Raw genomic sequence first — 225,047 nt, forward strand, 5'->3', positions numbered from 1 at the left:
GGCGACTTTATTTAATAGTAATTTTGATTAGAAATTTGTTTGCAAAATAAATTTTTATTTATATTTGTCACACAAAAGTATATGAAAAAAATTCTAAAATAATCTACACATTGATAGTCATTACTTTTTATTAAATCTTTTTTCCCATTTTATTTATTTTGCCGAAGTATACTTAATTTGGGGCTTCCCTGATAGCTCAGTTGGTAAAGAATCCACCTGCAATGCAGGAGACCCTGGTGCAATTCCTGGGTCGAGAAGATCCACTGGAGAAGGGATACGCTACCCATTCCAGTATTCTGGGGCTTCCCTTGTGGTTCAGCTGGTAAAGAATCCGGCTGCAATGTGGGAAACCTGGGTTCAATTCCTGGGTTGGGAAGATCCCTGGAGAAGGGAAAGGCTACCCACTCCAGTATTCTGGTCTGGAGAATTCCATGGACTGTATAGCTCATGGGGTCACAAAGTCAGACATGACTGAGCAACTTTCACATACTTTTTTTTTTTACAGTGTTTCAGGTATATAGCAAAGTGATTCAGTTGTATATTTCTTTTTCAGATTCTTTTGCATTACAGACTACAAGACATTGAATATAGTTCCCTGTGTTTTATAGTAGTCCTTGTTATCTATTTTATATATAGGAGTATGTATCTGTTACTTTGTATTTATTTATCCCCCTTCCTTTCCCTGTTGGTAACTATAAATCTGTATTCTGTGTAAGTCTGTTTCTGTTTTTTAAAGAAGTTCACTCGTTTCATTTTTAGGATTCCACATATAAGTGATGTATTTTTTCCTTCTTTGACATAGTATGATGATCTCTAGGTCCATCCATGTTGCTGCCAATGGCATTATTTCAATTTTTTATGACTAATATTCATATATATGAATATAATCCATAAAATCATATATATATATATATATATATACTTTATCCATTCATTTGTTGATGGACATTTATGTCACTTCCATGTCTTCACTATTGTAAATAGTGCTGCAGTGACCACTAGGGTGCTTGGCTTTAAGTAGTTTTTGTCCTCTCTGGATATATGCCTAGGCGTGAAATTTCTGGATCGGGTGGTAAATCTTTTTTTTTTTTAAGAACTTCCATACTGTTCTCCATAGTGGCTGCACCAGTTTACATTCCCACCTATTGTAGGAGGGCTCCCATTTGTCCATACCCTCTCCATTTATTTGTGGATTATTGATGCATTTATTATTTATGCATTTATGTAATTATTGAGCATTCATTATCTGTAGATTTTTGATGATAGCCATTCTGAACTGTATGAGATGATACCTTATTGTAGTTTTGAGTTTCTCTAATTTAGGGATGTTGAGCACCTTTTCATGTGCCTGTTAGCCATCTTTATGTCTTGGCAGGTATTTCTGCTGATGGGGAGGTTTGGTCAATACAATGCAGGTACATAGTGCATAGGGGAACGGAGAGAAAGCCAAAGAACAGAGAACATTGTTGAAGTTTTTGTTTTGCCATAAAATACAAATTTTATTTCACATCTCTTTTATAGGGGCACTAATCCCATTTGTGAGGGCTTCACCCTCTTGCAGTCACCTTCCAGATACAAACACGTTGGGGGTTAGGTGTCAACATACGACTTTCAGTGGAACGTTCACTTCCAATCCACATTAGTGTAAAATGATGTTTCCTACAGATTTTGTTAGATATGGACACCTTTTCTTATATTAAGGAAGTTCCTTTCTATCCCCAAGTTTCTAAGACTCCTTTAAACTTCTTGAAGAGATACTGAACTTTATCAAAATTTGTATTCCATCCTTTGATTTTTCCTATATTAATATGGTTGTTTAAATGTTAAACCAACCTAGCCTTCCTAAAATAGATCCAACTTGGTCTTGATGAAGTTTTTCTTTTTTATATTATCAGTTTGGGTTTGTTTGGGATTTTTCACATGTTTATGAATGAGATTGGGTATATATAGGATCTGCAGTGATGTTTCTGTCTTGACATGTCTTTTTTGCTCTCTAGATGAGATCTGATAGGGGCTTATCAATCTTTCAGATTTTCAAAGACCCAACTTCTGGCATTGTTGACCCTATTATGTTTGTTTTCTATTTTCTATGATAGGTTTTGTTTTAAAATTTCTGCTCATTTATTTGCTATTGGAAAGGAGTCCTGGTTTTTCCGAGATTCTTAGCTCACCAATTTTTCAGCCTTTTCTCATGTAGCATTTGAGACTATAACATAAGCACAACTTCAGCAGCATGGTTTTTATATACAGTTCCATTCACCTTCTTGACACTTTAATGATGTTTTAACAGAAGATAAGCCATTAATGATGTGTATACTATTGCTTGGTACAATCTCATACTAGAAGGAAACTTCTGTTGAATTCCAGAATTGTTTAAAGCCCAGAGTGCAGTGGTTCTTAATCTAAGATCCCCCACGTGACAGTAATTTTTACCCTAGACGTATCAGTAGATTGACAAGCACAATTCAGCACTTGAAAAATCCCAGGAGATGTGGCTCAAAGGTAGAAAATAAAGATTCAAATCACTCTCATTTTACAGATTAACAACATAAGGCCAAGAAAGAGGAAAAAACCTGCTAACATTCACTCAGTAAGTTTAATGACAACACTCAACACACCTTTGGGTAACTGACATGTCCTTTATTCTATATTGTCCTATTAGAGTTTTATTTACACCAATACTGTGATATGCTTAAGATATAGATCAGTAAATAAAAATATTAAAGATACCAGTACAGAAAATGCATTCAACAAATTAAAGCAAAAACCAAAGCTCTGGAACAAGACAAGCCTTAACCAAAAATGTTTGGATATACCCAGGGAACTCCTCTTATGAGCCACATCCCAGGCCTCTGGTCTTACACTTTATAGAAAACCCTCTACAATTTTAAATGCTTATTAACATAAGCATACATGTACTACCTTTATAATAAACAGTTGTTCAAATGTTAATAAGGTGCTATCTATGGTCCTAAAATAGGCCACTTCCATCTAGTAAGTATGGATCGTCATAATAACTACATAAATGTATCATGGTAAACAGAATACCTATATACATGAGCCATACTTGAGGCTCCAGCAGTCATGGGTATGAGGTGATCACAGGACATCCATTTCTAAAGCCTCAACAATGCGCGCGGCAGAAGGACGGTCTTTAGGATCTTCATTAGTGCATACGGAGAAGAGCTCAATTACTTTCTGGTATGTTGCATCCAGTTCCTCCATATTAATAGGTGGCCTAGTTCCCAGAGCTGCATAGTATGCATCATCATCAAAGTCACTTTCATCAAAAGTTTTATCTGCTCATGAAGGAGTTAAGAAACAATTAAAATCACTTTAAATCATGGAAAAGGTTAACAACTGCTCAAGCTCACTGTCCTGAAATAATTCATCATCCAATATGCTTTTCATTTTACACAGTCTCTTAAACTGTCCTGCCATGGTGTAGATTAATTATTGTCAGGGATTTAAAGGTTAGCAACCCCAATCCCCTTACTAGGGTAGCTTTCTAATCATTTTCTCAGGCAAGAGGAGTTTTTAAGGTAACTTCTTGCTCCTCTGGATTTTCTCAATTTATCTCCCTGTTCTCAATATACATCTCATTTGTATGAGGTTAAACCAGTTTCTGACCCTGCAACCCCAAGAACTGTAGCCCACCAGGCTCCTATGTTCATGGAATTCTCCAGGTAAGAATATTGGAATGGGTAGCCATTCCCTTCTCCAGAGGATCTTCCCTGGAGGGGAAGAACCCAGGTCTCCCACACTGCAGGTGGATTCTTTACCTGGGATCAAACCCAGGTCTCCCACATTGCAGGCAGATTCTTTACTATCTGAGCTACCATGGAAGCCCCAATTTATAAATTATTCCTTAGTTCAAACTGAGAGGTTGGGATTTATGTTAAAAACACGTAGCTATACCTTCATCATCATCATCATCTGGAAGATTAATGTGTGGAATAGATAAAGTCATCATTTCCCACAGAGTAAGACCAAAAGCAAATATGTCTGCCTTGTCAGTAATAATACCATCCTCCTCCAGAGCTTCCTTAGGTTTCCAAGGCTCAGTGCCAATGTAACAGGCCTCAGGGTCAGTCACTGAAAACAAGATACAGGCAAACTGATCAAAAGGGCGAGCACCAGAAACCACTAAGAAAGGCAAACAACCCAAAGAAAAATGGGCGAGTTATTTAACAGGTAGTTTAATTAATATAGCCAGTAAACATGAAAATATATTCAATCTTGTAAAAAGAGGTTTTCTCTATCAGATTGTTACATATTCAAAAAGCTAGTCAGTAGGCAAGGGTGTAAAGAAACAATTCTCTTAGAAAGGGGCACAAACGTAGATTGTGGATGTCTGGAGCACAGACTTGAGCCAGACTGCCTCACCCGGGTTCAAAGACCTGTGCAAGCTCTGTGACCCTGAGTACATCACCTACTCTGTCCGTTTCTTCCTTTTCCAAACTGTGCTGTCTCAGCTGAGAGACGACCACTTCCCTGCCTCTAGGATTGCTAGATCAGCAAAGAGGGAACAGGTGGAATTACACAGAGGCTTTTAAGCTTCTCTGCCCAGGAATGACACAGGTCCACTCATGTTTCCATTTAAATGTCAGAGGCAACTTCTCAATTGTCATGAGACGGCCAGCTTTCTAGCTGAAACTGGGATTAGACTGAATCACTAGATCAATCTGGGAAGAATTAACATCTTAACAGTACTGTCAGTCCATAATCATGATCTCTCACTTACTTAACGTCTTAATGCTCTCAGTTAAGTTTTATGGTGTTCAATAAAAAGGTCGGACTTTTGGTTTGACTTACTCAATTATTTTATGCTTTTTGGTGTAGCGCCCCCCTCCTCATTTATCCCTGGGGGATACATTTCTGGATCCCCAGTGGATGCCTGAAACTAAGGACAGTACCAAACCATATATATATATAGTATTTTTTCCCTATACATGCACATCTTTAATAAAGTTTAATTTATAAATTAGGCACTACAAGAGTAACAACAAAAATAACATAATAAGATAGAACAATTACAATATACTGTCATAAAGTTATGAGAATGTATTCACCATCAAAATTATCTTACTGTGCAAATGAGTGCCTTCTTCATAACCATGCACTTACAACACACAGTGGCCATAACTTTTAAGGTTTGAGGTGTAATAGCAAAACTAGTATAAATATTTTTCCTACTTCAAAATTTCACAGATACAAGTTGCAGCAGATCTCAGCAAACTCAGCATCCAATTTTTTTTCTTTCCTTATTGAGTTGAGAGCTTTCACCTTTTCACTTAAAGGAAGCACTTTATGGCTTTTCTTTGGCACATCTGAATTGCCAGCACCACTATATACTTTGGCAACATTATTAAGTAAAATAAGCGTTACCTGAACTTAAGCACTGCCATACCAGCAACAGCCATCTGATAACAAGGTGGCTGCTGGGTACCTTCCATCTAGATTAGGAATCCTTCAAGGGGAAGGACTGTGTCCTTTTCTCCTCTATATAGTGCCTAGCACAGTGCCCGACTATACATACTATTAAAAATATTTGGTAAATAATCAACCCAGAAATTACCATCATTAACATATGTACTTTTCATCAGGAAAAGACTGAAGGCAAAAGGACAAGGGGGCAGCAGGGGATGAGATGGATAAATAGCACCACCGACTCAGTGGACATGAATTTGAGCAAACTCCAGGAGACAGTGAAGGACAGAGGAGCCTGGTGTGCTGCGGTCCATGGGGTAGCAGAGTCAGACACGACTTACCGACTGAACAACAATGGCAATGCATCCTTGTAGCTTACTTATTTCATACATAGTAGTGTGTGTCTCTTAATTCCCTATCCTTTTCTTGGTACTTCCCTCTCCCCACTAGTAATCACCAGTTTGTTCTCCACATCTGTTTCTTCTTCGTGATACTCATTTGTTTATTTTCTAGATTTCCCAAGTGTGTGCTCAGTTGCTCAGTCCTGTCGACTCTGTGACCCCATGGACTGTAGCCCGCCAGTCTACAGGCAAGAATACTGGAATGGGTTGCCATTTCCTTCTTCAGGGGATCTTCCAAACCCAGGGATTGAACTCGTGTCTCCTGCATTGGCAGGCGGATTCTTTACCACTGAGTCACTGGGGAACACTCCACATTTAAGTGACAGGCAAATTTTTAATTTAGCTTTACAGTAAATGCCATCATAGTTACCTTCAAGGAAGCACAAACACAGGGTTCATGGCCATACAGGACTGATGCTGCCTGGCAGTGAAAATCTAAGGTGTTAGTTAGCATGTTTACTAGGATTTTTGCTGTTTTTAGTATGCTTTGTTTTCAAGGGTGCATGGGTTTTGATTCTTCTGTTACAACTCTTCTGTAAGCCTAGTCCTAGCTTCTGACTTTTGCAGAAATTAATATAACAGATTAATGTAAAAAATACCCATACTGCCCAATTTTTTTTTTGGAATGTGTTCTTGGGAATGGAATTACAGGACTGAAGGGCATAAACATTTTTAAGGGTTGTTTTTCAGAGAAAAAACATATATCTAAACTGCCCTCTGAAAAGGCTACACACGGTGGTAATTACTATTGCTATTCCCCACCATCTACGTACACAGAAGGACTACCTTCTAGACACATAGGAGGACCACACTTTCCGGCCTGTCATGTTCTTGGGTGAAGCCATTTGACTAGTTCCGGGCAGTGACTTGTCAAAGAAGTGACTTACGTCATTTCTGAACTGGGGCATTTAATTGTCAGGGCAAGACTTTCTAGGGTGGCACTGTACAACAGAACTTTGGTGATGATAAAAATGTCCTTTATCTGTATTGTCCAGTATGGTAGTCACTAGCCACATATAGCTACTGAGCACTTGAAATGTGGCTAAAGTGGCTGAGAAAATGAATTTAAAGAATTTTTAATATAGTAATTAGTTTAAATAGCCATATAGCTAGTGGCTACTGTAGTAGACAGGCTTCCTGGTACCTCAGTAATAAAGACTGCCTGCAATGCAGGAGATGTGGGTTCAATTCCTGGTTCAGGAAGATCCCTTGGAGAAGGAAATGGTAACCCACTCCAGTATTCTCACCTGGGAAGTCCCATGGACAGAGGAGCCTGGTTAGGCTACAGTCCACAGGGTCACAAAGAGTCGGACACGGCTGAGTGACTAAACACAACCAAAAAAACTGCAGTGGACAGTGCAGTTCTAGAGTTTTTTACCTTCCACAGTGATGGACACAGTGACAGCTGTATTCCATACAACAGATATCCTAGCGTGTTATAGGTCCTGATGTGAGAATGACATGGAACACAGGCCTAGTGGATATGCAGCTTGAAAAATAAGCCTTGCTTATTTTAAGGTACTGAGTTTTTGAGGGTTTATGTTACCATAATAAAACTGATCTTAACCTTAATGATAACATTACGACTTCTATGTAGTGCATGAGAGTATGTTAACCTAAACTCTTGTTCATACTAGAATGGGGAAATTTTTCAATGACTTTTCTAGTAGTCATGACTTCTTTTAAAAAGTGGTTTCTGCCTCTCATGTCCTTCTTAAGCCCAACATTAAGGAAATATTCACCAACAATTTTTTCTGTTACTTTTTAAAAAATCTTCAATCTACAGAGATTAGAGTGTGAGAACAGAAAACAACTTTCTCTAAAATAAACAGATACCATCATTTACTAATTTAACTACCTCTTTTCCCACTAATACAAAAACGTCACCTTTATCATATAACAAATCTCATATATTTGGGAACTATCTTTTGACTCTTATGTTGAAATTTTCTGTCTAGTTTGGCATTAGTGTCACTTACTACAGTTTCATAATACTTAACATCTCATCAAGAAAATTCCTACTCAACACTTTTTCACAGAATTTTCCTGGCTGTGTTTGAACATGTATCCTCAAGGATAATCTCTATATTCTCTTTGATATGTTCTATAATAACATAGATTATATTGCGATATTGCAAAATTTGTAGATTTTTAAGTCATTTCTGCTTTTTTCTTCTGGGGTTTCATTTTTTTTTTTTTTTTCTAATTTCAGCTGAAAACTCAGTTTCATAAAGGTTAAATAATGACAGTGTTTTCCTTTGAGTACTTTTGGACCATATCAAATAGGTTTTGATTTGCTCTTACATTCTCATTATTCTCTAAATAGTGTGTAACTGGAATTTCACTACTTCTCAGCTAAGGACTATTTACAAATATTTTAAATTCCTGAAAAAACTGAGTTTTTATTTCCAACTGTACATGAATTTCTATATTTATAGATCTGAGGATAATGAATGTTAACCTTTAGTCTATTCTTACTTTTGTAACTTGAGGTTTTCTTTTGTAACCTAACCAGTATATGGTCAATTTTAATAAATATTCTAACGCATAGAAAATGAACTTATTATTTACTTAGATCTTCTACATCTTAGTTTGTCTATTAGATCTATTAATGATTGAGACAATTAGGCTAAAATCTTATTTTTATTCTTTTTGACAATTTCTCCCTTTATTTGCTAAAGTTACAACCTCGTACCAGTTATTTGGCCTAAGGGTTCATGCCAGTTCTACCTTTATTGACTACAGACATCATTATGAAGTCAATTTATTTATCTTGGTGTTTTCCTTCAATTCAACTTGTAGACTTTAACTGGAAATTAAGATGTACGTAAGTTATAAACAGTATTAGCCTCCCCTATACCTTATATTTTGGAGACAGGAACAGCAACCCACTCCAGTATTCTTGCCTGGAGAATCCCATGGACAGAGGAGACTGTTAGGCTATGGTCCATGGGGTCACAAAGAGTCGGGCACGACCGAGCGACTAACACACACACACACACCCCTTCTATTTATATAAAGAGGCAAATTTAAATGTTATTTATTAAATAATATGTCAAAAGCAGTGGTTTTCTTTGAGGCTTCTGGATTTTGGCTCTGTTCCTCATCAAGAACATATCTTAAATTCCCTGCAGTTTCTCCAACAAATGGTGCTAGGAAAGTTGTACAGCCCTATGAAGTTACAACATACCCCCTCACCATCCACAAAACTCAAAATGCCTTAAAGGCTTAACATAAGACACCATAAAACTCTTTAGAAGAGATCATAGGCAAAATGTTCTCTGACATAAATCATACCAATGTTTTCTTAGGTCAGTCTCCCAAGGTGATAGAAATAAAAACAAAAATAAACAAATGGGACCTAATCAAACTTACAAGCTTTTGCACAGCAAAAATCATAAGCAAAATGAAAAGACAACCCACAGAATGGAAGAAAATATTTGCAAACAATGCAATTCACAAGGAATTAATGTCCAAAACACACACACAGCTCATATGACTCAACAACAAAAACAAACCCATAAAAAAATGAGCAGAAGATCTAAACAGACCGACATTCCTCCAAATAAAAAATACACATGGCCAACAGGCATGTGGAAAGATGATCGACATCACTATTAAGAGAAATGAAAATCAAAGCTACAACGAGGTACCACCTTCACACGAATCAGAGTGGCCATTATTAAAAAGCCTACAAATAACAAATGCTAGAGAGGACGTGAAAAAAAGGAACCCTCTACACTGTTGGTGGGAATGTAAGTTGGTACAATCACTGTGGAAAACAATATGGGGGTTTCTCAGGAAAACTAAAAATATGACCCAGTAATCCCACTCCTGGGCATGTATCCAGACCAAAACAGAATTCAAAGAGACACATCACCACTAGGTTCACAGCAGCACCGTCCACAATAGCCATGATGTGGAAACAACCGAAATGGCCACTGACAGATGAATGGATAAGAAGACATGGTACATATATGCAATGGAATACTACTCAGTCATAAAACAGAATGAAATAACGCCATCTGTAGCAACATGGATGCAACTAGAGATTATCATACTAAGTGAGGTAAGAGAAAAAGACAAATACCATATGATATCACTTATATGTGGAATCTAAAATATGAGACAAATGTACCTGCCTATGAAACAGAATCATTGGTACAGAAGACACACCAGTGCTTGCCAAGGGGGAGGGGGCTGGGGAAGGGATGGAGGGGGACACAGGGGTTAGCAAATGTAAGCTTTTATATATAGAGTGGATAAACAACAAGGTCCTACTGTACAGCAGAAAGCTGTATTCAATATCCTATGGTAAGCCATAATGGAAAAGAATATTTTAGAAAAAGAATGTATTAAAAAGAAAGAAAGAAAGAAAGAAAGAACATACCTTAAATTCCCTGAGAATGGTTAGTATTCACAATAAAGAGAAGAATGAGGTGGGGTGGGCTAAGAGGCAAAACGCAGAAGACTGGCCTTAGTAAGTAATCCTTTTCTACTCCCATTCCAGTTTTTTCTAGCAGTTTCCCAAATCTTGTCATTATGCTGATGCTAAATGAATTTCTTTATAAAACATAAAAATTTTATTTTCTATTCCCAGATCTTTTACCACTTAAAATCCCAATCCAGGTTAGAAACACTTCTCCATGTTTCTTCAATTAAAATATATACTAATGAGAAACCAATAATTTATATTGTGTATGTGGCAAGGGAAGGGGCTGGAGGCTGAGTAGAACAGAGACAGAAGAGATATTTTTTATTACACACTTTTTATTAATAGTTTTTGATTTTTGAAGAATGTGAAGTTATTATTTTTAAATATGTAATTAATAGAAACTTTAAAACTGTACAGAAACCAGTTTAAAATAGAATTCTGCTTACCAGTCATATTTTCATCCAATGGAAGAGAGACTCCTACATCACAGATTTTAATTGTTTCAAAATCACCTTTAATAACAACATTTGAAGACTTTATATCTCCATGGAGCAGTTTCTTATCTTGGTGCAGATACTAAAATAGTGAAAAATTTAAAACATCTGAGCAAAAATACAAACTAATAAAAAAGTGTATAACTTTCAAACAAAAATAACAACCTGAACTCCCTGCCTAACATACAGACTTCTATCTGTCTATCATTTCAAACTATTTGATGCTAGAGAAGGGACCATCCCATGCCATCTCTTAGTCTACCATACTCACCAGAAATCTGAAAGATTCTTTGGAAATTGATGTCTATTTACAGATAAACCAACTTTTAATTTTCAAGCCAACCTCACATACTTATACATCAAAGACTGATACTGCAGATTTCAAAATGTACTACAATTTTACAAAATGTACGATTATTTTGGAAATAATTTTGTAACCTTCACAATGACAGTTTCTGCAAACAAATTATTGAGATAATGCTACACATACTTCACAAGAGGAAGCAGTAATGTAATCTAAGGCTATACTTTAACCCTTTCTTAGAAATGACAAGTGATAATATTCATCCATAATCAAAAACATCGTACAAAACAGTTTTTTTCATTCATCAGCATTTAGGCATCTACACTCCATGACTTGGGCCTGCAAAAGATGCAGAAACAATTCTTGGTATTGAACTTGGAACACTTACTATGCTTACTTAAATGCTGTTAACCATAAATTGAATATGCTCAAATATATTTATAATGTAATTTATTAAATCTATTATACACACACATTTAAAATAATTATTAAATGATTAAGATTATTAGCTTATCCGACCTATTTAAAATAGGTTTTTCTATAGCATATTAAAATATATATTTAAAAATACATATATATATTTAGAAATACTGCCTTTTTCCATTTTCACATTTCATGAATCAACTTTATTTGAACTCAACATGCAACTCTTGACATCACTACATTACATAATCTGTTTTTTGAGTCATCCAACAATTTTCTGGAGCCATGATTACTTAAGTTATTCAGGATACAGAATTTTTATTTCTAACAGCATGTCTAACTCAAAGATACAATAATTTATTTGTATAACCCTGTAAGGGTTTTTTCATTTGACCTATAGATGTATATAAACAATGTCTAATAACATCCCACAAAGCAGTCTTTGAAAGGCTTGTTTACAGCAACAGAGGGTTAGAATATACCCCCAGGAATAATGACTAAATAACAGTCCAATTAACTAAATCTAACATGCAATCTCTATAAGCAAAACTTCCTGACATGGGTGATTTCAGGCCATGTGAAAGTGTGAAGGCCTCTAACAATACTTTGCTGATCAAAACAGTATACTCTTCAGTATGAAAGATTCTATAAAGATTTAAGGCAACTCCCTCTCTTGGAAAAAAAAAATTTTCACCTTGTAACTAGGTATATTAGTATCTGTCCATCATAGATGAATAGATAAAGAAAATGTGGTATACACACACATACACAATGGAGTATTACTCAGCCATTAAAAAGAATGAAACAATGTCATTTCTAGCAACATGGATGGACTTAGTCATACTAAGTCAGAAAGACAAATACTATATCACTTATATGTGGAATATAAAACACACAAATGAACTTATTTACAAAGCAGAAACAGACTCACAAATATAGATAACAGAGCTGTGGTTGACAAGGGGGAGGCTGGGTGAGAGAGGGAAAGATTGGGAGTTTGGGATTAGCAAATGCAAACTACCATATATAGGATGGACATACAACAATGTCCTGCTGTAAAGAACAGGAAATTAAATTTAATATCCTGTGATAAACTACAATGGAAAAGAATATGAAAAAGGAGATATAACTGAGTCACTTTGCTGTACAGCAAAAATTAAACACGACATTGTAGATAATTTCATATTTTTAGGTTCCACAAAACTCATTCAAAACATAATAGCATAGTTACCTTTAACCCTTTTGCCATGTTCAAAGCAACTTTTAAAATTATGGCTGCTGGAAAAGGATTTCGGCTATCTTTATTTCGTTCTTCTATTAAGTCATTCAGAGACTTTTCACCTCCATATTCCATAGCAAGACACAGACTGCCATCGCTAGCTTTAGTGAAAGCACGGTAACCTTAAAGAAAACATGTCATTTTCTTATTGGAGTAAGGAAAAACGAAAGTATTAATTCTTTTACAGTAATGTGACTGAAAACAGATCTGGATCAACACTGTCAAGTACAAAATGAAACAGCTAGTGCTTACAAAACTTGTTTAGTAGATCTAATTTTAAATGCCTTCAGTGTTTGCCAACAGTATCACAAACTGAAATATTTTTTAATACTCTATGCCTTCCTCAGAGAAGGCAATGGCACCCCACTCCAGTACTCTTGCCTGGAAAATCCCATGGATGGAGGAGCCTCGTAGGCTGCAGTCCATGGGGTCGAGAAGAGTAGGACACGACTGAGCGACTTCCCTTTCACTTTTCACTTTCATGCATGGAGAAGGAAATGGCAACCCACTCCAGTGTTTTTGCCTGGAGAATCCCAGGGACGGGGGAGCCTGGTGGGCTGCCGTCTATGGGGCCGCACAGAGACGGACATGACTAAAGCGACTTAGCAGCAGCAGCAGCAAGTCTTCCTAAATATAATGGTTTCACCAGCCTTACTTGTATTAAAAATGAAAAAAGGAAATTACATAAATGAAGATTTTACATTCCTGAATTCTCCATGGTACCAATACCATAATGACTATATCTATTCCATGAAGTTTTAAATATATACTTCAGTTCAGTCGCTCAGTCATGTCCAAGTCTTTGTGACCCCATGGACTGCAGCACTCCAGGCCTCCTTGTCCATCACCAACTCCTAGAGTTTACTCAAACTCATGTCCATTGAGTCAGTGATGCCATCCAACCATCTCATTCTCTGTTGTCCCCTTCTCCTCCTGCCTTCAATCTTTCCCAGCATCAGGGTCTTTTCAAATGAGTCAGTTCTTCATTTCAGGTGGCCAAAGTATTAGAGTTTCAACTTCAGTATCAGTCCTTCCAATGAATATTTAGGACTGATTTTCTTTAGAATGGACTGGTTGGGTCTCCCTGCAGTCCAAGGGATTCTCAAGTCTTCTCCCAACACCGCAGTTCAAAAGCATCAATTCTTTGGCACACAGCTTTCGTTATGGTCCAACTCTCATATACATGACTACTGGAAAAACCATAGCTTTGACTAGATGGACCTTTGTTGGCAAAGTAACGTCTCTGCTTTTTAATATGCTGTCTAGGTTGCAAGCGTCTTTTAATTTCATGGCTGCAGTCACATCTGCAGTGATTTTGGAGACAAAAAAAATAAAGTCTGTCACTGTTTCCCTATCTATTTGCCATGAAGTAATGGAACTGGATGCCATGATCTTAGTTTTCTGAATGTTGAGTTTTAAGCCAACTTTTTCACTCTCCTCTTTCACTTTCATCAAGAGGCTCTAATTTAGTTCCTCTTCACTTTCTGCCATAAGGGTGGTGTCATCTGCATATCTGAGGTTATTGATATTTCTCCCAGCAATCCTGATTCCAGCTTGTGCTTCATCCAGCCCAGCATTTCTCATGATGTACTCTGCATATTCAAATTGCCAACATCCGCTGGATCATTGAAAAGGCAATAGAGTTCCAGAAAAACATCTACTTCTGCTTCATTGACTATGCCAAAGCCTTTGACTGTGTGGATCACAATAAACTGTGGAAAATTCTGAAGGAGATGGGAATACCAGACCACCTGACCCACCTCTTGAGAAACCTATATGCAGGTCAGGAAGCAACAGTTAGAACTGGACATGGACCAACAGACTGGTTCCCAATAGGAAAAGGAGTACATCAAGCCTGTATATTGTCACCCTGCTTATTTAACTTATATGCAGAGTACATCATGAGAAATGCTGGGCTGGAAGAAGCACAAGCTGGAATCAAGATTGCCGGGAGAAATATCAATAACCTCAGATATGCAGATGACACCACCCTTATGGCAGAAAGTGAAGAGGAACTGAAAAGCCTCTTGATGAAAGTGAAAGAGGAGAGTGAAAAAGTTGGCTTAAAGCTCAACATTCAGAAAACTAAGATCATGGCATCTGGTCCCATCACTTCATGGGAAATAGATGAGGAAACAGTGGAAGCAGTGTCTGACTTTATTTTTTTTGGCTCCAATATCACTGCAGATGGTGATTGCAGCCATGAAATTAAAAGACGCTTGCAACCTAGATAGCATATTAAAAAGCAGAGACATTACTTTGCCAACAAAGGTCTGTCTAGTCAAGGCTATGGTTTTTCCAGTAGTCATGTATGGATGTGAGAGTTGGACTGTGAAGAAAGCTGAGTGCCGAAAATTTGATGCTTTTGAACTGTGGTGTTGGAGAAGACTCTTGAGAGTCCCTTGGACTGTAAGGAGGTCCAACCAGTCCATCCTAAAGGAGATCAGTCCTGGGTGTTCACTGGAAGGACTGATGCTGAAGCTGAAACTCCCAATACTTTGGCCACCTCATGAGAAGAGTTGACTCATTGGAAAAGACCCTGATGCTGGGAGGGATTGGGGGCAGGAAGAGAAGGGGATGACAGAGGATGAGATGGTTGAATGGCATCACTAACTCGATGGACATGAGTTTGAGTAAACTCTGGGAGTTTGTGATGGACAGGGAGGCCTGGTGTGCTGTGATTCATGGGGTCGCAAACAGTCAGACATGACTGAGCGACTGAACTGACTGACTGACTCTGCATAAAAATTAAATAAGCAGGGTGACAATATACAGCGTTGACATACTCCTTTCCCAATCTGGAACCAGTCTATTGTTCCATGTCCAGTTCTAACTGTTGTTTCCTGACCTGCATACAGGTTTCTCAGGAGGCAGGTCAGGTGGTCTGGTATTCCCATCTCCAAGAATTTTCCAGTTTGTTGTGATCCATACAGTCAAAGGTTCTGGTGTAGTCAATAAAGAAGAAATAGATGTTTTTCTGGAACTCTCTTCCTTTTTCAATGATCCAACGGATGTTGGCAATTTGATCTCTGGTTCCTTCTCCTTTTCTAAATCCAGCTTGAACTTCTGGAAGGTCATGGTTCACGTACTGTTGAAGCCTGGAGAATTTTGAGCATCACTTTGCTAGCATGTGAGATGAGTGCAATTGTGTGGTAGTTTGAGCATTCTTTGGCATTGCCTTTCTTTGGGATTGGAATGAAAACTGACCTTTTCCAGTCCTGTGGCCACTGCTGAGTTTTCCAAATTTGTTGCATCTAAAAATATACTTTTTTTTTTCTGGCCAAGCCACACAGCTTATAGGATCTTAGGTCCCTGACCAGGAATCAAACCGACACCCCCCAGCAGTTGAAACACAGAGTACTAATCACTAGATTACCAGGTAAGTCCCACTAATTTTTATTTCAGAATGTTTACATTAATTTGATTCTTGCCAAACTTCATCACGCCCTTCATTTTTTATTAGTGTAAGCAGTTAAAATATGTAAACCATTTCTGGATAAACAAGATACTATACCAGATAAATGGTATTAAGTAAATGTGAACTTACCTATAATGTTTGGGTGGTTGAGGCTTTTCAAAATCTTAGCTTCATCAGTTAGTCTCTTTTGATACATACTCTGATAATCATCATTACATCTAGGATTAATCTTTTTCACAGCCCAAGGAGAATGAGACAAACCTCTTGGAGATCTTAAAAAATAAGTAACCAAAAATGTACAGAAAGATTAATACATAATACAGTTCAAATGACTAATAAGAACTTTCACATTTTGAAAAAGACTTGAGAGTATTTTAGGTTTTTTTTTAATTTTAAAATTTTTAGACTATCAACATTTCTGTTATACATCCTTTTTAACTGTGTCATACAACTGATAAACCTACTGATTACAAGAGAAGTCTGATATTGGAAGGGAAGGGTTAAAAAGAGAAAACTAGAAGGAAAAAGATGAAATGTTATAGATTTTAAACTTCAAAATTTCTACAGTATTTTCTAATTTTTTCATTCAATCATGTCAAACTACCAACTACTTAAAAAGCATTTAACTATATGTACCAGATATAAATTATAGAATGTTAAAGTAATAAACATTAATGTCTAAGAAACAATTTAAAGAAGACATGTACAAAATACATTTGGCTCCTGTGTAATCATGCAAATAACAGACTGTTTTTTACCAACAAATATTGTGGCTCTAACGGACACACCAATTCATCTGATATACTTCTCACCATATACATGTGTTTAGGGAGAAAATAATAAACATATGAATAGGGAAAAAAATGTAAACTATTTTCTAGGAAGATGCAGCTGTTTAAGAACACGTAAGGTATAACTGTTTTGAGGTCTAAATAAACAAACAGGTAAAATGAAGTCAGGGAAAGGTTTGTTCACCCCATAAGGTAGGCATTTATGAGTATGGCCAATTACAAAGGACACAGTTTAGGCAACATTTGGGCACAAAAGTCAAAAAGCCTCAAAAGTTAAAGATTGAAAGTTCAACCATAAGAATATAAAACGAGATGGAACCAAGAATCCATTTAGCTCTGTACTACCTCATGAGCACAGCTCTGTGACTGCAGGACCTTTTTTTTAACATCAGAAAACATGTATTCAAAGGATCATTAGATTTCTCAATTCATATACATCTATCATGTGTAAGTGTACTTAAACTATTCTTAAACCTCCAGTTTTAGTTAACAATAGCATTTGGGAATAACCTCTTCCATGTTCTTTTAATATAAAGATTTATTTTTCAAGTTTCAAGGGGTACCCCATAGCTCTTGATTATTTATAATTCAGTAAGCAAATCCATCTTCAGCTTTTCCGTATATCTTAACCTATCTATATCCTATCCTAACCCTGTAGGTTACAGAATGAAAAGGATATTATTTATGTAATCTGAATAAAATGTTGCCAAGTTAAAAGATAGTTCACGGAAAATACTAATACAACAGGCAAATTTCTGTTGAGACTGCACAAGGAAAAAAACAAAAGGAGACACAAACAATACTGCCAACCAAAACGGGGACATATTCAGCAGAGATTTAAAAAATATTCAAGTGAATACTAAAACGTTTAAGCCAATAAAAAGGTAAAATGGACAAATTCTTTAAAAAAGTTAAGAAAACTGATGAAAGAAGAAACATAATCCAGAGTTTAAAAATCTTCCCACAAGAAATACAAAACATAGACAATTTTAGAGTTGAGTTTACTAAACTATAAAGAAACGCTCCATTTCATACAAACCATTCCAGGGAATAGAATGAAAAGGGACTATGAATCTAGCATAACTTTAATTAAAAAAACAAAAATCAAACAGGGACAACAGAAAAAGAAAAATCACAAGCCAATTTCACTTAGAGATGTAAAAATTCTAAACAATAGCAAAATGATTCTATCAGTTTATTTAAAAATAATAATACATCACAGCTATGTTGGGTTTAATCCAGCAGTGCAAATTTAACAGTAAATAATATATACTCTGAATTAAAATGAACATACACATACAAATTTGATCCCTCTCAGGTACCACTGAAATAAAAACTTCAGTTTGAAGACTAAAGACTTGACTTTGAAAGAGAAAAAGCAGAAGGTATTTAGCCTGAGGTAGACTGACACAGTTGAGAACCTGCGGTCTATGTAGGAACAGAGTAATTCATGACCAAATGTGCCTGAAGTGCTCAGTGAGTTTTCACACATGAACATACCTGTGTTATCAACATCCAGTTCAAGATATACATGTCTAGCATCCCCACAAGATATGGGATGCCATCTTAAAAAGGAAAACTGTTTAAGATAATAATAATTAAAAACAAGATAATAATTTAAAACAAAATAATTAAAAACAAGATAGACAAAAATGAAAAGCGAAATAGAAGTATCAGAAAATGAAGTTGGGAAAATTTCCGAGAAAATATTAATAAAACAAAAAGAGAAAACAGAAAAACAGACCAAAAATAAAATAAAGGTAGATCAAAGATTTGAGAGAGTCAATTCCTAGGCAGGTTGATAAGAAGTCTAAGGGTCACCAGGAGAGAGGGGTCTGGAACTCTCAAGGAGGAAGAAACGACAAACTTTTTTTTCCCCTCTACATTCCTTAGGATTATATAACAATAATGTATCCTGCTTGAGGACAGTCTCTGGAAAAAACCTTCTGGCTAATTCTGTTAAATCATGGGAGTAGGTCTGGTGAGGTCTTTACAACCTCTAGACATTCCTTTGATTCACTGTAATAACTAATTGGAGAGCATATAATTCCAGTGCTAAGGCTAGCAAGTGGGTACTCTTTCTACCCGCTTCAGATGTCTATGTCAGAAGCTTTCTCTATCTCCTTTATGCTTTAATAAAACTTTATCACACAAAAGCTCTGCGCGATCCAGCCTTGTCTCTGGCCCCAGATTGAATTCTTCTCCTCCGGTGGCCAAGAACCCCGGTGTCTTTGTGTGATTCAGAAACAACCTTTCAGATTGGGCCAGTAAATCCCACATCCAAATAATAGGAGTTCCAAGACAGAGAACAGAAAAATAGGGGTGAAAATGATCAACAAAGTAATTTTTTAAAATAACCTCTCAAAAATTCAATAGCAATTTTCAGGTTCCAAGAGGTCCATACCCATGCATGTCACTGTGAAATTAGAACAGTGGAGACAAACAGAAGACCATATAAGGTTCCGAGAGAGCAGGAGGAAGAGATAACATAGAGCAGAAACAGCAAGACTCAGCAGTCAGAGAGGCTTCAGAATTCTCAACAGCAGCAACTGAACCATGTTCTCAAATCCTAGGGGAAACATACTTCTGAATGAGAATTCTGACCTAGACAAACAAAAAAGGCCACTCAAGTACAAGTATAAAGTGAAAACATTTTTAGAAAAGTAAATTCTCAAAAATGTATCTTCTGTGCATCTTTTCATGGGGCACTAGCAAATGTCTTCAGCCAGATGATATGTAAACCAAGAAATACTAAGAGGTGAAATAAGAAAAACAGAGGATCCAATTCACCAGAGATGCCAAGGAAATCTCTAGGCTACTATAAAGGAAAATCCCAAGCTAACAGAGCCACATGGAGGACTGGGAGGGTCAGGCGGGAACTGCTACTGCCAATGAAGTTTTCTAATTAAGTCACATACAGTGTAACTTTGTTAACAACACACTCCACATTCTAAAAAAAACTTTTTTAAGGAAAAAAATGAGACTAGCCACAAAACTGTGATAAGTTTTTCTTTCAAAATAACTTAAAACAACAGTTTTAGATATTAAGAAATGGAAGTTCACAAAACTAACAGCAGACAAACACACAAAAGGGGGTGTTTAAGCTGCAAAGATGCTTCAAGAAGACCCACTTATATAAAACCACTATACTAGTCTCAATTCACCAACTTTTTATTCAAGTAAGTATTTCTATTTGGAAACAACATAAACCTAGAGAAGCTAATGATATGCTGCCCTGGACTAATCAGGCTAATTCCTAGGGAGCACTAAACAGTACATAACTGTTTGGCACTTCATAAACATGAAACTAGGTACAGAGTAATGAATAAAAGAAACAACTCTGTAAAAATGTGTTTGTTGTCATATGTAATATTATTGGCTACTAGCATCTATTCTAGTATTCCATTTTTCTTTTAATAATACAATTTTCCTACTTTAGAATCAGGTATTTGCCCTTCTCACTTAACAATGATGACATAAATAAAATAAAAATATTTACTTCTTTAGAAGAGAATATCCTGAGAAGGCAACTCTCCAGATAGAAGGGATTAACAGTCACTGGTATCTCCCAACACTGGTATCCTCTTTGAAGTTTTCTTATTGATAATTCTGTGTTATTATCACACAGGAATCCCTTTCCTCTGTCACTTCCCCCTCCTACACAAGCCAAGGAAAATTTACAAATTACCTCTCTTTTAATAATCCATTAAGAGGAAGCTAGGAGAAAGATGTACCAGGTAGAGCTCTGGCAAAAATACGAATATACCCCAGATCTAAATATTTGAATTTTCACATTCCTTTTGTCTCTAAGTACAGTAGAACTATGGTTCCGTGTAAAAATGTTAACGTGAAATCTTATACTCACCTTTGCATAAGGTAGACATTTACCCCAGTACCAAAGCCAAGCTTCTGCATAAATGGAGAGGCAGGAATATGTACACATGGAGTTAAACATAATGCTAAATGTCAGAAGGAGAAATAAAAGATAAAATTAGTATTTGAAAAGACCTCCACAGATGCACCCTAATGTTCTCAACAAATCATTGTTAAGAGAATTAACTGGCAAAGTCTTGCAAAGCAATTTGACACTATGTGTCCTAACTTTCAATGGATACCCTTTGACCAAGTCTACTTTTGGAGCTCTATTCTACAGTAACACTTAAACAGGGGTCAGCAAAACAGCCTGTTTTTATATGACCCATAAGCTAAGAATTGATTTTTACATTTTAAAAGGGTTGTTAAAAAATAGATAAAGAAGGTCTCTTGGTTGAATCCTTAGACTTCATGACTCTCTTCCAACATGGCCCAAGACAACTATCCAGACAACACCACGGCAACAAAGTATAAACAGAAGCTATACCAAATTCACAGATCAATTGAAAACCCTCATCAGCACTTTTAACCAAAAACCTTATCCAGATTATGCTACCAAATGAAGACTTGCCTTTAATAACACTGAAAAGCCTAGAATCCAGATTTGGTTTCAGAATCAAAGGCCTAGAACTGATTTCAGAAAAGATAAGAACCTGAGGATGACTTTGAATCAAGCCAACACCAAGATCACCCTGAAGAGCAGATTCAAAGTAGAAAAGACAGACAGAGTCAAACCAGCCACGCTCCTCTCAATTACACACCCTCATCAAGGCATTTATGCACAACTCTTATCATGGAATGGATTCCAGAGAGCAACTTTCTAAAGAAGCCAGGGTTACAGAGTCAAGAATTCAAATCTGGTTTCAAAACAGAAGAGCTAGATTCCATGTCCAGAAAAGAACCCGAGGAGGCCTTAGAACAAAGACAATTAGGGACAAGATCCTGGAGATGAGAGAATCCAAGGTACCACACAGAATGGAAGCAGTCTCACCAGGGACTGTCTTATTCCTCTGGAGCCAGAACAGGGGACACAGAGACAGATTAAGTGTACTTGATAACATTAACCTGGATTCTAAACCTCTAACTCTTCCTGGAACATACCCTTCTAAACACACCTTCAGCTTCTCCAGGAGATGAGCCTTCTGGAGACAGTAAACAGGACTTCAGGAGACAGAGACACATACAAAGCACCACAAAGAAAATAAATTTATTAATATTTTTCAGCAATCAAAGTAATGCTAATTTAGGCAAAAAGCAAGGAAAGAAGGAAGGGAGGGAGGCAGGCAAGGAAGAAAGAAGAAAGGAAGAACACTATGCCAAAAGGGTTCCTATATGACCCACAAAGCCTAAACCATTTACTGTCTGCCATTTACAAAAAGTGTGCTAATGCCTGCACTACAGCATGCAGCCAAAAACACCATATACACACGTGAATGCATGCATGCATGTGAATAGTGGGATCTGCTTTTGTGACTACAAAAAAAAAAAAAAAAAAAGAAAAGCCTAACAGTAATCAACATTCAAGTCATAATTATAGCATATCTATATTACAAAGTAGTATAAGGTTATTAAAAGAGATGAGATAGAGTAGTCCTACTTTTGCTCATGAACAATTAACTGCTCTTGGATTGCCCTTTGCCATGAACAACTAGAAAATCTGACAAAGTATAATGGTTTTCACATACTTGACAATAGGCAGGGCAGGACTATAAACGCTGAAAGGAGAGAAACTAATGAGATGAGTCCTATCACTGCCCTAACCTACTGCTTAGAGACACTTTCCAGGCTGAAGCACAAAGAAAGGAAGCCCAAAGGTCTTGTCAAATTGAAGTGACAGATTACCCTCTGTCTGCTGAATTGCCTTGGAAAATACCCTTCCCATATATAGAGGGGGAAAGATAAAGTAGTTCCTTTGAGGTTCAAATTAAGTTGCTTCTTCACCAGGGAGAACCTACAATTCTGCTAGAATGTCAATAAAATTAGATCACAGATGACCAAACTCTGACCTATAAAAGAAGTCTTATTTCTTAAGATCAACATTATAAAGATAACTTATACTAAAATTGTTCCTGTGTGATAGATAACAATGAAAGGATTAAACTATAATACTATGAAGACATTTCTGCTATCAGTAACAATGAAGAAAGGTTTTATATCTTACCAGATTTCCTTTTTTCAGATAATCTGCTTGGTGTCTTGAAATTATTGGTTTCTTCCATTGTAATAATCACTTAAGGTCCTATGATAAAAATAAATAGAAAGGTACACTGCAGTTATAAAAAATACATCTTTCATTCATGAAGTAAAAATTCCTATAATACTGTCACTCATTTACAAAAAATTTGAGAACTGAAAAAGACCATGACAAATGTTTAGTCCAATTGTATTTACAATGAGAAAACTGAAACCCAGAGAGGGAGAAAGATAAAGTAAAAGTAAAATTACTACCCAAGGTCATGCTATTAATGATTGTAGGTCTTTATTTAAAAAATAATGTATGCACTTGGTTAAAAAAAAGAAAAAATGACTAGCACCCTCCCACACTTCCCAGGAGTAATTATTAACAGATTTTTTATATGCTTTTAAGAGCTTGGCTTTGTAGGCAGTATTATTCATAACAGTCAAAAAAAGGAAACAAATAGCTATCAGATAATGAATGGATAAAGAAAATATGGCATACACTACACACAATAAAATATTATTTAACAGTATATAGTCTACATAGGGAATATTATTTAGTCATAAAAAGGAATGAAGTACTCATATATACTACAACATGAAAGAATCTTGCAAACCTTATGCCAAGTGAAAGAAAGCAGACACAAGAGGCCACGTATATGATTGTTTTTCCACACAATATCCAGAAGAGGCAAATCCAGGCACAAAATAAATGAGGAGCTGCCGTGGGCTGAAGGGAATAGAGAAGGTGGAGTGAGAGCTCTGGTGTATGCCTTCTTTTTTGGGGTGATGAAAATGTTCTAAACTTAGGTAGTGGTTTAATATATTCAACTCCATTCCAAAAACCACTTAATTGTACACTTTCAAAAGAGTGAATTTCATGATATGTTAATTACATCTCAGTAAACTATGAGTTTAAAATTATCTATGAAAATACAATGTACATACACAAACAAGTTAATCCAGGCTTTTTTTTTTTCTTCCGTAACATATTTCTTAAAAATTCTTTTTTATTAAAAAAAAATTTTCTTTTGAAATAAGGTTTGGTTTTGTATTAGATTTACTGTAAAGCAAACTGTTCCTACCTGTCTATAAGCTCGTTTGGACTGTCTATAAAAAACTAGGGAGGAAGACAGAACATTGTGATTAAATGCTGCATTGAGCCATTTAATATCCCTTAATAAAGAGCACCTGGGCTTCCCATGTGGCATTAGTGGTAAAGAATCTGCCTGCCAATACAGGAGGTTCGATCCCCAGGTCGGGAGAATCCCCTGGAGGAGAAAACAGCAACCAACTCCAGTATTCTTGCCTGAAGAATCCCACGGACAGAGGAGCCTGGCGGGCTCCTAAGGCGCTTCCGTAAAAAGTACAGAGTGTCAAGCTCTGATTTGAGAAAAGAGCGATTTCTTTCTTCGAATCCCCACCCTACCCCGTAAGTCTGATGCGTACTCGGGTCTCCAAGATGCTTCTTAAGATAATTCCCAGTTTAACGCCATATTCCCAACGTCTTCCACCTTCCTTTCAGGCCCCAAGTTGTCAAAAAAGCAAAGAGGCCGCGGCTCGAAGACGCGGGACCCCCGGCCATGCCCACTCGCGGCAGGACCCCTAAAAGCTCTCTCCTTACCAGAACCACGAGGTGGGACGACGAGACGTCCAGGGAAAGGCTGTCTTGAAAACTGGTCCCGAGCGGCCCCCAACACTCCGCGGCAGCCAGGGGTGAGGGGGTGGAGTCCGACCAGCCAACACACGGACTCGGCTACCGTTGTTCCAAATGGAACCCGCCGGGCTTTCAAAATCGCGCACGCACCGCCCCTACGTCGATCGCGAACTACGGGGCGGCGGAAAGGACACACCAAGCCGGATTCGCCGTTCCTGTTCTTTTTCAGTCCTTTCATTCTGTTCATCGATCCCACCTTACTACCCAATAGGAATACTTTGAAGCCAAATAAAAGGTAGAGAAGCGCAGCAAAGGACGATCTGACTTTTACAGCCACTGTCGGCCTTTCAGAGGGACAACTTCAGTTAAAAAGAAAATATATGCCTGTATTTAGACTGAAATCCTTTCCCAATTAGCGAACGCTGTGCCCAGAATATGTGATGGTTCTTTTGTCATTTTTATTACAAATGTGGCCTTGAAACACTATAACTAAAAATGCACTTGTCTTGAGTAGCAACATAGATACTCGGAAATTTTGCTACCTCTTGTAATCACTACGTTCAGTTCAAGTGAAAGTGCAAGTCGCTCAGTCGTGTCCGACTCTTTACGACCCCATGGACTATACAGTCCATGGAATTCTCCAGGCCAGAATACTGGAGTGGGTAGCCTTTCCCGTATCCAGGGGATCTTCCCAACCCAGGGACTGAACCCAGGTCTCCCGCATTGCAGGCGGATTCTTTATCTGCTGAGCCACAAAAGGATATGTTCATTTATTCAATAAATATTTAGAGAGCATCTTCCCCCTTCTCTGGGGTATCTTCCCCATCCAGGAATCAAACCCAAGTCTCCTGCATTGCAGGCAGATTCTTTACTGTCTGAGCCACCAGGAAAGCCCAGAGAGCACCTACTATATGCTGGATGTGCATCGAATGCCCACTGCAGAAGATATACTATAGCAGTCACTAAAAGGGACACAAAGATGATTAAGTCACAGAGCCCCCTCCTGCTCAGGAGGAGCTTAGGCAGAGGGGGATGAGGGAAGGGTAGGGAAGTGTCCAAAGAAAGAAACACACACACAACACAATACAAAGCAGACTATAATGTAGGTAACTATAGTAGTAAGGCCCATTTCTTGCAAATGAGGAAACTCAAATGGCACAGAGAGGTTAAGTAATTTGCCTAAAGTCACAGAGCCAATAAACGGTAGAGTCAGGATTTGAATTCATGCATAATTTAGAGTTCCTCTTTAATAAATGTGTTCAAAACCTCTTCCATCTTATACACACACACACACGCGCACACACACACGTCTCCACCTTCAGGGCCCTCCCATTTTTGGCCACCCTCCCCTAAGCAGAATCGGTCTCTTTCTGTGTGTGTGTTCAGTTGCTCAGCCATATCCCACTCTTTGCCACTCCATGGACTGTACCCCACCAGGCTCCTCTGTCCATGGGATGTTCCAGACAAGAATACTGCAGTGCGTTGCCATTTCCTCCTTCAAGGGATCTTCCCAACCCAGGGATTGAACTGCATCTCCTGCATTTGCAAGTGGATTCTTTATCATTTAAGCCACCTGGGAAGTACCTTCCCTCTATTTTCAATCTGCTATTTTTTGCGGAGGCATAGTATACACCTCATCATCTTTTAAAAAAAAATACCTATAATTTGCTATGCTTTTTGTTAAGTTCTACAATTTTACAAGCTCTCTGTTTTCTATTTTTATGGCTAATAAAGCCAGAGCCTGACAGCGTCTTAATTAAGCACTGCCTGTGCAAAGAAACCCTGGGGAGATGAGGATGTTGACACAGGTGTCAGATGAAGCAGAAAATAGTCACAGGAATGAAGGCCCTTGGGTAAAGACTTATAACCATCCTGTTCCCCATCTTATAACTATAAAAGCACCTCCAGAGATTATCGGAAGAAACATCTGAACTTCACAAGCTTAATGTTATTGCCTGTGAAATGTAATCATTAATCTCAAAATCTTGCACCCCAGTCAGTTGTCATAGGAAACAGTTTCCAACCTGAATGGGTAATTTCTCCCAGAGTATAAGTGGCCTGGATTCCCTGGCTTAGGCAAAAGAGACCCAAACTCTGTATTTGATTCTTGGTTGGTTATGCCCAAAGGAACATTTGCATCCTCATCTTTCTATGGAATAAACTTCAACTTCTGCTCCTTTCATCACCTCCCCTTTTTGAGCCTGGTTTGGGGAGGGGGGAGGATATTAATTTTTTCCCCTCTTTTCTACTGCTATTGCATTTCAATTTTCTTTGAGGCCGTATGGATACTGCTGATTGGCTAGAAGAATGATGAGAACGTTTAGGGAAGAGGAAGGAAAAAAAAAAAAGAAAATTTCAAAATGTGTTCTTCTTCTATCTGTGTATCCAGCCAGTCAACATGTCCCTAGGGAGCTGTATGGCATCCTGAAGCCATTGGGTCCACAGCTGAGGCCATTTGGGTCCCCACCCCACGCCCCATCTTGGTGCTGCTCCTCTGCATCCCAGTTTTAGTGAGTAGCTCCTCCATCTATCCCCAGGACCTCAGCCAGGAGCTTCTCTTCTCCTTTATCCATCCCCGTTCTGACAACCTTCCTTATGGATCTCTTAAATCCCTGTCCTCCTCCCCATTCCACCTTGGGCTATAAACTCTCACTTCTCTCTGTTGGTGACTCCTAATTTACCCCCTTCTTCCTGTCACTCCTGTCTTCCAGGTGATTTTCACACTGCATGCATGCTAAGTCAATTTAGTCGTGACCAACTCTTTTCGACCGCATGGACTGTAGCCCACCAAGTTCCTCTGTCCATGGGATTCTCCAGGCAAGCATACAGGAGTGGGTTGCCATTTTCTCCTCCAGGGGATCTTCCCTGACCCAGAGATCAAACCTGCATCTCCAGCATCTGTTGCATTGGCAGGCGTATGCTTTAACACGGTGCCACCTAGGAATCCCTGATTTCCACTTTGCTGCCTCATTAATCTTCCTAAATGTAAATCTGGTCATGGCACTCCCCTGTTTGCAATCCTCATTAAGTCCAGGGTGAAAAACAACCCCCCTTAGCATCTGACTGAGTGTCTCTAGCTTGGGTTCCTCTAGCTCTGAATCTGGTCTCCTCTTACACTGAGTTAAGGTAGTTCCTGGAACACACGTGTTTTCTCATGTCTCCACCACGTGCACATGAATTCCTCTCTGCCAGGAAAACCCTCCCCGCTTTCCGACTGACTCAGCATCTACTTATCCTTCAGCTCTCAGCTTAAGTGCTGCCTGCCCCAGGACACACTCTCTAAGGGCCCCAGTCTATGTAATTTCTCCTCTACGATCCCAGAATGCCTTCCAATTCTCTCTAGCCCAACACGTACCCCAGTACATTGGAATTTTCTCTCTACTTCTGTCTTCCTCCACTAGAACGTCAGCTACCTGCACAGATGAGTGCTCAGAAATGGTCAGTGAATACCCGAGTGAATGACAAGATGGATAAACACTGTTGCAAAGAGAATTTATCTTTCCCTCAGTGACACCGAATGCCAATTTGTCTAGGAATCTGGTCCGAGCTGGCAACTTAAATGTCTTAGCAATGGCCCCTGAATCAATGTTTGCTGGCTGTTATGGACTGAATGTTTGTGTCCCCCTAAAAATCCCATATGTTGGAGCCTGTACAGTGGACACAGTGAGAGAGCTCTGGTGGTAAACTGGAAATTGTCAATGAGATGTACTGGGTGTGATTTGGAACGCAGAAGTGAGATGGAATCCCTTTCATGTCCTCTCACCTACATCATGTGGCAAGCAGAGTCGTGGAGTTTGAGGTTTCAGTAGCTGTGTTCTGGTACCTGGTCACTCACTCTGTGGCCGTTGAAAGATTTCTGCAGTAACAGTGGTGGTCTCTTGACCCCTGGATCAGAGTTACAGTGGATATTCTTGAACATGACATTCCTAGTTTCCTGCCTGGCAATGGGAACATATATAGAAAGCTCATAAAGGGAAGATGAATAACACGAACAGTGACACAGTCCACCAGAGTATCCAAGAAATCTTCACAACAAACAGCCAGGAAAATATGGACTTAAATGTAAAATACTAAACATAAAACTTACAAAAAAAAAATAAAATGTAAAGCATATGATTCTTTGGGGGCTCAGTAGTAAAGAATCCCCCTGCAATGTGGGAGATGAGGGTTTGATTCCTGGATTGGGAAGATACCCTGGAGGAGGAAATGGCAACCCGCTCCAGTATTCTTGCCTGAGAAATCCCATGGACAGAGGAGCCCCGCGGGCTACAGTCCATGGGATTGCAAAGAGTCAGACACAGAGACTAAACAACAACAAAAATAAAACTTCTAGGGAAAAAAGTATAAAACAAAACTATAAAACATTTAGAAATACACTGGTGATACTTAAAGAAAAATTTCAGAACAAAGGGTTAGGTAAAGAGTTTATAGACTCAACATTAAAGGCATGCTCTGTAAAAAGAAAACTTGGGACTTCCCTGATGTTGCAGTAGCTAAGACTCTGTGCTCCCAATGCAAGGGGCCAGGGTTCGATCCCTGGTTAGAGAATTAGATTCATGTACCACAACAAAGAGCTTGCATGCTGTAACTAAAGATCCCATTGTGCTTCAGCTAAGAAACAGCACAGTCAAATATGTAAATAAATAGCTTTTTAAAAAAGAAAAAATCTATAAATTGAACCTCATTACAAAATTTTAGTTCTTCAAAAGATCCTGTGAAGATGTAGCAACAAGCTACAGAACTGAAGAAAATATTTGTGAACCACATGTCCACAAAGGATTTAATTCTAGACTATTACATAAAGAACTCCTAAAATTCAGCAGTTGAGAAATCAATCCAGACTGAAAATGGGCAAAAGACATTGTAATAGGCTGAATGTTGTTATTGTTCAGTTGCTAAATCATGTCTGAATCTTTGCGACCCCATGGACTGCAGCACACCAGATTTCCTGTCCTTCACCATCTCCCAGAGTTTGCTCAAACTCATGTCCATTGAGTCAGTGATGCCATCCAACCACCTCATCCTCTGTTGTCCCCTTCTCCTCCTGCCTTCAATCTTTCCCAGCATCAGGGTCTTTTCCAATGTGTCAGCTCTTTGCATCACGTGGCCAAAGTATTGGAGTTTCAGCTTCAAGCATCAGTCCTTCCAGTGAATACTCAGGGTTGATTTCCTTTAGGATTGACTGGTTGGACCTGGCTGTCCAAGGGACTGGCCCCCAAAGACATGGGTTCTAATCTCTGGAATCTGTAAACATTAGCTCTTTTGGAAATAGAGTATTTGCAGATTGGATTAAGTTAAAGGATGTTGAAATGAGGATATCATCCTGGATTATCCAGTGGGATCTAAATGCAGCCACATGTATCTTTAGAAGAGGAAGGAGAGGAGCCTGACGCAAACACACAGGGGAGACGCAGTGTGAAGAGGGAGCAGAGAGAGATTTGAGGATACTGACCTTAAAGAGGTGGCCATATGGCCACCAACCAAGGAATGCTGACACTCACCAGAAGCTGGAAGAGGCAAAGGATGGGTTATCCCCTAGTCACCTCACTCATACTCATCATTCCACAGGGATCTGAACACCTGCTGAACCCTGCTGCCTCGTAGACGATGTTTCTGACCATGACCCTTCCTACTTAACGTCACGGAGAAACCACCTTTGGTCTAATTTTTTATCATCTGCCTCATGGATGCACCTGTGGAAGTAGGAAAAGCTAAACTACTGAGCAAGCATGAAATCTTCTTATAGTTTAATTACTTTTGGCTTCATACTCTGGTCTCTCCCCGCTCCCTCAAAGGACAGCAAAAGGGTGTGTCAGTTCAGATGGATGGTGATCACAAGCTGGAAACATTTAAGGACAGAAAAGAGAAAACAGGGACTTCCCTGGTGGATCAGTGATTAAGAATCTGCCTTCCAATGCAGGGGACGTGGGTTTGATCCCTTGTCCGGGAACCTATATCCCACAAGCTGTGGGACAACTAAGCCTTCGCATAGCAACTACAGAGCCCACAGGTCATGACTAGCAGGAAGCACATGTTGCACCTAAGAATAAAATACTTATTTTTGCAGCCAAAAATAAATAAATAATTTTTTTTTTAAAATAGAGAGACAGAAAATAGGAACAGGAATCTGGGTGAACTCTAGGAGGTAATATTTTTGTCTGGAGCAGCTTCCTAACACTGGGGATCTGGGGTCGGGAGTGCAGCTGCAAGCTTGGAGCAGAGTAGAAGCTGGGAAACCCTCCACACAACTGCCTGTTAGGAAGACTGAACTCCACCAGTCTTTACTCATCCTCAGTGGCTAAAGATTTCCACTTGCAGCTCTGACTTTTCCTACCACCCAACAAGAGATGAAATTTTGCTTGTTCTGGGAATATGGGGCCTGAAAAACAAGAAGTGCTTTGGAAAAATGTGCTGGGATCTGAGTGGTCTGTAATTGATGAGTTCCTTCCTCCATTGTGGTCCAGCACACTGGGAAGATGGAACAGGGAATTCGAACCTTCCCTCAGGGAAGACGCCTACTTAATGCCTAACAAAGATGAGTATTCCATCCTCAGTGATTGTGTAAGACTTCTGAGCTGGTTCTGACATCTGGCCACAATTTCGGCACCCTGCCGTTGTTGTTTTTGCTCTCCGATGTTCTTTGCTTTCACATTCAGCCAGAAAACATTTTGATTCTCAGCCTCTTAGGGTGAATCAATACAGTGAGAAACAGGAAAGAGGTTTTGGTGGTTTACACTTCAACTACCCAATACCTATGTGGAATGCACAGAGAATTTAGATGAAATGCAAATCCTTCTGCTTACGGCATGCTGTTGGAAATTATCCTGCCACTAAGGCAACAGTATATACTAAATACACTGAGTGAAGAGAATAAACCAGATGTTCTTAAGACATAAGAAAATCATAGGTTCAGGCCCTTTCCTCTGGGGATCTAGTTAAATGGAGAAGCTGGTCAGGCTGTACACACGTACCATATATTAAATCCCATGAAACAGAGCCATAAAAACAAGCCCAGAGCTTGTTACCACCAGGCTGCCCTTAACCAGAAATCACTCTTCCAGCAACATGATACACCTTTTTTTTTTTTTTTAATGGTTGCTCGTCGGATGAAGAGCTAGATGTATATCAGAAGGAAAAGTCCCCCAAGATCTCAATACCTATAGGCCTTCATGTACCTATTAATATTTTCAGCACAAATCCTGAACCAGAGAACAGTCCTAAGCTAGGTATGTAGCTTATTAAAATGACTGCTGGATGGAGGGAGAGAGGGAAGGAGCTTTTGTTTATTCACTTGTTTATTTATTTAGATTGTAAGCCTGAACTTAAGTGATCTTTGATGAGGTTTCCTCTGCGAGTGGTAAGAGGGGTTTCACTTTAAGAACTGTTCATGAAAATCCAGAAGTGGATCAGTTCATTCATTATTCATTGAACAAGTGATCCTGGGCCAGGTTAAAAAAAATTGAGAAAATTCACATATATATTCATATGTGGGCTTTCTAGGTGGCTCAGTTGTAAAGAATCCGCCTGCAAAGCAGGAGACCCGGGTTTAATCCCTGGTTGGGAAGATCCCCTGGAGAAGGAAATGGCAACCCACTCCAGTATTCTTGCCTGGGAAATCCCATGGACAGAGAAGCTTGGCGGGCTACAGTCCCTGGGGTCCCATATAGTTGGACATGACTAAGCAGCTAACACTTCAATCTGTAGAAATTGTGAGGCCTTTAGAGGCATATCACCAAAACAAAAGGAAGTTAGTCCCTCAAGAAGACTATCGGAACCTGGTCAAAGGAGAAAAAAGTCAAAAGGACTTGCCAGGATATTGCTCCTCTGAGGTGGGGGACAGGCAGGGAGCTGGGAGGCAAGAAGAAAGGAGAGGCATCCACTATGCTGAATGGACAGCACCTTGAGTTCATCTTGTGGTTTAGACCTAAACGTCCAATAGAATAGAGTTATAAATTTCAGGCCAGATCAAGACTGAAGACATGTTTTTAGTTTTGTTTTTATTTGTTTGCATCTTCTGCAAGTTCCTTTTTCAAAAAAGACTACTTTGGAAAATATATTTATTTTTTAATGGGTATTGAATCAAAATCCACATACAAGGAACTTCCCTGGTGGTCTAGTGGTTAGGATTCTGTGCTTCAATTGCAGGGGGCAAGGGTTTGATCCCTGTTCAGGGAACTCAGATCCTACATGCCATGGAGTGTGGCCAAAAAAAAAAAAAAAAGAAAAAAAAATTCACCTACAGTGAAATGCATAGGTTTTATATACACAGTTGATAAATTTCACTTATTTTACACACAATACACAAATGAGTACATCTAGGTAATAAACACTGCAGTCAAAATAATACACTATTTCTGTTACCCCCAAAGTTCCTGTTTTTACCCTTCCTGATAATCTCCACCACTCATAGGTAACAGTTGTTCTGATTTTCATTGTCTAATTAGTTTTATTCATCCTTGAAGTTCATATAAAAAAAGTCTTACAATATGTACTTTTTCTTTTACTGAATTAATATGTCACAATTTGTTCCTCTTTTCTTCTGCTGATGGATATTAGAGCTGTTTCTAATTTGGGGCTATTGTGAATACAACTGCTATAAATATTCTTGCACAAGTCTTTTTGTGGCTATATGTTTTCATTAGTCTTGGATAAATATTTAAACTGGAATTTCTAGGTCATGGGGCATGTGTATATTTAACTCTATAAGGACCTGCCAAACCATTTTTCCAAAATTGCATCATTTTACACTCCCACTCACAATGTATGCTTTTATTTCTAGTGTAAAGTGGTATTTTATTGTGCTTTTAATTTCTATTTCTCTGAGGACTAATAATGTTGAACATCATTTCACATGCCTGGTGATCATATTACTTCTTTTTCTGAGTGTCTGTTGAAATGGTTAGCCCATTTTTCATTTGGGTTGGTTGTCTTTATATTATTGAGTTGTACAAATGTTTCACTTGTTGTATGTAATGTAAATATTTTCTCCCAGTCTTTGACTTCGCTTTTTATTTTCTTGACATCTTTCAATAAACAGATTTTTAAATCTTTTATGAAGTCAAAGTAAATAATTTTTCATGGTTAGTGCTTTTGATGTCCTTTCTTTTTTAAAAAATAATTTCATTAATTTTGACTGCACTGGGTCTTCATTGCTGCATGCAGGCTTTCTCTGTTTGCAGTGCACAGGCTTCTCATTGCTGAGGCTCCTCTTGTTACGGAGCACGGGCTTCAGTAGTGTGGCACGTGGGCTCTGGAGCTCAGGCTCAGTAGTGGAGGCACGTGGGCTTAGTGGCCCTGAGGCACATGGGATCTTCCGGGAGCAGGGAGCAAACCTGTGCGTCCTGTATTGCCGGGCGGATTCTCAGCCACTGGACCACCAGGCGAGTCCCCAGTTTTCTTCTAGAAGTTTTATAGTTTTAGGTTTTTTGTTTTTTCTTCACTTCTACAGTTTTATTTTCCCATTGTCAGTTCTTTTGAATATTTTCCTTGGCCTATACTAGATATCTTAGAATTTACTCCAGATCAGGGTACTAAATAAATTATCAAGGCCACTCTAAACCTATAACTTAAAATTAATCTCCTGATATTTTCCCAATACTAAGCACTTAGGTATGTTATCTAACGCAAATCAAACAAGATCGAATGCTAGTATAGATTCTCTGGTAGTAAAATTCCATAACTTAGTGATATCTCAATTTTGGATGGTTAAAAACTCTTACAGTGTATAGATTGTTATAATATACAGGTACAGAGTTCTTAGAAAGCTAGTCCTAGAATGTTAATTTGTGAAATAAAAATCCTTAGCTTTAGTGCATTAAAAATAGAAATATCATTACAAATTCTTTCAAAGCTGTTTTAAAATTTATTTTAAAATAATTGCTTTTAAAATAATTAAATATTTAAAATATTTAAATATATTTAAAATATTTAAAATAATTAAAATAATTGGAGAATAATTGCTTTACAGAGTCGTGTTGGTTTCTGCTCCACAGCAACATGAATCAGCTGTAAATATACATCTATCCCCCCTCTCTCTTGAGCTTGCCTCTCACCATACCCGCCCTCCCCACCAAATGCAACCCTCTAGGTCACCGAAGCGCAATTTTAGCTTTTAATTTGGGTTTATGGTCATCTCACCTTTGGGGTATTGCAGGAGATAGGGGTCAAAATTCATCCCCCATCCCACCCGACCCTCCCCCCCAAACATCTCCAGTTCCTCCTGTACTGTTCACTGAAAAGATTTTCCCCTTGGTAATTTTGTTGAAAATAAATTGACAGTATATATGTGGTTATATTTTTGAACTTCCTAATATGTTCTTTTGATCTATTTGCTTGTCCTTATGACAAAATCATATTGGCTTGATTAGCATATTATAGCGAGTCTCTGAATCAAGCAGTAGAAGTCTTCCAACTGTATTTTTTGTTTTCAATATTGTTTTGACTATATTAGGTGCTTTGATTTTCCACATAAATTTCAGAATTATTTCACCAGTATAAACAAAAAAAGTGTTGGTATTTTGATTCTATTGTGTTGAATCCATAGAGCAATTTGACTTCTTAGTAATACTGAGTCTTTATTTTCATAAACAAAGTATACCTCTCCATTATTTTAGGTCTTCCCAGCAATGTCTTATGGTTTTGCATGTCTTTTGTTAAACATATTCCTGGTGGCTCAGTGGTAAAAAATCCGCCTGTCAATGCAGGAAACTCAGGTCTGATCCCTGGGTGGGAAGATCCCCTGGGAAAGGAAATGGCAACCCACTCCAGTATTCTTGCCTGGAAAATCCCATGAACAGAGGAGCCTGGTGGGCAACAATCCATGGGGTTGCATAACAGTCAGATACAACTTAGCATCTAAACAACAACAAACAACAGTCTTTTCAAGTCGGCTCCTGATTCCTGTTTACATGACCTTAAGTTTTTCCCAGTTTCACTTTCAAATAATAAGACAAAATGTTTTAGACTCATTTTGTACATTTCTTGCCACCGACTTGGTATCAGCCATTTCTTCAAAAAGACCCTACATTTTTCTTTTTAAAGTAGGATATTTCAATACCACAATCTGGGTGCTAGGGATGAATGTTGCTTTTGGTTCGGTCACTGTGTCTAGGTTTAACTGTTCCTTAAACAGGCTTGTAACCAATTTTCCAATGTTAGCCACACTTCACACTCTCCTCCCTCTCAAAAGTTATAATTGCCACTAGGTCCTAAACTTTCAGGAAATTCCATAGCCTTCTCCCCCCAGCTTTCCTGGTAGCCCAGCTGGTAAAGAATCCACCTGCAATGCAGGAGACCCCAGTTCGATTCCTGAGTCAGGAAGATCCACTGGAGAAGGGATAGGCTACCCACTCCAGTATTCTTGGGCTTCCCTGGTGGCTTTGCTGGGAGAGAATCTGCCTGCAATGTGGGAGACTTGAGTTCAATCCCTGGATTGGGAAGATCCCCTGGAGAATAAAACAGCTACCACTCTAGTATTCTGACCTGGAGAATTCCCTGGACTGTATAGTCCATGGGGTCGCAAAGAGTCAGACACAACTGAGCAACTTTCGCAATAGCCTTCTCCAATCATGGTTAACATCCAGTCTTTTCATGTCTGTTCATTCATTGCTGGTCCATCAGCTTCCCAGTTTGTTATTGCATTTGTCTCCCCTCCTATTTACCCATTCTTGTGGGCTTATGCCCGCAGTAGACAAAATTGCTTTATTCTTGATTCATGGGGGCATTAGGAGGAAGTGAAAGAAAGTACATGTGCCCACTTTCTCATTTTTTACTTCTGAAAGTCTCCCTTGATCTTTGTATCCCTGGTTCACATCTAACCATTATTACTCCTATTTGTGGAAGAACAGTGTCCTCTCTTGGGCTTGCTTTGTGACAAGATGGGTCAGTCCAGGACATGTTGGATGAGTTTTTCCTAGACACTTTTCATTTCTCTTCTTTCCCCGACTTTGCCCCATATATTCCCTGACAATCACCGCATCACCTCAGTTTTAGATCCTGAACCTGCGTTTCAACACACATCTGTGATCTGGATTTTCTGATTCTCACGTTAGAACCCCTTCTTGCTTATGAACCTTGTTATGGACTAGTCACCAAAGCTTAATCTAGAACCCAGATTCCTGGATGAGGTAACTGGTCAACAGTAATCTGCAACAGAAACACTTAAGCTGAGCAAGCCCTGAATGTGCTGACTTTTAAGGCACTTTTAAGGTCTGCGCAGACAGAAAGAAAGCTTTAGGAAAGGACTATTCTGATCTATAAAGCATGGGATGTCATCAAGCCAGAGTTCCTTGGGTCTGAAGGAAGATGAGCTCTGTTCCCCAACCGTAAAGTCCAGGGAGGAGACTTTTTTCAAAACATTTCATATTCTGAGGAAGAGACAAAAAGACACATTATTTGGTTTGGAAGTTATTTTGCTTTGCCCAAGCTTTTCCTCATCTTCCAAATAATTTGTGGGATGAATGGATTACCTGATATCTCTTGTGAAAAGGAAAAAAGGAGAGAGAAATAATTCTCATGATTCTCTGGGGAAGCAATATGGACTTCAAAATGGAAAAGGAGGCACCAGTGACATATTCTGTTCACCTCCAGCACACACTGCGTGGGGGATGCATCGACCACAAAATCCATGATGCCAGTAATGAATGCCAACTGCTTATTTTCAAATGTGACATAATTTCCAGAGAATTTGATTCTGATCATTGCTATGACTGCCCGTGGTCATTCTGTTACTGGAAATCTACAATGCCATTTCTTTGCTAAGTGTCTTTGGCAAAGCCTTAGTTAGTGTTTAATCACAGTAAGAAGGTTCCAAAGACTTTATTAGCCGTATAAAGAATTACAGAGATATTAGCCTAAGTTGGATGGAGCCCAGAGCAGCTGTACTGTGCTTCAAGGGCAGGAGAATGTCTCAGAGATATATTACGCTAACAGAAAATCACCCTGGGATTTAACCCTTACAATAATGAATGTTAAGTGTTCCTTGTTTTACAAAATAGCTCTATTTCTGAAAATTGTGTAAATCTGACATCTCATACCCCTTCTTATGTCCCCATTCAATAATTACAATATCCAGAACACTTAATCTCCAATTATGGCTGATGTCAATGTACATACTGTTATCTTTTTTTATGTATTTATGTCTAATTGAAGGATAATTACTTAACAGTATTATGTTGGCTTCTGCGGAACCTCAACATGAGTCCGCCATAGGTATACCAATGTCCCCTCCCTTTTGAACCTCCCTCCCACCTCCCTCCCCGTCGACCCCTCTAGATTGTTACAGAGCCCAGGTTTGAGTTCCCTGAGTCACAGAGCAAATTCCCACTGGCTGTCTATTTTACATATGTTAATACATACTGTGGTCTTTTAATTATTCTCCTTTTCCAAGTTTCTTTGACAAGTACTTGAATAGAAAGGATGTAAATATCTAATAGCTATGTATTTAGAAGACTGTTTATTAAGTGTTTCGGTAAAATGACTATTCACTCAGTTTATTTTGATTTTTCCATATGGATAGGAATCAAGTCTAGGTCCAAATGTAGGACTGGTGTAGCACATTCTTGCAAAAATAAGGGAGCCCATTAAATTTGCCATTTTTCTTCATTCAGCTTACATATTTGGATGGTTCCAAAATGCCAAATTTCTAATCAGTCTGTAACAATGTCTCCACAGGACCACCATTAAAAGACTAAAAATGGAGAATAAATGACATTTTAGAAGGCTAAATGCATTCTATTTGAAAGATTTTCCTTCATAATCTTGATTATGACATTCTTTTTATTGATGCTCAAATGCCCTCTCAGATCTGAAATGTTAATGATTTGTGTAAATGGTTTTTCAAAGATGTCCTTATGTGGCAAATATTAAAAAGAGCCTCCCAATATTTTTGGGAAATTAACTGATCCGTGAAACTCAGAGGCATAGGATCTGGTGGTTTACTCAAACTTCTAGAATGTCTTTGCATGTAAGGGCATCAGGAACTGGAGTGTTTTGGCTATGCATAATTTGTGGAAGGAGATAAATATGATTTTCCTTTTGAGAGTAAAAATAAAAATATTCTGGGGCTTCTCTGGTGGCTTAGTAGTAAAGAATTTGCTTGCCAATTCGGGAGACACAGGTTTGATCCCTGGCCTGGGAAGATCCCATATGCCTTGGAGCAACTAAGCCTGTGCCCCACAACTATTGAGCCTGTGCTCTGGGGTCAGGGAACTGCAACTTGAGGCCACGTGCCACAACTACTGAAGCCCTTGTACGCTAGAGCTCATGTCCACAACAAGAGAAACCACTGCAATGAGAAGCCTGAACATTGCAACAGAGAGGAGCCCCTGCTCGCCGTAACTAGAGAGAAGCCTGCACGGCAGCAAAGACCCAGTGCAACCAAATATAACAAATAATTAAATGATTAAAAATAAAAATATCCCACTGTTGAAAGGGGTGCAGTCAATATATTTGCCATTAATAATGAAATATTATCCCTTTCAAATTCACCTAATTTTCCATTCATTGCAGTGCTTGATTAGCCTACATCAGTGTTTCTCAAAGTCAATTTCGTAGAGCACGAGTTCCCTGTGTAAGTTTTCCATGCTGCCTGTAAATGACCACAGTCTTAGGCAGCTCTAAATTACAAACATTTAGGTTTCCTCTTCCAGGATGACAGTGAAAAACGCTCTGCTGTCTCCAGCAAAACAAGCATAACTAGTGAAAATTATCTTTTAAATCCTAACATTTAAAGTCTCTGGAAATTGTCCTTAGGGTATACAGAAAAGAAAGAAATACTTATTTAAGAAAACATAGTGAAGTTTGGTAAGAACAGTGAGGGTCTGTAGCATTTGAACCATGACTCATCCATTTCCTCCCCACTTGCAGATCAGTGCGACAGCAACTCTATTCCAGGAAGGTGAAGTCAAGGACACAGTGCTCCTTCTTCTCCCAACTCTTACTTAAGGGATATGGTATCTTCCTGGGAGAGGTAGCCCACCAGAAATTTTCATCAGCCCCAGTGACACATTGGTAAAGAGGCTGAGAAACTGGAAACCTCATACATGGCTGGTAGAAATCCTGCCTTGGAAAACAGTTTGGCACATCCTCAAAAGTTTAATCATAAGAGTTACCGTATGGCCCAGCAGTTCCACTCCCACACATAAACCCAAGAAAAATGAAAACTTATGCCCACCCAAAAGCTCTCATGCAAATATTCATAACAGAGTTATTTCTAAGAACCAAAAACGTAGAAACAACAGACAATCATCAGTTGATGAATAGGTATCACATGTAGTCTTCCAGGTGGCTCAGTGGTTAAGAATCCAGCTGCCAATGTAGAAGACACAAGAGACTCAGGTTCGATCCCTGGGCTGGGAAGATCCCCCTGGAGGAGGAAACGGCAACCCACTCCAGTATTCTGGCCTGGAAAATCCCATGGACAGAGGAGCCTGGCGGGCTACAGTCCATGGTGTCACAAAGAATCCAAACATGACTGAGCATACATAGCTAAGTGGTCTATCCACACAGTGGCATATTATTCAGCAATTTAAAAGAAATGAAACACACATGCCACAACATGGATAAACCTTGAAAACATTATGCTAAGTGAAAGAAGCCAGTCACAAGAGACCACGTGTTACATGATTCCTTTTTTACAAAATGTCTAGAATAGACAAATTTATAGAGAAAGTAAGTTAGCGGTAGCCTAGGTCTGGTGAAATAGAAGAAAGATGGGTGACTGCTAAAATGTATGGGCTCTCTTTTGGGACCAATGAACATATTACAAAATTGATTGTGGTGACGGCTTAACAATGTTGTAAAGAGAATAAGAACCATTGAATTGTACACTTTAAATGGGCAAATTGTATTACATGTGAATAAAAGTGTGAAAAACCTATATACGCCATGTTTAGCTCACATTTGCCATGGATCAGGAATCTAGGCATGACTCAAACTGAATCTGTGTGTTCCTCCCACCTCCATCCACTCCCTCCATATTGAAAGAATCGCTCCCTCTCTGATGTTTTTCTGTTGGTGCTTTCAGAAACCTCTTTTGCACCTTCAACCTCAAGCCAGTCAACTCCTATCAGTTCTTCTTTCTTAATATATCTAGAATTTGGTCCTCACCGCCCTTTTCTACTTGTAAAAAAAAATATTTATTTTGTTGCTCTGGGTCTTTTTGTAGCATGGGGGATCTTTAATTGCAATATGTGGGATCTAGTTCCCTAACCAGGGATCCAACCCAGACCCCCTGCATTGGGAATGCAGTCTTAGCCGCTGGACACCAGGGATGACCCTCACGGTCCACGTCTAAAACTACTTGCTTTCTCCATAACCCTGTTCTCTCTCCTGGATCACTACAATTGCCTCTTACCTTAGATTCTCTTTGCCAGACACATTTATTGCCTTTTCATACCACTAAGTTAATTATGCATTATGGATTCAACATACGAATCTGGGAAGGAGGCACAAAAATTCAGATGCTAGCACCAGCGATGCGACTTCAGGCAATGTACCTAAACTGGTTGTGCCTCTATGGCTTCACCTACATAATTATAATAATAACAGCTGTAACTACCTCACAGAGAAAGACGAAAGGTCAAACGACAAATCAGATAACATGTAAAGCTGCCTTCAATTAGCTTATACTGTGCAAATGTAAGGCTTTATTTTTATTGATGATGATCATCCATCATGATGAGTCATCACTGGCCACAAATAACTGGCTGGCTTAAGGAAGCATGGTTATTCAGGCAAATTATCCTTCTTTTTAATTGGAGTATAATTGCTTTTCAATAGTTTCTGATGTACAACAAAGTGAATCAGCTATAGGGATACATATACCCCCTCCTTCTCGAACCTTCCTCCCACCGCCGCATCCCGCCCCTTCTGGTCATCGCAGATTACAAAGTTGGGCTCCCTGTGCTACACAGCAGCATCCCCCGAGCTAACCATTTCACGCATGATAGTGTGTGTATGTCAGTGCGACTCTCTCAATTCATCTCTAAGCTCCCCTCTTATCCTCATCACAGGGAAACTACAAGGGTTTTAGGAATTCTGTCCCAGGAACCAGTGCCACGACCAAAGGAACACATTCACTCGAACACAGAAATCATTGGTCAGCTTAGAACTCTTTCAGTGTCCCTCAAGGGGTAGGTGTCGGGAGGGAGACAGGAAGTGGAGTCAGCTGTCATCTCGTAGCATTTGGCTTTAAAGAGAAGATGGGACATAGGACAATAGGACATAGGACATATATGTCCTAGACATAGGACAATAACTAGAAGTATGACCAAGAAAATTATGTTCTTAACCCTTGCCAGAATTTTAAAGTTCTAACTTAAGACCTGACTCCTTTCATTCAACATTTTACTCAACGTTTATGAGGTCCTACCAGGCGATGAGGAAACACAGCTGAACATGATCACAGTCCTAGATGACAAACAACTAGCCGCATCCAGTTGACCTGCATCTGTGGGTCTTTGAATTTCTGGAGTCTTCAGTTCAACCAACCATGGATGAAAAATATTCCCCCCAAATCCAGAACATTCAAAAGGCAAAACTTGAATTTGCCCAAACCAGCAACTACTGTTGACTGTTGAACAACAGAGGTTTGAACTGTGCAGATCCACTTATACACTGATTTTTTTCAATATATACTACAGTACTACACAATCCAAGGTCAGTTAAACTTGCAGAAGTGGAACTTCAAATATGGAGGGCCCACTGTCAAGTTCACTTCTAATTTTTTAGTTCAAGGAGGGTTGGCATCCGTAACCCCCAAGATGGTCAAGGGTCAACTGTCTTTACACAGCATTTACATTGGATTAGGTGTTATAGGTAACCTAGAGATGATTTAGAATATCTGGGAGAATGGGTGTAGGTTACATGCAAATACTACGCCATTTAATATAAGCTACTTGAGCATTCTTGGATTTTGGTCTCCATGGGAGATCCTAGAACTAATTCCCTATGGATACAGAGGGATGACTGTATACAGTCCCTGAGCAGGAGAGACAGTTCTGTGTGTGACATGAAGGTGTAAGAGAACCCTTACTAGCATTCTTCTTCATAGAATTTGTAAAACCTTTATAGGCTTGGGGGCTTCCTCTGTGGCTCAGCAGTTAAGGATCCGACTGCAATGCAGGAGGTGTAAGAGATGTGGGTTCAATCCCTGGGTCAGGAAGGCGCCCTGGAGGAAGGCATGGCAACTCACTGAAGTATTCTTGCCTGGAGAATCCCATGGACAGAGGAGCCTGGCAGGCTAGGGTTGTGAAGCCATAGGGTTGCGAAGAGTCGGACACGACTGAAGCGACTTAGCAAGCAAGCAAGCATACAGGTTTTGAGGTCGAAAAAAATCAGAGCTGGAAGGGAACTTAGAGATCATCTAACACAGTCCTTTCATCTTACAAATGTAGGAATTTGGGTCCCAAAGAGGCTACATAGCTTGCCCAAGGACATACACAAAGTAAGTGGCAGATTCAGAAATAAATCCCCTATCTTCTGCTTCCCAATTCAGGGAATTTTCCACTACTGCATGCCAGATCATACACACAAGTGTCCACTTCTTGTATTTCTAATTTCATATAGCTGAACTATTACTTTAAATGGTAATGTTAATGAATTCCATGAGTCAGCGCTTATTTTCATATTCTGCCAATTAATCGTGGTTTGGGGGTAATTCACTCCAAGGCCTTGGATTGTAAAATGCAGCGTCAGCTGTTTTTTTTTTTTTTCAAGGTAATTCATTCCAAAACTTGGACCAAGGATACCTAATGTCGTTCAGAGTTAGCTGGATTTGTCTCTAAATGTCCTTGAATTAAAAATCTACAGTCCTGTTTGTTTTACCCACAGCACAGCTACAGGGAGCAACTGTGACATTGGGTGGGGGTAGGAGGGGGGTTCCAGAGGCTCAGGCTTGAGGTAACCCTGCGTAACCTGGTGGGTGATGTGCCGAAGCGACTGTTTTGGGAGGTGCTCTTTCTTTGTAACTGCAGCTAGAGATGACAGTGGGAAGAACTTCTGTGATTTCTGACCCTGGACTCCCCTTCTGTAATCTGGACTGGTCTCTTACCATCTGTAAAATATCACTTTCATTTGGAAACCAGGAACATCTTCCACTTCATCTAGAACTAGTTACTTTCCCAGCCAGGAGCACAAGGAAGTCAAAGAGAAACAGGAAAAAAAAAATCATTCAATTATACAAAACAGCCATTTTTATGCCCAAGGCAGTTGGTAATTGGATTAATCTTCAGGGGCCTCTGCCATCCAACCTGATCTCTTGAGCTTGTCAGAAGAGGCAAAGACTAGACCTGTGCAAGTAATGTCATCACTAAGCATAAGAGCTGGAAAACCTTTCTGAGCTCACATAGTTTATTATTATAGACATGGAAGGGAGACTGAGAGCAATGAAACATCCTACCTTACTTATTTTTGTGGGGGTGCCTGCCTTCTCTCATTGTTCTCATGCCTCCTCACCTGTCAAATAAGGAGGTTGAACAAGATGACTTTTGATACCCTTCCCAACTCTGACATTCAATGCTGCCTGACAAGTGGAGTGGCCAGGCAGCCTCGGGCATTACCCAGGAATCTGACCTTTTGAATCTCAGGTCCAAACCAGACCTACTAAATGAGAATCTGAGTTTGAACCCAACCCCCAGGTGATCCCTATGCACATTAGAGTCGGTTTTAGAACAATCTGGTTGATTTGCCTCTAGAGGGTGTATTCTTCCCGGAAGGCTTTCAAATGTGTCATTCTCTTGTTGGCCTGCAGGTGTCAGCAGAGAGCTAACGGTGGTCTTTCTGGAGAGGCGGGACCTAAAGAAAGTTTTTATTCCCATTTCTCCTGTCCCGCCCTTCAAGTTCCTGAGCACTCTGGCCTGTTAAGCAAAGCTGGAGGAGTGGGCTGCAAAATGTATTTTGAAGCTGTTCACATCACAGACACTTCATTGTCTGCCCTTCCAGAAAAGAACTGGACCTAGAGGCCCTTCTGTCTCATGAGCAGACTCCCACAGAGTGATTTTTTTAAAAACCCAAATTCTGTGTTTCCTTGACAATTCAGGTAAATCTGTGGCAGATACTCTGACAGTATGACACTATAATGAACTATATTTTGGTCCCAGAATTTATTTATTAAGGTATTTGTATTGTCTTGTCTCGATCAATTCTTAAAATTTTAAATTATAATGACCATCTTTCCAGTAAACCAAAGGTCAGAGTCTTCCATGTTATTATATAAATATTAGTCCCTTGGACTGCAAGGAGATCAAACCAGTCAATCCTAAAGGAAATGAACCCTGAATATTCACTGGAATGACTGAGGCTGAAGATGAAGCTCCAAACCTTTGAACCTAAGGCGAAGAGCCAACTCATCGGAAAAGACCTGATGCTGGGGAAGACTGTAAGCAAAAGGAGAAGGAGGTGACAGAGGATGAGATGGTTGGATGGCATCTCAGTGAACATGAATTTGAGCAAACTCTGGGAGACAGTGGAGGACAGGGAAGCCTGCAGCACGACAGTCCATGGGGCTGCAGAGTCAGACACAACTCAGCGACTGAACAAAAACAATTTGCATAACCCATTAGACTTTTTATACACTTTTAATTTAACATGTTCTTGAAAAATATTTGTAACATAAGGTGTGTAGGCTACTCTGAGTTACAGGTGATGGTCCTGAAGCTGGAAGTTCATCTGTTAATTTGTGAAAATAAGACTTGGATCCAGGTGGCATGAGTGGTAAAGAATCTGTCTGTACTGCAGGAGACCTGGGCTCGATTCCTGGGTTGGGAAGATCCCCTGGAGAAGGAAATGGAAACCCACTCCAGTGTTCTAGCCTGACAAATCAGATGGACAGAGGAGCCTGACCGGCTATAGTTCACGGGGTCGCAAAGAGCCAGACACAACTTAGGGAGTCAAAATACATGACAAAATATCTTCAGACTTGAGACCTCAGCAGCACAAATCTGTGCTCCTTGAGAAAAAAGACAGCCCATGAGGTGAGCCTGCACTGGCCCAGGCTCTCTGCTGAAACTTGATGAGGTGAGGTGACAGAGACTGGAGGTTGGGAAGGCCGAGGTGGCTGGAATTTGCTGGGCACAGCACCTGAGACTAGGGAGCCACGTAAAGAAAGTTCCAGAAAAGTGCACAGGGTTCCCTTGTGTTGTCTGCTGACTCTGTGTGAACCCCGGGAGGCTGGGTAGAACAACTTCTGAGGAAAGCACTGATACCAGAGCTCACAGTGAGCTGGGAATTGTTCCAGTTCCTTCCAGCCAGGGTGGGAGGTCCCCACGTAGGGCAGGGGTCCCCAGTCCCCAGGGCTACAGACGGATACTGGTGGGTGGCTGTCAGGAGCTGGGCTGCACAGCTGGAGGTGAGCGGTGGGTGAGCGAGGGAAGCGTCATCTGTTTTTACAGCGGCTCCCCATTGCTCGCGTTACCACCTGAGGTCCACCTCCTATCAGATCAGCAGAGGCGTCAGATTCTCACAGGTGCTCAAACTGTACTGTGAACTGTGCAAGGGAGGGATATGGGTTGCAAGTTCCTTGTGAGAATCTAATGCTTGACAATCTGAGGTGGAGCTGAGGTGGTGCTGTTAGCAACGGGGAGTGGCTGCCACTGCCTCACCCCCAGATGGGACCATCCAGTTGCAGGGAAAAAAGCTCAGGGCTCCCACTGATTCTGCATGATGGTGAGTTGTATATATTTCATTATATATCAAGGTAATAACAATACAAATAAAGTGCACAATAAAGGTCAGCATTGGAGAAGGAAAGGGCACCCCACTCCAGCGTTCTTGCCTGGAGAATCCCAGGGACAGCGGAGCCTGGCAGGCTGCCGTCTATGGGGTCACACAGAGTTGGACACGACTAAAGCAACTTAGCAGCAGCAGCAAAGGTAATGCACTTGAATCATTCTGAAACCACCTCCCCCACACCCAGTCCGAGGAAAAACTGTCTTCCATGAAACTGATCCCTGGTGCTGATAAGATTGGAGACCACTACCCTAGGGGACCAAGAGTCCTCCTGGAAAGCACCTTAGCCTGTTCTAACTGGGAGGTGAGCTGGTGAAGAGGATTCAGTGACAAAGCTCCCCTCAATCAGCACCCACCTCAGCTCCCAGAACGGAAAGGTGGAGGAGAAGAGAAAAGGAGGGATGGGAGAGGTGTTCCGTGGAGGGTTGAAAGGAGAGCTGTTCCAAGAAGAGAAAGACAGGTGCTTCACACAGTTGACATCTCATAGAAATGTCAGAACAACTGTCAGCAAACAATGAGGCTGAAGAAACCACAGGTGACTATGGTGGAGAATGCTGTAACTTCTCTTTGTGACTCAAACCCACAACAGCTGTTGGCTTGACCACAACACACACAGGCACCAGAGGTTCTCGGGTATTTGAGACCAGGGAAACTTGGGGCCTTGTAGACATTAGAGGGGAGAAGTCCCTTTCTCCACACTGCCTGAATATAGAGTGGGAGCCACAGTGCTTTGGGGGTGGGCATCACCCGGCTTTTTAGAGGAGGAAACCACGATGCCTCTGGTGTGTTTCCAGAAAGTCTACTTTTTGACCTCTTTTGGCAAATTATTAGGGCCCACAGCCAGCTTGGGGCCATGAGGTTTTCCCGGAGGTGCAGCTATGAGCACGTGACTGGGAATACCCAGTGACCCGGTGATCCCCACACACTGCCCGGGTCCTGGGCTTGGGAGCTCCTGCCTCTCACTGGGTGATGAGGCCCGGTGGGTTCACAGACCTTGGGTGGTCTTCTTATGTGTGAATAGAACTCTGGATGAAAGCACATCCCCAAGTAAGAATTTAGTTGTGTTTGACTCTCTGTGACCCCATGGACTGTAGCCCACCTGGCTCCTCTGTCCATGGGATTCTCCAGGCAAGAATACTGGAGTGGGTTGCTATTTCCTACTCCAGGGGATCTTCCTGTCCCAGGGATTGAACCTGGATCTCCTACATTGCAGGCAGGTTTGTCACTGTCTGTGCTAACAGCTCTGGAAAAGTGAGTAAATTGACAGGTGGTTTTTCCTTTAGTGAATACAAAAGTAATTCTCTTATAAGCTGGGTCTTGATTATCATTCTTTTGCTTGAGACCCTTTCCTTAGGTTACCTAATAGGGCTTAAGACTTCATATGCCATCAAGTTCTTGGTCTAGACTATGTTTATCATCCTCTGGAAGCATTAAAGCAGCTTCGCATAAGCTGCCCATTCTACCCATTCCTGCTGAAAAATGATCAGATCTATCCAATTTTCGTCCACCCCCTTCCCATGCTCACTGGGTTTTCAGGAGAAAGAATGTGAGGGAAACTTGTTAGCAACATGTTTTCAGCTTTATTGAAATTCTTACAAAAGGTCTGATGTATTTTAGGCCTGGCCTAATTTCCTCTAGTCCCTGAAATACAGGATCATGGCTATTTCCACGTCCTTTTAAGTAGGAATGTAAACTAGTAGACTTTGCTTTTAAAGTTCAAACACACATCACTATGGTTTTTCACTGATGTAAAGCAAAACTTATGTTTTCCCAAATGAAAAGACCAAGTAAGAAAGTTACATGCGTCTTCGTTGGTGGGATAACTGGATTCTTTGTCAGAACACACTTGCGGATTTCACTCAATGTGACATTCTTCCACATTGAGTATTTTCTTTTTTTTTTTAATGCAAACTTTGCGATGTACTGAGCTATGTAGTAAAGAGTGCCATGTTCATATATGCATACATATATTGGCTCTGGGAAAAGATGCATGAGTACATGCATGTTATGTAAACATAGCAGATAATAAGCATATTATAAGCAAAGAACAACCAATAGCATGTATTGGTTTCGTTGTCAGCCAGGAGCTTTGCTGGCCTTATCCCCAGAGGGTCCCAGTTATCGCTTTCCCCAGGCAGGCGATGCTCACCAGGTAGGAAAGGTGATTGTGTATCTGAGGCGTGTCTGAGTCGGTGGGCCTATGCTCACTTGCTTACATGAAGCTCCCCAGGCCTAAAACACAGAAATGCCCAGCATGACCTCCTCCTCGTGTCAAAAGCAGACTCTGATCTCCCCATCATTAGCAAAGGGGTGCAGACTGAGGGCTTCCAGAGGCCCGCAGTCTCTTCTTCCCCTAGATGTAGTAGGGAATCCTCATTTCCTTCCAGTCTTATAGGCTCCATCAGGACATGTGTTCTCTTGACCACAGGATGACACCCAAAGTGCCCTGGAAGGTTCTGTACCATCACCTCCAGACAGCTCTGAGACACAGACAATGTGGCTTTAGCCCTCATTGCCAGATGACTGAGGGTTGGCCTTGGTTTAACCCAGATAGCTCCTGTGTCACCCCCCAAACCCATCCTCCTGTGTGGATGGCTGCTTGGAAGCCAGTCACATCCAACCTTGAACTTACACCCTATGGGATTTGGAGTATTTAATCCTTCAGTCACACCTGTGCTGCACCCCAGCTTCTTGCTTGAGTCTAAGCAAAGACACATGAGAGTTCAGGTCAAAACAATGGTCTCACTCTCCATCTGGCTGATAGGCTAGGTGAATGGGTCACTTGAGTGGTACCTGGAGGTCAAGTGGTACCCAAGCCAGCATGACTTGTAGGAGTGCTGCAAAGTGATATGTGAATTGAGCGCCCAAGATACTACGTAGCACACACGGCAGTCACTCAATAAATGTTCCTTTCACTTGCCTTCTCGGCATCCAGACTGGTTCCTGCAGGAGGCTGGCATCTCCCTCTCACTCCTAGAGCCGCCCCTCCTCTATGTCACTTTCCTGAACTAACAAACGCTGTGCAGAGGCAGAGTAAAGAGGGGAAGGTGAATCACTCAGTATCGTCTCTTGCTGGTCAAAACTCTTGGCCTGAGGTTTGGGAATGATCTGCAGAGTAAACGACCTGGGATGCCTCCTGCCCATCTTCATTGCTGCATTGGTTACCAGGATCCATCTGTAACTCACAGACCACAGAGAACATGGACAGGTAGCCCTGATGGCATGGTGTTTAGAAGACTCTGGAAAAAGGCAATCCAGTCAACCAGGGCTCCACACAGGAACCGTGGTGGAAGGGAGAGACAGGCAGTGGATCCCAGAGTTGTGCTTTGGAATAGATGTCCAAGAGGAGGAGGGCGACAGGTCACCGTGGTCCTGGGATGGGAAATTACAGGGGTCTGGGGGTGCTGGGCTGGGCGTGGAGGGCAGAGGCACGGTCAGGGGAGCCCGGAGCATTGCCCCCACCCCAGGGATGCAGGAAGGAGGCTGGGCAGCTGGACCCGGACCTCGGGCTGTGCCCACTGTTAGTGTCTCTTGCACGTCACACCAGCATCCTCAGCGTGCCCGCAGTTTGTCACCCCCCACTTGGAGAAGCTGCAGCGGAAGATGCTTTCCTCGGTACCCTTGCAGGCGACATCGTCCATCCAAATTCTCCCTGTGCCTGTGGAGACAAGTGGACACGGTGTCTTAGCAGAGATGCAGGGGCACAGGACAGATGGGCGCTGTCTGTCCCGAATCCTGTCTCAATTCTCCAATCGAGTGGACCCCCTGCCTTCACCACGCCACCGAGACCAACACATCTTCTCTAGGCACAGTTTCTTGAAAGCAGAATCAAAATAATTGACAGTGAGGATGGTTTCCCTGGTGGCTCAGTGGTAAAGAACCCACCTGCCAATGCAGGAGATGTAAGAGTCGTGGGTTAAATCCCTGGGTGGGGAAGATTCCCTGGAGCAGGAAATAGTGACCCACCCCAGTAGTCTTGCCTGAAGAATCCCATGGATAGAGTCGTCTGGTGGGCTACAGTCCATGGGGTCACAAAGAGTCAGACACGAATTAGCAACTAAACAATAACCAGGATGGTATTTACTGAGCAGCTCTGATGTGTCAGGCCTCTTAGACATATGATCTTCGTCCATTCCCACCACAGTGCTGTGAGATGGGCATGAATAACCCTTTTTCTAGATGAGAAAACTGAGGTTCAGAAAGCAACCAGTGCAAGGTTGCTCAGCTTGTAAGTGGAAGAATCTGAACTCAAGCCCAAGTCTTGCTGCCTCTCAGGCCCACACTTTATACAAGATGCTTAATAGCTTTTGAGATTTTGACCATGCCACATAACCTGTGGGCTTTAAGTTCCCTGACCGGGGATCAAACCTGTGCCCCCTGCAGTGGAAGCACAGTCTTAGCCACTAGACCACCAGCAAAGTCCCTGCTATTGAGATGTACCTTGCAGCCTTTGCTGCTGAATATTCAGACAAGACATAATCAGAGGGACAATGTCAAATAGATCTAACTTGGACAGATCCAGCGCCCCAGAACCAAATATCTCAGTGTCAACATCACCTCCAGTCTTCTGAAATTTAAAGCTGATGGTCTCACACAATGAGCTCCAAACAGTGGTCCTTGGAATGACGGCAGATCTCAGAAATTAACATTATCACCAGACATATGTTATGACAGGCGGAAGCATCTGTAACCATAAGCAACTAGCTCAGTTCCCAAAATACAAGGTCCCTAAGACAATCCAGCTGAGTTTTGCCCATCTGTTCACCCTGCCCTATTCACTCGGCTCTTAGAGGAGGACCAACCTGATGGTCTGAGGGTGCCCATGCAGGGAGCCTTTAGTTGGTTTTCCCAGGATTGTACCAAGTCTTCCAAGAGACATACACTTGGCATTGAGGACTTCAATGAATGTTAAGGGAATAGGGCAGCTGCGTGAGGCTTCAAGGGAATGGAGAGGGCTTGTCTGGGGTCAGAGGGGTCAGTGGAGAGGGGAGAAGTCACCTGGAGCCCCCACTGACTGATGAACTGGCAGGGCCATCAACCATGTTCTGGTGGGTTCTTGGGGCTGATGGTCAAGCCAGGTCTTTAAGTGTGGGAGCTCACTCGGGAGCCCTCTGGAGTGCTGCCTGAGCTTCAGGGCTCCCATCGCCCATGGAGTCAGTAGTGTAGAGCTTCGCTACTCAAAGTGCGATCCTAGATCAGCAGCATCAGAGTTTGTTAAAAACACACAACCTCACGCCCTGCCCAGGACCTACTGAACCAGAATCTACATTTGAACCAAGTGGTCCTGCATTGAAGTTTCAGAAGCACTGGTACAGCAGAAATAGGGCTTTACAACAAGTAGGACAAATCTCAAGTCTCAGCCCATCCAGGAGGACCATTTCAGTTGTAAAAGCGGGAGGGGATTCCCAGGATGTGAGACTTTCGGTGCTGAAACTAAGTAAACTGAGAACCTACTGGGTAAACTTACTTGTTATGTTCAAGACCTGGTACCAGAAATCATGGGGCTGAAGGTCAGAAACTGCGTTCCAACATTACCATGTCAATCTGGGCAAGTTAAACAAGGTAATTGTTGTTGTTTAGTCACTGTGTAGTATCCATCTCTTTGCAACCTCATGGACTGTAACCCACCAGGCTCCTCTGTTCATAGGATTGCCCAGGCAAGAATACTAGGTTGCCATTTCCTTCTCCAGGGGATCTTCCTGACCGAGGGATTGAACCCCAGTCTCTTGCCTTGGCAGGCAGATTCTTCACTGCCGAACCACAAAAGCAGCCCAAATGAAGTAATAGTTCCTGTATTTTAAAGGGCTTTGAAATGCACCAAAACCCTACATGAAAGGCAGCTCAGGGATCCTAGCACCTGATCCTACACCCTGCCTCCTTGTCCAGTCTCTCAGCAGCCAGACAACCTCTCCTTTTAGAGGAATTGTCGAGTATTGTTGTTGTTTAGTTGTTAAATCATGTCCGACTCTTTGAGAATTAAGATCCTCAAACCTGTCACTCACCCTTGCACGGGAAATCCCTTCACAAAGAACATCCAGGGAACACCTAAACCATTTTGCTGCCCAGTAAGAAGCTCCAATATTTTGGCCACCGATACAGAGAGCCAACTCATTGGAAAAGACTCTGATGCAGGGAAAGATTGGGGGCCAGAGGAGAAGGGGGCAGCTGAGGATGAGGTTGTTAGATAGCATCACTGACTCCATGGACATGAGTTTGAGCAAGCTCTGGAAGATAGTGAAGGACAGGGAAGCGTGGCGTGCTGCAGTCCACGGGGTGACAAAGAGTCAGGCATGACTGAGCGACTGGACAACAACAAATTGATGCAAGGACTTAGTGGCCTGGACATATTTTTGTTATGCTGAGATATTCAGCATGAATATCCCCTAGCAGTAAACTAGGGGAAAGAGCTGGGAGGAGAGATCTCCTGCTGTCTTTTTAAATGTTATTTGTTCATCACAACCTCTTCCCCAGCCGGATACAGTGTGCCTCTTACACAATAAGCCCTTTGAGGCTGAGCAAAAATTCTCAGATTAAATGTCTCCTGGAAAACACATCAGTTTACAAATTACCCAGGAAAAGGTTGCAGACCCAAGAGCTCCGTGGGATTAGTCACACCCAAAACAAATAAAGCAGCAAATGAAGGAGACTGAAAATACAAAACAGGCCCAAGGTTACCAGTCCTAATGCATACACAGGATCACGAAACTCCAAACTCTAGTTGGGCTTTGGCTAGGGAGTTCTAGCTAGTATTCAGTCATGGAAGAGCCAATAAAATGAGGACAGGGTGTTAAATCAGCAATACTCACATCTGCAGTTATTGGGATATCACTAAAGGGGCCAATGAACTCGCAGATCATCTCTGCTCCCTGCCGTGTCAGAGAGGCTAGACCTCTCATGAATCCAGACACCAATCACTGTGTCAGCTGACATCCATGAGAGCTGACACTTGACACTAATTGTGTGGCCTGAGCACCAGGTCAGTATCACCTGGGAGTTCATCAGCAATGCAGGGTCTTAGACCCACCAGAACCTGAACCTGGGTTTGACTCCTGTGTCAGGAAGGTCCCCTGGAGGAGGGCCCAATAACCCACTTCAGTATTCTCGCCTGGAGAATCCCATGGACAGAAGAGCCTGGTGGGCTACAGTCCATAGGGTTGCAGAGAGTCGGACACGACTGAAGCAACTAACAGACTGTATCCTAACAGGGTCTCCACCAGTCAACATGCCTCCAAGTCTGAGAGCCCTGCTCTAGTTAGGTCTGCTCCTCCATGCTGGTTCTCTCTGTGAGCTCCATAACAAGCCCCATTGGGAAGCAGGAAGAGGGTTCTCTATTCCCCCACTTTAGAATCAGAAAACTGGAGCTACATGGTGAGGTTTTATCTTATGGAGGCAAAACTGGGACCAGAGGCCAGGTCTTCCGACACTTGGAGCCTAAGGGGCTGTTGGAATCTGAGGGGATGGTTGGGATGAGTAAGCAGAGATATTATTTTATTCTCGTCATTCATTCCTTCAATAAATATTTAGGCATCTACTCCATGCTCAGCACTGTTCTGGGTGTTTGGGCTACATTAGTGAACAGAAAATGATTTTTAAAAAACCCACTGCTGGTAAGAATATATATTGGTGGAGAATAGTATGGAGGTTTCTCAAAAAACTAAAAATAGAATTACCAGATGATTCAGCAATCCCACTTCCAGGTACATAGCCACCAGAAACAAAAACTAATTCAAGAAAATACATGCACCCCAATGTCCATAGCAGCATTATGATTATACAGTTGCCAAGACAGGAGAGCAACCAAAGAGTTCCTCAACAGAGGAGTGGATAAAGAAGATGTGGTATATATTATATATACAATGGGATACTACTCAGCCACAGAAAAGAACACAACTTTGCTATCTGCAGCAACATGAATGAACCTGGAGGGGCATCACTCTAAGCAAAATAAGTCAGAAAAGTCAAATACTTTATGATATCATTTGTAGGAGGAATGTAAGATAACACAACAAACTAATGACTCTACCAAAAAACGCATATGTACAGAAAACAAATTAGTGGGTACCAGTGAAGGGGAAGGGGCAACACATGGATGGGGAACGGGGAGGCACAAACAACTGGATGTAAGACAGGCTACAAAGATGTACTGTACAACATGGGGACTATAGCCAATAATTTGTTATTACTGTAAAGGGAAAGTGACCTTTAAAAATGGTACAAAAACAAAACAAGAAAAAGCAAAAATCTCTGCTTCATGGAGCTAACATTGGAGCTACTGCATGTTTACTTAGAGTGATATTAATAGAAGGAATGAGTTACCCTGAGTCCTGAGGGCTGCCATCAGAGCACCACAGGAAGGCAGGACCGCTATCAGACAGATGTTTAAGAGAAAGGAAAACTGAGGCCCCAGAAAGGCTAGCAGACCTGTTCCACAGCTATGACGGGAGGAGGAGATAGTGACCTCTGATGCCCAGCCAGTCTAGTCTCTGATCCTGACAGAAGCACATACACAGGGCACTTCATGGATCACCAAGTTAAGAGGTGGCACACCAAATTCGGCCCACTTCTTGCTTTTGTAAATAAAGTTTTATTGGAACACAGCACCCCCCATCTAATTACACAAGTCTACCTTGTAGACTGCAGCTACTTTCGTCTGTAGTTACTTTTGTGCGACAACTGCAGAGTTGAATAGTTGTGAGACAGACCATCTAGCCCAGAAAGCCTAAAATATTTACTTCTGGCTATCCCTTTAACATTTGCTGACCCTTGCACTAAGCCACCTCCCAGTATTTAAATTTGATCTTAAGAAAAAAAAAAAGCAAAAATGCTAATAATAATCAGAATGGACACTCTCAATCCATCCATCCACCTACACCTACAAATCCATCTGCATTTGTACCCACCCTCACCTTTGTCTGTCTACATGTTTCACAGATTTTCTCAGTGGGTCCAGGACCAGTTCCCTGGGTGCTGCCCTGGTCTCACCCCCTCCATCTCTTTCTGGACCCTGTTCCAGCCATCACCTCCATCTTCTCCAACTGCACTCCCTCCCTCTCCAACAGCTCTTGGACCAATTTAAAATTTTTAAAAAAATCATCTTCAAGTCTTTCTCATTTGGGTCTTCCTTGTTTTTTTCCCAGGGACACTGATCATTTAATTATTGAGGCCTGGCCAGGAAAACTTTTATGGTGCCAAACCACCAAGAGCATGCCAGGCTCAGCAGTTTCTTGTATGGCTCGGGGAGGATGCAGATTATGCAGGCATACCAGTTTCTTCCTTCTTTCCTCGCACCCTCCTCCCATTCCTCTTTCCTCCCTCCCATTTTCAGTTCAGTTCAGTTGCTCAGTTGTATCTGACTCTTTGCGACCCCATGGACTGCAGCACGTCAGGCCACCCTGTCCATCACCAACTCCCAGAGTTTGCTCAAACTGATGTCCATCGAATCAGTGATGCCATCCAACCATCTTATCCTCTCTTGTCAACCCTTCTCTTCCTGCCTTCAATCTTTCCCAGCATCTGGGTCTTTCTAATGAGTCAGTTCTTCACATCAGGTGGTCAAAGTTTTGGAGTCACTTTATCCAGTACCTATCACGTCCCAATGAGCCAGCTCATTGGAAAAGACTCTGACTGGGAAAGATTGAAGGCAGGAGAAGAAGGGGATGACAGAGGATGAGATGGCTGGATGGCATCACCGGCTCAGTGGACATGTGTTTGAGCAAACTCCAGGAGACAGGGAAGGACAGGGAAGCCTGGCGTGCTGTCCTTGGGGTTGCAGAGTCAGACGCGACTTAGCGGTTGAACAACAGCAAATAAACTAAAGAGGAATGAGCTAGGTGGAGAGGAGGGAAAGGCATTGCAAACCTGAGGAAGAGCCGGTGATAGGACATGGAGATCGAAAACGGCTGTATGAGCTCAGAGCCCACATATGGATGCATGCGGCTGAACGGTGCTCCGCTGAGGAGTGAGGCACTTTAGGACAGACCTTGCTGCTCTCAGCTAAGGAAGCCGGACTTGATCCTGAGAGCAGTAAAGACCCGCCGAGCGTTGGGCAGTGACAAGCAGGAGGCCGTTTTAGAAAGAGCCCCGGGAGCCAGGAAGAGGAAGGCCTAGGGGAGCAGGCGGTGAGCAGTGCAGGAAGAAGCTCCTGGAGGGTGCCCCGCCTCCTCCCAACAAGCAGCAAATGACTGTGCACCCCCGGGGCCTGCGCTGTGCTAACTGCTTGCCATACACAATCTCATTTTTCATTTGCCATCCTCCTGCAAAAGTGGAAGGGCTGAAGCCTGGGGAGGTTAGGGACTTTGCTCCAGGTCAGCAACCAGTTAAGTGGCAGACGTGGAATGCTAGCTAGGCTCTGTCCTAGAGGCTGAGCTCTGAGCCACTGCTCTACCCAGCCTGAGCTCCTAAGGCAAGAACAGTGAGAACTAAGAGGAGGGGATGGAGTCAAGGGCCCAAGAGGTCGCACTGGTAGAATCTGCAGGACCCAGGGACTCAGCAGAGAAGGAACGGGGGAGTGGGTGAGGGGAAGGGGAGGGACAGGTCTGCAGTCCTGCCTGGAAGGATAGAAAGCACATCCATAAGAGAAACAGAGATGATGGATGGCAGGGCTGGAGCTGGGGGCCTGGGAGACTCCATGAGGCTGAGGGTGAGCCGACTGGGGTCGGGAGTCTGGGTACCTGCTTGAAGGGAATCTGTGGTCAGAGGGGCGTCTGGACCTGAGGCGCAGCCTGCCCTCTGCCAGGAGAGGTGGGCATCCCCCACCCTGCCCCATAGTTGGCAGGGCAGGCGAGCCCTTCCCATGCCGTTTAGAATCTGTGAACATGTCCACCTCCCCCTAAAGTGAACATGCTGAGGTCAGAGACTATGCTGAGCCTAGTGCCTGCCCAGAGAAGGAGCTGGAAGCCGCTCTGGGGAGAAGGAAGTGCAGCCGGGACAGGAGGCGCCCACCTCCCCCTGTGGACCTGTGAGTAACACCGGGCTGGCCCGCCTGCCCAGGTCTCAAAGACCACGTGACCGAAGCTACCGGACAGCGATGGGGAGGTCAGGCCACGGTTCACTTTCTGGGCTTCCCTGGTGGCTCAGACAGGGGAGAGTCTGCCTGCAATGCGGGAGACCCAGGTTCGAACCCTGGGTCGGGAAGATCCCCTGGAGAAGGAAATGGCAACCCACTCCAGTACTCTTGCCTGGAAAATCACATGGACAGAGGAGTCTGGCAGGCTACAGTCCATGGGGTTGCAAAGAGTCAGGCACAACTGAGCCACTTCATATTCATATTTAATGGTGCAAATCTGATGCAAATGTAGAATCGAGTCTGGCTTCCCACTGCCTGATTTAAAGACTCCAGTGGCATTAATATACAATATTTTTATATATGTGGAATCTAGAAAAATTGTATAGATGATCCTATTGAAAGCAGAAATAAAGATACAGATGTAATGAACAAACGTATGAATACCAAGGAGGAAAGAGGAGTGGGTGGGAGGAATTGGGAGATTATGATTGACATATATAAGGGCTTCCCATGTGGCACTAGTGGTAAAGAACCTGCCTGCCAATGCAGGAGATGTAAGACACGTGGGTTCAATCCCTGGATCGGGAAGATGCCCTGGAGGAGGGCATGGCAATCTGCTGTAGTGTTCTTGCCTGAAGAATCCCATGAACAGAGATTGTCCTGGACTGGCGGGCTACAGTCCATAGGTCTCAGAAAGTTGGACAAGACTGAAGTGACTTAGCATGAGTGACGTATATACACTATTGATACTATACATAAAATAGGTAACTAATGAGAACCTACTCTATAGCACAGGGAACTCTACTCAATGCTCTGTCCTGACCTAAATGGGAAAGAAATCCAGAAAAGAGGGGATGTATGCATATGTATATGTATACCTGATTCATGTGTATACCTGATTCATTCTGCTGAATGGTAGAAATTGACACAACATTGTAAAGCCACTACACTCTGGCAAAAATTAATTTAAAAAAGGCTTGAGTGGCAATTGTAGGGGTTTCCCCTCAGGCCATATGATACAAACATCAAGGAAGGATCTCCTGCATTGCAGACAGATTCCTTACAGTCTGAGCAATTAGGGAAACCCAATATGTTCCAGTGTCTCCTAGTTTATATTTTATTGGAACTTGAATTTGTATCCGACTTTTGTGTGAAAACTGTATAAATGTTAATTATGTTGAATTGGTTTCACAGTGCTTTTCAGAGCTATTCTATCCTTCTACTTCTCTGTATATTCGTTCTATTCATTTTTGAGAGTTTGATATTGAAACTCCAATTAAAAGTCTTAATTTATCTACTTTAAAAAATAAAGTAGAACTATATGTAACCTGGTTCTGTATTTAAAAAAAATTTTTTTTTAAATCAAGGGAGGATGAAAGAGTTTTAGGTTAACCCTGCTTATGACAATCAAATGACCTAGTGTGGCTTTTCTAAAAGATTGTATCACTTTTCCCCCTAAAATATTTTGCTTCCATATATTAGGGAGATGTCCTCATCAGAGCCGAAAATGGAAAAGTAAGGACTGATTCCCCATTTCTGTTTGTCCTGCAGACAAAGATGGCAGCTTTCCTTGCAGAAAACAGGCTGAGACCCACTGCACAGCTTCAGGTGGGAGGGAAGCACTCGTCCCTGGTGGGCTGTCCTCTGTGGAGCTGGACCCTTTGAACTCCCTGCTCACTGGGCCTTTCAGTCCAGAGGCTAAGACACTGGGGTCAATCGGCTGCTCCCCACCAGCTGTCACAACAGATTTCACAAGAGTGCTTCAGTGAGCGCAATTGTCTTCATGGGCTCAGACTGGGCAGCTTGTAAACAAGAGATGTTTATTTCTCACAGTTCCAGGGGATGCAAGTCCGAGATCAGAGTGCCTGTGTGCTCAGATGCTGGGGTTCTAGGGAGAGCCCCCTTCCGACTGGGAGGCTCCTGTGTGTCCCCACGGAAGCGGGCAGAGCACCCTTAGGTTCTTTTACTAAGGTCCCATTATGAGAGCTCAACTTGTGACCTGGACACCCCCTCACAGGCTCCACCTCCTAACACCATCATACTGCAGGATCAGGATTTCGACATATGAATATGTTATTGTTCAGTCGCTTAGTCGTGTCTGACTCTTTGCAGCACCATGGACTGTAGCCCACCAGGGTCCTCTGTCCACAGGATTCTCCAGGCAAGAATACTGGAGTGGGCTGCCATTTCATTCTCCAGGGAATCTTTCGACCCAGGGATGGAACCCGTGTCTCCTGCATTGCTGGCGGATTCTTTGCCACTGAGCCACCAGAGAAGCCCATATGGATTTGGCCGGGGAGGGATGGGGTAGGAGGGACACAAACATTCAGTCCACAACAGGGGAGGCCAGCAGGAGACAAAAACAGAAAGGAAGTCCAATTCGAGGGAAGGAAGGAATGTTCTAATGTTCAGAACTGTCTGAAGATGGATGGCTGGAGGCTGCGAGCCCCCCGAGGTGGGAAGGACCCAGGTGGAGGCCGGGTGACACTCGGCAGGACTGCCATCGAGGGGACCCCGGATGGGAGGGCAGGCCTAGGACTCCAGGCCCCTCGCCCCTCGTTCTCCACTGGTGGGTGCCCTACCTTGTCCGAACTGAGCGGTGCGGTGCACGTCCTCAGCGCCGGGGAAACCCAGCATGCGGCACACCACGTCCCCGTCCTTCTTGTCCCAGCCATCGTCACACACAGTGCCCCAGCGCCGCTCATGGTACACCTCCACGCGGCCCTGGTGCGGACCCGAGCCGTTCACCAGCCGCACCATCACTGCCTCCACGCCACCTGCCGGGAGCAACGCAGGGTCACGGTCACTCCCCTGAGCCTGGACACAGCCGTGCCCGCCCCCCCGGAGCCCTCCCCGGCTCCTCACCCCTACTTGGATAGGGAGGGGGGCTGGGGCTCCAGTGAAGGCCAAGCAGGCAGCCAGCAGAAACCGTGGTGTCACCCCTGCCTGTTATTATCACCTCTGCCCTTCTCTCCACCTTTTTTAATACTTCTGTTTTTCCAGAGTAGTTTTAGGTTCATAGCAAAATTGAAAAGCAGGAACAGTGCTGGCTTTGGCAGTGCATGTGCTAAAATTGGAATGATACAGGGAAGATTAGCAAGGATGACATGTGAATTCATGAAGCATTCCATAATTTTTTTTTTTTTTTTTTTACAGCTGCAACAGAAATCTGATACAAATTTCAGCATGGAGTGCATAAATTCCTGCTAATTACTGATCATTCTTTAATCACTTTATTGAAGATCTAGGTCAAATCCACATTTAGTAATTATAGCACTAAATAAAAGTGTGAGAACTGGCTTTTCCCTTCACAGTTGGTGACGCTAGATATCCTATGAAATGAAAAAAGGAAAAACTGAAAAAAAAAAAAAAAAAAAAAGAAGGCATAGACTCCCTCCCCCACTCCCAACAGGGATAGCTTCTCCCCACCATCAACACCTGCCTCCAGAATGGTGCATTTGTTACTACACTTGATCTTAGCCAAAAGGCCGGGAAGTGATTGCATTTGTTATAATCTATGAACACACAGAGACATGTCGTAACCACCCCGAGTCAAGAGTTTACACCAGGGTTCACTCTCGGTATTGTCCGTTCTATGGTCTGGACAAATGTATAATGATATGTATTCACCAACATAGTATCCTAAAGAATGGTTTCACTACCCAAAAAATCCTCTGTGCTCCATCCCTTCATCCCAACCCCCACCCCTTAGCCCCTGGCAAACACTGATCTTTTTCCTGTCTCCATAGCTTTGCCTTTCCCATAATGCCATATAGTTGGGATCATACAGTATGTAGCCTTTTCAGACTGGCTTCTTTCATGTAGTAATATGCATTTAAGGCTTCTCTTTCCATGGCTGGATAGCTCGTTTCTTTCTAGCACCGAATAATGTTCCATTGTCTGGATGTACTACGGTTTAACTATCCATTCACCCAATGAAGGCATCTTGGAAGGAATTATGAATAAAGCTGCTACAGACATTCGTGTGCAGGTTTCTGAAAAGACATAAGTTTTCAATTCATTTGGGTAAATACCAATAAGCAGGATTGCTGGGGTCTTCCTGGTGGCTCAGCTGGTAAAGAATCCGCCTGCCAATGCAAGAGATGAAAGAGATGATGGGTTCGATCCCTGGGTCAGGAAGATGCTCTGGAGAAGGGAATGGCAATCCACTCCAGTATTCTTGCCTGGAAAGTCCCACGGACAGAGGAGCCTGGCGAGCTATAGCTCATACAGGTCACCAAGAGTCAGACACAGCTGAGCCACTGAGCACCTCGTGCATCAGTCATCCCTGACTATTCTTCGCACGTGAGTTTATAACCTCCAGCCAGGTTATCAGAAGAGGCTGAGGATGAGCATGAGAGCAGAGACTCCTCTAGATGGAAAACAATGAGCGCAGCAGGACTCAGAGGCCAGGTCTGAGACGGAGACGCCACCCGGGAGCCTTCGTGACAAGCCAACCTGGAGCCGGCAGCCGCAAACACAGCCTGGCCCGGGTTGGGCGTCTGGCCCTGGTGTGTTGGCTGAGGCTGAAAAGGCAGTCTTGATTTCTCCCAGACCTGCCTCGCCTCTGTCAGCACCCCGTCACGGTGGCCGTGGGCCACGCCAGGCCAGGAGGCTGCCAACGGCAGTCTCCGTGTGGGGTCATCAGTAGAGGGTGAGTGGCAGGAGGGGGCTGTGCGTCCCAGAGCCGGCGAGGCCGGGTTCAAGGTCCAAATAACAGGAAGAAGTCGGGGGCAGTGCAGGCAGCCCAGCTGACATTCGGAGATGGCCCCGTATCCTCCGCTCTGGCCAGCCTCGCTCACTCTATTCACTTCCTCCTCTTGCCAAGTAAGCAACTGACCATCTGTTAGGAGCCTGGTCCTGTTGTAGGAGCGATGGACAGATCCATGAACAAAGTCTCTGCCCTCATGGACTATGTTGTAGTGGAGGAGACTAATCAATAGAGCTGGGAAACAAATTCAAATATAACTATGGCCACGTAGGGATGGTGCAGAGACAAGAACTGAAACACAGGAAGGGAACGGAGCATGGGCGGAGGCGCCATCTTGGTCGAGGGGACGCCATCTTGGTCGAGGAGACGCCATCTTGGTCGAGGAGATGCCATCTTGGTCGAGGAGACGCCATCTTGGTTGAGGAGACAAGGAACGGAATGGACTATGGAGGGTGCCATTGTGGATGGGGACACAAGGAAAGGAATGGAGGGTGGGGGGCACCGTCTTAGACGCGGGGAGTCGGGGAAGGGAATGGAAGATAGGGGGAGCACCATCTTGGTAGAGGAGACAAGGAAGGGAATGGACCATGGAGGGTGCCACTGTGGTTGGGGACACAAGGAAAGGAATGGAGGGTGGGGGGCACCATCTTAGACGGGGAGACGGGGAAGGGAATGGTGGGTCAGGTGGCACCATCTTGGATGGGAAGACCAGGAAGAGAAGGGAGCATGGGGGCATCATCTTGGACGGGGAGGCAGAGAAGGGAATGGGTAGCGGGTGCCATCACAGGCAAGAAGACAACGAAGGGAATGGAGCTTGAGGGGGCGTCCTTTCAGATGGGGAGACGAGGAAGACCTTGAGTGGAGACCTGGAAGAGCTGAGGGAGAACTAGAACCCCTCCATCTTAGGAAAAAACCCGCTCTGTACCCTGGCCTAACATTTTCACGTCCTTTAAATCTCAAGTTTGAATGTCACATCTCCCAAAGAAAGCCTCCTGTGGTCACCCATTCCCATCCAAGACCCCTTCTGTGGACATATCTTATCACTTCATGTAACAGTTGCCTGTTACTCTTTTAGGACACTGGGGGAATTCTGAGGACAGGTCATACAGCCTGATACAGTGCCTGGTACTTCGACATGCCCAGGCCGGGCTCAGTGAAAGCATGCACAAATGAATGCACTCAGATAGCATATACCCCAGAGGGCAGGTCCTGTCTATGGACACAGCCAGTGACTTTGGTGGGAGTCTGAATGGAGAGTCAGCATCAGGACTACCAATGTTTCCAACACCCTCCTTATTACATCTCAGTCTCTTCTACTCACTCCCCTCACTGACATCTTTCGGTAGGACGACCCGGTGTTCTGGACCCAGAACTCAAGCTGTTGGTTCGATGACCATACATTCTACATGAGAAAATAAGGATGTGGTCTGACATGTGATTATAGTGAGTGCTGAAGGAAATCTGGAAAGTGTCACTTGGATGCTGAAATGTTAGAATTCCTAGGAGGCTTCAATGTATATGGAAGTGGCAAAAGAATATTTGGAAACAGGACAACTTCAAAACATTGGAAGCATATGGTAACCATAATTATGGGACTCAGAGCATCAAGTTCAAGGCTGTGTCTGCCCATGCTCCCCACACGCCAAGCAAGGTCACAGCCCCCGTCAGTCCTGGGGTTATGCGTGTCCCCCAGCCCACGTACACCCAGACACCAGAGTTGATTGATCAAACACTTAAGCCTGTCCCTTGTCACTTGTTCCCAGGTCCCCCAGATCCAGGACTTCTCCGTGCAATGGAGGCTGAACACAGTCCCTTGCCCACGGGGTCAGCAGACACTGCAGGTCCCAAAAGAATCAAAGAAGCAAATTTTGATCTAGCGCCATCTTATGGAACATAGCACTAAGCTATGTTTTTTGTTTTGTTTTTTTTTTTTTTTTGATGTGGGCCATTTTTAAAGTCTTTATTGAATTTGTTACAATATTGCTTCCATTTTCTGTTCTGGTTTTTTTGGACTCTGAGATACGTGGGAGCTTAGCTCCCCAACCGGGAATCAAACCCACAGCCCCTGCATTGGAAGGTGAAATCTTAAGAACAGGACCACCAGGGAGGTCTCTAAGCTATAATTTTTTTAATCCTTTCTTCCCCCTAACAAGAGCGCATCCCTGTGGCTACCTCCCTGAGGAAAACCATAAGCTGAGATTTGATCTGATTATGATGCTAACTGCCCCAATGAGGAACTCAGACAATCTAAAGGGGCAGTCCCATGAACAACATCCCTGGCCTGCTTTGCCCTAAGAGCTACAGGGGCGGCTGGAGGCAGGCCGTTCCCAGGCTGAGCCACCATGCCACCTTCTGGAACCCACTTGGGGAACCACCCAATGATGCCAACACGGACTTCCTCTGCAGCCTGAGACGAATGTCATGACTTGCTAAGAGGTTTGGGTTTCTGTGGGCAGAGGGTGTAAACTCTGCCTTTTCCCAGCAGTTTCTGCCCTAGAGCAATGCTTTCCCACTAGCAAACCACCACTGCTGGGGAACGCGCTCACCCCACAGCTGTCGGCCCCACAGAGAGAGAAGCAGTGTCCAGGAGGCTGCATCAGCCTGGTTAGTGCCCAACGCCCCCCACCCCACATGCCCCGTTATACTTCCTGTAAGTCCAGGGAGCTAATTCTTTAGATATCCACCCAGAGTGGCCCCCATGGAGGGTGCCTGGCTATTTGGGGTCAAGGAGATGCCTCTCTTTGCACAGGAGAGTAGAGGGAGGTGGAGGGCAGTGGTTCGGATTGTTCAAAACCCAGGCACTGGGACTTCCCTGGCGGTCCAGGGGTTAAGACTTGGCCTTTCAAGGTGGGGGGTTCGGGTTTGATCCCTGGTCGGGGAGCGAAGACCCCACATGGCTCAGGGCCAAAAAACCAAAACACAAAACAGAAGCAGTATTGTAACAAGTCTACTAAAGACATTAAAAATGGTCCACATAAAAAGAAAATCTTAAAAAAATAAAACCCAGACACTCCTAAGCCAGTAGACAGAGGGGATGGCTCAAGCGGGGGCAAAGGTCCTCACACTTTCACAACTTCATGTTACCTCCCTTAACAGCTGCCCTTGACCAACAGGTCTCCACTTCCTTCTTCACTTTCCACCTCAGTGAAGCCCCAGGAAGTCCTTCCTAAGCAAACTGTTGACACACAACCTTGAAGAACCCACCACGCCCAAGCAGTTCCCCTGTGGATATCTGAGTTTGATTCACAAAGGGAACCCCCCGAGTGAAGAGGATATGACACTCGTTCTCTTGTCCACTCTACCCTGCAGACTGGAATCTACCTGGACATGTGCCCACAGTTTGCAGCTGGAGAGAAGGGACCACCACTCAGTTCCCCACCCTGCTGTCTGCAGGAAGAGTTCCACCCACACTCCACCTCTGCTCCAGGAGACCCGAGCTCAAGAGAAATACCAAGCGCTGCTCCTCACTGAACACCTGGAGGATGAATGGGGAGTTGCTGACTTGACAGCTTGTCCCAAGCCCTTGGCCACTAAGTTCTGGGCAGAGTTTTTTCCTGGTACCTCTCATAGCAGGGACACTCACTGTTCAGGGAAGGAAACTCCACTGTTTCCCCTAGAGCTCCAGATTTGGGGTCACAGGCTCTCCTCTGCTTCTTTTTTCTGGTTGTGCTGAGTCTTTGTTGCTTTTCATAGGCTTTCTCTAAGTGTGGTGAGTGGGGGCTATTCTTCATCAGGGTGCCCAGGTTTCTCATTGCAGCAGCTTCTCTTGCAGAGCACGGGCTCTGGGTGCACAGGCTTCAGTACTTGTGGCACATGGGCTTAGTTGCTCCTCAGGATGTGGAATCTTCCCGGACCAGGGCTCGAACCTGTGTCCCCTGCATTGGCAGGTAGATTCCTATCCACTATATCACCAGAAAAGTCCCGAATCTCCCTTCTTATACAAGGCAGCAGACAGAGAAGAGTCCCTTCCATCACAACCTCAAACAGCAGCATCACTTTTTGTCTGGCTGGGTAACCACAGGAGAGGAAGCTGATGTAGGAAACCCAGGGCAGGAGACTGGCTCTTTCTGGCTGGGTAGACTCCTTGCTCTCTCACAGATCAAAGGGTTCCATCATTTCACCAGCAAGCTTTCCAGCGCTTCAATAGTTCTAACCCTGCTGGGAGCTTTCTGCCTAGCTGCAGGGCCAGACCATAGAACCCACCTCCTCATTCTCTGACCTGCTCTGCTGACCCTGCCCACTACCCAGGCCACTCCTGGGATCGACAGTGAGGCCCTCACCCACTCTTCTACAGCAAGACCTCCGGTATGCTCTTAGCTCCTCAGTTAAACAGGGTGGCCCCTCAGGCGCAGATGAGGTCAGATAGTGTAGAAGAACAAAACCTGATATATGGATGAAGAAGCCTTTGCATTTTCTGGCGATACCTCTAGCAACAACTTCTTCACACTCAGTTGTGGGCTACAGATATCACCACTGTTTGACACATGCAGCTACTTCTAGGTAATTGCCACAGTGTCTTCAGACTTTTCTAACCATTGCAAGGAGATCAAATCGGTCAATCCTAAAGGAAATCAACTCTAAATATTCATTGGAAGGACTGGTGCTGAAGCTGAAGCTCCAATACTTTGGCCACCTGATGCAAAGAACCCAACTCACTGGAAAAGAACCTGATGCTGGGAAAGACTGAGGTCAGGAGGAGAAGTGGGTGGCAGAGGATGAGATGGTTGAACGGCATCACTGACTCAATGACATGAATTTGAGCAAACTCCAGGAGACAGTGAAGGACAGGGGAGCCTGGCACGCTGCAGTCCATGGGGTCGAGAAGAGTCAGACATGATTTAGCAACTGACCACCATCAACAAACCACCACAAATAATGCAGAAACCTAGAAGGGGTAACAGAGAGCTGAGCAGAAGCATAAAGAAGCAAGGATGGTGGAATGAATAAGCCATGTTGGACATGAGACGCTAGAATGAAGACATGAATCCTATTCTTGAAGCCACCAGAACTGTCTTGGATTCTAAGGACTTTCCTGTTCCAGGCTCTGAAAGCCTTAGAATTACAAACCCTAGTCTTCTGAAGTCTTCCTGGGTGTCCTTACCATATACCCGCATTACTTGAAGTGACCCAGTGAGTCTCTGGTCCTTGTTACCAACAATGCCCAAAGACAGCACCTGTGATCCCATGCACCCATCTAAGGGCTGGTTAGCTACTTGCCTCTTGGGTGTTGAGTGGGGTGGGGAACTCAGATGGAGGGAAACATGGTGATCCCTCTGGGGAGGCAGCCGGGGAGAGTGGTATGAGGCTGATTCTGGACTTAGAAACAGGGTTTAAATACTGGCTCCACTAAAGACCCGATGGGACCGCTCTATACTTACCTCTTGTTACAATGGGGAAAATGGTGATGGTTGGGAGCAAAAGTGCTTGTCGAGGACTTGGCTCATCATGGACACCCATCACTGTGAGCCCCACCCCACACCAGCCTGCACTTTGCCCAGCGACCTGTGGTCAGCTCTGAGGCATCTTCATGACTTGTGGAGATGGCTTGGGTACCAGTAGCCCCATCAGGGATGTATTCCTTTTTTTTTTTTTTTTTTAAAAAAAAAAAAAAGGCCATACAGTGAAGCATGGAAAATCTTAGTCCTAACTAGAAATCAAACCTGTGCCCCCTGCACTGAGAGCAGGGAGTCTTAACCACTGTACTGCCAGGGAAGTCCCCAAGATATACCCTTGAGAGTCTTGTTGCAAAGTAAGCCTGCTGCTTGGGGAGCGGGGGAAATGGTGGATTGGGGGGGAGGCAGGCTCAGCCCTCCAATTGGATTAACCTCCTCCTAACTTCCTCTGCTCTCCCCCAGGGTTCAGTTCCTGGCTTCTAAGGCTGGGAGGGGAGGGGGACAGGGGTGTCTGCAGAAGACTGGCTCCTGCTGTCAGCAAGTTTCTGCTCACTAATGCAAGCTGGATGTGATTCGTTAGGCAAGACTGCTCCAGAACGGTCTAGGAATGTGGAGCCAGGGCTGAGGCCGCTCAGGGGCTCCCAGCACAAATCTAGTATGTAGGGATTCTGTTTTCAAAACAAATCCTTGCTCTCTTTCCCTTGTAGATATACAGATAGGAAAAGCAAGGTTCTAGACAAAGCAGGCTGGGTCTACCCCAGGTGCCCTGGCCTTGGCATTGAATGTCAATGTTGGCCTTGAACCCGGCCCCCTCCCTCACTTCATATACAGCATTCCTCTCCACTCTGTATCAGGCCTGACAGCTGCTCATTCTGCCTCTGGGAATGGAAGGGAACTTGATAGTATCTCTGGGGAACCCATTCCAGGATTTTAAAGCCCGCATCTGGTTTCACTCACAGGGCGCTGGCATCTCTGGATGACTCCAGGGTTTTTTTCATCCAGTTATTCCCTACCTTACTTTACTCTATTTACTTTGGGTTTCAGGGTTATAATTGAGGGGGCAAGATGCCGAATATCTTTCTCGAGTGTCTGGTGGGAGCACAGCCGAGTGGCTGCACTATTCGACCTCTCAGTGGGCCTGGGAGGACAGTTTAACAACCAGTAGCTACCATCTTGGAACTGGTTTTGAGAGCTAGGGTACCCTTTAGAATTACCTACTGCCTATGTCTGCACCTGGCTTAGAACCACCCCGGACTCAGCGACAACAAAGGCGGATTCTGCCCGGGAGAGATTTCAAGTCAAGGATGGATGACGAAGGGAACTCATGGACACCGAGTGCCCGCACGTGGCATGTCGCCCCGGGGCAGAGCGCTTTACTCACGGCTTTGCTCATTTACTCTTCTCAGCAGCTCCACGAGTTAGTCATCATGACCTTCACTGAACAGAGAAGAAATGGGCCCAGAGAGTCAAATAACTTGCCTAGGGTCACACAGCTGCTCTGAAGTGGGGCCGGGGAGGAGAGCAAAGGCCCTTCATTTTCACACCACAGAGCCGGCTGAACACTGAAGACAAGTATTTCCCTCTCCATATGAAAAGTGCCTTTCATCTGTCTCCCAGAAGTCCTCTGGAGCTGCAGGAATGCGGGTCTTTAGGAGTAAAAGAAAAAGCCTGGGACTTCAAGCAGCAGTTCTTGGCCATGGGCTGTCTCTAAGAATCACCTGAGTGCTTCAAAATCAACCTGTATTTAAAATGGGTAACCAACAAGGACTTGCTGTCTAGCACAGGGAACGCTGCTGAATGTCATGCGGCAGCCTGGATGGAAGGGGAGTTTGGGGGAAAATGGATACATGTATATGGTCGGCCAAGTCCCTTCGCTTGTACACCTGAAACTATGACAACATTGTTTGTTAATCGGTTTCACCCCCATATAAAATAAAACATTTTTTAAAAAAGATTAACCAGTGGGAAAGTGGGGAAGGGAAATTTCTGAACAGATGGCAGGTGTTGTAAACGTCCAGCCAGGGCTAAAAGCACTGCTGTAGGGGACAGGTCTAGGATCAAGCCTGGGCTATGCAATTTCACAGTAGCTGGGTCTTCCAGTGGTCCCTAACCTTTTTCAGGCTCTGCTGCAGGGCATCACTTCTAAGCTGTAGTCTGGCCTGTGGGTATGCCTTATAAAATGCTATTTCCTGATGGTGCAGGCGTGCGTGCTAAGTCACTTCAGTCATGTCTGACTCTTTGCGACCCCATGGATTATAGCCCACCAGGCTCCTCTGTCCATGGGGATTCTCTAGGCAAGAATACTGGAGAGGTTTGCCATGCCCTTGCACCAGGGACCCGTTTGGTGGATGACAATTTTGCCACAGACTGCGAGGAGCTAAGGGACGGTTTCAGGATGATTTAAGCACATTACATTTATTGTGTGCTTTATTTCCATTATTATTATATCAGCTCCACCTCAGGTCATCAGGCATTAGATCCTGGAGGTTGGGGACCCCTGCTGTAAGGCACATCAATGTCACCTCCTCCAGGAGGTCAGGACCCATGGCCCCCACACATGAGAAAGAGCTTAGCACCATTCCCTCAGCCAGCCCCATGTCCCCACAATAGAAAGCTCTGGAGAAGACAGACATTCAACAGCCTTGTGGTTCCCACTCACAGCCCCACGTACAGGCAGAAACCTGGCACACTGCCATCAACAAATGGTACTAAGTGAGTGAGTGAGTGGACGAATGAATGGGTGAGGGGCTTCCGGAACAGAACCGATCCCTAAGTACCCCCAGACCCTGCAGGGATATGCATCAGAAGGGCCCAAAAGTCCAGGGAACTTTGCTTCTCAAGAGACAAGAGGAGGGGAAACCCGGCCTAATCCTGAAGTCTCACAGCTCCTTTAGGTGTGTTTATCTTGCCTTTCAGACCCTGCCAAAGCAAAACAAGTCGAAAGACAGGAGGTTGTGGGGAACAGAAATAAACACATGGGGCTGGGAAAATAGGCTCTGATGCTCTGCAGCTGCAGAGCGGAGCCCCAGGGATAATCTAGACCGGCTGCCCTTTAAGGAGGCTGAACTTTTCTTCTCCTGTGAAGAAAGAACTCCCCGTGCCCCCCAGCCGGCCTGCAGCATGAGGGCTCTGTGCTGCCCAGACAGGGCACTGCCCTTTCCCCCGACATCCACGGCAAATGTGGTCCGTATGTGAAGGACAGGAGCCATTCCACAAGCCCAAGGGATTTCCAGCCAGGCTCTGCTGGAGGGCATTGCTTTTAAACTGTGGTCTGGCCTGTGGGTGCACTTTATAAAATGCTATTTCCTCATGGTGTGGGCGTGCGTGCTAAGTTGCTTCAGTCGTGTCCAACTCTGAGACCCTATAGACTGTAGCTGGCCAGGCTCCTCTGTCCATGGGGATTCTCCAGGCAAGAATACTGGAGTGAGTTGCCAGGCCCATGCCATGCCCAGGAAGGTCAGGGGATCTTCCTGACCCACGCATTGAACCCTAACTGACTCTAAATATGGTGCTTTACGCCTCTTCAAAGCATTTTTGTTAGGTCTTATTTGATCTTTGCAGTCCTCCTCTGGGATGGTGGGTATGATACCCATTATACAGATGAGGAAACTGAGACTCAGAAGGAAAGTGACTTCCTCAAGTTCACGTGATAAAGTGGCCACACCTGGTCTCCAGTCCAGCAGCCCCACAGGTCACTGTACTTTGTCTTTCACTGGGGGTGGGGGGTGGGCAGTCTTACTTACTGGGCAGAAAGAATAGCAGAAGTATCTCCCAATTATCACTGTCTTTTTTATACTGGATTATTTTTTCTTAACTGTTGACTCACCCATTGGCCCCCTCAACTCTACTGCATATTCTTTAGAATCCAGGAGCTTGTCTTGGCTGATTGTTTCTCTAATGCCCTATGGGGCTTCAGCAGTGAAAGAATCCACCTATAATGCAGGAGATGCAGGTTCAATCCCTGGGTCGAGAAGATCCCCCGAAGAAGGAAATAGCAACCCACTCCAGTATTCTTGTCTGGAAAATCCCATGGACAGGGGAGCCTGGCAGTCCATGGGGTCGCAAAGACTCAGATTCGACTGCATGCCTGGACAATAACAACAACAATGCTCTAGTCATGGCTGCCTGGCTCCCAGCAGGTGTTCAATAAAAACGTATCTGATCAAATAATAAATGAAGCGCTTTCCTTGCCCAGTCTTGAAGCAGGGGTTCACTCCCATCACTGCGGGAGGATGTTACTAACAGAAATTATGCTGGGAGCTGGATTTGTAGGAATTTACTGGGCGGCTTGGGTAGAGAGCTGAGTCCTTTGCTTTGCATTTGTTCCTGGGCTTTTCAAAGAGCAGTGAGGGGTCAGATAGGGTCAACAGGCCTTTAGAAGTAGCAAGAAAAGCTGTAGAGCCAGGACAGAGGCCATGATCCCAAGACTCTACTCTGTTACATACACAACTGTGAGGAGGTGCTGATGTTCACATGGCATTCCTCTAAAGCCTTCACGGACCATTGCCTTACCTCCAGGGTTCATGACCAATGCTATTGGCCTTTCCAGCCTGGATGGGAGAGGAGTCCGAGGGAGAATGCGAGTATGCTAAGTCATTTCAGTCAAGTCCAACTCTTTGCGACCCCATGGACTGTAGCCCACCAGGCTCCTCCCTCCATGGGATTCTCCAGGCAAGAATACTGGAGTGGGTTGCCATTCCCTTTTCCAAGGGATCTTCCTGACTCAGGGATTGAACCCGGGTCTCCTGCGGCTCCTGCACTGCAGGCAGATTCTTTACCTCTGAGCCACCAGGGAAGCCCTTGGGGGAGAACAGATACATGGATATGTATGGTTGAATCCTTTTGCTATTCATCAGAAACCATCGCAACATTGTCTGTTAATTGACTATACCCAAATACAAAATAAACAGTTTAATTTAAAAAAAAAAAGAAAAAGACCATTGGCCTTTCCTAAAAAGGCTCTCTCACACCCTCTGGCTTCCTTCATCCTGTCCCCACCCTTCCCTATTTCCTCTCTCCATTCTGCTCTCTTTCAAGTTCAAGGTCTGAGACGCTTGGCTGGAATGCTTCCCCATCTGTGTATTCTAAATCCTTGTTGTTTGTTTTTAGTTTTCTTTTATTTTTGGGTGTGCAGCAAGTGGGATCTCAGTTTCCCAATCAGGGATCAAACCCACATTCCCCCTGCATCGGAAGTGCAGGGTCTTAACCACTAGGCCACCTAGGAAGTCCCAAAATATCTTCATTCTCTCTCACTCTCTTTTTCCTTTCTTTGTTTTTTTGTTTTTTTGCTGCACCATGCAGAATCTTAGTTCTCTGACCAGGGAGCAAACTCATGCCCCCTGCATTGTGAGCATGGAGTCTTAACCACTTGACCACCAGGGAAGTCCCTCTAAATTCTTGAATCCTGCCTGCGCACTGGGTCCACCACTTACTAGCTCTGCCTTGGGCAAGTAATTTAACCTCTCAGAACAGTTTCCCCATCTGTTAAATGAGACAGTGACATATACCTTAAAGAGTTCTTCTAACATGTGAGGAGCTTGGGGTGGGAGGTGGTGGTGACGATGAGTTCTCAGTAAATAGTACCGAGCTCCATATAAGCCCCCAGGATCCTGGTGGGAACAGAGGCACCGGGGCAAGGCACTCGCCCAGCCTCTAAGTCAGTGAATCAACCAGCCATCCTTCCTGACCACAGCACCCACAGGACCTCCTGGGATGTGTCCACAGGCTCTGCCTACCTCTTTGTTCCCTCAGAATTCCACAACAGCACTCTTTGGAAGAGTGGCTGAAATTCAGCACCAGGGGAAATAAGCCCATCTGAACAATTGGTTCCAAGTACATCCCCGAGGCAGTTTTCCATGGTCAAAGGACAGGAGGGGAAGTGCAGCGGTGAAATGAACGCAGTGGCAGCTAACTCTGATCCAGTTACATCAAAAAGACACGGAGGTGGGACCTCCCTGGCTTACGCTAGTGCCTGCAGCATCTTTACCACCCAACCTAAGACGACTGAGTACAGGGTCACGGGGATTACGAACAATTCCTGAGTTGGTTGAGTTGCTTTCTCAATAAACATGTTAACCATTCCTGGTTTTAATGTATGTCTGAACTTAAAGCTTTCTTCATACAAAACCCACATCAAAGACTTAAAACTTCAATTCTTCAGTGGTTCCAAGGCGCTGTTTCTGTAGAAAATGCCTCGCTCACCTTCGGTCTGAGGTTGGTATTACTAAAAGTTTTCTTCAGGGTGGATCCCAGAAACCACCAGCTGTTTGCCAAGGAGAGGGGGATGCTGTGGTCCTCCAGGCCCCCCAGGAGGATGGATGTCAGCTGAATATGGTTCATGCAAGAAACAGGGATGGTGTGTGCTCAGGGGCCATGTTGTCTCCAACTGATGTGCGACCCCACGGACTGTAGCCAACAGGCTGCTCTGTCCGTGCGTTTCTCCAGGCAAGAACACTGGAGGGAGTTGTCATTTCCTTCTCCAGGGGATCTTCCTGACCCAGGTATCAAACCCACGTCTCCTACATCTCCTCCACTGGCAAATGGATGGGCCTGTTAGTGACCTCCCCGTATCCTCTGAGTCTCTCTGAGATCTCGGATTCTCCAAGGGGGCTGCGTTGCCCCAGGGTCCAAGCTTCAGCTCTTTCCTCTCTGTTTTCTCGGCTGGGAACATCAGAGGCTCTCAGGCAGCCCCCCTGTTCCCACTACACTCCCCCACTTCACCCCCTGACTTCTTAAAGGAGCCCAGCTTCATGCTTTTTCCTAGGCTTCTTGGATCTATTCAAAGCCATCAAACCAAGGGCGGCTCGGATTCATCGGAACTGAGCAGCTTTCTGCATTGAGCAATCTGAAGCTCTCCTGGAAGGGGTCGCTGGAAGCTTTCAGGAAAAGTCACTGGATTTGTTTTCGGAAAGCTTAATACAGGCTCTTGGCAAAGCGGAAGGCCGACAGGGCCAGATCGTGTGCAGAGCAGTGGAGAAAAGAGGAAATTGCGGTTGGAGAGGTTCAGAGGGTGACCTCAAGGCCACATGGCTGGGTCAGAAGGGCACTCGGATCTCAGGATTGCTGCTCTGCAGCTCGCCTGTCCCCTCTCCTTCTCAGGAAATCGGGGATTCTGAAAAATAGGATTTTCTCTAAGGGAAGTAGCTCAGCTAGAGCTGAGCGGAGGCAGCAGGGAAGCCTGGGCCCAAAGTGGACCTTTCCGTCGGGGCAGAGCCGGCCCGCCAGATGCCAGCTCCGGCTGAGGTGCCGAGGGCCACCGGGGATGGCTGGGGCTCCAGTGGCCTGGCCCGGGTCCTGCCTCCAGTCCGGGCCTCCCCCTGGCTGTTCACCTCCCACCGCTGCCACATCACATGCTGCTTACGCTCATCCTGGCTGCTCAGAGACCAGGCTGACCTCCTGTCCACGGATCCCCAGATGCCTTCCTGGCCTCGGTTTTTGACTCCGGCTTCCAAACCTTGGCTGCTGCACCAAACGTTTTGGGTTTATCAGACAGTGCTCTGTTGTCTCACGTGAGGTTCTCTACCTGGAATTCCTTCACCTCCTCCAGACACCAGATGGACACCAACTTGGTCTTAAAGACTTGGATCAAAGACACGTCATCCAGTGACCCCCTTTGTACATCCGTCTCCTACAGCCCCTCTGAGGGATGCTGCACATCCTTCTCAACTGCCGGCCTCTGAGCTCCTCAAGGTGAGGACAGGCCTTCCTCGTGGGGCCCTCAGCCAGGGCCTGATCTCCAGCAAAGGCCCAATGAATGCTCGCTAAGTAAGTGCATAACCGACATTCTCTTCCCTAAGTGTTTCTTTCCTTCCACACATCTACCTTTTCCCTGTGACAGAAGTGAGACGAACCCCTCACCCTCTCGACTCCCTTCCAAGCTGGCTCTGTGCTGTGCTGGCTGGGTTACTGACCCACAGCTTTCAGGCCTTGCCTGTCCCTGCTCAGTTCTTATCAGGTTCTCAGCGCTCCTCATCTTCCACGTCCCTGTGCTCACTTCTCTCTCAAGTGTTTCCTACTCTGCTCCAGCCAGCACCTGAAGCAGTATTTCCTGTTCAGGTGCTCAGTCGTGTCCAACTCTTTGTGACCCCATGGACTGCAGGACCCCACCCTTCCCTGTCCTTCACCATCTCCCAGAATTTGCTCAAACTCATGTCCGTTGACTCGATGATGCTATCCAACCATTTAATCCTGTCTCCCCCTTCTCCTCCTACCCTCAATCTTTCCCAGCATCAGGATCTTTTCCAGTGAGTCGGCTCTTTGCATCAGGTGGCCAAAGTATTGGAGCTTCAGCTTCAGCATCAGTCCTTCCAATGAATATTCAGGGTTGGTTTCTTTTAGGATTGACTGGTTTGATCTCCTTGGTGTTCAAGGGACTCTCAAGACTTGCTGTTCAAGGGACTGTTCAAGAGTCTTTTCCAGCACCCCAGTTTGAAAGCATCAGTTCTTCGGCAGTCAGCCTTCTTTATGATCCAACTCTCACATCCAAACATGACTACTGGAAAAACCATTGCTTTGCTGCAAGACAATTTTTCTGAGTGAGTTTTGTATCTCCATGTATTTTCATTCACCAAAAATAAAGGGAAGGGAAGAAACATTTTAAAAACACTTTTACATCTCCACCATCCTGTGGCGTTTGCATCTGTCAGGGACACTATGTGAGGATAAAGAGAAGGGGTGAACAAAGCCAGAAACTGAACACAATCAGTCAGGAAGAACAGGAAAAGCCTGTGAGGGGGCAAGTGTTGCTGTCAGAGGCAGAGCCCCCATCCCAGGCATGAAAACTTTAGTCTGGCCGATCCCAGAGGGCCCCAAGCAGGTGAGACAGTCAAGGCTTGGTGAAATAAAGAACAAACTCTGAGACGGGGAAAAGTCTCTTAAAAGTAACTGAGAATCTAAAAAAATACAACTAGGGATTTCCCTGGCGGTCCAGTGGTTAAGTCTTCACCTTCCAATACAGTGGGTGCAGGTTTGATCCCTGGTTGGAAGCTAAGACCCACATGCCTTGGGGCCAAAAAACCAAAACATAAAACAGAAGCAATATTGTAACAAATTCAGTAAAGACTTTAAAAATGATCCACGTCAAGAACTTTTTTAAAAACTAAAAAAATAAGTGAAAAATACAACTAGTGAGTATAACAAAAGAGAAGCAGTCTCAATGACATAGAGAACAGACATGAGGTGGCCAGCGGGGAGAGGGAGGAGGGGAGGGGCGAGACAAGGGCAGGGGATAAAGAGGTACAGACTATCAGGCATAACATAGGGATGTTTTGTACAGCTTGGGAATAGAGCCAATATTTTGTGATAACTGTAAATGGAGTATAATGTTTAAACATTGTGAATCACTATATTGGACATCTACAACAGATGACATTTTATATCAACTAAACTTCAATTATAAAAATAAATTTTAAGCAATGAGCACTGCTAAGGAAGAAATTAGCAATTTCATATTAAACGCACTAAGGAGAGTGGCCCATGAGGATCCCCATGCTGACCCCTATGTCAAAGGCCAGAGAGAATGAATCAGAGAATAAGAGAGGATCCAAGATGGCAGCACAAGGACCGCTAGTGAACTCCAGACCCGTCTTGGGTCTTGGCTCTGCGCCTGACGAATGCTGCTGGGTCTGGGTGGGCTCCTGATCCCCTTCCTCAGCTTTCTTATCTCTCTAACAGGCACATGACTTATGCCTCCTGGATAGGACTGGAGAATTAAGTGAAATGTGGGGCACAGACACGTTACTTCTCTGATTACCAGGTGCTAGATGGTAAGCAGCCCTGAGTGAGTGCCCACTTTAACTTGGAAGTATGGTTTACTTTCAAATCATGCTATTGCTGAGGTAGTCAAGTTGTGCCAGGAATAAGATGTGCATGCGGTTGGACTAACAGATGCAGGTGTACATAAAAAGTCTGGCAGCTCTGTCCCTCAGGTCTGAAAGAATGCTAGCTTCTGGCGCTACTCTATCCCAGACAGGTTCCCTGGCATGTCCAGAGACAGGGGTGTATGGAAGGCAATTCAAAGACTCCAGTGGATGGTCTTTGCATCTTATATTCTGAAAGAGGGGTTTCCAGGTGGTGATAGTGGTAAAGAATCTACCTGCAAGGCGGGAGACATAAGAGACTTGGGTCAGAAAGATCCCCTGGAGGAAGGCATGGCAACGCACTCCAGCATTCTTGCCTGGAGGATCCCAAGGACGGAGGAGCCTGGCGGGCTATAGTCCATAGCGTCTTGAAGAGTCAGATCCAAGTGAATTGACTGAGCACGCGCGCACACACACACACACACACACACATTCTAAAAGAGAGATAGAAGGAATTCTCTGGCGGTCCAGTGGTTAAGACTCTGGGTTTCCATGGCAGGAGGCATGGGTTCAAACCCTGGACGAGAACTAAGATTCCACATACCGTGAGGCATAGCCAGAAAACAAAACAAAACAAAACATTGAGAATCTGTTAAAGCAAAGACAGAGACGTCTCAGCAGCAATGGAAAAGAATTGTCTAGAAACCACCATCCTAATCATTTATTTTGAGCTTATATACTGCATGCTAGGGTGTCCACTGGCTCCCCACCCTGCCAAACGCACAGAAACCTATTTCCCTACATACTGAAAACACACGCAAGGTGTTAAAACATTTTTCAATTTTTCTGAGATGCTACTGATAGCTATCACGAAGCTCTGGCTTGGAAATTACCCTTGGCCCCTCCTGCATACTTTTTCCCATGTGAATCCTAATTGAGGAAACATTTTTAAATGATCTGAATTTACATCCTGCTTGAAATTCACGCTGTGGGGCTTAAACAACACAGATCCTTTACTTACTCCCTCGCTGCAAAAATACTATTTATTTTTCTTGCAAATGGACCATCGATGAGGGTAAAACAAATGTCTTTCTGTCTTGACATGTGTAAACCTAACTTTTTTTTCTTGGCCAAACTCTCAAAAGCCAAACATAGTACCAGCCTTGCCTCAAACAAACAAACAACAACAACAATAACAAAAGACCTTTACCTCTCATCAAGCAGAAATCAGAAGCTCTGTATTCTATCTAGCCTCACTTTGGCCATGACCTAGCTGGGAGACTATGGGAATTCTGTCCAGCTGTCTGGAGTGGAAGAGGAGATGGTTTGAAATACCATCCAACCCCTATAACTCTAAAATCCTAAGACTCTAAAACCCTATGACTCCAGGCCAAAACATGGATAAATAATTACAAGATCTTGTTCTGAAAAATAGTTTAACACTGACTTAAAACATGGCCCCTGAGAAGTCTTTGCTATAATGCCTTCTTCAAAGGAAAACCTCCAATATCCGATTCTGACCTGAGGAGGGGGTCTATGTTTTTTCTCATCAATCCTTTTAACGTAGTAACACCCCCACCTGCTGGAGTTTTAGGTTTTTGCTGTTAAAGGTGGGAGGTGGTGGTGGAGGTTTAGTCGCTAAGTCATCTTGGATTCTTGCGACCTCATGGACTGAGGCCCGCCAGGCTTCTTCACCCATGGGATTTCCCAGGCAAGAATACTGGAGCCATTTCCTACTCCAGGGGATCTTCCCTTCCCAGGGATTGAACCTGGGGATCCTGCATTGCAGGCAGATTCTTTCCCACTGTGCCACCAGGGTAGGAGGTGTTTGGTAAAGGTTCCAGGCCTCAGGGGCAAGCTGGGTTCCTGGAGGAGGCTTCCTCCTCTACCACATCCTTTTTTGAAGGAAGGTGGAGCTCTGGGCTGAGAACTTTTCCTTTCACCCCTGCAAACTCATGGCGGGGCTGCCCTGGGCTGGAGGAATGACAAAGAACCCCGGCAGAAGTAGGCACTCAGCCTGGGTCAGAATTTCCTCACTTTTCTGTAAGATGATCTCCTGGCCCCTCCTCAGAACCTCAGTCCCAGGGATCCAGTGAATGCCTCTGGGACCAGAGTTTCGTGGAAACATAAGCAGGAGTCTGACTACAGTGTGGGTTTGGCATGAGCAGAGGCAGGCTGGTGGGTGGAGGCCGTGGGAAGGCCCAGGTCTCAGCCCTGAAGAGCTTCAATCGCCCTCCTTCAGCCTCAGGCCCGGTCACCCCTATCTCCAGGTGGGGGCTCCTCGAAGTTGTTTAAGGAGCCCACTCCTCCTCTTCAAGACCAGGGGCCTGGGAATTCCCTGGCGGTCCAGTGGTTAGGGCTCCACACTTTCACTGCCAAGGGCGTGAGTTCAATCCTTGTGTCAGGGACCTGAGATTCCACAAGCTTTGAGGTGCACCAAAAAAAGATGCAGGGGTGGGGACGCTTCCCTGCTGGCTCAGTGATAAAGAATCCGCATGCCAATGCAGGAGATTTGGGTTCCATGCCTGATCCAGGAAGATGCCATGTGCTAAGCTGAGCTTGTGCACCTCAACTATTGAGCCTGTGCTCCGCAGCCTGGGAGCCCCAACGACAGAAGCCCATGCACCCCAGGGCCTGTGCTCTGCAACAAGAGAAGCAAAGACAATGAGAAGCCCGAGCACCACAACTAGAGAGCAGCCCTCACTTGCAGCAACTAGAGAAAGTCCATGTGCAGCAATGAAGACCCAGTACAGCCAAAAAAAAAAAAAAGACCAGAGGCCTTCCTCTAATTCCAGAATCAGAGAAGGCCGAGGCCTGGGTGTTCTGTCCAGCCTCTGCTCCTTGCCCTGAGAGTTTCTACTTCCCACTCCAGGCCTCTGAGAACTGGAAATGGACAAGGCCGTTCAGCCTGGTGGGTCTGCAATGCTTATGTCTGTCTTTCATGCCTTGCATGCTGCATACGGTCCCCCATCGATGGGGTTGAACCTGCAAAGCCATCCACTTTCCTGCTCCATCACCGATGGAGACATTCTGTCCCAAATGTCGGGGGCAGTTATCCAAGCTCTGGGCTCCAGGGAGGGTACAGCTCCTTCAGGGTGAAAAGAAACCCCAGCAGTGCCTGAGAAGGGGCCGGCCAGCCTCTGAGTGCAGAATAGAGGCGCCAGGGCCAAGTGGATTCGATGCCCTTCCCCCAGGCTCCCTGCCCAAGCCTGGGGGAGCCCCCCACCTCTGCACCTCGGCTCTCTCCCACAGCCATCCCCCCATGCACTGTGCCCCCAGCTTCGGAGCCCAACCCCACTGCAAAGCCCACCCAGCCAGGCCCACCGAGGCAAGGTAAACAGAGATGAAAACATCCCCATGGGCTGCATGGTGACTGACAGCCCACAGTTCTTCCAGGCTTGCCCAGCGCAGCCCACCCCCTGCTCTTGAGTCAGCTGGAGAAGCTGCCAAAGAATCTGACAAGCATCCCTGGGTACACACTGGGTGGGCGGTATCTCTGCTATCCCTCTCAGAGGTTGTCCTTCCACTGTCCTTCCTTTCCCACCAGCCCATCAGGACTTCTCTGTTTCACAGGGAAATGTCAGAGTCCTTCTCAGCTGCCTTGGCACTGTTCTACCAGAAGTCAGCAGTCAACAAAGGGCTGCAGAAGGCAGTATTCAAGAGACAAAGTAGTTTGCCCAGCTCTCAAAGAAATATGACTCAGATATATCACTGACATCCTAGATCAGATCTAGACTCCCTTTCTTTGCCTTCAATTTTTTTTTTTTTTGGCTCCTGCATGGTCCAACTGGAGAAGGCAATGGCACCCCACTCCAGTACTCTTGCCTGGAAAATCCCATGGATGGAGGAGCCTGGTAGGCTGCAGTCCATGGGGTTGCTAAGAGTTGGACACGACTGAGCAACTTCACTTTCACTTTTCACTCTCATGCATTGGAGAAGGAAATGGCAACCCACTCCAGTGTTCTTGCTTGGAGAATCCCAGGGACGGGGGAGCCTGGTGGGCTGCCGTCTATGGGATCGCACAGAGTTGGACACGACTGAAGCGACTTAGCAGCAGCAGCAGTGTGGCCCAACACATCTCTCCTAGCTGATACATTCCCAGTCAAGCCCTTGGCTGTCCTTGAAAGGGACTCTAGATAATGCTAGAAAGCATATAGATTGCTTGTGGATTACAGCATCCAAGGTAAGGTGTGGAAAAGGACACAGCAGCCCACTCCAGTATTCTTGCCTGGAGAATCCAATGGACAGAGGAGCCTGGCAGGCTATGGTCCATGGGGTTGCAAAGATTTGGACATGACTCAAGCAACTTGGCAGGGCACAGCCAGGGAAGATGAGTGTATGGAGTCCCTGTAGATATGGGCATACCTGTCCTCAGGTACACCCATCGCTTTAGAGAGACAAAAAACTATCATGTACCTTTCTCCTATTGGATCCTTAATCACTGTCCTAGGAAGGGAAAGGGCAGAGGAAGTAGGAGGCAAGATAAAGATTCAGGGACTTTGGAGAAGGTACTATTCAAGAGCAAGATCTCTTGGCCCTGCATAGCTTGGATGGAAGTGTCACTTTAAGGACCCACTGAAACCAAGGATCAGCCTTCAGGAAACCCTCACGCTGGGTCCACAGTGTGCATCTACAGTGGAGTCTGTCCATTTCCCCAGGCCCTGGATTCCTGGAGAGCCCACACGAAAGCCCATATGCCTTAGAAGAGGGTAAACAGCTTGAGCCTTTACCCAGATGGTGTATTTCAGAGCCCCCAGAATACTATGTACTACTGATACCATTTTTTTAACTTGGCTAGAAAACTCTATTCATTGAAACTTGGCTTGGAGGCTCGCTGTTCTCTGGCAATCTCTCCAAGGTTCTACATGGAGCCCTTCATAGTGGAAATAAGCCCTGGAAAAGAGTGTTATAACTAGATAAACTGACTTCCCTCGTAAACACTGTAGGAAGGACCCTGGTTGGAGAGAAATCCATTTCTGAACTCAGTGGTCTGCAAATGAGATCTCCAGCATCACTGCTCAGCTAGTGGCAGAGGGAAAAAACAAACAGGTTTCTGCTTGGCCTCAATACCTTTCCCATATAACTACCCAGGTAGGTCAAGCTCTTTAATGCAGTCAGGAACTGAATTTTAGCAAGCATCTCTGATGATTTGAGAAAGTCTGTCTGAATTGGTGTATTACATAGGACACTAATAGTTAATACCAAGTCCTAATCATGTGTCCTAACCACCAATTACATGGATTGACTCATTTAATTCTCACAATGACTCTATGATGTAAGAACGCTTTTTAATCCCATTCTATAGATGAGAAAACTGAGGCAAACATTACATTGTGAGGCAACCAGAAAGAAGCCTGGACAGTCTGCCTCCAGATCCTTCCACACAACCACTGGAAACACAGCCTGTGCCCCTGGGGTATAATTCTCTCTTGCTGGACAAACTGAGCCCTAGAGCAGGTAGGTAGCTTCTTTGACACTGGACTTGGGGCAATGGCTCCATCTTCCAGACCCCAAAACTTGTGGGGCTGCTTGGGGCAACAGCCACACCCGTGCCAACCCAGAATCCAGTGACTCCAACAGAATTTCCTTACTGGCATCCACTGATCTGTCTCCTTTCTCTCCTTTTTCCCCTTTTGGGCCTCGATCACCTAGAACAGAGGAGGAAAACCCACATTAGAAATGGAAATAAATCCACATGGTGAACAAAGTCTTATCTGCAGGAGACATTAACCCTAAACCAGAGAAACGCTGAGGCAGGAGCCCGCAGACCTGAAGGGCATGTGTGGCAGGAAGGGAAAGAGCTCGAGTCATTTATGCTGTCTGTCCAGTTCTCCCTGGAAGCAGGGTGGGTGGGCACCAAGCCGAGAAGTTTCCTTCCCTCTTAATTAAAACACAGAGGCTCATCACAGCACAGACTTAAAGGAGTGCATTGTATCCCACAGGGAGAAGACAAAGAAAAGATATTCCTATTAAATAGCCAAAATTTTAGAAGCTCAAATCCAAGGTTGCTCTAATAAGCAAGCAGGGAGAAAAAGAAGCAGGGAGGGTCTTCAGTTACAAGGAGAAACATAGGTTCTACATCAGGCAGATTTTCTGGTGGGCGAGGCTATACAACACTAGGGAGAGTTTCCAGGGAATTGTGGCATTTCCTTCCCAGGATATGGTTAAAAGAACAGAGCTCTTTTCTCAGCTAACATGGCACTCTACAAAGAAGTTCAAAGGTCCTGACACCACTCAAGAGGACATTAAAAAGACCAGGGGATTCCATCCAAGTGCCTCCAGAAAGACAACTGTAAATCAAAAGCTTATGGCAAATTCTCTCATGAAAAAAAAGAAGCCAACAAGTTCCAGGGAAAGATGCCTTGAGTGATCCAAGTTCTGAAAAAAAAAAAAGAAAAAGGCAACCATATATGTAAATATGAATGTGCTTTTGGAAAAAAGTCTGGCAGGATGTGCTCCAAAGTGTTTACAGTAGTTACTCTGAAGAGTAAGCACATAAGAGACCATGAAGGAGGGCACTCACTGTTTACTTTAGACTTTATTATACATTTCTGTATTGTTAAATTGTTTTTAGTAAGCATGCGCTGCTTTTGTAATGTGTTTTAAAATCAATTTTTTTAAATGTGGATCATAAGAGGAAGGAAAACCTCAGTCTGTTTAATCACCAGTCAGAAAGCAGAATAAAAATTCCCAGTGATCCAAGATTAACAGGTCATCCTTGATGTGGGCTGAGAATAAGCGAGAAGGCAAAGGCCAGGGAAAGAGTGTCAGATTTCTTCTTCTGCAATGGCGCTAGAAGGTCTGGACACTTGAACATGAAAAGATGGGAAGGACTATAAAGTGCACTCCCCTGAAAATGAACAAGGTGACTATTAACATGAAGGAAAACAAGTCAGAAGAAACACTACTGACAGTGGAAATCTGAGGACTGGTTAAAGTTTTAACTGTTTGGGGGATCAGAAGAATATGGCAAACTATAAGGAATCTGGCAGTACTGGGGGGAGGGGCTGTCCTGGGTTTGCAGCGTCTGTTCTCCTGGCCCAGTTTCCTCTGGTTACGTCACTGAACTGCAACCACGGGAACACTCCCCTGAACTTCCATAGAGCGGTAGAGTTTACCGTGTTTTCACTCATATACATTCCATGTAATCCTCATGAGAGCCCAGTGAAATATGGAATCATGAGGATTTCTAGTTTGAGGATGGAGAAACTGATGCTTAATGGGAATTCCCTGGTGGTTTGGCGGTTAGGACTCCTTGTTTCCACTGCAGGGGGCATGGGTTCGATCCCTTGTCCAGGAAGTAAGATCTCGCATGTCACATGGCATGGCCAAAAAGGAAAGAAAGAAGCAGATGCTTAACGAGGTTCTGTGACTTGCTCAAGGACACTCAGCAGGTCAGTGGCAGAACCAGAATTTGAGACTGGTCCACACTCCAGTGCCCACGTTGGTGTGGAGGGGCGGGTGGCGAGCAAGCATGCTCTGAGATGCAGTGTTACCTTTGAAGCCACGCATGCCCATTGGTCCACTGGCTCCCAGCTTCCCTTCGTCGCCCTTGGGGCCAGGCAGTCCTGGGGTCCCTCTCTCCCCTGGTAGACCTACGGAGATAAGAAAGTTGTGGGGCCTCAGACTCAGAACTGGAAGGGCCCTCAGTGACCATTGTCTGGCTCAACCATCCATCTTCCCATTGCCTCTGCTTCTTGATTTTTTTTTCAATTAAAGATGCTGCAAAAACAGAGCCCAAAAGGCCAGCACCTGACAGCTCCCTGTCAGCACCTTTAACCCAGTGAGTCTGGACCCCTCTCCAAGAAAGGTCCAAGTCTACTGTGAGCAATGTCAGAGGTGCCAATCTCATTTGGGCGAGATCTCTTTAGCTCTACCTATGCTGGAGATTTAGATTTGCAAAAAAATTTTGAGTCTTTTGAATGTGCCAGGCACTATCCTGAATGCTTTCATTAAGTATCTTATTTAATCCTCCCCATAGTCTGAGGTGTCATTCCACCTGTATTACCAATGAGAAAACTGAGACCCAGAGAGGTGAGGCAACCTGCCCAAGGTCACACAGCAGACACTGTTGGAGACAGGATCTTAGCCCTGATGGGCTGGCTTCATCTCATGCTGGATGAAAAGGGCTTATTGGTACTTAGGGTAGGAAGAAGATGAAATCACTTCTCATTCTATGGAAAAAAAAAAAAATATATATATATAAAGGTCCCTTCCCTGCAGCAAACACAGGGAAGTGTAGAGAAGGGGATGGTAGGCTGACAAGGAGGGAGGAAGTCCTAAAGCTCAATAACTGGGGCAAAACAGGCTGCTGATCCATTAGGCCCCAGGGCTCCTGGCCACAAGGCCCATGACACCAGCCGAAGGTCACCATGGAGACCGGAAGTCAACAATTGCTTTCACCCAGTGAGGCCTCCGCCCCTGGAGGCCTGACCTAAACCCAAAGTTATCTCTGCAAAGCAGGGCACTCTGATTAACACATTAATTGTTCTTTCCTGCTTTGAGTGTTAGTTCGTTTTCTTTGGCCTTTTCCCAAGACATGAAGAAATCTGTCTTTCACTTATGATTCCTCTACAGCAAACACCAAATGACCAGGGTCCCAAGAGGGTGGAAGGACCTCAGAAAAGGGCTTGATTCCTTTTTTTATTCCTTCCCTAACATAACAGTCCTGCAGGCCAACAGCCTTGATGTCATGGAATTGTGAATCTCATGCAGGATATGCCCAGGGCTACCCCATCCCTTCACTGACTGAGGGAGAAAAAGAGGTTCCACTGCTCTGGAAGCCCTTGCTACTGCTAAGTCACTTCAGTCGTATCCAACTCTGTGCGACCCCATCCCTGGGATTCTCCAGGCAAGAACACCGGAATGGGTTGCCATTTCCTTCTCCGATGCATAAAAGTGAAAAGTGAAAGTGAAGTCGCTCAGTCATGTCCGACTCTTTGCAACCCCATGGATTGCAGCCTACCAGGCTCCTCCATCCATGGGATTTTCCAGGCAAGAGTACTGGAGTGGGGTGCCATTGCCTTCTCCACTGGAAGCCCTTGGGCATCCTTAACTTCTGAGTTTAGGGAGCTGCGCTGAGAGGCAGAGGCCAGGAGTGAAGGCCAGGCTGTGAGCTCCGCCTCCACCAGCCTCTGCCTCCTCTCCTGTTTGCAGCCTCCTTAGAGATTTAGAAAGGAGAGGGTTTGGAGGTGTAATTTCTGACATAAATAAGCAGATACCTTTCTCCTGATAAGCCTCCCCTTTTCTTACATCACTTAAAACAGGGGTCCCCAACCTCTGGGATCTAACGCCTGATGATCTGAGGTGGAGCTGAAGTAATAATAATAGAAATAAAGTGCACAGTAAATTTAAAGCATTTGACTCATCCCGAAACTATCTCCCCCCCTCACCGTCCATGGAAAAATTGAATTCCATGAAATTGGTCCCTGATGCTGAGAAGGATGGGGACTGCTGACTTAGAATCCTCTAAGAGCGTGCATGCTCGGTCATTTCAGTTACGTTCGACTCTTTTCGACCTGTGGACTATAGCCTTCCAGGCTCCTCTTGTCCATAGGATTCTCCAGGCAAGAACCCTGGAGTGGGTTGCTATGCCCTCCTCCAGGGAATGTTCCCGATCGAGGAATTGAAGCCACGTCTCCTTTGTCTCCTGCATCCCAGGCAGACTCTTTACCCACTGAGCCACCTGGGAAGCCCCAAGAAGACTCTACACTCTTCTAGAAAAATGCTGCTCACAGCATTGACAGGCTGGGATGCAAAGCTTGATAAGGCAATGGAACAGGAACTCCTGAGACAAGGCATCTAAGGAGCACACACTCTTTCCGGAAGGTCCCAAATTACCCTCCCTGTCAGCTATTGGACCTTCCGGTCTGTCACTAGGGCATGTAGCAAAGGGCAGGAGAGGACAGGTATCTACTGACTGGGGTGGTTTCCACAGGAGGCAGGGGGTCAAGTGCTGAGGACTCAGGAAATGCCGAGGGGGTGCGGCATACTTGAAGGGTTGCTCTAGATCAGAGGACACCCTCGATTCCTTCTGATGATCCTGGTCTCAGGGGCCCTGATTCCTGGGGTGGGGAGTGGCTTCAGGGAGCTGTAAGACTCCTGTGCACTCTTTTCCTTCAGATTCTGGTACTTTCTATGGAAAAGGATTTGCTCCATCCTAGTGTTACACAACTTAAAAAAAATGTTTTAAGCTTTCCAAATCAGAAAGAGCTTATATATTTTTTTTAACTGACTTATCAACAACAGGGCTTCCCTGGTGGATCAGATGGTAAAGAATCTGCTGGCAAGGTGGGAGACCTGGGTTCAATCCCTGGGTGGGGAAGAGCTCTTGGGGCAGGGCATGGCAACCCACTTCAGTATTCTTACCTGGGAAATTCCATGGACAGAGGAGCTTGACAGCTACAGTCCACAGGGTCACAAAGAGTCGGACATGACTGAGACACTAAAACACACAGTGTTACACCAACAACCTCTTAGGCTTTTAACAGGATAGGGTATCTGAAGCTGAGTCGACTGGGACTGTCCTGAGAGCCCCATCACCGACACCAATGATAAAACAGAAAGTCAGGGATGGATGGGGGAGCTCCTTCCCTTCCTGCTATGTCCAGGTCCCTCCCGGGGCCCCCATTACCTCGAAGTCCAGGTAGGCCAGGGATTCCAGGCTCGCCTTCTTTCCCTGCATCCCCTGGATCACCTTTGGGGCCTGGTGGTCCTGAAAGGGTGACAAACAGCACTAAGGTTAGAGGACGGCTTTCTGGAGCAGGTCGCCTACAGAGGAAACAAAAACTCCCTCTGAGGGACTTCTGTGGTGGGTCAGCTGTTAAGAACCTGTCTTGCAATGCAGCCACATGGGTTTGATTCCTGGTCAGGGAACTAAGGTTCCCCATGACGCAGAGCAGCGAAGCCCTCAGGCCACAACTACTGGGCCCACAGGCCACAGTGAAAGATTCCGTGTGCTGCAACTAAGACACGATGCAGCCAAATAAACAAATATTAAAAAGAAAAAAACCCTCACTCCTACAGAAAGGAAGAGTCAAAAATGTGCTTTGGAGGCACATGGGGCTCCTCTTAGTCCACCTTTGTGTGTGTGTGCTGTAAGGGGGTGGGGGCAGAAATCAGAGAAACCTTCCTGGAAGAAGTAACATCCACAGTGAAATTCCAAGGAGGAACAGAAGTGGCTAAGTACAGCGAGGAGTGGGAGTGTGTTATGGACTGAATGACTGTGGCTCCCTCATCCCAACATCAAAAGCATGTGTTGAAGTCCTACCCTCCTATGTGATGGTATTTGGAGTTGGGGCCTTTTGAGAGGTGATTAAGGTTAGATGAGGTCATGAGGGTGGGCCCCCCATAATGGGATTAGTGCCCTTATAAGAAGAGACCTCTGAGAGCAGTTTCTCTCCCTCCCTTCCTCATACTGGCACTGGCAAGCATGCTTTCTCTGCTATAGGAGGATCTGGCAAGAAAGCAGCCATTGCCAGGCTTGCACCATTGCCAGCATTGCATTGGTGCAAGCCATTGTTCAGGCTTGCACCTGAACCCAATCCTGGTCTCAGACTTCCAGCCTCCAGAACTGTGAGAAACAAATCTCTGCCTTTTAAGCTGCCCACCCAATCTGTGGTATTGTTGTTTAGTTGCTATGCTCTGACTCTTTGTGATTCCATGGACTACAGCCCACCAGGCTTCTCTGTCCATGGGATTTCCCAGGCAAGAATACTGGGCAAGTTGCCGTTTCCTTCTCCAGGGGATCTTCCCAACTCGGGGATCAAACCCAAGTCTCCTGCATTGGCAGGTGGATTCTTTATCACTGAACCACCAGGGAAGCCCGTGGTACTGTTATAACAGCCTTAACCTAAGACACAGTGAAAGGGGAAAGTTCCAGGCAGAGAGAACAATCCCCATAAGAGCTTAAAGATCTGTGGGAGTTGGTAGAATTGGAAGCTGGGAGGGACACATGATGGGGTAAGAAGGGTGAGAAAGTAGAGGGTCTCTGAGGCCTGGTGCAAGTGTTGAACTTGACCCTGAGGGCACCAGAAGCCACAGGAGGGACCACACAAGTGTGGCCAGATCTGCACACAAGGAACAGCGCTCAGGCTGCGGTGTTGGAAAAGGGATGGGAAAAGGGGGAAATAGAGGCGGGGAGGCCAAGGAGGAGGTTGCACCCAGCTGAGAGGTCAGGGAGCCCTGAATTAGGGAAGTAGCCATGAGCAGGGATGTCAGTGGCTGCTGAGAAGCAGAAGAGACAGACCTTGGCTAAATGTAGGTGAAAGCAGAGGAGGCAGCCAGGGTCACCTGGCTTGAGCACCTGGATGGAAGAAGGGGTTTCTAAATGCTCCTTAGCGGGGCCTCCTTCCACGGTGAGGCTCCAGCATGGCAGGGATTCTAGCCTGTGTGATCCGAGTCAGTCCACACATGCTGGGTGTCAAGACCACACAGCCAGCTAGTGAGCAAGGGAGCCGTGGATCAGCTCAGGGCTGTCTGGCCTCATCCACCCTGCCTCGCTCATCATGCTAGATGTCACACCATTCCCAGGAGAGACCTGACCCTTCATGCCCTGCAGGCTGCTATTCCCAGGCTGGTGAGCCAGGGGGCCCTCCCCATCAATCTTCTATCACTACCTGCCCCACCAATGCTGCTCATTGCCACTCTCGTGGCCAAGCCTTCTCTGATCCATCATTCCTGCCACGTGTGGGCACAGCCTGTTTGAACACATGCCCTTGGTACTATTTGATGCTTATCCCACACTGCCTTGTCCTGTAGTCACAAGTGTTCTCTTTTTCCTAACAAAATGGCCAGCTCCCTGAGATAGGACCACACCCTTGGCATCCCTTTACTGGCTGTGAAGACCCAGATTCTAAATTCTCCATTCTGGCTGCTCAGTGAGACAAAAAAGAGGACCAAGGAAAATGCCCCAACTGTACTGCGCTGGGTCAAACTGTCCCTGCCAATTTCATGTCCACCTGGGACCTCAGAATACGACTTTCTTTGAAAACAGAGTCTTGGCTGCTGTAATTAGTTAAGATGAGGTCAGATTGGAGTAGGGCGGATCCTAACCCAATTTCTGGGTCCTGACAGACAGACACACGGGCAGAAGGCCAGGTGACCATGGAGGCCGCGGTTGGAATGATGCGTCTACAGGCCAAGGAACACCACAGATAGCCAGCAACATCAGAAGTCAGAAAGAGGCCAAGAAAGATCCTCCCCCAGAGCTTTTAGAGGGAGGATGGTCCTGTGCACACCTGGATCTCAGACCTCCAGCCTGCAGAACAGTGAGAGAATCGATTTCTGTTGTTTCAAGTCACCCAGGGGCTTCCCTGGTGGCTCAGTGGCATAGAACCCTCCTGCCAATGCAGGAGACTTGGGTTTGATCCCTGGATCAAGATCCGCTGGAGGAGGAAATGGCAACCCACTCCAGTATTCTTGCCTGGGAAATCCCACGGACAGAGGAGCTTGGTGGGCTACAGTCCATGGGGTCACAGAGTTGGAAACCACTGAGTAACTAAACAACAATATGCCACCCAGCGTGCGGTGCTCTGCCATGCAGCCCTAGGAAACCAAAACATGTATACTCGCCCCCTAGCAGTCACGCTTGCACAATAAATACTTGCTGAATGAATGAGTATATGAGATCAGAGGGTGTTAAGACACACAAAACAGCCAGGCGGCCAAGATCAAGATGTACTGATACATTCCCAAAGCTGGCACTGTCCTTAGACCCTAACCAAAGTTGACAGTGGTTTAAGAATTCAATGGCATGAGAACAGGGGGGGAAAGGAATCAAGAACTGAAAAGTGCACAAATCATTAAACAAGGATTTCTGAGTTACATGGATCATGTGAGGAGGACCGCGGTTTGTAACCATCTTCCTCTTTTCACCAGGGCTTCTCTGGTGGCTCAGCTGGTAAAGAATCCACCTGCAATGCAGGAGACCTGGGTTTGATCCCTGGGTTGGGAAGATACTCTGGAGAAGGGAATGGCTACTACTACTACCTACTCCAGTATTCTGGCCTGGAGAAACCCATGGATAGTCCATGGGGTCGCAAAGAGTCAGCAACTCTTTGCTGAAAGTGAGCAACTTTCACGCCTCTTTTCTAGTAAGAAAAACAAAGTAAGACTGGCCATGTGGACCTCAGCTTTCAGAGAACAGGACTGAGACACCACACCTGTTGGGCACACGCCTAAGATTATATAGCAGAGAAATACAGGGGAAAGAAGCGAGTGAGCTTTACAATGCCCACGCCAGCAATCCCCTGGCCAGGTCAAGGTTGCAGCAAAGGTTGCTGACAGCAGTTCCTGAATCTCTGCCCATCACGGGTTGTCAGTGGGCTGTTACCCTCCTCTGCCCCCAGACCACTCCACCCCTTCTCACTCTTCCCTGTTCCTTCCTGTCTTCCCCATGGGAAACTCTGCACCCTGGGATCAAGCAGGTCAACGATGCTATGGACCATCCTCCATTTCTTCTATTCCCTCTAAGGTGGGTGTGACCCAACACATGGACCTTCCCAGCAGTAGTTCTGGCAAAAACAGGATGCTACCCAGTGGACTAGCTCTGACGGAGAGGCATCAAGGGGGCAGAGATCACTTGGAAGGTGGAGTTTGAGGATGGAGATCTTGGGTTCAAATTCTGGGTCTGTAAAATCTAAGTAGAAATCCTCCTTGGGTGTTTGTAGTGAGGAGTAAGGGAACTCAATGACATGGTGGATATATACGGGCTTGAGAACCTGTGAGTGGCAAGACCGTCCCTGACCATCTGTACCCCACTCTTCAAAATGTGTCATCAGAACTATGCTGAGATTACTGAGGATGGCTGTTAGAATAGCCGCATCTGAAACCCCCCTGCCAGTTCAATAAGACCTTTACTAGAGATTAACTGGGAAGCAGCCAGGGTGGCCAGTAAAGGCAGGTGCTGATTTCCAGGGCTTAGTCGTGTCCTTGGGTGGTACTAGCCTGGCTGACTCAGAGGAGCCTGGAATGTGGCCAGTCTGGGTCTCAAGAGGCCTGGCTGTCTGGAGCTCTGAGGACCAAGCACTTCTTCAAATCAGCGCTGACTGCTGGTGATGCATTCTTGGGATCTATTTGTTTCTGTTCAGTCACTAAGTCATGTCTGACTCTCTGCGACCCCATGGACTGTAGCACACCACGCCTCCCTGTCCCTCACCAGCTCCCAGAGTGTGCCCAAGTTCATGTCTATTGAGTCGGTGATGCCATCCAAACGTCTCATCCTGTTACCTCCTTCTCCTCCTGCCCTCAATCTTTCCCAGCATCAAGGTCTCCTCCAATGAGTCAGCTCTTCGCATCAGGTGACCAAAGTAGTGGAGCTTCAGTTTCAGCATCAGTCCTTCCAATGAACACCCGGGACTGATCTCCTTTAGGATGGACTGGTTTGATCTTCCTGCTGTCCAAAGGACTCTCAAGAGTCTTCTCCAGCACCACAGTTCAAAAGCATCAATTCTTCGATGCTCAGCCTTCTTTACAATCCAAGCCTCACATCTGTACATGACTACTGAAAGCCTAATTTGGTATCTTACTACTCAGACAGATCATCAAAATGACTACTTGATGTCCTTTTCTCAGGGAACCAGGCTGACAATCTGGAGCTTGCTTGGACTCCTCCCTTTCCCCTGCTCCGCACCCTTCCCGGCTCTCATCCAGGTGATTCCCAAGGCAGGTCTCTCTCTCCTTCCTCACTGCCTCCCTTATCGGGGTCCTCCCAGCCTCCTTTCCTGGCTCCAGCTTCTCTCTCTGACCCACTGTTGCTGTCTGATTGATCCCATCAGAATCAGGTGAACTCAGAGCCCTCGGAAGCCCCTCACAGTACAACAAGCAGCCCTCTCTGTTGGAGACTCCTGCAAATCATCCCCAACCTGACCCCTTCTTCTGCAAACTCACAGTCTGATGCTTCTCGATACAAACTCCTCTCTCTTCTAAGAGCCCGTCGCTCTCTGAAGCTCACCTTCACACTCACCCCTCTGATCTCAGAGGGCACCTGGGCCGAACCCCCACATCTCAGAGCTGGGAGGAGCCTCGAGCATCACTGTGCACAGATTCCCCAGGAAAGCATCAGAGTCTGGACAGGCCACCCTACACCCACGCGCCTGTCACCATCCCTCCTCTCAGACTGTGGTCCCCAAGGAGGACAGGCCTACCTGTGGGGCTAGAGCCCCACTCTCCAAGGCCCTGGGCCTCACACAGCATCCAGCACATGGGAGAGATTCAAGGCATGACTTCTAGGGAGTCGTGAAAGCTATTATATGGTGTCAGCCATCCCAGTGGTCCCTGCATGAGCATTGTTTTTAATTTTATTGTAGTATAGTTGATTTACAATGCTGTGCTAGTTTCTTCTATATAGCAAAGTGATTCAATTTTATATATATATATATATATATATATATATATAATATTTTTATATTTACAACATGCCAACAAAGCCTGTCTAGTCAAAGCTATGGTTTTTCCAGTAGTCATGTATGGATGTGAGAGTTGGACTGTAAAGAAGGCTGAGCGTTGATGGGATCAATCAGACAGCAACTGTGGGTCAGAGAGAGAAGTTGGAGCCAGGAAGGGAGTCTGGGAGGACCCGGATGAAGGAAGCAGTGAGGAAGGAGGGAGAGACCTGCCTCGGGAATCACCTGGATGAGAGCCGTGAAGGGGGCGGAGCAGAGGAAAGGGAGGAGTCCAAGCAAGCTCCAGATTGTCAGCCTGGTTTCCTGAGAAAATGACATCAAGTCAGGTCCTGAGTAGTCAGATCCCGAGTTAGGTTTTTAGTAGTCATGTACGGGTGTGAGACTTGGACTGTAAAGATGGCTGAGCATTGAAGAATTGATGCTTTTGAACTGTGGTGCTGGAGAAGACTGTTGAGAGTCCCTTGGACAACATGGAGATCAAACCAGTCCATCCTAAAGGAGCTCAGTCCTGAATATTCACTGGAAGGACGGATGCTGAAGTTGAAACTCCAACCTGATGAGAAGAACTGACTCATTGGAAAAGACCCTGATGCTGGGAAAGATTGAAGGCAGGAGGAGAAGGGGACGACAGATGAGATGGTTGGATGGCATCACTGACTCAACGGACATGAGTTTAAGCAAACTCTGGAAGATAGTGAAGGACAGGGAAGCCTGGCATGCTGCAGTTCATGGGGTCACAAACAGTCGAACACAACTTAGTGATTGAACTGAACTGATATATTTCATATTTTCCATTACGGTTTACCACAGGATACTGAATATAGCTCCCTGTGCTATATAGTAGGACCATGTTGCTTATCCATTCTATATATAATACTTTGCATCCACTAATCCCAAACTCCCAATCCATCCCTTCCTGCCTCCCCTCCCCCAAGGTTCTCTGTATCTCCGAGTCTGTTTCATAGACATGTTGATCCATATCATACTTCAGATTCCACATGTAAGTGGCATCATATGATATTTGTCTTTCTCTGTCTGATTTACTTCACTTAGTATGATTATCTCTAGGCCCATTCATGATCCTGCAAATGCATTATTTCATTCTTTTTAAGTAATATTCAGATGAGTTTTAAGATTCTCACCATCTACATCGGCACCGTCTCAGCTGTTCCATCACTGGAGCAGGTCGGAATAGAGGTAAGCTGGGACAGGAGGAGCAGAGGCCATCCTCCTTAGCCACAGGAACAGACCAGAGCCCCTCACTGTGCTTCTGGCCTGGCGTCAACATTCTTCTCCCGGCTCCTGCCACAGAGGGCAGGGGAGGTGGGAGCAGAGCAGTCCCATGCCTAGGTCCCTGCCTGTCCACCAGTCGAGCCCACCCCCCGGTGCAGTTCTGCACTCACCCGAAAGCCCTGAGCCGCTCTGGCTGGAAGCATCTCCAGCTCAGAACAAAGGATCTGGGGACTGGGGAGAAGGCTTTCCCTGGTGGCACAGATGATAAAGAATCCGCCTGCAATATGGGAGACCTGGGTTCGATCCCTGGGTTGGGAACATCCCTTGAAGGAGAGCATGGCTACCCACTCCAGTATTCTTGCCTGGAGAATCCCCATGGACAGAGGAGCCTGGCGGGCTACAGTCCATGGGGTTGCGAAGAGTCGGACACAACTGCGTGACTGAGCACACACGCAGATTGGGCAGAAACACCAGGATTCTTCTGGGATCAGCCAACGGGAAGGGAAAGGCAATTCATTCTCCCTTCCTGGATCCTGAAATGAGAGATGGGGTAGGGGACCCGTGGGTGCTGGAATCTACACAATGACCTGCCAAGAACAAATGTTCATTGATAGCTGATGCGGTGGGCCTGAAGCCAGCGAATCAGCGACCCTAATGTAAACACTGCAGCAGAACTATGCTAATCCCAGGGCGGCTGCTGGAGGTGGGGTCCCGCAACTAACAGCTCTGCTTCCACTTCCCTGATGTCACTGGGGCTCCGGATTCTCATCGCTGACATTTACACTGACATTTACACTGTCGTGAGCTCTCGAGCCTCACTTCGTGTGTCCTCTCTGGGGCCCCAAGTGTATGCACCGGGCTGTGGCCAGCCTGCAAAGTCAGCTTTCCCCAGAGCCTCAGGCAAACGGTCAGTGGGCAAGGCTGGGTGCAACTAATGACTTCCACAGCATGCACTCCCCTCCTGTCCAAGCAGAGCCTCACCTCACCTCTGCTCTGAACTGTTCCAGTGAAACAGAGAAGATGAGACAGTGACAGTGTAAATGCAGAGAAGCTTAAAGCTCATTCAAGGGACTTCTCTGGTGGTCCAGTGGTAAGAGTCCGCCTGCCAACGCAGGGGACATGGACTCAGTCCCTGGTCTGGGAACAAAGATCCCACATGCCACAGGGCCACCAAGCCCATGTGTCACAATGACTGAAGCCCCTGCACCCTAGGTGCTCCAAACAAGACAAGCCACATGAGAAACCCACCCACTGCAACTAGAGAAAGGCTGCACACAGCAGCGAAGAGCCTGCAGAAGACCCAGGGTGGCCAAAAACAAATAAATACTAAAAAAAAAGAAAAGCTCACTCAAATATTATCTGCTCCATTCCCCTCCCAGCAGAGTTGGATGTGGAAGGTGAAACAACAGAGCCCCCTGCCACTCACTGTGGAGGAAGGGGGAGACAGTCCCCACATATGAACATTTGTTGAATGGGACTCTCTACTAAATGGCCTATTTTTTCCTCAAAAAAGCAGCCTACGGATATGTATGCTTTGCCAACTTGCTTTCATGAACTGAGAGATGAATCTTCTAGCCCAGCAGGGCCACTGGCTGGGGATTTGATGTCGGCAGGTCATTTCTTTGCTCTGAGCTTCCAGGGCCTTAACTACAAAACGAACGTGGGATGGGCTAGTTGATTTCAGAGCCCATTTGTCACTCTAACCTTCTGGGAGTCTATGATCATCCACGTTGCGGACAGAGCCTGCTGAGGCTGGAACACGTAGCTGCAGAGTCTTGCCATCAGGCCGCTACTCACACACTACCCCTCCGGGGTGCCTCCCCTCTCTGCTTAGCTTTCCTCCTCCTGGAACGCCTCCTCTGCCTGATCATCTAGGTTCTCTGCTTCTTTCAGCGCCGCAGAGAGATTTCAACAGACCTGATCAGTGCTGAGAACGCAAAGCAGGAAACAGAAAGCACCACTGTGAACGTACACAAAAGACAAGCCAGAGGCAAAACCCATAGAAAACTGTATAACAAAGTGAGAGAATGCAACCGTTTGGGGTCACGCTCAAGAATAACATAAACAAGGTCATATATATATATAAATATACACAGTGGAGCATTTGTGGATTCTGAGCCAAGAAAAGGCAGAATGGGAGGGTGTGCGGTGTGTGCATGCTTAAAGACTGAGTGGAACTGAACAAAACTAGTAAAGAAAAGCCACTCAGACCACAATATACAAATTCAGCAAAGCTTCTCTGCTAAAAATCCCTTATCCAAAAGCCAGGGTAGAGTTTTGTCTTGTTGAAGTTATGTGGTAATTATATTCCGCTATGCCAAACAGAACTCTTTTTAATCACATCATTTGGGTCCCCAGCAACCATGAGAGATGGAGGAAGGGCAGGGAGACACAGCACACTGGTGGTCCTGGGAGGGCCAGGGGCCTCATCTCTGAAAAGCCAGCAGCCCATCAAGAATGCAAAGCTTGGGACGTCTCCAGTGACTTAGTGGTAAAGAACCCTCCTACCAATTCAGGGGGTTTGATCCCTGGTCCAGGAAGAGTCCACACGCCACGGGGCAACTAAGCCCTCATACGGCAACTACTGAGCCTGTGCTCTAGAGTCCATGCTTCGCAACAAGAGAAGTCACCACAATGAGAAGTCCATGCACCTCAACTAGACAAAGCCCGGGTGCAGCAACAAAGACCCAGCACAGCCAAAAGTAAATAAATAAATACCAATTTTAAAAAATGCAAAGCTTGAAGACTGGAAGGCAGTCCTGGGCAGAACTGAGATGAAACTTCGGTACAAGGGAAGCAAGTGTGGAACTTCGTTTCAGAACCAAAGAAAGACCGCTTGGAGGATTCCACCGGAAGAACCGTGGCAAATGGGTGATCTGGAGCTGTTTTAGCTTGAACCAAAAGGACAGTGGACTCAGAAACTGAGAATGTGAAATGCTCGGTAAGGCCAAGGAGGCTGCACCAGCAAGAAGCATGGGGATATCATCTGTGGACCAGAAGAGGAAGGAAGGGGGAGTGCCTGGTGGGAAAGTGCTCCCCTGAAAGTGTTAGTCACTCAGTAGGGTCTGACTCTTTGGGACCCCATGGACTGTAGCCCGCCAGGCTCCTCTGTCCTTGGGATTCTCCAGGCAAGAATACTAGAGTGGATTGCCATTCCCTTCTTCAGGGGATCTTCCCGACTCAGGGATAGAACCTGGGTCTCCTGCAGTGCAGGTGGACTCTTTACCAGCTGAGCCACAGGAAAGCCCAAACAGGAGAGACTACCTCCCACATAGAGGGACAGACCTGAGGGACCACTCTCTCTTCTGTCTTCATGGCTCCTGGCCAATCTCTTTCCACCCTGGAAAGTACCACAGTTGGTGACCAAAACATGCTTTTTGAGCCAGAAAGACCCACTATGAACCTTTGTCACTTGCCAATTGTAATAAACACTGGGAAATTCATTAGTTTCTCAACTATAACCTGGGTTCGGGGACTTCCCTGGCAGTCTAGTGGTGAGGACTCTGCGCTTGCACTGCAGGGGGCTCAGGCTCAATCCCTGTTTGGGGAACTAAGATCTCACATGCCACATGGCATGGCCAAAAAAAAAAAAAAATGGATTCAATAACACCTTTTTTGCAGGATGTGAGGATTAGCAGTCATTAATGTCCATTTAGAGAACTAATGTTGACAAAATGTCTTTTCAACTGTAGGTTCACCGTAGGTTATGATTCAGTGTCGCTGCTGTTACTAAGCACGGACCAGATTGGGGTGGTGCTTCCCAGGTGGTGCTAGTGGTAAAGAACCCGCCTGCCAATGCAGGAGGCATAACCCAACATGGGTTCAATCCCTGGGTAGGGAAGATCCCTGGAGGAGGACATGGTAACCCACTCCAGTATTCTTGCCTGGAGAATCCCACGGACATACGAGCCTGGCAGGCTACATACAGTCCATGGGGTGGCAAAGAGTTGGACAGAACTGAAACAACTTAGCATGCAGACTGGGGAAGTCAAGGAAACAAACAGCTGAGACCCCAGGTGTGTGGATTTGGAAGAAGACACACGGCCTCCTGTTCTCCTTTGATTTCTGAAACGTGAAACCAAAGTCACCCAAGAAAAGAAAACCAGTCCTCTGACCACATGGGCTCAAGATGGAACAGTTGTTCCACAAACATTCCTCAAGTTTCAGTCACGTGGGTTACACGGTTACATGCTGGGGGGCACAGGGGTGGACAGATGAGGGTGGACTGAAGTACCAGATGGAGCCCTGACGTTGGGCGGAAAACCCTGGGCTGGCCATTGAATTACACACTTAAGTGGGTGAATCTGAGGACATGTAAATTGTGTGTTAGTCACTCAGTTGTGTCTGACTCCTTGTGACCCCATGGACTACAACCTGCCAGGCTCCTTTGTCCATGGGATTCTCCAGGCAAGAATACTGAAGTGGGTTGCCATTTCCTTCTTCAAGGGATCTTCCCAACCTAGGGATCAAACCCAGGTCTCCTGCATTGCAGGCAGATTCTCTACAGTCTGAGTGAGCCACTAAGAAAGCCATGTAAATTATACCTTACTAAAACTGTTGATAACAAAAGCCCTGGGTTGGATCATTTCTAATTGTGTGGGCCTGGAGTAAGCCAAGTATTTCCTCCTGGAGCCTCAGCTGCTTCTCTGCAGAAATCCTATTGGATCTCCAGTGAATCCTGCCTTCAACTGAGCTCACAGCTGGTGATGGGGACCCACTTTAAAACAAAATGATGTTTTATTATTATAAACCAGACTTGGAAAGTATTATGCAAGTAGAAGTCTCCATCATGACTACTTTCTGCTCTGATAAATACAGAATCTCAGAGGAGGGAGTCTTCAGTGGACTAGAGTCGCCAGGGGGCTCCTGGAGGAGGTGGGTCTGAGTGGGATGGGAAGGAGCAGTGGGGTCTGGATGAGGAGAAGAAGGGGGCTTTGCAGTGGGAGGAAAGGCTGGAGGAAAGCCAAGGGAGTGGGCAAGGAGGGGTGTGTCTCCAGGGCAGGGACAAGACATGTCCCACTGGACTGGATGCTTCACACAGGGCAGAGGGTGCAAGCTGGCTGTCTATGGACAATGTAGGAACCACAGATACATTGTATTTGGCCCACAGAGTTAAACAATTAAAAATTCTAGAACAGTCCACATTTCTGGTTTCTCTGGAAAAAAAATAGGAAGACCTTGTCTATGCTGAGGCCAAAATGGGCCAGACCTGTCACAGTCCTTACTATTCCCCCAACACCGAAGTCACTTTACGCATTGACATTGCTCCACTAGCCCCTGCAGACTGTACCCTGGTACAGGGGACCAGGTGGAGAAGGCGGGGAAGACAGACTAGGGACAGGGATACAACAGAAAGCACATCATCTCTGCAATCAGAAAAGCTGGGGTTCAAATCCTGGCCCATCACCTCCCAGACTGCCACTATGAGCAGCTTCCTAAATCTCATGGTTGTTTTTAAAAGACATTCTATGAGTTACACTTGGCCTAGTACCCAACAGAGCTGGTGTTCAAAGTGGTATTATCACTGTCCACTGTCAGCCTAAGGGCTTTTGGTGAACCTGGCAGACTCCGGGGCAGTCATGGTGGGTTCTGAGCAGCGGGTCGTGCAGGAAAAGGACATTTCACAAACTGTGCCTCTGACAATGATGTGCAGGGTGGACAGCAGTGGGAAGGAATGGGGGAGAGGAGAGTAGGGGCACAGTCACTCAGGTTTGCAAGAGAGGGAGGTTGGCTGTAAAGATGCTGATGTTTGTGAACCTGGAGCAAGAGGCCGAATGGAGGCCTGCACATTTTTGCCATCATATTTAAGAGTGAAAAATGAAGCTAACACATTGTTAAAGAAAATAAAATATGTTCTTCTACCTGGATGAACTATGGCTTTTTAACAGCCTGGAAGGGCAGGTTCAAATTTGGAATTCTCCCAATTTTTGTAGCTCCACCTGTGTATGGTCAGGTCACCCAAGATGGCTGTTCTCTTGCTGTCTGTCCATCCCCCACCTGACCAGTGCCTGCTTCACCCACACCTACTCACATCATTGACCTTCCTACATACTCGCCTTGGGCCCTAGCTAGTGACAGCTTATCAAAGGGGAGGTGAGAGGCCGTGCCCCTATGCTGGTTTCCCTGGTAACCAATGAGCCCACCCCACATCAAATCCCTCTATAACTGGCAATCTCCCCTTTCACCAGGAGCAAAGACAACTGCCAGGACCTGTCAGCTGTCTGCCACACACAGTGGGGAGTCGCTCCAGAACCTTGCTTCAGACTTCTCAGCTCCCCTTTCCATTAAACCATCCATGTTCCTGTTGCTGACTCCACGCTCTTTCTTTGGTCTTAAAGATGGGCAAGTGCAGGCCTTGTAGATGTCTGGCATGCAACCGAACACAATGGAAGCACCAGGACACTGGGGGAGCACCTCCCTATCCCCAGTTTGAGCCCTGCTTTCCTCCCCAACCCCAAACTCTTGGAGGCTCCAGCTGGCACATCCAAGGCTCTGCCCACCCAGGGCCTCGGGAGCCATCCTTGGCCATTCTCATGGCTGGGGGTGTGAATACCGAGTGTGTGCTGTCTGGGGGGAGGAGAGGGGTGGCAAGGAGGACCTTTATCCTGTGCAGGCCTGGAAACGCGCATAATCCATTTGGATGGAACACTCCAGGGTCTTTGAGGGTGAGACTTAATAAAGGAGGTGTGGGCTTGGGGAGGGAGCCGGACTCCCAGGCCTGGAGGAGGCTCGGGCATCATGCGGAAGAAACGCTGAGCGGGAGGGGCCCTCGCAGTCCCCCAGAGCCCGGTGGGTGGCGGAAAGGGGAGTACCTTTGGCCAGAGAGATGTTGCGCAGCGCGATGGAGTGCTCCCAGTCCTTGAGGCGTAGGTCCTCGGTGATACCGTTGAGCACGGCCAGCTCCTGCTTGAGCTGCAGCTCCAAGCCCCGGTGCGCCAGGCGCAGGCGGCGCGCGTCCTCGCTGGCGTTGCTCACCAGCACGCGCAGGTCCCGCAGCCGCGTGCCCTGCAGGGCCACGTCGTAGGACAGGCTGAGGTTGAGGCCGCGCAGCGCGCCGCCTACGTCCGCCAGCTCGTCGCTCAGGGCGCCCACCCGGCGCGCCAGCCCGTCCAGCAGGCCGGCGTGGCGCCGCAGCAGCAGCTGGCTGCGGTTGCCGTCCACCTGCAGCTGGTAGAGCTCCAGCTGCGCCGCGTCGCTCTGCTGGGCCGAGCGCTCCCGCAGCAGGACCACCGCCTGCTCGCTCTGCGCCGCCTGGGCCTGCAGCCCCCACAGCGCCCCCTCCAGGCGCTGCACCGCGCCCGCCAGCGCCAGCAGCGAGTCCGACTGGTTCTGCAGCGCGTCGTGCGCCTTCCACACCTGCTCGCTCAGCTCTCCCTGCAGCGGGGCCTGCAGCAGCCGCAGCTGCAAGTCCCGGAAGCTCTCGTTCAGCCGGTTCACGTTCCGAGTCAGCGCCTTCAGATCGTCCGGGGAGCTCCGGGGCCTGGACACTGCGGAGATGGAGGAGAAGGAAGAGGGGGAGAGATGAGACGGCTGCGGAGGTTCTCCCCCAACCCCCGACCCCGGGGCTCGGAAGGCAGGAGACGCTCAGTAAGAGGAAGGGAAAGCGGAGGTGGCCAAGTTTGAGGGCCTTAACACATCCCCTAAACGGTGTTCAGCAAGTGGTCCCCAAACACGTCTGCCCGTGAGAATCACCTGGCCAGGGATCCCACCTGGAGAAGTTGTGGTTGGATGGGTCTGAGAGGTGACCCAGGCTTTGGAATTTTAAAAAGAGCCCAGGGTAATTCTAAGATGCGGTTGAGTTGGGAACCCCTGGACTCATCTATGGGTTTCCCAGGTGGCGCTAGTGGTAAAGAACCCGCCTGCCAATGCGGGAGACATAAGAGATGCAGGTTCCATCACTGAGTTGGGAAGATATCCTGGAGAAGGGCCTGGCAACCCACTCCAGTATTCTAGCCTGGAGAATTCCGTGGACAGAGGAGCCTGGCAGGCTACAGTCCATGGGATCACAAAGAGTCGGACAGGACTGAATCGACTTAGCATGCACGCAGGCACAGACTTATCTATGGATGAGGTTGATCCGTAGGAACCGGTCTCTCCTTTTTTTTGTATTTTGGAAAGGATCAGACATCAGCAGTTCCACGAGGCTTACCCTCCAATATTGTGTGTCATCCTCTCCACTTTAGAAGGGAAGTAAGTACCCTTATCCCCTGGAGAAGGAAATGGCAATTCGTTCCAGTATTCTTGCCTGGGAAATCCCATGGACAGAGGAGCCTGGCAGGCTATACAGTCCATGGGGTTGCAAAGAGTCGGACACGGTTGAACAACTAAACAGCAGCAAAGGACCCTTATTTAAGACCCTTTAGGGCTAAAGCTCTTACCGTTGCCCCAGGCAATGGCAAGTAAGACATGGAGACAGGATTCCAATCCAGAGGGCTTGCGTGCCCTGGAACCCAGATGCTGCCCTCTAAGTCTGCTCTGGAACTGTCTGAAGGGACCATGCCGGCAGCAGACTCAGCCAGGCTCCAGGCAGCGCTGGTAATTCCCACTCCTCAATTCGGGGTCCCATTCCCTCTAGGCCAGGGGAGATGCTTTTTACATCCATACCTTCTCTTATCAGATGGCACTAGTGGTAAAGAACCCATCTGCCAGTGCAGGAGACATAAGAGACTCAGGTTTGATCCCTGGGTTTTCCCCTGGAGGAGGGCATGGCAACCCACTCAGTATTCTTTCCTGGAGAATCCCACGGACAGAGAAGCCCGGCAGCCTACTGTCCATGGGGTCGTAAAGAGTCAGACACAACTGAGTGAATTAGCACGTGTGCATTTCCCTTCTCAGGCAAACGACCAGCTCAATGGTCTCCCACCCTTTTCCCTTGGAGAGGTTTCCTTGTCTTGATTATAAGCAGCCAGTTCACATGAAGGGAAGGCGTGTGCCTCTGAATCCTTATCATCTAGCATCCGGTGTCTCCTGCATGCTCAGGGAGCACTTAGGGACACAGCAAACCCTGGTACATCCTGGGATGTCCAGGAATGCTGGTCTGTTTGCTGTGCACTGCCCACAGCTTTGTCTCCCTCTCTGATCTACACACCAGAAAAATGGAAACGAGTCGGGGGGGGGGGGGAGCAGAGCAGGAGGTGGAGACGAAGGAGGCACAAGGGGAATTCTGCCTCGGAAGTCTTGGGATGGAGAGAGCCAGGGAATCTAGTACACAGCTTGTTCAAGTGATGAGAGGATCCATATACTCCAGCTCTTTCCTGAACCTCAAGCTGGAACGGAAGAAGGTGGTTTTGTGGGTGCTGGAGCTGATGCTTCTGCCAATGCATGGCATTTATGGTGGCCGCCCTGGAGGATGTCAGTCATCTCAGATTACATTCAGAGGCTACAGCATTAGAGGGGCATTTGAGCCCCACTTCAAATTCTCCCTTGAGACTTCCCTGGCAGTCCAGTGCTACCACTGCAGGGAGCAGGGTTCGATCCCTGGTCTGGAAACTAAGATCCTGCATCCCACATGGCACACCCAGAAACAAGAAAAAATGAAAATAGTCAACAAAATTAAAGTGTTCACCCAGCACTTTAATCTCCAAGAAAATCATATGCCCAACCTCTGCTCATACCCATTCTCTCCACTTTCAGTTCGTTCTAAGTGCTGGAATGTTTTGTATTCTGTTCAGACTTGAAATTTGCCTCCCTGTAATCTCTAACCACTGATTTTGCCCTCTGAGGTCACAGAAAGCTAGTGAATTTTACTTTTCCCACAAGTCAGCTCTTCAGAATCTCAAAGACAGTGATCACATCCTGGCTATGTAACACTGTTTCTGGTTAAAGTCAGCAGTTCCTTCATCAGCTGTCTCTTGACTGGCTTCTGAGCCTCCATACCTCCTGGCTAACCTCTTCTGCACATAACAGGGTGTCAACATCCCCTTACAGGGTGGGGCTTGATCTAAATTTGTTTTTTTCCATGGTGTATAAAGACTGGGAAAAGTTTGGAAGAGGGGTCTTCAACTTCATTCTGGGCAGAAGACTCTCTACTATGGCCCAAACTGAGTTTTTCAGACTTGCATCATTGACTTTGAGTCTAGGCAGTCTTCGGTGAAAAGTTTCCCCATTTTACAGATAAAGAGACTGAAGCCATGAGCATATTCATGATCTGCCTAACGGCATGCTTCCTGACTCCTGGTCCAGTGTTTCCCTTCACTGCCCCCTACTACTCTGGAAAGTTAGTGAAAGAGTCGTCAAGGGATTTCCCTGGAAAGGTCCAGTGGTTAAGAATCCACCTTGCAATTCAAGGGACATGAGTTCGACCCCTGATCAGGAAACTGAGATCCCACATGCTGAGGAGCAACTAAGCCCGAGCCACAATTAGAAAGCCCATGCGCCACAACGAAAGATTCTGCCTGCTGCAAATAACACCTTACGCAGCCAAATAAAGAAATATTTTCTAAAAAGAGTTGTCAATAGAAGTAAAGGTTCTGGAGAAGTGAATCCATGATGCAATCACAACCCAAGTAACCACAGGAATTGTCTGCCTGTCATCACAGGCCGGGACCTGATTGTGTTTGTCCGATATTTGACCAGATTGATTGACAGGTATTTGAGACAGGGCAGTTGGAAACCAGAAAGCCTGATATTTTAGTGTCAGCCTGTGCTCTTGATGCTCTGAGATTCAAAGAAACACCGCAGCTCATCAGAAGTAGTAAAACACTAGGTTTGTTAATTCTGGTTTTAACATTGGGATTGCGAGTAACTAAGAGGAACAGTGCAACTACTTGATTTTAATGCTCATTAGCTCAGGCCTGTCAGAGGCAACACTGAAGGAGGCAGTTTCCCTTAAAGCCACTCTCTGCCAGCTCCCACCAGCCCCGCCCTCCCTCTGCGGGTGGTCCCTGTGCCCTGGGAGGACCCCCGCCTTGCCCATCAGCCCCCAGCTTTCAGATCTGAGACCCCTTCTCTCTCAGAAAACTGGACTGGAACTTGTTCGTACAGTGAAGGTTGACAATCAGCCACCCCTTCCGAGAGAGTCCATCTGAGTCTTTGATTATTTTTCATTGCACAACCAATTTTAACATAAATTGAAATAAAGAAAAAATTCTTCCACCATCTCACAACCTCCAACAAAGAACACTGGTTTCCTTTCCATTTTCTTCTAGTTCCATCCAAATGCATACCCAGTCTTTACAATTCAATTTCTGTGCTTTCAAATTTGTGAATGATTATTTCACACTTTCCCCATCTGTCCTTTATAATTATCCTTGTGATGACTGCCTAAGAGCCCATCAGGGAGATGCCTGGTAATTTACCCACTCTCAATCATGGAAAACAAATGCAGAAAGGTCCCTCCTTCTCTTGAATTTTTTCCTACCAATAAATTCCTAGAAGTTGGATTAGTAGAGCCAAAGTTATAGACATTTTTATAACTCTTAAAAATTCCAATGATATCACAAAAAGAAAAAAAAATTCTAGCCAAATCACTTCCCAGAAGTTATACCTATTTGTAATTACATTATAGGCTTTCCAGGTGGCGCTAGTGGTAAAGACTGCTAAGTCACTTCAGTCGTGTCCGACTCTGTGCGACCCCATCCCTGGGATTCTCCAGGCAAGAACACCGGAGTCGGTTGCCATTTCCTTCTCCAATGCATAAAAGTGAAAAGTGAAAGTGAAGTCGCTCAGTCATGTCTGACTCTTCTCGACCCCATGGACTGCACCCTACCAGGCTCCCCCGTCCATGGGATTTTCCAGGCAAGAGTACTGGAGTGGGGTGCCATTGCCCTCTCTGCATGGTAAAGAACTCAGCTGCTAATACAGGAGACATAAGAGACTCAGGTTCAATCCCTGGGTTGGGAAGATTGCCTGGAGGAGAAAATGACAACCCACTCCAGTATTCTTGCCTGGAAAATCCTATGGACAGAGGAGCCTGGTAGGCTACAGCCCTTGGGGTCACAAAGAGTCAGACATGACTGAGGCGACTTAGCACACACGCATACATGTACGTTATAGATTTTTTAATGTGCCAGTTTCAATAAAACCTCAATGCACTGAGTATTACAATTTTCATATGGTTAATGTCACAGATACAAAATGGTAGCTTGTTATTTTATGTTAGTATATTTGCATTTTAGAAGTGACTTTCTCAAGGCAATGCATTACCTATCTTTACAATTTGATTTCTGGGCTTTTTTTTTTTTTTAATTTAATGACTCAGCTCAAATGAATGATATGGGTATTTTAGGTACTTAGTCTAATCAGAACAAAATTATTTGAAGGAGTAAATACTCTTTGGGCATCCAGTCATGCTGTAGAAGCCCAGAGCAGCCTCCCTCTTTTGGGATCACTTACCCACCCCAGAAATGAATTATCTCCTTCCAATAGTCACAGTGTGTTCTCAGCTCACACTACCCCACCCCCTCCTACCCCCATTTAATCCCTTCCAGATGTTTGCTGTCCTCAACAGGGAACAATTCTTCCTGAGTGTGACTCTGTTAATTCATGTTTATGCAAACAGTTCATTTATCTCTCTGCCTGCTGTATTTACTTTTAATTGCTCTAACTATTCTTTAGCTTTCATACTTTCACAAAGGGGACAATAAATCATAGAGTAACAATAATTACTGGCATCTCCCGAGTCCTTACTCTCTGCCAGACATGTTCTAAGTATTTCCCATATTAATGCATTTAATTTCACAATAAGCCTATAAGTGTTGTTATGATTGTCATATTCCAAACGAGGAAACTGAGGCACACAGAGGTTGAGTAACTCACAAGGTCACACAGTTGGTAGACAGAGGAGACTGACTTTAGACTCAGGTCATTTGGGTCCAGATCTCCCTTTGTGATACCATCTGTCCTGAATATTCATTGGAAGAACTGATGTTGAAGCTGAAATTCCAATACTTTGGCCACCTGATGTGAAGAACTGATTCATCTGAAAAGACCCTGATGCTGGGAAAGATGGAAGGCAGGAGGAGAAGGGGATGACCGAGGATGAAATGGTTGGATGGCATCACCGACTCAATGGACATGAGTGTGAGTAAACTCTAGGAGTTGATGATGGACAGGGAGGCCTGGCGTGCTGCAGTCCCTGGGGTTGCAAAGAGTCAGACACGGCTGAGCAACTGAACTAAACTGAAAGGGTGGAAGGCACAGAATAAACTTTTAATTTATTTTATTATTTATTTATTTATATATATCTTTGGCCACATCATGTGGCATGCAGGATCTTATTTTTTCCCAGCTGTGGATCTACCCTACACCCCCTGCAGTGCAAATATGGAGTCTTCACCATGGGGGAAGTCCCTAGAATACATTTTAAGAGAGATGCACAAATAAGGAATAAGCTTTGAAGGTAGTGAGTTCCCCATCATAAACCCAGGTAGGAGCAAGCTGCTTGGCAGGAATCATGGATTCTAATTCAGATTCTGATTCAGTATTAATTGCTGAATCCTAATGAATGTGTTCATGTACACTTTGTAATAATGCTTGACTAATGGATGAATATCTGTCTCAGGCCACACCCTGAGCCAGGTGAGTTACACAATCACATCTCCACCCAGACCCCAGTTGTGAACTGGCTCCCTGTTTCATAGTCATCTTTTATGCTCATTAAAAAATGATCATATGCTGGTGAAATCAAGGTGCTCCAGACTGACCAGAGAGGCTGCGTTCCCCAAACACATCAGACACACCCACCGTGCCAGGAAAGCAGGGGAGGTACCTGTGAGCTGGAGGAAGAAAAGCTAAGTGTTCTATTTGAGGTTTGGCGACCTAAGCCTTGAGCGCTTGTGTTAATAATCCTTTATCTTTGTATAAAGTTTCACACTCATTATCTCCCTTAATTTTAAATATAATTCATCTTGGGAGGTAGGCAGTGCTGCAAGTATTCTTAATATCCTCAAAGGGTAAAAAAGAAAGAGGCTCAAAGAAGGCAAGAGATGCCAGAAGCATAAATAAGGATGGATTGGGGTCATCTGTCCCGTTATCCAGTCTTCTGTCCTCCATATCTGCTGCAGGGGTGGTCAGCCCCATACTGAACTCCAAAGTCTACTTGGGGGAGCAGGGTAGGAGATGACATTTATTAAGCACCTACCACATGCTGAAGCTGAAGCTCCAATACTTTGGCCACCTGATGCAAAGAGCTGACTCCTTGGAAAAGACCCTGATGCTGGGAAAGACTGAGGGCAAGAGAAGGGGGCAACAGAGGAAGAGATGGTTGGATGGCATCACCAACTCAAGAGACTTGAGTTTGAGCAAATTCTGGAAGATAGTGAAGGACAGTGCTGCAGACTGTGGGGTCACAAAGAGTCGAATACGACTTAGTGATTGAACAAAAATATGCCAAACTCAGCTTTAGTCTCTTGTTAGGAGTGACTTTGTTTCATCTTCCCAGCACACTTGTGAAGTAGGAATTCTGCCCCTGTTCAGATGAAGGAGCTTGAGAAGGTAGGAAAGAGTGAAAGGAGGCTCAAGATGCTTGGTTTATGAAGGCCCTGCTGGCCCCATCCTTACACAAGAATAACAGCAGAAGGTATCTCTCCCCCTTTTTTCCAGGCCAACTGAGCAGAAGTCCTGCATCAGCCTTAGAAGTGAGAGGGAATTGTTAGTGGTTTGCGTGGCGGGGGGTGGGGGGCATGGAGAACTGGCATCCTAGTCTGATGGAGAAGCCGGTGGAGGAGGGGAACAGATTCTAGAATGCAGTCAGGAGCCATATAACTGAGTGGTACCCCCAAGCCTACAGGCAGATGGTATTACCATTTCACAGATGAAAAATTGAAACTCAAGCAATGAAGTGAGTAACTCAAGACCATCTGTGAGTAGGAGGTGGACCTGCCCGGCTGTTTCACTGTCCCATGCAGCCATCCTGCCTTGTCCTCATTTAGGCTCACGATGCTGATGGGAGGAAGGTGGGTATCAGAATTCACAGAGCGTCACATTAAGGGGCATCCCAGGTTTCTCAATGGTAAAAGAATCCGCCTGCCAATGCAGGAGATGAAGGAGATGAGGGTTCGATCCCTGTGTCGGGAAAATCCCCTGGAGAAGGAAATGGCAACCCACTCCAGTATTCTTGCCTGGAATCCCATGGACAGAGGAGCCTGGTGGGCTACAGTCCCTGGGGTTACAAAGAGTCGGACGGACACGACTGAGCATGCATGCAGACACATTGAGGGCAGAGTTGGGAAAGGATGGGGCTGAAATGAAACTGCAAGTCAGGCACCTCAATTTAAGCACTAAGAAAAAGACAGGAAAGGGGGCTTTCTTTCGGGAGGTCTGCAACACTGGGCTGGGTTTCCTGAGATCTGGATACATGTGACTTTAATAGAAAATTCATTTAAAAGTGGAGCATAATGCTCATTCCAAATTGCATAGTAGAGAGGTTATCGGTAGATCTTTAGCACTTAAAGTGATGCCTGTTTTCACTAGGGCTCCCCTGTTTCCAAGAGGCAGGAGGAAACCAGGGCGGCCTTGTGGTGTGTGACAAGGCCCCACATGCAAAAGGGCCCCATGCTGGGGGCTTACTGCCCTGCTCTCGCTCTCCGGAAATTTTGGATAATTTTATTTTTGAATGTGTGTTCTGTAAATGAAGGGCAGAGGCAGGGGAAATGAAGCAGATGGGGGAGGTGAGGTATTAGAGGACATGCATAAGGACCCAAAGACAAAAGCAGCAGATTGGTAAATTTGAAAGTATTAGTGTTCTGTACATCTGTGTCTCTTTTTCTGTTTTGCATATAGGGTTATCATTACCATCTTTCTAAATTCCATATATATGTGTTACTATGCTGTAATGTTCTTTATCTTTCTGGCTTACTTCACTCTGTATAATGGGCTCCAGTTTCATCCATCTCATTAGAACTGATTCAAACGAATTCTTTTTAACGGCTGAGTAATATTCCATGGTGTATATGTACCACAGCTTCCTTATCCATTCATCTGCTGATGGGCATCTAGGTTTCTTCCATGTCCTGGCTATTATAAACAGTGCTGAGATGAACATTGGGGTGCACATGTCTCTTTCAGATCTGGTTTCCTTGGTGTGTATGCCCAGAAGTGGTATTGCTGGGTCATATGGCAGTTCTATTTCCAGTTTTTTAAGAAATCTCCACACTGTCAATGTATGACAAAACCCACTGAAATGTTGTGAGGTAATTAGCCTCCAACTAATAAAGATAAATGAAAAAAAAAAAGAAAGTGTTAGTGTTAGTTGCCCAGTCATGTCTGACTCTTTGTGAGCCCATGGACTGCAGCCCACCAGGCTCCTCTGTCCATGGGATTCTCCAGGGAAGAATATGGGACTGGGTAGCCTGGAAGCCCCTTCTCCAGGGGACCTTCCTGACCCAAGGATCAAACCTAAGTCTCCTGCATTGCAGGCAGATTCTTTACCATCTGAGCCACACTGGTAAATTTGGGGTGAGCTTATTCACTTTTTTTTAAAGTACTGGATTGGCTGAAATTTTGATTTGGATTTTTCAGTAAGCTGTTTTAGAAAAACCTGAAAAGATTTCTGGCCTACCCAATATCACATGTCCCTGCTCTGAGCTCACTCAGCAGGATGTCCTGGATCAGCATCTCCAGGCTGGAGACTAGCTTCTTTGTCTGCAGCCCACCATCCCCTGCACTCACACAGAAGAAAGCGGGAGCTCGCAGCCACAGCTCAGAGCAGCAGGAGGCCCTTTGAGAAGGGAGCCAGCAGAAGCTCTGTCTTTACCCAGGTGGCCTGAGCTTTCTGATGCTTTGTTCACCTGAAGACTCATCATTCAGTGGCTCCAGGGCCACATGCTTTACCCACATGCGTGTGCTGTCCTGAATGCCTGTGTGCCGTGGCCTTGGTCCATTCTGGGACTGGAGGGCCCCCTAAGTAAGTAAGCCCAGTGGCCAATTCTAGGTCCTTCAGGCAGGATCCAAGAAACAGGCACAAAGGATGCAGACTGCACCTCTGAAACGGTGCAACCCAGATGCCCAGTCTTTATACATGGACCTGTCTCTGGCCCATGGAGGAGCACAGACTCTGAACTGGGGGATGCACGGAGCGGAGGCTGACTGCCTGCTAGTGGACAGCCATGGATATCCACATTAGGATGGCCTGGCACAACCTCAGAGGAAGAAAAACCCCGCCAATATGTTGGTTACTTTCCCCAGAGGTGTGCTGGGTGCTCCTGGCACAAGCGTTCCCTTTGGTGGTCCAAGCCAACGGAGTCTCTGATAATTCAGTCTTGATGACCGTGGAAATGGGATTCAAGACAAATGATGAAAAAGGCTCTTCTTGAGGAGGCTGTCCCCAGGACCCTCACTTCAGAGGCCAGAGTGTCTGAAATCATTACGAGCAATGTCAGGAAATCAGCATTTTGATGGGGTGCATGCATATGTCCTCAGTCACTCAGTTGTGTCTGACTCTTAGCAACCCCATGGACTGTAGCCCGCCAGGCTCCTCTGTCCATGGGATTCTCCAGGCAAGACTACTGGAGTGGGGAGTTATTCCCTTCTTCAGGGGGATCTTTCCCACCCAGAGACTGAGCCCTCATCTCCTGTGTCTCCTACACTGGCATGCGGGTTCTTTACCACTAGCGCCACCCGGGAAGCCCCATCCTGAGAGAAGCAGATCTAAAGACCATGCTACACATGGCTATGCTTTTTTTTATTATTATTGTTTCCTTTCTTCCTTTTATGGATCTTTGAAAAAACTTTTTGTCTTATATTGGAGTAGAGCCAATTAACAGAGAAGGCAATGGCACCCCACTCCAGTACTCTCGCCTGGAAAATCCCATGGACAGAGGAGCCTGTTGGACTGCAGTCCACGGGGTCGCTAAGAGTCAGACACGACTGAGCGACTTCACTTTCACTTTTCACTTTCATGCATTGGAGGAGGAAATGGCAACCCACTCCAGTGTTCTTGCCTGGAGAATCCCAGGGACGGGGGAGCCTGGTGGGCTGCCGTCTATGGGGTCGCACAGAGTCAGACTTGACTGAAGTGACTTAGCAGCAGCAGCAGCAGAGCCAATTAACAATGTTGTGACAGTTTTAGGTGTCCAGCAAAGGGACTCAGCCATACATGTACACGTATCCATCCTCCCCCAAGCTCCCCTCCCATCCAGGCTGCCACTTAACATTGAGCAGAGCTCTCTGTGCTGGGCAGTAGGTCCCTGTTGGTTCTATTTTAAATATAGCAGTGTGTACCGGTCCATCCCAAAGTCCCTAACTATCCTTTTATCTGTCCTTATCTTTTCCTTCTTTTTAAAATGTATTTTTTAAAAAACAAATAAGTGGTATATTACTTTGCTGGGGCTACCATAGCAAAATAGCATGGACTGCATGGCTTACACAACAGAAATTAAAAACCAGTTGTCTTGTAGTTCTGGAGGCTGGAAGTCCAAGATCAAGGTGTCAGCAGGTCTGATTTCTCCTGGAGGCCTTTGTCCTTGGCTTGTAGCTGACTTCGTTCGTCCTGTGTCTTTCGTGGCCTTCCCTCTGTGCATGTCTGTGTCCTAATCTCCTTTCCTTATAAAGACACTAATCATCCTGATTTAGAGCTCAACCTGGTGACCTCATCTGACTCTAACCACCTCTTTAAAAGGCCTGTCTCCAGATACAGACATAGTCTGGGGTATCGGGGGTTAGGACTGCAACACTTGAATGTTGAGGGGATGCAATTTAACCCATATAAGTGAGGCCCTTTACTAGAGATTAACTGGGAAGAAGTTGGGGTGGACAGTAAAAGCGGGTGTTGATTTCCAAGCCTCTGTCATACCCTTTATTGCAGTTATTCCTAGAAAGTGGCCCTCAAAGACTTACTAATGGAACATAGCTATAAAGAAATAAAAACCTGAGCTTCCCAAGTGGTCCAGTGGATAAGAATCCACCTGCCCATGCAGAGGACACAGGTTCGATCCCTGGTCCAGGAAGACCCCATATACTGAGGAGTAACAAAGCTCATGGGCCACAACTAACAAGTCCAAACTCTAGAACCCGGAAGCCGCAACTACTGAGCCTGTGGTCTGCACCAAGAGAAGCCGCCACAATGTGAAAGCCGTGAACTGCAAGTAGAGAGTAGCCCCTGCTCGCTGCGACTAGATAAAGCCTGCACTGCAATGAAGACCCAGCACGGCCAAAAATAAATCATGTTTTCAATTTTTAAATTTTTTTAATTAAAAAAATAAAAGCCTCTTCTTACAAATTTAGACCCTGTTCTCAAACCACACGTGGAAAGCAGAGTCCATTGAGAAAAAAGTGACCTGCCCCATGGTTCACGCTCAGTGATTTCCCCAGGCACTTTTCTTTGGCATTTAAGCTGGAATCTCCTCATAGACATACAATATAATAAACACCCTAACCTATTTTGAAACAATCCATCAAGAAAGGGGAGGGAGTGTAAACATAGCTCTTTTAGAGCCCAGAGTTGATCTTACCTCCAGTAGTTTTCATTCTACTTGAAAAGGAAAGGAAAACAACAACAACAAAGAAAGCAACAACTCCTGAAAGCCAACCTGCCGTATTTCACTTAATGCACGGGCCCTTCTCTACACATGTTACAATCCCCCATCGCAGAGCAGAAACTCACTCTCTGGGATCTCGTGTCATCATTGGGCTATCACACGGCCCACTTCCACTTTTTAAGAAATGCAAATAAATGCTTGAATATTATTAAGATGTGAGACAGTTTTATTGGGTCATATAATTCATAAAAAAAAGAAACTTTCCTATTTAGCACTTAGTGATTTCTGGATACCATACTAGGCACTTCACCCTCTGTGGAATATCTGACATCCACCCCAGTCTCTCAGTTTTTAGAGCAGTCCTCAGAGACAGATGTTGTGGGGAACCTCAGGGGTTCGGATCTACAGACAAGATGCTTACATCAGTGTGAAAATTAAATGTATGTAATGGAACGGGTATTTTTGTGCTTCACAACCTCAAATGCCCCATCCCTTCTCCTTGCCTCCCCAAGGCTGGGCCCATGGTTGGACACTGGGGAGATGAATTGTATGATATTTAAAGAGACAGCCCAGTGCAGGCCTTCAGAACTGGGCTCTGTGCTCAAAGGTGCGGACAATCTCTTTCTCAATCTGGCATCATGGTTTCAACTTCCAAGACTGCTTTTTCCATGCCTCCCTACAATGGGACCTCTTTCCCTGCCCTTCCTACCCACAAGGGTGCATTTCCAGTCTCAGCTGGAATCAGACATGGAAGGCTTGAAAGGTACCTTGGCAACCATGTGGATGCCCCTTCCTATTTCACAGGTACGAAAACCGAGCCCTAGACAGAAGGACCCTCTTGCCCCAGGTCACACAGCTAGACAGAGGTGAAGATGGGATGATTAATGCCATGTTTCATCCACTTAACAGAAGAAAAGAGAAAACTAATAGTAATGGCTGTTCACTCAGTTCTAGACAGTGGACTGGGTGTTATCATGTATTTTAACTTTTGAGATCCTTTGAGACTGCGGTTCAAATACCTAGTTTCTCAGATGAGATGTGTCCTGTATTGTATGTTTGTGTGTATGTACAGGCATGCCTTGTTTTATCACACCTTGCTTTACTGCACTTCGCAGATACTGTGATTTGTACAAATTCAAGGTTCGTGGCAATCCTTCATCGAGCAAGTGTCATTTTCCCAACATCTGCTCATTTTGTGTCTCTGTATCGCTTTTTGGTGATTCTTGCCATATTTCAGTTCTCCTCCCTCCTTTCCCTGCCCTGCCAGCAAAAAGATTATGACTCTCTGAAGGTTTAGATGATGGTTAGCATTTATTTTATTTTATTATTTTGGCCACACCATGCAGCTTGTGGGATCTAAGTTCCCTGATCAGGGATTGAACTCATGCCCCTTGCAGTGGAAGTGCAAAGAATCCTAACCACAGGACCACCAGGGAAGTCCCAGCATTTTTTAGCAATGAAGTATTTTTAAATTAAGGTATGTACATTGTTTTTTTAAGACACAATGCCATTGCACACTTAATACACTACAGGATAGTGTAAACATAACTTTTATACACGCAGGAAACCAAACAATTCATGTGACGCACTTTATTGCAATATTCACTTTATTGTGGTGGTCTGGATCCAGACCCACATGATCTCTGAGGTATGCCTGTATATATAATTATTTTCTGTATATTATGATATTCTGACATTTTAAGACACTTTTCTGTCTGGGAAGCAACTGCTCCTCCTGAAGCTGGCCAGTTCTCAGAGATGCAGAGGGCCCTGCTGGGAGCATCTGTTTCTATCCAATCTGGAGCCACACCTCTTTTCTCTGCCCCCAAGAAACAATATTTCTCTGCCTCAATCTTCCCAAGCCTGGGTAACAAGGCAACTAGAGAACACCTCTATAGCCCACGGTCCGCCAAAATTATTCAAACTTGCTAGGACTGCCTTATCTTCCTCACAGAAATCCCAATAAAGGCTGGGGCCCGACTGTTTCCCTCACTACCTTCTGCCTTCTGACCTCCCTTCCTCACAAGGTTCTGTGTGGCCTGCGTGCCTCCTGTCTCTGGTATCTGTGAGTATAAGAAACTCAGCCTGAACCTCTGTCTCCTCTTGTGGCCACATCCACCTGGCCATTTCAGAAAAGAATATATGACATGTTCATATGTCCAGTTCTACAGATGAAACTTAGAGAGATTGAGTGGCTTGTTCAAGAAAATACTACTAGTGAATGGCAGATTTAATCCATTCATCCATTTATCCATCCACCCACCCACCAATCCATCCACACATCCATCTATCCATCTACCCATCCATCTATCCATCCATCCATCCATCCATCCATCCATCCACCCATCCACCCATCCATGTGAATTATTACTGGTAATAATGCAAAAGATCATGTGACTTTCTGTTGTATCCCATACACGGACCATCCCCCGGCTCCAGTGGGGCGTTCCTTATGCTCCCCTCCATCTCTCCAGCCTGCCTTCTGAGCAACAGTCACATGAGGCCATGGTCTGAAATCAGTGAAGGCAGCAAGGATGTTTCTGTGTTTCTATCTTTTTGGACAATCTGTTCCATCAGTGCTTGTTTTCAAACAGCTCAGTATCAGTCCCCAGGGTTTCCACACGGCTTTTGGTTGGAGTGATGTAAACTCTTCCCATTGGCAGGTTTCCTCAGATCCATCTTTCTTTGCTTCTTGAGCCTGTCAGAGTATTTTAAGGAGGTTGGAAATTATTCTCACAAAAAAGCACATGAGGAATCTGGGCCAGACTTGCCAGGAATCTCAGCACTTATTGGGTTTCCTTTTTCAGAACATGACGTTTGCAGCCAACGTGTCAGATCTCTCACATCTTTGTTCTTTAAAATTCGGACTCCTGGTACAGTTAGACCATGGACGCCTTGAGCTAAAAGTGACCTTAAGAATCACGTACTTCTCAATTTCAGAAGAGGAAACAAAGGCTGATAAAGGTGATATGAAAATGTCCCAGGTCATCTAATAGTTGGTGGCAGAATCAAGGCTTGGGCTCATATATCATAAGACCCAGTTCCTATCTCTTTCTATCAATATGGTATCACACTGGTGTCCAGGAAACCAGAGCAAGTTATCAACCCACCCAACCATCCATCCACCTGTCAACTATAAGCTGGTGGTTGCCAAAGGCATTTGCCATCTGCCCCTGCAGAGATTGAACCCTGTGCGCTGCAGCTGCCAACCTTCAACATGCCCTGGAGGGGATTCAGGGTAGAGAGTGAAGCACTCTGCGCTCCAGGGAAGCCGGTGCACAGGTCTTTAGACAGATATTTTTAGGAATTGGTTTCATGATCCCAATCCTTGCATCATCTCATATCTAGAAAAGCACTAAAGCCCTCATGGTGATATCAGCTCCTCGTGACTAGCAGAAAACCCTTTCAAAAGTAAGGATTTGATTTTATTAAACTCTCCCTTCATCAAAATCTAATATATTGACCTTCCCCCACTGCTTCTTTGGAACAGTCTCTCAAAGCTATCTGAGGTGCTGTTTCCCAGGCTGCAGTCCTCAATTTGCCCCCAAATAAAACAACTCATAGCTCTCACATGTTGTGCATCTTTTTTTTGGTCCAAACATCCATCCATCCACCCACCCACCCCCATCCATCCATCCATCCATCCATCCACCCATCCATGTGAATCACCACTAATAATAATGGAAAAGCATTTCACCCAAAGAGACAGATTTTTTCCAATTAAAAACATTTACTCCATGAGTATGAATTATTTTGAAATATTAATTGGTCCCCAGAGTATACTGTATGATTAGATTGGATATCTTTAGTATTGCAAAAATATTTAGTATTGTGAAAGAGTCATGTGAAAATTGTGCCAGTGACAGTCACCAATCACGATGTGGGATTATGTGGGTTCAGAGTCTTTTCTACAAAAGGGAACAATTTTAATGATGACTTTTAACATATTGTAATTTTAAAAAGAACACTGCATGCACCTCATGTGTACAGTTCTTCAAAAATTGACAGCTTAGTATGAAGTACAGATTATATAAAGGAAGTAGATTTGAGAATTTCATAGACTTTGGAAATTGGATGGGTCCTCACACGTAGATTAGAAAGGAAGAAATATCAAACTTAAGAGTGCAAAGGCCTGGGTTTGAATCCTGTCCATGATTTCACTTGCTGCTCTTAGACAAGAGAAGTCATTGTTCTGAGTTTCCCCCTTTTCCTCTAAAAATAGAATTAACAACATCTATCTCAGGAGGTGGTTGTGAGATTGAAGATAAGGGTAAACTCTACTTGAGCACTTATTACGGGCCAGGCACGGTGTTATGTGTTTTATGTAGATGTTATCTCATTTGAGGAAATCAAACATGTGGAAAGAAAACCCCAGATCTATGGAGAAGTCCTATTCAAATTCACACTATTGGTATTCAGGTAACCCTCAACTCTAGGTGCCTTCTCTTCCTTCACTGGTTATCAAATTAGTTGACATTAATAGTCATAATGGTACTTTGAAGAGTTATATAGAGCTTGGCATTTACAAAACATTGTTATGTGCCTTACCTAATTTTATACTTTTCACCAGCATTGAATCCTCATTTACATTAAATGAAGAACTGAGAGCAGTGAAATGTTTTCTCCACCATCAGCCAGTGACACCCAGTCCCATACACCTTTTATCCCTCATCTTCCTCCTGTTTGTGACTCACTGGCACTCTGAACCCATGGTTCTTCACCCACTGGGACCCTTTGGGATGAAGAGGGTGATGACCCTTCCCTACTGCTTCCCCTGGGAACTGGTAATCACTGGATGCTTTCCAAAGAAATCGAAACACTCACTCCCCTCTCTCCTACCATCAGCACCACCAAGCTTGTCAGCTTCCCATCAAGAGGGGACCTGCCACTGTCAGTAGGCAGATTGATCCTGGTAACTCGACTGCCTCCGGCTATGCCTGATTGACGGCTGCACTGGGAGTCAGAACCACTTTCAAATGCCTCGGGCCTCTAGGAAGTTCTCCTACTTCGTACTCATCAGTGACAAACCCCAGGCAGCTGCACCACCCTCCTTCTCTTGCTTTAACCTCTTGGACCTCAGAGAAGAATTGTGCTGACTTGGCCCATCCTTGTGCTGTTGGAATATACCTGGCATCGATCTGCTTGCGTGGGTTGGTAGGCTGGAAGAAATCCCCTTAGCTGCTATTCAAAGCTGTCTTCATGTTCTTTGACACCCAAGCCTGCTTTATCCCTCGTCCTTAGAAGTAACTCTGTACCCACTTTATCAAGGATAGGAGAGCCATGAGCTCTGCATTCGCTGCACCTCGCAGACCTGCATCCACGCTGTTTTCTCCAAGATCAGAGTGAGAAGCTTCCCACCACCCCCGACCTCTGCCCTCTGGTGCCACGCCCCTCAGCTCTGCCCGGGAAGGTGAGTGGTGAGGATGCACGGTGCCTGGGGTGTTAATGGGTTCTCTTCTCTCCTCAATGTCAAAGATTCCCCACAAGGTCATCATTTTAATATCTGAAGACAGATTCCCTTTCCCTTTGTTTAAAAAAATTTTTTTTTTGATGTGGACAATTTTTAGTCTTTATTGAATTTGTTACAATATAGCTTCTGTTGGTTTTTTTGGCCACACGCCATATGGGATCTTAGTTCCCTGACCAGGGATCGAACCCATACCCCCTGCATTGGAAGGTGAAGTCTTAACCAGTGGACCACCAGGGAAGTCCCTCCTTTTATTATTTTTTTAAATTAGTATAATAGTTTTACAGATTCCCTTTCCTTAAGGTTTCAAATCCCCTCACCACCAAAACCATTCTCCTTTGAATGTGTCTCAGCTTATCTGCATCCTGCAGTAAATGTTTAACAACCAGATCTCCGAGGGAAAAGCAAAATTCCCACTTAGTAGTGCTTGCCAGCTTCTGAGGTGTATTAATAAATACTTTCGCTATGGCCAACATCGAGCTATTGACATCACAATTCATAACTGAGGAAAGATGCACATAACTGAAGTCAGCCTCAGATGCAGACTCCAGGGTCTGTGTCCACTCTAGTGTCACTGAGGTGGGCCAGGAAAAAACATCTTTTCATGACCAGATTTGTGATAACTGATTCAGGCAAGAATTTTCAGTGGATGATGAAATGACTAAGTGAGACACTGTTGTATATCTACAGTATATCCAGACAGTATCAAAGAGTCTCCACCACTTTGAATTAGAAAAGAAATAAAAGGGACCTTTACAGTAAATGAAGCCCTCAACCAAGAGATCAAAGTTAACATCATAAATAAAGGAACAAAATGATGCAATACTCCTCCAGTGGGATTCACTGAGCAAGGTTTATGAAATGGTCCTGCCACGAATGTTTAACTGACATCTAATCACAGAGAAAGAAACAAACTCAAACAGAGATATTATGCCAAGCAACAGACCAGTGTTCTTCAAAAATATCCTTGTCATGAAAAACAATCAATGGCTAGGAGTTATTTAGATAACAGAAAGACTAAAGGAGCATGGTAATTGAATGAGCAGTCCTGGCTTTGAAACTGTGTACAAGCCCCTGAGTCCGTGTCTTCTGAAGTAAAATGCTGATTCGAGAGTTAATGCTTGGGAAAAGGGAAGATGTTTAAACAAAGAATAGCTGTCGGGGTGAGGAACTAGTAATAATCTAGACTGTAAATCTGCCACATAGCAGAGTCACCAAACACCCATCTCCCTGAAAGATATAAAGGTCTGACCCACATTCCTGAGCTGTTTTTACAGGAAGCAGACCGCCCCCTCCAGATGAAAACTGCTGACCACAGGAACATGGACCCTAGACCGGTTGAAACCAGAGGGTGGATGATGCCTGAAACTTCACCTTGATGCCAACCAGTCCGAGAAGTGTCCACAAGCTGATCACACTCTGCTGCTTGAGCACTATAAAACTTCTCACTATCCGATCCTGGGTGGGTCATACCGTCTTGAGGGCATTAGCACACTATGGCACCCTTTGCCTGGCAAAGCAAGAAAAGCTACTCTTTTCTATGTCACCTAAAACTGTGTCTCTGAGTTTCTATTCAGCACCTGGTGAAAAGATGCTGAGTTTCAGCAAAAGCTTGGATCCTGTAGTAGGTTTAAAAAATTGCTATAAAGGATGTTGTTGTTCAGTTGCTAAGTGGTGTCTGACTCTTTGAGACCCCATAGATTGCAGCACACCAGGCTTCCCTGTCCTTCACTATCTCCCAGAGTTTGCTCAAACTCATGTCCATTAATTCAGTGATGCCATCCAACCATCTCATTCTCTGTTGCCCCCTTATCCTCCTGCTCTCAATCTTTTCCAGCACCAGGGTCTTTTCCAATGAGTTGGCTCTTCTCATCAAGTGAGCAAAGTATTGGAGCTTCAGCTACTGGAGCAATTGAAGAAAGTTAATTATGGACTATATATTTATGATTGTACCGTTCCTATACTAAATTTCTAAATGTAAAAAACTCTAAGTGGTGATATAAGAAAACTTCCTTGTTCTTGGAAATCCATACTGAAGTATTTAGGGGTGAAGTTTACAACTTACTTTCAAATGGTCCCACAATAAAAAAAAAAAATAGTAATAACAATGAGAGAGGATGGGAGAGAGAATGAAAAGCAGCAAAATGTTAACAATTGATGGACCAAGATGAAGGGTACATAGACACTCATAATACAATGTAGGTTTAAAATTATTTTCAAAATAAAAAACTGAAAAGAGAAAAAAAAATGCAAACACTGAGGAGTTGTCTAGATGGGACGATCACCTCCCTTATTCTACACATTGCACCTCTATTAATATGGCTTTGATTGCAATAGCTTTTGATGAACAGCTGTATCACACAGTTACTCATTCTGCCAACCTCAAACCCTGAATCTTGCTTTAAAATTACTGTCAAGTACACCTTTCCTATGCTAGAGCACAGGACCCCACGCTTATGCATGTAAGATTATCAGGTCCAGGCTATTTCTCTGGGATTCAGATTCCTTTTGGATTTGGAGCCTGCATTTCTTTGAATGGAATACAGATCTCTGAACTGCAAAAAATAAACATGTTATCTGTTGCATGTTAAACTACATGCAACAAAATTTTTATTGAACACACAAAATGTGCAAAGCAGTGGACTGAGTACAAAAAAAAAAAACCCAGCAATGACTAAATAAGTGTGATTGCTGACTTCAGGCTTCTGGAAGGTAAGAGCTAAGTCTTAAACTTCCTTAGTCCCCCACGAGCACGTAGTAGATACTTATTTAGGCTCACATAGGTATGCTGGAAAAAGCCTTAAAGAGGCAGTTTCTTAAGAGATGATACAGTTAATAATCAAATGTATAAAAAACTTTATGAGATGATTCATTATCAAAGAAATGCAAAATAAAATGAAAACTCTCTAAAAATAATGGGACAGGGCTACATCATGCTGGCAAGAATCGGGTGAAATCTTATGTGTTTATACGCTGCTGATGACAGTGTCAAATACTTTTGGAAAACAACTTGGCAAAATGTATCAAGAGCCACAAAAATGTTCACATCTTTTGTCCAATAATCTCACACTTGGGAATTTACCCTGAGGAAAAGTCCAAAAGAAGGGAAATGGGGTAGCACAAAGAAATTCATTGCCTTCTTATTTGCAGGAGTGAAAAACTGGGAAAAGTTGTGACTGATGCATTTAGGAATAATTACCCAGCTGTATATCCACTAGGTGGACTTTGATGATGACCTAAAAATGACAGTTCTGAGGTCTATCATGCAACAATGTGGGAAATGCACCTGGTTTAAAATTAAGCATCTACATACACATATCTCAGGATCAAAACTGGGATGCTTAAAAATAATTGATTTTTTTATTAGTTGGAGGCTAATTACTTTACAACATTGCAGTGGTTTTTGTCATACATTGAAATGAATTAGCCATGGATTTACATGTATTCCCCATCCCGGTCCCCCCTCCCACCTCCCTCTCCACCCGTTCCCTCTGGGTCTTCCCAGTGCACCAGGCCCGAGCACTTGTCTCATGCATCCCACCTGGGCTGGTGATCTGTTTCACCCTAGATAATATACATGTTTCAATGCTGTTCTCTTGAAACATCCCACCCTCGCCTTCTCCCACAGAGTCCACAAGTCTGTTCTATACATCTGAGTCTCTTTTTCTGTTTTGCATATAGGGTTATCATTACCATCTTTCTATTTTTTTTTTAATTTTTTTAAATTTTTTTTTCCATTTATTTTTATTAGTTGGAGGCTAATTACTTTACATCATTGCAGTGGTTTTTGTCATACATTGAAATGAATTAGCCATGGATTTACATGTATTCCCCATCCCGGTCCCCCTTCCCACCTCCCTCTCCACCCGATCCCTCTGGGTCTTTCCAGTGCACCAGGCCCGAGCACTTGTCTCATGCACCCAACCTGGCCTGGTGATCTGTTTCACCCTAGATAATATACATGTTTCGATGCTGTTCTCTTGAAACATCCCACCCTCGCCTTCTCCCAGAGTCCACAAGTCTGTTCTATACATCTGAGTCTCTTTTTCTGTTTTGCATATAGGGTTATCATTACCATCTTTCTAAATTCCATATATATGTGTTAGTATACTGTAATGGTCTTTATCTTTCTGGCTTACTTCGCTCTGTATAATGGGCTCCAGTTTCATCCACTAATTGATTTTTTTTTTGTGTGGTAGAATTATGAGTAATTTTTATCCTATTTCCTGATGGTATTGTTACGTTTGCGCAAAATAAAAGTTTTTTAAATAATCATCTATTGATGAGCACACACACACAGGAGGACACTGAGGTATACCAAACACGGATTCTGAATCAGACAACTGAAAATGCTCAGCCAGAGGAAACCCGGAAGAAATGCCCCATCAAAGTGATTCAAACTACCACAAGGATACCACTCTCTCTGAGTCTGCCCATGCATCTAACCACATGCATTGTACTATTTTCCCCTCCTAATAAATACTTCATGTGTTTCCCTAAAAGAAAAAGAGAGATAAAATAAAATAATCATCTACTGAATAGAAGAGGGAAGGATTGTGCTATAGGCTAAATCATGTCCCGGCCCCCCAAATTCATGTGTTGAAGTCCTAACTCCCGGTACCTTAGAATGTTAACTGTATTTGGAGGTAAGGTTTGTAAAGAGGTAAGCTCAAATGAGGCCGTGAGGGTGGAACGTGGATCCAATTTGACTTGTGTCCACATAAGAAGAAAGATACCAGGGGCATAAGACCTGGTCAAAAGGCAGCAAGAGGGGTTTCCCCGGTGGCTCAGTGGTTAAAAAAAAAAATCTGCCTGCTGATGCAGGAGATGCAGGTTTGATTCCTGGTCCAGGAAGATCACACACAGCAAGGAACAATTAAGCTCAATAATTACGCTCAACAGCTACTGAGCCTGTGCTCCAGGGCCTGGAGCCACAGCTACTGAAGCCCACACACCTGAGAGCCTGTGCCCTGCAACAAGAGAAGCCGCCACAATGAGGAGCACTCCACAGCAACTAAAGAGTAAAGCCCCCACCCCGCTCACGGCAACTAGAGGAAAGTCCATGCAGAAGCGAAGGCAGTCAAGATTAATGCACTCATTTAAAACATTTAATTTAAAATTGTCAAAAGGCAGCAAGAGGGGAGCGGTCTACAAGCCAAGGAGAGAGGACTCAAGAAACCAACCCTGCCCCATCACCTTAACCCTGGACTTCCAGTCTCCAGAGCCATGAGACAATAAGTTTTTGTCATTTAACCTACCCGATCTGCGGTATTTTGTTATGGCAGCCTGAACTGACTGTTGCAGGCAACCCAGCCAGGGAGGGTTCAGGTTGCTATGGCCAAGGATCTGGCAATCAGAACACTGGGTGTGGCAGGCTGGCGGTTATCCACACTCCAAGTGTGCCCAGGACCACAGAGAATCTCCTGAGGTCCTTTTAACCACCTTCAACCCGGTAAGTGAAATGTCCACAGGCAGTGGCTCTAAGACTCGCTGCAAATCAGAAGCACACAAGTCACTCTGAGACGATAGCCTGGAGATATTCTGATTGAGGATGGGATGAACCCTGGCTTCCCTGGAGGCTCAGATGGTAAAGAATCCACCTACATCGCAGGAGACCTGGGTTCAAGATCCCTTGGAGGAGGGCATGGCAACCCATTCCAGTATTCTTGCCTGGAGAATCCCATGGACAGAAGAGCTACAGTCCATGGGGTCACAAAGAATCAGACATGACTGAGCAACTTAAACACACAGAGCCCTGGCAGTCTGCATTTCTAATAACAACACAGTCCCACTTCTATTTCAGTGACTGAGAGATGTGGGAGAATGAAAGTTTATTATCTCTGTGGCTTTTGGCTTTCTTCTTGAATTTCCTTCAACCTCTGCCATCTCTCCCAGCAAACAGAGGTCTCAGGTGGTCAGACTGTCTTGTGGAAATTTCAAGTACAAAAATCCAAAGGGTAAGCCATTTCTACTTTGGGGGATACCCCCAACAAAATTGAAAACAGAGACTTGAATGGTTATTTGCATACCCATACTCTTTACTTGCAGCAGCCAAAAGTTGGAAGCAACTCAAGAATCCACTGATAGATGAATGGATAAACAGAAAGCAAGGTATATACAGACACACACAGTTGCTAAGTCGTCTCTGACCCTAGGCAACACTATGGACTGCAACACACCAGGCTTTCCTGCCCTCCCCTATCTCCTGGAGATTGCTCAAACTCACATCCATTGAATCAGTGATGCCATCCAATCAGCTCATCCTCTGTTGCTCGCTTCTATTCCCTTCAATCTTTCCCAGCATCAGGATATATACACACACACAACGGAATATCACTCAGCCTTAAAAAAGGAAGGCAGTCCTATGTCATGCTATAAAATGGATGAAAAGTGAGGATATTAACTATGTTAAGTGAAATCAGCCAGTCACAACAGGACAAATACTGTAGATCTCATTTATGAGGTCCCTAGAATAGCCAAATTTGTCGAGACAGAAAGCAGAACGGTGGGAGCCAAGGGCAGGGGTTAGGGGAAATGGGTAGTTGATGTTTCAAGGGTACAGAGTTTCAGTTTGAGAAGAAATCTGGAGATGGATGGTAGAGATGGTTGTACAATAATGTGGATGTACTTAATGCCACTGAACTGTACACTTTAAAATGGTTGAGATGTTAGGTTTTACTTTAGGTCTATTTTACCACAATTTTAAAAAAATTCTTGAGGGGAACTAAAGAGAGGAGCTGGGGTGGGGTGGGGGCAGGAAGAGGGAAGAAGCCTCCGCTGGGTCTGGGGACCAGTCCCCTGGGGTGAGGGTGGGACTGAGGGGCGTGCCCCGCTGGGTCCACACACGCGCCCCAGGCAAATATTACTCAGGCTCTGGTCAGTCCCACCCAAGGCCAGATGATAAATGGGCCGACTGGGAGCCACTGATGCCGCCCCAGCTCAGCTTTTACAACTGAAGTTTCAGGGCCTGGCCTGGGGCCCGTGGGCTGGAACCTTCTCCCCTTCCCCCACCTTCTCTGCCGTCAAATGTGGAAGAGGAGGGGCCTGCAGCCAGCCCCACTCTGGGGGCGGTCAGGACCCCTTGGGCAGCTTTTCTGCTCTTTGGGAGACAGAGTGCAGCCGAGGCCCCACGTGTTTGGGGTTTGTGTGCCTTCAAACTGCCTTTTCCCCTGGGGTTTGGTGGGTAACCTTCCCAAGTCCCTCTCCAAGGAAGAAAAACAAACAGCTGAGAGCAGGCGGCTACAGCTGTGAGACATTTTCCAAGATTGAGAAGGGGGGAAAAAAAAACAACTATTCCAGTCCAAACGCCTAGTTAAATCAAAAGCAGTGGGCTGCAGAAAGGAATGGGAATGTCTCCATCACCCCCTATGTTATCAAGAAAATTTTAAAATTCATCCTCGAGAGTTCATGGTTTTTACCTTCCTTTATGATATGTTACAACCCGTTCTGTGGATCTGTTTGTATAATATGTGCTAGAAAAGCAGATGTTATTTAAAAAAAAAAAAAAAAACCCTGCATGGCCAGGCTATGGGAACAGTCTCAAAGGGATGGAACTGTGGATTGACTTGGAAATAGCCTTCTTCATGAAAAACCATCCTCCTTGCCCTAAACAACCAGATGCCTCAGTTTCTCTATCTACTTCTTACCCCGAGGCCGTGACCTGTGGGGATGGAAGGATGAATTCAGGGAGACCTGAGATGTGGGCCTGTTTTGACCTCAAGTAGACAGAACTCTGCTTCCAAGCTGAGCTTCCTCCCCTCACTGGGGGCCAGGTGGAAACCATGCGGAGGTCGCACAGGCATGTAGAATGAGCTCTTGGTTGGAAAACCCAAGGCTGACCCCAGCTCTGACTCCTACCACAGGTTCCAATTAAACTTAATGAAGGTACTTGCCCAGTGGTCCGGTGGTTAAGACCCTGCCTTCCAATGCAGGGGACGTGGGTTTGATCCTGGTCGGGGAACTAAGGCCCCACACGCCGTGAGTCACAGTAAAAAATAAATACATAAATAAATAATAAACTTAATGGAAACTTAGTCACCTGTGGGAACCAGCAATCTCATGAGCCTCAGTCTTCTCATCTGTAAATGGGGACAATATTCACCTCACCAAGTGAAACAGTGGATGCAAAATAGAACATGATGGTGATGGAGTGGGGGCTGCGGTGGTGGGAGTGGCAGCTGCCGTGTGGGAAGGTGGGGGCTTCGGGCACCACACATTGGGTAGCTGGGCATCAGGCTGTAGTTGCCACGTGAAAGCTCAGAGAGCAAAGAAGGCAAAAAGAGGACAGAGTAGCAGCAATAAATCATCCACTCCCAGCTGACCCCCTTCCGCCTTGACCACAGCCCATTAAAGAGCTCATCATGGGAGAAACGAATTATTATGATCACAGAGACTGGAGCCAGCGGGGAGCCACCCTGCCTGAAGCCTGGCAGTGCTTTGGGTCTGCACCCTCCACAGCAGGCGGCCTGGTGAAGACGGTTAGTGGGCACAGGCATGGCTCCTGCAGAGGGATGGGGGGCGGTGGCGGGGTGGACACTGCCCCAGCTGAGGGGAGCAGAGCTGCCATTGAGAGGACAAGAGCTGGGCCAGCAGGCTGGTCCTGGGCAGGTGTGAGGGCATCAGCAGGGCCCCCAGCAGGGAGTACGTGTGGCTCTCCGAGTTCCCTTCCTCCCTGCGAGGCCCGAGCTGAGAGCATCACCGCCCCCCACTCCTCCCCCATCCCGCTCCCACTGTCTCTGAGCAGAGTCCCTGCGGCCGGCGGAGGTGCAGAGCCCCCAAGAAGTGGCTGGGCTTAGCACATGGCCACTGCCAAGTGGAGGCAGCCTTGGGGCCTGGGGCGGTGACACCAGCACATTCGTAGCCATTAACTCACCCACGCCTGGGCTTTGACAAGAGCCAGAGTTCGGAGGTGCCAAGAACATGCACGCCTTCCCAGAACCTGGTCCAGGCCCCTGCCTAGTGAGGGGACCCTCACCCTTCCACCCCGGAGCAGTCCTGTTCCACAGCCCATTCCTGGGGACACCCCAACATCCAGATTCCACCCTCCCATCCCCTCAACACCTGCAAACAGCTCCGGCTTTGCCACCCTCTGGCCAGCAATGTGATTTGCCCTCAGCAAATGCTCCAAAAGCCCTGGAAGAGATCTGGGCCTTCAGGGCAGGAAATTTCTTAGTGCCAGGTCCCTGGTGCAGAAAACACGGGGGGCAAGTCAAGGGCTCCAGGCGGTCACGTTCTCTTGGTCCCCAGGATTCCTCACCTTGAGGGAAGGGATGTGGTCAGCGGAGGAATGGAGGGGGCTCTCTAAGGTATGGGGGCAGGGCAGGGGCTCCAGGCCAGGAGGCTGGGTCTCAAAGTGGCGATAACTTCATCCATCTCAGCAATGCCCCAAACACTGATGCTGACTCTTTCTCTGGAATCTAAGAGGTACCCTGGATATACACACTCAATCAACCCCGCTTAGATCTCTTACAAAATACCTATTTGAGCACTCAGTTCGAAGAGGAAAAAAATAGGTTGGTACGGCCTAAACAGCTTATGATGTGGGTCATGCCAAGAATTACCATAATGTATGGTGTGCTGGGACTCCTTCCCAAGAGAAATGGTGGGCGCTTCAATACACTGCCTCAATCCAAGGGTCACCACATCACTCGGAGGATGGCATTAGGATCACCACTCACTGAGAAGCAAACTGCAGCTCAAAGAGGTTAAGTAATTTGCCAGAAATCACAGAATGAAAAAGAGCAGATTGGGACTAGAGTCCAAGTCTGTGTAACTTCAAAATCTAGTGTGCTTGATTCAAAGGTATTCACATGTGGCCCTCACAGGTCATGGTTTAGTGGTTAGTGACAGAAACCAGCAGTCTTAATACAAGAGCGAGGGGGAAGATGGGCTAAATGGATGCAAAAGGGGTATAGTAATGGGATCAGGGGAACTTTTGCGAGCTGGTAAAATGTTGAAGGTCTAGTCCAGAAATGATCAACCTGGAGACCCCGATATAACCTTTAAAGAGCCTCAAGAGTAGAAATGGGTTTTCTAGATAGCTAACAGCTGATAATCACTGATGAACCAAAGGATCAGGTTTCCAGGCTCCCAGGGGCAAGGCCTCCCGCCCCTGGCCACACAGGGTCTGCACCCTCAGACACAGCTAGTGGGAGTGCTAAGACCGAGAACCAAGGGCTGGACCATGGTGTGGAGACCTGTCCTCCTAGTGGGGCTGCTGACCTGCCCAGGAGAGACCGAAGACGGAGCCCAACCTAGAACGTGACTGCCTCCCACCAGTGCTGCCCCCCCATCCCTGGGGACACTGCACTAGTGTATGTGAGCTGAGACCAAGGAAGCCAGGTCCTTCCTCTTTCCCACAGGAGGCTGTGTGTTGTCTATGTGTTTAATTTTCTGTATATTTCAATGTTCTGACATTTCTTCCTGGCTGGGAAGAGACTGCCCCTCCCTGGGCTAGCCAGTCCTTAGAGGTGCTGGGTGTGACAGCCCAGCCCGGTGCAAGCTAACCCGCCCAGAGCCACAGCTCCTCTCTCTGGCCTGTGCAGACAATTTTCCTCTGTCCTAATCAGCCCAGGTGGCTCAGCAGTAAAGAACCTGCCTGCCAAATGCACGAGACGCAGGTTTGATCCCTGGTTCACGGAGATCCCCTGGAGAAGGAAATGGCAACCCGCTCCAGTATTCTTGCCTGGGAAATCTCATGGACAGAGGAGACTGGTGGCCTACAGTCCATGGGGTCGCAAAAGAGTCAGATACAACTTAGCAACTAAACAACAATAAGAGGGTGTGTTGGTGAATCCAGGGCTGTCAGAACTACGCTGGGAGCTGGGTGTTGTGTTCCCCGGGTTACAGGATTCCCGTGGCTTTTTTAAAGGGTGGTTTTATTAAATCACCAACATTAGAGGAAATTGAGAAAGAAGAATGTGTACCAATAAGCCTCGCTCTACCACAGTTGTTTTCATTCTTCCAAGTTCCCTTCCACCCTTTCTCCTTTCATACACACATCTACTTGCCAATCGCACTGGAGCCTACACACGCAACTGGGCAGTCTTTTCTCCCTTGACACGATTTCATAAACATTTCTCCGTGTTGCTTCATAGTTATCATTCGGAATGGCTGTGTACTATTCCTTTGTGTTGATTTACGGTCCTTTAGCGAAACAATCCTTAAGGTTGGACGTTCAAGCTTTCTCTAGTTTTGAGTGATGCTGAATAACATACTAGGACTTCTGGACACCTGCCGTTTTCCTTTGAAATCATTGCACTGAGTCAAGCAGTAGATTTCGGAGCCAAAGGGTACTCACTGCTTTTATAGATCCTGAAAGGGCATTGATTTCCCCGAGGCAATCTGCTTGTTTATTCAGGCTCCAGGGCTGCTAATGGCCAGGAGACAGGTGTTAATTGGTAAAAAAAAAAACAGAGACGCCTTTCCCCCACTCCTCCCAGAAAGACGTGTTTTTTCCAAAACTCTGGCAGATAACATGCTGAAATGTTAGTCTGTTAGTCCGAGGACAACGGGCCAGACCCCGTCGTCATTGACGACGGCAAGAAAGAGAAACAAAGCACTTTGTAGAAGGAATCCTTCCCAGGGTGACTCAGCATGGCCAGGACTCTGAAGGATTCCCGACTTCTCCGCCCTTGGAACTGGCACCATCGCCTCCTAGAAGCCACTTCGGACACCTTCGCTGCCCTCCTCCATGTTCATGCAGGTGCTAAGTTGGGGTGGAGATTCCAAAGACCCCACGTAGACAGGGGATCTTGAAAAAGGAGAGTTGCCTCCAGGTAGCCCCGGGAGGACAGCTGAGCCCTGAGTGATGCTCTCATCAGAGAGGAGTGTGGTGAGGGACCACTGGGAGAGGCCACCCACGTGCCCGAAGCTGGAGCGGAGCCCAACCTGCCTCTCTTAAGGCACTTTCCGAGGAGGGGAGGCTGTGGAATGAGACTACCCCAGCAAGGTGAGCCAAGAACGCACAAAGGGGCCAGACCCCACCCTCTGCCCTAGTTACAGGCTTCCCAGGTGGTTCAGTGGGCAAGAACCTGCCTGTCAGTGCAGGAGATAGGGGTTTGATCCCTGGGTTGGGAAGATCGCTTGGAGGAAGAAATGGCAACCCACTCCAGGATTCTTGCCTAGGGAAATCCCATGGACAGAGGAGCCTGGCGGGTTACAGTCCATGGAGTCTCAGAAAGTCATACACGACTGAGTGGCTGAGCGCACACACTGGCCCAATTCCTTGCATCCTCTGGTTTGCTCTCGAAAAGATCTCACAAAGGAGCAGAGATGCCTGCCAGCCATCAGACCATGCTGGGCTGCTCAGCTGGAAGGACAGCTGGGGCCAAAAAACTCAGTCTCCCAGCTCTGAGGGACTTTTTAGAGACGATAGCAGGGAGCCCCTAAACCAAGATCAATCATGCAAGACACTTTATGTGTTATTTCACTGAATCCTCATAACACTGGTTTTTCTTTAGTCGCTCAGTCTCCTCCGACTCTTTGCAACCCCATGGACTGCAGTGCACCAGGCTTCCTTATCCTTCAACATCTCCTGGAGCTTGCTCAGACTCATTGAGTCAGTGATGCCCTCCAACCATCTCATCCTCTGTCGTCCCCTTCTCCTCCTGCCTTCAGTCTTTCCCAGCATCAGGGTCTTTTCCAATGAGTCAGTTCTTCACATCGGGTGGCCAAAGTATTGGAGTTTTATCTTCAGCATCAGTCCTTCCAATGAATATTCAGGACCGATTTCCTTTGGGATTGACTGGTTTGATCTCCTTGCAGTCCAAGAGACTCTGAAGAGTCTTCTCCAACACCACAGTTCAAAAGCATCAATTCTGCGTTCAGCCTTCTTTTAGGTCCACATTTCACATCCATATACACCCATACATGACTACTGGAAAAAACCACAGCTTTGACTATACGGATCTTTGTTGGCAAAGTAATGTCTCTGCTTTTTAATAGGCTCTTTAGGTTGGTCATAGCTTTTCTTCTAAGGAGCAACTGTCTTTTAATTCCATGCCTGCAGTCAAGTGATCATTATTATCCCCAATTTAATGTTTTCTAAAATGAGGTTTAAATAATTTTCCGAGATCACAACTCATAAGTGATCAACTGATATTTGAACTCAGGTTTGCCTGTTTCCAAAACTTTTGTTCTTTGCTCTATGCTGTGTTTCACAGTTTATCTGTGCACATCTGCTCTTCCAGTTGGTACAATCTTTATGGCCGGGGCCTCTCCTCATTCCTCTTGACATCTTGCTGTGTCTAACACAGTGCTCAGACATGCTGTTGGCACTGAACAAGCGTTTGTTGTTTTGGATTTGATGCCAGAGGGCTCCAAGCCTCTGGGCAGGGGCAGATGAGGCATAATGCCTAAAATTCCCAGAGTTTATAACTTCTCTCCAAAAGTGCAGAGAAGAAGAGCTACTGGCTCAGGTTCAATCCCAGATCGCTCTCATAGTCATCAGTTAGTGATGAGATCTTTGTGATAACTCAGGGCATGTGCAGCAGAAGATAGAACCAGAAAGCAGAAGAAAGGTAGGTTTCACAGGTGCAAATGCTGAGCCATGGGGAGGGGGTTAAAAGCTACAGAAGGAAGCAATAGCCTTACTCAAGCAAGCTTATTTGCTTACATAAGAAAGCTCTTTTCTTAGCAAGACCTGGATGCTGTGTTACAGTGCCTCTAAAGTTTCCTCCAATCCTGGCTTGTGGGAGAGAAATCAAAACAATCGACAAGTTTCTCTCAATACTTTCTGTATTGTTATTGTTGTTCAGTCGCCCAGTCGTGTCTGACTCTTTGGGACCCCATGGACTGCAGCACGCCAGGCCTCTCTGTCCTTCACCATTTCCTGAAGTTTGCCCAAGTTCATGTCCATTGCAGCAGTGATGTCATCCAGTCATCTCATCCTCTGATGCCCTCTTCTCCTTCTGTCTTCAATCTTTCCCAGCATCAAGGACTTTTTCACTGAGTCAGCTGTTCTCATCAGATGACCAAAATACTGGAGTTTCAGTCCTTCCAATGAATATTCAGGGATGATTTCCTTTAGGACTGACTGGTTTGATCTCCTTGCTTTCCAAGGGACTCTCAGGAGTCTTCTCCAGAACCATGTGAAATGAGGGCTGGAGTGTGGTACAGTTGATAGGAGATTTTTGTTTTGTTTTGTTTTGGTTGGTTAGTTGGTTTTTGGCCACACCCTGTGGCTTGTGGGATCTTCCTGGAGAATCCCATGGATGGAGGAGCCTGGTAGTCTACAGTCCACGGGGTCACAAGGAGTCGGACACGACTGAGCAACTTCACTTTCACTTTTCAATTGTTTGAAGGATTAGATGACATTGCATATGTGAAAATTCTTTGAAAACCATGAAGCACAACCCAGAAGCGAAAGATGAAAGGTTTGCTAGTGGTCAGGACAAGCCCAGGGAGGGGTCGGCAAACTTTTGTAAAGGGCCAGGGAGTAAGCATTTTAGCTCTGCAGACAATCTAGTCTCTGCTGTTGCTGGGCTCAGTCGTGCCTGACTCTTGTAACCCCATCGACTGTAGCCCACTGGGGTCCTCTGTCCATGGGATTTCCCAGACAAAAGACCGGAATGGTTGTCATTTCCTTCTCCAGGGGATCTTTCCAACCCACGTATTGAACCTGTGTCTCCTGCTGAGCGATCGGGGAAATTCCTGGTCTCTGAAATAACCATTCAACTCTGCCCTGGTAGCATAAAAGCATGTGTAGACAAGACATAAATTAATGGGTGTAACTGTGTGCCAATAAAACTTTATTGACAAAAACAGGCAGTGGCTGGATTTGGCACTTCATCTAGAGGAAGCATTCTAGGGGATGTAGCTGAGACGGGTCCTCTGCCCTGTCCCATCTAATTATTGTAACAATTTGACTAAAGACAGAGAGAGCATATTGTCAAATTTGTAGGTGACCTTCCCGGGGGACCACTTTTCTCATCTCAGGGATGGTTAGCCTCCATCAGAGTCTGAGAGACATAAAGTTCCCCCATCCAGTGGAATCTTGTGTGGAGCTGTAGGATGTCAAATCTCTTCCTCCTTTTTATCCTTCTGCCCTGGAGCTAAGGTGAGGCTGGAGTACTTCTGGGGGAGCCCTGATGGCGTGAGAAGGTGGGAAGCTCAAGGTGGGATGCAGGAGAATGGTGGTCTCGCAGGAGGGGAAGGTTGAGGTTCAAGGCTGAAAGTTGGTGGGGGTCTGTGAGTTGTTCCCTGCCTCACCTCACGGGACAGCAGCTCGTGCGCCTGGGCTGACATGCCTTGGGTCCTGTCTTGCTGGGAGCCATCCACGTGGCGGCAGGCTGTGGGGAGGGGAGCGGCTTGGGATGCTGGCCCAGAAATGACTGATGACACAGTGCTGAAAGGCAAGGCTCAGTGACAGACGTCTGACTCCGGATTCAAACTCACCCAACAGGCTCCGATAGTTGGCAGAGAGCAGCGTGATGACACTGAGCTGGGATCACGAACAAGATCTGCATTTAAGTAAAGGCAACAACAAAGCCACCCAAAGCCAGTTGTACTGATGTGGGATGGAGGAGCCCTCACGAGGCAGTGCTTCTTTTTAGAGAAATCTGGGCTTGGGGTGGGTGGGCAGAGGACCTGATTATTCATGGCTGCCCAGCGCTCCATCATTTGGAGGTGGTGGTGTGTGTTACAGTGAGTCACTGCCAGGAAGGTTCATGCAAAGTTAGGCTACATCAGCATACACGGAGGGTCCAGATCAAAGGTGATCTGGGAATTCCCTGGCAGTCCAGGGGTTAGGATTCTGAGCTTCCACCACAAGGGGCACAGGTTCAATCCCTGGTCAAGGAACTAAGATCCCACATGCCATGTGGTATGGCCAAAACAAAAGCAATGTTGGTCACAGCCCAGCACACCCCATCCTGGCCAGACCACACCAGCAGCCCCATGTCTAATTCTGTTTACCACTAAAACCTGTGGTATTCCCAGGTGGCATTAGTGGTAAAGAATCCACCTACCAGTGCAGGAAACACAAGAAACACGAGTTCAATCCCTGGAGAAGGAAATAACAACCCCCTCCAGTATTCTTGCCTGGGAAATCCCATGGACAGAGGAGCCTGGTGGGTTACAGTCCATGGGGTCTCAAAGAGTCAGACACAACTGAACAACTGAGCATGCACACATGTTGGGAGGATGGCCATTATATTGAGGTGTTCATAGGCCACACATTAAATGAGCACCTACTATATGTGCAGGGTATTACATTAGGCACTGGGAATGCAAAGACAAACAAGACACAGTGCCTTATCATGAAAGAGCTTTCTTTTGGACTAGAAGGGGATGCTCAAGATGATGTTCAGTCACTTCAGTCATGTCTGACTCTTCGCGACCCCATGGATGGTAGCCCACCAGGCTCCTCTGTCCATGGGATTCTCCAAGCAAAAATACTGGAGTGAGTTGCTATTCCCTTCTCCAGGGGATCTTCCCACGCCAGGGATCAAATCCATGTATCTTATGTCTCCTGCATTGGCAGGTGGGTTATTTACCACTACCACTACCTGGGAAGTCCTAGAAGGGGAGCAGCAGGCACATAAACTGTAACTTACAATGTGGCAAAACCAGAGAATCTCTCAGAGATCTGCAAACCAGATTTCACGAATGACTGTTGAAGGAATGAGGCTTGCAGAGCCCGGTGTTTTCAACTCACTGAAGAATAATCATGAGGATGAGGGAAAAGCCTCATTGTGAATTGTTCCTGCCAGAGAAATGAGAAACAGCGAGTGTGGGACAGTCGAGGGTGACTAGGATTGTGGCTCCTGTCCGTAAGAGCAGGCGCTGCGGTGGCTCTGTCCGTGGCTGCTTTTCTGTAAGAGCACACTGCCTCCTCCGTCTGGAAGTCAGGAGGGAGGTTCCTGCCCTGGGAGGGGGGGTGTTCAAGGCATCCCCCCGAGATCCCTTCCAAGGCTCATCTCTCAAGTGGCACCGCAGAGCTGGCTCACCCGCGCTGCTGGAGACACTGTTCTGTTCCTTGGCATCCTGACCCCATCGTTGCCTTTGCAAGTCCAGGGTCCCTCATGGTCTCCAGGCTTCCTACCCCAGTGAGTTTATTGAAACCGTGTGGGCTCTGAGCACATCGCCTCCCACGGCTCGGGGCACACCTAGTTCCCTCTGTTTGTACACAAAGCCACTGGGTGCACAGGCAAAATGAAGAGGTTTCTAATCCTCTGACAGCAACATCCCTCTGCTTGTTCCGATAATGATGATAATGATAGTAAAGCCAAAATCATATCTAATATTTATTGATCACTTTCCATATACCGAGCACTAAGAGTTTTCATGCATGAATTAATTTCATCTTCACAACAGTCCTAGCCGGGAGGTACCATTGTTATCCTATTTGATAAAAGAGGAAATTGAGGATTTGAGAGTTTAAATGATTTGCCTTAAGATTGTAGATACATTCAGAGGCACAGCCTGGACTTGAACTCAGAAATTTTCTCTCAAAATCCATATACTGAAGTGCTCAGTCACGTCCCACTCTTTGCGACCCCATGGGCTGTAACCTGCCAGGTTCCTCTGTCCATGGGATTTCCCAGGTAAGAATACTGGAGTGGGCTGCCATATCCTCTTCCAGGGTATCTTACTGACCTAGGGATCAAACCCACATCTCCTGCATCTCTTGCCTTGCAGGTGGATTCTTTACTTTGAGGCATCAGGGAAGTCCTTATATTGAAGAGAATATAACTCTTGTCATAGAATATTTGAAAGACATATAAAACAACAGAACTCTCATTTAGCCCACTGTTTTTCAGATTTAGGTTTGTACCCCATTTGTGGACCATAAAAAAAACATATGGGTTGTGATCATTTTTTGCTAAATAAACAGAATAGAAAGTCATTAGTATTCACCACACATTTAAGATTATTTCAGTTATGAATATATGTGTGAACTACTTGTCATGTGAAGTGTATTTGTTAATGCAGGTAATGGTCAAAGTTTGAGAAACATTGATCTAGTCCAACCTGCTCATTTTATAAATGAGTGTACAAAGGTTCAGATGGCAAAGTGATTTTTTCCCACGATTATAGGGTGTTAGTGGAGGAAATGGGGCTAAACCCAAGTTTTTCTGACTCTCAGTTTATATTATCAAGCTTAACTGACTCCAAAGAAAACCAAGAAAGGCAAGAGTAGTAATACTGCTAGTAGTGGTAACACCGTGTATTGTTGTGTGTTAGTCGCTCAGTCATTCCTGACTCTTTGCAACCTCATAGACAACCCACCAGGCTCCTCGGTCCATGGGATTCTCCAGGAAAGAACACTGGAGTGGGTTACCATTCCCTTCTCCAGGGGATCTTCCTGACCCGGGGATCGAATCTGCATCTCCTGTGTCTCCTGCATTGCGGGCAGATTCTTTACCATCTGAGCCACCAAGGGTAGTATTACTATAATAACAATAATAATAGCTACTATTTTATTGTGTTTTCTTTATCGGAGTGTAGTTGCTTTGCAATGTTGCGTCAGTTTCTTGGATCAGCTATATGTACAGATACATCCCCTTTTTTGGATTTCCTTCCCATTGAGGTCACCACAAAGCACTGAGTAGAGTTCCCTGAGCTGTGCAGTAGGTTCTCACTGCTTATTGATTTTATGCACAGTTATCAATAGTGTATATGTATGAGTCCCAGTCTCCCAGTTCATCCCACCCCTTTCCCCCTACTTTTATCATTTTTGGTGTGTGCCAGGCACTTTTCTAAATGCTTTAGATATACATTAGCTTATTTAACTCTCATAACCACCCATTCCAATCCCAAAAAAGGCAATGCCAAAGAATTTCAAACTACCACACAACTGCACTCATCTCACACGCTAGCAAAGTAATGCTCAAAATTCTCCAAGCCAGGCTTCATTAGTACATGAAATGTGAACTTCCAGATGCTCAAGCCAGATTTAGAAAAGGCAGAAGAACCAGAGATTAAATTGCCACATCGGTTGGAAAAAGCAAGAGAGTTCCAGAAAAACATCTACTTCAGCTTTATTGACTACACCAAACCCTTTGACTGTGTGATCACAACAAACTGTGGAAAATTCTTCAAGAGATGGGCATAGCAGACCACTTGACCTGCCTCCTGGGAAAACTGTATGCATGTCAAGAAGCAACAGAACTGAACATGGAACAACAGACTGGTTCCAAATTGAGAAAGGAGTATATCAAGGCTGTATATTGTCACCCTGCTTATTTAACTTCTATGCAGAGTACATCATGAGAAACGCGGGGCTGGATGAAGCACAAGCTGGAATCAAGATTACCAGGAGAAATATCAATAACCTCAGATACACAGATGACACCACCCTTATGGCAGAAAGCAGGGAAGAACTACAGAGCCTCTTGATGACAGTGAAAAAGGAGAATGAAAAAGTTGACTTAAAAATGAACATTCAAAAAACTAAGATCACGGTCCCATCACTTCATGGCAAACAGATGGGGAAACAACGGAAACAGTGACAGACTTTAATTTTTGGGCTCCAAAGTCACTGCAGATGGTGACTGCAGCCATGAAATTAAAAGACGCTTGCTCCTTGGAAGAAAAGCTATGACCAACCTAAACAGCATATTAAAAAGCAGAGACATTACTTTGCCAACAAAGGTCCATCTAGTCAAACCATGGTTTTTCCAGTAGTCATGTATGGATGTGAGAGTTGGACTATAAAGAAAGCTGAGCACTGAAGAATTGATGCTTTTGAACTGTGGTGTTGGAGAAGACTCTTAAGAATCCTTTGGACTGCAAGGAGATACAACCAGTCCATCCTAAAGGATATCAATCCTAAATATTCACTGGAAGGACTGATACTGAGGCTGAAACTCTAATACTTTGAAGAACTGAGTCATTGGAAAAGACCCTGATGCTGGGAAAGATTGAAGGCAGGAGGAGAAGGGGACGACAGAGGGTGAGTTCGTTGGGTGGCATCACTGACTGGACGGACATGAGTTTGAGTAAGCTCTGGGAGTTGGTGATAGACAGGGAAGTCTAGCATCCTGTACTCCATGGGGTCGCAAAGAGTCGGACACAACTGAGCGACTGAACTGAACAACCCAATGAGGCAGGTATAATTATTTCTCTCATTTTCAGATGAAGAAACTCAGGTAGAGAAAGTTCAGGTCCTTGGGCAACATAGCTGGTAACAGAGAACGGGAGATTCAAACCCAGACACGCTGGCTTCAGAGTCCATGCCATTAGCCAGAATAAAGTACTGCATGACCCTGTCTATCCTAATATTCTTCCTGAAGGCTGTAATGCCAATACAGTAGATACCATGAAGTGTGTATCTGAATATAACATACCTATATACCTACTTCTTCCATGAGCCAGGGTCTTAGACAGTAACCCCAGATTTACCATGGCCTTTAGATTTTTGGCTAAAATGGAAAAACCATCTTTTTTTGCACAAATAAGATCCCCTCCAAGTTACCTTGTGTCTGTCATTCATTCATTCACATATTTAAGACAACATGCACTTGCAGCATTGAATATAGTAGGTAAGATCATTACTTTTTTCTTTTGGCAGCACTTCACCGCATGTGGGATCTTAGTTCCCCAATCAGGGATCAGACCTGCACCCTCTGGATTGGAAATATAGAGTATTAACCACTGGACCACCAGGGAAGTCTATCTTTAAAAGACAAAACTGGGCATAACACCCTACCTTGTTCCAAAAAAGGATTAAAGCAGTTCATGAGGATACATAAAATACTCTTAAATAACAGGAGATGAGAACAATATAAAGGAAGAACAGGTTAGAGACGCTAAATGAAAGCAAAAATGAGACTAGCAGAAAAAACACTTTCCGGGAAGTCAATACACTTGCTGTGGGTGGACCAAAAAGGTCTCCAGGTTCCCATTTTAATTGCCTACAAATTCACACATCCTACAAGGGGATGATAGCAGCTCTCAGTTTGCATTAACTACTTCCCTGAAAGTGATTTTAATTACTTTAAGATCCTCAGCCTGCTTCAGATGAAAACAAACTCATTCCTCAGGATAAGTACTTCTCCTTCTGAGACTAAGACAGAAAACTCTCTCTACAGGTCCTCTTCATGGTCATTACATGACAGAACAACACAGTCCTCAAGGCCAGCCTCCCAGTAAGCTCAGGATGGCACTGCACATGCTATTTCTGCCAGTGTCCCAGGGAAGGTTGAGGGCATCGCACTTAAAATTCCAAGACACATGATGGTATCATTCATCTGTGGTATTAAGGGATATGGGCTCTGAGCACACTGTTCTCTGATTGCGAAGTCAGGGACAGACTTGCTTGAAACAAAGTGATCTAAAAAGAGGTGCAACCCAATGTTCATTGCAGCACTGTTTACAAAAGCCAAGTCATGGAAGCTGCCTAAATTTCCATTGACAGAGGAATCTATAAAGAAGACGTGGCACATAAATACAATGGAATATCACTCAGCCATTAAAAAAGAATGAAATAGGGCTTCCCTGGTGGCTCAGTGGTAAAGAATCCACCTGCCAGTGCAGGGGATATGGGTTAGATCCCTGGTCCAGGAGATCCCACGTGCCACAAAGCACTAAGGTCGTGCATCACAACTATTAACCCTGTGCTCTAGAGCCCGTGAGCCACAACAACTGAAGCCCTCAGGCCCTAGAGCCCCTCCTGCTCTGCAACAAGAGAAGCCACTGCATTGAGAAGCGTGGGCACCACAATTAAAGAGTAGTCACTACTCTCCATCACTAGAGAAAAATCTGTGCAGCAATGAAGACCCGGCACAGTCAAATAAATAACTAAAACATTTTTAAAAAAAAGAATGAAATAATGCCATTTACAGCAACATGGATGAACCTAGAGACGGTCATACTGACGGAAGTAAGTCAGATAAAGAAGGAGAAATATCATGTCCTCCATATGCGCAGTCTAAAAAGAAATGATACAAATGAACTTATTTACAAAACGGAAACACACAGACTTTGAGAAGGAACTTAGGCTTGCAGTGGGTTGGGTGGAAAGGCTGTAAGGAAGGGATAGTTAGGGAGCTTAGGACGTACATGTACACACTGCTGTATTTAAAATGGATAACCAGCAAGGCCCTATACTGTATAGCAAAGGGAACTCTGCTCAATGTCATGTGGCAGCATGGATGGGAGGGGAATTCCAGGGAGAAAGGACACATGTTTATGTACAGCTGAGTCCCTTTGCTGACCACCTGAAGCTATCACAGCATTGTTAGTTGGCTATTAGTGTTTAGTCACTAGGGACTATAGCCTGCTAGGCTCCTCTGTCCATGGATTTCCCAAGCAAGAATACTTGAGTGACTTGCCGTTGCCTTCTGCAGGGGATCTTCCCAACCCAGGGATCAAACCCACGTCTCCTGCATTGACAGGCAGATTCTTTATACTGGGCCACCAAGGAAGCCCTGTTAATTGGCTATACTCCAATATAAAAAGTTAAAAAGAAATGGAGAGCTCATTTAAAACAACATTTGGATTAGCTGGTGTTCAGCTCTCTCAAGCTGACGCTGTCCCAACCCTCCAGCTCTCCAGAACCAAGCTCTCCTTTGCAGAATTTGGCATGAGCATGAGCTACCACATCATACTATTCTAATGCATGTGTGTGTTATGTTTTTAAATCCTCCCAGAGCAAAAATTACATCTTTTATTCCCCAGCTATAGACAAGTGTTTGTGTTCCTCCCAAATTCATATGTTGAAATCCTAACCCCCAAGTGAAGGTATTACCATCAAGGAGGTGGGGCCTTGGGGAGATAATTGAGTCACGAGGGTGGGGTCCTCTGGATGGGATTAGTGCCTTTATAAAAGAGGCCCCGGAGAAATTCCTTGCTCTTTCCTCCACATGAGGGTACAGCAAGAAGACAGCCATTAACCAGAAGTGAGCTCTCATTAGACAGAATGCCAGCACCCTGAACTCAGACTACCCAGCCTCCAGGACTGTGAGAAATTAATGTTTGTTTGTTTGTTTAATTTTGCTCCTTACTTTGGGTTTAATTTGTTCTTTTTTTCTTCTTTTTTGAATAACAGAACCACATTTATTTAAGAATGTGTTCCAATATCAAGTGGCAAAGTTCAACAATGCAAAGCCGAAATTACTTTTGCACCATCCTAATAGTTTCACACATCATAATGCATATGGTTCAGAGCTACTTTCTCAATCCTTCTCACCGTCTCCTTCCCTGCCTATCCCCCCTGCCCCGCCATAATGCTTATTTTTTAGACCATCTGGTCTGTGGGAGTATGTCAGGGCAGCCTGAACAGACTAAGACACCAGGGCTGACTCTCTTGTCCTGCACTCACTAAGCACTCGTGTGCAAGTGAAGCACTTCCTGAGGCTGTTGATGGCAATAACTGACTTCTGCTGTTAAGAAAGGATTAAATTAAGGCATGAGAGGAGCCCATATTTCACCAGGAGCTCTTGCTGGTACAGTTCTGCAGTCTGCATTGTTGTAACGCTCCCTCTTTCCACCAAACTAGATCCCCAGATGTTCCGCTTTCTGCTGTATCATTGCCATGATGGGAATTCAGATTTCTCAGTGAAGCCATGACGGACAAGGGTAAGAAGACATAGGTCCTGATGACCACCCTTTATCATCACAGCGCGGTCTCACCACAGTCATGGATAAGGGTGAACCTCCTCTAACTCTTGAACTCCATCACAGGGGACATCTTCCCTAAAGTGCTAAACGGAGGACTTTCTGACCACATGACCATCTAATCTCAATTCTCTTGTTCATGAACTTAAAGCCTGGTAGTCTGTACTGTCTAAAACATGAACCCAGAACAGAATGGAAACAATAGGGAACCACCAGTCCAGGTAATAAAATGAGTTGAAGACATAGAAAGACTTCGAGGAATTTGGGAAGAATGGACTGATGTTGGTTCCTTGGGAAATGATGGAATCCCGTGGGCATAGAACCCAGTGATGGTGTGGGAGTATCAGAGGAAAGCTCCCAAGAGGATGCTGGCAGGGAGGGGGATGGATAGTTAGGTAGATTGGGTAGAAAGCTCAATTGAAAACAAAATTTGGGTAATGGCTGGATTAACCTTCTGAGAGGGGATGCTGAGATGTTGCATAAACACAGGTACAGTATTTGCCTTTTATTTTTAATACTTGGATAAACCAAGAACTTGAGAGAAGCCCATGAGAAGTTTTATAAGATTACTGTTTTATAGGGACTTCCCTAGCAGTCCAGTGGTTAGTTAAGACTTTGCTTTCCAATCCAGGGGGTGCGGGTTCGATCCCTGGTTGGGCTACTAAGATCCCACATGCCTCATGGCCAAAAAATCAAAACATGAAACAGAACAATATTGTAACAAATTCAGTGAAGACTTTGAAAATGGTCCACATTGGAAAAACCTTTAAAAAAAAGAGTAATAATTTATGTAACGAGATTTTAATTTTTTAATATTGAAGTAAGAACAAGCATTTGTTCTACAATCAGATATTATCCATCAGGTGTTCCGAGATGGCACTTACTGCAGTGGACGATTTTAGCATCCAGTTGTCAGATGTATAAGCTTTGTGTAATGAGGAGGTTTTGAAGCCTAAGACTGGTTCAAACAGAACTCCTCTTGTCTTAGTTAGCTTAGGGCTGCCATAACAAAATACCATAGGCTATCCCAGTGATTTAAACAACAGACATTCATTTGTCACAGTTGTGGAGCCTGGGAAGTCCAAGATCAAAGTGTAGGCAGGATTTCCTTGGTGGCCCAGTGGCTAAGAATTTGACTGCCAATGCAGGGGACACTAGTTTTACATGGTCTGGAAAGATTCCACATTCTACGGAGCGGCTAAGCTCGCACGCCACAACTACTGAGCCCATGCTCTAGAGCCCACAAACTGCAACTGCTGAGCCTGCGTGTCCTTAAAGTCCATGCTCTACAATGCAAGGAGAAGCCCACACACCGCAACTAGAGAAAGACCTCATGCAGCAACAAAGACCCAGGGCAACCAAAGAAAACCACAGGCAGATTTGGTTGTTGGTGAGAGCTCTGTTACTGGCTTCAGAGGGCCCTGTCTCCTTGTCCCCACTTGGCAGAGATCTCTGTCTTTCTCTTTCTGTATCTCTCTCCTCTTGTCCTATATGGTCACCAATCCCATCATGAGAGCCCCATCCTCATGACCTAATTAGCTCCCTAGAGCCCCACCGTCCAAATACCATCACACTAGGGGTTAGAGCTTCATATATACATTTTGGAAGGGACACGATTCAGTCCACAGCCCATTCTGTGCCAGGTGACTTCTGCAGGGCACTGGAGAACACATTCTGTCCCCAAAGAGGGAGCAGCCCCAGCAGGACATCTACCAGAAGGCCAGGTTAGCTCTGGTTTACTCTGAACCATAAATCTCCCCATCACCTTGGGATTTAAAAGGAGCATCCCTGGAGGTCTCCAATCAGGGCAATTGGAAGAAACTTCCTACCTAAGCTCAGGCAGAGCCCCTTTGAAGAACTGCAGGCTTATCCATCACATTCCTAAGTCCCCTCTCCAAGGGAGAGGCAGCTGGGGACGGTAGTCCTTTATTGGCTGTTGTTGATTAGTTGTTGTGTCCAACTCTTTTGAGACCCCCTGGGATGTCCATGGAATTTCCCAGGCAAGAGGTTGCCATTTCCTTCTCCAGGGGATCTTCCCCATCCAGGCATTGAACTTGAGTCTTCTGCTTGGCAGGCAAATTCTTTACCACTGAGCACCTGGGAAACCCATGCAGAGGCCCACATGATTTTCCAGAGAAGAACCTGGGAAGGTGACAGTGGCCAGGCTACAGAGCCAAGAGATAAAGTCCAACACTCTGCTTCATCAGATCAGTTCCAGTACACCCTCTAAATCTTCATCCCCCACAGGCAATCTGGTACTCATGAACTTCAGGTTCAAAGGTAATTACGATGATCAAAATCCTCCCCAGGTTTCCACATGGAATAACTAAGGAAGCAAGGCAACCTTTCCATGAGATTAGGAAATCATGTGCCACCTCCCTTTCCAGAATGGTCATCCCATTCAACTTCCAAGCCAGGAGAAAAAAAAAAAGAAAGAAACTCTCGAGCTGGGTAGCCCGTCAGGTTAGAAACCCTCCTCTGTTTTGAATGGGAATTTGTCTCGTTACAAAATCCACCCATTCACTTAGTTCTACCCTCTGAGACCACACAGAACTATGCCCACCCTTTCCCACCTGGCAGCCTGTCAGACACAAGAAGGGAATCTTCCTTCCCCAGCAACCCTTCTCTGCCCAAGAGATGATGCCCTTCCAGGCCTCCCAGGCCTTCCAGGGAACTGCCCCAGGGTCCCCACCAGCTTGGCTCTCACCTCCAGACCCTCTTCCATTACCTAAAAATTCTCATTCAGCCGAGTAGTTCTAACACCATAGCCCAGCTTTCCTGTTGCGCTAAAACACTTTCCAAAAATTCTGGAAATTTGTTATGGTCATGGCTGCCAAGCCCACAAAACCCAGATCCCAATCTCTAACTGAGAAGCCCAAAAACATGTGCAAAAAGAAAAAAAATCTTTTGGCTGGACATCATCTCTTGGTCCCTGGGATGAATCATAAGTTTCTTTCATTGTTGCTCTTGGCTGCTCCCCCCAGGTCAAAGTTGATGGTTGATGAGATAGATACCACCCCTAGTGATACCCTCTGCTCTGAGTGTGGAAATCTGAGGGCAAAGGCAGTACTGAATATCCCAGCACAGGGTCCAAGTGATTAGGCTCCTTGACAGAAGGTGACACAAGACCAGGGATCACTCCTGAAGGGTCATCTGCAAGGGTGACCCCTTGCAGATAACTCTTCCTGCCCCAGAGTTAAGGGCACGAATTAAGAGTTACGTCAAGGACTCCACTCAGCACTCCAAGTCAGCTCTGGGTTGTCAGAAGACTTTCCTTGACTAACCCCCCACACACTCCCCACCAGGATCTCCACGCAACACCCTCACTTCCTCTGTCTGCAACTCCACTGGATCACCACAGCACTTGTGTGTCAACTTCACAGGCGCCATCATAGTCCCTGTCGCATTCTTCCATGAGACAGGACCCTGCTTCTGTGCTCCTGCCTTGTCCCCTAGACTGGGAACTCCTGGAGGGGAGCCCCTGGGTCTTATTTATCAGTGTCTCTGATCCTAGCATGGAATCTGACACAAAGTAGGCACTCACGTAAGATGAATGATGCTGAAATGAGCTGATGCCTTGGCCTCACTTTGTCAAGCCTTACATATCTCATAGAGATAGGTGGGAATTGAGCATCCCTCCCTCTGGGTGGGAGTCAGGAGAGACCACCATCTCCATCACAGTGGGATGACCTGTGTGTGAGCTGGGCTGCTCAAAGCATGGGATCCTCCACTTGATCCCTTCCTGAGTCCATGAGCTCTGCTTCTTCCTGGTTAGAGAACGTGGTCCAAAATCCAGACCATCACCAGCCTATTCCATAAGCAGAAACTGGGGAGAAGAGCCTGGCTGACCTGGGGCAAATTCATCCCACCCCCAGGAATCACAGAGGAGCAGCAGATTGACCACAACCCTGATTAACTTCAGCAGTGAAGTGTCTCGTAACTATTTCCATCATATCCCAGGACAGGGGAACCAGCCTGCTCAGTACAAACCACAGCACAAAGCTCCAGGGAGGTCCAGTGTAATGCACAGTGTCAACACGATGAGTCAGGACAAGGCAGAAGCCTCTTAGAGTGGCTAGGTCTCTGCTCGAGGACTTCGAGATTTCCCACCCTCACACAGCCCCTGCCAACTCATCCTACATGACATGAACAATGCTGGTCAGGATCATGCCTGGTGGGAAAGACCAGCCAGCTTCCTCCTTTGTGGTTTCCATGGTAACAAGGGCGGTGTTTGGGCTCCTGACTGTGGGAATGAAGAGCAGAGGCTCCCGCTCCCCATTTCCCATCTACTCTCACCTCCTGCTCACTTCCTTAAAGGCCAGGGTAGCAAAGGATGCTCTTACCTGCTAAGATGAAGATGCCCACGAGAACCAGGAAGACCAGCAGGTAAAGCCCGAGGACTGCATGCTTCAGGGCTGACAGGGAGCCCAGCTGGGTACAGCAGCCACCTGTTCGCCCTTTGTGGCATGGACCTAACAATAAGGGTAGGAAGAAGAGGGGAAAGGACATTTGAAAATTCCCAAAGCCATTTTTGCTCTTTTGATCTCATCTCTCCCTGATGCATGTGGATGTTCATGTGGCAGCCTCCCCCACCCCTCCCCCACCACCACCACTCACACCTTCTGCACATCGGTAATGCAGGTGGAATGGTAGGGAGCATCTCAGAACTTGATAAGCTTTTCAGCTTCCCTCTCTCCTCCTAACCTCTGTGCTCATGAACGAGCCAGAAAGCATGCCAACAGCTCACATGGCCACACAAACCCACCCTCCTGGAGCCAGTGCCAGAATCAGAGAGAGCTAGGATAGGCTGCCTTTTACAAAATGCTATTGTCCCACATGATCAGGAGGAGATGGAGAGAATTTTAAAAAGAGGTTGCAAACTCCAGCTTCTAACAGTGGCAGGGAAGGGAGGTGGACCAGGCGGGCCTGGGGAACCCACCAGCGCATGCCCCATCTGGAAGCGGTTGCTATGTCAGAACGAGGGCCAGGTGTTGACAGATCCAAAAACTTCAAGACAAGCCAGAAATGATTTAGAGAAATCTCCATTTTTTATGGGTTGACAACTAATTAGGGGGGAAAAAAAGACAAAGGAAAGAAAAAACCACTATGGAGTGTAAACAAAAATAAAACACATTTATACGGCTGAGCTGACCACCAGTTTACAACCTTGGGTTTAGATTTACAGGAAAACATAGTACAGCACTTCATCCTGTGAAACTATTCAAGGCTCACCATGTCCTGGTCAAAATGGAACAGCAAAATACCAGCGTTCCATTGGACCTTGGGGCTTCCCAGGTGGCACTAGTGGTAAAGAAGACACCTGCCAACTCCGGAGATGCAAAAGACGCGGGTTCGATCCTTGGGTCGGGATGATCCCCTGGAGGAGGAAATGGCACCCCACTCTGGTATTCTTGCCTGAAATATCCCATGGACAGAGGAGCCTGGCTGGCTACAGCCCAGGGAGCTTCAAAGAGTCAGACACGACTGAGTGTCTGAGCACAATGGACCTCATGGATTGTCTAGTTCAACCCCTTCAGTTAATAGATAAAGGTTGTCAAATGTAAGGGACAGACGCTGGGGTGAGGACGCCAGGTCCTGACTCCAGGTCATCTTTCCACTAGAATTCTTCTTCAATCTCCTTCAGATGACTGCAACAGAGGCCAGCAAGCTCAACCATCTCCACCTATTCGGTTACAGACAGTGAAGAGGAAGAGATGCCATCCTTCCCTGACTCCTGGTATGGCAGATAAGAAATGATGGAGGGCTTTTTTTTCCATAATGTGCACATATTATGTTCAATCTCCACCCCCTGCAAGGGAGAGTATTGCCAACTGGAGAACTGTTCACTGCACAGGGAGGCAGATGTGGGAGCCAGGAGAGGTTGACAACAGATGTTGAAATAATTGGTATTCAAAACACATTTGTAGAGATGCTGTGATAGGACTTCCTAGAGGTCCAGTGGTTGAAGACTCCATGCTTCCAAGGCAGGGAACACAGGTTCAATCCCTGGTCAGGGAACTAGGATCCCACATGCCATGCGGCACAGCCAAAAGATATCCAATTTTTTTTTAAATTAAAAAAAAAAGATGTTGTGATGTTTGTGATCCTTGGTACCTTGGGGTTCATCAGGGAGGGGCTTCGGATGCTCCTTATTACCTATCATGTAGCATTGCCGTCGCTCACCAGAGGTATTGTTCAGTGAGGAACATTTTCCCACTCATTTATTCTATTTTATTGAAGATACTGTTGCTAAAACAGCTAAGTAGAACTCTTACATAATATTTCCATAAAACATCGGGTACAACTTGGAACAAGTTGTAGAGAAATACAAATTCAATTACCATTCTCATCAACCCCCAAATGTTAGCAAGTTTTGAAGAGTTAACCTGATTTTCCACTAAGTCTTGTGCAACATACATCTTTCTAATGTATCCTAAATCTTCTTTTCCAGAATGTTCTATCTCTTCCCACACAGTATGATCTATAACCTGTTTTGCTCCTAAATATGCAAGCTTCTTGCAGCATTTTGTCTTTTTTGTTTGTTTCTCATGAGAACAGCTGGCTGGCCAGTTGCAACTCAGTGGACAAAAGTTCATTTCCCTTAGGAGCCTGAGTGGTAGGCATAGCATCATGTATTGCACAAATATTTTTTTAAAAATTTAAAGCCTTCAGTGAATTTGTTGCAATATTGCATCTGTTGTTTATGTTTTGGTTTCTTGGTACAAAGGCATGTGGGATCTTAGCTTCCAGACCAGGGATTGAACCCACAGCCCTTGCATTGGAAGGTGCAGTCTTAACCACTGAACTGCCAGGGAAGTCCCTAAATATTAGTATCAGCTCTCCTGCTCTAAGACCTGTTTCCTCTTGAGATGATGATGAGAAGGATAGCAGCCTAGCTATCGGGAGGGACCAGCAGATACCCAGGCTGAAACGCCATGATCCTTACATTTATCCCAAATTCATCTTGGGCTTCTCCATTCGTTGGCTTTGTTTGACCCCCTCCTATTTCTCTTGAAGGTTTAATTAAGTTTAACCATATTCTGTTAACCATTCCAGTTTCACCGGACAATTGTATGTAAATCTATTCTCTTAAAAAAGATGTTGATATAATTTTTTTTGCACGCAACTTTTTTACTAAAGCACAACACTCCATTATACCTTGCCTGAACTTGAGGAAGTCCATTGTGTAAGTTGAGCATTAATACAGTAAAGGATTAAATACAAACAATACAGAGTCATGGATTGACTAGTGAGGCTACTTCATGATTTGTAAAGGGATGGGTTAGGGCTAATTGCCATTCAGTTTGAAATTTTTCAGCTTGAGGAGGAAAACAAAATAATCGGGACCTCTTCCTTCCTCTAGGGATGAAAACATTTTCCTAAACCAATGTGTTAAGAGGCCAAAGCTTCTTTTCTTTTACTCCCACTAATTAGAACATCATCCCTTGATTGTCAAGTCTGTGCTGACTTTCAATGTTGGCAGAATAAGGGGAGGAAAATCACACAGCCAAGAAGACTACTGACTTGCATCTTGTTTTGTTGTTGCATGTTTGTTTCTCGCTCATTGTTTGAGAGTGGGTCAAACTGCAATGATACAGTTCTAATTTTTTCCCATCAAAAAAAAAAGAGTGGAGAGAATTCCCTGGTGGTCCAATGGTTGAGACTCCACACTTCCACTGCAGGGGGCACAGGTTTGATGTCTGGTCAGGGAATTAAGATCCCGTATGGTGCATGGCCTGGTCAAAAGAACTTTTTTTTATTTAAAAAAACAAAAAGAGTAGCTCCCTTCTCCTCTACCTGAGGCTTCTGTCTAATAAGTGCCACTGGCGACAGGTCCCTTTGTCCACAAACACACAGGATACAGAACTTCCTCTGAGACAACTCAGTCCTTTTAACAAAATATTACTTTGTAAATTACACAAACATCTGTTCTAAACAGAACATAACAATGGTTTCAAACAGAGATTTTCCACCAATGGTTAAACAAGCAGAACTCCACTGAATGATTCTGGCAAGATGGCTAGCAAATATGATTGTAACGGAAAGAAAGAAGACAATATAGGGTAACGATGAGTTACTAAGTCTGCCCAAAACACATTTATTAGTTTTTTTAATGTGGTACAGCAGCAGCATGTTAACTGAGTAAACCATTCAAATTATTTAAGTTTAGTGGAAGATTGAAAATGCTCCAAAACCATGCAATGAGTAATATGGTCATTTATTTGACTTTTTAAAAAAGTAAAAGAAATGAGCCATCAAGCCATGAAAAGATATGGAGAAAACTGAAGTGCCTATTAGTAAATGTGTGCATGCGTGCAAAGTCACTTCAGTCATGTCTGACTCTTTGCAACCCCGTGGACTGTATGTAGCCTGCCAGGCTCCTCTGTCCATGCAATTCTCCAGGCAAGAATACTAGAGTGGGTTTCCATGCCCTCCTCCAGGGGATCTTTCCAACCCAGGGATCAACTTCTAGGGCAGTAAAACCACTCTGTATGATACTATAATGATGGATGCATTTCATTGCACACTTGTCTAAAACATTGCAAATTTGTCTAAACCCACAGAATGCAGAGGAGCAAGAGGGAACCCTAACGTAAACCATGGACTTTGGATGATAATGATGTCAATGTAGCTTCATCAGTTGTGACAGGTGTACCTCCCTAGTTGGGGATGTTGATTCTAAGGGGGGCTGTGCATGTGTGGGGCAGAGGGCATGTGGGAACTCTCTGTAGTTTCCACTTTATTTTACTGTAAACCTAAAACTGCTCTAAAAATTAGTCTACTAAACAAAAGTAAAGGTTTTGACTTATGAATTGATGAGATAAAAGCTCTGTTGTTGTTCAGTCACTAAGTTGTGTCCAACTCTGTGATGCCATGGACTGCAGAATGACAGGCTTCCCTGTCCTTCACTATCTCCCAGAAAAAGAAAAGTGAACATTGCTCAGTTGTGTCTGACTCTTTGCGACGCCATAGAGTATAGTCCATGGAATTCTCCAGGCCAGAATACTGGAGTGGGTAGCCTTTCCTTTCTCCAGGGGATCTTCCCAACCCAGGGATTGAACACAGGTCTCCCACATTGCAGGCAGATTCTTTACCAGCTGAGTCACAAGGGAAGCCCAAGAATACTGGAGTGGGCAGCCTATCCCTTCTCCAGTGGATCTTCCCAACCCAGGAATCAAACCAGGGTCTCCTGCATTGTAGGTGGATTCTTTACCAACTGAGATAGTTTGCTCAAATTCATGTCCGCTGAGTCAGTGATGCCATCCAACCATGTCATCCTCCATTGATCCCTTTTCCTCCTGCCCTCAATCTTTCCCAGCATCAGGGTCTTTTCCAATGAGTTGGCTCTTTGTATCTGACAGAACGTGGTTCACTGGAGGAGGGAATGGCAAACCACTCCAGTATTCTTGCCTTGAGAAAACCCATGAACAGTAGAAACTCTAACAGACTGTTACTAAGCATCCACTGTCCTACTGTGGCAGCCATCTTTCAAGATGGCTCCAGAGGATCCCACCCCTTTGCATAGTCTCTTTCTGCACTCTACAGGGATTGGTTTGTGTGACCAACAGAATATGGCATGAGTGATAGCGTGTCACTTCCGAGATGAGACAAAAGACACTGCTGTTCCCTCCTTGCTTGCTCTTTATCTCTCTTGGAATATTCATTTGGGGGGAAGCCAGCCTCTATGTCATGAACACACTATGGAGAGGCTGCATGCTGAGGAACTGAGGCCTTCAGCCAACAGCCACGTGAGTGAGTCTGGAAGTAGGTTCTCCAGCCAGATCAAGACATCAGATGACTGCACTCTGGCTGAGATCTTGACAGCAATCTCACGAGAGACCCAGAGCCAGAAAAACCCAGCTAAGTCACTCCCAGACTTCTGCCAGATAAGATTATACATATATAAATTAAATATATGGGATTATAAATATGTATACACACATATTTCTGAGCAACATTTTGAATCTGAAAAAAAAAAATCTTAGATGTCCTTTCACCTCCATGGCTTTCTCAGAAACAGGGTGAGACAAGAAATTTTTGTTGTTTTAAGCTGCTAAGGTTTGGGGTAATTTGTTCTGCAGCAGTAGATAACTAATACACTATGATAGACAGTGGGAAACACAAAGACAGCAAGCTGCTTGAGGGAAAGATTTTGTCAGCATTATTTATGTCCAACTTTTCAGTTCTTAAACAAGTGCTGGCATACAGTAGGCATTCAGAAAACATGTGTTGAATGAGAGATAAAGATACGATCACTGCCTTTCAGATGCTCACATCTGAGGGGAAGAAGATGTATAAACAGATAACTATTACAGAGGTGGAATGAAGTAGTATAGTGGGGGTGACAAGGCACAAGCCAAGTGTGGTACTGCAGAGACAATGATTCTTTCTGTGTCAGCAGCTCATCCCAGGGTCTGCCTGGAGGAGGCAGTAACTCAGCAAGGCTTTGAAGCCCAGGCCTTTGTAGATGGGCTGAAATTTACTCTTTCGCTCAAGCTTGATCGTCTTATTTGTAGCTATTATAAATTCGAAAACTATGGCGTTAAGATGTAGGTTGATAGCAGACAGGGATAGGGGATTCCCAGAATCTACCTGCCAAGGCAGGTGACGCAGGAGAAGAGGGTTCGATCCCTGGGTCAGAAGATCCCCTGGAGCAGGAAATAGCAACCTGGAAATAGTATTCTTGCCTGGAGAATCCCATGGACAGTGGAGCCTTGTGGGCTATGGTTCATGGGGTCACAAACAGTCGGACATGACTGAACGGCTGAGCTTATGACTTTAAGAAGAAAACTTTCTTCCTCCATATGCGAGCAGTTCTGAGGAACGTACCAGACAAAGCTGTTAGTTATTAAATATAGTTGTTTGGTCACACACAAAACCAGATCAAGAGAGAGAAGGGTGCCACCAAAACAAAGCAAAATCTCTTCCAGGGTCTAGGAGAATCAAGGGAAAGGTTTTTCACCTCTCAATGGCCTCCAGAAAGGAGGGTGTCATCTCAGGAGATCAAGAAGCCAAGAGAAGGAGGCTCAAGAGCCTTAAAGAAGGCCGTGGCTTCAAAAGAGCAAAGGGCAACTCAAAAATAAGTACCAAGAGGCTTGCAGAATGGGTTCTGCATGCCAGGCTGGGAGATGTTGTTTATCTCAGTGGGGAGTCATGCTTCCTGATGAATGGCTGGAAGCAGTCAGTGGACGGTTTCTCAATCTCTACACACCCCATCCGCATGAAGCCTGCACAACATTGCCAGAGCTGAGTATTCCTGGGCTATGATTTTCTTTCTCTATTGTGTGTGTGTGTTAGTCACTCAGTCGTGTCTGACTCTTTGCGACCCCATGCACTGTATCCTGCCAGGCTCCTCTGTCCATGGGGTTTCCCAGGCAAGAATACTGGAATGGGTTGCCATTCCCTTCTTCAGGGGATCTTCCCAACCCAGGGATCAAACCTGGGTCTCCCGAATTACAGGCAGATTCTTTACCACCTGAGCCACCAGGGAAGCCCCATTTTAAAAAATTTATTTATTGGCTGTTGAGTCTCTGTTGCAGCATGGAGGCTTTCTCTAGTTGCAGCGGATGGGGGCTACTCTGTTGTGGTGTGCAGGCTTCTCAATGCAGTGGCCTTTCTTGTTTCGGAGCACAGGCTCCAGACACACTGGATTCAGTAGTTATGACTCGTGGGCTTAGCTGCTCTGGGGCATGTGAGATCTTTCTGATCAGGGGTCGAACCAGTGACCTTTGCATTGCAAGATGGATTCTTAACCACTGGACCACTAGGGAAGCTCTCACTCCACTTTTTTTAAACTTAAATTTATGTAAGAAAGGAATTTTCTATCATCTTCATAAGTGGAAAAATTAGTGTCTTCCTATTACACTATTATTAATGGAATAATAATGGAATAAGTAAATGAGTTTTATTCCATTAAATATCTAATTATTAAAACAGCAAGTTCACACTCATAGACCACTTTGAATACCTCTGTCTTGCATATAGTCACATTCTGAGAATCACTGATGTTAGTAAAAGTAATCAAATCACAGTTCAGTGAAAGTTGCAGGGGAAAAAATGTTGATGCACTTCACAGAAGATTTCTCTTATGGAGAAGCCTAACAAAACTTTTTTGTATGTTCAAGATAATAATCCAGAAGGTAGAATGTTGAAGATTAAGTGCCACTGAAATAACCATGTCAGAACCTTGCCCTTATCTTTGGTACTAATCTCATTATTCACAATTGTTGATTTCCATCTCTGTCTTCCAAAGGTCTCCTGAGACTCATTCATCTCCCTACCCATCAACCAGCACACAGCAGAACCATCACAATAAGTTTCTTTGCAAGAACAAAGACATGTGTAATCCATTTATTTTTGGTGCAAAGACTGGCTCTTAAAGTTACCATATGCAAATAGTTGACACATTTTTGTTGGCTGCAAAACATATTTTTTGAGCAAGATGTTGGTCCCAAAAAATAAAATCTTGGCTTTCCTTATTCACCCATGATTTGGAATGGCTACTTAGTGCTTATAGAGGTGAATTGTGGGAGAAATTCATTGGAACTGAATTGACACTTAATCCTAGCTGAGTAGCATCATCAGGCGTGGCTCTTCTTAGACATCTAGAAGCCTGAGCTGTACCCCTGGATGTCCTGATTCCAATTCAATGATGAAATCACATATCTATGGCAACAGGTACCCAGTTCTGGAGTAAGGCATTTTTCATTATCAAAACAAGATGAAGACATCTTTTTGGAAAATCAGTGAAGTCTCACTATTATCAGAGCTTCATTTTAAAACTTTGATGTCTCTTTAAAAGGACACACCCAAAAGGGGGTTGTCTAAAACCGTTTTTTATCCCCTGAGGTTAAAATTGTGAAGCATTTCTTTTAAGCAAGGGAATAAGAGGACACCCTAAAGAGCTTTTGCTAAAATACTGTCTAATGAGGGTGGGGAGGTGGTTAGGAGCAAAGGTTAAAGAACAGAAAAGGAAAATTTATCTGAAAACTACTAAGCCCCAAACAGTTGAGCTGAGGAAGAGTCTGGAGATGATCCCCCGATGTCAGTGGGAACCCCGGAACCACAGGGCCTTTGTTTCCTGGAGGACGTATTGCATTAGGCAGGTGAGGGTTCCTGACACCCCCAAGGGTACAAGCATGGGTGTGGGGCTCTGAGCAGGCCAATTCAAAGCCTGCCTCTGTTTCATACTTGTTCGGAGAGCCTGAGAGAGCATTCTGAGGCAGCCTCTGCATCAATTTAGCCTTCCTTTGCAAAACTGATTTTTCCGTTTCTTTTTTTCTCTTGTAAGATTTTGTTTAATGTGGACCATTTTTTTAAGTCTTGATTGAATTTGTTACAATATTGTTTCTGTTTTATGTTTTGGTTTTTTGGCTGTGGGGCATGTGGGATCTTAGGTTTCCCCAACCAGGGATTGAACACATGCCCCCTGCATTGGAAGGCAAAGTCTTAGCCACTGGAACTAGGGAAGTCCCTGATTTTTCAATTTCTTAACTATAATTTTAAGGCATTTGGGGAGTTATTTTGAATTCATTTGCCTCCCATTTGAAAAAATACTCACAAATTGCATTTGACCAAAAGTGAGTATTATTTGCATTATTGTATGGCAGAAACCAACATAACATTATAAAATTTTTAAAATATATATTTAAATTTAAAAAATAGAAAAAAAGTGGGTACTAACTTCTTTCCAAAGAACCTGAGTCTAAATAATATTAAAAAAAAAAAGAATGAAATTATTCAATTGACACCTACTTGAGTTTCAGCAACAACAAACAGGTGGCTCAGTGGGTAAAGAACCTGCCTGCAACGCAAGAGATACAGGTTCGATCCCTGGGTCAGGAAGACCCCCTGAAGGAGGGCACAGCAGCCCACTCCAGTATTCTTGCCTGGAGAATCTCATGGACAGAGGAGCCTGGCTGGCTGCCGTCCATGAATCTCAGAGTCGGACCCGAATGAAGCGACGGAGCACATGCACACACAACAAACAGCCTTTTCTTTTTTGTTCTCTGTCGTCCCACAGCTCCTACACAGCAGGTGGAGATAAGGTTTTTATGGCTGGGAGGGACCTTGGCACTCATTTCATCGAAGGATCTTGTTAAACCCACCCAAGGCTGATTTCATCATTCTCACTCTGGTTACTCATCACCCACATTCTTCATTGTAATAGAGAGCCCCAAATGACCTCTGTCTTTGAACCCGCCACGGCTTTCTGGCTTTCACAAGGACCTCTGTTTACTTTCCCTTAATAAAGGGAAGAGGAGGGTGTGAGGCAAGGACGTGGCAGAGCAGTTTCATCTGACCTGAGCCTGGGAGGGTCCCACACCACCAGTGGGGTCCGGGTGAGCACCCAGCACCACTGCCCCACGGGACCACACACCTGAGTCTTCGAGGCAGACAGCCCTGTGAGGGCGAGAGAGAAAGGAAACTACAGTATTCCCTGTGATCAGATGGGATCCCATTTCTAAGAAAGGGAGAGGGAGGCATGGTGGAGCTAATTCAATTTAGATGTTATGATGACCCAGGACAGTTTCTCCAAGTACTCCTAGAGATATTTTGTAACTTCCTTGCAATATTTGTTATTTTTCTCCGGCCCTATCTATTTCTCAAGTTACTCAAATTTTGAGAATAATCAGGGGCTTGTGTGCTTATTTTTCAGCAGTGGGAAGGGACTCTGGTTGATGTGCATATAATTTTGCAGCTGGGGCTGAGGGACGGAGAGAGAAAGCCAGATGGGAGGGGATGGAGGGCAGTCAAGGTGAGCTGGCTGGTCACCGCAGCCCAGGAGGAGGGGAGGGGCCAGGAAAAGAAGGAGGTCCTGGGGCTCAGGGGAGATGCCTGTACTCTTATCCAACATGGGCAGTACGTGAGTTGGAAGGAAGGTTATGTTAACACAAAGAGACTCAAAACAACAAAGGGACTGAAGGTAAGGGTTGGGGTTCCCTGGTACCTCAGTGGTAAAGAAGCCACCAGCCAACGCAGGAGACATGGGTTTAATCTACAATCCTGGAAGGTCCCACAAGCCACAGAGCTACTAAGCCTGTGCACCACAGCCGCTGAGCCTGTTCTGTAAGCCTGGGAGCTGTAACTCCTGAAGCCCAAGCACCTGGAGTCCACGCTCTGCAACAAGAGAAGCCCCTTCAATGAGAAGCCCCCACTCAGCAACTAGAGAAAAGCCCTTGAAGCAAAGAAGGCTCAGCACAGCCAAAAATAAATAAATTATACATACATACATATATATATATATAAAACAACAGCGGGCTCAGGGTTCAGTCTAAATTGGGGCCAGGGACGCTCCTTCAATGGAGTGACCCTGGAATCCCTCTCAAAAAGATTCCCAATTCCTCTCCTGGCACCTCATCAGAGGAAATAAATCATCTGATGATGTATTTGCAACGTGGAGGCCAGGGCTCAGCTATTTCCACATTTAAATCATTACTCTTTCCTAGCTGCTAGAGCAACATCCAGCCCATGCCCTGGTCTGCCTTGGTCTTTTGAATCGGTGAGTCCTCGGGGCAGGAATGGATACCTTTAATATCCCACCCCCATCTGTCTCACTCCCCCAACCACCAATTGAGTTGGAAGGGCCATTTAGGTATCTGGCAGGGGTGGGGAGGGGTTGTCCTGTTTTCCTTTTAGTTGGAGGACAACTTCTTTACAATGTTGTGTTAGCTTCAGCTCTATCTATGCATATGTCCCCTCCCTCCGGAGCCTCCCTCCCACCCCCAGGTCATCACAGAGCACAGAGTTGAGCTCCCTGTGTTATACAGCAACTTCCCACTAGCTATCTGTTTTACATATGGTAATGCATTTATTTTAATGCTGCTGCTGCTGCTAAGTCGCTTCAGTCATGTCCGACTCTGTGCGACCCCATAGACGGCAGCCCACCAGGCTCCCCCATCCCTGGGATTCTCCAGGCAACAACACTGGAGTGGGTTGCCATTTCCTTCTCCAATGCATGAAAGTGAAAAGTGAAAGAGGTCGCTCAGTTGTGTCCGACTCTTAGGGACCCCATGGACTGCAGCCTACCAGGCTCCTCCGTCCATGGGATTTTCCAGGCAATTTTAATGCTACTCTTTCAGTTCATCCCACCCTCTCCTTCCCCACTGTGTCCACAAGTCTGTTCTCTACCTCTGCGCTTCCATTCCTTCCCTGCAGATAGGCTCATCAGTACCATTTCTCTGCATCCCACACATATGCTTTGACATACAATGCTTGTTTTTCTCTCTGACTTCGCTCTGTATAACAGACCCTGGGTTCATCCCTTTCACTAGAATTGACTCAGATGTTTTGCTTTTTATGGCTGAGTAATATTCCATTGTGTACACGTTCCATGGCTTCTTTATCCATCCCTCTGTCGATGGGCATCTAGGGTGCTTGGGGATCTGGTTTTAAAGACAGGAAGCCTAAGGCCACAGCCCTTGTCACCTGTATGGAATTGAACTAGAACCATCTCCGAGGCCTCCAAGCTCAGAAGCCCCCCCGCTCTGGCCTCTGCACAGGCAGCAGTTGAGGCTGGGCCCCTGAAGAAAGTTCAGTGGGTCTGAGCAAAGGTGACGGTCCTCAGACCCACCGAACTTTGCCCCCTGGTAAAGGCTGGAACCAACAGTTGTCATGTACAGAGCTTCACTGGCAGATGGCCAATGATCAGATAGCTAATAATGGGAACAGAATGGCACTCATCAGTCGATGAACAGAAGTACAGATTTGTCCTGAGTCAGCTCCCAGCGGGCAGGGTCTATAAGATCTATGACTCATCTCTGGACCCCCCAGGTCCCCTCATGTAGCAGATATTCAATCAACATCTGTTGGCGGTGTGTAGATAAGAGGGTCTAGTAAACTAAACACAAAGACACTGGGCCCTCCAAGCCATTGTTTAGGCTTTTGCAATAACCATGTATTCAGGGATTTCCCTGGTGGTCGGTCAGGTGCTTAAGACTTCACTTTCCAATGCAGGGATGTGGGTTTGATGCCTAGTCAGGGATCTACCAGTTCACAGGCCAAGGGGCAAGCAATCCTGAGTGCCACAACTAAGACCCAACACAGCCAAATTTAAAAAAATAAAATAAAAATGTGTATTCTAGTTTCTGTATTTGATACTTTGACATCTTGGGGCCTTGGGATAAGACACAACTTCCTCTCTGCACACAATTCATCTTTGTATCCAGGTATTGTGCTGTTTCTTTTATTTTTCACTGCATTTTTAACTGTTGTTGTTCAGTCGCTCAGTTGTGTCCAACTCTTCCGCGACCCCATGGACTGTAGCCCGCCAGGCTCCTCTGTCCATGGAATTCTCCAGGCAAGGATACTGGAGTGGGTAGCCATTTCCTTCTCCAGGGAATCTTCCCAGCCCTGGGATTGAACCTAGGCCTCCTGCATTGCTGGCAGATTCTTTACCATCTGAAACACCAAGGAAGCCCCCTAGGGTCTAAACTATCTAGAAATAACTTTGGGCTTTGAAAACTTAACTAGAACAACCGTTTTTATATTCCTGATCACAAAGCAAAATGCCTTTCGCAGGAGGGCCATTCACAGAGGGCCGGGAAAGGACATACCCCACAAACTGAGGCTCCTGGAAGGCTGGTTTTTTCTTTCTTCCACCCCCTGGCGTGGCAATGTCCTTTTCACCTTTAGTCTGTCAGCATCCTTCAGAGACTCCCCCCGCCCCGCCCCAGCCCCATAAACCTACACACAAAAGGCAGCTCCCCTTGGATGCCCTGGAAATGCTTAGAATACTTGAGATGTCACATTTACATTTTAATAGCCGCCCTTAGGGTTGGGACATCATCTTTCATCCAGGTTTGGACATCAGGAAGGACTTCATCTTTCCAGCTCCAGAAGGAAGGAGTGAATTCGTACATTTGGCAGAGTACACTGAGGTCAGAAAAGGGCCAGAGAACTAAGATGCCAAGATAGAACTTGCCTGGCAAAGGGACAAGATCAAGCTCACTGTTACTTGTAGACAAACTATAAGATCATTTTCAGAGATGCTATTAACAGTGAATAGTGCTCCAGGGAACTCCGCTATATGACGTGGCAGCCTGGATGGGAGGGCAGTTTAAGCAAGAGTGGATATGTTCTTCCTTGTTCACTTGAAACTGTCACAACATTGTTTGTTAACTATTTCATGTTCAATCATTCAGTTGTGTCCAACTCTGCAATCCCATGGTCTGTAGCCCACCAGGCTCCTCTGTCCATGGAATTTTCCAGGCAAGAATACTGGAGTGGGTTGCCGTGTCCTCCTCCAAGGGATCTTCCAGACCCAGGGATCAAATCTGTGTCTTCTGCATTGTGAGGCAGATGCTTCATCACTGATGCTGCTGCTGCTAAGTCACTTCAGTCGTGTCCAACTCTGTGCAACCCAATAGACAGCAGCCCACCAAGCTCCTCTGTCCCTGGGATTCTCCAGGCAAGAATACTGGAGTGGGTTGCCATTACCTTCTTCAATGCATGAAAGTGAAAAGTGAAAGTGAAGTCGCTCAGTCCAACTCTTCGAGACCCCGTGGACTATAGCCTACCAGGCTCCTCCATCCATGGGATTTTCCAGGCAAGAGTACTGAAGTGGGTTGCCATTGCCTCCTCCACTGAGCCACCCGCTATACCCCAGTGCAAAATAAAAAGTTTGAAAAATAAAAAAAGTGAATAGTGCTGAATGTATCAACATACAGGGAGAGCAGGGCAAGCGGAAACCAAAGGGTTCCTGCAAGCTGCAGACAGGAAGCTTGCCCGGTCTCCCCTTACGCTCAGCATCCTCTTCAGTCTGCACCTCACGACCTGACTGCTGCTTCTGCCCCCTGTCCCTGGCACTATCTATCTTCCAACTCCCTCCTCCACTAGTTGGATTCCCTGAGCTCCCCAAGGTGACCATGGATGACAGAAACTAACCCGCGCTGAGTGCCAGGAGAGGAGACCAGAGCCGATGTAGGAAATAGATGGGCTCCAGGTTAGACGTTTCCAACTGACCTCCTGTTTGCCTTTCATTGGGGAAGGAAGAAGTGATCTTCAGGCTGGATACTTACAACTGTCAGCATTTCTTGAGATAGGTGGGCTCCAGTTAAGGCATTTACAATCAGCCTCCTGTTTGCCCTCCGAATGCAGGTAACAACAGAAACAGGGTAAATTGCCAGGCTTTGTCTCTTGTAAACACCTTAAGGTGATAGTTATGGCAAGAGTCAAGGGAATAGTCATGGCAGGGACAAAGAGGGGCAAAACCCTGATTGAGTGAAGGATTAAAGGATCTTTGCTCCCTCCTCTTTTGGGAAAAGTGAAGTGAAGTGAAATGATGTGAAGTTGCTTAGTCGTGTCCGACTCTTTGCGACCCCATGGACTTTAGCCCACCAGGCTCCTTGGTCCATGGGATTTTCCAGGCAAGAATACTGGAGTGGGTTGCCATTTCCTTCTCCAGGGGATCTTTCCAACCCAGGGATCGAACCCGGGTCTCCCGCATTGTAGGCAGATGCTTTTACCGTTGAAGGGAAACATTATACATGTGCAGAAAGGCTCCTTGTGGGTCAAAAGTCAGGGGATAACACCAGGCTATAATGAGTCTTGCTCCTCTTAGAAGCCTTCACTTCGAGATGCATCTTGCCTGTGGGGTATGTGTGCACCCAAGGAGTGTCCCAGGGTAGGTCAGGTGTGGAAAAAGAAGCCAGATAATCGGCCTGAGGGAAGACAAAGACCCAGAAGAACTGCCCTGTATAAATGACTTAACTGCCTCTTTACTGCACTCCTTCTCACAAGGGGGGTGCCCACACCCTTTCTCTCTGGGTGTGCATCTCTGCCTTGCTTCTGTCTCTTAGCTACACAAGCCATTTCCCTATGTTCTCTCCCGCTTGCTGTTGTGCTATGTCTCTAATAATAAATTTCATACCTGCATTTACAGTTTCTAGAGCTTCTCAGGTGGCGCCAGTGGTAAAGAACCTGCCTGCCAATGCAGGCGATGTAAGAGAGGTGGGTTCGATCCCTGAGTCGGGAAGATCCCCTGGAGGAGGCTGGCAACCCACTCCAGTATTCTTACCTGGAGAATCCCATGGACAGAGGAGCCTGGTAGGCCAGAGTTCACAGGGTCGTAAAGAGTCAGACACTACTGAAGCAACTTAGCAGGCAGGCAGGTTACAGTTTCTGCCTCCATGATAAATGCATTTTTCACTGGTGGCAAGTGAAGTGAAGTTACTCAGTCATGTCCAACTCTTTGCAACCCCATGGACTGCAGCCTACCAGGCTCCTCCGTCCATGGGATTTTCCAGGCAAGAGTACTGGAGTGGGTTGCCATTTCTTTCTCCAGAGGATCTTCCCCCCTCTGGGATCGAACCCGTGTCTCCCACAGTGTAGTCAGACGCTTTACTGTCTGAGACTGGCAAAGAGCCAGGGAAAAACAGCTTCTTGCCTCTAGTCCTTGCTAATCTGATGGCTAGAATTCCTGGTTTCCATCCAGGCTACCCAGGTTCAATTCCCAAGCAGAGAATGAAGATCTTGCTTCATGCCACCACTTACTGTTGCATCTCAGAGATTAGAGCCCGCCCTGTCCCCGCAGCTGCCTGCGCTCTCTCTATTTTTAGTTGGAATACAATTGCTTACACTGTTGGGTTTGTTTCTGCCGTAAGACGAAGTGAATCAGTTCTACGTATATATGCACACATCCGCTCCCTCCCACCCCTATCCCACTGCTCTAGGACATCATAGAGCATCCAGCGGAGCTCCCTGCGCTATACGGCAGGTTCCCACTTGCTATCTGACACAACTGAAGCGACTTAGCAGCAGCAGCATATATATTAGGAGCTTCCCTGGTGGCTCAGAGAGTAAAAAATTTGCCTGCAGTATGAGAGACCTAGGTTTGATCCCTGGGTCAGGAAGATCCCCCGGAGAAGGGAATGGCAACCCACTCCAGTATGCCTGCCAGGAGAATTCCAAGTGTATATATGAACGTCAATGCTACTTTCTCAATTTCTCCCACCCTCTCCTTCCCCTGTTGTGTCCACAAGTCCATTCTCTATGTCTGTGTCTCTATTCCTGCCCTGCAAATAAATTCAACTTTACCATTTTTCTAGATTTTACATACATGGGTTAATATATGATATTTGTCTTTCTGACTTATTTCACTCTGTGTGACAGACTCTTTTAACAAGATTTCCTGAAGACAGGGCTTCTTCTGCCCGCTGTGAACATCTTGGTTATCCTGACTTGAACTCCATCTCAAGCCAGATAACTGGGAGTGGGAAGGCTTAGGGAGCAGGGGGCCTTCAGGACACCATGCAGAAGGCTGGGACCATCACAGGTCCCCACCAGCTCTGTGGCTGGATCTTAGGTTAGCCAGCACATGTGTCTGCAGGGCAGGATCCCCGCCAACCCTACCTCTTTGGGCCCCCGCTTCATGGCTCTATTTATGTCTTCCCAATCCTCCTGCTGAACTCTGCATGGGCAGGTTGGACTCCAGAAGCCCCAGGAGATGGTGGAGTGAAGGGGGAGGGAGGGATGCTGGGGAGGGAGGGGCATCTTTCTGACCTAATGTCCATAGAGGTTACTGTCCCAGGCTTCCTGCCAAAGCCACTTAAGACCCTGTCCTTATGCTCTTGTCCAAACCTATTTGGGTTTATATCGATTTCCTGCCAGCGGCACCTTTTAGAATAATTCATTCCATCTGTCTCCGGCATCACAGCCATTTATTCCCACGGCCCTGCCCTAGCTATGTCATAACCCAGCACAACTCCACCCCTGAAACTCCGAAGAATCTGCTCAGAGCCCTTCACCATGAGCAGCCTGGTTCTTGAATGCACAGGGTCTCTGAGTCCTGGAACTGCAGTGAACCAGGTGAGCTGTGCTGAGGGGCAGGACTTTAAGGATCAGACAGCTGTGGACTGGAATCCAGGCTCTGCTTCTGACTAGCTGGGTGACTTTGGGCAATTAACTTCATCTAAGACTTCATTTTTTTATTGACAAACTGGGAATATTAATTCATCCTGAGGTTTAATGGAGACAATGTATTGAAGCCCCAGCCATGAACTCCGTCAAGGGGAGCCATGTACTGAGATCGCTTGTATACATCACACTGTATCATCACTTCTACTGGACCCCTGACATCCTCCCATCACCTCCCCCGATCTCCCTCACTCCACAAGAGCCAAAATGATCTCCAGGGCTCCAGGACAAGACCCCCCTTCCCCTGGCCCACACACCAGGGAGAGGGTGCTGGAGTTCTAGGACTCTGAGCATTCCTGCCAAGACCCCCAGCACCAACATTCAGCTTTGCCAGAAGTTCTGCCCTGAGACCAGCATCCCAGCCTCAATCCTGGCTTCCATCAGCTCCATAAAGCCCCAGGGCTCCCCATCACCCACTGTAATCCCCAGGCAGCCCTGTTTATCCTCCTTAACATCTCCCTCCCCGTCTGCTGAAAACTTCCCACTGTGGCCCTGGACCTCCTAGCCAGTCATCCAAAAAATTCCTGATTCCCCCAACCTCTGCTTGGAAGATTTCTTTTTCTTTCTTGTTTTAACTGAAACCTGCTTCCCTTAAGTGTAGATTTTTTTTCCTATCCTTATGCAACCGACCTAAAGGTGCAGGGAGTGTTTTTCTTTGCTCCTCATTGTTACTTCCAGAACCTTCTCTCTCCTCTTCCTAAAAGCCCCAGCTCCCACATCACACGACTGTACACTTCTCCTCATTGCTAAGGGACATCTGCTTCCCTACCCCTCTCTGCAAGCACTGTTGCTGTCGCCCAATCTCCACTTCTGACTTTCCCTTCTGATGTCACATCTTCTAACCCACTTGAAATGTGGCCAAAGATAAGCCAGGTTTGGAATGCAAAAATGTACACCGGATTTTGAAGGCTCAGCCTGAATAAGAATATATAAATATCTCCATCACTTTTACAGTGATTACATATCAAATTGATAGTATTTTGAATGTGTGCTGTGTGCTAAGTTGCTTCAGTCATGTCTGACTCTTTGCAATCCTATGGACCTAACCCACCAGTCTCCTCTGCCCATGGAGTTCTCCAGGCAAGAATACTGGAGTGGGCTGTCATGCCCTTCTCTGGAGGATCTTCTTGACCCAGGGATTGAACCCATGTCTCTTACATGTCCTGCACTGGCAGGCGGATTCTTTACCACTAGCACCACCTGGGAAGCCCAACCATTTTAAATATATTAGATTAAATCAAATACGTCCCCATATTTAAAGTTTTTTCAGATGTATATTTTTATGTGGCTACTAGAAAATTTAGAATTGCTCACGTGGCTCACATTACACTCTGATTGGCTCTACCAATAAGCGAGGCCCTTTCTTAATCCTGACTTCACACATCCCAGGTGAGAGTTGCCCCTCCCGTCTTCATCCCGTCAGGCTTCCCTGATCTCACCAGGACCTACTAACCGTGAACCCCACTGCCTTTCCACCACTACTCCTATCCACGCCTCCACACTCCTATGTTACAGGAGAACTTCCTCTCTCCCCCAGGTAGACTGAAATTCTCCCCGTAACTGCACTTCCATTAGAGAATGAATCACACTGTAAGGCAGGGTCTCTCAGCACGTCAGTGCATCTCCCATCTTGGCAGGTGAATTCTTCCAGGGACTTTGAGCTCCTTGAAGGCAGGACCCAAGATCTTTCATTTCTGTTTGCATCAGCAGCACTTGAAAACCCTGTCCTCTTTGGACGATTTAAGTCCCAGTTCCTTATGTCTTAAACTCAACTCTCTCAGCACTCCTTTATCCTGGTACTTTTGTTCTTGGTGAACAAGGATGTGGTTGGTCATTCAGCAGGTAAAGATGCCTTCTATGGGCAAGACACAGCGCTGGGTACTGGGACATTTGGGTGAATCCAAGGCACGCAGTGCCAGCCAGAGGGAACTTAGTACGTACGGTCCCGCATGACTGTGGATGGACAGGTCCACAGGGGCCAGGGAGGCCAGGTCCATGGCCCCGGGAAAGACATGGAGAAAAGCCAGGAGGCATCCATCACACTGCTTGTTATCTGACATCAGGAATCAACAACCCCAGATAAACCTCGGACGAGGAAGGGAGGAAGCTCCCTGTCCTGAAGACTGAAAACAGCATGAGGCGGAACTGGAGCACCTTGTGGGCCCCAGGGTGGACCCAGGCAGCCAGAAAGGCTGCGACAACGCTCACCCTAATATCTAGTGGTTAGCATACACCAGGCTCTGCAAGGACTAAATATGGAATAACTCCTGTTGCTTGGCAAGAACCCTGAGTCTTGAGACATTATGATTCCATTTTACAGAGGAGACGGAGCTAAGAACTCAAACAGGGTTGCATGCTGCGTGCTCAGTCATGTCCAACTCTTTGCAACCCCAAGGACTGTAGCCCACCAGGCTCCTCTGTCCATGGAATTCTCCAGGCAAGAATACTGCAGTGAGTTGCCATGCCTTCCTCCAGGGGATCTTCCCGTCCTAGGGATCGAACCCACATCTCCTATGTCTCCCACCTTAGCAGGCGAATTCTTTACTCCTGAGATACATGGGAAGCCCCCGATCAGGATCACACAGCCTGCAAGTGTCAGAGCTCGACATGGAGCCCAGTCCGTGGGACTCCAAGGTCAGTGCTTCTTGCCACTCTGCAGGGCCATCCTCGTAATGGGTGAGGCAGACTACTATGGATGCTAGAGATGCCAGCAGGTGCCCAGGGCGAGCAAGGCCAGCAAGGCCAGCTTCCACCCAGTGACCATGAAACACACCCCTAACTCTTCCGGTAGGCAACCTCAGGGACCCAGTGACTTTGACAGAGGTGGGGAGTGGACAGACACGGACTTGCCACAGAACCAGATGCCCTTGGGACCCAGAATATTCCTTACAGATTCTACTATTTGGAGAATAGGGCTAAAAGAAATTGCTTGATTTCCTTGAGTATCGAGGCTTCACGGGGAAGCCCACAAACCCAAACGCTGCCTTCTTTAAGAAAAGGGAGGAACCAACCTTAAAACACTGTTTGGGCCGGGGGTCTCTGAGAAGTGGCATGGGTGCTTCCTGGGAGACCCTGGGTGACAGCCGCTGCTCCTGACCTCTCTGTCTCCCCCTCTCCTTCTCCATTTCCCCAGGGTGTTCAGGGGGCTCCCCAAAGGGCAGGGAGGTGAAGTATCTGTGTACTGAGGGTGTGCTAGGTCCGAAGTGCTTCACTCAGGTTATATCACCTGATTCCTCCAAGGTCCCAAGAGCTGAGTAACACTATTCCCATTTTGCAGATGGGACCACCGAGGATGAGGGCGTCAGGACCCCAGTGAGGCAGACAGCCCGTTCAAATCAGAGGATGTCACAGGATTTAAAAAAGGGAATCTGTGCAAAGGTGCAGCCAAGGGTGTGAGACGCCCAGAAGGGCCAGAGTGGTGTTCTCAGAGCCCACCCGGGCAGCACTTACTGGAGCCTGGAAGCAGAAAGCCACGTGCAGAGCACGGTTACAAGGAGCTGTTGCCTCGGGCGGAAGGACACAGCAGCCCAACGTGACCCCATAGGGCAGGATCTGAGAAATACACACGCCGACCTCCAGTCTTCCACGCTGTCTTCCACAAGGCAAGATCGCTGAGTGGCAGGGGGTGGGCGTGGAGGGGCAACGGAAGGCACTCTGCACAGATCCTAGGCTGGCCAAAGTTCACTCTCCCGGCTCTTGGCACCTTCCCTGGCTGTCCTTCCCTCTTGTGGAAAGAATGGGGCCAGAGACACCCAGGATCGCACCCGCCCACCAGCCCCAGTGAGCACAGCCGGAGTCAGCGCGCGCGCCCGCAGCACCGCACGGGTTAACATCTCTGCTCTCCGGCCTGGGTGCCTGATTCTCCAACCTGCGGAGGAGGCGGGACCAAGATATCTGGGGGCCTCCCTGGAAATCCACTCCCACCTTTGGGCGGCTGCCCACCAGCCCTCAGCTACGCCGGATGAACCGAGGAGGTTTGATGGCTGAGAAAGTAAACGTGGGGATTCCCCGAGGAGAATAATTTAATTTTATGGGGCAGGGACGCGGGAACAGGGAGTTCGGACCCTACACTCAGCAAGCGGCCTGGCTGCAGGCGTCGCATGTGTAACTCATTACCTCCGCGGGCCGCCCTTTTGCAGCGGGTGGATGATGCTCGGAGCGTGGTGGAGGACCCGAGGCCGCGGGGTGAACATGACTGCAATATTTTTCTGACACTAACACCTCTCGCTGGCCCTTGGAGAGGGCCGTGGAGGAGCCAGGTCCTGCCAAACATCACCCACGCCCAGCCCTCCGCCTACTGGCCCCAGACAAGAGAGGCTTCGGCTTTCAGGCGGGAGGAGAAAGGCTGGACCACGGAGGTAAGCGAGGAGGGGGCAGGCACAGAGCGAAGACTTTGGAGGTCACGTTCTGCCATGAGTCTGCCCATGAATTCCAACCACACAGGTGAAACCCATGGGGTTCTCCACTGGAGACCCAGACGTGAGGAGGCACCTGCCCTGGGCGCCGTCCTGTCCACAGTGGGGCTCAGACACAGGGAGGAGACTGGTGGGGTGCTAAGAGGGGGCCCGGCCAAGGGGTGCAGAGGATGAAGAGGTCCCAAAGGTGTCACCATGGAGCTGAGGGCTCAAGGGAGAGAGCCTGAAAGGATGTGGGAGGCACCACGCTAGAGGGGCAGGGTGGGCTGTCATGGCGGGGATGGGGAGCTGCAGCCTGAATGGCCCCTCAGCTTCCTCCTCCCCTGGTCCGTGAACAGAAGGGAAGGGATGGAGGCAGGGTAGGAGGAAAAGACAGATGGAAAGGAAAGGAAAGGAGGAGAGGGGGGAGGGGATGCCAGTGCATGAAAGTTAGGCATGTACACCCTAACACTTTAAAGTCCCTCCTGCCTTACAGCCTGAGTCCTACACAGAAGACGTGGGTTCAGTCCCTGGGTGGGGAAGATCCCCTGGAGGAGGGCATGACAACCCACTCCAGTATTCTTGCCTGGAGCATCCCCATGGACAGGGGAGCCTGGACTATAGCCCGCCAGGCTCCGCTGTCCATGAGGTCGCAAAGAGCTGGAAACAACTGAATACACACGCATACCTCAATATCTAGGCTGCAGTTTTTTTCAGCTTTGCTTCCACTGATCTTAAGATCCCGGGGGCCAAAGGGAGGCACCTCCCCTTCCCACCTCCCTGCCTTCAAGGGGAAAATACTGGGAGGGACTTGGAGCCCCAGCAACTCTGCTTTCATTTACTCAAAGCCTGGGGGGTGGACAGGTCCCCACCTCGGCTCTCCAGTCCACCTCTCTCTGCCCCTGCCAGCCCCACCCCCTTCCTCCCTCTCCAGAGATGAGGGTCAAAGAAGCCAAGTGCTGGGGAAACAGACCAAATCTGGCTTGAATTTCCCCAAGTCAGAGCTCACCATTTTCCTCTTAGAAACGACAAGGAAGGGGGAAATCCAAGAAACCCAGGAGCTTTTAGGTGGCTGTTTCATCTCAATACTCCGGTCTTTCCAGAGTCCTCACGCCCCCACCCCATGTCTGGCATCCAGGAATGAGCGTGGAGGAGACCCAGACAATGTGGAAATCAGGTTTAGAATTGATCTGCCTCCTTTAGATTTCAGGGATCCCTGTCTTTGTTCACCCGTGTGCTCAGTCACCCAGGCATGTCCAACTCTTTGCAAGCCCATAGACTGTAGCCCACTGGGCTCCTCTGTCCATGGAATTTTCCAGGCAACTGGAGCAGATTGCCATTTCCTTCTCCAGGGGATCTTCCCAACCCAAAGATTGAACCTGGGTCTCCCGCCCTGCAGGTAGATTCTTTACCGTCTGAGGCATCAGGGAAGCCCCAAAGGGCCTTTTAAAAATCCCAGGTGCAGAAAAGGAGGGGTATGATGAGGTCAAGAGAAGGAGATATGATGACCCAACAGCAGCTCCCCAGGCGTCTTCCCACCCCAGGGTCTCCCTGCCATGACTTTCCCCACTGGTACCCAATACTGGCCCTCATGACCCTACAATTACCCCTCTGAGCTGTACCCCAGTTCTTTCTTGCCATACCAGGCCTGTTTATTGATGGGCTGGTGGGGAGAGAGGGTAGTTGAAGGATGTGAAAGCCATCTTGGCCTTTGTGGATGTGATGATGGGGAACAGCTGAGCACTGACTAGGGAGTCAGCACCCCGGGGTCCTTCATCTCTTCCCGGGTGTCATTAACTTGACAGAAACACTGGCCTGTCTCAGTGCAGCTCAGCTGCTAATATTTTCCCATCTACCTCTTCTCTTACAAAATGGTATTCGGTCTTTAAGGCTTTTACCAGAAAGTGTTCATCCTTCTTGACTTTAATAATCACATATTTTGACCTCCTTTACGTGGTGGGTAACTGTCTCCATGCCAGTCCCTTCCACTGGGATCAGAAGCCCTTGGAAGGCAAGAATAGTTTAATTTCTCTCTGGAGCATCTCTGGCATCTAACCCATAGCTCGACACATTGTGGGTCCTCAAAATGTGTCTGTTAACTGGAATCCAGAGAAACAGTTCTGATGGTGGGATTTTTACTAGGGCAGGTGTGTGCGAGCTAAGTCACTTCAGTTGTGCCCAACTCTTTGAGACCCCATGGACTGTAGCCCGCCAGGCTCCTCTGTCCCTGGGATTCTCCAGGCAAGAATACTGGAGTGGGTTGCCATGCCCTCCTCTAGGGGATCTTGGCAGATGGATTCTGTACCACTAGCACCACCTGGAAAGAAGCCCAGATCGCCTCTTTCCTGTCCCTGCTGAGACAATCCCCAATCCCTGCCTGAGCCACCCATCTTCCCTCCCTGCACTCAGCACCTGGTGGGAGGAAAGACGGGGCTGAATGAGGAGTCATTTCTAATTTTGAGGAATTTCCAGACAAAGGCAACTGGCAGAGTGGAGCACAATGAAACGCAGTGCTTGAGAAAAAGTTTGAATAAGGGCATCTGGAATGATTGATTGTATGTCAACTTGGTTGGCCGTGGGGTATCCAGATTAAACATTCTGGGTGCCTCTGAGGGTGTTTCTGGATGAGATTAGCTTTTGAATTGGTGGAGTGTGGGTGGGAGGGTCTGAATACAACAAAAGATGGCAGCATTTGCTTTTTTACTTCCTGTCTGCTCGCTGGAGCTAGGACATAGCATCTCATCCTCTCTGGCCCTCAGACTGTGACTAATACCATTGGTTTCTCTGGTTCTCAGGCCTTCTGGCTCAGACTGATCTACACCACTGGCTTTGCTGAGTCTCCAGCCTACAGAGGGAAGATCATGGGACTTCCCATCCTGCATAGCCAGGTGAGTCAATTCCTCATAATCAGTCTCTTCATAAGCGTAGACATCATACTGGTTCCGTTTCCCTGGAGAAACAAGATAGCCAATCTCCATCTCACTGGTCACAAATCTTCACAAAACTCTCACGTGAGTTTCCTTCAGTTCATCTTTGAAGTGGGGATGAAGCTCTCCTATACTAACTGCAAAGAGGAGTATGTTCATTCAGGCAATAAGCATTTATTAAGCACCTACTAAGTGTGGAGCTCTATTGGATGCATAGGAGCCAGCTGTTCGCAAGATGCTCTGAGCTCCTCGGAAGGAAACTGCATCCATTTGCTCCAGGGTTTTATCCCCCAAAGATGCAGTGCAGTGCAGTGAGAAGGGGTCCCTTTCTGCTCCATGACCTGGGGCCTTCGTCTCGGGGGAGGATGAGCACCCTGGAGAGGTGCATCCCTCCTTGCAAAAGCTTTGGGAAGCAGATTGAAGATCTGTCACCTGAAGGGGTCTGGGCTTCTTGGTTCAGTTGCCTTTTGCGTGACCCCAGCCTCACTGAAGAAGAGAGGATGGCAGGCAAAAGGACTGCGCTCAGAGTGAGGAGAGCCAGTGCCGGGGCTGCTCTGTGACTGATGGGCTGTGTAATTGTTATTGTTTAGTTGCTCAGTCACGTCAGACTCTTTGTGACCCTGTGGACTGTAGCCCACCAGGCTCCTCTGGCCATGGGGACTCTCCAGGCAAGAATACTGGAGTGAGTTGCCAGTCCCTTCTCCAGGGATCTTCCTGACCCAGGGATCAAACTCGGGTCTCCTACACTGGCAGGTGGCTTCTTTACCGCTGGGCCACCGGGGAAGCCCGAGCTGTGTGATGCCTGACGCTTTTCTCAGTGTGGTGTGCGCTAGGTCATTGTGAAGTGGGTCTCGTTTTGGGTCACATAGGTGTGTTGAGATGCATGAATGAGGAAAGACCTTTCTGAGCAGGAAGTTCAACCTATGCGGTATTAGGCGGCGATGGGGGGTGGGGTGGCAGGGTGGGGGAGGGCAGAGCTGACCTCGAAGCCAGGACCCAGCCCGCAGCACTCACCATCCTCACACAGGTTCAGCTTGGACAGGCTCCTGCCATCAAAGGGCTCCTCAAAGATGGAGCTGGAGTCGCGGTCGCTCACGGTGGCGTGCAGGTACATGGCTTTGTTCTCCATCGTGTCCTGCAGCAGGAGAGAAGAGGGCAGATACAGGGGAGAGAGAATAAGCTGTAGTTGGAGATGGAAATGAATCTGTAGAGCAAGGTGTCACCTGGATGCCCCCGAGCATGACCACCTCGTGATGACCCCGAGCCTGAACACAGGGACCCTCCCCCATCAGCAGGCGTCAGCCACCGGGATCCGAATCTCCTCCTCAACTTCCTTGGCTTGGAGAGGTCACAGTCCTGGGCACCTTTCTGACCATGGGCTCTGTCCTCTCCCTCTCATGGCTCTGGGTGGGGCTGGAGCCCTGAGCTGGCGGGGAGGGCACCGAAGGCCATGCCAGGGGGGGCTGGGACGGGCCAAACCTCCTGAGCCACACAGAAGACTCTCCAAGCTTCTGGAGTCCTGGGCACGGCAGGGAGACTGGGGTTTCTGCTCTGTGTTGGAAATGGGGGAAACTAGGCTATGAAACAGTACAGAGACCACCAGACCAGAACTGAAACCAGAACTGTTCCCAAACTTGGCTGGGCTGGCATGGTCAGATAAGCTGGGTTCAGGGGGCCACAGCCAGGACTGACCCCCATGGGAGTCAGGGGAGCAGGAGGCCTTGGTGGGGTTCCCTAGACACTAAGGCCTGGGCAGCCCTAGACCAGGAGAGGGCCCTGGTGTCTGGATGGTCTCCTGGGTGGCTGGGGCTTTGAGTGGACCCCGTGGAATTCCAGGAATGCCCCCTCGACACGGGGAGGTGCCACGCTATTTGAAATGACCCAGCCCCGTTTACACAAGCGTGCACCACGCGATCCCATTTTGCAATATCTACACATTCCAGAGTACACGGCGGGAGATTATATGTGGAGATGTTCTGGGTTCCTCCGGGTGAGACGTGTTCCAGGAATCTGGTGGGGCTTGTGGGGATTTGCGCTTCGTTTTGTTTTCTCTATTTTTGGGGTTTTCTACGATATGTTTGCGTTCTTTGTATAATCACAAGAATTCATTTGTGGGGTTGGATCACAAAGTGTTTATTTACATAAAATACTGGATATTCTTTTCCCACATAGACGCTCAGTGGTTTCATAAATGACTCTCTGCTTTTAGCTCACTTCCAGTCATTAGTTTATGTTGACTTTTGGTTCTGATACTCTCTATGTAGATTGTTGTTGTTTAGTAACTAAGTTGTGTCCAACTGTTTGCAACCCCATGGCCTGTAGCCCACTAGGTTCATCTGTCCATGGAATTCTCCAGGCAAGAATACTGGAGCAGGTAGCCATTCCCTCTACCAGGGGATCTTCCCAACCCAGGGATCAAACCCAGGCCTCCTGCATTGCAGGTAGATTCTTTACCACTGAGCCACCAGGAAAGCCCATAGCTGTATGGATAATGAACCAAAAAAATCCACTTTTAAAGAGTGGATTCTTTGGAAGATAAATGCCCTGGGAGGATAAGCGGGTCCTAGGCCCAGCATGGAGCCAGCTCGACCCTGAGGACCAGAGAGCCGGCTGGGAGAGGGAGTAGGGCCTGGCACGTGGCCAGAAGGGGACACCAGCCGCCGACTGAAGGGAAGAGGCAACACCCCATTCCAGTAAGTGGGGACAGTGAAGGAAGAGGCTGGCTGGATCCCTCTGCTGGACACAGCAAACACAAATCCCCTATTTTCATGACCTGACCTTTCTTTCCAGGGACCTATGACCTCAGGGCTTAGAGGAGGCCAGAGCCTACAGGGGCCATCCACCTGTCTTTCCACTGGCCCTGGAGGGACGGATGGGGTGTCTGCTTTTGACCTCCAGTGATGAGAAGCCACAGGCCTTGCACACATGTACACACATACGCATATATGCACATGCCCACTCAGGGTGTTCCTAGACCCTGTGGGCCTTCCCCGCAGCCTCTGGGAGGAAGGGGTGGAGAGGAGCCCACAGCCCTGCCAGCATCTCTCCTCCCTGCCCCCTGGGGATCCTGGAGCCCTGAACCCAGCTTCTGCCGGGCTGCAGTTCTGTCCAGTTTTCGAGTCTCCGATGCTGGCCCTCTGTCCAAGTCCTCCACCCAGGGAGGGCCTGGAGGTGGGGCCCCAGGCGGCTCCGCTGCTAAGCTATAGAGGACACACCCTCATTTCACGAGCGCTCTGTGCGGCACCCCACCCTCTGGCCTCAGTCCTGGGGAGCGGCGAAGCAGGAGGCCAGTGTCTCCTCTGAGAGGGGGAACCCTCTCTCTGCCAAAGGCAACAGCAGCTGCTGCCAGAGCCTGTGGGGGCACGAAGTGCCAGGGCGGAGGTGCAGAGCTGGGGCTGCTCCACTTTCCCCATCTGCCTTTCCACCTTCTCTCTCTGCCCATCAGCTCCTGGACCAGAGCTGGGAGGCGGGGCTCCTTATCTGGAATGTGTCTGTCGGGGCGGCCCCTCCCGGCCCCCTCCCCACCCCTCAGCTGGTGGAGCTGGAGCCTGGGGGTGGGGGAGAAGAAGAGGGGCCAGATGTGAGCGCGCTGAGATGGGAAGCGCTCAGCCGACTCTGCTAATGTTTGTTACTGGGGAATGAAACCTAAGAGCTCTCTGTCTGCCCCAGGTTTTATTTGGGACTGTTTTTCTTTCTTGAGGAATGGGGGGCAGGAATTTAGACCTTCCCATCATTGGTTGCAGAGCCTTTGGGCCAAGTCTGAGCAACTGACTGCCAAGTGTGGTGATGATAGAGCAGTGCCTCCAGCCTCCACCCCCCACCCCTGGAGCATGTGTGTATGTGCGTCCCACACCATACAGACCGTACGCCATCAGGAGCTCCCCGCCTCCCAGGGGCACTGGGAAGGGGCAAGTGGCATCCCGAAGAATGTCAGAGAGGACGAGTTCCAGCATTTAACCCCACCCAGGGCACTGGCCCCACACGAGGCTTCTCCGGCCAGGATGCATGTGTCGGTCCCTTTCGGTGGCCGCCTGTTGGTCCCAAAGTGATGCAGGGAAGAGGGCCAGGTGGGGGCCCTGGAACCAAGAGAGCTGGAAGGGAGGGGGCCAGTGCCATGGAAACCTGGGCAGGGTGTAGACACCAAAGTGACCTGTGGGGAGTGGGGGCTCAGAGGACAGGGGGTCCCAAGCTGGTGCCACATCTTATCCCCGGAGAGCTTGATCCGTCAGCTAACACATCCAGCCTCAGCCTTTGCAATGGGGAGGACGCACCTCCCAGCCACACGGGCTCTGTGAGTCTCCTGTGGAACAGGGCATGTGTGAGGGCTGTATGGATGGGGCAGGTGGGGAGACAGTGGTGGAGCCGGGTGACCACCCACAGTCCCCCGGCATCTTCTGATCCTGCCAAGCAGCCTGGTGCAGGGGTCTCTGGGTCCCCTCGACCTCCTAGCTAGTCCCAGAAACAATGTCATGTGGACCCCTTTGCAAAAGCAATCACGAATGCAGACCAGACCTGGGAGCCGCACCTTGATTCTCAAAGCCCCCCTCCAGGCAGCAGCAGGGCTCAATCAATTCTTCCTGCAGAGGGGTGGCCCCAGCCTTGCTGGGTTCCAGCATTTAACTCTATAGGGCTCATAACTCCTCAAAATCAGATAGGGGTCACCGTGAACAAGGTCTTCTCTGGAGAGAGAATCGCTAAGGAGGTTTTAAGCCCTTTCCTCCTCTAACTGTGCTCAGTTCATCTGAAGCATCACTCAGAACTAGAGAGGTGCAGATGGTTTATAAATAAGCTCTGCCTTCCTATGTTCCAGCGCTGGGCACACCCACAGGCACACGCATGCACACACATTCACCACACACGTGGAGAGACTGGCACCTGTACCATCTGCTCCCTGAAGAGGCTCTGGAGCTCTGACACAAGCCAGGCAGAGTTGCCACTAAGGCGATCACTTCCTCTGGCTCCCAAATACCCACACTCACCAGCCCAGGCAGATGGATGAAAACCTGGCAGATCTCCCAGGACCTGCACCTCCACGCGATGCCCAAGCCCATGCCCTGTGTCCCCCGGCTGCCTTTAGGAAGCCATGCCCAGGTGCCAGGACAGTCAGTGCCCAGACTCACCTGAGTGCCCCCAGTGAAGCTGCAGAACCTGTCCCCTCAGTTCCTGGCATTTGCCATGCTGGCTGGAGAGCTGGCCACTGCCCCCACCCCGAGACCCAGGCAGCCCCTCAGAGCTCGTCCCCACTGCCAGCCGAATCCAGACGGAGTCATAGAAAGAGACTGCGCGGTGCCCAGGGTCTCGGGGGTCACTTCTCCAGGAGGTTCAGATCAGGAGGCAAGACTCAACCTCGTGCCCAAGTGGGAGTCCCTTGGTGTCTGGCCTCGTTCAGCCTCGGGCAGCGCGCGAGATGTTCTGTGGAGGCACCAGCGGCTCCGCTAGGTACTGACTGAGCCGTGAACTGCAGCTGCACTGGCCGCCAGGCTTTATAAAGTTCTTGGAGCAATTGCGAGGCTCCCCTGGGGCCTAGAACGCATCCTCCCTCTAGTGGCCAATATCAGCATTACAGCTTCACACAGGAATGCCTGCTGCGTCCAGAGGAGCCTTGGTCTTGGGACTCCACCCTCCTGTTCTAAAGGCTCTGCTCGAGATACTTTTTGGAAAGCTTCTAGCGGAATGGCAGCTAAACCTGGCTTAGGAGCTGCCCAAGGAACCCAGCCTTGTAAATTTATTTATAGGACGAGATTGGCATTGCTCAGTTCATTCACCAAATTTGGGGTAGAATGACCACTTTCCGTGTTTTCTTGGAGTCATATCTACCCTTAAAGGACACAGGCTGCCCACACCAGGGAGATTCAGAAGAGGACTCTGAGGGTGCTGAAGGAACTTCCCAAAGTCAAGTTCAATGCGGTTCATCAAGGAAGCCAGGATTTCTGAAGCACTGACATTGTACAAGGGTTAGGCTACAGGGGTGAGTGAGAGAAGGCTACTGTCCTTTAGGGGGTTGCAACCCAGGCTGAGAGGCAGGCTTGGACACAAATAACTGCGGCGCTACTGGTAGAGAACCTAGGAGACATAAGAGACACAGGTTTTTTTGTTTGTTTTTTTAAGAGACACAGGTTTGATCCCTGGGTTGGGAAGATCCCCTGGAGAAGGAAATGGCAACCCACTCTAGTATTCTCGCCTGAAGAATCCCATGGACAGAGGAGCCTGGCAGACTACAGTCCATGGCGTCACAAAGAGTGGGGCACAACTGAGCATCTGATCACACACCTGTAAATCTCAGCATAACTGTTTAATGTGTGAAAACAGGAGCTCTCACCAAAATGTTAAGGGGGTGATTACCTTCATTCAGGTTGAGATGGTGATGGGAGAAGCATCAGAGAAATCCTGAAAACAATCTGAACCATGGTACATGGTCAGTTTGTATGTATGCCCCTTCCCCCGCCTCCCACCCCAGAGACAGAGTTCCGAAGGTAAAGTTCATGAACATTTGCCCGTTTATTGGTTACAAAGTCAGCCTTAGCACTGGAGGGGCAGACCTCCTACCTGAGAATAGTCTGCCAGGGCTCAGCTCTGCCCCCATCGCATGCAGCCAGCAAACCACAGCTGAGTCACAGAAGTCTTAGTCACTGACAGTGACTGCCTCCTGGCCGTCCCTGGGAGGGAGCTACAGTGTGGGGCTGTGGGGCTCCGTTTTACTGGAAAAAGCAGTAACTTATCGTAATGATGATGATAATTATAATTGGAGGATAAGGAAGAGGAATGAGGGGAGAGGATGGGGAGAAAGAGGAGGAGGAGGAGAAAGGGAAAGAAGTGAGAGCAAAACATTTCATCATATGTTCCCTGTGCCAGGCAATTCCAAGTGCTTTTCATATATTAACTCACTTAACCTTGATGACAGCCCTGTTAGGTAGGCACTGCCATTGGTGGTGGCTTAGCCACTAAGTCATGTCCGATGCTTGCAATCCCATGGACTGTAGCCCACCAGGCTCCTCTGTCTGTGGAATTCTCCAGGCGAGAATACTGGAGTGCCATTTCCAGTGGGTTGCCATTTCCTTCTCTAGGGTATCTTCCCCTCCCGCGGGGATCAAAACAGCATCACTTGCATTGCAGGCAGATTCTTTACCAGTCAGCCACCAGGGAAGCCCAGGCACTGCTATTATCCCCATTTCATAGAGACAGAGGAAATAGGTGATTTGTCCAAGGTCAAGCAGCCAGCAAGTGCCAGAGTTTGATTCTACTCCAGGCAGTGTGACCGTAGAGTCTGTGACCACTCCCGTAACTGCCTCTGATGAAAAAGAGTGTGTTTCAGTCACCCATCAAGTCACCAGTGTTCCTAAGAATGTCATCTTACAAATAGCAGGAAATGTGCTTAAAGTGTTATCTCCGAGCATCTCATTGCAGAGAATGTATTTATTAGCAGTAAATGCAGTGATTGGTGAGACCATGGTGATGTCCTACTTTACAGCAAAGTGATTCATTTATGCATATATATATTCTTTTCAGAATCATTTCCATCATACATTATAATAAAATATTGAATATAGTTCCCTGTGCTATACAGTAGATCCTTGTTGTTTATCTATTTTATATATATAGTATGTATCTGCTAGTCCCAAATTCCTCATTTATCCCTTCCCCACTCCCTTTCCCCTTTGGTAGCCATAAATTTGTTTTCTATGTCTGTGAATCTGTTTCTACTTCAAAAATAAGTTCATTTGTGTCATATTTTATATTCCACATGTAAGTGACATCATATGGTATTTGTCTTTCTCTTTCTGACTTCACTTAGTATAATAATCTCTAGGTTCATCTATGCAAATGACAGTTCATTCTTTTTTTATACACACACATACATAACACTATATTGTCCTTATCCATTCATCTGTTGATGGGCATTTCAGTTGCTTCCATGCCTTGGCTATTATAAATACTGCTGCTATGAACATTGGGGAGAATGTATCTTTTTGAATGAGAGTTTTTGTTTTTTACTGGACACATGCCCAGGATTGCTGGATGATATGGTAACACTATTTTCAGTTTTTTAAAAGAATCTCCTTACTGTTCTCCATAGTGGTTGCACCAATTTACAATTCTACCAACACTGTAGGAGGACGCAGAGCATTTTTCTTAACACTCCCACACTGCTGTGCCCTGGCCATAGGGAAAGGGAAGAATGGGGACCCCAGTGCAGCCCAGGCTCTTGGCTGAGAGCCTCCCTTTACCACTGGCAAGTGATGACACAGATGGAGTTCTCTGCAAGCGAGACCCATGAATGGATATAGAACCATTAAGCTATAAAATTGTAGGAAGCATGAAGCTTAACCTTTTAAACTCAGCTTCAGGCAAGAGGACGTGCCTTTCCCTTGTTCTTTCTGATTTATTTCACTTCTTCCAGTGATAAGAGTAGTCTATATTGTTGCCTGGAGCAGGAGTTCATTCTCTGTTTCTTCTTTTTGGCTGAGTGACATTCCATCTTATGCACAGAGCATGATTTGTTTATCCATTCTCCTTCTGATGGGCTTTTGGGTTGTTTCTAATCTTTGTCTGTTATGAATAAAGCCACCCGAACAGCAAAGAGTTTTGATCGTGAAGTATAGGAATGACCTGTGAGGCAAGATTTCTAGTGGGTGAGAGTCCTTCATAGGCAGCTCATAGCTCAGGTGGAACTTCTTGTCACCTGAAATCAGCATGGTCCACAACATGGCTTGCTTCCATTCAATCGCAGAAGGCATTTTTTTTTTTTTTTTAGCAGAATATGAGTTCTGGTTGCTTTTTTTTTTTTTTTTTTTGGCTGCACCAAGTCTTGCATCTTGCAGCATGCAAGATCTTCAATCTTCATTGTGGCCTGTGGGATCTCTTAGTTGCTGCCTCCGGGATCTAGTTCCCTGACCAGGGATCGAACCCCCAGGACCCCTGCATGGGAGCTTGTAGTTTTAGCCACTGGACCACAAGGAAAGCCCCACAGAAGGCATTTATAATAGGGATCTCCCCACCCAGACGGTATTATGAAACTGATTGCCCTGAAGGAGAGTGGGATACACTTCTGAAGTAGCTGCATCTATGGATGTGGAAGCCAGTGAGGTCCATCAGGTGCTCAAGTGCTTCCCACTTTCTTTGAATGATTTCATTTGATTGTCCCAACAACTCTCTAGGGTGGAGGTGGGGAGCTATCATCCTCAGTTTCCATTTGGATAAACCCAGCAATCCTGAAACTGAAGGTCACAGTACTGGGCTCTCAGACGCAACATCCACAGCGGTCCTCTACTCTGGAGCTTCTTCATCTGCAGAGATTCCTTCCCTGCATTCAGTTATTTATTCAACAAACATTTGTTGTGGAACCTTGCAGCATATCCTGACTGTTTTCACAAACATGAATTAGACCTAGCCCCTTCCTTCAGGATCTCTTTCCTGGGGGAAAGAGGTCTGAGAGATGAGAATCACAGCCTGGCAACCCTCAAGGGGTTCCTCATGGCTTCAGGCTAGATGAATCTCAAACCTTCACCCTCAGGCCTGACTTTGTTTCCCCCCCCCCACCCCACCCCACCCCCGCCCAAGAGATTCTTTTTCTCCCCCAACCAAAAAAAAAAAAAAAACTCTTAAAAATCTAACATATCTAAAGAAAAATGGACAAAACATAATCCAATTTGTACATTCTTCACAAACTGAATAGGAGCCAACACCTGAGTCAAGGGCAGAACAGACACTCCCTCAGAAGTTCCTCTCTAGCTCTCCTGGTCCCTAATCCCCCCAACACTGGTCACCACCATCCCATAGTCCATCACTATAGATGATTCTGCCTGTTCTTGAACTTCATATACATGGACTCATTCACTGTATGTCTAGCTTCAATAGTATGTTTCAGATTGTTCCTTTCTGGTGTTTAGCAGTAGTTCATTCATTCTCACCGCTGTGGGTCCTCCACTGTGTGACTATCCTTTCTACTGTGGATGGCCATTTGGGTTAAGTTCCAGGTTTTGATTGTTCTAAAGAGTGCCACCATGACCATTCACATGCATGTCCCCTGGTGAACAAATGGGTGCATCTCTCTTGGGTATATACCTTGGAAAGGAATTGCTGGGTCATCAGGTGGCCTGTGTTCAGCTTCAGTAGATGTTGCCCAAGAACTCTGCAAAGTGGTTGTACCAGTTTACCAACCTCCAGCAAAGCATGAGCGTTTTAGATGGTTCACATCCATGTGTTAGTGACATCTATCTTTTGTAGAGGCATCATACTGTGTTTTGGGATTCCTTGGTGGCTCAGTTGGTAAAGAATCTGCCTGCTAATGCAGGAGATGTGGGTTCAATCCCTGGGTTGGGAAGATCCCTTGGAGAAGGAAATGGCAACCCACTCTGGTATTCTTGCCTGGAGCATCTCTATGGACAGAGGAGCCTGGTGGGCTATAGTCCATGGGGTTGCAAAGAGTCGGACACAACTGAGCAGGCACCTACGCAAACATACTGTATTTTGTTTTTTAATATTTATTTATTTAGGCTGTGCTAGTTCTGAGTTTCAACTTGCAGGATCTTCATTGTGGCGTGCAGACTTCTTAGTTGCATGCAGGATCTAAAATAAGACCAGGGATCAAACCCAGGCCCCCTGCATTGGGAGCTTGGAGTCTTAGCCACTGGACCATGAGTGAAGTCCCAAACTGTGGCTTTAATTTGCATTTCCCTGATGACCAGTGAAGCTGATCTCCTGTAACTCTACTTATTTAGTCTGAATTTCTTTTTTTTTTTAACCTGGACTCTAGGCCTGAATTCCCAGCTGTCTGTGTATCTCCATTTACACCAGCAGGTCTCTGCTTGATGGATTTGTGTTGACTGTTGCGTCTGTGTGGAGTGGTTCCTGCACATGTTTCCATGATGAACTCTTGCCTCCTTCTAGTCTTTTCTCAAATGTCACGCTCTCAGCAGAGCTGACCCTAAGGTTCCTGTTTAAAATCACTCTCCAGGACCTGCCTGGAGATTCTCCATACCCTTGGCCTTTTTTTCTTCATTACCCCATAGACTTAATTTATGCTTGCTGATGATTATTACTGTATTGTTGATGTTCTGTGGAACACCAGCTCGTGAAGGCAGCTCACTCATGCAACCCAAAGGCCTACACCAGTGCCTAACAGACCGCAAGGGCTGCACAGAGAAGCATTGTTGTTGCAGGGAGAAGTCAATTCTGACTCCACCTTGGAACTGTTTGACTTGCTTTCCATTGCTTTTCTTACTGGTCCTACATAATGGGCTGCCTCAGAGAATCCTGCCCCTCTGCCATTAAATTGCCTTTGTTCAGAGACCCTGTCCGCCTGTGGATGGCAGGAAGGAAGAAATTAACACATCCTCCTGCCTGAGGTTTGCCATTCTAGGAGATGTTTGCAAGATTGATGGCCTTTTTACTTTGTTTTCTCACTGCACCCCGCCCCCCACCCCATCTCAGATCCATAGAAAAAAACTGGCATCCAGACTCTGATAAGAAGATTATTTTGAGATATTAGCCTGCTGTCTTCTCAGACACTAGCCTTACCTCGGTCACGGATGCTATCATGCAGCGGGCAGAGTGAGCTTGGACTTGGTAATTGTGTGAAGATCTGGGGTTGAAAGTGTGTTCTAGGCACAAGAGACACGTTGATGCACAGCCCCCACTATGGAGACAAAGTGGACATGCGCGAGGGGCAGGTGTGGCCTGTGTGGCTGAGCTCAGCGAATGCAGGAGGAGCGGCCTGGGAGAGTCTGAGCACAGGGTTAAACCTGGGCCACTGCTCCTCTCATGGCATCCTCTTTTTCCAGGGAGCTTAAAGTTCCCGGATCATATATTTAGGATTTGTTGGTTTTTTTTTACATATATCTTCACTGTAATTTACTATTTATTTTTTTTAATTGAAGTATAGTTGATTTACAGCGTTGGGCTAGTTTCAGCATACAGCACCATGGTCTCAGTTCAGTTCAGTCGCTCAGTCGTGTCTGACTCTTTGCGACCCCATGAACCGCAGCACGCCAGGCCTCCCTGTCCATCACCAACTCCCGGAGTTTACTCAAACTCATGTCCATTGAGTCAGTGATGCCATCCAACCATCTCATCCTCTGTCATCCCCTTCTCCTCCTGCCTTCAATCTTTCCCAGCATCAGGGTCTTTTCCAATGAGTCAGCTCTTCACATCAGGCAGCCAAAGTATTGGAGTTTCAGCTTCAACATCAGTCCTTCCAATGAACACCCAGGACTGATCTCCTTTAGGATAGACTGTGGATTGGATCTCCTTGCAGTCCAGGGACTCTCGAGAGTCTTCTCCAACACTACAGTTCAAAAGCATCAATTCTTCGGCACTCAGCTATCTTTATAGTCCAACTCTCACATCATACATGATGACTGGAAAAACCATAGCCTTGACTAGATGGACCTTTGTTGGCAAAGTAATATCTCTGCTTTTTAATATGCTGTCTAGGTTTGGTCATAACTTTCCTTCCAAGAAGTAAGTGTCTTTTAATTTCATGGCTGCAATCACTATCTGAAGTGATTTTGGAGCCCAAAACAATAAAGTCAGCCACTGTTTCCCCATCTATTTGCCATGAAGTGATGGGACCAGATGCCATGATCTTAGTTTTCTGAATGATGAGTTTTAAGCCAACTTCTTCACTCTCCTCTTTCACTTTCATCAAAAGGCTCTTTAGTTCTTCTTCACTTTCTGCCATAAGGGTGGTGTCATCTGCATATCTGAGGTTATTGATATTTCTCCCAGCAATCTTCGTTCCAGCTTGTGCTTCCTCCAGCCCAGTGTTTCTCATGATGTACTCTGCATATAAGTTAAATAAGCAGGGTGACAATATACAACCTTGACATACTCCTTTTCCTATTTGGAACCAGTCCATTGTTCCATGTCCAGTTCTAACTGTTGCTTCCTGACTTGCATACAGGTTTCTCAAGAGACAGGTAAGATGGTCTGGTATTCCCATCTCCTTCAGAATTTTCCACAGTTTATTGTGATCCACACAGTCAAAGGCTTTGGCATAGTCAATAAAGCAGAAATAGATGTTTTCTGGGACTCTCTTGCTTTTTCGATGATCCAGTGGATGTTGGTAATTTGATCTCTGGTTCCTCTGCCTTTTCTAAAACCAGCTTGAACATCTGGAAGTTCACGGTTCACGTATTGCTGAAGCCTGGCTTGGAGAATTTTAAGCATTACTTTACTAGCGTGTGAGATGAGTGCAATTGTACGGTAGTTTGAGCATTCTTTGGCATTGCCTTTCTTAGGGATTGGAATGAAAACTGACATTTTCCAGTCCTGTGGCCACTGTTGAGTGTTCCAAAGTTGCTGACATATTGAGTGCAACACTTTCACAGCATCATGTTAGGATTTGAAATAGCTCAACTGGAATTTCATCACTTCCACTAGCTTTGTTCATAGTGATGCTTTCTAAGGCCCACTTGACTTCACATTCCAGGATGTATGGCTCTAGGTGAGTGTGAGTGACCACACCATCATGATTATCTGGTTCTTGAAGGTCTTTTTTGTACAGTTCTTCTGTGTATTCTTGCCACCTCTTCTTGATATCTTCTACTTCTGTTAGGTCCATACCATTTCTGTCCTTTATTGTGCCCATCTTTGCATGAAATGTTATATATATCACAGCACAGTGATCTATATATATATATATATGTGTGTGTGTGTGTGTGTGCATATATTCTTTTTCAGACTCTTTTCCATTATAGGTTATTACAAGACATTGAATATATTTTCCTATGCTATACAGTAGGTCCTTGTTGGTTACCTATTTTATATATAGTAGTGTGTATCTGTTAATCCCAAATGCCTAATTTATTTTGAAAATTAAATTAATTGTGCCACAGTACCCTGGAGGAGGGCATGGCAACCCACTCCAATATTCCTCCCTGGAGGATCCCCATGGACAGAGGAGCCTGGTGGGCTACACTCCATGGATTGCAAAGAGTCAGACATGACTGAGCGACTATGCACATCATACACGTAACACAGGGCTTCCCTGGTGGTTTAGAATTTGCCTGCAATGCAGGAGATCTGGGTTCAATCCCTGGGTCAGGAAGCTACCCTGGAGAAAGGAATGGCAACCTACTCCAGTATTGTTTCCTGGAGAATTCCATGGACAGAGGAGCCTGGCAGGCCCCAGTCCATGGGGTCACAAAGAGTCAGACATGACTGAGCAACTGAAACTTTCACATATAGTATAAAATATAGCATCTTGAGTTTTTAAGTATATATGGTACATAGTAGTTAGATAAATCCACAGTATTGTGTGACCCATCTACAAGACTGTTTTATCTTGCAAAACTGAAACTCCCATCAAAAATAACCCTTTACTCCCTTCCCTGTCTGGGAGCCAACATCTATTTATACTTTCTGTCTCCATGAATGTGACAATCTAGATATCTTATTATTTCTTCATTTGTGGTTTGCTCTACGAAAATATATGCTTTATGATTTTTACCTTTAGTCTTCATTTCTTTTTAACCTGGTTCAGGTGAAATATAAAAACTTTTAACCTGGTTCAAGTGGAATATAAATACAAAAAAAAAATAAACTTGTCCATGGTTCACAAACCAGTGTTTATCTTTTTCTGTCATTGTAGGCTTTGTAGGAATATCCTGACAAAAAGTACATAATGTCTCAAAACCCAGAATTTACATTAACCCTTTATTTATTTTTTTTTCCATTTATTTTTATTAGTTGGAGGCTAATTACTTTACATCATTGCAGTGGTTTTTGTCATACATTGAAATGAATTAGCCATGGATTTACATGTATTCCCCATCCCGGTCCCCCCTCCCACCTCCCTCTCCACCCGATCCCTCTGGGTCTTCCCAGTGCACCAGGCCCGAGCACTTGTCTCATGCACCCAACCTGGGCTGGTGATCTGTTTCACCCTAGATAATATACATGTTTCGATGCTGTTCTCTTGAAACATCCCACCCTCGCCTTCTCCCAGAGTCCACAAGTCTGTTCTATACATCTGAGTCTCTTTTTCTGTTTTGCATATAGGGTTATCATTACCATCTTTCTAAATTCCATATATATGTGTTAGTATACTGTAATGGTCTTTATCTTTCTGGCTTACTTTGCTCTGTATAATGGGCTCCAGTTTCATCCATCTCATTAGAACTGATTCAAATGAATTCTTTTTAATGGCTGAGTAATATTCCATGGTGTATATGTACCACAGCTTCCTCATCCATTCGTCTGCTGATGGGCATCTAGGTTGCTTCCATGTCCTGGCTATTATAAACAGTGTTGCGATGAACATTGGGGTGCATGTGTCTCTTTCAGATCTGGTTTCCTCGGTTTGTATGCCCAGAAGTGGGATTGCTGGGTCATATGGCAGTTCTATTTCCAGCTTTTTAAGAAATCTCCACACTGTTTTCCATAGTGGCTGTACTAATTTGCATTCCCACTAACAGTGTAAGAGGGTTCCCTTTTCTCCACACCCTCTCCAGCATTTATTGCTTGTAGACTTTTGGATAGCAGCCATCCTGACTGGTGTATAATGGTACCTCATTGTGGTTTTGATTTGCATTTCTCTGATAATGAGTGCTGTTGAGCATCTTTTCATGTGTTTTTTTGCCATCTGTATGTCTTCCTTGGAGAAATGTCTGTTTAGTTCTTTGGCCCATTTTTTGATTGGGTCATTTATTTTTCTGGAGTTCAGCTGGAGGAGTTGCTTGTATATTTTTGAGATTAATCCTTTGTCTGTTGCTTCGTTTGCTATTATTTTCTCCCAATCTGAGGGATGTCTTTTCACCTTGCTTATAGTTTCCTTTGTTGTGCAAAAGCTTTTAAGTTTCATTAGGTCCCATTTGTTTATTTTTGCTTTTGTTTCTAAAATTCTGGGATGTGGGGCATAGAGGATCCTGCTGTGATTTATGTCAGAGAGTGTTTTGCCTATGTTCTCCTCTAGGAGTTTTATAGTTTCTGGTCTTACATTTAGATCTTTAATCCATTTTGAGTTTATTTTTGTGTATGGTGTTAGAAAGTGTTCTAGTTTCATTCTTTTACAGGTGGTTGACCAGTTTTCCCAGCACCACTTGTTAAAGAGGTTGTCTTTTTTCCATTGTATATCCTTGCCTCCTTTGTCAAAGATAAGGTGACCATAGGTTCGTGGATTAACCCTTTAAAAAAAAAACATTGTTTAATTATAGTGAATTGAATCAATTTAGGTCTTGTTCAGCAGAGTTTTTGTAAAAAGTAGTTATTGTATACACAGGAAATGATGTGGGAATTTGACTTGTGTGGTTCTCTACAAGTTTGTTTGATCAATAACATAATGCTTTCTGGCTTGTCATCTTATTGTTTATCTCACAGCACCCATCTGATCTTAACTGAAATCCATCACCCACCTCCAGCCGCAGGCCTCACTGCCCCTTCCAATAGCTAAATGTTGGGGGAGGAACGATAAAGCCCAGGAAGGGGGCTTCTAAATCAGCCCAGGCCTCTGGGAGAGTCTGTGTCTGATCAGCTTTATGTCTCTCCTTTGTTGTCGCTCAGTCGCGTCCGACTCTTTGTGACCCCACGGACTGCAGCATGACAGGCTTCCTTGTCTTTCACTCTCTCTCAGAGTTTGCTCGAACTCATGTCTATTGAGTTGGTGATGCCATCCAATCATCTCATCCTCTATCGCCCCCTTCTGCCCTCAATCTTTCCCAGCATCAGGGTCTTTTCCAGTGAGTTGGCTCTTTGCATCAAAAAGGGGGCCAAAGTATTGGAGCTTCAGCATCACAGTCCTTCCAATGAATATTCAGGGTTGATTTCCTTTAGGATTGACGGGTTTGATCTCCTTCCTGTTCAAGGGACTCTCAAGAGTCTTCTCCAGCACCACAATTTGAAACATCAATTCTTCAGTGCTCAGCCGCCTTTTTGGTCTGCCTCTCACATCTGTACATGACTACTAGAAAAACCATAGCTTTGACTAGACAGACCTTTGTCGGCAAAGTGATCTCTCTGCTTTTTTTTTCCCCTCTCTCTCTGCTTTTTAATATGCTAAGTTTGATGTAGCTTTCCTTCCAAGGAACAAGCATTTTTTAATTTCATGGCTGCAGTCACCATCTGCAGTGATTTTTGGCACTCAAGAAAATAAGATCTGTCACTTTTCCCACTTTTTCCCTATTTGCCATGCAGTGATAGGACCAGATGCCATGATCTTAGTTTTTTAAATGCTGAGTTTTAAATCAGCTTTTTCACTCTCCTCTTTCACTGTCATCAAGAAGCTCTTTAATTCCTCTTCACTTTCTGCCATTAGACTGGTATCATGTAGTGACTTTTATTTCTTCCTGCACAGTTTTCTGTATCTGCCCCCCCCAAAAGTACATGTATTTTGTTAATGAGAAAAATCCAATAATCATCTTTAAAAGATGATTCTAACAATGTACAGCTGAACTCAAAGTTGTAGACTCATATTATTGAGTCTAGACCTTAATCTGAGAATTCCTACGTGCGTGTCCTTTGGCAAAGCACTAAGCTCTTGGTCTCAGTATTTTCACCTGACATAAAGATAATAACCCCTTTTCACAGGGCAGTTCTGAGGGTCATATGGGATGGGACAGTGGCTATAAGCCCACTAGTTTCATGAGATATTCTTCAGAATCCTTTGAAATAGGTTTCTCTGGTAAAACTAAATGTGTCCTCTTATTGCAGGACTTATCAGAGCCTTTAAGGTGGTATTGAGCATGGTGCCTTCCCAAGCGGGCGGTGGGGGGAATGTTAAGGTTTCTCCCTTTTTAAGTGCACATGGGGAACAGAGCTCATGCTCCACAGCTGGTGCAGAAGGAAATTCTGAGCTAAGGTAGTGAAAAGACTTTGTTTACAATTTAAATAAAAACAGATGTCAGAAAACTGTGAGGCTTATTCCTTTGAGTGTCAAAGAATAGAAGATGGCTCATGCTGAAGGGGTGGGGGGAGGAGACATTCAGTCCTGTCTGTCCCCTTCCTGGGGTGGAGGGAGACCCGGTCCCACCAGCCCCACCTGCGGTTGCCACCCCAGCCTGCAGCAGAGCCTGATAAATATTTGAGAGCCGGACGCCTAAAGCATGCGTTTCACCTCCTTGATCAAGGCCAGTGACTGCCACTCCATCTTGGTTTCTTCACCTTGATCCCCACTGAGACCAGTGCCTTCTCACCCCGCCCCACCCACACCCATCTCCCTCGAGCCTGTGCTCCAGACTTTCCAGCTCCAGACTTTCCAGCGCAGCTCACAGCAGGACCAGCCCAAGCCCCGCCCCTCTCCGGAAGTATCCTCTGCCTTCCTCTTCTCTCATTGGCTCTTGTGCTCAGGGGTTGCCCCACCCCCTCAGGTCCCCGAACAAAGTACTCTAGGATTTTTTGAGCTCAGGAAGGTCAGAGTTCATGTGTTATCCTCCTGTGTGTCACCCCTCCAGCATCTAAGCCAGCATCAGCCCCAGGGCAGGTGTTAGGTCAGCACTTACTAATTGATGACCTGACAGTCAGCTTAAAAGATGCCAAAAACACTGGAACCCCAGGCAGGACACTCGACCTCGCCTCCACCTCCCAAGCGCTGTGGGTGTGGACAAATCTCCCAACCTTTTCAAATCTTACAGTTTCCTCATCTGTCAGACTGGGTTATGACTCCGTGGCCTTCCTGTCTGCAAGGGTTACTACAAGGGAGAAGAATGTTGAAAACTCAAAGGAGTTCGCAAATGTTAGCCATTGTTGTCATTTTTCAGGGTTGATAGCTCCTGACAGATGGAGTATTCATCATGATGTGGTTCCCTCTCTGGTGTCCAGCTGCTGACAGCTGGCGCGGAGTCCGAGGCAGTGGGAGCAAGGGCCTCCACCTCGTGGAGTTCCCTGCTCAGCATCCAGTATGGAATCCTCCCAACCATCTGCTTCAGCCCCTTGTGTTCGACTCATTTTCATTCATTTCCCAGAAGGTGTGGGGATGATGGATTACAGGAGACAGCTCAAGTTTTCTGACACTGGTCCAGGCTTTTAGGCACTGAAGGCCATGGGTGCCTCTCCCCGTCATGTGCATAGGCCAGAGACCAAGAGTAGGGCTTGCCCGGACTTCCTCCTCTTGTCAATACCCCGTGGGACCCAGCATAGGTCACATAGTGAGGGACTTGAAGGGGATCTGTCTTGGAGCTGAGATGATGTAAATTTTGTTTGGGAATTGAGTGATGAAGTAATTTTAATGTGAGCAATTTGTAATTGGGAGCCAAACATGTTCATTCAAGTGAATCATAAGGAACTTCTCAAAAGAGGGCGAAAATTGGGGCCAAAACTCAGAAGACGAGATTTAGTGGGATAAATGTAAAACAGATAGCAGTGCTGGGGAAACTCATCTGTTTACGTACAGGATATGGGATAGCAAGCCTCTCAGGAACACATAGGGAAAAAACATAAGATTTTAAATGACTTCAAGGTTGATGTAAGTCAGCAGGGGTTGAAAGAAACAGATATTCAGCTATTTCGAAACTTAGGTTGCATTAACAGAAGTATGGTGAGCAGAAAAAGGGAGGTGACAACACCTGAAGTCTACATCAGTGAGCTCACACCTGGTGAAGTATGCTCAGTTATAAGGTGCCTCTGATTGAAAGACTAGGTTGCAGCTTAGAGGGTGCCCACAGGAGTGACTAGGATGGAGAAGGGTCTGGAAACCAACAGGAAAGAGAAGTATTAAGCCCAGAGCAGAAATCACTCAAGGGGATGTGTTTTCTGCTGTCAGATATGTGAAGAACTGTCATAGGGAGCGGTGTTTGTTTTGTTTTGTTTAAATAATACAAGAGGGGGGTCAGATTTCTATTCAACATATAGAAGCTCTGGGTTTCCCAGTTGGCCCTAGTGATAAAGAACCCCCCTGCCAATACAGGAAACGAAAGAGACACGGGTTCAATCCCTGGATCGGGAGGATCTGCTGGAGAAGGAAATGGCAACCCACTCCAGTATTCTTGCCGGAAGAATCCCATGGACAGAGGAGCCTGTCCATAGGGTCACAGAAAGTCAGACGCAACTGAGTGACTTAACTCACATGCACCACAGTGCTGCCTAAGTTTAGGTTTTTATAGAAGCTCTTATTCGCAACAGCTGTTTGGATCTCGGTGTTCTGGCTTGTGATGGAAACTTCACATTGTTTAATCAGAGCCTGGGTAACCTGTGCTTGATGGAAGTACCACACAGGGGTCTCCTACACCAGGAAACTGGTTGGAGCCGGTGACCTCTGACATCTCTCCCAAGTTGATGAGCACCTCTACATGAAAAATTTCCCTGCCTTGTTAAAAAGTGACTTACACTGCTTTTTCTGCCTAGATTGCTTTGGCTGGGGGAAGGAAAGAACATTCCATGCATGCTTTTCATATTAAGAACTGAGTACAGGAAACATTATCTTCAATAAATATAATAATAATAATAAAGATATTTTGGCTGTGTATTATGCCAGAAAGAGAGAAAAGGAGAAAAAAGTGGGGAAAGTTAAAGAGAAATCGAGAAAGAATGAGGGAGGTAAAAGAGAAGAAGATGAGGCACATAAATGGAAAAAAGGAAAGGGAGGGAGAGAAAAGGGAGAGGAAGGGAAAGAGTGAAGGAATCAGACAGAACATCAAGTGACAGAATATATTTCTTTTTTGTCCCCCTTCCTGAAGCACTGGATACATATCATAGCTCATGCAAAATGGAGGTTTTCTTTAATTTAGATTTTACATTTATCAAAGGTATGCATGCATTTTATTTTTTATGCAAGCATTTTATATAGTTTTTAAAAATAATCAAATAGTTCTATAGCTTTATTATGAAATCAGCAGATCCCTGAATGCTCAAACCCAAATCCTAATTCCCGTAGGCACCCATTTCAACTTTTATAGTTATTTGTTATCCTTCTTTCTACCTTTCTGAATAACACAGTTATACTGCTATTTCTTGATTTTTGTTTGTTTTATGCATTATCCATTCCCACTATGGAGAGAAGAATTAGCTTTCTTTACCTCCCACATCAAATAATATTTCTTCCCCTGCTCTCCTAGTAAAGCCATCTCATGGTTTTTTTTAATATCATTTTCAGTTTAATTTGACTATGTAAATCAGTTCTGTTTACAGCCAAGTCATGCAATATATATTATTTCTTCATTTTCTTCTACAACATTTGACTTTTCCCAGAGTAATTAATTATCTTATTTTTCTGATTCTGTAGTTTTTTTATTTATCTATCATGAATTCTTCTCTAATCTCCAGCCTCCCCCACATCATTTGCATTCATCTCTTCTAGATACAGTCAAGTACATATGGTATTCTACCAATTCATATTCCTGTAGATATCCCCCCAAATTTCTGATTGGCTTCATGTGGACCAGTTGCTGTCTACACTTGCTGCTGCTGCTTAGTCACTAAGTCAGGTCTGACCCCGTGGACTGTAGCCCGCCAGGCTCCTCTATTTATTGGATTTCCCAGGGAAGAATGCTGGAGTGGGTTTCCACTTCTGTCTCCAGGGGATCCTCTAGACCCAGGGATCAAACCTGCATCTCCTGCATTGGCAGGTGGATTCTTTACCACTGAGCCACCTGGGAAGCATCTCTACACCTAGTTCATGGATATTATCCAGAGATTTTCCTTCACCGTAATCCTGGAGCTTCTCCTTGATTCGTTCTTAGGTTGGAACTTCTGCTTTCTTACTATCCTGCCTTTCTCTTCCTTGTTTGGTGGTGCACATTTATGGCAGAATACTTCTATGGAGATTTTGCATGGCTGAAAATATCTTTACTTTTACCTTCACCCTTGACTAATAGTTTGGGCATAAAATTCCCATTTTATATCCAAGTTGAGATATTTCCTCCTCCAAATGTTTAAGACACTCTACCATTGTTAGCTTCCAATATTATGACATTCAAAGCCATTCTTATCCCTGATCCTTACTTATGACCTTCTTTCTTTCCTCTTTATAAATGCTTGAAGTTTTCTCTGTCCCCAGTACTTTGAAATTTTACAAATATGAATGTTGATGTGGGCCAGTTTGTACCCGTTGTTCCAGGCACAAAATGAGACCTTTCAGTCTGAAATCTCAGGTTCTACATTTTTCGGAAAGTTTCTTGAGTTATTCCCTTCACAATTTCCTTCCCTCCCAGCCACCCCCCGCCACCACCCCCGCCCCTGCCTTTTGTCTTTTAAAATTCTTCTTATTCAGTTGTTGCACTTTCTGGACAAGTTCTCTAATTTTCTTAGCTTTTAATTCCCAGGTTCCATCTTCTCATTTTTTTGTGCCTACTTTTGGGGATATTTCCTTGAGTTTATCTTGCAAATGTCCTTTTTAACTTTAAAAAATTTTCTGCTAGCAAATTTTTTGTTTTTCTTGGAGTTTCTTACTCTGTGATACATTTTCATCATAGAACTTTCTTTTCTCATCTGTGCAATATCTTTACATGTCTCCCTAAAGATATTAAAATATATTCTAAAAAATGTTTTCTTCTCCCTATTACTGTCTCTATTGCCTCTGAGCTGCTTATATTCTGTTTGTTTTGTTCTTATTCTCTTATGTGAGAGATTGTTCTGTTCTTTAAAGTCTTCATTGTCTCTCATATTTAGGAGTGGAGGACTGAAAAAGCTATTTGAAAGAATGGATCAACTCAGGGTTTCACTGTAGGGTGATCTGGATGGACTATTTTACAAGTGAACCCCCAATATTTGTCTTTAAGATTTTTTTTTCATGTTGTTTGATCATCTTCAGCCTTCTCTTTTGAGAGTCTAAGACTGGCAGTCAATTTTCTGGGAGCTGAAGGGAAAAGAGGGCTGGCACCTGGGCACCAGCATCCTGCTGTGCACTTAATGTGTTCTCAGGATGCTGCTGCTGCTGCTAAGTCATAACCAGGCTTGATGTTTCTCAGTCTAGAAACTTCCCAGGGAGCAGCCTACAGTTCTCTACTGGGGAGAGGAGGAAGCAATCACTCCGGAGTGTGGAGTCGATGAGGCTCGCTGGGCTTTGAAATGCATGCTGTTGTTCAGTTGCTCAGTTGTGTCCGACTCTCTGTGACCCATGGACTGCAGCACGCCAGGCCTCCCTGTCCTTCACCATCTTCCAGAGTTTGCTCAGACTCACGTCCATTGAATCGGTGATGCCATCCAACCATCTCATTCTCTATTGTCCCCTTCTCCTCCTGCCCTCAATCTTTGCCATCATCAGGGTCTTTTCCAGTGACCCACAATGTGATGGTATTAGGAAGTGGGGCCTTTGAGAGGGGACTTGGCCGTAAGACTGAAGCCCATGTTCTTTTTATTAATTACTGAAGTATAGTTGATTTACACTGTTGTATTCATACTAATTTCTGCTACGCAGCAGTGTGACTCGGTTATATATATATATATATATATATATATATATATATATTCTTTTTCATATTCTTTTCCATTATGGTGTATCACAGGATATTGAATATAGTTCCCTGCACTATTCAATAGGACTTTGTAGTTTATCCATCCTACATATAATAGTTTGCATCTGCTAATCCCAGACTCCCAGTCCATCCCTCTCCCTCCCCATCGACAAGTCTATTCTCTGTATCTGTGAGTCTGTTCTGTTTTGTAGATAAATTCATTTGTATCATATTTTAGATTCCACATATAGGTGATATCATGTGGTATTATTTATCTTTCTCTTCCTGACTTTTATTGTTGTTATTCAGTTGCTAAGTTGTGTCTGACTCTCTGTGACCCCATGAACTGCAGCACGCCAGGCTTCCTTGTCCTTCACTATCTCCCCATGTTTTCTCAAACTCACGTTCATTGAGTCAATGATGTCATCCAGCCATCTCATTCTTGTCACCCCCTTCTCTTCTTGCCCTCAGTCTTTCCCAGTATCTTACTTTACTTAGTTTGATAATCTCTGTGTTCATCTGTGTTGCTGCAAATAGCATTATTTCATTCTTTTTAATGACTGAATAGTATTCCATTGTGTGTAGGCACCACGTCTTCTTTATCCATTCATCCTCTGATGGACATTTCAGTAGCTTCCATGTCTTGCCTATTGTGAATAGTACTGCTATGAACATAAGGGCGCATGCATCTTTTTGAATTATAGTTTTGTCCAGGTATATGCCCAGGAATGGGATTGCTGGATCATGTGGCAACTCTATTTTCAGTTTTTTTCAGGATGCTTCATTACTATTTTCCATAGTGGCTGCACCAATTTACATTCAAGGGTGGAGCCCTTGTGAATAGGATTAGTGTCCTCATAAAAGAGGCCTCAGAGAGCTCCCAGGGAGAAGGCCCTGGCTATGAACCAGGAAGTGGGTTCTCACCAGACACTGAATCTGCCAGGACCTTGATTTGGACTCCACAGTCTCTAGAGCTATGAGAAGTAAATTTCTGTTGTTTATAAGCCACCCAGCCTGTGGTATTATTATAGTGGTCCTAACGGGTGAGGACATCAAGCACAAGCTTCTGTCCCCACTGAAGTCCCATAACTCTTTGGATCTCTCTTTAGGTTTGGTTTTGTTTATGGAGGTCACCCCCACATCTTCACATGATTACAAGCTTGCTTGAGGAGGGATTGACTCTTAGGCACTGGAACCCTTCAGACTTAGTAGGCAGGCAGTGTTTGTTGATGCAGTCCAAGCATGTGTTGGAGAAGAATTTCCAGACACAAAGCATTTCAGAAGGGAGTGACTTGATCAAAAACAAAGAACAGAGATAATGTGGGCACTCCAACCTCCCGACAGACCAGGGAGATTCGACGGTTTTCATGGGTTAGTAGCCAATTTTTGTAGCCTCAAGATGAAGAAAAATCCTGCTGGAAGGTTGGCATTAGGTGATTGGTTGGGGTGCTCTCGGCTGACTACCAAGAGGGGGAATTTTTGCCTAATTTGGGCTCAAGAACCTGGCCAGAGAGGATCACAGGGGCTCTTATTGGCAGTGGCCACAAAGGGGCTAAGTCAGCGTTGGAGGTGACCTTTCTTCTGGGCTCTGCCTCTGTGCCCTTGGGGCAGGACTCAGCAGTACTGTGCACCAGTGGCGGAGAGCTGGTGATGAGCACAGGTTCGGAGCGCGGAGGCAGCCAGTCTCAGGTCTTGTCAAGGATGCACCAGTCCTCCCTGGGTTCTGGGAAGACTGGTCCATTGTCATGGACTGAACTGTGTCCCCTTCAAGTTCACATGTTGAAACTCCAGCCTCCCCCTACCACTATCTCAGAATGTGACCGTGTCTTTAAAGAGATAGTCTGGTTAAAATGAGGCTGATGGGTAGTCTCTAATCCAATCTGACCAGTGTCCATGTAAAAAGGGGAAACTCAACAATATTATGTTGGCCTCTGCCACACGTCAATATCGTAGAGCAGCTGTTCTCCAATAATTGCATTTTGTTCTATAAATATAAAAGAAAAAATCCTATGAACAACCACCTTAACACAGCCAGTGTAGAATATTAGCTTCTGAAGGTGAATGCTCAGATTATTCCAGATACAGGGAAAACAACTGAAGAGAGGAATGGGAATGGGGTCATTTCCCTTTTAATTTAAGGGAGTCCACATTCTTCATTTTAATGAAGAGGAATTCACGCAAAGTTTATTAAAAGTTAAAGTGATTGCACTATTCATGGCTTTTGTGGCTGCCATTTATATTTAATTTCTGAAGAAATCAATTAATTTTGTAAAATTAAAAAAAAAAGAGGAAACTAGAGGAAACTCAAACACACGGGAAGATCCTAGGAGAGCGCAGACAAAAGAAAAATGGTGTGAGGCTGCAGTGACAAGGCAGTCTTCTACGGAACATAGAGGGAGGTCTCCAAGCAACCCTGCCGACACCTTGAACTTCTAGCCTCCAGAATTGAAGAGAATAAATTGCTTTTGTTGCAGCCACAGGGTCTGTGGTATTTTGTTACAGCAGCCCCAGAGACTAAGACACCCATGAATATGTATAGTAAACCAGGTTCTGATTTACCAAGCAGACACTATTTTCATTTCTATGTAGAAATTGGAGCAACTTCTAGGCTCAAATTGGAAAAAACTTCTCTTTGTTATAAACCAGTGATAAAAGAAAACAGAAGAATATGGAGAAAATGTAAATATTTCTCCCCACTGGAAAAGAATGTGCAGTGTATCTGATTGTCTTGTGGCTGAGGTCTTTATTAGCATCTTTTACAGCAAGGAGTGTATATGTTCCCTTTTCCAGGCATAATGAGATTTCTGTAAAAGCTGGAGAAAAACCACGGGGTAGGGTCTGATTTGATCTGTTGCTTATTAGTCCACCACCATTATTTCTAAAACCCTACACCCCAAGAGAACAGCACTTTAAACACTTTTTAAAAGGTAGTTATAGATTGCATTCAATCTCTCTCTTTTTTTTTTTTTTTTTGGCTGGACAACACAGTATGTGGGATCTTAGTTCCTCAATCAGGGGTTGAACTTGTGCCCCTTGCATTGGAGTTTTACCCATTGGACTGCCAGGGAAGTCTCACAATCTCTTTTAATTCCAGTTTTACTGTGATTTATTGTAACTGACACATAGCTCTGTACACATTTAATGTGTATATATGTGCATAATGATCTGACTTATATCCATCATGAAATGATTATCCTCATGTTTAATGAACATCCATCATCTCATATCAACATAAAATTAAATAGAAAAAAAGGTTTTCCTTGTGATGAGAACTCTTAGGATTTACTGTAACTTTCATATATAACATACAGCAGTGTTATATAATGATATTTATCATGTTGTTGATTACCTCCCTAGTATTTACTTATCTTGTAACTGAAAGTTTATACCTTTTGACTACCTTCATCGATTCTCCCTCTCTACTTCCCACTTCTGGTAACCACAAATCTTATCTCTTTTTCTATGAATTTGTTTTTGAATATAATTGACCTGCAACATTATGTTCGTTCCTGTTGTACAAAATAGTGACTTCATATTTCTGTGCACTTCAAAGCGATCATCAAGATAAATCTAGTTGTAGAAGTTTGAAGATGAAATGTGTTTCCTGCCCTTTTCTGCCTTCTCCTTCTGGGACCCTTATAATACAAATGTTAGTATGATTGATATTGTCTCAGAAGTCTCTTAAACTGTCCTCAGTTCCTGTTTAAAAATTAATTTATTTTGGGGTGCACACGGGCTTTCTCTGGTTGTGGAGAGTGGGGGCTCCTCTTTGTGGCCATGCCCAGGCTCTAGAGCTCAGGGCCTCAGTAGCTGTGGCTCGTGAGTTTAGCTGCTCTGAGGGCATGTGGGATCTTCCTGTATCGGGGGTCAAACCCGTGTTCCCTGCACTGACAGATGGATTCTTAACCACTGGGCCACCAGGGAAGTTCACCATTTCTCTTAATTCTTTTTTCTTTCTTCTGTTCGGCCTCAGTGACTTCCACTACTCTGACTTACTGTGTGTTGATCTATTCTTCTCTATCACCTATTCCACTGTCGATTCCGTCTAGTGTACTTTTAATTTCAGTTGTTGGATTCTTCATCTCTGTTTAGTTCTTCTTTGTTTTCTAATTCTCTGTTAAAAACTTCTAACATGTGACTCCGTTCATCCATGCTTCTCCTAAGTTCTCTGGGCACCTTTACGATGCTCATTCAAATAGCATAAATAAATACCATTATCACAATAATGAAAATTGAACACTCTCAGTGAGATGTAAAGAAATACATGCAGAAATGTAATCCTTAATTGTCATCAATTACTGCTACCTAGTGTTAGCTCCATCCAATCTGAGCTTGAGTAGGGATGTTTTAATCACGCTGAACTGTTTCACTGGTAGTTCTAGAGTTTCAACAGTTCTACCATGTTTTTAAAAATTTCTACAGCAGGTTTTTGATTTCAGAGAGAGAAAGAGCCAATCAGCAGGCCTCAGCTTTCTTTCTACCTCTGTGTACGGTTTTTTCTCATTTCCTAACTCAGAGCAAAATCTGCCTTTTTCTCCATGTGATGCCAAAAGACGAAGCCCACAGCCACATGACTTGTCTCCTTTCCAGAAGCAAGAACCCACGTGTTTCTGCCAGGAGCAAAAAGCAGTGAAAAGCCTTGTATAAAGACTAGGCAGCAAGACTTTAAAATAGAGAACTGAAGTGATTTTTATTACAGAGGGTGTCTAGAACACAGCCTCACCCAGATTTCATGGCTCGTTATCAATTTTCTCTTCATCTCTAAATCAGATTAAACCGTGTGGCTGGAGAAGGGAAGATATACTGAGTTGTGATGTGGTATTTAGATAGAAGAAAATAAACCAGCACACATTCATATTTTTCTGGGTAATTCACTTGGAATGGAGAGAAATGCAAAAGAAACAAAGGAACTGAAGGTCAGCTGGTAACACAGACTGTGCATGGTAAGAAGCTTTCAGGAAAAAGAGAGGTCACTTCTCAGTTCTCTCCTTGACATGGAAATCCTGATGCTGTTGTATTTTAATAATAACAACTCTTTTAGGGATTTTCCTGGTGGTCCAGTGGTTAAGAATCTGCCTTCCAGTGCAGGGGTTGCAGGTTTGATCCCTGGCTGGGAAGCTAAGATCCCACATGCCTCATGGCCAGAAAAAAAAAAAAACATAAAACTAAAGCAATGTTGTAACAAATCCAATAAAGGCTTTAAATGGTCCACATAAAAAAAAAATCTTAAAAAAAGCACTTCATTTATCCCATATTGTCAGATAGTGAAGTGCTCCACAAATTAAACGTTGCATTATGTTATTTAGCACTGAAACATTTTTGCTTTTAAATTTTTTAAACAAAAAAAATTTTTGAAGTGTAGTTGATTTACAGTGTTGTGTTGGTTTCAGGTATATAGCAAAGTGATTCAGTTATATATACATACTTTTTCAATTCTCTTTCTTTTTTTTTTTTTTTTTATCACAGCGCTGTTTATAATAGCCAGGACATGGAAGCAACCTAGATGCACATCAGTAGACAAATGGATAAGAAAGCTGTGGTACATATACACAATGGAATATTACTCAGCCATTAAAAAGAATACATTTGAATCAGTTCTAATGAGATGGATGAAACTGGAGCCCATTATACAAAGTGAAATAAGCCAGAAAGATAAAGACCAATACAGTATACTAATGCATATATATAGAATTTCAAAAGATGGTAACAATAACCCTATATGCAAGATAGAAAAAGAGACACAGATGTATAGAACAGACTTTTAGACTCTGTGGGAGAAGGCGAGGGTGGGATGATCTGAGAGAATAGCATTGAAACATGTAATATTATGAAGTGTGAAACAGATCACCAGCCCAGGTTGGATGCATGAGACAAGTGCTCAGGGATGGTGCACTGGGATGACCCAGAGGGATGGAATGGGGAGGGAAGTGGGTGGGGGGTTTAGGATGGGGAACACATGTAAATCCATGGCTGATTCATGTCAATGTATGGCAAAAACCACTACAATACTGTAAAGTAATTAGCCTCCAACTAATAAAAATAAATGAAAAAAAAATCTAGTGATAAGCACATTTCCTAACCTATTTAAGCAGTTCAAAATAAAAATCAAACTACATCTAGAAAACAACATACAATATCAATAGATGGTGAGTCTGACATTTAAAACTTACTTTATAATTCACAGCCTTCTACTATGCATATGAAATTCCTTTGCATTCTTTTAAAAATGTAAAGCTTTTGTTGTTGTAAGTGAACTGAAGCTGGATGCTATACAAAATGAGAGTGTAAAGAAGGAAGTTTATAAGACAAAAAGTGTGGAAAAAAGTTGGATACTAAGCTCTTTTTTTCTCTGTTCTCCACTCATAACTAACATATCCCTCTCAGGGTAATTACTACATATATTAAAATGACTTTTAGGTGTAATTTCTCTCTAATGGTATCAGCTGTTGAGAGCAGAGACTGTGTTATTGATCTATGTATCCCCAGTGTTTATTTCATTACCTGATAGAAGTAGGTGCTCAATGTCTGACTAATTAAACAGAAACACAGAAGGAAAAAAGAATGAAAAAAAAATCATTATCGCTTGTATCTCTGAGAGTTAAGAAATCTGAACTAAAAAGCTTATTTTTAGGTATCTGTTCTATTGCTTCTTACCTAATAATTATTTAAATATAAACAGAAAGCAAATGGATGGGTATTTATTTTGGGTTCACCAGATTGGAAAAGAACTATTGATGATAACAGGTTTGCAGGCTGTCTGAATTCTTGACTTAACACCAGAATAGCAGTTGGAGACATGAGTACACGGCCATTCAGGTGAAGAATGAATGGCTGGCAACTTGTTTCTGATGCTTCCTCAGTGAAATATAATGAAATTGTATCTTGAATTATAAGAGATTTTATTCCCTTATGCTGACATTTTTAGTCTTTCAAATGTTATTTCTGACTGGACACATGCACTTTCCTTAAGAAATTCACAAGTCAACAAAAGAACCGAGTCAGATGAGCAATTGCATTCCCCAAAATGAGATAATAGCCTTAGAAAAATATATCATTTAAAACATATTGTGAAACAATGACACATTAATTAAAATTAAGGGAGCATTATCATGGTTCAATTCAGTTCACTCAGTCATGTCCGACTCTTAGAGACCCCATGAACCACAGCACACCAAGCCTCCCTGTGCATCACCAAATGCTAGAGTCTACCCAAACTCATGTCCATTGAGTCAGTGATGCCATCCAGCCATCTCATCTTCTGTTGTCCCCTTCTCCTCCTGCCCTCAATCTTTCTGAGCATCAGTGTCTTTTCAAATGAGTTAGCTCTTCGCATCAGGTGGCCAAAGTATTGGAGTTTCAACTTCAATATCAGTCCTTCCATTGAACACTCAGGAGTGATCTCCTTTAGGATGGACTGGTTGGATCTCTTTGCAGTCCAAGGGACTCTCAAGAGTCTTCTCCAACACCACAATTCAAAAGCATCAATCTTTGGTGCTCAGCTTTCTTTATAGTCCAACTCTCACATCCATACATGACTACTGGAAAAACCATAGCCTTGACCAGACAGACCTTTGTTGGCAAAGTTAATGTCTCTGCTTTTTAATATGCTGTCTAGGTTAGTCATAACTTTCCTTCCAAGGAGTAAGCGTCTTTTAATTTCATGGCTGCAATCACCATCTGCAGTGATTTTGGAGCCCAGAAAAATAAAATCAGCCACTGTTTCCATCGTTTCCCCATCTATCTGCCATGAAGTGATGGGACTGGATGCCATGATCTTAGTTTTCTGAATGCTGAGCTTTAAGCCAACATTTTTACTCTCCTCTTTCAGTTTCATCAAGAGGCTCTTTAGTTCTTCTTCACTTTCTGCTGTAAGGGTTGTGCCACCTGCATATCTGAGGTTATTAATATTTCTCCTGGCATCTTGATTCCAGCTTGTGCTTCCTCCAGCCCAGGGTTTCTCATTACGTACTTTGCATGTAAGTTAAATAAGCAGGGTGACAATATACAGCCTTGACGTACTCCTTTTCCTATTTGGAACCAGTCTGTAGTTCCATGTCCAGTTCCAACTGCTGCTTCCTGACCATGGTACTTCTGATATTAACTTCCTTCATTACTGACACTGCTTAGTCACTCAGTTGTATCCTACTCTTTGTGATCCCTTTGATTCTCCCAGGCTCTTCTGTCATGAGATTTTTCAGGCAAGAATACTCCTTCTCCAATTGACACTGCCATTTTCTAATATTTAAAGGGACTTCCCTGGTGGCCCAGTGGTAAAGAATCTTCCTGCAATGCAGGAAAGCCTAGTTTGATTTTGGAGTTGGGAAGATCCCCTGGAGAAGGAAATGGCTGGGAAATCCCATGGACAGAGAAGTCTGGCAGACTATAGTCCATCAGATCACAAGAGTTGGACTGGACTTAGCAACTAAACCACCACCACCACCAATATGTAAAAATATGATTCAGTTCGCTTCTTGGCTGAGGGACAAATTAACAGAGAGGACCCTACCTTTGGCTTCCTGCAGGTTTGTTTATTTTCCATACTCCCCAGCTGAATTGGCAAACTAGGTCCCATTATTTTTTGTTGCCTGGTTACCATCTCAGCACTATCTAGAGAGAACACTATCTCGATAATCACGTACTTCTAGGAAGCTGAGTAGTGTACTTCAATAAGGAAAAACACTTGCCAAGAAGAACTTTGTTCAATGTATAAAGTCCATTTTAACAAAGTAACTGCAAGATTTATTTAGCCCAAGTCAACTTAGGTTGAATCCCCAGGGGCAAATATCAGATATAAAGTGCTCATAGAGAGCTTCCCAGTCAAAAAAAGGACATGTAGGTGAAAAAAAGGAAGTTTTAGCATTAAAATAGTGGTAAAAGGGCAATGAATAGATATACATATAAGTTGATGTGGTGGCATGTCTAGAATCAATAACACTTTAGGGGTGTAGCAAGAAGTATACAGGATGTATAGAGTCAGATGTGAATTCCTGTATCAACTTCACTTCTGTTGGCGGTGGAAGTAGAGGTGAATCTCCATTTTGCTATGTAGTTATGGATGCTGAGAAGTTCCCTGGTCTGCCGTCTGCAAGCTGGAAAAATCAGGAAAACTGGTGGCATAGTTAAGTCGGAATCCATAGCCCTGAGAACTGGGGCGCTGATTTCACAATCTGGGTCCAAAAGCCCAAGAAGCAGGAGTGCTGATCTAGTAGGCCAGGAGGAAATGTCTCAGCTCAGAGAAAGCAAATGCCTCCTTCCTCGATCTTTTTGTTCTCCTCAGGCCCTCAATCAATTGGATCACGCCCATCCTCGTTGGTGGGGGCTTCCCAGGTGGCTCAGTGGTAAAAAATCCGCCTGCCAATGAAAGAGACGCTGGTTCGATCTCTGGGTGGGAAAGATCTCAATTCTCTTTCATTACGGGTTATTGTTTAGTCGCTAAGTCACGTCTGACTCTTTTGCCAGCCCATGAACTATAAGACCAGCAGGCTCCTCTGTCCATGGGATTTCCCAGGCAAGGATACTGGAGTGGGTTGCCATTTCCTCCTCCAGGGGGTCTTCCCGACCCAGGAATCGAAGCTGCGTCTCTTGCATGGCAGGTGGATTCTTTACCGTCTAAGCCAAGTGGGGAGCCCCGAGGTATTAAAGGTATTAAATATAGTTCCCTGTGCTGTAAAGTAGGTCCTTGTAGAAACCTTTAAATTTTTTACAATTTGGGTGCTGTGCATTCTTAAATGATCATTGCTCTGCTTTTGTAAGCAGAGTTTCTTGGCATAATTTAGCATTTTAGGTGAGTCAGAGTCACTATTTCTTATTATGATGATGTAACTGTGGCGGGATCCACATGGCACCTCCTAAGAAAGAGAGCTGGGGATGAAAAAGAAGCGCCATGAACTCAGCCCTGCCAAGTTGAGATGGGTACAGCAGAGCCCATTTCAGTTCAAGCAGTGGCTTTAGTGACATCAGCCCAGAATAGGGTGGATTAGAGGCACCTTAGCACAGTCTTGCCAAGAAACAGAGGCCAAGAGCAAGCTCTCCTCATATGAGACAAGATAGTATTGGTTTCTACAAGAATAATACTAATAGTCGCTTTTGGACTTCCCTGGTGGCCCAGTGATTAAGAATCCGCCTGCCAGTGCAGGGAACATGGGTTTGATCCCTGGTCCTGGAAGATCCCACGTGCCACCGGGCAACTATGCCTGTGCGCCACCACAATGAGAAGCCCACACAACTCAACAGAAAGGAGCCCCCACTCACTGCAACTAGAGAAAGCCTGTGTGCAGCAACAAAGACACAGTGTAGCCCCCAAATTAAATTACTTTTAAAAAGTACTAGTTGCTTCGGAGAAGTGTGCTTGCTCACAGCTGAGACCACAGTTCCTGCTGGTGGAGGTGCTAGAGTTAAGTCTTTAGGACCCATTCCTCCCTACTTTTGAACCAACACACTTGAGCGGAGGAGCGTCTCCATTACTCTCTGGCCAAACCTGAGCTCTGAAACTTTCACTGGAAGGTAGACAAAGGGTGGCATTCCCCAAAGAGGGTGTGTGGGGCCTGAAGGGAGCTGCTGGAGGAGGAATGTGAGGAGGAGAGACCACAGGAGGTCAGGAGACGGGGGGCTGCTGGCAGCCTCAGCCTGGCAGAGTCCTCTGTGCATGCTCAGCTGCGCAGTCTTGTCTGATACTTTGCGACCCCATGGACTGTGGCCTGCCAGGCTCCTCTGTCCATGGGATTTCCCAGGCAAGAATACTGGAGTGGGTTGCGAATTCCTTCTCCAGGGAATCTTCCCAACCTAGAGATTGAACCAGCGTCTCCTGCATTGCAGGCAGATTCTTTACCCTCTGAGCTCTTAGCGAAGCTTGGCAGGGTCCTCTGCTTGGTGGCAGAGGTCATGCCTCCTGTCCTCCCGCTGCTGAGATCTGAGATCCACCCAGCCCTGCAGGAGGCCAGCCAGTCTGCAGGGTCCAGGAACTTGACAAACGAAGCTATTGCCTCCTGATGCCACAGGCTGAAATGGAGCTGAGTGCCCCCTGCCTTCTTCCCCATTCTGCTCTACATTGTGGAAGCATCTTGGCAATGCCTCCTCGTCACCAGCAGCCACAGGCAGGCGGTATTCCAGGCCTAAGAGACTAAGAGGCTTATTCCAAATCCTCCTCAACCTCCCTGCCCACCCTGCCAAGACTAGCGAGGACCGCCCTGCAGGACAGAAAGTGAGGGACCTGCTTCAACACCCGGGTTAGACTTGTATCTGTGTTTAGTTTCTAGACTCCCCCCTCATCATTCGAGGTCAGCAGTGAGTTCTGACTCTGTTTATTAAAAAGAATGAGGCAATTAAGTGGTTGTTTTAGCCAAGGATATCCAATTCTAATCACAAAAAGACATCAGACAAGCCAACATTTTATAACACATCTGGCCTGAATTCCTTGAAAATGTCTGAGATTAAAGGAAGCAAGTGAAGTACTTGGTCCTGGGTTGGATGCTGGATGAAAAAGTATTGCTTTGCCCAGGCCATAACTGGGAAGTTGATGAAATCTGGAAGTAGACTGTGGATAAGGCAATAATATTATACTGAATTTGATCATTATACTGAATTTCCTGAATTTGATCATTATACTGGAGTTACGTAAAAGACATACTTGTTTTTATGGAATACACTAAAATATTATGGGGTGAAGGGGCATAGACATATACAACTCCTTTGGAATAGTTGAGAAAGGTATGCACAAGTGCACACACATACCCACTGAAGAATGATAAAGCAAGTGTAGTAAAATGTTGGCATGTTGATACAGGGTTGATGGGAGTTCTTTGTACTGTTGCAGCTTTTCAGAGTTTGAAATTCTTTCAAAGTAAAAAGAAAAATGTCAAAGAGAAAGTGATAGCCACTCCAAAAGAAAAGATTATGATAGGACAATTCAAGTGGGAGAAACTTCAATAAACACAAAAAAGGGTTTCAGTATCAGTAACAACCCATACAGTCCAAGATGGTAATATTAAAAATCTGATCCCATGAACCTACTGAACAAAACAATAATATCCATTTTTATTTTTTTAAATGGTATTAAAAAATGGTTACACAGGAAATCTCATTCCTGCTAGTAAGCAGACAGGTTTTTCTGCAACAGTTGAGACTTTAAAGTGCTCTTTTATTCAGACCCAATAATGGCATTCTTAAAAAAATTTATCCTGAAGATAAAAATCAGAGAGGAATTTTGGAATTGGGGCTCCTCAATTCTATAACTCATCAGTTACACAGTAGAAAATGCATATATTTTTTATTTGGGTTTGCTTAAATTTTGGATATCTAGACATAATTGGATACCTAGACATAATATGGATGTGAGAGTTGAACTATAAAGAAAGCTGAGCACCGAAGAATTGATGCTTTTGAACTTTGGTGTTGGAAAAGACTCTTGAGAGTCCTTTGGACTACAAGGAGATCAAAGCAGTCCATCCTAAAGGAAATCAGTCCTGAATATTCCATTGGAAGGACTGATGCTGAAGTTGTAATACTTTGGCTACGTGACGCAAAGAACTGACTCATTGGAAAAGACCCTGATGCTGGGAAAGACTGAGGGCAGGAAAAGAAGGGGATGACAGAGGATGAGATGGTTGGATGGCATCACCGACTCGATGGACATGAGTCTGAGCAAGCTCCGGAAGTTGGTGATGGACAGGGAAGCCTGCCATGCTGCAGTCCATGGGGTCACAAAGAGTCGGACATGACTAAGCAACTGAACTGAGACATAATTCAGAATGATTACTAGTTTTTCTTTCTTATAATCACTGTTCTAAGTATCATGGTTAAAATTTGCTTCATGAATAAGTTAGAATACTTTCCCTTCATTCTGATTTTTAGAATACTGTGTATACACAGGAGTTCTAATTTTTAAAATTGTATTTGAAATCACCTATAAGGTTGTCTATCTCTTTAAAAAATCAGAGATAGAGACAGAGATATCTGTATAAGAATATTCTCTACAATATTATTTACAGTGGAGAAAAACAGCACCATCTAAATGTCCAGCAATAGAATAATGGTAGGATAAATGGTAGTATGGGCTTCCCAGGTAAAGAATCTGCCTGCCAATGCAAGAGACACAGGATACATGAGTGTAATCCCTGAGTTGGCAAGATCCCCTGGAGAAGGAAATGGCAACCCACTCCAGCAATCTTGCCTGGAAAATCCCATGGACAGAGGAGCCTGGTGGGCTACAGTCCATGGGGTCACAAAGAGTTGGACATGACTTTGTGGCTATGCAACAACAAAATACATCTATACATCAGAATACTGTGCAGCATTCAAAGCTGTGTTTCCAAAAACTCTTCTTTTCCCTGCCCACCTCCCAGTCTTCTGAGCAACAGACCTTTTCCCCTTGTCTCCTCCAGAATCAAGGGCGACCCCGAACCCCAGTCGTGATGTTTCCGATGGTAGCATTCTGCTTGGTTCTAGCCAGTGTCCCATTTCCTGGGCAAATGGAGCGGCTGTGACTTAGAACTTGGGATGGAGCCCATGGGTCAGACCAAGGACCAAACTAAAGACTCTTTTTTTTTAAAATTATTATTATTGAAGTATAGTTGATTCACACTGTCATGATAGTTTCTGTTGTACAGCAAAGTGAATCAGATATATGTACAAACATATTGTATACATGTATAGGTATACATAAACATATATATGCACATACATATATGTGTATATATGTATATATGCTTTTTCATATTCTTTTCCATTAGGGTTTACTACAGGATATTGAATATCGTTCCCTGTGCCATACAGTAGGACCTTGTTGTTTATCTATTTTACATCAAGTATTTTGTATCTGCTAATCTCAAATTCCTAATTTATCCCTCTTTACCCCATTTCCTCTTTGGTAACCATAAGTTTATTTTTGATGAAGTTTGTTTTTGATGTCTGTGAGTTTCTTTCTGTTTTGTAAATAAGTGCATTTGTGTCATATATTTGATTCCACATATAATGTTTTCAGTCTTTAGGTATTTTCCTTAAGTGAGGCACAAGTTTCTCATCCCTAAAACTTTAGAACTTTGAGGGCTTCATTGACAATAGATTAAAAATGATGTGTTCTGTACTCAATTTATACCAAAAGTAACCATATATGGATTTTCTATTGTCTATAAAGTTCCCAAAGTTGGGAGATGTTCTTTATTAGGTTTTAACCAACAGAAGTACATTTGATTGTCTCTAGGCTTGTATTCCATCCCCTCGGGGCTAAGCCCCATGAATTAAATCTTATGTTTTTGGGGGGCCGGCTTTGCTGGGGGACATTCTCAGAAGGAAGTCTTGCATGCCCCTCCGCAGCACTGCATTCTCGGCAACCTCTCTCAGGCTTCTGTGCAGTTTCTCCATCTCCTTATATTCACTTTTGACATCTACAGAAGAGCATCAGGAGTTAGTGTCCTTTTCAGAAATGTCCCCAGGAAACAGATCCCCTGAGAATCCTTTTCTGACCTGGGTCAACTGTCCCAGAAGATGAGCTCAGGGATGGAGCTTAGAGATTAGATGGTCCAATCAATGTGTTTTATAAACAACTTGATCAAACCAGACATTGTTGCTCTTACCTTAAGGCTTATCTGATCATCGTGAGCACCTTCAAAATAAACACAAACCTACCCATAGAAGAAGCCTGGGAAATCACTGGGTCTTTACCAAGGCTTCACAAGTGCTCACTGGAAGGAGATAAAGCACACCCCACGCCAAACCTTCCCAGTCTTTTCCAGGCATCCCTCTCCTCTCCTCCCTCTTCTCTCTGCTGTCCCCATTCTAAATCCTAGTGAATTTGCTCTGTTTTGGCATCTTGGGTTTTTAGCCTATGGTCTGCAATTAGATGATATCCTTGTGATGGTTAATTCTATGTCTCCACCTGTCTGAGTTATGGTGCCCAGATGGTTGGTCAAACATTATTCTGGACGTTTCTGTGAGTATATTTTTGGATGAGATTTACATTTAAATCAGTGGACTCTGAGTAAAGCAGATGGCCCTGTGCAATGTAGGTGGGCCTCATCTAATCAGCTGAAGGTCTGACTAGAACAGAAGGTTGGTCTTTCCTGCACAAGAGGGAATTCTCCAGAAGACTGCTTTTAGACTTCATCTGCAACAGCGGCTCTTCCTGGTTCTCTGGAAGACGGCTCTTGGACTTGAACTGCAAGTCTTTCCTGAGTCTCCAGCCTGCTGGCTGGCCTCCCTTATCACGTTTTGGACTCATGAACCTTTCACAGTTGCATGAGCCAGTTCCTTAAAATGAATCTCCTTATGTATGTTTGTGTGTATGGGAGACATACACATCCTGTTGCCCTGTTTCTCTAGAGAACCCTGACACACACAGTCCCTGTGAAGGGACAGTTTAGACCGACCTTGGGGTTGGCTCTGGCATTGATCTGAAAGCCTCTCCCATCCCCTTTGCGCCTCTATGCCCCATAGCATGACTCAGACTCACCCACCCTGGGCTGGCCACTGATGGGAGCCAAGACTGTGACCAAGAAGTCAGAACCCTGAGACCATTTGTCTTGCTCCTGAGTACACAAAGGTTGTAGGTATTTACCTGCAAGCTCCTTGTAGAGCCCATCCCCTGGGGACGAAGCCAGGGTCAGCATGGTAGCGATGCTGCCCTTCACCTTCTCCGTGATTCCATTCTACAGGACAGAGGACAGTCATTCTGTTAGGATGGTGCAGTCTAAAGGGAAGGAATCTTATGAAAGGGACCCCACCCCATTCCCCAACCACAGAGTGTAGGGACCAGGGTTGCCGAAACCAAAGTCAAATCCAAGGGTGGACACCTTGAGGATGCCCTGGGTGACTAGAGTCATCAGGACAACATTTCTGAGGGGTCCCACCTGCCTTCATGGCTCCTTTCCTAGACTCAGGGTGATTGTACTCTGATGCTGAAGAACCAGATCAGGAGTAATGAGGATGCAGGGAGGCATAGTGGAGTCAGGGTCGGGGGAGGAGAACGAATACCACACAAGCAGAGAAAGAGGCAAAGCGCTGATCATCCTCCTCTTGTCCCACCGCGAGTTTAGTCACTGCCTAAATGTTTGTTGACCTCCTGCTTTTCATAACACACCATTAATATAGAGATAACTTTCCAACTGCCTGAGATATGTCTTCTTGCTACTCTCAGTCCTTTTATCAGCTAAAATCATTTCTCTCTTCCAACCATCTCTTGCCACCCTTTGAAAAACACTCGACTCTCCACTATGCTGACAGAGCCTAGTTCTGAACCTTCATCTCCTGACTCCAAGACATGATCTTTTCACCAACGCATTGGACCAAAGTTCTAGTCTCAGCTGCATCTGTGACCCTTGTGCTGGTAACTTTGGCCCTTAGCCTTAGCTTCATTGTCTGTGAGATCGGAGAATGGGAACCCTCTGTGGTCTTGCCCAGTTGCACCTTCTTGCATGTCTCCCATTTAAGATACATTTGCATGTGATCAACGAGCTAATCATTTTTCAGTGCAGTTGTTTTCTTGGGCACCTTAAGGGCCAGTTTTTATGTGCTCAGTGGGGATTGGCAGCTGTAGAATTTGGCAAATTTTCTGCAGGTATTTGTAGGCAGTGGTAATATGTGAGACGATGGAAACTAAACTGCTACTGGTAAATGAAATACCTCTTAGCCCGATCCAAGAGAAATAACATGGTTCATGTCGAGGAGAAAGGGATTTTCCAAAACTGCAGTGATGGGAGGAGAGGAGATTGTGCACAAGAGGTTGGAGATGTTTCAGGAAGCAGGTTGGTCCAGAGGTGGATGGAAATAGCAAGGAGCTGGGTCCTTGGGAGGTTGGGAGAGGTCAGCTAAGCCTGGACTGCGGCTGATGAATCTGGAAATGCTATTGGCCAGGGAGGAGCTAGCAGTAGCTTGGACTAAAGCAAAGAATTTATATTACTGACAAACTGAGAGACCCAGGACTGGGACTAGATGGTCCAAGTGTACTTAACAGAGCACTTAGTTTTGAGGAAACTGTCAGGAACTGTCTTCTGAGATAGACAGAATCTCACCAAAATCTATGCCAGGTACTGTAATGAACAGATCTATAATAGTTGGCTGGCATTTATCCATAGGTATTTTATGTAGACAAGACATTTTCCCTCATTAAAAAAAGATCTGGGGACTTCCCTGGTGGTCCAGTGGCTAAGACTCCATGCTCCCACTGCAGAGGGTCTGGGTTCGATACCTGGTCAGGGAACTAAATATTACATGCTGCAACAAAGACTGGGTGCAGTCAAATAAATACTTTTTTAAAAGTATGTCTTGAGATAATACTATTGCTGGAGCTAGGTTACCTGGTCCCAAATTCCCACTCTTGTAACTTGCTAGCTCTGTGACCTGCTGATACACCTCTGACTGCCTCAGTTTTCTCATCTGTAAAGTGGGAACAATCATAGCACCTTATCTCACAGACTTGCTGGGGATTCAATAAGCTCACATTTGTGAAGCGCTTAGGGTCCCCTCTAGATATCACAGTGATCTTAGTGATGACCCAGGAAAGAGAAAGGATGCAGGAGAGAGCTGGAGGTGCTGAGTCGCAGGCTGAGACAAGCCCGAGCCAGCATGTGATGGAGGCTGGCCTCTTCCCTGGCTTCATGGGCGTCAGTGAGCCCACTTTGCAGAAGGCATCTGGCTCTAACTGGGCTCAAACAACTACTGCTTCCTCCATCTCTGCCCGTCCTTCCCGTGCTCCCCAAGGAGCCCTCTGGGACCGGAATGCAAACCGCGTAAGTTGAATACCTTCAGCTGCTGAAACTGGTGCTGCATCCTTTCCTGAGCCCGTTCGAACATGCCCTCAGCCACCTGCCGGTCCACCCCTCTTCTGAGGGCATCTTTCATTCTTTCACATGCTTTTTTGCCCGTGATCTGTGCAGCCTCTGGCAAAAATGATAGCCACAGTAACACCTCAACAAGGACTTGCTTAGATATCCTTAGCATCAGAAAGAAAGATAAGCAAACCAACTATACACACATACACATAGGCATATACATGTAGACACACCTGCGGCTTCCCAGGTGGCACAGTGGTTAAAAAATCTGCCTGCAATGCAGGAGAGTCAAGAGACATGGGTTCAGTCCCTGGGAGAGGAAGATCCCCAGGAGCAGGAAACAGCAACCCACTCCAGTCTTCTTGCCTGAGAAACTCCATGGACAGAGGAGCCTGGCGGGCTATAGTCCATAGGGTCACAAAGACTCAGACACAACTGAGCACATATACATACACCTATATAACCATATGTATTTGTGTGTGTGTATATGTACATACATACATATATATAGTTATACATGTAGCACCATTTTATGCACCATGGAAATAGAATAGCATAATACAGAACAATCAATATTTGATCATTTTCATGTAGAAAACCTACTGAGTGAGTTAAGGAGTAAAATTCCAAACTCCACCACCCACCCCAGAAGAAAATCAATGGGACCAACAAACCAAGAAAAAGCTGGCAAGTGAGTTTACAGGTACTTAAAGAAAATAAGAACGAGAATTCAATAAATGGCTTTTATAGTTTAATTAGCTGTGATGCAGTGCAGAGAGGAGAAGCATGATGTCTAGATGAAGGGTGGATGGAAAGAACTGGAAACAGATAGAAGCGGTTCATGACTGACCTCTCCCCACCCCTTTGCAATTGTTGAGTTTTAACTTGTAGACCAAGAGTGTTATGGGGGCTTAGGACATAGAAGGACGGATGCTTTAAGGGGGGAACAGCAGACAAGGATGCTGAAGGAGCTGACAGACCCCGGAGGAGGCGGAAACATTGTCCTCGGGGCCCCCACCTTCATAACAGGGCTTCAGGTCGTTCTGAACAGAGGTGGTGAGGGATTCATAAATCTTCCTCTTCTTTCTGAGGATGTGTTCCTCCAGGCCTCCCAGGATGGCACTTATCTGAGAATCCACATCAACAAAAGGCCATTTGTGACAGTCCCTTGACAGAAGCAAGGCAGGGGTTCCCACAGGCTGTACCATTTCCTCTGCCCTGGGTTACTGTTGGCTGGTCCCATCTGCTCCACTTCTGGGCTGTGAGCTCCTCCCTCACAGGCAGGAAACTTGTCTTTTTTTTTTTTTTTTTGGCCATGCTTTATAGCATATGAGATCTTAGTTCCCCAACCAGGGATGGAACCCAGGCCACCTGCATTGGGAGCACGGAGTCTTAACCACTGGACCACCCGGGAAGTTCCAAAACTTTGTCTTAATCATCTTTACATCCCAAAATTCCTCCCATAGTGCCTGGTGCCTCAGACAACTCAATAAGTATTTGCAGAGTTGAACTCAGGTGCATGCATGGTTATGGGATGGGGCATCTTTGGGAAGTTTAAGGGGGCACAGGTGATTCTCATGTTAATTTGGGCTGGGCCTATGCATAGTCATGTCTTCCAAAATTCTTACACTGAAATCTTAAACCCCAATGTGATGGCTTAGATGGTAAGGAATCTGCCTGCCATGGAAGAGACCTGGATTCAATCCCTGGGTCAGAAAGATCCCCTGGAGAAGGAAATGGCAACCCACTCCAGTATTCTTGCCTGGGGAATCCCATGGACAGGGGAGCCTGGCAGGCTAGAGTCCGTGGGTTGCAAAGAGTCATACACAAGTGAGCAACGAAGCACAAATGCAGTGTGATGGCCTTAGGAGGTAGGGCCTTCGGGAGGTGATTAGGACTCAAGGTGGAGCCCTCTCAGTTGGGATGATGCCCTTTACAGAAGAGACCCTAGAGGGCTTCTGTGCCCTTCTGCCATGTAAGCACACAGCAAAAACACAGCCACCCGTAAACCAGGAAGTGGGCCCAAACCTGCCTGCACCTTGATCCTGTACTTCCGGCCTCCAGAATACCGAGAAATGTCTGTTGTTTGTAAGCTTCCCAGTCCATGGTATTTTGTTATAGCAGCCCAAACAGACTAAGACAGCCCAGACTAAGAAAATGAGTCCCAGATAAGAGTCTTGAGGACTCAAAACTAAAAAGTAATCTGCAAAAAAATGACACTTCTTTAAACTTCACTGCCGTGGATGGTATTTCATGATATTGGCAAAAATGAAGTCAGTGAGACTGTTATAAGTGGATATATGGATATATGGATGTTTATATAGCTAAGGACTCTTTGAAGATACTTCCTGGGAACTGAGTTTGTTTGACAATCTCAGCACTTATTATTGGCTGCTTCTCAGGGGAACAAAGCTTGCTACCTCCAGGATCACGTCTCTCTCCTCCATCCTGTTATGTTCTGTATCTCATAGCATCTCTTATTAGGTCTACCCAGAGCCTAGACACTCCAAGGGAACAAGTAGGGAAAGACAGGCAACCTCCAAAATCCTGCTGGGAAGAAAACCACTACCCAACCTCATTGCCCTCTTTACTCTATAAGGATCTTACCTCCTGGATCAGGAAACTCTTTTTATAGCTGTCATATTTCAAGCCATTTCTTATCCCAATTTCAGTCATCTTCTCCTGCAGAGAGAGCTTAAAAGCATCTATGTGGGGGATCAGAGCTGAGCCATCAGCGGGCTTCCCAGACCTGCTGAGGAAAGCAAAGTAAAATGTTAAGAGACAGCAGCAGTTATTGTGGGATTAAAACAAAGAATAAACTAGCTTACCCATTTTTAAGAGAAGGGGGATGAGATCTAATAGTTATAAAATTTCTATAATGTTCTAAGCACTGTGCTGTGCTAGGCCCTTGATATAAAAACCTATGAAGTCAGTGCAATGACACCCATTTCACGGATGAGGAAATTGAAGTTTGGAAATGGTTGCTAAAATGTGTTCAAAGTCACATGGCTAGTGAGTAGTAGGGTCAGGCCTTAGACACTGATCTATTTGACCTCAAAACTCATAGTTTTCAGCTACTCAAATGTTCCCACTTGAAAGGGTGGGATGAAATACACCTTAAAAGATGGGCAAGGTTTGTTGTTGTTGTTGTTTAGTCACAGAGTCAAGTCTGACTCTTAGTCACCCCATGGACTGAAACCTGCCAGGCTCCTCTGTCCATGGAATTCTCCAGGCAAGAATACTGGAGTGGGTTGCCATTTCCTCCTCCAGGGGGTCTTCCCGACCCAAGGATTGAGCCCAGTGTCTCCTGCATTGCAGAGATTCTGCAGATTCTTTACTGCTGAGCCACCAGGGAAGCCTGTGTAATGTTTAGGGATGTGAAAAGAAGGAGGCAGCATCTCCCCAGGGACGACATAGTGAACTAAGCTTCAGGACATCCCAGGGGTATGAGGTGAGCGGGTGAGCAGAGGAGAGGGCAGAGGCTTGAAGTCCTAGATCTCTACCTGTGCGTCAAGTGACCCTGGGAAAGCTGTGTGATTCCTCCCAATGGCAGCGTGTTCACTTGCAAAAAGACCAGAGCCACTTCAGAGGGTTCTTGGGAGGCTATGATAACATGATGCATGCAAAGTGCTTAGCGCAGTTCCTGGCACGCCTCAGTAACTCTCTGCTGCTCTCAGATTGGCAAAAGCCAGATGGGGCAGGGAGGGATGGGAAAGGCCAGTTGGAGGCAGGTGGAATGTCTTAAAGTCTATTCCAAGGAATTTGGAGTTTACCCTACAGACATGTAAACAGAGTGAGCGGGCATAGGTGGAATGGCATGATGAAAAACAAATTTAAAGGAAGGTGTGGGGGGGGGTGCAGGGAGCATTGAGCAAAAGTAGAGTGGTTCAGGCTGGAGCAGGTGGCTGGCTAGGTGAAATGCCAGGGGTGAAGGATGGAGACTGAAGACAGGTGAGGAATAGAAGACTCTGTTTCTGTGGATGGAGGTCAAGGAAGGAGGTCTGAAACCATTGGAGGTCAAGGAAGAAGGGAAGGAGCAGGCGCTGTGAAGGCTCAAGCCCCAAACCCCACGCCATGTGTCAAAGAACAAGCAGAGTCATCCTGAGCCATTTTTCCTTTTCATGCTCAGGGAAATTTACGAAGGCTGTGTGTTTCCTTAAGTCCACACTCTCCAACCAAAATACCCTATCCTGGGCCCAGGTCCATAAGAAAATGGATCCCCTGCTGCCTGTAGGAGATATTTGAAAAATAACAGGAATTATAACATTAGTCTCAAAGTAGCGTCTCCAGCTGCACTCTGGGTCACCACAGGAAAATCTTAAGTAAACCCAACCAGGAAGGCTTTTGTGTTTTGCCAAAGACTGAGTTTTCCTCCTCAAGTTGCAAGCTACTCTGGACCCTTCCAGATCCCAAGAACAAATTCTTGAAGATGAGACTCTGGGCCAGGCGTTCTTAGGATGTTTGTTCACAGAGGAGCCAAATGGATTCCTTTACCTAAAAATGCACCCAAAAATGGGATCAATCTGTTCATAGATGGGCTGTGTGAGGGCTTCATTCAGATCAATTCTTGCAAGAGTCCTGGAGGCATAGATGCCGTTTTTCAGGCAAACCGCTTTCAGAGTCTGGTGAAAGCCTTGGTTTCCTCTGCTCCTCTGGATAAACAGTAAGGTAACAGAGTTAGTAGGTACCTAGAATTCATGGATCAGACCTACACTGCCTCGTGTGTGTGTGTATGTGCATGTGAGTGCTCAGTCAGAGATGTCCGACTCTTTGTGACGCCGTGGACTGTAGCCCACCAGGCTCCTCTGTCCAGGGGATTCTCCAGGCAAGAATGCTGGACTGGGTTGCCGTTTTGTCCTCCAAGGGATCTTTACAACAGAGGGATAAACGCACATTCCTGCATCTCCTGCACTGCAGTTGGATTCTTTACTACTGAGACTGAGGCACCTGGGAAACTCATTCAGTTAGTGTAATTTTTAGTAAAATGAAATTATCGATAATACTTGTGTACTAGTTTAGTATCTATGTTTTCGTCTAGATCCCAAACACTATTAGCAAGAATCACCAGGAAGAGTAGAGACATGATCTTCCAATTAAGCTATTCGTTATTAAGCTGCACAAGAGGAGAGCAGTCACACCTCTGGTCAGCAGGAGCCTCCACCATGAGCTCCCAAAGCATCCGATACTGTCTGCTCACATACAGCAGCTTCGCATTTGTCTCTTTACTCATCAGGCTGCTGCAGTGGATCCTCAGCTGGTTGAGATCAAGCCCAGTGTCTCATCCATCATGACATCCTCACTGTCTGGTCCTGGCATATGTCATGCTTGATAAACGTGTTAAATGAGCAGTTCTTAAATAAAAGTGTGCTCTGACTCCACTGTGAGTATCTTTCAGATTTTCCAAACACAGCCCAGAGTTTTATATTTTTTATTAAATATTTGATAAAATGTGATCTGATGTGTATATCTTTGTTATATTTTTTTCCCAGAAACATAAATTCATAAATGAGAAGAAAAAAATTATTATGAAGCGAGAGCTATTAGAGACAACAGATTTTGGCCACATGGTGATTGATTCTCAGTAGAAGAATAAGAGAATATAAAACACATTAGCACTGACCAGAATTTCAGTAGAGGGCCTTGTGATCATTGTTGTAGCTGTTTAGTTGCTCAGTCATGTCCGACTCTTTGCAACCCCGTGGACTATAGCCCACCAGGCTCCTCTGTCCATGGGGGTTTCCCAGGCAAGAGTACTGGAGTGGGTTGCCATTTCCTCCTCCAGGGGATCTTCCCGACCCAGGGATTGAACCCGGGTCTCCTGCATTGCAGGTGGATTCTTTTACCACCTGAGACACCAGGGAAGCACTTGTGATCATTAATCAGTTATCTGTGTTTTAGGGGAATATATTTTAAGTTAATGGCTGTGGAGCATGGTACAACTGACAGCATACTGTATCTACCCCCATCTATCATGTCTGTCTAGCTATCTGTATTTTAATATTCTGCCATTTCACTTAATATTATAACATGAGCATTTCCTGAATTCATTGCAAATACTTCCAAAAAATATTTAACAACCACATAATATCATATGGATGCATCATAATTCACTTTATCATTCTCTTATCACTAGGCATTTAGGTTATTTTACTATATCGTATAACATTATGATGTCAGTATATACATGTTTGCCCAAATGTCTGATCACAGAGGCAAGCTGCTTATCCAATAGGAACTCCCCAGGCGTGTCTGTAGTCACAGAGAAAGAAGCCATTGAAGGGCTAAGGAGAGAGGGGATGGTTCCTAGGATGGAGCCCTAGTGACAGCCTGAAGATGCCTAATGCTACTCCTTCTCCCCAAGCACATCATCTCGGAGGACTGGTCCCCACCTCCTGCCTTCACTTGCTCAGCACCCACTTACTCATTCAGCTTTTTGATCTGGGATCTTCTACCATCCTTTGGAAACAGTTCTCCCTATGGTCACTTAGTTACCTATTGCTATGAAACAAATTACCCCAAACTTCATGGCTTAAACAACACATTTCTTATCTCCCACCCCTTGTTGTTCAGTTGCTAAGTCATGTCTGACTCTGCAACCCCATGGACTGCAGCACACCAGGCTCCTCTATCCTCCACTGTCTCCTGGAGGTCACTCAAATTCATGTCCATTGAGTTGGTGATGCTATCTAACCACCTCATCCTCTTTGCCATCCCTTAGAAACCCCACATAAATAATTAAAAGATAAAACAACAATTTGTACACCAAGTGAGAGATTACAGGAGGCTTTCTTATTGTGTATCTAATTGATACTTATATCAACCCTGTGAAATAGACCAGACAAGTACTTATCATACCTATTTTATAGAAGAAAAATGCAACAGGCTTAAGTGGGTTTAGGGCCTCGCCCAGGTCTACAGAGAGGGTGTTTGGTGGGGCTGACATTCAAAACAAGACCCTCAGATCCTATATTCTAACTCTTTCTCCCTAACCATGTACCTTTCCCTGAGTCCTTGCAATGCATAGTCGAACAGTTGCTCAATATGCTTTCCTGTGTGCAATTTTCACTCTCTCCCAATCTCTTCTAGCTCTTTATTTCTCTTGAAAGCAATGGGATAGTAGAAAAGTAGGCAAGGGATCAGACAGACCTCCCCAAATATCATGGTTTTTCCCTTTAGAGGGTCACTCACCACCAGGCACGCCCCAAGGATGCGTCGGTAGGAACTTCTGGCGTTCCAGATCCCTTCTTGCAGGGGCCGTGCTATGTGGGCAAAGCACTGGTCAATGGCCTTCTCCAGCAACTGTATCTTTTCTTCCACAAACCTCCGCAGGCCACTCATGTGCAAGTGTTCATTCTAGGGACAAGGACCATCCGGAGCATGAGGCTGTGCCCTCGCTACAGGCGTTGGCTTTTGCAATTCTACTTCCTCTAAGCCTGTCCAGATTGAGCTTGAGCTCATCACCCACCGTGGGCTTCTCCCTCTCACCCAGGAAAGCATCCTCCAGTCCACAGATCTCCTTAAGCTTTGCGGGATTGCATGCATGTGTGCTTAGTCTCTAAGTTGTGTCTGATTCTTTGCAACCCCATGGACTGTCTCCTGCCAGGCTCTTCTGTCCATGGGATTTCCAAGGCAAGAATACTGGAGTGAGTTGCCATTTCCTTCTCTAGGAGCTCTTCCTAACCCAATGGTCGAACCTGAATCTCCTATACTGGCAGCAGATTCTTTACCATCTGAGCCACCGGGGAAGCCACTTGTGGAATTGGAGAACAGAACAAATATATGCCTCCTATAATTTATTTTAGTGGTATAATCCATTATACCACTTTATACCATTATACCACCATTTACTCTTGCTATTGGCAAGAGTAAATATTTTTTAAAACCCAGCTGTTATTAAAAGAGATTTTTCCCAATGACATCTGATTTGACAAATATTTAATGAACTTGGTGCAGTTTGGGAGGATAAGATTTCTCAAATTTGTGCAAGGAAAATGTGCATGGAACTCACTGGGGAACTTGGTTCAAACCCGAGTACCTGGGATTCTATGCTGCTAGCAAGTCCCGGGTTAACAGTGACCTTTTGGAATAAAAGAGCTAAAGGACCACCAAAATAAAGACTTGGTTCCTGCTTCAAAGGAGAATAGTCTAATCAGGGAAGAAATGTCAATTCAAATATACAAGGGAGTGACCACCAGAGGCCGTCTTGACCTCTAGGTTCCAAACTGGGAAATTTGTTGTGCCTGCCCCTGTATGAGAACCCTGGAGACCAGGCAGTGTCCACCTGCAGTGGAAAGAAGCCACACTCCTTAGCTCAGCACTTAAGGCCCTTCTTGGCCAGAACTCAACCAATTTCTCCAGCATCACCAGCTGTTTGCCCAAAAGGTCCTCCCATGTAGCTGACCATGAACTTGCTGCCATTCCCCAAATGCACCATCCTTTTGGCTGTGCACAGGCTCTTCCCATGTGCTCGTCCTCCTAGAAAAAGTTCCAAAGTCACTTCTCGTGTCATGCTGTCCCTGACTGCCCCAGCAGAGTTGGGGTGAGCAGAGTCTGGCTGCTCTTTCCTGGACTCCCATTGCCTTTGGTACATCCCTGCTACGCTGTGTCTCCCAGGGGCCGTGTGTCTCCCTGTTCTGGGCCAGGACCTTGCTCAAGAGAGATACTGTTATTCATGCTTGTTTATTCCAGGCATGTCACGGACAGTGCAGTCCATAAACGTTTGTGGGGTGAGTGAGCGGCATGGAGACGTGGCTAGATAACATAGGATTTTAAATTCTATTCCAAATTGGATGACAGAAATAGCTCTTGCATTAAGGTGTGACCTTCCATAGATGACTTATCATCCCTGAATCCTCAAGGGCATTGTCTGTGAAGTTAAGTTGAGTGGAGCTGAATGATCCTGAAAATGAGCCTCAAATTCCTACATTCTGAGTCTCAGAATAGATGAGTTTCAGAAGTTGATGGAAACTACCCCACTTCAGGCATGCCCTGGGAAGTTTCAGAGTTTTCACCAGTTAGAATTCTATACTGTAGCTCATCAGGCTCCTCTGTCCATGGAATTCTCCAGGCAAGAATACTGGAGTGGGTTGCTATTTCCTTCTCCAGGGGATCTTCCTGACCTAGGGATCGAAATCCAGTCTCCTGCGTTACAGACAGATTCTTTACCACCTGAGCTACCGGGGAAGCCCTGGAATTCTATAGGCAGAACTTTTTTCTGAGTGCTCGCTGGGTTCTTCGAAATTTGTGGTGTCACTGGTGACCAAAATGAAAGAAGAAAGGAGTCATGAAAAGGAACGCCACAGGCAAGATTCTCACAATGGCTCACTCTCAACGAATCCTTATTGAAGAAGGATAAAAAGCAGAAGAGCTGGGAAATAAAGAAAGGGAAAAAGGCTGGCATCTACTGTGAATAAATGCAGGACTCATTCAACATTGAGATTGTCATAATCAACTTCCTATTGATTTGTAAAAATAAAGGTGAGATCCCTGTTCATTTAAAACCACTAACTGGACTTCTCTGGGGGACCAGTGATTGAGGATCCACCGCCAGTGCAGGGGACATGGGTTTAATCCCTGGTCTGAGAAGATTCCCCAGGCCACAGAGCAACACCACAACTACCATAGCCCGTGTTCTGGTGCCTGGGAACCACCAGAAGAGAAGCCCCCTCAATGAAAAGCCTTCACACCACATCTAAGAGAGTACCCCTCGCTTGCCACAACTAGACAAAAGCCAGGGCACAGCTATGAAGACCCAGCACGACCAGAAATGAAATTAATTTTTTAAAATAAATAAATATAAAATAAAATCCTTATCCTCTAATTTTTGAGTTTGAGTCACAATCTTAAAAAAAAAAAAAAGGTCCATCACATACAATTTTAGGTTTTTTTCCCCCCCCCAGAATACAAAAGAACTGACAAAGTTCTTGCCTTCCAACTTTCTATCAAAGAAGTAAGGCTGAGACCGATATGTGAGGCCAAAGAATTTTGAGGAAGGCTGCTGGCAACCCCCTCTAAAAGGCTATGATAGAATTCCAGCAGCCCCCTCCTCCGCGTCCTCTGTCGCCTAGAGTCTGGATAAAGGAGAAAACTGAGGCCGTACTCCATATCACACTCCAGCTTGGACTGCAGAAGGCTTTGTCCCGGTGTTTATCAAACAAAGCAACCACACACAGCACCGCATCTGATTCATTTTCCATCAGCACTTCCAAAAGCAATCTTTGGCTGGGCAGCAAGGCAACTTTCACCCCGAAGAATTTTTTCGGGAAGTTGGAATGTCAAAACCTTCACTAGTATTTCAGAGGACAAAAGTCAAAGTAGAAAATCTCAAATTCCAGAAAGGTTTTGTTGTTTGTTGTTTTTTGTTTTGTTTTGGTTTTGGTTTTCACAGAACTAGAACAAAACATAGTAAGAAATATGAGGGAAAAGATGGTGAATCTTGCTCTATTTGGCAATTTCTATGTAGAATTTCTAAAATGGAAAAGACCCTAATGCTGGGAAAGATGGAGGGCAGGAGGAGAAGGGGATGACAGAGGATGAGATAGTTGGATGGCATCACCGACTCAATGGACATGAGTTTGAAGAAGCTCCAGGAGATAGTGAGCGACAGGGAAGCCTGGCGTGGAGTCTCAAAGAATCGGAACAACTGAGCAACTAAATGACAACAAAAAAGACAGCTGACCAACACCGCGTGGGCTATTAAACGTTGACACTGCGGGTCTTCCCTGGTGGCCCAGTGGCTCTCTGGACTGAGCTCCCAAAGCAGGGGGCCCGGGTTCGATCCCTGGTTGGAGAACTAGATTCCACATGCCGAAACTAAGAGCCAGCGCAGCCAAATAAGTAAAATATTTAAGAGTCAACATTGCTCACTTTTCACAGTGAAGTCACATCCCTCCCAGCCGCCTCAGCTAGTCCCTCCACTGGGTGCCCCCCAGGTTCACTGTCCCACGTTATCGGGACCAACGCAATCATACATTTCTCTACCCCTTCCCTTTTCTACGTAATAACAGGTCAGACAGATTGGCTGAGCAAATATGACAGATGACAGCAAGTATGGAAATAAAGAAACACCAAAAGAGCACATCCAAAGGCTGTCAATTCAGGGCTTGCTGTAGTAAGGGGGTCAGTGGGCATCACCTGCATTTGGCAGATACTCAAAGGCCAGGGGCTTCCTTGGTGGCTCGGCAGTGAAACATCTGCCTGCAATGTGGGCAGATTCGATCCCTGGGTCAGGAAGATCCCCTGGAGAAGGGAATGGCTCCCCACTCCATTCCAGTATTCTGGCCTGGAGAATTCCATAGACAGAGGAGCCTGGCAGGTTACAGTACATGGGGTCT

The 225,047-nt window shown here is 45.5% G+C and overlaps 3 protein-coding genes and 1 pseudogene across 12 annotated transcripts in view; 1 reads left to right on the plus strand and 3 right to left on the minus strand.

Moving 5' to 3' along the window:
• Positions 1-2,619: 2,619 nt before the first annotated feature.
• Positions 2,620-24,830, minus strand: PBK (PDZ binding kinase). Of its 2 annotated transcripts, XM_020877887.2 has the most exons (9): positions 24,651-24,830; positions 23,644-23,756; positions 23,010-23,087; positions 20,841-20,934; positions 16,314-16,456; positions 12,719-12,888; positions 10,713-10,842; positions 3,919-4,095; positions 2,620-3,299 (listed from the first exon to the last, which is right to left on the minus strand). In XM_020877887.2, exons 3-9 carry the CDS (start codon positions 23,065-23,067, stop codon positions 3,100-3,102), a joined length of 972 nt encoding a protein of 323 aa, XP_020733546.2. In that variant the 5' UTR covers positions 23,068-23,087; positions 23,644-23,756; positions 24,651-24,830; the 3' UTR covers positions 2,620-3,099. The 2 variants fall into 2 exon arrangements, with proteins under 2 accessions (XP_020733546.2, XP_020733547.2); XM_020877888.2 differs by lacking the exon at positions 23,644-23,756.
• Positions 24,831-47,966: 23,136 nt separating this feature from the next.
• SCARA5 (scavenger receptor class A member 5) lies at positions 47,967-178,100 on the minus strand. Its single transcript, XM_020877900.2, has 9 exons — positions 177,752-178,100; positions 173,646-173,766; positions 147,739-147,867; positions 101,764-102,438; positions 87,949-88,029; positions 84,812-84,910; positions 82,907-82,963; positions 59,997-60,191; positions 47,967-50,067 (listed from the first exon to the last, which is right to left on the minus strand). Exons 2-9 carry the CDS (start codon positions 173,758-173,760, stop codon positions 49,931-49,933), a joined length of 1,488 nt encoding a protein of 495 aa, XP_020733559.2. The 5' UTR covers positions 173,761-173,766; positions 177,752-178,100; the 3' UTR covers positions 47,967-49,930.
• Positions 60,458-60,551, plus strand: LOC139039568 (U6 spliceosomal RNA; annotated as a pseudogene).
• A 31,960-nt stretch (positions 178,101-210,060) lies between the features above and the next one.
• Positions 210,061-225,047, minus strand: part of NUGGC (nuclear GTPase, germinal center associated) — a 53,659-nt gene continuing 38,672 nt past the window's right edge. For 6 of the 9 annotated variants that reach the window (XM_070480621.1, XM_070480623.1, XM_070480624.1 and 3 more), the window contains 7 exons: positions 220,903-221,067; positions 218,209-218,366; positions 216,322-216,466; positions 214,733-214,841; positions 213,686-213,822; positions 211,503-211,593; positions 210,061-210,333 (listed from right to left, as the gene is read on the minus strand). In XM_070480621.1, the coding sequence (XP_070336722.1) occupies positions 210,194-210,333; positions 211,503-211,593; positions 213,686-213,822; positions 214,733-214,841; positions 216,322-216,466; positions 218,209-218,366; positions 220,903-221,067 (945 nt within the window). In that variant the 3' untranslated portion in view covers positions 210,061-210,193. Of the gene's footprint in view, positions 210,334-211,502; positions 211,594-213,685; positions 213,823-214,732; positions 214,842-216,321; positions 216,467-218,208; positions 218,367-220,902; positions 221,068-225,047 lie in introns of those variants that run through there. The other 3 variants (XM_020877893.2, XM_070480622.1, XM_020877895.2) reach the window with 3 other exon arrangements.

The sequence above is a fragment of the Odocoileus virginianus genome, chromosome 18 (assembly GCF_023699985.2).
Source record: "Odocoileus virginianus isolate 20LAN1187 ecotype Illinois chromosome 18, Ovbor_1.2, whole genome shotgun sequence".
Classification (NCBI taxonomy): domain Eukaryota; kingdom Metazoa; phylum Chordata; class Mammalia; order Artiodactyla; family Cervidae; genus Odocoileus; species Odocoileus virginianus.

What these genes read in the sequence shown, in the direction of transcription:
- PBK (XM_020877888.2), bottom strand. Translation starts at nt 23,067, where the DNA reads ATGGAAGAAACCAATAATTTCAAGACACCAAGCAGATTATCTGAAAAA. An exon ending in ACATGGCAAAAGGGTTAAAG is followed by an intron (nt 10,843 to 12,718) that starts GTAACTATGCTA and finishes TCACTATTTTAG; the next exon opens with TATCTGCACCAAGATAAGAA. An exon ending in ATTGGATGAAAATATGACTG is followed by an intron (nt 4,096 to 10,712) that starts GTAAGCAGAATT and finishes TCTTGTTTTCAG; the next exon opens with TGACTGACCCTGAGGCCTGT.
- SCARA5 (XM_020877900.2), bottom strand. Translation starts at nt 173,760, where the DNA reads ATGGAGAACAAAGCCATGTACCTGCACGCCACCGTGAGCGACCGCGAC. An exon ending in AGACAGATCAGTGGATGCCA is followed by an intron (nt 60,192 to 82,906) that starts GTAAGGAAATTC and finishes TGCTCCCGGCAG; the next exon opens with GTGGCGTGGAGGCAGTGATG. An exon ending in CACCGCTCAGTTCGGACAAG is followed by an intron (nt 50,068 to 59,996) that starts GTAGGGCACCCA and finishes TTGTCTCCACAG; the next exon opens with GCACAGGGAGAATTTGGATG.